The following is a 233835-nucleotide window of genomic DNA, read 5'->3' as shown; positions in this document are numbered from 1 at the left end:
TGCACAATAATGTGAATGTACTTAATGCCACTGAATTATACACTTGAAAATTGATACAATGGCAAATTTTATATTATGTATATTTTACCACAATTTTTTAAACTTTAAAAAAAATAGTGGATGGAGCAGAGACCAGAACCAAGTTAGGATATCTGTGTGCCATCTGCTCAGATGGCAAATCTTGTTCCTGCTGTCTTCTCCTAGTCAGGGCACTTTTTTCACCCCAGGGTTTTCTGCCACCCACAAGAGCAAAGAGAAGAGTCCAGGCTTTGGGAGTCAAAGATACATCTACATTCCACATTCCCAAGCTACATAACCCTGGGAAAGTCACGTAACTTCTCTGACCTTCATTTTTCTCATCTGTAAAATGGAAAAAATAAACTCTACCTAGAAGAGATGTTAGAACCAAATAAGCTAAGTTATCTGTAGGCTTTGCCCGCGGCCTAGAAGTCAGCGATGTGCTTTCCTGACTTCACACTGTGAAATCACCTGGGACATTTGCTTCTCAGCTCTCTTCCCACTGTGTATCCCTGAAGTTTGCAGAAAGTAGTTCCGAGGGTACCTTTTTGTGTGTTTGTGTGCATTATTTCCACCAGCCTCAATTTCCCCATGTGTAAATAGGGTGCCCTTCTTTGCAGGGCTGGTGTGAGAAAGTAGACTTGACATGTGCCCAGATCTGCCTTAGCCAAAAACCAAGTCCTTCAACTTGAGCTGACTAAGACCTCACGCATGGAATTCTCACACCCTTCCCTTCCTGGGCCTTAGTTCAACACTCAACACAGGGAAGAGTTACTGAGTGCCTATTATGTGCCAAGTTCTGTTCTTAGTCCCAAGGATACTAACAGCTTATAGAGGACTAGATCACATGGCACTGGAAAGCTGTCACTCTCTGCTGCCCACCTCTATGCAGCAGACACAAAATCTGGCATCAGCCGTGGGGACAGGTGCATAGGCCAAGGGAGACTGGCCCTAGCTGGCTAGTCCAGGAGACATTCCTGTCACCCTGAGTAGGGTGGCCCATAACTGCTGGGTGGGAGGACAGGAGGATGGATTTTCAATATGCCAGTGGCCCCTCACTCCCTCCTCAGCCCAGTACTAGGCACCCGCCCTCTGACCCACCTCAGCCCCTTTCATAGGTGGTCTCCTTCGTACACCTCAGGAAATAAGACACAGACTAGGCAGCCTGTGATAGTGCCCTCTGCTGCAAACTGCTGGCACCACACCTCTCCTGGAGGGAAATGTATCTGAAGTGTATGGGACAGGTCTCCCAGTGCTGGGATGCCCACCACTAATGAGCCCTGAGGTGATTTTAGGTCAAAAGCGTATTGTTGGGTTTTCTGTGTTGATGTATAGATAGGCAGGCAGGGGGATTTTACATAAAATCTGGTTTGCCGATTTCTCCTGAATAAGAACCTGGCAACAAAAGACCTGCCCTCCAACATGTCTAGAACTGGCAGGATCTGAGAGGAAACTTTTTCTTAGGCAGATCCTGCATTCTAGCCCAAACGCTGAAAAGATCACTTGGAAGGAAGTCTGAGCACTTACCGAAGAGACCTCCTTGCTCAGGAAAAGGTCTCTTCAGCAGAAGTGAAAATGCGCAGCTGGATGAGCCTGGCCTAAGGTGCGGTGGGCTGGCTGTGATCTGGCCAGTCATTGGCTGGCAGTGATGGGGGTGGGATCTGGAAGGAGCTGCCCCAGCTGCCTCCTACCTGGACTCTTACCTTTTGGAGGAGTGATTCTCCTTTGGCAATTTGATGAAGCCCATACCCTTTCCTCAGAATGACTTATTGTTATTGTTGTTGTTGTTGTTATTATTATTATTATTATTATTATTATTTTGAGACAGAGTCTCGCTCTGTCACCAGGCTGGAGTGTAGTGGCACAATCTCAGCTCACTGCAACCTCTGCCTCCCAGGTTCAAGCCATTCTCCTGCCTCAGCCTCCGCAGTAACTGGGACTACAGGTGTGTGCCACCATGCCCAGCTAATTTTTGTATATTTGGTAGAGACAGGGTTTTACCATGTTCTTCAGGCTGGTCTCGAACTCCTGACCTCGTGATCCACCTGCCTTGACCTCCCAAAGGGCTGGGATTACAAGCGTGAGCCACCACACTCAGCCTAAGAATGGTTTTAAATGCACAAAGTAAAACACATAATTAGAGAGGGCATCAACATATTGAAAATATAGCTATGAAAACATAAGAAAATATGTAAAATAGCATTTTTGTTTATTAATGGATTAAATGGCAAGACCTAGAATCTGATCTAAAAGTAGTAAGAGTGTAAACAGTATTTCAAGATATCTGTAATAACTTTAATGTGATAGAAAAAACTAATAGTTAATGACAAAGTCACAGGTTCTACTAACACTACTGTGGTTGGTGGCCTACATTCATAATTGAAAGAAATAGTACATTTTGATTAACAGCTAGTAAAAATAAAGTTGTAAATTCCCAGTCCCCCAAAATCTCTTCACAGGCCCCCAAATTAGTAATCCCTGCCCCATTTCACCAAGGAGAGTGAGTCATTAACTTTGCTTCTTAGTTTAGAAGATACCTCTGTGATTCAGGGTCCTGACAATTCTTTAGGTGAGAGAGCTTTACGTTTATTTCTTAAAGGGGAGCAGGGTGATGGAAGGGTAGGTAAGCATGGCATGAAACCCAAAAGAAAAAAAAAACACAGGATTACACAAAATTTTAAAACATATATTGTGAAAACATCCTAAATGAGGTTAAAAAACAAAGAACAGACTAAAAAATTGCAGTGTAATGATACAGTATTAGTGACATTAATTTATAAAGAGTGCTTATAAATAAATGATAGAACAACCCAAAAGAGTGGACAAAAGATGAGATAATTCATAGAATAAAAAAAATATTGCCAGTTAAACATGTAAACAGCCTTACCAAAATGGTCATAAAAATTACATGTTTTAAACTATTATACTGGCCAAAATTAAATAGTTGTTTTAAATTGGTGAAAAGTGGGAAAATGGGCAGTTTCAAACAGCCTTCTAGCAAAATAATTTGGCAGCATATATCACAATTTAAAGTCCTCAAAAAATGTGGGAATCAGAAGTTTTTGCTATAGTATTATGTGTACTATTAAAATTAGAATAACCTAAATATCTATCAATTGAGTAGTGATTGAATAGATTATGAATCATGTATTCTACAATGAAACACTATGCAACCATTTTAAAGAATAAAGTATATCTTTGTGTGCTAATGAAAAAAGGTACCTAAGACATATATATTTTTAAAGTGAAAAACAACATACAAATAACAGTATCTTTTTTTTTTTTTTTCTCTTGTTGCCAGGGCTGGAGTGCAGTGGTGCAGTCTTGGCTCACTGCAACCTTCGCCTCCTGGGTTCAGGCAATTCTCCTGCCTCAGCCTCCCAAGTAGCTGGGATTACAGGTACCCACCACCATGCCCATATAGTTTTAGTATTTTTAGTAGAGATGAGGTTTCATCATGTTGGCCAGGCTGGTGGTCTCAAACTCCTGACCTCAAGTGATCCACCCACCTCGGCCTCCCAGAGTGCTGGAATTACAGGCATGAGCCACTGCACCTGGCCATAACATGTATCTTATTATTCCATTTATGTTTTTTTTAAACTATATATATAAGAAACTCAGGAATGGTATTCAAAATATTTAACAAGTCTGGCACACATACCAATCAATCAGCACTGATGTTGGCCCTTACCCTGGAGAAAGAAACTAGACAGGCCTGTTGAATTGTGCAAGTCCAGGGGAAAAAACAAGGACAGACAAGGTGGCAGTGTAGGGTACTTGGAAGATTTCTTACCAATAAGCATGAATATATATGCAGAGAAAAAGTGAGAGGTACATACAAACCTAACAGTAGTACACAAGAGGCACTTTCACTTTTTGCCCCACACAATCCTATTTGAAATTCTAAAATGAGTAGGATTTGAAAAAAAATTAATACAGGGAAAAACATCAGCATGAGCCTATTTGCAAAACGTAGGCTGACATAAATGCATGGCATAGATTCACGAAAGGCCAGAAGGAATCCAGGGTTATCTGGGGTCCCAGGAACCTCACATTTCTTACCTCTTACTACTCTTGCCATCATCATCACCACCATGTTTTGAAATATTCTTTTCCACTAAGCAAACTGAAGTCATTAATTAACACATTACTACTTTATTTCCTACATTTTTTATTAATTAAAAATATAATTTACTGCCAGGTAAAGCTCCCTATAAACTTCAAATTATCATTAATGTCAAAATAAATTTGTATGTGTGTGTACATGTAGATTTATTTATTTATTCATTTGAGATAGGATCTCACTGTATTACCCAGGGTGGACTGCAGTGGTGTGACCATAGTTCACCATAACCTCGAACCCATGGGCTCAAGTGATCTTCCTTCCTTAGCCTCCCAGGTAGCTAGGACTACAGATGCGCCACCATGCCTGGCTATATTTTTTTTGTAGGGACAGGGTCTTTCTGTGTTGCCCAGTCTCATCTCAAACTCCTGGCATCAAGCAACCCTCCCACCTTGGCCTCCCAAAGTGCTGGGATTATAGGTGTGAGCCAATGTGTGTGGCCAGTTCACATATTTTTGAAATATCAAAAATATTTCTAATCAAATCCTCAAAACCCTGGTGGTCAGGAGTGTTCGATAGTTGAACCATTTCTCCAGAAATCTGGTCATGCATTCTCCAGATGTAGAAGTGAGAGACAATGTATGTGTCCCTGCTTGTCTCTAAGACAGCTAGCCCTAGAAATCCTCCCCTGTGGAGACACTAAGGAGAGGTAAAAACCAGTAGTGGTTCCAAGGACACAACCCAGAGGACAGCCATCGGGTATGGCAGCAGGCCTCAGAGCCTGACGATGGTATCAGACATCTACAAGTCCAAAGCAAGTAGCTGTGAATAAGAAAGCTGGCGCAGGAGACATGACTTGTGAATGTTTTTTAATAAGACTGTCAAAACAGTAATTTTTCTTCTTTTTTTTTTTTTTTTTTTTGAGATAGGATCTGGCTCTGTTACCCAGGCTGAGTGCAGTGGCACAATCTTGGCTCACTGTACCCTCAACCTTCCCAGGTTCAGGTGATTCTCCCAACTCAATCTCCCAACTAGCTTGGACCACAGGCATGCATCACCATACCCAGCTAATTTTTGCATTTTTTTTGTAGAGACAGAGTTTCACCATGTTGCCCAGGCTGGTCTTGAACTTCTGGGCTCAAGTGATCCACCTGCCTCAGCCTCCCAAAGTGCTGGGATTACAGGTGTGAACCACAGTGCCTGGCCAGCTGTAATTCCTAAAGGGGGAAATATTCGAATAAAAGAGGGATAGATGGATATAGTTTGAAAAGGTATTATAGTTTAAATTTGAGGGCAAATGTAAACTTTTTTCCATAAAGCAAACTGCCAAAAGGAAAGTTCTAGAAAATCTTGGCTGGAAGTCTTTGCTGAAGAAATATTAATTCTCATACCTCCTGAAAAGAAATAATTTATTTATTTATAATTCACAAATACAAATTGTATATATTTATGGTGTTTTGAACATGACATTTTGAAATGCAGGAGGTAAATTTTTTATGTAAACCTAAAAAGGAAAGCAGTTTTAACTAGTCTGAGTTTATAATTTGCTTGTATGGGCCAATTATGACAGGGTTACTGTGTATTTTGGAAAGAGATAGGGTAGAGAACAGCAGACACCCTCAGCAGGGGAGGAGACTGTCCCAGGGTCATGAGGCCAGGGATTAGGATATAAGTGCTGAGGACCTCATCTGCTTGATTCAGTTGTATCTGCAGCATCTAAATCAATGCTTGGCATATAGACCAGCCTCAATTAATATTTATTGACTGAATCCGTTAATGAATGTCAAAATCAGGACTAGAAATCAAGTATCTTTTTTCCTCAGTCAATGCTCTAACAAGTCCTAGAATTAATCTTCCCATATTAAATAGAGGCTGGGCGTGGTGGCTCACGCCTGTAATCCAAGCACTTTGGAGGCCAATGCGGGTGGATCACCTGAAGTTAGGAGTTCAAGACCAGCCTGACCAACATGATGAAACCCCATCTTAAAAAAAAAAAAAAGAAGAAGAAATAGAACATGTAGCAAACTGGTAGCTGCCTATCCAGCACCCATTTTTTCTTCCTCCTTAAATTTCCAGCGTCTCTTGCAGCTACATCCCAGTCAGTGCAATGTAAGAGGAAGTGTTATATGGTACTTGCAGGAAGTCTTCACAAAATCAAGCAAGTGCACCTTTTCTCTTTTCTTCGTCCTACTGCCTGAAATGCAGACTTGATGGGTTGGAGGTCACGCAGCCACATGGACCATGGGTGTATGTTTTATAGCCAATATTATTTGGGATTGTTCTATTATAGACAGAGAAAACTAATCCTAACTGACATTTGGGTAACCCTCAGCCCACCCCACCCCCACAAAGAGACAGTGGAGATCAAGTGAAAGTGTCGCACTCCAGGAAATGTCCATTTCCACACTGCAGCAGCAGTAACCTAGTGTTGGCTCTATTTGTTACCTGGATGCAGCTCCCCAGTCACTGGCCCCTCTGGGCCTTGAATCAGGTCCTTGTAAGTACCAGGACAGTGCTTTTGGTAGAGATTTTCCACCAGTGTGTTGCTTCCACTAACCACAGCCCGCCCCTCCTGGTTCATGTAGTTCCACAAATGCAGGGCATAAGAGTCATTGAAGCTTGGATCTGTGTCCCACACTTCATAGTAGCGCCTCCACTCTGGATAGGAGATGGGGTAAAATCTTTGGGGGTGTAGGAAGGACATGTTCAGACACCTGAGGTCACTCAGCTCCCGGAAGTCTTCAAGTTTGCACCATACCCTCAACATCCTTGTCATCAAATCAGGGCCTTGATTGCCCCAAATGTCTGAATTGTAGTTTTCAACAAAATTTTCCATGCATTCCCACAAAAAAGGGTGGTGGGGGAGGAACCCAAATACTCCATTACTAGAGTATTGAGAATCCTGGGCAGCCAAAAAATTCTCTTCAGGGATGGGCCTGATGGAGATGACATCGGTGTCCATGTAGATGCCACCGTATTTCCAGATGATGGCCAGGCGGGATGCATCCGAGCTGATGTGAAGCCAGTTTCTCTCTGCACTGGTGTTGATCTACAGGAGCAGGTGCAAATCAGCCCCAAGTTGCCGGGGCCAGGGAGGGGAGTGTTAAACAAGTCAGCTTCCCAAAATCCTGTTTGCCACAAGCCCAGTTTTGCAAATTTACCAAACTTACCTCACTCCAAAATTTTTCATTTAAGTAAAAAGTTTGCAGCAATCAGTATCAGTGGGAAGGTTTTAGTGGCTTTTAAACATTTGATGAAATTGTTTTTTAAAAATATTAAAGCACTGGAAAGATGAAGAAATACAGAAAAGATTTCACAATGCACTGTATGAGTCATTCTTCAGCGTGGGTGTACATTAACTACAAATACGAAACCGTAGAGGAAGAACCAAATAAAGTCCTTAAAATGCTAACAACTGACAATGAAAAAAATCACTGTCTGCTATTTGAAAAATTGGTAAAAAGAGTCTTAAAATGTATGCCTTTGCTCATTTATTAATTCCTTTAATAATATTTATTGAGGGCTTATTACTATTCTAACAGTGCCAAATTCTTATTAAAGCCACTAAGGATACAGCAGTGAACAAACAGAAATCCCTACTGGAAGGAGACAGATAAATAAACAAACATTCTCTGTTGGATGTTGACAACAACTAAAAAGAAAAAAAAAAAACTGGGTGAAGGGAATGTGAAAGGGGCAGGGCAGCGCGCTATATTGCAGTAGTTCCTCCAGAAACTGGAATGAAGTGGGTGGGTGAACCATGCCCATATCTAGGAGAAGAGAGTTCTAGGAGGCGGGAACTCCTAGAATTCAACTATCTTTCAGTAGAGATTTTCCGCTAGTGCGTTGCTTCCTCCAACCACAGCCCTCCCTTCCTGGGTCATGTAGTTCCACGAATGCAGGGCCTAAGAGTCACTGAAACTCGGGTCTGTATCCCAGCAAATGCGAGGGTCCTGAGGCAGAAGCACACTCGCCATGTGCAGAAACAAGGAGGAGGCAGTGGGCTGAAGCAGAATAGAGGAGGGGGGGTAGGCAATGAGATCAGAATTGGAGAGGGGTGGGGAGGGAGGGCAGATCATGTAGACTGGGGCCAAGACTCAAGTTATTTGGAAGGTTTGGAAGAAAAAAAGTGATCTGAATTCATCTTCAAAGGGCCCCTCTGGCTGCCGTATGGAAATCAGTCTGGGGTAGGGTTGGTAAGTGGCAAGGGCAGAAGCAAAGAGGCAAGTTAAGTGTCGATTTACATAATCCAGACAAGAGATGATGGTGCTGACAGTGGGGGTGAAAGAAGGGTACGTAATGAAGATGAAGCTGGTCAGGATTCACCGATGGGCTGGATGTGGGTAGGAGAGAGAGAAGTCCCAGATGAGTGCAAAGGCTAAAATGTGAGCAAAACAGAAAATGACTCTAAAAAGAATAAAAATAAATCAGCATAATTGGCAGTGTTCCCATATGGAATGTTAAGATTTTGAAGAGAAAGAGAAAGCAAAATGTATTTTGTTTTAATTTTAAATACATTGGTTAAAAGATTAAACAACCACCCTTGGCTTTTGACAAAATGAACAGTCTTTAAAATTCTGCTATCAAGTCTAATGAAAGCAGATCAACTAAAACTTTGCAGAAATCTTCACAAGGTGTTAAAAATTGTCACATTGTGCTGGGAGCGGTGGCTCATACCTGTAATCCCAGCACTTTGGGAGGCTGAGGAGAGTGGATCACCTGAGGTCAGGAGTTCGAGACCAGCCTGGCCAATGTGGTGAAACCCTGTCTCTACTAAAAGTACAAAAATTAGCTGGGTGTGGTGGCAGGCACCTGTAATCCCAGCTACTAGGGAGGCTGAGACAGGAGAATCACTTGAACCCAGGAGGCAGAGCTTGCAGTGAACCAAGACCATGCCATTGCACTCCAACCTGGGTGGCAAAAGTGAAATTCCATCTCAAAAAAAAAAAAAGTCACATTGTTTACAATTGCCAAAAACCTAATAATAATAGCTAACATTTATCAATAATTGTCCTAAGCTCTTTATAATCTACACAAGTCCTCAAAAATAAGAACTATGGTTATTCCTATTTTTCAAGTTAAAAATTATGACCAGGAAGTTCAGTCATTTGTTCAAGGTAAGAGAGGCAGAGATTGAATTTGAACCGAGGCAGTCTGGCTCCAGATGTCCACTCAGTCAAACAAAACAAGATTTTGATAAAAATAAGTAAATGATTATTTGGTAAATTGGCAATTGTTAGTGAACAGACCCAGAGACATAGGATATCAAAAGCCACACAAAACTGGAAGAAGAAGAATCTGCCTTGATGAAGGCATTAGAGTAATAATCAACCTAAAACATAAGCGCTCCAATAGGGATGAGCAGCAGAAAGAGGCTTAGGGTTCTAGCTGCTCAGAGGACAGTCACCCATTCCCTCCTATGCCCATAGTTCTCATTCCTGGGCATCTTCAAGGGCTACAATAGTCCAGATCAATGCAACAAACCCAGTGGTCACAAGGAAGTGATGGCACCTTGGGTCTTTCCTAACAGGTGGCTCCCAGCTAACCTGCGTTGGCCTAATTGGGGAAGCCCATGCCACAGCCCAGCATCCTAGGGTTCTGTGGTGTAATCCCTGTAGATGTACAATCCTGCTGGCTCAGACAGAACAAACACTTAGGAGCTTTCCAGCTCAGAGCCCATCTTGCTCCTAAAATCCAATGTAGTAAAATAAGGTGCAGCTCAGAGCAATCTAAACTGTGTTCCATGGAACATCCGTGCCAAGAGATTATTTATATGTCACACTGAAAGAGGGTTCCATGCTTAGATAAGTTTAGGAAGTGATGGGTTGAATCCACTTAAATTTCTTTAATTCAGAATGATAAAGAGGCTTTAGTGTCCTTATGTTCGTGATTCATCTGTAAGAAAAGGATGAAGTATGCAACTTCTCCCAAAATAATTTGATTACAGATTTTTTTCAAGGAGATAAATACAATTTAGGCAGTGTGTTAGGTTGTTCTTGCATTCCTATAAGGACATACCTGAGACTGGGTAATTTATAAAGAAAAGAGGTTTGATTGGCTCACAGTTCTGCAGACTGTACAGGAAGCAAAGCAATAGCATTTGCTTGACTTCTGGGGAGGCCTCTGGGAGCTTTTACTCACAGCTGAAGGTGAAGCAGGAGTAGGCGCATCACATGGGGAGAGCAGGATAGAGACAGAGAGAGAGTAGGGGCGGGAGGGGGAGGTGCCACACACTTTTAAACTTCCAGATCTCAAGAGAACCCGCTCACTATCCCGAGGAGAGCACCAAGACTTAAGGGATCCACCCCCATGACCCACTTACCTCCTACCAGGCCCCACCTGCAACACTGGGGAATACAATTCCACATGAGATTTGGTGAGGACATATATTCAAACTATATCAAGCAGCATTAATCTCGCCCTGGTTATCAGGAAACTTGTAGAGTCCCAGAGCACCCTATAGCAGGCTAGCACTGAGAGCCACAGAGACCAAGCTAGGGTGTCTCCTCCACTCCCAGCAACTGCCTCCCTACCCCTCTGCCCACCCTGCCATGGCACAGGGCAGCACCACCTACTTGTTAGGAACTCTGCTGTTGGCAACTGCCAGGACCTCACAGTGGAAACTCAGTCCATGAACTGCCCCATCTCCTCCTGATAGGTCCCCATTTGAGGACTTCAGGGCTCTTCAGAAGGAGAGATAGGCACTTTGGGATCTAGAAGTCATTGGGGCCAAGAATAAAACTAACCACAAGGGCCACTCCCAGCCCCAGCCCTACCTTTCTGGCCCACCAGATCCCTCCTCATCAGGTCTATCACTTAAACCAAAAAATGTCTCCACTTGACAGCAAGTAGGTGCAAGCACGCCCTGCACCCAGGACAGTCCACCCAGTCCCCAGGTAAATGAGGTGGGGCAGGGAGTAGGCTAAATAGTGGCTACCGAAAGACCTCAGGTCCTAAATTCCTGGAACCTGTTATTGTTACCTTATATGGGAAAAGTACTTTGCAGATGTCGTTAAGAACCTTAAAATAGGGAGATATCCTGGATGGGCCCTAAATGCAATCATAAGTATCATTTAAAGAGAGACAGAGGGAGATTTTACACACAGAGGAGAAGGAGATTTGAAGATGGAGGCAGAGATTGGAGTGAGGGGCTGTTGGCCATAGAATGCTGGCAGCCACAGAAGCTTGTAAGAAGCAAGGGATCATCCTTCCCTAGGAACTCAGAAGGAAACACACCCCTGCCAGCACTTTGATATTGGCCCAGTGAAAATAATCTGGGACTTCTGGCCTCCAGAACTGTGAGAGAATGAATTTCTGTTGTTTTATACCAATATGTTGCCCAGGCTGGCCTTTGAACTCCTGGGCTCCAGCGATCCTCCTGCCTCAGCCTCTCCCAGTCCCTCAGTAGCTGGAACTACAGATGCATGCCAGCACACCCAGTGTGAATAGTATTATTTTTGTGTCAATTTTTAAATTACTTTTTGTTTTCTAAAATAATTTTATTTATAAAATCAACACATTCTCATCACTAAATTCACTCCTAATCCAATTATACTAAAACATCTACTATTAATGTGTTGTATAGTTCTTTCAGGTCTCTTTTTTTCGATAGATGTGTGTGGGTTTTTGCATAACTTAAATCGTTATAGCTATTATAATTACATCATATATAATTATATTATGATATAAGGTGGTTTTAATTCCATATTGTGTTATAGTCTTCATAAGATGTCAGTTTTAAAAAATCATAAAGCCTGCATAATGGAATCATTGAGTGGTTGTACTATAATTTCCTTAAGTAACCTGATTTCAACTCCTCTGTAAGAAAAATATTAGATTGGAATGTTATTCCCTTCTTATGGTTTGCTAATATGGGGATTACAAAATTCCTCCGAGCTCCAGGAGTTTCTCAACCATGTCTTAATACAACCCAATCTCATATCACAGCATTTCACAAAGCCTTCATGAATTTTCTACTTACATCAATTTCATGTTAAATATTGCCTGATTTCCACCTTAGGTGCAAAAAAAAAAGAGTGGATTTAAAACTGTAGTAAAAAATAAATGTCCAATACACCTAGAAAAGATATAAAAACTCATTCAGTTAAGAATAGTCTCCAAAGTAACCAAGATCCTAAAAGAAATAAGGCTAGAAGCAAAAGACACTAAAGATACACCTAACCTAAGTCTCCCCTGTTTACTTGATCAGCTTTCAGTGTGATAAAAAAGAGGGCCAAATGAGAGTCAACCCAAACATGGGTTCTAGTGCCATCTCCGACATGAGTCCTTACCCTCAGTTTACCCATATATATAATTCATCAACATTTTAAGTTCCCTTGTACACTTACTTGAGTGTACCATGAAAACAATGGTGTGTCTTCAAACAGCCTTTTCATATCCAAAGGGAAGAGAAAAACATTGTCTATTTCTGAGAGCAGGGAAAAAGCTGGGTATGTGGAGTTTGAGGGTGTCAGCGTGGAATCAGTGAGACCCTTCATAAAAAACGCCACAGGCCGCTCAGGATAAATCTTGGCAGCAGACTCTACAGCACAGGAGACCAAGTGGGGTGGCTCTATTCTCTCTGAGGTCTCTAGAAACACAATGCCACGTTTGTGGCTCAGGAGGGCTTCCGGCCCCTGCTGGGACTTGAAAGAAGGCGAGCAGAAGAGGCAGCTGGACTTCAGGGTGAACTGGTAGAGGAAGCCACAGGCAAGCAGCAGGATGACTGACAGGGAGAGCTGGAGCTCCTTCAGCATGTCCACTTCTCTGTGCCAGCCTGCTCTTTTAAATTAACACAATTAATTAAAAATCACAATTGCAAAACCTGATAAAGATGGCACATGAGAAAATGATTCATGAATATCATTTTAAAACTTAAATTTTAAAAATCTTAAATAAAATATGACAAAATCAAGTCCAGAAATATTAAAGAGAAAAATGCATCCAGGCATGGTGGCACATGCCTGTAGTCCCCACTACTAGGGAGACTGAGGCAGAAGGATCCCTTGAATCCGAGGGCTCAGTACTGGTTTGGGCAGCATAGTGAAAACCATGACAAGAAATTAAAAAAAGAAATGTGTGAAAAAGAAAAACGCATCATAGCCAATTAGGATTTAGCTTAGATTTTAAAATGATTTGACATTAAAAATAATTAGTTAATAGGGAAAACTATTGATAAAATGCATTATTTTAACAGATGAAAGAAGAAAAGCCATATAATTATTTTGGCTCAAGAGATGCCAAGAATGTGACTTTCACATCTATTCACAATTTTTTAAAGTACAAGGAAACTTTCTTAAGCTGATTTTAAACAGTGTCTACCAGAACATATAGCAATTATCGTACTCAATATGAAACATTTGAAACATCTCATTAAAGACAGGAATATGATAGGAATGTCCATTGTCATTGTTACTGATATCATCTAATAACTGTAATGCAATGAAACAAGAGAAAGGAATTTCTACTGTGAATATTAATATAGGCAAAAGTATCTCTAGTTTCAGAAAACATAATTGAAAAACTAATAGAACTAAGAAAAACATTAACCAAGGAAGCAAACTGAAGGCTAACGAGTTAAATAATTGCCAAAATCACACAATTAGCAAGTAGCAGAGCTGTGACTGTAACTTGCCTCCACCTGCCACCGAAGTCCAGGCTCTGAACCGTTACCTGCAGTGCTTCCCTCACCACAAGTGTTAGGTCTAACCCAGGAGAACACAGATCTCAATTCTTGGCAGGTCTGTTTTTTCAAATTATATGTAACTCTTTTAGAAAATACAAAACAGTGAATCAGAGCTTACCTTCTAGCTGGAAACTTGCAGTTAACCGGTATTTGAGGTCTTCGAAATGACAAGTTTTTCCTGCTACACTTTCTGATAAATCACCACCTAATCTTCCAATTCAACAACACAGGGGTAAGTAAATCATTGGCAGATTGAGACTAAATATAAGAAGTTCCCAGGAAGCTCCTCCCTTTACTAAGTTCCCCCAAACACAGGTACTTGGGAACAAGAGGGGGTTCACCAGATTTTTAAGGTGACCCACCCACTAATCCTGCTTGTTTGTAGATCTATTATGGGGATTATAAAGGAATTATTTCACCTAGAGAAAACTGTATCCTGGCATAATCCTGTAGCCAACATAACCTGCACTTGATCAGTTTAGCTTGAATCAAAATGATGGACAGAGACCCTGTACGGTGGTACAAACTCCTCTTTGCAAGTTTGATTAAAAGAAAAGAAACCCCATCACCACAAATAAGCAATGAACAAACCCCTGCAGTCCAAAGCCCCAGTGATCTAGAATGAGAAGTAGTTTCCCACTGTCAGTCACAGTGGTTGCAGGAAGGCTTCTTTTTCCCCAGTGTTCCCCTTGGGAGTATGAGCCTCCTTCCAGTCTCAGGAAGCCAGCTTTGTTGCCCTCCACTGATGGGGCAATTCCCACATTTCATATGGTATTAGCACTCACCTGTGGTCTATTCCCCACTGCCCCTGAAATGAGCTCTTAGTAATCTTCTTTGGAGCCATTCTCTGATCAGTCACCTGTCTGGGCCATGAGCAGCTATCCACAGTTCCCCCTGGATGCCCTAGTGTGAGCAGGTAGGACAGCTCCCGAGCAAACTTTGGATTCTAATATAGCAGGTCCTACAGGAAGGGAGTTAAAGCTGTCGCACTCATTGATGGCTTCTGGTTTTTTGTGTGTCCAAGGACCCCAGAAACACCTTGTAGGTCTTCACAAACCTCGTCCTTTTGGAGCTGAATTTCTTCTCTGGACCTCACAATTCTGGGCTCAGAGTGCGTTGGCATCTTTCCAAAGTTCTCTGTAATTGGACAGATTGGTTGTTCTTTCTTATGAAGGGGAGCGGAGATTAGTGCTCCTGCTCCTTGCTCGGGGGTAACTAGAGGACTCCATTTGTGGGAGTGATAAGGCATTCCTGAGTCTCAGGTGGGTCACATATCTTGGTGCCTTACAACTGTTAGCCCAATGGCTAAAACTATTGAACAAGTGGTCAAGGCAGAGATCAGTGATGTAGTTAATGGTCTTTGTCAGGAGAGGATGGGTGTGAGCATCAGCAATGCAGTGAAATCCCAAGCACAAAAATAGGACCTGTCTGACCAAGAACCAAGTAGAAAGTATGGTGGAAGTAGCACTGAGCTTGGAGTTATGCTTTCAGCCACCCCAAGCTGAGGGCACTAGACAAGCCCCTAAACTGCCCAGAGCCTCAACTCCCTTGAAAAGTGCAGAAAATGACTAACCTCAGGCTCATTGTGAAAATGAAAGAGCTTTGTAAACCAAAGAAACAATTGTCACTTTCTACCAAGGAAAATAGAAGAGAAAAATAGAATTATATCAATATGGATGGTATTTATACTACCTGATGACAAACATTATGTTGTTTTGTTCAGATGAGTAAAATCTATTCCCTATTCTAACCTTTTTTTTTTTTTTTTTTTTTGAGATGGAGTTTTGTTCTGTCGCCCAGACTGGAGGGCAGTGGCACAATCTCAGCTCACTGCAACCTCCGCCTCCCAGGTTCAAGTGATTCTCCTGCCTCGGGATTACAGGCATATGCTACCATGCCTGGCTAATTTTTGTATTTTTAGAAGAGATAGGGTTTCCCCATATTGGCCAGGCTGGTCTTGAACTCCTGACCTCAGGTGATCCACCTCGCTTGGCCTCCCAAAGTGCTGGGCTTACAGGCATGAGCCACCACACCTGGTCCCCAGTGAACATTTAAGAGGGAAATCTTCAGTCCTGTGTGAGAGTTGATGAGAGTGTTCGGAAGCCAGGTCACTGGTAATTGGGGTCTCTTTAGGTTCATAGCCCAAAGTCATTCCTGTGTCTTTTTTAGAAGGCCTCCTGTCATCTGATCCACTCTACCTGGAACTTCTCAGGGCTCCCAGATCCATCCTTCAGCATTCCCTTTGGTTTGAGGAACAGAACTACTTTTCTTTCCTTCTGCTCCCCTTTCTGCCTTTCCTGGCCTATACCACACTAACTTCTGTCTGTTCAGACAGGTATCATAAAAGCAGCTTTTAACCTGGACTTCACAGATTCGTAGAAGCTCCAAGGATGGGCTTCACGAAACCCTGAACCCTGGGGCCATATTTTACCTCAGTACCTTAACCTAGGATGTCACTTCTCCATACCTTCTCCTACATATCACATTCCCTGAGAAATGTCCCTGCTCCCTGACCTTCCTTGACACTGACTCTGCTCAAAATTCCTCTGAATTTCTTCACTACACAATCTCAGGCCTTCTCCAACTAGCCAAGCAACCCCTAGGAACCCCAATGTGGATATCTGAGTATAGATGTACAAAGAATGACTTGTCTTTGAGCGATGGATGTGTCTGACTACACCAATGGCAGTCACACATGCATTCAGGTATTGTCTACTTTCCTAGGAATTTCTGAGTCATGTGAGAGAGTTCTTGTGTCCTCCATTATAATGTAAGCCAGACTTGGTCAATCCAACAGACTATGGAGTCTGGGCAATTGTTGCTGACTGATGAGAACTTAGGAAATGTGAACTGATGTGGCCCCAAATAAATAAGAAGGATAAGACAAAACCTTTGAATTCACCGTTTTTCTATTATACTTGGATATTTGGAACTATGTTTAAAAAAAAAAAAAAGGTAGACCATGGAGGAAAACCATAGAACTGGAGGAGAAGTCTCCCCAACTCTTCAGTCCTGTGGATAACCTCTACTAACCTCAATAGAAAATGGTTCAGTGTTTGGCACTAAACTTCCTCCTTCTACAGGACCCACTATATTAAGAAGGGGAAGTTAAAAGCATTTTTTTAACAACAAATGTTTGTCGAATTGAATTTCACATGAAAAGCACAATGCTTAATTCTATAGCTTCTTTGAACTCAGATTTATGGCAAGAAGGAAATTTTCAACCCAGCAATATTTGTCCTATTTACTTTGGAGCCTTTGAAACCACAGTTCCGGTTTTAACATATTTGTTAAGCGAGTGGGGCTGATAAACTTGTTAAAGCATTCAGCTACTAACAGAGAAAAACCAATACACAAAGTGATATCTTATCAACAATGGCAATTCCATTCACCACTGTTCTGAATTTCGAAACAGACTGGAATGCTGGGTTTACATGAACAGAGAGGAGATGGCTGGACAGAGGCATTTCACTGCAGACTAACAACAATCCATAGCAGAGCACTAGGAAACCCATAGAGGAATAGTAAGATAATTGACATGCATTAAGGACTGACATCATCAACATCAAATCCTGAAAAAAAGTGTTAAAAAGTATTTTTCACTAAAAGTCAATGAGTTAGCACCAGAGTAAAATCTCTTTGTCCCGTAGCAATATTTTAAACTACTCTGAATTTCCAAGGAAATGAATGGAGCCTTGTGTTTCTGGTGATAATGCTTTTTGTTCTCCACTCAGCCACAGCAGTCAAACATGCCCCTGTTTGCAACACTTTACATAGCTATCAATAATTGATCTCTGGGTTTGTTCTGGAAATTATTGTGTTCACATGTGTAGTTCCCCCCTTTTTGAAATTTGCTTGCCGATAAAAGAGGAGGTGGGGGATAAGGGCAGGGAGATAAGGAGAAATAAGTTAATAAATGTTCTCTATAAACCAGTTGTGCCCCGGACACCACTTTCAAAGACTGAAGAACGGGGTCTGCAAGAAGCCTTTAGAAAAGAGTGGCACCTTTCTGAGAGGGAAGGGCTATTTGAAGAGACCTTGCTAAATTCTATAAGCCAGAGTTTAGTTTCTTTTTCCTGTAAGGAACTGAAAACAGCTTAGGATCATCTATACTAAGGGTCCACAAGGCACAGGACTTTATAAAGCCTGAATGTCTGAGAATGAGCACTTTCCAATATGGCTGAAAGAAACTGTTATGGATTGAATGTTTGCACCCACCTATATGTTAAAGCCCTAACCCATAATGTGATGGTGTTTGGAGGCAGGGCCTTTGGAAGTAAGTAGGTTTAGAAAAGGTCCCTGAGAAAAAGAGGAAGACATATCTCTCTGTCTCTCTGTCTCTCTCTCTCTCTCTCTCCCCACCCCCTATATTTACCATGGAAAGGCTATGTGACCAACACAGAGAGAAGGTGGCTACAACCCAGGAAGATAACTTTGCAAGAACCTGATAAATAAGTATCTTGTTTGAATCACCCAATCTGTGGTATTTTGTTATAGCAGCCCAAGCTAAGACAGAAACCCCAGGGTAGGTTTCTTCTGTCTAATCCCCTTACACGTGTTTTTATGAGAATTTGTTTTTGAGCCATGGGTGAGGTTACAGCTGCTCTTAAGATGTAGAGAATTGGGAGCAGGCTTCAGTGGGGTAGGAGTAACTTCATCTGCAGCAGAAACCTGAAGCAAGTGGAACCGTCCTCCTCACCAGAGGCCTCTCTGCCTTTCCTTCCTTTTGTCCTTGCACACACCCCCACTCTGTTATCTTGCTATGTATTTTCTCTTTAAATGGAGTTCCCTGGTCTTCCTTATCTCACTGACTATTACCATGCACTCAGTTGCCCAAGCCAAAATCTAGAGGCTAACTCTTAACTCTTGTTTCTCTTTACCCGTCACATCTAAGCTATATAAATTCAGCTCCTCTGAGAAGCAGACACTATGATGAGATTAACTGTGTAAGTTTTTATTGGGGAAATGCATATGTGAGAAAAATAGGAAGGAAGCCTTGTATGGCTGGGACAGGTGTTAAGTCAAAATGCAGATCTGAGAGAAGTTAAGGGGAAGCATTCTAGGCTGGCTTGTCTAAGGCCGTCCTTGTCTAAAGAAGGTTCAACACAGCCACTGGCAAGCCAAAGTCAGTTATATAGGCTGGATGCAGTGGCTCACACCTGTAATCCCAGCACTTTGGGAGGCTGAGGTGAGTGGATCACCTGAGATCAGGAGTTTGAGACCAGCTTGGCTAACATGGTGATACCCTGTCTCTACTAAGAATACAAAAATTAGGCAGGAGTGGTGGCAGGCACCTGTAATCCCAGCTACTCCAGAGGCTGAGGCAGGAGAATCGCTTGATCCCGGGAGGGACATTGCAGTGAGCCAAGATCACAGCACTGCACCGAAAGACAGAGTGAGACTCCCATCTAAAAAAAAAAAGTCAGTCATAGAGTAGTCCTGCATCTCTCAAAAGTAGGTCTACCTTAGTACTCTTGCCACATGTAGTCAATAGCTGGGAGCAGCCTGTGGACGGAGTGGCCTTGGCATAAAATCAGTGATATATTTTATAGTGCAGCAGCAGCAGCAGCTAGGACCCCTGCTCAGTTATGCTGTCTCTAGTTGGAGGTCTGTGAGGCACATTCTCACAGTTTTCACAGTGCACCCCATGAGCTGCACAGATTTACTTCTGCATATAGGTTCCAGAAACCTTTCTTCCTGGGAGGAACTAACAAGAAGGAAGTTACTGAGATGAACTACAGTCCCTGTCACTGTAGTTGATCTTGGGCCATAACTCATCTTATTTCTTCTCAATATTCATTCTAAATTCCCTTCACCCTCGGAAGGTACCTCATCAGATGTTGGTAGTTCAGCTGGTTGTGCAACTCACCTCCCTAAGGTGCAAATGCTTGATGGTCGTAACTTTCTCAGTTCAGGGTTGCTGCACATGTCTGTTCACAGTTACAATGGGGCAAGGGAATACCAAGAGGCCCAAAGTGGATCTCGTAGGTACGGTATCTATTCCTCCCTACTGCTCTTGTGTGACAGCAGCCTTATCTCCCCTTGTCAATCAGGATTAATTACTTCTACCTGTGTAAATACTTTTTACTTGCTGGTCCAGATCACAGGAGTCCAAAGTGCCCTGCAGTAGTCTGTAATACAGGGGGACCCTTGCAGTATCACCTCACAAGAATCTTCTCTATTTGGGACAAGAACCTTCAACACTGAAGAGCGCAGAGTTTCAGGAACAAGAAAAACAAAATCCCCTAACAGATCATTAGGAGTGAGGGTTGGTGGGACCACTCCTATTTACACCTCCTTAATGCCTATATCCTTCTTACTGGGAACAGAGCACCCAATACACATCTCTGGATAGACACAAATATGTTGTGTCCTGAAGGATGCCACCCCAGTCTTTCAGAGTGTTTCTTCCAAGCAGGCACTTTAGTTGTACCTTTAGAAGGTCATTCCAGAAAGCTGTGTGATATATGATACAACCAGTGGATCCCATGGTCATGGGCCCACTCCTGCACCTCTGTCACATAAAGTGCTGGTCAAATTCTATGCTAGATGAGATTCCATGCCTGTGGACCAGGCATTTCATAACACTCAGATAGTGCTGTAGCTGAGATATTAGAGGAAGGAAAGAAAAATTCATACCAGGAATTTTCATTTCTGTGGGCATGAACCATTGGCTCTTTCAAGGTGTGATGGTTAATTTTATGTGCCAACTTGACTAGGCTGAGAGATACCCAGATAGCTAGTAAAATAGTATTTCCAGTTGTGTCTGTGAGAGTGGTTCCGAAGAAATTAGCGTTTGAATCAGCAAATTGAGTAAAGAAGATCCACCCTCACCAATGTAGGTGGGCATCATATAATCTGTTAAGGGCCTAAATAGAACAGAAAGGCTAAGGAAGGGTGACTTCCCTTTCTCTCTCTCTCTCTCTCTCTCTCTCTCTCTCTTTTTCTCTCTCTCTGTTTGTGAACTGGGACATCTATATTCTCCTGCTCTCAGACATTGGAGCTCCTGGTTTGGGGCCTTCAGACTCCAGGACTGACTCCAGGTTCTCCCCTAACCATCCCCCAACACTACCCTCCGACCACACAAACACACACACAGACTCAGGCCTTCAGACCTGGACTGAATTACACCACCAGCTTTCCTGGTCTTCAGCATGCAGATGGCAAATCATGACACTTTTTGGTTTTCATAATCGGGTGAGCCAATTCCCATAACAAACCTCCTCTTATATATCTATATCTATTCCATTGGTTCTGTTTCTCTGTAGAATCCCAATTAATACACAATAGGAGGAGTGTGATGTGGTCAACCAACTTGGCACCAAGTAGCCACTTGGTCCCCTGAGTAAATAATGCCATATCAGCAACTTAATGTTGACCTCTGTTGCTGACAAGTTGGGCATTCAGAGGCAGTAGTAGTTAGTTTGGTCCTAGTAAGTGGGAGCCTATGCTGTTGAGCCAATACATGGCCTCTATCTTTGCCATGATAGCCCTTCCATTTATGTTTCTATCATGCAAATTCTGGGGTGGTGACCAATTGCTAGACTGTCAGCAGTACCCCAGTGGGAGATGTCTCCCTGTTGTTTTATTTGCATTTCTCTGATAATTCATGAGTTGAAGTATCACTTCATCAAAAGTTAGCTTTTTGGTTTCCTCTTCTGTGAATTGCCTTTTCATGCACTTTGTTCATCTTTCTGTTGGATTCTCTGCACTTTTTATTGTAAATCTACAACTTCCTTATAAAATCTAGATATTAGTCTCGTGTTGGTTTTAAATATGGCAACTATCTTCTCCCAATATGTCATCTGGTTTGTCTTTCTATTTAACAGATATTCTTATTTTGATGTAATAAATACAGGAGTTATTTTGTTGAATAATTTGTGTCTTGGGGATCTTTTTGAAGAAGACCTTCTTCATTACTAAATTACAAAAATATCTACTTTTTTTTATTTTTTATGTTTAATTTTTTTTTTTTTTTTTGAGACAGAGTCTCACTCTGTCACCCAGGCTGGAGTGCAGTGGTGCGATCTCAGCTCACTTCAACCTCCACCTCCTGGGTTCAAGCAATTCTCCTGTCTCAGCCTTCCAAGTAGCTGGGACTACAGGCTTATACCACCACATCCAGATAATTTTCATGTTTTTGGTAGAGATGGGGTTTCACCCTGTTGGCCAGGATAGTCTCACTCTTTTGACCTTGTAATCTGCCCCCATCAGCTTCACAAAGTGCTGGGATAACAGGTGTGATCCACCATGCCCGGCCCAAGAATTTTTTAAATCAACAAACTTACAGAAATCTGATAAATGACCATTATCCAAAATATACAAAAAACTTAAAACTCAACAATAAGAACATAAACAATCCGATTTAAAAATGGACCAAAGCTTTTAATAGACACCTCACCAAAGAAAATATGCAGATGGTAGATAAGCATATGAAAAGATGCTCCACATCACATGTAATTAGGAAACTGCAAATTAAAACTGTAATGAGATCTACTATACACCAATTAGAATGACTAAAATCCAAAACACTGACAACAAATGTTTAGCAAGGATGTGGGGCAACAGGAACTACTATTTTTTCTATGGGAATGCAGAATGATATAGCCACTTTGGAAGACAGTTTGATAGTTAGTTTCTTACAAAACAAAACATACTCTTAACGTGCAATTCAGCAGTCACAGTCCTGGGTATTTACCCAAGGATACTAAAAGCTTATGTCCAAACAAAAACCTGCACATGGTTATTTTTAGCAGCTTTATTCACAACTGCCAAAAGTTGAAAGCAACTAAATGTTCTTCAGGAGGTGAATGGATAAACTGTGTTACTTCCAAGCACTGGAATATTATTCAATACTAAAAAGAAATAAGTTATCAAGGCATGCAAAGACATGTAGGACACAAATGCATATTGCAAAGTAAAAGTGGCCAGTCTGAAAATGCTACATGCTTTATGTTTCCAACTATATGACATTCTGGAAAATGCAAAACTATGGAGATAGTAAAAACATCAGTGGTTACCAGGGTTTCATGGAAGAAGAGATGAATAGACAGAGCATACATGATTTCTAGGGCAATGAAACTACTCTATGATACTATAATGGTGAGTCCATGCCACTATACATTTATCCAAACCCCTAGAATATACAACACCAAGACTGAACCCCAGTGCAAACTAGGGACTTTAAGTGATAATGATGTAGCAATGTAGGTTTGTCAATCACAACAAATTTTGTCAATCCACTCTGGTGGAGGATGTTGATAAGGGGAAAGATTACCCATGTGTGAAGGTAGGGGGTATACGGGAAATCTCTGTACCTTTCAATTTTGTTGTAAATCTAAAACTGCTCTAAAAAATAATGTCTTTTTTAAAAAGCAGTTAGAGGTGGGGAAATGCACGTTACATACAAGGAACAAAGACATGGATAACAGAGGATTTCCTATCAGAAACAATGCAAAAAGAAGACAGTAAGGCAACATTTAAAAGTGAAAAACAGCGACAAGAACTATCCGTGTAGAATTCTACTTCCTGTGAAAATATCTTTCAAATTTGAAGGCAAAATAAAGACTTTTTGAAGATACACAAAAGCTGGCCAGGCACAGTGGTCTCACACCTATAATCCCTTTGGGAGGCCGAGGCTGGCAGATCACTTGAGGTCAGCCTGACCAAAATGGTGAAACCCTGTCTCTACTAAAAATTCAGAAATTAGCTGGGCGTCATGGTGGGCACCTGTAATTCCAGCTACTCGGGAGGCTGAGGCAGAATTGCTTGAATCCTGGAGGTGGAGGCTGCAGTGAGCCGAGATTGCACCATTGCACTCCAGCCTGGGCAACAGTGTGAGACTCCATCTCAAAAAAAAAAAAAAGATATACAAAAACTGAAATAATTTATCACACATAGACTTGCAATACAAGAAATATTAAAAGAAGTTTTTCAGGCAATAGACAAATTATATAAGGAAATATGGATCTACACAAGGGAATGAAGAACACCAGAAATTAGTATATATAAGTAAATATACAAAGGTTTAAGAAAAACTTAAAAAATTTTTTAAATATAATTCACTGCTTAAATAAAATCAGGCTGGGCACAGTGGCTCATGCCTGTAATCCCAGCACTTTGGGAGGCCGAGGCAGGCAGATCATGAGGTCAAGAGATCAAGACCATCCTGGCCAACATGGTGAAACCTGTCTCTACTAAAAATACAAAAATTAGCTGGGCGTGGTGGCGCACGCCTGTAGTCCTAGCTGTTCAGGAGGCTGAGGCAGGAGAATTGCTTGAACCAGGGAGGCAGAGGTTGCAGTGAGCCAAGGTCTCACCACTGCATTCCAGCCTGGCTCCTGGCAACAGAGCAAGACTATGCCTCAAAAATAAAATAAATAAATAAAATAAAAAATAACAAAAATTTAAAAATAAATAAATAAATAAAATCAAAACAATGTAGTATGGAAGTTATAACACATATAAAAATAAAATATATTACTAAATAGCATAAATGCTGGAAGGGAGGCAATGGAAGTGTATGATTATAAGGTTCTTACACTATATGTAAAGTGGTGTAATATCACTGGAAGGCAGAAAGTCATGACTTAAAGGTGTAATTATAACCCTAAAACATCCACCAAAATGATACAACTGAGCTTACAGCTAATAAAAAGAAGGTAAAATTGAATCATAAAAATATTCAATTATTCTCTAAGAAGTCAGAAAAGGAAGAAATGGGGGGAAAAAACTGATGAGAAAAATAGAAAAAAGCAAACAATATGAGTGACTTAAAATTGACCATATCAACAAGCAAAAATCAAAATGGGGAGAAAAATGGAGAGTAGGCAAAACAAACAAACAAAAAAGTTCTCAGTAATTGTATTATCCTGAGACTTCTGTGTGAATAATGTGGTCAGAGTTAATGAGTGATTATAGAATATTCTAATTCTATCATAACCTAGGTCCTTGAAAATCAGGATTTCCAATGTGGTGGATAGAAATATATCCAATGTAGAAAAGGTTGCGTAAAACACCCTGTAGTCCTGAATTTGAAGTATCAGTATGAACTTGAGATGTTTTGCTGTGTGTGTGTGTGTGTGTGTGTGTGTGTGTGTGTGTATACATTTCCTTGCAACGTCCATTGAAGAAGCCTATAAACAATGGCCAATCCAGTAGCAATTAGCCATCCTTTAACCCAAACATTGTGGTTTTGAAATATGTCTAAGAAAAATTAAGGCTTTTAGAAGGAAATACTTCATTCAAGGCCTGAGGCAGAAAATGTCCATGATGAATCTAGAATATGTTTTCACATCAGATAGCAAGAAAGCTACTAGGGTCACAAATGATTCAGGAACCAACTTGAGGAGGCTTCTACTGAACAAAAATAGGATACTTTTGGCTTTATATAGCATAATCATTGTAATTGATCAGAACTTTTCAAATATACTTAAAATCATAGACTCATGATTTTTTTTAAATCTAATTAATTAGATTTGGGTATCATGATACCCAAATCACTGTCTTAAAAACTTGTAAGAGAGAGAACCAAAGATTCATTTTATTATTTCCTATATAAAATTGGACTTGTGGTTACTAGCAGTAAAAACAGTCGTTATAAAAATATTTCAACTTATAGATGTATGTAAAAGCATTCCAACTAACACATGGCAAATAAATTGAGTTAGAATATTACAATTTCGCAACTCCTAGTAAATTGATGGATGTAGACATTGGGCATCAAAGGCTGCTAATATCAAAAAATGACTGAAAACCAGATGTCATTTGACTCCCAATTAATGAACAAGCACCACCTGTGGACTTTTCAAAGAGCTATAACTAAATCCAATAAAGCCTCTGGTTCCAGCTGCCAATCTGCAGGTAATACAGAGAACAGAGAAATGTATTGAACTGTACCAAGAGCAAAATCCAGACAGTGGGAAACCACACATCAGAAGTTCTGGTGTCTTAATCTGAAAAAAATGTAAAGAAAACAAAGAATGGAGGGGATTCCTGAAGATTAAAAGATACTTTAAGGCCGGGCTCAGTGGCTCATGCCTGTAATCCCAGCACTTTGGGAGGCCAAGGTGGGCGGATCACTTGAGGTCAGGAGTTCAAGACCAGCATGGCCAACATAGTGAAACCCTGTCTCTAATAAAAATACAAAATATTAGCCAGTCATAGTGGTGTTCATGTGTAATATCAGCTTTTCAGGAGGCTGAGGCGGGAGAATCCAGGAGGCAGAGGTTGCAGTGAGCCAAGATCACACCACTGCTCTCCAGCCTGGCCAACAGAGTAAGACTCCATCTCAAAAAGAAGATACTTTAAAGATGTAGCAATTTTTGAATATACAGTACTAAACTGTAGTGAGGCAGAGGTTGCAGTGAGCCAAGATCACACCACTGCTCTCCAGCCTGGCCAACAGAGTAAGACTCCATCTCAAAAAGAAGATACTTTAAAGACGTAGCAATTTTTGAATATACAGTACTAAACTGTAGTGATTAGGACTGTGCATGTTTGGAAACTGAAGAAACAAAGAAGTGGTTACTGTAAAAGACAGGATAATGGATAATGAAGGAAGGGAGGGAGTTGAGATCAGAATGGGGCATACAGAGGGTCTTCTGGGATGATTGGCAAAGTTCTAGTCATGAAGGTAAACTGGGTGGTAATTACAGAAGTATTCACCTTATAATAAATCAGTAGGCCATATACTTATGTTGTAGAATATTCTGATTCTGTGTTTTATTTTATTTTATTATATAAAAGGCCTGCCAGTCAGGATGGCTCATGCCTGTAATCCCAGCCCTTTGGGAGGCCAAAGTGAGTGGATTACTTTAGGTCAGGAGTTCAAGATCAGCCTGGCCAACATGGTAAAACTGTATTCCTACTAAAAATACAAAATCCGGGTGCAGTGGTACATGCCTGTAATCACAGCTACTTGGGAGGCTGAGGCAAGAGAATTGCTTGAACCCAGGAGGCAGAGGTTTCAGTGAGCTGAGATCATACCACTGCACTATAGCCTAGGCGACAGAGCAAGACTCCATCTCAAAAAAGAAAAAAAAAGGCCTTGTGATTACAGACTCTTTAAGGGTAGGTCAAGACAATGAAAAGAAAAATTATAAATTCCCTATAATATAAAAGCTTGTGCAAATCAATAAGAAATTAAGGTTTAATTCAATTATAAAAGAAAAAAACAGGCAAAAATTGTCCAGGTGCAGTGGCTCAAACCTATAATCCCAGCACTTTGGAAGGTTGAGGAGGGAAGATTGCTTGAGGCCAGGAATTTGAGACCAGCCTGGGGTACATAGCAAGACTCCATCTCTACAAAAATTTTTTAAAAACTAGCCAGGTGTGGTGGTGTGCACCTGTAACCTTAGCTACTTGGGAAGCTGAAGTGGGACCATCAGTTGAGCCCAGGAGTTCAAGCCTACGTGATTTATGATGACACCACTGTACTCCAGCAGCCTCGGTATGGGTGGCAAAGCAGGGCTCCATCTCTTTAAAAAAAAAAAAAGACCAGGCAGTTCATAGTAAAAGATAACCAAAGGCTCATCAAGTTTAATAATATAAGGTGTTGGAAAAGGTATGGAGAAACATACATCCCTTGAACCATAAATTTGTATCAACTTCTGCAGAGGGCAGTTGACCTATACCTGTCAAAATTATAAACCAACATATCCTTTTTCTTGAGACAGGGTCTCAGTCTGTCACCCAAGCTAGAGCACAGTGGCATCATCTAAGCTCACTGCAACTTCCACTTCCTGAGTTCAAGCAATTCTCATGCATCAGCCTCCCCAGTAGCTGGGATTATAGGTGCACACCACCATGCCCAGCTAATTTTTGTATATTTTTTTTGCAAGACACTGTCTCAAAAATTTTTTTTTAATTAAAAATTAAAAATAGAAGGAGCTATCCTCAGATATAGTTAGAAGATACTGGTCTAAGAACTTCAATGTTTCTACTGTGATTCTAGCAAGTTCTTTCTTTTTTAGAAAGGAAAGAAGAAAAGAGAGAGAAAAAAAGGAGTGAAGGAGAGGAAGAAAGAGGAAGAAAAAGAGGGAGAGAGAAAATACAAAAAAAATACAATATTTTTGTATTTTTAGTAGAAATGGGGGTTTCAGCATGTCAGCCACGCTGGTCTCAAACTCCTGGCCTCAAGTGATCTGCCCATCTCAGCTTCCCAAAACGCTAGGATTACAGGTGTGAGTCACCATGCCAGGCCTGACTAGCAATTCCATTACCAGGAATTTATCCTAGAGATCCAGTTACACATGGGTAAAATGACATATATATTCATTTTCATTGCTTTTATTATCAAAGGGTTAGAAACAACCTAATGTATATCATTAGGAGGTGGTTTAATAAGACATGTTTATGTAATGCCCCATAAAAAAAAAAAAAGGGCCAGGCACGGTGGTTCATGTCTATAGTCCCAGCTATTCGGGAGGCTGAGGTTGGAGGATTTCTGGAGACCAGGAGTTCTGGGCTGTAGTGCGCTATGCCGATCAGGTGTCCGCACTAAGTTCGGCATCAATATGGTGACCTCCCAGGAGCAGGGGACCACCAGGTTGCCTAAGGAGGGGCAAACCAGCCCAGGTCAGAAACGGAGCAGGTGGAAACTCCCGTGCTGATCAGTAGTGGGATCGCGCCTGTGAATAGCCACTGCACTCCAGCCTGGGCAGCATAGCAAGACCCTGTCTCTATTTAAAAAACAAAAAGAAAAAAGAAAATAAATAAATAAATGATAATAAAAAACAAAAAAGGACTTTTGCCTATGGACATGGAATCACCTCCAAGATAGATACTGATTGTTAACGTGGAAAAAAGCAAAGTAACAAATAGAATATAGATTGCCACCATATTCCTCAAAAGAGAGGAGAAAAAGATAAATTCAACTTATAATGTTTGTTGACTCTAGAGAGAGGAACTGGGTGACTGGAAGACAGAGGTGAAACAGATATTTTTCATTGTGGGAATATATAAGTAATTCAAAAAAAGAAAATTTAAAGAAAACCAAATGAGGCTAAGCGCAATGGCTCATGCCTGTAATCCCAGCACTGTGGGAGGCTGAGGCAGACAGATCACCTGAGGTTGGGAGTTCAAGACCAGCCTGCTCTGGAATGGAGAAACCCCGTTAGTACTAAAAATACAAAACTTAGATGGGTGTGGTGGCCCATGCCTGTAATCCCAGCTACTCAGGAGGCTGAGGCAGGAGAATCGCTTGAACCCAGGAGGCGGAGATTGTGGTGAGCCAAGATCGCGCCATTGCACTCCAGCCTGGGCAGCAAGACCAAAACTCCAACTCAAAAAAAAAAAAAACCAAATTAATATCCCAGCAATGACTGAGAACACAAGCTTATGATGAGAGTTTAGAATTTTGATACAGGTATTACTGAAAATTTCAGGAAATCACCAGGAATTTCCCAGTTTGGACTCAGTAAGTCAGTAAGTGCAGAAGCTCAAAATGGACAAAGAAAAGCAACTGAAGGGCTGGGCATGCTGGCTCAAACTTGTAATCCCAGCACTTTGGGAGGCCTTGGTGGGTGGATCACAAGGTCAGGAGTTCGAGATCAGCCTGGCCAACATGGTGTAACTCCATCTTTACTAAAAATACAAAAATTAGCTGGGGATGGTGGCAGGCACCTGTAATCCCAGGAGGCTGAGGCAGGAGAATTGCTCAAACCCGGGAGGCAGAGGTTGCTGTGAGCTGAGATTGTGCCACTGCACTTCAGCCTGGGCAACAGAGCAAGTCTCTGTCTTGAAAAAAAAAATGAAATGAAATTGAAATTCTTTGGAATCCTTTGATATTCTCACCTAGCCTTCTTTCTCCACATTTTATTGGTTAACAATATAGTGGTCATACCAATATTTCACATTGGTCTTTCTTGTAACAATACTTTTATATACTTTTAAGAATTGATGTTGAACGTCCTATGTAATTTCACTTCTACAATTCACGTCAAAATTTTACCTTTCCAATTTGTTAAATTACCAGAATGGCATCAACACTTCCTTTCAGGTGGTTTGGGGTCACTGTCAGTTGTTAACTGGCAACTTTACAAAGTTATTCTATCACTTCCAGGACCATGGACTATTTCTTCATTTATATAAATATTAAAATAATATTTTTAATACAGCTTAAAATTTTTTTATTGATGTCTACTCATTTTTTGAACCATTAATTTCTAGAAATGTTATCATATTTTTTCTTGCTTTTTCATTTGCTATTATTTTTTCTTGCTTGTTATTGCTGATGTAGAAAAATGCTACTGATTTTAAAGGTACTCTTTGTATCTGGCAAACTTGTTGACCTTCTTTATTTATAGAAATCTTTATTTTGCTATTGTCCTTTCCATATATGGTCTACAAATAATGTTTCCTTTTCAACTCTTATATTTCTTTTTTTTTTTTCAAATTTTTTAAATTTTTTATTGCTTTTTAGGTTTTGGGGTACATGTGCAGAACATGCAAGACAGTTGCATAGGTACACACATGGCAGTGCGTTTTGCTTCCTTTCTCCCCTTCACCCATATTTGGCATTTCTCCCCAGGCTATCCCTCCCCAGCTCCCCCCCCCACTGGCCCTCCCCCTTTCCCCCCAATAGACCCCAGTGTTTAGTACTCCCCTCCCTGTGTCCATGTGTTCTCATTTTTCATCACCCGCCTATGAGTGAGAATATGCGGTATTTCATTTTCTGTTCTTGTGTCAGTTTGCTGAGAATGATGTTCTCCAGATTCATCCATGTCCCTACAAACAACACAAACTCATCATTTCTGATTGCTGCATAATATTCCATGGTGTATATGTGCCACATTTTCCCAATCCAGTCTATCATCAATGGGCATTTAGGTTGATTCCAGGACTTTGCTATTGTAAACAGTGCTGCAATGAACATTCGTGTGCATGTGTCCTTATAGTAGAACGATTTATAGTCCTTTGGATATATACCCAGTAATGGGATTGCTGGGTCAAATGGAATTTCTATTTCTAAGGCCTTGAGGAATCGCCACACTGTCTTCCACAATGGTTGAACTAATTTACACTCCCACCAACAGTGTGAAAGTGTTTCTTTTTCTCCACATCCTCTCCAGCATCTGTTGTCTCCAGATTTTTTAATGATCGCCATTCTAACTGGCGTGAGATGGTATCTCAATGTGGTTTTGATTTGCATCTCTCTGATGACCAGTGATGATGAGCATTTTTTCATATGATTGTTGGCCTCATATATGTCTTCTTTTGTAAAGTGTCTGTTCATATCCTTTGCCCACTTTTGAATGGGCTTGTTTGTTTTTTTCCTGTACATCTGTTTGCGTTCTTTGTAAATTCTGGATATCAGCCCTTTGTCAGATGGGTAAACTGCAAAAATTTTTCCCATTCTGTTGGTTGCCAGTTCACTCTAGTGACTGTTTCTTTTGCCGTGCAGAAGCTGTGGAGTTTCATTAGGTCCCATTTGTCTATTTTGGCTTTTGTTGCCAATGCTTTTGGTGTTTTGTTCATGAAGTCCTTGCCTACTCCTATGTCCTGGATAGTTTTGCCTAGATTTCCTTCTAGGGTTTTTATGGTGCCGGGTCTTATGTTTAAGTCTTTAATCCATCTGGAGTTAATTTTAGTGTAAGTTGTCAGGAAGGGGTCCAGTTTCTGCTTTCTGCACATGGCTAGCCAGTTTTCCCAACACCATTTGTTAAACAGGGAATCCTTTCCCCATTGCTTGTTTTTGTCAGGTTTATCAAAGGTTGTATGGTTGTAGATATGTTGTGTTGCCTCCGGTGCCTCTGTTTTGTTCCATTGGTCTATATCTCTGTTTTGGTACCAGTACCATGCTGTTTTGATTACTGTAGCCTTGTAGTATAGTTTGAAATCCGGTAGTGTGATGCCCCCCACTGTGTTCTTTTTGCTTAGAATTGACTTGGCTATGCGGGCTCTCTTTTGGTTCCATATGAAGTTCATGGTGGTTTTTTCCAGTTCTGTGAAGAAAGTCAATGGTAGCTTGATGGGGATAGCGTTGATTCTGTAAATTACTTTGGGCAGTATAGCCATTTTCACGATATTAATTCTTCCTAACCATGAACATGGAATGTTTCTCCATCTGTTTGTGTCCTCTCTGATTTCGTTGAGCAGTGGTTTGTAGTTTTCCTTGAAGAGGTCCCTTACATTCCTTGTGAGTTGTATTCCTAGGTATTTTATTCTTTTTGTAGCAATTGTGAATGGCAGTTCGTTCTTGATTTGGCTTTCTTTAAGTCTGTTATTGGTGTAGACGAATGCTTGTGATTTTTGCACATTGATTTTTCTATCCTGAGACTTTGCTGAAGTTGCTTATCAGTTTCAGGAGTTTTTGGGCTGAGGCAATGGGGTCTTCTAGGTATACTATCATGTCGTCTGCAAATAGAGACAATTTGGCTTCCACCTTTCCTATTTGAATACCCTTTATTTCTTTTTCTTGCCTGATTGCTCTGGCTAGAACTTCCAGTACTATATTGAATAGGAGTGGTGAAAGAGGGCATCCTTGTCTAGTGCCGGATTTCAAAGGGAATGCTTCCGGTTTTTGCCCATTCAGTATGATATTGGCTGTTGGTTTGTCGTAAATAGCTTTTATTACTTTGAGATACATTCCATCGATACAGAGTTTATTGAGGGTTTTTAGCATTAAAGGGCTGTTGAATTTTGTCGAATGCCTTTTCTGCATCAATTGAAATAATCATGTGGTTTTTGTTTTTGGTTCTGTTTATGTGGTGAATTACGTTTATAGACTTGCGTATGTTGAACCAGCCTTGCATCCCCGGGATAAATCCTACTTGATCATGATGGTTAAGTTTTTTGATTTGCTGTTGCAATCAGCTTGCCAATATTTTATTGAAGATTTTTGCATCTATGTTCATCATGGATATTGGCCTGAAGTTTTCTTTTCTTGTTGGGTCTCTGCCGGGTTTTGGTATCAGGATGATATTGGTCTCATAAAATGATTTGGGAAGGATTCCCTCTTTTTGGATTATTTGGAATAGTTTCAGAAGGAATGGTACCAGCTCCTCTTTGTGTGTCTGGTAGAATTCGGCTGTGAACCCATCTGGACCTGGGCTTTTTTTGTGTGGTAGGCTCTTCATTGCTGCCTCGGCTTCTGACCTTGTTATTGGTCTATTCATAGTTTCAGCTTCCTCCTGATTTAGGCTTGGGAGGACACAGGAGTCCAGGAATTTATCCATTTCTTCCAGGTTTACTAGTTTATGTGCATAGAGTTGTTTGTAATATTCTCTGATGATGGTCTGAATTTCTGTGGAATCTGTGGTGATTTCCCCTTTATCATTTTTATTGCATCTATTTGGTTGTTCTCTCTTTTCTTTTTAATCAATCTGGCTAGTGGTCTGTCTATTTTGTTGATCTTTTCAAAAACCAGCTCTTGGATTTATTGATTTTTTGAAGGGTTTTTCATGTCTCTATCTCCTTCAGTTCAGCTCTGATCTTAGTTATTTCTTGTCTTCTGCTAGGTTTTGAGTTTTTTTGATCTTGCTCCTCTAGCTGTTTCAATTTTGAGGATAGGGTGTCAATTTTGGATCTCTCCATTCTCCTTATATGGGCACTTATTGCTATATATTTTCCTCTAGAGACTGCTTTAAATGTGTCCCAGAGATTCTGGCATGTTGTGTCTTCATTCTCATTGGTTTCAAAGAACTTCTTTATTTCTGCCTTCATTTCATTGTTTATCCAGTCAACATTCAAGAGCCAGTTGTTCAGTTTCCATGAAGCTGTGCGGTTCTGGGTTGGTTTCTGAATTCTGAGTTCTAACTTGATTGCACTATGGTCTGAGAGACTTGTTATGATTTCAGTTATTTTGCATTTGCTGAGGAGTGCTTTACTTCCAATTATGTGGTCAATTTTAGGGTAGGTGTGATGTGGTGCTGAGAAGAATGTATATTCTGTGGATTTGGGGTGGAGTGTTCTGTAAATGTCTATCAGGTTTGCTTGCTGCAGGTCTGAGTTCAAGCCCTGGATATCCTTGTTGATTTTCTGTCTGGTTGATCTGTCTAATATTGACAGTGGAGTGTTAAAGTCTCCCACTATTATCGTGTGGGAGTCTAAGTCTCTTTGTAATTCATTAAGAACTTGCCTTATGTATCTGAGTGCTCCTGTATTGGGTCCATATATCTTTAGGATCGTTAGCTCTTCTTGTTGTATCGATCCTTTTACCATTATGTAATGGCCTTCTTTGTCTCTTTTGATCTTTGTTGCTTTAAAGTCTATTTTATCAGAGATGAGAATTGCAACTCCTGCTTTTTTTTGCTGTCCATTTGCTTGGTAAATCTTCCTCCATCCCTTTACTTTGAGCCTTGTGTATCCTTGCATGTGAGATGGGTTTCCTGGATACAGCACACTGATGGGTTTTGGATTTTTATCCAATTTGCCAGTCTGTGTCTTTTGATTGGTGCATTTAGTCCATTTACATTTAGGGTTAATATTGTTATGCGTGAATTTGATACTGCCATTTTGATGCTAGCTGGCTGTTTTTCCCATTAGTTGTTGTAGATTCTTCATTATGTTGATGCTCTTTAGCATTTAGTGTGATTTTGGATTGGCTGGTACTGGTTGTTCCTTTCTATGTGTAGTGCCTCTTTCAGGAGCTCTTGTAAAGCAGGCCTGGTGGTGACAAACTCTCTGAGTACTTGCTTGCTCGCAAAGGATTTTATTTTCCTTCACTTCTGAAGCTCAGTTTGGCTGGATATGAAATTCTGGGTTGAAAGTTCTTTTCTTTAAGGATGTTGAATATTGGCCCCCACTCTCTTCTGGCTTGTAGGGTTTCTGCCGAGAGATCTGCTGTGAGTCTGATGGGCTTCCCTTTGTGGGTGACCCGACCTTTCTCTCTGGCTGCCCTTAGTATTTTCTCCTTTATTTCAACCTTGTTGAATCTGATGATTATGTGCCTTGGGGTTGCTCTTCTTGTGGAATATCTTTGTGGTGTTCTCTGTATTTCCTGCATTTGAGTGTTGGCCTGTCTTGCTAGGTGGGGGAAATTTTCCTGGAGAATGTCCTGAAGAGTATTTTCCAGCTTGGATTCATTCTCTTTGTCACATTCTGGTACACCTATCAAACATAGGTTAGGTCTCTTCACATAGTCCCACATTTCTTGGAGACTTTGTTCATTCCTTTTTGCGCTTTTTTCTCTGATATTGGTTTCTCGTTTTATTTCATTGAGTTGGTCTTCGACTTCTGATATCTTTTCTTCTGCTTGGTCAATTCGGCTGTTGAAACTTGTGCATGCTTCGCGAAGTTCTTGTATTGTGTTTTTCAGCTCCTTTAATTCATTCATATTCCTCTCTAAGTTATCCATTCTTGTTATCATTTCCTTGAATCTTTTTTCAAATCTTTTTTCAAGGTTCTTAGTTTCTTTGCATTGATTTGAAACATGTTCTTTTAGCTTACAAAAGTTTCTCAGTATCCACCTTCTGAAGTCTAATTCTGTCATTTCGTCACAGTCATTCTCTGTCCAGCTTTGTTCCCTTGCTGGTGAGGAGTTTGGTCCTTTCTAGGAGGTGAGGTGTTCTGGTTTTGGGTGTTTTCCTCCTTTTTGCGCTGGTTTCTTCCCATCTTTGTGGATTTATCCACCTGTCATCTGTGTAGTTGCTGACTTTTCGATTGGGTCTCTGAGTGGACGCCCAGATTGTTGATGATGAAGTATTTCTGTTACTTGGTTTTCCTTCTACCAGTCTAGCCCCTCCACTGTACAGCTGCTGAGGTCCACTCCAGGCCCTGCTTGTCTGGGGTGCACCTATAGCAGCTGCAGAACAGTGAGGGATGCTACCAGTTTCTTTTTCTGCTAACTTTGTCCCAGAATGATGCCTGCCAAATGTCAGTCTTTTGGATATAGAGGGGTCAGGGAGCCGCTTGAGGAGACAGTCTGTACTTTATAGGAGCTCAAGTGCTGAGCTGTGAGCTCTGTTGTTCATTCAGGGCTGTTAAGCTGCTACGTTTAATTCTGCTGCAGCAGAACTCATTAAAAAAAACCTTTTTTTCTCAGATGCTCTGTCTCAGGGGGGTTGGGGCTTTCTTTGTGAGTGTCCGTTGTGCTGTCCTGCCCAGCTAGGAGGCAGTCTAGTCACTATTTGCCTGCCGAGGCTCTGCCCTGCTGGTGTGAGGTTCGCCCTATTTCTGCAGGCTTTGCCCTTCTGCTGCGGTCTCCGCCCTGCTGCCAGGGGCTATGCCCTGCGGCAGAGTCTCTCTGTTGTAGTGGGTTGCCTTGGCAATGGCAGGCTGCGTCAGCAATGGGCGTGTACCTCAGTAGGGGCGGATTGCCTCGGTAATGGCGGACGCCCCTCCCCCACAGTGCTGCACCGTCCTGAGTTCAGCTGTGCCCACAGGGAACGTCTCCACCCGGAGCATTTGGAATCGCCGTTTTGTTTGTCCCCCTGCGCTACCCCAAACGCTGTTTCCCTGGAATCTCCTGGCCTGGCTCACTGTCCAAGTCCCATTCAGTCTCAAGTTCAGCCCTCTCAAGTCTCAGATTGCCGGTTCAACAGGGCACCCGGAACGGTGTGCTTTGTGCAGAGTGCTGTGTAGCGCCGCTGCGCTACAGCGCCGGCCGCTCGTTGCACCGGCTGCCAGCTGCACCAGCCAAAACCTCTGCCTGGCGTCCCGCATCTCTTTTATACCTGGGAATATCCCCGTTCTGTGGGCAACAAAGATCTGTCTGGAAATGTGGCCCTGACTCACCCTGTCCGCGCATTCACCGAGAGCTTCAATCCTGGGTTGTTCTCACCGCGCCATCTTGAGTCCCTCCCAACTCTTATATTTCTTATTTTCTATTCTTATTTTAAGGTTTTGACCAAAACCTTCAATAAGTATATTAAACAATAGCTGTGAATCAAATGTCCACTTATATTCCTCTCACTTGTCATGTTTCTATAATTAGAATTGACTATATTATTGGTGTGATTATTTTACTAACATTAATTTATCTCATTGTACTATATGCTCCATGAAGGCAAGAGTTATACCTGATTTTCTCATCATTATATCCCTGGTATAGTGCCTGGGACATATTTATCTCTGTAAATATATTTTTCTTTTCTTTTTTTTTTTTTTGGTGACAGTCTCCCTCTGTTGCCCAGGCTGGAGTGCAATGGCACGATCTCAGCTCACTGCAACCTCTGTCTCCCCGGTTCAAGTGATTCTCCTGCTTCAGTCTCCCGAGTAGCTGGGACTACAGGCATGCGCCACCACACCCAGCTAATTTTTGTATTTTTAGTAGAGACAAGGTTTCACCATGTTGGCCAGGATGGTCTCGATCTCCTGACCTCGTGATCCACCTGCCTCAGCCTCCCAAAGTGCTGGGATTTACAGGTGTGAGTCACCACACCTGGCCAGTTAGTATTTCTTAAATGAATAAATGAGTGGTCTAGGGCGATAAAGAAAAATTGAAGAAAATAACAGGTGAGGGCCTCCTATTTCTTCCCTTGCATTTTCCCTTCACTCCAATACAAGCTCATTAACACTCAGTATATGTATCAGTCAGGATATTTTGGTTGCAAATGCCAAAACTCACACTGGCTAAACTAAACAACTGGGAAATTTACTGGAAAAAAGTAAGGAAATGGGGGATTGGTGATTAGAAGATGAAAGGAAGGCTGAAAACTAGGCTAAGAAAAGAGAAATTCTGGGAATGTAGAATAGATAGTAGAAACTATTCAATAGCTTTGTCAAGCTACTGAAACTAATGAGCACTAACCATTTTTATCTCTTTTTTCTCTCTGATCAAGATTTGTGTTCCAAGGAAGAAGCATCCAACTGGTACAACTTGAGTCATGTGACTTCCCATGAATGGGCAAGAGCTGGACACCAGTGCAGTAAAGGTGACTCTCAAAAAAATAAGGTGTGATACTAGTACCAGAAAGAGGAATGAAGGTTTGCAGGCCAAAAATCAATGTCTTACCCAACTTCTGCCACTTTAAAGGTTCACTTGAGATATTACCAATTGAAATGCTAGGAAAACCTAGAAACCAAAAAAAAAAAGAGTCAGGGAGGGATAAGAGGACAAAGGGATTCAGAATGAACACAAGACATCTCTAAGTATAACCTCCCATAAATATGCAAATGTTTTATAAATTCAAAACTAAAAGAAAAAGAGCAGAATAAGAAGGTGAACTTTCTTAGGCAGAAAATATATTGTATTTGTCCATTTTCACACTGCTATAAAGAATACCTGAGACTGGGTAATTTATGTAGGAAAGAGGTTTAATTGACTCACAATTCCTCAGGACTGGGGAGGCTTCAGGAAACTTACAGTCTTGACAGAAGGAGAAGCAGGCACATGTTACATAGTGGCAGGCAAGAGAGAGAGAAGAGAGAGAGAGAGAGAGAGAGAGAGAAGGAGGAACTGTCAAACAGTTATAAAGCCATCAGATCTTGTGAGAACTCACTCACTATCATGAGAGCAGCTTGGGGGACACACCCCCATGATTCAATCACCTCTTACCAGGTCCCTCCCTCGATGTGTGGGGACGATGAAGATTACAATTTGAGGTGAGACTCAGCTGAGGACACTGAGTCAAACCATATCATATATACTGTTCCGCATCTGGTTTTTTTCACTTATAACCTAGAACTTACCCCATATCAGTTCATGGGAATCTCTCACATTCTTCTTTCTTTTTTTTTTTTTTGAGATGGAGTTTCACTGTTGTTACCCAGACTGGAGTGCAATGGCGCAATCTTGGCTCACCACAATCTCCACCTCCTGGGTTCAAGCAATTCTCCTGCCTCAGCCTCCCGAGTAGCTGGGACTACAAGTGCACGCCACTATGCCCAGCTAATTTTTGTATTTTTAGTAGAGACAGGGTTTCACCTTGTTGACCAGGATGATCTCGATCTCTTGACCTCGTGATCCACCCGCCTCGGCCTCCCAAAGTGCTGGGATTATAGGCATGAGCCACCGCGCCGGGCCATCTTCTTTCTTTAAGTATACAATTCAGTGTTTTCAATATATTCAGAGTTGTGTAACCATCACCATAATCTGAGATCATATTCATCACCCCCAAAAGAAACCCTGTATTCATTAGCAGTTATTTCTCATTATCCCCCATTCTCTTCCTTCAGCCCTGGGCAACCAATAATCTACTTTCTGTCTCTACAGATTTGCCTAATTTGAACATTTTATATAAATGGAATCTTACATGTGGCTTTTTGTGTCTGGCTTCTTTCACTTAGCATAATGTTTTCAAGGTTCATCTACATAGCGTGTATCAGAATTTCACTCCTTTTTACTGTTGTGTAATCTTTCATTGTATAGCTATACCATGTTTTATCCATTCATTGGTTGATAGACATTTGGGTTATTCCTACTTTTGGCTAACATGAATATTGCTGCTATATTCATGTGTAAAATTTCATGTCCCACATTCTTTTCTCTTTTTTTAAGGCTGCATATTCTTTTCTCTTTTTTTACTCTTTTGGGTGTTTGTTCAAGTAGTCCTCTCCTGGTGAACATTTAGGTTATTTGCAATCTATGCTACTACAAATAATGCTACAATGAATAACCCTGTGCTTATGCTTTTTTTATTTGTGGATATGTATCATTAGGACATATTCCTAGAAATGGGATTACTGGGTCTATATAGTTTGTATTTTGGGAAGATAAGCAGTTTGTTGGTGATGAGTTGCAAATATATATCTCCAGTTTGTCATTCCCTTTTTAACTTCGATTATGGTGTGTTTTATTTGCCATGCAAAAGTTATCTATTTTTATATATAGTCAAAATGTATCAGTCTTTTCCTGTGTTTGCATTTTAAGGCTTTTCTCCACCCCAGGTTATAAGGAAATTTACCTGTGTTTTCATCTGGTATTTTACAGGGTTTCATTTCTCACATTTAGATCTCTGACCTTTTTGGAGTTTATTATGGTATATAAAGTATAAACCCAAGTTTCCTTCCAAACAAATATCCATATATCCAACTCTATTTATTAAAAACATCATATTGGCAAGGTGCAGTATCTCATGCCTGTAATCCCAGCACTTTGGGAGGCCAAGGTGGGAGGATTCCTTGAGGCCAGGAGTTCAAGATCAACGTGGGCAACATAGTGAAAGCCATCTCTACAAAAAAAAGTTTGAAAAATTAGCCAAGAGTGGTGGTACATCCCTGTAGTTGTAGCTACTCAGGAGGCTGAGGTGAGAGGATTGCTTGAGCTTAGGGATTTGAAGCTGCAGTGAGCTATGATCACACCACTGCACTTCAGCCTGGGTAAAAAAGCAAAATCCTGTCTCTGAGAAAGAAAGAAAGAGAGAGAGAAAGAGAAAGAAAGAAGAAAGAAAAGGAGGGAGGAAGGGAGGGAGGGAAGGAAGAAAGAAAGGGAGGAAAGGAAGGAAGGAAGGAAAGAAAGAAAAACAGAAAGAAAGGGAAGGAAGGAAGGAGGGAGGGAAGGAAGGAGGGAGGGAAGGAAGGAAGGAAAGGGAAGGAAGGAAGGAAAAAAGGAAGGAAGGATTCTTTTTCCTCAGTAATTTGAGATGCCACTTAAATCATATGCTAAAACTTTACATATGTTTGGGCCTACTTATGGTCTTTCTGATCCATTGATCTGTCTGATGCACTAATACTACACAGTACTACATTGTTTTAATTATACAAGATTCTTTTTTTTTTTTTTTTTTTTAGACAGCCTTGCTCTGTCGCCCAGGCTGGAAGTTCAGTAGCATGATCTCTGCTCACTGCAACCTCCACCTCCTGGGCTCAAGCAGTCCTGCCACTTCAGTCTCCCAAGTAGCTGGGACTACAGGTGTGGGCCACCATACCCAGCTAATTTTTGTACTTTTTGTAGAGACAATTTTGCCATATTGGCCAGGCCAGTTTTGAACTCTTGGCCTCAAGTGATCCACCCACTTCAGCCTCCCAAACTGCTGCGATTACAGGGATGAGCCACTGCACCTGGCCCATACAGGATTTATGGTATCCCTCCATTGCCCTTTTTTGGAAATATTCCTCTCCTTATTTCTTCATGTTAACTTTAAAATCAACTTGTCTAGCTTTAGAGAAACAAAACAAAACAGAAAAACTATTGGTATCATGACTAGGATCATTTTAAATATATAACTTGAGGATTGTTTAAAATTGTCTATCTATCCAAGAATAAAAGATATTTTACCATAAAGTCTACTTTTGTATTTTTCAGGTATATTTTATGGTTTTCCTCATCATATGTTTTGCCTACTTCTTAAGTATTCTTGTTGGTGTTATGTCACTGGTAACCGTGTGTATAAAAACTGATTTCTGGGGCCGGGCACAGTGGCTCAAGCCTGTAATCCCAGCACTTTGGGAGGCAAGGCGGGTGGATCACGAGGTCAAGAGATCGGGACCATCCTGGTCAAAATGGTGAAACCCCATCTCTATTAACGATATGGTGGTGCGTGCCTGTAATCCCAGCTACTCAGGAGGCCGAGGCAGGAGAATTGCCTGAACCCAGGAGGCGGAGGTTGCGGTGAGCCAAGATCGCGCCATTGCACTCCAGCCTGGGTAACAAGAGCGAAACTCCGTCTCAAAAAAAAAAGAAAACTGATTTCTATGTTAATCTTATTTTATTACTTTACTGAGGCATAGGATTGTTTGAATTAGTTTTAATTTAATTTTCTTGTTTTCCACCTGTAAAAAGATCCCTCTTCTTTTGCAAGTCTGATTCCCTTCATTGTGTTCTTTTGGTGATTGTTTTGCTCTTTCCAATACAATGTTAAAATGTAATGGAGTTAGTGAGTATCCTTGTCTTGTTTCTTTGCTTTGATGGGAATATTTAGTGCTTTCCCATTAAGCAAGATACTACTTTTTGTGTATTTTTTTACAAAATCAGAAATGGGTGTTGAATTTTGTCAAAGACCTTCTTATCATGCATGAAGATAATCATCATGTTTGGCCTTAGGTATATTAATGTGTGAATTATATAAACAGACTTCCTAATATTGAACCATCTTTCTATCAGTCATGCCATATCATTTTAAAGTATGCTATAGATTGCTTTCTAGTATTTTATTTAGGATTTTTGCATCAATACTCATATGTGAGATTTACAGGATTTTTGTGTAATTTTTTTCAGATTTGGACATCAATGTGGTATTTTCATATTAAAAAAAGTTTCTTTAATTTTATATATTTTAAAACAATTTATCTAACATTAGAAATTATCTTGCCTTTGAAAGATTAAATAGTTTCCTCCTGAAACCATCTGGGCCAGGAGCTTTTTTAGTATGGCAATTTTTTCCTTTCTTTACTTTTTATATTAGTGCTTTTTTTTTTTTAGACAGATTCTCTTTCTGTCACCTAGGCTGGAGTACAATGGCATGGTCTTGGCTCACTACAACCTCTGCCTCTCAGGTTCAAGTGATTTTCCTGCCTCAGCTTCCTGAATAGCTGGGACTACTACAGGCGTGTGCCACCACACCCAGATAATTTTTGTATTTTTAGTAAAGATGAGATTTCACTGTGTTGGCCAGGCTGGTCTTGAACTCCTGACCTCGTGATCCACCTGCCTCAGCCTCCCAAAGTGCTGGGATTAAAGGTGTGAGCCACCGCACCCGGCCTAGTCCTTTCTTGATTAGGTAAACTAGAGGATTATCTGGTGTTTTTTTGAGAAACACCATTTATTAACTCTTAACATTTGTTTCTGCTTTTTTCTTTAATAAAAATTTCTAAAAAAAAAAGTTAAATGGCAGAATTGATACAATTCAATTAAATCAGCAATCAAGAAATTCATAGCTTTTCTTTTCTTTTGAGACAATCTCACTCTGTCACCCAGGCTGAGTGCAGTCTCATGATCACAGCTCACTACAGCCTCAACCTCCTGGCCTCAAGCAATCCTCCCTTCTCAGCCTCCCGAGTATCTGGGATGACAGGCACATGTTACCACTTCCAGCTAATTTACTTTATTAATTTGTAGAGACGAGATCTCACTATAGCCCAGGATGGTCTCGAACTCCTGGGCTCAGGCAATCCTCTTGCCTCAACCTCTCAAAGTGTTGGGATTACAGGCATGAGCCACTGTGCCCGGTCATAGCTTTAAACACTTTATGTAAATAATGAGAATAAAAGTAAGTGGGCCAGGTTGGGCATGGTGGCTCACACCTGTAATCCCAGCACCTTGGGAGGCCAAGGCGGGTGGATCATTTGAGCCCAGGAGTTTCAGACCAGCCTGGCCAACATGGCAAAACTAAAAATACAAAAATTAGCCAAACATAGTGGCAGGCATCTGTAGTTCCAGCTATTCGGGAGGCTGAAGCAGGAGAATCACTTGAAGCCAGGAGGCAGAGGTAGCAGTGAGCTGAGATTGTACCATTGCATTCCAGCCTGGGTGACAAGAGTGAGACTTCATCTCAATCAATCAATGAACAAACAAATAAAACAAAAATTAGCTGGGTGTGGTACCAGGCACCTGTAATCTCAGCTACTCTGGAGGCTGAGGCAAGAGAACTGCTTGAACCCAGGAGGTGGAGGTTGCAGTGAGCCAAAATTGCACCATTGCATTCCAGCCTGGGTGACAAGAGCAAGACTCCATCTCATAAATAAATAAATAATACAAAAATTAGTCAGGCGTGATGGTGGGCACCTGTAATCCCAGCTACTCAGGAGGCTGAGGCAGGAGAATTGCTTGAACCTGGGAGGCAAAGGTTGCAGTGAGCCAAGATCGCACCACTGCACTCCAGCTTTGGTGACAGTAAGACTGTCTCAAAAAAACTAAATAAATAAAATAAGTGGGCCAGGCTCTGTGGCTCATGCCTGTTGTCCCAGCACTTTGAGAGGCCAAGGCAGGTGGATCACTTGAGGCCAAGAGTTCAAGACCAGCCTGGCCAATATGGCAAAACCCCATTTCTACTAAAAATACAAAAATTTCCTGGGTGTGGTGGCTGGCACCTGTAGTCCTAGCTCCTTGGGAGGGTGAGGCATGAGATTCACCTTGAGGCACCAGAATTGCCTTGAACCCAGGAGGTGGAGGTTGTAGTGATGGGCCAAGACTGCACCACTGCACTAGAGTGAGACCTTGTCTCCAAATAAATAAATAAATAAATACGCGAATTAAATAAATATCCAACTCAAAAAAGAAAGTAAACCAAAAAATGGGAGGAAATAAAGATAAAATTCCCCAAATCCTAGACCTTTATCAAGTCAAATGTTGACAAGATAGAAGCCAAGTGCTTGATTATTCCCCTAGATTTACTCCTGTATTTGGACTGCCATGGGAATGACAAGATCCTGGAACAACCTTTGGATTCCATGACTTCAGATGAAAGTACAGAGTGACAGTCTCTTCAGCTGGCCGAGATATCTTAACCACAGATAGCACAGAGGTGTAGTTCTTCTACATGGATCTTCAAAAATACTTTAGTATTAGCAATCCATCACGCAGCATGAGGGGCAGCATCTGTGCAACTTAATCCTTGCTAGTAATTAAAACTATGGGGTGAACCATGCCAAAAATGACCTACAGTTACTATAGTTACATGAAAATTAAAGCGAAAGCTAAAACACAATATGCAAGTCAACAGGGTCATACTAATCTCAGCAAATTTAAGACTTTACATTTACCAATGTTTAGTTTTAAAGTAGTTTATTTCCTGAAATCTTATATATCATCTTCAATTTCAATTTTTATTTGACAGATATTAAAAGCAGACTGGGAAAAATATTTATAATAAATGAAAAGAAAGCATACATAATAATAAATACAATGACTTGATTTTGTAAAACAAAATATAATATAGCCATATTGTATACACCAAAATGTTGACAGTGATAGCAAGTCCTTAGAGGCAAAAATCCCTCTTACTCATCTTTATCATCCCATATTATAGCAGAGTGCTTGGCACAAAGTAGATGTTTAATAACTGTTTATTATAACAATAGAAGTGAATACTGTATGAATGTATGTCTTTTAAAAAAAATACCCAGTCAAGTAAATATATGAAATTTTAATGTTTGCATCTGAAACATATAAAAGCCTAAAGTCAATACCTAACTAAACTTCTCTTGTGTAATTTCATTATTATAAAATTAAGTCTTTAGTCAAAAATTCATCTGTAAAAATAGGGTCTCAAAAATCACGTATCTAAATATAATACTAAGACAAGTAAATTGTCAGCCAGGCGCAAAGGCTCACGCCTGTAATCCCAGCACTTTGGGAAGCCAAGGCAGGTGGATTGCCTGAGGTCAGGAGTTCAAGACCAGCCTGGCCAACATGGTAAAACCCTGTCACTACAAAAATTAGCCAAGTGTGGTGGCATGCGCCTGTAGTCCAGCTACTTGGGAGGCTGAGGCAGGAGAATTGCTTGAACCCAGGAGGCGGAGGTTGCAGTGAGCCAAGATTGTGCCATTGTACTCCAGTCTGGGTGACAATAGTGAAACTCCATCTCAAAAAAACAAAAACAAAAACAAAACAAGTAAATTGTCTTAAGCTGCATCATCATCATCATCATCATCTACTGCAGCATAAATGGCTTGATTCCTCCTCTTAATTTTCTTTCTTTGTTCAGGTTCATGTTCACCACTCAGCCTCTTCAATGGCACCTTGCTTAAGTCCTCTCCGTTTCCTGACTCCACAGTCCCACCAGGTTTCCCCTCTCTATCAATTGTGGAATCCACTGTATCATCAGAAGATACAATCATAGAGCCTGGCAAGATCCTGACATCAGAGAAACTTGCAGAAAAGTCAGAAGCTTGATCAGAAGGTTCTACAGATGGTGTATTCATGTCACTATGTGCACTTACAATACTATCTTCATCTTCTTCATCTAACATTATTTCATCTGGATTAATAGAAGACAGAGCGGATGTGTCTGTATTATATTCACTCCGGTCTTCTCCAGAGTCATTACTTTCCACATCATCCTGTTCCTCATCTTCACCACACAGGTGATGCTCTGCCTTGGACTTCTGAAGTCTAACATTGATGTCTGTGATGCCAAGCTGGGTACAAAATTCAGTAGTCTGAGGACTGATCCTATGAATCTGCTGCATTTGTGTCTGTGGTTTGCTAGGATCATAACAAGCAGCTGTTACACTAAAGTTACATGGAACCTTGAGGTCATGATTCAATTTTTCCAATACTTCTTTCATAGCTTCTTCTGTTGCACTATAATCCCACCTATAAAAGTATAAAACAATAGCTTTTTACATTTTATCAGCTCTAAACAATAAATGATGAAATCTAATTATAGACTTCAGGTGCAAGGATGAAAATAAGCCATCTATCAAGATTCCCTTTTTAAAGTTATAGTTAATTTAGCCAAGGACCATTTAGAAATAAAAATAATTCTTAGAGAACGCCATCTTTAATACTCCAAAATAATTTTATTGTGTGGACTATATATTTACCATATTATAGTTTTATGTACACTTATTCACATACATTTATTTGAGATAATGCTCAACATTTTGTCTCCTTTTTTTTTGTCTCCTTTAGATGGAAAACCTGAAAACTTTGAATTGTTCTGACACTCATTCAACAATAATTCCCCTAATTAAAAATAAAAATGGAGACCAGACACAGTGGCTCATGCCTGAAATCCAGTACTTTGGCAGGCTAAGGCAGGTAGATTGCTTGAGCACAGTAATTCAAGACCAGCCTGGGCAACATGGGAAAGCCCCATCTCTACCAAAAAGACCAAAAAACTAGCTGGGCATGATGGTGTGTGCCTATGGTCCCAGCTGCTCTGCGGGCAAGGGTGGGAGGATCCCTTTAGCCCAGGAGGCGGAGGATGCAGTGAGCCAAGATCCAAGATCACGCCACTGCACTCCAGTTTGGATGACAAAGCTAGACCCTGTTTCAAAATAAAACAAAATAAAGATGGAAGTCACAAAAATTAGGCATGCAATGGAAAAAGCAGGTCCTAAATAAGGTCTGACTTACCTTGCATGAAGGCCATTATTTTCAGGCATATTCCATAGGTGCTCAGTCACATTAATAAGATCATTTGTAGCCCTGAGAATAGTGAGCCATTCAATATCATATTCCAAGCAATCAGGAGCACTGGGGTCATGTTCTATTTCTAATATCTACAGGATGAAATCAATGTTAGGAAATGCATATATATTCTTAATAGTCTAAAAACTTTTAATATAATTTAATAAAATAAAAAATAATTTAAATTTAATTTCAATTATTTAATTTTAAATCAATACATTTAATTTTAAAACATTAGTAACTAAAATACCCCCAAATAATTCTCAGAATACATAAATTACAAAGAGCACAAAAAAATTCCAAAAGGAAAATTAATTTTTTTTAAGTCACTGGAAGAGTACAACTATATTATAAAACCACTTCATTCCATTTACCTGAAGAAAATCTCTATGCGGTAAGCATTTGTCCAAGGCTAAAAATTTGGTTGTTCTGGCTGTCTGTCCTTTATCCTTTTCCTGGACAATATTAATCATGATTTTAAGAAAGAATGTTAAAACAATCACAGGTAATTCATACACGGAATAGGACAAAAATAATCTTTATTACACATACCCCTAAGTTGTGTGTCAAAGGAATGACTTGTTACTTTTCCAAAATAAGTTAATTCTATACCCACTTGTACAATAATAGAAAGGCACTTAACTTCTCGGGCCTTCAATTTCCATACAAAATTCAAAGCAAAAACTAATGATGATGATGATGATGATGTTAACTCAAAGCATAAAACCCAAGGATTAAAGATAAACAAAAGAGCTTAAAAGTAAACTGGCAGAACTAAAACTGTACAATTTTTAGAAGAACCCATAGGAGAAAATCTTTCTAATTCTAGGTTAGGCAAAGATTTCTTAGCTACAACACCAAAAATAGATGTGATATGTCCACAGAATGAACTATATTACTCAGCAATAAAAAGGAATGCAATATTGATATAAGCTACGACATGAGTGAATCTCAAAATCAAGCAAATGAAAAAAATCAGTTGCCAAAGACTATATATTTTATGATTCCATTTAAATAATGTTCAGGAAAAGCAAATCTATAGAAACACAAAGCAAGTTAGTGGCTGCCTGGGGCTGAGGGTAAGAACCAGGATTACCTACAAGCAGGCACAAAGGATCTTTGGGGGTGATGGACATGTTCTAAAACTAGATTATGTGATGTTGGCACAACTCTGTAAATTTAAAATCACTGAATTGTTCACTTAAAATGTGTTAATTTTTTTTTTTTTTTTTTTTTTTTTTGAGACAGTCTTACCCTGTTGCCCAGGTTGGAATACAGTGGCATGATCCTGGCTCACTGCAATCTCTGCCTCGCAGGCTCAAGTGATTCTCATGTCTCAGCCTCCCAAATAGCTGGGGTTGCAAGCCAACACGTATGCCAACGTGCCCAGCTAATTTTTGTATTATTAGTAGAGGCAGGGTTTCGCCATGGTGGCCAGGCTGGTCTCGAACTCCTGGCCTCAAGTGATCCACCTGTCCTGGCCTCCCAAAGTGCTGGGATTATAGGCATGAGCCACAGCGCCTGGCCAAAACATGTTATTTTAATGGTATGTAAATTACACTCCAATAAAGTTATTTTTTTTTCCAAAAGTGAATTGACAGAAACATGGGGGAATTGACAAACTTGTAGGTCATTTTGGAAAAGGTTAAAAAGTGACCTACTGAAAGTAGTAAGGCACATGGAGGAAAAAACAGGAAAGCAAGCAATGGTATCTCCTGCTGAGGACCAAGCATCAGTTCAGTTCTGGTGAGATACAAGTTGAATATGCCTTATCTGAAATGCCTGGGACCAGAAGTGTTTTAAATTTCAGATTTTGGAATATTTTCAGCATACTGGTTGAGTATCCTTAATCCAAAAATCTGAAAATTGTGTGTCATGTGAGTGCTCAAAAATTTCAGATTCTAGAGCATTTCATATTTCAGATTTTCAGATTACAGATGCTCAATCTGTACTAAGAAAAATGGAAGGCATAGAGATTACAGGCAGATATTGGCAGCAAAGCAGTTCCAAGAAAAAGTGATCTTTGATGTTGGTAAAGGGGCTAAAATAGAAAGTGGCAAAGTGAGGAGGCTGAGGAGCCAATTCTAAAAAGGTCAAACATATCATTAATGCAGAGATACAATGAAAAGAATAACCTCTCCTTCTCCCAGTGAAACTAGGAAATGAGAAGAATAAATCCACAATGGAAAGGGGCTACAGAAATATTTTCAGACAAAAGCTTCCAAACTGTGTTTGAGGAACACTGTTGAAGTGTACCTCTAACACAGAAAAGTGTTTGGTTAAGTACGTTTGGGAAGCATCACATTCTACTCTTGAGAAAGGCAATGCCCATTAGTGCAATAAAGACACTCAGAAATTCTCTAGATGTCTCCAAGAAGAAATCTGTAACTCTGTTAACCCAGCATTTTCTTTTTTCTTTCTTTCTTTCTTATTTATTATACTTTAAGTTCTGGGGTACATGTGCAGAATGTGCAGGTTTGTTACATATGTATACACGTGCCATGGTGGTTTGCTGCATCCATCACCCCGTCATCTACATTCGGTATTTCTCCTAATGTTATCCCTCCCTAATCCCCCTACCCACTGCTATCCCTCCCCTAGCCCCCCACCTCCCAACAGGCCTTAGTGTGAGCTGTGTTCCTGTGTTCTCATTGTTCAACACCCACTTATCAGTGAGAACATGTGGTGTTTGGTTTTCTGTTCTTGTGTCACTTTGCTGAGAATGATGGTTTCCAGCTTCATCCATGTCCCTGCAAAGGACATGAACTCATCCTTTTTATGGCTGCATAGTATTCCATGGTGTATGTGCCACATTTTCTTTATCCAGTCTATCACTGATAGACATTGGGTTGGTTCCAAGTCGTTGCTATTGTGAATAGCGCTACAATAAACATACATCATGTGTCTTTATAATAAAATTATTTATAATCTTTCCAGTATATACTCAGTAATGGGATTGCTGGGTGAAATGGTATTTCCAGTACTAGATCTTTGAGGAATCACCACACTGTCTTTCACAATGGTTGAACTAATTTACACTCCCACCAACAGTGTAAAAGGGTACCTATTTCTCCATATCCTCTGCAGCATCTGTTGTCTCCTGATTTTTTTAATGATCACCATTCTAACTGGAGTGAGATGGTATCTCAATGTGGTTTTGATTTGCATTTTTCTAACGACCAGTGATGGGGAGCTTTTATTCATGTTTGTTGGCTTCATAAATGTCTTCTTTTGAGAAGGGCATATCCTTTGCCCACTTTTTGATGAGGTTATTTTTTTCTTGTAATTTTTTTTAAGTTCTTTGTAGATTTTAGCCCTTTGTCAGATGTAACCCAGCATTTTCTAAACAGTTTTCCTACAGAATACTTTATGGGAAAGTCAGAGTTCAGCCCGAATCAGAGGTGAAAGGAAGAAATGCATACTTCATAGAAGTCCAATTATAAATATATATTTATTTTCTACCTTCTATCAAGCACATCATCCATGCAGTTAAGCAAAGGAAGCGGGGGGTCATCCTGGATTCTCTCCTCCCTCAGTCACCAAAATCCCTCTAGAATCTGCTTCATTCTGTGTATTCTCTCTTTGTCTTAGGTTAAAACCTTCTCTTTTGCTTAAATAGCCTGCTCTGCATCCCATTTTTTTTATTACTCCAATCCATGCACAACAATGCTGTCAAACGAATCTTTCTAAAGTGAAAATCTGACTTCATCACTCCCCAAATTTCCCCATCATCTCTGGTTAAAACCTGAACTCCAGAGCATGGCCCCTAGATGGCAGTTATGATCTAGCTCCAGCTACATCAGTCCCTATGCCTCAGACCCACAGGAACTACCTACAAGTCCCCAAATGCCCCATGCTCTCAGACCTCTAGCCTCTGCACATGCCAGTCCCTCTAAATAAAATATCCTTACAGTCTATTTCTTCCTGGCACTTCAAAACTCAGTTCAGCTGTTGTCTTTTGAAAATCTTCTCTATCTTCATCTCCCACGTTCCCATCCCACCACAGTATGGCTTAGGTGCTCCCACAGCCTAAGTTTTCTCTCAAACTTATTTACCATTTTGTAATTGCTTGTCTTTTCCCAGCTCAATCACATATTGAGCTACTCACAAGAGTTAAGTTATCTTTCACTTTTTTCTCTGACTTTACAACTGTGTCTGGTCTATAGATGTCCAGTGTGTGTTAAATGAAAGAATAAATATTTTGTTTTCTACCTGATGCTGCATCAAGGCGGCAAACTTCACATGAAGGTGGGCAGAAAACCAATAAGTAGGTTTTAGATGCTCTAAAAGCTCTGAGGCAGCTGGACTTCCTAATGTGTTATTTTCCACTTCTTGTCGGAAAAAAGATTTAGTCTTGAGAAGCTGCTTCTTATTTCCATAATGATATATACTTCTTGGCCAATCATGAGACAAGAATATATCTATAGGCTGCCTCAGCTTTCAAAACAGAAAAAGAAAAGAAAGAAAACTCTTAAAACAGATTAACAAAAACAATCCCCTCCCTTCTCTCTACCACCATACCACCATTCACCCACTGAGATCTCTAGAATTCTGTGTAATTCATTCTAAGGACACTTTAAGGGAGTCATAAAAATACTAGGCTACTCATTGATCTAGGCAAAGAGAAGGTACATTTTTCTCTGCTCATAAATCATTCTTATTTTCAGTGGCAAGGCAATAGAGACACACTCTAGACTGCCAATCATCTAAGATCTTTAGCACTTAGTTTCTAAAATATATAATACCCATAGTTCTTTTCCTTTTTGGTAAAGAATAACTGTTTTGAAGATCCAGAGACACCAGATTTCATATGACCGCTAACGTATTTGATTCAGTAAACCCAAAGATTTATCAGGGAAAAAAAAATTCTAATAGGCTCACATAGTTTACACTAAAAAACTGTTTACTACATACATTAGTATTTAGTTAAACAACTAAAGGAAACAAAATATACTCCAGACTCCAGCCTGGGCAGTATGGTGAAACCCTGTCTCAAGAAAAATTAGCTGGTGATATGTGCCTGTAGTCCAAGCTACTCGGGAGGCTGAAGTGGGAATATCACCCAAGCCTGGCAGATTGAGGCTTCAGTGAGCCAAGCCATGATCACACCACTGCACTCCAGCCAAGGTGACAGAGTGAGACCTTGTCTCAAAAAAAGGAAGAAAAGTCATGGTTTGGAAATGGCATCTAAGTTGGGTCTTAAAGGACTGGTAAGATTTAGATAGGTGAAAGAGAAAATCTATTCAAAGGACTGTATGCACAGGGCATAAAGTAAACACTTGCAAACATCCGTAGGTTCCTGCAGAGGTTCTAGAGACAGTGTGAGGGACATAAGTGCAGTCAGGCAGACTCTATCACTAAACTTCGGGAAGTCCTGGGCAGGTTATTTACCTGTCTGAGCCTTGGCTTCTCATTCTTAAAAGAATGAAATTAAGAGTAAGACCCATCTCATAGGGTTTGAGTGGAGATTATCTGAAATACCAAGTGTGAAGTTTGCTTAGCCCAGTGTCAGCAATGTAGTGGGCTCTCAAACAAAAACTTAAGTTTCACCTACTCTGCAATTAAGCAGTGTTTCCATATCACCTTTACAATTTTCCCATTTCCTCTATCATCTTTACTATTATGTATTTTCTATTTAACACCATTACTTAATTATTATTATATAAAATAAAATGTTTATTATAATATTTTCTTTAAAATATCACTTTTTTTCTTTTAAATATCACTTTATTTTAATAGGTATTCTTTAGCCTTACCCTAAGTAATAATATTTGAAATCATGAATTAAATGTTTCATTCTTACTAAAATAAACTCATAATTATTGAAGTAAAAAAACATTGCCAGGCACAGTGGCTCATGCCTGTAATCGCAGCACTTTGGGAGGCCAACGCAGGCGGATCACCTGAGGTCAGGAGTTTGAGATAAGCCTGGCCAACATGGTGAAACCTCATCTCTACTAAAAATACAAAAATTAGCCAGTGTGGTGTCAGGCGCCTGTAGTCCCAGCTTCTCAGAAGGCTGAAACAGAAGAATCGCTTGAACCCTGGAGGCGGAGGTTAAGTGAGCCAAGATTGCACTACTGTGCTCCAGCCTGGGGGACAGAGTGAGATTCCATCTCAAAAAAAGAAAAAAAAAAAAAAAATATATATATATATATATATATATGTATATATTCATCTGTGAACCTCCTAAAAACTCGAGATCCACATTTTTAAAATGCTGAATTTTTTAAATGCTGAATTGCTCTTCTTGGAAGTACTATACCAATATGACCAAAATACATTTTTGTACAGAATTACTTTAAAATTTTTTCAAGTCTGCTGTAATGCACTTTTTACATACCTGTTTTAATTTATAGACTTCAATATTTCTCACATGATATATACTCCTGACTGTAGATGAATTATAAGGGGGGCATTCAAAATGACCTTTGATTGAAGAAGAAAAATAAGCTATATTCAATTATTTTAAATACTGCAAATACAAAGACATATACACAGCTCTCCAAAATATCATGTACACCTTCAATATATGTGATTTTAAAAAGTTATCTAGGAAAATGCTTTTAAAAGATGGTGGACTGCCATCCCCTGTGCAGGCTCAACTAGGGGCGAATCTGCTTCCTAAGGTCCCAAACATGGCTGCTGACACACTTCAGTTACTTTCTAACTGTTGACTGGAGACTATTTCCTTATGCTCCCAATATTAATAAAATAACAAATTATTGTTGTTTTAAGCCAAAAAAGAAATATGTGTATTATATGCATAAATGATATCCCTGGGATAAAACAGAAAACCCAATTAACATCTTCTCAAGAGTGGTTCCAATTTGTGCTCACACCTGCCACAAACAAGACAGCCTATTTTGTATCTCCATTCCAACAGATTAAACTAATGAAGAGCCAAATGGCAGGGAACAAACTTCTAACAGTTACATTCAGGATGTAAGTTTCAGCTGTCAACTTAATTCATGAAATTTGTGAAATCAAGGTGAATCCAAGCTACTCCTTTAACTTTAAAATAAAGGTATAATTCATTCAGACACAATGAAATGAATAAGCAGGGTGGTACACTTATATAACGGAATATTATTCACAAATGAACAGATCAGATTACATGTATCAACACAGATTTCAAAACATGTTAAACAAAGAAGCAAGTTGCAGAAAGATACAAGCAACATAATACATTTATATGAAGCTTAAAATATACTGTGTGGTACATTGTTTAAAGCTCTTATATATGTACTAATGATGTAAAATAATCAAGTAATTGATAATCACCAAATTCAAAACAGTGACTGCCTGGCAAAGAGAAGGAGGGAAGAAAAGAAGGGAATGGGATTGAGGACAGATAAACAATGAACTTTAATTGTATATATACTGTTTTATTTCTTAAAAAATCAAAATAAAAAATAGCAAAATACTAAGACTTGATAAAACTAGATCAAGGATACAAAGACATATGAAAAAGTCAAACTATATATAATGCTTCAGTTACTCTGGGGCATGCAAGTTCTAAAGTTTAAAAATAATTCTCAAAACAATACCTTTTCGATAGTCATGAGATTTAAAAATACCAGAGATTCCACCGATCCTTACACCTCGGTATTTTACCACACCAGCCAAACCTAAAACATTACAGTTAAATAAAATCACTATAGGCAAAAGGCATCTCTTCACACTGACTGAATAAACCATTCCATTTAAATGGAATCTGAGTTCTAAAATTATTTGAAAATTAAGCACCAAGACGAGGTTACCTTTTTTATATAATAATATGCCAGCAGTATATTAGTGATATAACAAAATATAAAGGAGATGTCTGGAATTAGATTAGCCAAAAGACTAAGCAGATTCTGGAAGGGACAAATGAGATAGTGTGCTGAACGTGAAACAGACATAACTTTGTACCTAACTGAATACAAGAGTGAGGTAGTGAGAGGAGGGAAATGTCCCATGATGGATTTATATGTTATAAACCTGAAAATCAACAGGCATAAGGTATAAAGAAGCTGCAGCTTCGTCTTTAAAAAAAGAAAAAAATTAAAAAAAAAAAAAAAGAAAAAAGAAGGCCAGGCGCGGTGGCTCACGCCTATAATCCCAGCACTTTGGGAGGCCGAGGCAGGTGGATCACGAGGTCAAGAGATCAAGACCATCCTGGTCAACAAGGTGAAACCCCGTCTCTACTAAAGATACAAAAATTAGCTGGGCATGGTGGTATGCGCGTGTAATCCCAGCTACTCGGGAGGCTGAGGCAGGAGCATTGCTTGAACTCAGAAGGCGGAGGTTGCAGTGAGCCAAGATCGTGCCATTGCACTCCAGTCTGGGTAACAACAGCGAAACTCCGTCTCAAAAAAATAAAAATAAAAAAGAAGCTGCAGCTTTCTAATATCATTTCTGAATGATCACATTCTGACAATTTCACTTTTTCACATTATAATATAGGATGAATACATTAAAAGATGATCAATAAGTAGTAAAGTAGGGAAACTAAATTTCTGAAATTACGATCTCGTCAAAATCTATAAACAGTTCTAGAAAGAATATATATTTAAATAAAGGGATGGGGCTGGGTGCGGTGGCTCATGCCTGTAATCCCACCACTTTGGAGGCCCAGATGGTCTGATCACTTTGAGCTTATGAGTTCAAGACCATGGACAACATGGTCAAACTCCATCTCCACAAAAAAAGTACAAAAAACAAAAAAATTGGCTGGGCATGGTGGTACACGTCTGTAGCCATAGCTACTTGGGAGGCTGTGGTGGGAGGATGGCTTGAGCCTGGAAGGCAGAGGTTGCAATGAGCTGAGATCATACCACTGCACTCCAACCTGGGCAGCAGAACCAGACCTTGTCTCAAAAAATAAAAAATAAAGAGATGAAAAGGCCATATAGTTTATAGGGGCTAATATTGAGACAATCTAATCAAATCTGTCAATCTAAAAGCAGATTATAGGAAATCCAAAGGATAAAAGGTTTTTGGTTTTTGGTTTTTGTTTTTTTGAGACAGAGTCTCACTCTGTCATCAGGATGGAGTGCAATGGCATGATCTCGGCTCACTGCAACCTCTGCCTCCCGGATTCAAGCAATTCTCCTGCCTCAGCTTCCAGAGGAGCTAGGACTACAGGCCCTACACACCACCATGCCCAGCTAATTTTCTGTATTTTTAGTAGAGATGGGGTTTCACCACGTTGGCCAGGATGGTCTCCAACTCCTGACCTCGTGATCAGCCCGCCCTGGCCTCCCAAAGTACTGGGATTACACGGTTGAGCCACCTCGCCGAGCTGGTCTTCTTTTTAATTCAATAAAAACTGTGATAAAAAAAGAAGCGACTACAAATAGTGCGCGAGGTCTTTGCAATTATATTAGCTAGTGGTTAAAACACTAGATGAAGGGTGTGGTTTCATGCTCACCTATTTAATAATTAAATAGTTTACATTTTCAGGATTAACTATTTAAATTAATGATATTCTCCAAACACCATACATCTCAAGAAACAACCCAACTAACGCAAATCCTGATAGGCTCTTCCATCCCAGGAAAAAAAATTATCCACAAACACATACCTAAATAATAAATGTTTGGTGCTACCCATCCACCATAGGGTAACTCTTGTAAATGATTTGAGGCTTCATGGTTTCCCCCAATGAAAAGTGTGAGAACTGGGGCCTTCTTCTCTCCAGAATAATACCTAGAACGTAAGAGCAAAATCAGTTACCACAAGTAGGCATAGCAGAAAAGCAAATAATTTCCGAAAAACAAAACCAAAAACTGACGTCATCATAAAAAGTTAAAAAGCTCTTTCAAAAGGAAGTGCCCAGTACCCATCCTTGCCCTTAGGAATGAAGAGCTTCCACCTTGGGCTTCAGGTCAGTGTACTTTCAATTAAGTCAAGAACTGTATTGAGTTCATTGCCATAACCTCATCTTTTAGAACCGCAACAAGCACTTAGCAGGCGCCCAGTAAAAACTCCTGGATCATTAAATGAATTCCAGAGTCCTATCAAGTACAAGGTAGCTTCTAAACCTGTCAGCTCCTTCCTCCAGGTTGTTCCCTCCCAGGCTTCAATCCCCTGTGAAATGGATAAGATGGTTGTATGGAAAGAAGGAAAGTGACATTTCCTAAGCGCCAGGTCCTAGAAACACAGAGCGAACAAAGACAGGATCTAAGGGAAACAGGCAGCCAGTGATAAGAGGGAAATCGAACACAGTCCCACCCCGCATAGCCTAGTCCCGGCCCGGGCCGCGTCCTCACCTGTAGAAGGTTTGCATGTGGCGGTACTTGGGCGGCACTGCCATGCAGCGTAGATCCGCCTCGTTGCGCACCGCCTGGAAGTCGCCGCAGCACAGCAAGAGGTCGACAGGCCCCGGACCGCGCTGCTCCGCCAGCGCCAGCGTCTCATAGATCTTATCCAGCTCACCGTGGCAGCAGCCGGCCACAGCCACCCGCATTCTGCCGGCCAGAGGAGGGGAGCGCTGCCTTCAAGCTCTACACCACAGCCAGCCCAGGCCCGACTGACCGCTCAGCTCCCGCCAACTTTAATAAGTAGAGCTGCCAACTGTCGTAGACTCCTGCAAAATAACTCACTTCCGGTTTCCAGATCTCGCGCGAGAGAGACCGGGAAAGGTAAACCTAACTCCAGGATCCCAGGGAAGTTTTTTTCTTTTTACCTTTTTAAAAAATATATATTATTGTTTTATGCAGTCAACAGTTATTTGTATATACATTCACAAACGTACTCTTTTCAGTCTTGCTCTTTTCTTCCTGGATTTCCATGTTTCTCTTTGGGATCATTTTTCTTTAGTCTGAAGAACTCACTTCAGTTTTCCTGTTTGTTTACTGTAGGGCAAGCACAGGTGAATTTTTTTCTAGATATTTGTTTGTTTAAAAATGTCTTTCCACTCTTGGGAAAATGGTGATGCCAAGCGCGGTAGAGCACGTCTGTAATCTCAGCTACTCTGGAGGCTGAGCCAGGAGAAAGAGAGATTTTGTTTCACCTTAATTTATAAAGGATGTGTTTACTGAGTACTGAATACCAGTTCAGCAGTTTGGGGTTTTTGTTGTTGTTGTTTCTTTGTTTTTACAAAGCATTTCAAAAATAGCGTTCTATTGTCTTCTGGCTTGCATTATCTTCTACTGAGAAGTCACCTGTAAATTTCATTGAAAGTAATGTGTCTTTTTCTTTGCTGTTTACTGTTTTATCTTTCTCTTCCTTCTCTCTGTACTCCTTAAAGCTATTTTAATATAATATGGCTGAGTGTTGTGGGGTTTTTTGTGTGTGTGTTTTTAAACCTATCCCATTTAGGCTTTTCTAAATCTATAGCTTGGTATCTTTTCAGTTTTGGAAAATTCTTGGCTAGTATCTCCTTAGATATTGCTTTATTTTTTTCTGTCTCTTCCTACTCCTTTGGAATTTTTTCCCTGATATTTTTTCTGTCTTTTAATTCTGTTCCATAGTTCTCATTCTTATCCACGTTGTATTTTGGATAGTTTCTAATAACCTCTCTTTACTAATTCTATTTTGTTCTATGTCCAATGTACAAACTCATTTATTAATGCTTTAACATCGTCCTTTTCAATTTTAGGATTTATATTGTATTCTTTTCCAGTGAAGCTAATAGTTTAAAGAACTTCTTTATCTTTTAATTTATTTCCTTCATCTTTTCCTCTCTTGCATATATTAATCATAGTTATTTTAGGTTGCCTATCTTCTAAGCCCAGTATCTTACTTATCTGTAGAGCTGATTCTATTGTCTGTTTTTGTTTCAATGGATTCTTAGTTTAAAAATCTCGATTCTTGACTAGGCGCAGTGACTCATGCCTATAGTCCCAGCATTTTGGGAGGCCAAGGCAGGTGGATCGCTTGCAGCCAGGAGTTCGAGACCAGCCTGGCTAACATGGAGAAACACTGTCTCTACTAAAATTACAAAACTTAGCCAGGGGTGGTGGCACACACCTGTAATCTCAGCTACTTGGGAGGCTGAGGCAGGAGAATCATTTGAACTTGGGAGGCAGAGGTTGCAGTGAGACAAGATTGCACCACTACACTCCAGCCTGGGCTACAGTGATCCTGTCTGAAGAAGAATAAATAAATAGGCCAGGCGCGGTGGCTCACGCCTATAATCCCAGCACTTTGGGAGGCCAAGGCAGGTGGATCACGAGGTCAAGAGATCAAGACCATCCTGGTCAACATGGTGAAACCCCGTCTCTACTAAAAATACAAAAATTAGCTGGGCATGGTGGCGCGCACCTGTAGTCTCAGCTACTTAGGAGGCTGAGGCAGGAGATTTGCTTGAACCTAGGAGGCGGAGGTTTCAGTGAGCCGAGATCGCACCATTGCACTCCAGCCTGAGTAACAAGAGTGAAACTCTGTCTCAAAAAAAATAAAAAAATAAATATAAATAAAATCTCGTTTCTTGTCTCTATAATATAGATATATGATATGTAGGCAATATAGCTATATAATATAGATATAAATATTTTTAAGTTCCAGGGTACATGTGCAGGATGTGCAGTTGTTACACAGGTAAATGTGTGCCATGATGATTTACTACACCCATCAACCTATCACCTAGGCATTAAACCCAGCATGCATTACCTATTTTTCCTGATACTCTCCATACCTTGCAAATCACTTGAGGTCAGGAGTTTGAGATCAGCATGCTCAATATGGCAAAACCCTGTCTCGCCAAAACTACAAAAATTAGCCGGGCATTGTGGTGCTTACCTGTAGTACCACCTACTTGGGAGGCTGAGGCAGGAAAATCACTTGAACTCAGAAGACAGAGGCTGCAGTGAGCCAAGATTGTGCCACTGCACTCTAGCCTGCGGGGGAGAACCAGACCCTGTCACAAGAAAAAAAAAGGGAAAAGAAAGGAAGGAGGGAATGAAGGAAGGAAAGAGAAGGGAAGGGAAGGGAAGGGAGGGAGGAAAGGAAGAAAGAGAGGGAGGGAGGGAGGGAGAAAGAAAGAAAAGATTCTTGTCTTCACCTATCTTTACAGGTCCTTGAGTCTTAGCTGTCTCGTGGCTGATAAAATTCAAAACTAGGATAGTAAATAAAATCCCCACAAGTAATAATTTAGTTTGATAAAATTAAACCAAGATAAATGAGCAAGCAGGCACAAATGGTGAATTCCTTAGGACAAACCTCCAAAGGCAAAGACAATTGCCTGAAAGTGAGGCGAATTAGAATTTAAACAAAACACTTTTTAAACACCCCAAAATAATTATTTTTAAATAAAACTTTAAAACCCACAGAGGCTTTAAAAGCTGTCTCCCTCAGCTGGGCATGGTGGTTCACGCCTGTCATCCCAGCACTTTGGGAGGCCGAGGTGGGTGGGATCACCTGAGGTCAGGAGTTGGAGACCAGCCTGGCCAACATGCTGAAACCCTGTCTCTACTAAAAATACAAAAATTAGCCAGGCATGGTGGCAGGCTCTTGTAGTCCCAACTACTCAGGAGGTTGAGGCAGGAGAATCACTTGAACTTGGGAGGGGGAGGATGCAGTGAGCTGAGATCGTACCACTGTACTCCAGCTTGGACGACAAAGCAAGACTCTGTCTCAAAAAAAGAAAAACAAAAAAACCTATCTCCCTCTAAGAGTTTCTAAAATTATCAGTTTTTTAAAAAGAGGACAGGGACTTTTCATTTTCCTGACAAATAGTTTTCCTAACTAGAATGCAAGTTTAATGAAAGTAGGTGAATATTTCTGAAACTTTCAGAATAGAAGATGACCAAACTGGTAAATATAAAGAATGAGTGGGCCAGGTGGCGGCCCAGCACTTTGAGAGGTCAAGGTGGGCAGATCACTTGAGGTCAGGAGTTCCAGACCAGCCTGGCAAAGATGGTGAAACCCCATCTCTACTAAAAATACAAAAAATTAGCCAGGTGTCATGATGGCTCCCTGTAATCCCAGCTACTCAGAGGCTGAGGCAGGAGAACACTTGAACCCAGGAGGAGGAGGTTGCAACCACTGCATTCCAGCCTGGTTGACAGAGCCAGAGTCTGTCTCAAAAAGAGTGACCAAGACAAAAACAAGCAAAACACCTCTGGAAAATATAGGAAAGGATAAGCTAATCAAGGTAGAACAGAGAATAATAGATCCATCTCTGCCCAGATAAAAACCTAGTTAAAATAAATATTTTAGGAAAAAACACCAAAATTAATGAGAAATGAAGCAGTACATATAAACAGAACAATGACAATAGAAGACACAGTAAAGATTATCAAAGATACAAAGATATTGTGCCCAGAGCAATGTTGGAACAATTTATTTCAAATTTACAAGGAAGAAATTTACAAGCTAAGGAACCACATTGTTTGTATTTCCTTTCCAGCTTAGTTCTGGATTAGGTTTCACAATTTCGATGATAATTAAATTGATCAGGAGGGTAGAAAAATATGTAAATCTAATATTTCTGGTTTTAAATATTTTATTTTCCTTCTGTATTGATTTTTTTGAAATAGAACAATGAATGCTTTTTATATTGTTAAATTTAACTTTTACATATTATTTTTAATCTATGCAAATTGTTTTTCTCTGGATCATTTTCCTCCATGTAAAAAAATTTTAATTGAAATATAACTTCCTTAAAGTAACATAAGTAAAATTCTAAGTGCACAGTGTGATGATGCACATAAGACTCCACTCATATCAAGACATAAAATATTTCCAGGTCAGCCATGGTGGCTCATGCCTATAAACTCAGCATTTTAGGAGGCCAAGGCAGGAGAATTGCTTGAGGCCAGGAGTTTGAGAAGAGCCTGGGCAACATAGTGAGACCCCTTTACAAAAAATTAAAAAGAAAACATTAGCCAGGTGTGATGGTGTATGCCTGTGGCCCTAGCTATTTGGGAGGCTGAGGTAGAAGAATCACTTGAGCAAGGGTGGTAAAGACTGCAGTGAGCAGTGACCATGCCACTGCACTCCAACCTGGGTGACAGAGCGAGACCTTGTCTTAAAAAAAAAAAAAAGATGGACCGGGCGCGGTGGCTCAAGCCTGTAATCTCAGCACTTTGGGAGGCTGAGGCAGGTGGATCACGAGGTCGAGAGATCAAGACCATCCTGGTCAACATGGTGAAACCCCGTCTTTACTAAAAATACAAAAAAATCGCTGGGCATGGTGGCGCGTGCCTGTAATCCCAGCTACTCGGGAGGCTGAGGCAGGAGAATTGCCTGAACCCAGGAGGCGGATGTTGCGGTGAGCCGAGATCTCGCCATTGCACTCCAGCCTGGGTAACAAGAGCAAAACTCCATCTCAAAAAAAAAAAAAAAAGATTTACTAAAAAAAGAAAAAAAATTATTAGGGCAATTGACAAAATCTGAATAAGATCTGCAAATCAGATTGAATGATATTAGCATTAATTTCCCAATTTTGATCATTTTCCTAGTGTTATATAAGGGAATTTTTTGTTTTCAGGAAACACACACTGAAATATTGAGGTGTAAATGGGCATCATTTCTGCAACTTATTCTGAAATTATATCTATCTTTACTTCTCGGCTCATACCTGTATTTCAGGGGCTAGAAGCTAAGGAACCACATTGTTTGGATTCCCTTGCCAGCTTAGTTCTGGATTAGGTTTCACAAGTGGGAGGCACTTGTGTGGGATTAGGAGATAGAGGAGAGGTAAAAGCTGTTTCTTTTTTGTCTCTGGTAACTGTGATAGCAGCAGAAAAGCCTGACCTTCTCAGTGGCAGCCAGCTGCTGCTTCAGTGGTGATTAACGTTCTGCAGCTCCTGATCACAAGTAAAATAAACCTTCCCTGTTTGCAACTTTAATTCTTCCAATAACTTGTAATCTTTTTGTTGAAAAAACTTAGAATGGGTTCTGTTTTCCTGTAGGATATGCCAGCCAAGATGTTATTCATGTAAAAGGCAGCAAGCAGATGTTGCCAAGCACTGAAAAGAACTCCAGAGAGACAACACTCATGGACCCTTCCTGAAAGAGAAAAAAAGACGTTATAATGAAATCCAGCCAAATAAGAGGTGAATAAAAATAAGAGTTCAGGAAGGGAGAATTGTGTTTAAAAGATGGATGATTTAAAATGGAGCAGAGTAAAGGGATAAGAAATGTTGCAGGGTAGTTAATATAAGGTAGTTCAGGAAGGCCTTGCTATTAGGGTGACATATTGAGCAGAAATCTTCATGAAATAAGGGAGTGTACTATGGGGTATCTGTGCAATGAGTTTTCAAGTTCGCTTAAAAGTAAAGTGTTAGAAACATCAGGAAAAACATTCATCATTGCGATCTGTATCTTATAATTGAACTAAGTGATTATGGCACCTATTACCACCTGATGGCAGCACTCTACAAGAAAGCTAAGGAGAGACTTAATGCCTGGTGCAGTAAAACTGTAATTAGTAGTTGGTTGGGCGCAGTGGCTCCACGCCTGTAATCCCAGCACTTTGGGAGACCAAGGTGGGCAGATCACAAGGTCAGGAGTTCGAGACCACTGTGACCAACATGGTGAACCCCTATCTCTACTAAAAATACAAAAGCCAGGTGTGGTAGTGGGGGCCTGTAATCCTGGCTACAAAACAAACAACCACAACAATGAAACTGTAATCAGTAGTTGTACAGAAAAGCAAACATCAGAGAAGGCTAGAAGAGTTCTGTGGTGTCTCTAGTTTCTGGTAAGTAATCTATCTAATGATAGGTACTCTACTATCCTTAGTATCTTATGGAGAGATACTTTATGTAAATATCCTGTTTCTCTTAACAATTTTTTAACCCCAAAAAAGATTTTATAGAATACTTACATATATTGTAATAAACTGTTTATTCAACATTTTACCAACTAATATACTATTTCTGAAGGAAAAGAAAATTAAGACATCTCAGATACAGCAGCAACAACAACTAACATTTGTGTAGCACTTTACAATTCACAAAGTACTTTCAACATACATAATCTCATTGAATCCTCACAACAACCCTGTGAGGTAGGTATTTTTGCCAATTTACAAGTGAGGTAACTGAGGCTCAAAGGTTCCAGGACCTTTAAAGAGATCCATAGAAAATAACTGGTAAAGATGGACCATGAAACCAAATCTTTCGACTCCAACTCCCATTTGATGCCAAGTAAATGTTTATTTTTCAATGTAGAATTATATCATACAATATTAAAGATAAGGTCTTACAACTGATCCAACTTTTCAAAAATGGCAGCTTTTATGAGGAAAATTTAATTTGAGTTATAGGAAAACTCATGACTTGTTCAGTTGTTTTTTTTTTTTTTTTTTTTTTTGAGATGGAGTTTCACTGTTGTCATCCAGACTGAAGTGCAATGGCAGGATTTCGGCTCACTGCAACCTCCGCCTCCTGGGTTGAAGCAATTCTCCTGCCTCAGCCTCCTGAGTAGCTGGGATTACAGGCACGCGCCACCATGCCCAGCTAATTTTTGTATTTTTAGTAGAGACGGGTTTTCACCTTGTTGACCAGGATGGTCTCGATCTGTTGACCTCGTAATCCACCCGCCTCGGCCTCCCAAAGTGCTGGGATTATAGACGTGAGCCATCGCGCCCGGCCGACTTGTTCAATTTTAAAGTTAATTTGGCCAATACTGCCATGACTTTAGTCTCTCTCTTTAGGAAGTACTGATAAATTACATAGCTTTCCCTTCGTTTTAGGATGATAGAAAATCCTCTACTGAAGAACACATATGTAAGATCTGTGAGTCTGAACACTAATTCAAAGTCCATCCCTCCTTGACCTACCAGCAAATGCACTAAGAAAAAAAAGTCTGCTCTTCTCTACAGGAGATGGCAACAGAATATAGGTTTTAAGCAGTCACACTGTGCCAGAAATTAGTTTCTTCACAACTCAGAAAAGAGAAGGAAGGCATCATACTAAACCTCTACTGAGCCTCGGGTGCCCCAAACTAACAGCCATATTGCATTTTACATGGTGAAACCCCGTCTCTACTAAAAATACAAAAAATTCGCTGGGCATGGTGGCGCGTGCCTGTAATCCCAGCTACTCAGGAGGCTGAGGCAGGAGAATTGCCTGAACCCAGGAGGCGGAGGTTGCGGTGAGCCGAGATCGCGCCATTGCACTCCAGCCTGGGTAACAAGAGCGAAACTCCGTCTAAAAAAAAAGAACTTACATTGATAAAACCTCAAACACATCTCAGAATAAATTCAAGCTTTTTAGCTTAACATCTGTATCTTTATCAACTTTTTAATGCTGAAGGGCCCATTAAACACTTATGTAATAAAATTCAATGTTCTATGCTAAATGCAGAGAATTTTATAGTCCACAGCATGATTTATAGTTACATTATCACCTTTCTTCTACAATGCTTACATTACTTCACAATTATAATAATTATTAGGCTATTAATACACAGCAGAACACTTCTTCAAATGAAGGTATCTTTTGCTGTATGTAGCAAAGATTGCCTTCCTGCACCAAGTAAAGAAGTGACTCTTGAAATACTGGGTGGAATTTCTTTAACCAACATAGGACCCATGCGTTGGCAGATTTGCAACAGATGATCAGGAGCCACATGCTTATTGGACAAGACCAATTCCTCGTAGCTCCTGTTGTGCTCATTGCCCTCCCAGTCCGACCTCTTTGGCAACAATTGGTACTGCTCCAGCTCCTGCACCAGCACCTGGGCCGCTGTCCGACACGGGCCCGCGGATAGGTACCGGGCGATAAGGCAGTATAGCTCCGACTCGATGAGAGGCACCGGGCGTCGGGCGCACGAGGGCTCCGCCATGGCTGGGCGCGGGGCGGGAGGCGGGAGCGAGCGAGTGAAGTGTGTAGGCCGCACCGAGGCCTGACCAGGCCGGCGTCCCCTCTCCTCAGGCACGCCACCGCCATCTCTCTTAATATTTTCACTACTTAATTGTGGCATCCATTGGTGATTCTTGCTTGAAACAATTATACAGTTGTCAAGTGGTGATTTTTTTTTCTGATACAGAGTCTTGCTCTGTCACCCCAGGTTGAAGTGCAATGGCACGATCTCAGCTCACTGCAACCTCAGTCTCCTGGGCTCAAGTGATTCTCCTGTCTCAGCCCCCAAATAGCTGGAATTGCAGACATGTACCACCACGCCCAGCTAATTTTTGTATTTTTAGTAGAGACAGGGTTTTGTCATGTTGACCAGGCTGGTCTCGAATTCTTGGCCTCAAGTGATCCACCCATCTTGACCTCCAAAAGTGTCAGGATTACAGGCGTGAGCTACTGCACCCAGCCTGATTTTCTAATTCTATCATTTCTTCTGACATTTGTTAAGTTAGAATTCTACCATAGCAGTAATTCAGTTTTTAAATGAGCATTTTCTTCTTCTTCTTCTTTTTTTTTTGAGACGGAGTTTCGCTGTTGTTACCCAGACTGGAGTACAATGGCATGATCTCGGCTCACCGCAACCTCCGCCTTCCGGTTTCAAGCAATTCTCCTGCCTCAGCCTCCCGAGTAGCTGGGACTACAGGCACGCACCACCATGCCCAGCTAATTTTTGTATTTTTAGTAGAGACAGGGTTTCACCTCATTGACCAAGATGGTCTCGATCTCGTGACCTCGTGATCCACCCACCTCGGCCTCCCAAAATTCTGGGATTATAGGCATGAGCCACCGTGCCTGGCCTGAGCATTTTCTTTTTTACCGTGGTTTCTAATTTTAAAACTCTGTAAACATCTCACTATTTCTACTTTAGGTATATACATATTTATTTTCCTTTCTTTTTATTTTTTATTTTGAGATATGGTTTCACTCTGTCACCCAGGCTGGATTGCAGTGGCATGATTTCAGCTCACTACAACCTCTGCCTTCCGATCTCAATCCACCCTCCCACATAGGCCTCCCAAGTAGTTGGGACCACAAGCTCAAGGCACCATGTCCAGCTAATTTTTGTGTGTTTTTGTTGTTGTTGTTGCATGTTTTTTGTTTTTAGGTAGCAATGGGATTTTGCCACCTTCCCCAGGCTGGTCTTGAACTCCTTAGCTCAAGTGATCTGTCATCCTGGCCTCCCAAAGTGCTGAGACTATAGACATGAGCCACTGGGCCCAGCCAGGCATATACATTTCTCATGTTCTGTGGACCTGATGAATTATTGATGCATTATTTCCCACTGCAGAGCCCTGTGGCCTTTCCTTTATAGGCTGGTTGTTTAGGTGAACATTCAGTGTAGTCTCATCTGGGAAAGTCCTGTCGAGTCCCATAGGACTGTAAGAGTTCTGGAAAGAACTTTGGAACCAGAGAAACCTGTACCCAAATAATTGATTCAGCCTCTTCCTTTCCAAGCAACTTTAAGCAAATTATTGAACCTCTCACAATCTCACTTTTTTTTATTTTCAGACAGAGTCTTGTTCTGTCGCCCACGCTGCAGTGCAGTGGTGCGATCTCAGCTCACTGCAACCCCTGCTTCTGGGTTCAAGCAATTCTTCTGTCTCAGCCTCCCGAGTAGCTGTGATTACAGGCACGTGCCACTGTGCGCCGCTAATTTTTGTATTTTTATATCAATGGGGTTTCACCATATTGGTCAGGTGTGACCTGACCTCACGTGATCCAGCCGCCTCGGCCTCCCAATAGTGCTGGGATCACAGGCATGAGCCAATGGGGCCAGCCTCACGGTCTCGCTTTTATTCCTGTCTGCTGAGGGCAAGAACCATGTCTTTATTCCACTTCAAAAGTCTAGTGCTGTGCATTCACAAGACAACCTGTAGTTAGTGTCTGTTGAACTGCACTGTATCTCAATGCCATTGTTAGTCCATTTTCTCTTTTTATTTATTTAAAGTATTTCATCTGTTTTCCAGTATTTTTAAAGATTCTTCTAAATTCCTTTTGGGACCATTCAGGTTTTGGGTTATACCTATCTTCCTAACTTTAAACTTTCCTATTTTCGTATAGATATATTTCCCTCTGGCTTTGTTTCTCATTCTGGGCAGTTCCACATAGATATTTATAAAGATATTTCAGATTTCTTTCCGGCTGCTTCTTGTTTTCATTTCAATTTTTTCTTCATTAAACTTACACTTTGTTGTCATTATTTTTTTCCCGAAATTAATACTGCTCTAAGAGCCATGGAAGGACAAGGAGAAGTTTCATTTCTGTTTGCAGAGTAGTCAGCATGAATGTTTTCCTCTCTTCACCCCAGTGCCAAATTTAACTGTTTTTTGTTGTTGTTCTTTTTTGTTTTGTTTTGTTTTCTTTTTCCTACAACCTCCACCTCCCAGGTTCAAACAATTTTCCTGTTTCAGCCTCCTGAATAGCTGGGACTACAGGTGCATGCCACCACGCTGGGCTAATTTTTGTATTTTTCGTAGAGATGGGGTTTCACCATATTGAGCAGGCTGGTCTTGAACTCCTGACCTCAGGTTATCCACCCGCCTCAGCCTCCCAAAGTGTTGTGATTATAGGCATGAGTCACCACACCCAGCCTTAACTTTTGTTGTCATTACTTGAAGGCTGAATCAAAAATTTCTTTATCGAGCCCCGCGCGGTGGCTCACGCCTGTAATCCCAGCACTTTGGGAGGCCAAGGTGGGTGGATCACGAGGTCAAGAGATTGAGACCATCCTGGTCAACATGGTGAAACCCCATCTCTACTAAAAATACAAAAACTCAGCTGGGCACGGTGGCCCGTGCCTGTAATCCCAGCTACTCAGGAGGCTGAGGCAGGAGAATTGCCTGAACCCAGGAGGTGGAGGTTGCGGTGAGCCGAGATCGTGCCATTGCACTCCAGCCTGGGTAACAAGAGTGAAACTCTGTCTCAAAGAAAAAAAAAATTTCTTTTATCCTCCAATTTCTACTCATTACTTAAATTTGAAGAGTCTACCTAAAGTTATTTATCAGTAAAAGTAGAACTGGGAGCAAGATTCCTGATCTCCAAGGTTAGGAGTTGACTAGTCATTGCTTTCTTTCTGTAAAATGTCCATGTCAGTCTGCTGGATATAAAACAGGAAAGCCTGGGTAACAGAGGTAGGTGTGGGATGTCTGGAGTCACATTCCTAGCTCCTCCCTGCTCTGATTTCAGCCACAGCAGTAGTGACAGTTCTGTGCAGGCTCAGATTTATGCTGCCTATATCTCACCCTAAAAGGAAACCTACAGACTCTGCTTTTTTTTTTTTGAGATGGAGTTTTTCTTTTGTTGCCCAGTCTAGAGTGCAATGGCACAATCTCGGCTCACTGCAACCTCTGACTCCCAAATTCAAGCAATTCTCCTGCCTCAGTCTCCCAAGTAGCTGGGATTTCAGGCTTGTGCCACCACGCTGGCTAATTTTTTTTTTTTTTTTTGTACTTTTAGCAGAGACGGGGTTTCACCATGCAGGCTGGTCTCAAACTCCTGACCTCAGGTAATTCACATGCCTAGGCCTCCCAAAGTACTGGTATTACAGGTGTGAGCCACTGTGCCTGGCCAACCCTGCTTTTTTATATCAGGTTAAGGAAGCCCGTTCCGTTCTGTGCACAAATATAATCCAGAAGGGTAGAAAGTTAACAGCTCTAGGGAAATCCTCAACCAATACAGGATGGTAGTGGTGAATGAATGCCGAAGCTTCAAGATGGATAATCCAGAGAGGTATTCTGTATGTTTTTCAGAGGTGCTTGAGGAATAAACAGTGGCCTCAATAATGGACAATTATATTGAACATTTCTTCTTTCTTTTCTCACTCTCCCTGACCTATCAATTTTGTTCCCCAAAAGCACTTCCCAATAAAATACCTGCACCCAAATCTTTGTCCCAGGCTCAAACTAAGCCAAAAATTCATTCAACAAATATAAGTGACTGTGGAGGCACTGAGATAGAAAACCTAGAAGATAAAATTCCTAGTGCCTGTCCTGAAGTGTATAGTGAGACAAACAAGGAAACAACAAAACCACTCTACAATTGAAGTATGAAGGCATTGGGGGAAGGGTCATCTAACCCATGCCTGAGGGAGGCAATTCCTGGAGGACATACTGCTTGAGCTAATGGACAGAGTGTGAATCAAATACAGTTATAATGACTCTATATGCTACGTATTAGGGTTATGCTCTGCCCCATTGCAGTATACAGTACATGATGTGATTTTAGGTGGTCCATGGATGGAAATTTAAACTTTTTGTAATTAATGTGTACTGGAAGAAAAATAAGGAGCACAACAAACTTGATTTCAGAGTATTATGGTTTAGGATAAAGCCAGAATTTTTTAATGAGTTGCAATAGGCTTTAAATAAAAATACTGAATGAATAATAATACCTAGGTGCAGATTGGCAAAGATTTTGTAGGTGGTGTGCAGATTACCCAAGTTTCGGAAATAGTATTATAGCAGAAGGAGTGCCTACCTAAAATAAAATTCCTGGCTTCCAGGAACTCAACGGTTTGTTAAGGAACACAGACCCATAAGCAGGGATGATAAATACTACACTAAATTTGGAAACCACGTACAGGAGGAAGACAGGAAAACAGTGAGGAGCAAAGTGAAGGAGAGGCTACCAGCTACAAGACCAGTTGGAAAGCTATTTCTCTAGTCCAGGGGAGAGGTTACAACAACCTGAATTAGGGTGCGGCTATGGAAGGAACATTGCAACCATACTCTGAAAACCTTACTGGTTGCAAGCAGTACGAAGGTAAAACCTGTCCAACCAAGTCAAGGGCAGTGCTGCACACACACGCCATGGAGCAGGACAGCTGACTTAATCAACTATAATTAGATAATACTTTTATTTGGCTTCGGTTATCAGATAATTTTTGGTGTGAAATATTCGGATATTTGCCCCACTTTCCCCACTTGACTCAGAAGCTGGAGAAGCGCTGACACATTGTATAACGCTTCCTATGTTCTAGGCTTTTTCTGAGCGCTTTACGTTTATTGACTCCTCTATCCTCATTAACCTTTATTTTACAAATGAAGAAACTCGAACAGAAGGTTAGATAACTTGCCCAGGGTAAGGCAGCTAAGTGAAGTAGCTAGGAAGAAGCCGATCATTCTGGCTATTCTTAACACTACAGCAGAATAAACGCGGCCGGCACACAACGCTAAGGCAAGTCCCACTTCTGCATTGCATAGTTAAAAATCACTCTTAATGGTAGGCAAAAGACCTGGTTCTGGGATCGCAATTTCCCCACCTATGAAATGGAGATAACGACGCCGGGAGTTTGGTGCAGAATGAGATAATGAACATGAAAGTGAACTTCAAACTATGTATGTGGCTCCATGTACTGCTTTTTCCGAATATGCATACGCGAACCCACCAACTACAATTTATCAGTCGGTAGAGCTTGTAGCGCCAGAACGAGACTCCGCCTCTGGAGCCCCGCCCACCGCGAGCTGCAGGTGGGGCCGACAGATCTTCTTTGCGCATGCGGAACCGCTGCCCGCTCCCACCTCTAACCCAAGCTCAGAGTAGCTGCTGTTTCTGAGAGAACGATTCGTAGGACGGCCTCTGACGCGGTTCCCTTTTGCTCTTCTTTCTGCGGGCCTTTCCGGTACTTGAGCGGTGTCCAGAGCAAGGCTCGTTCTCGTCGTTCTGACTGCCTTTCGGGAGAGGTGCCTGTCGTTGGCCAAGAGTTGGCTGTCGAAAGTGCCGGCCCCCACGCCGGCGCCGGCAGCAGCCGGGTGGGAAGGCTCAAGATGGCGTGCCTGTTGGAGACCCCAATCCGCATGAGCGTCCTTTCGGTGAGTGACCCGCCGCGGCCGCCCGCCCGCCCTCCAGGGAGCCCCATCCCGGTGTCCACCATTCTCCCAAGCGTGGTGTGCCTCCTGGGCACCACCCCCTGGAGTGGCCCCCGGCTCAGTCTTGGGCCAGGGTGTGAGTGAGGGTGGACAGGCGGGATAGACGGGCAGAGGGGACCCCGGCGGAGTCAAAGACGTTTCCAACTCCGGGAGCTCCTGCCGGTGCGGGTTCTCAGGGTGGCGTCTTGCAGACGGGGTGGTTGGGCTTACAGACAACTGGCCGGGCAGCGCGGCTTGGACTTTGCCAAGCGTTTCACTGAGCCTTCCTTTTAGTGATGCAGCTTCCCGGGGGCCGAGCGCTCCGCCTTGTGAAGCGCCGGGCTTGCAGCCGGCCTGGGAACGAGCGCCCACTCAGCTCTCTGGGGCTTTGGCAAGAAGAGGTGCAGGCTCCTTGGCCCCCATTTCCTCAGAGCTGCCAGGCCAGATATATGTGGCTTCTATCGCGTCCCAGCACCTGGGCACCGGCTGAAGCTGTTTGCTTTTTGGCAATGGTGATTTCGTATCAGCTGCAACTCTTGCTAGTGTATGTGGTTATTTAAGCCCCTTTTCTCCGCTCTGCTCAGAGGTCGCGGCTCTGGGTCAAAGGAACTGTATGTTCCCTGTGCCTGGTATTCCTTTTTTCTTTAAGGGGAGTCAAACATTGAAGGGGGGAAAAAGGGGTGAGATTTCCCCATTGTTGAAAGAAGGGAACGTGTTGACATGCCAGGAAGTAAAACCTGTTTTTTTTTTTTTAAGTTTTGTTTTGTTTTGTTTTTTTTAAAAAAAGACGACTTTCACCTTTCACTATGTTGCTCTTGAACCAGGACCAGGAATGAAAGTTACTGGGAGATAACTTCGAAGGATTTTGCAACAAATTCGAGCTGTCCGACTCTGAGAATGGTCAGTTTACCAATGGTTCATTTGCTATTGTTGGAAACAAGCAGGCAAATACTGATTGACCATCTTTTAGACTTATGGAAGCCAGTCTGATACTGAGAGGGTAGTTGGATTATAAATGACTTGTCGGGTTCCTAGAGTCTTGTAACTACAACTGGTTTCTTTTCTCTTCCTTGAGTTGTCCCACAAACAAACTCACCTATCTGAAAGCACCTAGGACATTGGCTTATGATTCAGGGTTAGAGCAGCGTGGTAGACCTCAACCTTGAAAAGGCTTAAGTTTTCAATACAACAATAATTTAATTTTGTGAGACTTTCAACAGATTTTTCCCTCTGATCCATTTTAGCAGTCATTTTTTCTTATTTTTAAACTGCAACTAAGGAAATACTGCTTATCTAATCACTGAATCAGCTTAGCCTGTTACTCCACCACTGACTGTAATATCCAGGAATATTCTGTGGGAGTGCGAACCAATGACTTTTACCTCATTATGTTAAAAAAAAAAAAAAAGCAGTATGTGTCTTGGCTGTTCTCAGTTCCCCTTTAATTATTGATTTAGATTTCAGTTATCCTTCAGTTCAGCTGAAGCTTACTTTGTGGATGTTGTCAACTTGTATAATGCATATGATTAAAAATTTTCATTTGTTTCGCTTCCTTGGTAAATATTTTTTGCTTAATTTATTCAAAACCTTTTTGAAGAATATTTTCTATTAACCTATTTAGGCTTTGCTTTTATCCCTAGTCTCATTAGGGGCTTATTATTATTATTTTGAGATTTCCATAGTCCCAAAGTCTGGTCTGTCAGATCTTCACTCCTAGAGACGTGGAAAGTAGGAGCTTTGGATACATGATTTAAAATGTTTAAATTCACAGATTTTACTAATTTAAAGTGAACCCTGTACCTTTCAAAATACTACTCAGAACACCAAGGTTTTTGAAATGTGAACTAGAACAGGAAATATTCATCAGAAATTATCTTGAATGGTTGAGTCCTTTAATAGGCTACTATGTACCAGTTATGTACAAGCCCTGTATTGTGTACATTAGGGAATGTGAGGATGAGATCAGAAATGCATTTAAGGGGCTCATAGTCTGGATGACACTATAACTTCAAATGAAGATAATTTTAGCAAGGAGGCATTCAAGTTGTTTTAAAGGATTTCGATTTGAGTCTCTCTATACCTTCTCCTTGGGAGATCTCATTGATTTTCCTATAACCTTAACTGATCAGTTTACGTATCTACATTGCCAATCTTGACTTTCTTCTGCATCTAGTCATACATCTTCAACTGTGTGGATGACACCCATCAGTTCCAACAGCACATTCCTTCTCCTAAGGGGAATTAGTTATGACATCCCAATTTCTGATAATGGTATTATCTTTCAGTGATCAGTCCCCTTTTTTTTAAATACAGAGTCTTGCTCTGTTGCCCAGGCCAGAGTGCAATGGCACCACCTCGGCTTACTGCAACCTCTGCCTCCCATGTTCAGGCGATTCTCCTGCCTCAGCCTCCTGAGTAGCTGGGACTACAGGCACACACCACCACTCCCTGCTAATATTTTGTATTTTTAGTAGAGACTGGGTTTCACCTTGTTAGCCAGGATGGTCTCAATCTCCTGACCTCCTGATCTGCCTGCCTCAGCCTCCCAAAGTGCTGGGATTACAGGCGTGAACACCTCGCCTGGCCGATCAGTCACTGTTAAACCTCCTGAATGATCTCTGATTCTCCCTCCTTTCATCCCCCTGTACCTACCAGTTGTTAAGCTCTGTTGCTTCTTTATTCTTAGTGTTTCTCATATCTTTCTGTTCCCATGACTTCCCTCATTCAGGACCTTGTTATTTTATGCCTGCACTACCACAGTGTCCTTTTAGTTATTTTTACCGTCTCTAGTGTCTTTCTTACCTTCTCAGTGCAAGTTCATTTCTACATTAATTTTCCTGAAGAACCCTTTGCACAGCTGCTCCTGTTTCTTTTCTTTAGTGAATTTGTTTTGCCCAAAGGCCCAAGTTTATATTCAGCTTCAGATTTGAGATTTTTATCTTCTTCTTCTTTTTTTTTTTGAGACAAAGTTTTGTTCTTGTTGCCCAGACTGGAAAGCAATGGTGTGATCTTGGCTCACTGCATCCTCTGCCTCCTGGGTTCAAGCAATTCTCCTTCCTCAGCCTCCTGAGTAGCTGGGATTATAGGCACCTGCCACTATGCCTGGCTAAAAATACAAAATTTTTGTTAGAGATAGAGTTTTGCCATGTTGGCCAGGCTGGTCTGGAGCTCCTAACCTCAAGTGATCCACCCGCCTCCACCTCCCAAAGTGCTGGGATTATAGGTGTGATTCTTTATTTTCTACACAAGCCTCCTTTTCACTGGCTTTCTCAGCTTAGAGTGATACCAGGATTTTTCCAAACTCCAGTAAATCTTATTGTCTCTGTCTACTCATTTGTACATATGAATTTTAGCTTTGTATATATGTATTCTGTTCGACTACTTTGAGCTTCTGTCATTTGCTAGGCAGGCATGGTGTTGAGTTTGGTAATACCGTGGTAAGCTACACAGACCTCTGTCCTTTTGGAAATATTAGCCTAATGGGAAAAATAGTTATCAAATAATCACACAGTTTGTTTGTAAATGGTGATTAGTATTATGAATGAAATATATAGGGTGGTGTTCAAACATATCATAGAGGAAACTGATCTAATTTGAAGGGCAATGAGAAGAACTAGGGAAGGTTTCCCTGAAGAAGTGACACCGAGCTGAGAGTTTAAGGATGAGTAAGAACTAAGTAGAAAAAGTGACAGAAGAAGAGCATACAAGGCAAAGGGAATTGCTTTTGCAGAGGTCTTCAATAATACGGTATCTTTTCGTCTTAGAGAGTAAATTCATTGAGAAGTAATACTTTGTCTTGCAAATACTAGGTACTCAGTAAATGTTTGATTGAACTATCTATTTTGGAGGGTTGGACAAACTCTCCAGCTCTCTTTCTAAACTGCAGCATGACTACCCCAAGCCTCTTTGGTTTGCATTTAACATTACAACATCACCCTTTTCAACAAATTCATAAATTTCTCCCATGTTTTCTGTACTTTTGAATTATGTTGATTGCATTTTTAAAAATGTTTATTTTGAAATAATTATAGATTCACAGGAAGTTGCAAAGATAGTACAGAGGAGGTCCCTGTGTATATTTCACCCAGTTTCCCTCGTAGGTTACATCTTATATAATTACAATACAATATCAAAACAAGGAAATTGACATTGGTATAAGTATGTAGCTCTGTATCATTTTATTACGTACGTATATATATTCGTGTAACCATTATCACCACTGTCAAGATAACAGAAATATTGCATCACCACAAAGATCTCCCTCATACTCCCTCTTTATAGTCCCCCCTACCTACCGCCTTCCCCCAACAGGTATCCCTAACCACTGGCAACCACTAATCTGTTCTCCATCTTTATAATTTTGTCATTTTCTATAATGTTATATGAATGGAATCATACAGTATGTGACTTTTTTGTTTTTTTTTGAGACGGAGTTTCGCTCTTGTTACCCAGGCTGGAGTGCAATGGCGCGATCTCAGCTCACCTCAACCTCCGCCTTCTGGGTTCAGGCAATTCTCCTGCCTCTGCCTCCTGAGTAGCTGGGATTACAGGCACGCGCCACCATGCCCAGCTAATTTTTTTTTTTTGTATTTTTAGTAGAGACAGGGTTTCACCATGTTGACCAGGATGGTCTCGATCTCTTGACCTCATGATCCACCCACCTCGGCCTCCCAAAGTGCTGGGATTACAGGCATGAGCCACCGTGCCCAGCAGTATGTGACTTTTTGAGATTGGTTTTTGTCACTCAGCATAATACTTTTGATATCCATCCCATTGTTGCATGTATCAGTAGTTTGTTCCTTTTTATTGCTGAGAGTATTTCATGGTGTGGATGTACCACAACTTGTTTAACCAATCACCTGTTGGGCATTTGTTGCTTCCAGTTTTTGGCTATTATAACCTAGTATGAACAATCATGTACAGGTTTATGAGGATATAACCTTTCATATCTCTGAGCTAAATGCTCAGGAGTACAATTGCTGAATCATATGGTAAATGTATGTTTAGTTTTAAAACAAACTGACAAACTTTTCCAGAGTGGCTATACCAATTTACATTTCTACTAGTAAAGTATGAGACATTGTTTCTCTGCATCCTAACATTTGATTTTTTTTTTTTAATTTTAGCCGTTTTAGTAGATGTGTAGTAATCATCATGGTCTTAATTTACATTTCCATAATGATTAATGTTGAAAATATTTTTTATTATTCTTTTGAGACAGTCTTGCACTGTCACCCAGGCTGGAGTGCCATGGCATGGTCTCAGTTCACTGCAACTTCTGTCTCCCAGGCTCAAGTGATCCTTCTGCCTCAGCCTCCCAAGTAGCTGGGACTATAGGTGTGTGCCACCATGCCTGGCCATGTAGAGATGGGATTTCACCATGTTTCTCAGGCTGGTCTCAAACTCCTGAGTGTAAGTGATCCTCAGGCCTCAGCCTTTCAAAGTGTGGGATTACAGGTGTGAGCCACTACACCCAGCCTGAAAATCTTTTCTTATTTGCCATTCATATTTTCTCCTTGGTTAAATATCTTTATATGTTTTATTTTTATTTTATTTATTTATTTATTTATTTAGAGATGGAGTTTCACTTTTATTGCCCAGGCTGGAGTGCAATGGCCCAGTCTCAGCTCACTGCAACCTCCACCTGCTAGCTTCAAGCGATTCTCCTGTCTCAGCCTCCCATGTAGATGGAATTATAGGCACCCGCCACCACACCCGGCTGATTTTTGTATTTTTAGTAGAGATAGGGTTTCACCATGTTGGTCAGGCTGGTCTCGAACTCCTGACCTCAGGCACTTGGCCTGCCTCAGCCTCCCAAAGTGCTTGGATTACAGGCATGAGCTGCTGCGCACAGCTTATTTTATTTTTTGAGACAGGGCCCTGTCACCCAGGAAGGAGCGCAGTGGCATGATCTTGGCTCACTGCAACCTCTGCCTCCCAGGCTCAAGCAATTCTCAGGCCTCAGCCTCCCTAGTAGCTGAGTTTATAGGTGTGCATCACCACGCCCTGCTAATTTTTTTTTTTTTTTTGTATTTTTAGTAAAGGTAGGGTTTTGCCATGTTGGTCAGGCTGGTCTCAAACTCCTGGCCCCAGGTGATCTGCCCACCTTGGCCTCCCAAAGTGTTGAGGTTACAGGCATGAGCCATCACACCCAGCCAAAAGCTCTCTATGTGGTTTAAATATGAGCCCTTTGTAAGATAGGTATTTGCAAATATTTTCTCCTAATCTGTAACTTGCCTTTTCATCCTCTTAACCATAGTTTAAGATGAACCTTGATCTCATACCTTATGCAAAAGGCAACTGAAAATGAATCATAGATTTTATCATAAAACAAAATAAAACTTTTAGAACAAAATAGGAGAAAATCTCTAGAACCTTGGGCTTGGTGAAGAACTTTTAGACATAAAACACCAAAAGCATGACTAATTAAAAAATTGATAAATTGGTGATGCAATAATGGTTTCAAGATGGGACTGATTTTAAAAAAAGCAAAAATGATAAATTGGACTTTTTCAAAATGAAAACATACACTTTGTGAAAGACCCTGTTAAAAGGATGATTGCATTTAATTTTGATCACTTTGTAATAGTTAGAAAGGTAAGGTAACAAATTGTCTTTGAATCACTTTGTAGGCCATTACAGACAGCTGAGGCACTTTTTGATTTTTTAATTGCCTTCTTTATAGTCCTTTCCCAGTGCCATTAAGTCTTTTTTCTTTTTTGACAAGCAGCTATTAGAAATGTATAGGGTATTCCAAATCTGGATATTCCTTTATTTTGTTCTGTTCTCTACAGTTATAACTGTTTGCATATAGTTTTCTATGTTGGCCTTGCCTATAGCTACTTAATGATTTATTCTCCTACATCAATAACTGGCAATAATTAGGAAAAAATATTGCTGTGAAGTTGAACCCACTATCCTATAAACATAAATTTGGCCTCTGTGGGTTTTTAGTAATAAATGCAAAAGAAAGTCTGTATAGCATATTTTAGGGTTCACTATTAGTTTACAAAGCACTAATAAGTACAGGGTGTGTCAGCAAGTGGTCCTAAAATCACTAAATTGCCGGGTGCGGTGGGTCATGCCTGTAATCTCAGCACTTTGGAAGGCCAAGGTGGGCGGATCACCTGAGATGAGGAGTTCAGGATGAGCCTGACCAACATGGTGAAACCCTGTCTCTACTAAAAAATAAAAAACATTAGCCAAGGTGTGGTGGTGGGCACCTGTAATCCCAGGTCCTTGGGCGGCTGAGGCAGGACAATCATTTGAAACCAAACCAGGAGGCAGAGGTTGCAGTGAGCCCATTGCACTCCAGCCTGGGAGACAAGAGCGAAACTCTGTCTCAAAAAAATAAAGTAAAATAAAATAAACATAAATTCATCAATGTGAATCTTTTAAGCTTTAGTGGCATTGTGTGAAAAGTGAGAGGTGCTCATTGTATGTTTCTGAACATCTTGCTGTGTGTTTAAGGAAAGATTGCCACCTGAATTCATACAGTGCATGTTTAGGAAGTCTTTTAAACTCTGTCAAGAATCAGAAACACATTTATGTAGGGTCTTCAGATTTTACTTTTGAGACCTAGCCTTCTTAACACGTCCTTGCTTGTTAAATTTTAAAATACTGTCAGCAGACAGGAATGTCAGAGATTCTGACTTGTGTGTTTTTCAATTCTGATTTGGCATTTGTTTTTGCAGTACCATCTGTCCTGTTGACTTTTAGGTAAAGATATGGTATTGCATGAAAAAAACAAAGCTCCTGTTATCCTCTGGGAATTGCAGAGCAGCTGCCTTCAATGAACAGTAGTGCTGGGACTGTTGAGATAGAAATTAAAGGTATTCCAAATAAGAGTAGTTTTATAGAAATAGACCCCCCACCCCCTTCACTTGTCATTTTGTTGAAGGAAAACTGTTTTGACCACATTCCATAATTTTGGAAGAATGAAGAGGTACATTCTCTAGCATATTCATAATATAAGTATTGGAGGAAGGAGGAATGATGAAAGTGTTATGCTTTATATTAAAAACAAAAAATTGTGGTTCAATGGGAAGTTTCCGGCCCATAAGATCTGTTAATGTTGGGAGGTCTTTACCACCTGGAAAGTGATTATTCAACACATGCTTCTTTTACCTTAGGGTTGTTTTTAAGAATTTCTTTGGCTTTCAGAAAGCTAACGGCAGGATAGAGGGGACTATGGGATAAGGGGGTCTAAGGAAAAGGAAAGAGTCATGATGATCATCATGATCCAGCATGATTCACAGGATTTATGTCTTTTTGGCCAGGTGGTATCATCTTCTGAGATGGTGAGAATTAGGAGAGGAATATGTTAGGGGAGTAAGTAGGAAAATGAGTTTCATTTTGGACATGCCAAATTTGTAGTCAGTTGGATATAAAGGTTGAGTGCCTAAATCTGAGGTAATGATCATTACCTTGGCATCATCAGTGTGTTGATCTCTAGTTCTTAGCTGTTTAAGGATGAGAATGTCAACACCTGCTTTCCCAGGAAAACATGCATATGCCTGAATAGTTGCATAATTTCTAGAGGTTGTTGGATTCCCTGAAACCCACAAGTCACTCCTGAGTTAACTTCTTTACTTATCCCAGTGAGAGTCAAAAAACATAGCAAAGGCCAGGCGTGGTGGCTCACGCCTGTAATCCCAGCACTTTGGGAGGCCAAGGTGGGCAGATCACCTGAGGTTGGGAGTTTGAGACCAGCCTGGCCAACATGGTGAAACCCCATTTCTACTAAAAATACAAAAAATTAGCCAGGTTTGGTGGTGTGTGCCTGCAATCCCAGCTACTCAGGAGGCTGAGGCAGGGGGATTGCTTGAATCCAGGAGGCGGAGGTTGTAATGAGCCAAGATCACGCCATTGCACTCCAGCTTGGGCAACAAGAGTGAAACTCCGTCTCAAAAAAAAAAAAAAGCAAAATTTAAAGTCATTTAAGATCATTTTGGAACGGTAAACATCGTAGCAATAAGGTATTAAAACTCATGTGAGCTATTATGAGTGAGAATTATTTCTGAAGAGCTATAATTTTTTAAGCCAGAATATGCCAGTAATGTCCCAGAAGGTGTACTTTGTCCACAGAAAGGGCTTTGTGTAGCAGGCCTGGGATGCAAAAGCTAGGTTATCTGGAGAACCAAACAAACTACAAAGTAAGGTGATTGTGGGTCTGGGCACAGGCAAAGTGGAATAGACAGATTCTAAGTGACCTGTGATATTGCCATGATTGTCACAGGCCACAGTGTGGGTGACAGGTCATACAGCTCTCGAATGGTGCTGTAATAGGAAGGTGAATTAAACCAGCTGCTGCGAATGATGAACTGAGTCTGAGACAAGCACCATGGATAGCTCCAAGGCAAGGCTATTACTGCCTCTAAGAATCTGAAGCAAATAAAGCCCTTTTTATCAAGAAGGCATCTGGCCTGTCTGGACAATACTACATCTAAGGTGTGCCATGAAATTTCGTACCCAGGATCTCTAAGTAATTACATGACAGAAATTTTGAATAATAATTTCAACTATTCTTATGGGCCAGGACAACACCTCACCCATATCTGAATAGCCTCACTTTGTTGTTAGTCAGGATTGAGAAGTTGACATTTAAATACATCCTAGTGGACTTCTTGGGCCATTTTATCATCTCGGAAGCATATCAATGAACCTCAGCCAATCCAGAGGGTATCTCAGTCTTTGTAAAACTCCTCACAATTTTTGTAACTTTGCATCTGCTTTCCAGAGATAGTTCTTGCTCTCTTGGACTTTCAGATTATGCTGTTTCACACCATGTGTTCTTAGATCATTTACTCTATCCAGAGGGATCTTTTCTTGACCCTCAGTTTCAGCATTCTCATCTATAGTGAAGGGTAAATGAATTGAATTTAATAAAAGAAACTTAAAAGATCTTCTAGACCTAGATAGCTCTTTATGATTTGAACCAAACTTTAAAAAGTTTACTCTTAAAAGGGTAAACATGATAGTACTTGATTAAAAGCATGAATGCTCAATTACTTTCAGTCTTATGACCATCAAGCATTTTATGGCAATATTTAATAGTTTATAAGGGAAATAAGAATGCATTATCACATTAAAAACTCATTATAAAACCAGAGGAGGCTGAGGCTAGAGGATCACTTGAGTCCATGAGTTTGAGGCCAACCTAGGAAGCATAGCAAAACCCTATCTCTGGGGGTGGGGGGCAAAAGCCAAACAAAAAACTCCCAAAAAAGTAAAGGCTGCTCTTCATATGCCTTTTAATCTAACCATGCCCTGGCTTTTCTGTTATGAAAAATAAAAATTCTTCTTTGTTCAAATATAAAATCATGGAATCTTTTGCTGGAAGAAACCTGCAGATAATCTTTAGTTCATTCTTGTAATTTTTTTTTTTTTTTTAATATAGAGTTGGGGTTTTTCCATGTTAGTCAGTCTGGTCTCGAACTCCCAACTTCAGGTAATCTGCCCGCCTCAGCCTCCCAAAGTGCTGGGATTACAGGCATGAGCCACTGTGCCCGGCTGATTCTTGTCATTTTTTATTGAGGGAAAAAAAACTGGAGAGGCTGGCTTGCCCATTGTAATATAAAGTATCAGAGTCAGATCTCCAAACTCCCACTTTTTAAAAACAAGATTGTGTGTACAGCCTTATATTTTAGAGCTTTATTTTCATATTTGATAAGCACTGATTAATTTACTTTTTATTCTTAATAAATTTTCTTAACATGTGAAGGCTGATTTTTAGTCTATTTACTGAGAGTTCAGGCTTACTCTTATACAAGTATATTAAATTTTAAAATTACATATTTTCCTTGGGAGGCTGAGGCAGGTGGATCACGAGATCAAGAGATCGAGACCATCCTGGTCAACAAGGTGAAACCCTGTCTCTACTAAAAATACAAAAATTAGCTGGGCATGGTGGTGCGTGCCTGTAGTCCCAGGTACTCAGGAGGCTGAGGCAGGAGAATTGCTTGAACCCAGAAGGCGGAGGTTGCAGTGAGCCGAGATCATGCCATTGCATTCCAGTCTGGGTAACAACAGCAAAACTCCGTCTCAAAAAAAAAAAAAAATTTTACATATTTTAGTGTTTTGTGATCGTGTTTGTGAAATTAAAGTAGATTTCATTCTGGGAATCTCAGTTGCTATAGTATGTTACGTTTGTACACTGATGAGGCCAAGATGCACTGTGAATTAACATTTTAGAAACTTTCTGAAGTCACTGGAAGCTCCAGAAATGCAGAGCTCTGATTAACCTTGGGAGGAAGGATGCAGTGAAACTTGACATACCAAAGAATGAATAAGGATAAAATTGGTTGCAAACATAGTACATGAGGGGTCTAAAATGAATTGAATGTTTTAAATCTGATCAAGTCCTAATGTGGCTAGAAATTTACCAGTATAAAAAGAAAAAAGCAAAATAAAACAGAACCAAAAAAACCTACATCAAAATCTTGGATTTCAGGTAGCACTTTGGCATATTCTTCTAATTTCTTTCTCCTTTTGGAGAAAATTGCAATGTGGGAATTTTCGAGCATGTAAGAAGAACATGGTAGCTGTCAGCAAGTAAAAGGTCTGTCTTGATAGTTTTTCTTTTTTGTTCCAAGTAGAGGCAGATTTTTTTCTCTCAAAATTAGGAAAGAATTGCCTAACAGTTTTGTCTAATAGTGAAATTAACTCTGGCTCTTCAGGCAGCAGTTAGGCAGTTGTATTTAATGTTTTGTGTCTTTCATCATTTCATGAGAACACAACCAGAACAAAGGGGAAGGCATGTGATTTGAAATTCAAGCACAGTTTAGTAAAATGCTGCTTTGAAAGTATTAGTGTCTGATATTCTGGATTGTGGCAGTCCTAATCTCTCTAGGGAGAGGTACAAATACATTAAGTGTCACTGGGCTCTAAAATGAATAATTGAGGCCCAGTGCGGTGTCTCACTCCTGTGATCCCAGCACTTTGGGAGGAAGAGGCGGGTGGATCACCTGAGGTCAGGAGTTGGAGACCAGCCTGACCAACATGGAGAAACTTCATCTCTACTAAAAATACAAAATTAACCAGGCTTGGTGGTGCATGCCTGTAATCCCAGCTACTTAGGAGGCTGAGGCCTCCTAAGTAGGAGGAGAATCGCTTGAACCCAGGAGGTGGAGGTTTTGGTGAGCTGAGATCACACCACTGCTTTACAGCCTGGGCAACAAGAGTGAAACTCTTGTCTTAAAAAAAAAAAAGAATAATTGAGAGTTTGTGACTGATCTGAGCAGTGTACTTGTTTGGCATTTTAGTAAATTGTCTCAGTGACAAAACAAAGTATTTTTTGAACTGAGGGTTTTGGAGGTATCAGAAAATCAAATTTTGGTTTCACATTGTTTTAGGGCTAGAAGGAGGTTCTGGGCTCCCAATTGTCTGGATGGTTGAGTTGTTTCAGTTTGTGGTTTCTTAACCCTATCAGACTCATACACTCTTCCTATAATAGATATTTTGTGGCACTTTCTTGGCTATCTTCAGGTGACACTCAGTAGATAACTGTCCTCACATGTAACTTTTAAAAAGTTGATATAATGCTGGCCATAATAAAGGAGAAAGGCATAAAACTAATTTATAATATCATTTAAATCTGTAAATACTCAAGTCCTGCTATACCAGAAGTAATAAAGTAATGGTATGTTCATAAATATACATAGTTTGGTTGTGAATGTGATAGTTATGCTGCAGACTGATATAGATATATTATAATGTTTACTTAAATACAATAAATGGTATTTTTATGTGACTTTCTGAAATGAATGATCTTTGGTAAAGTTCCTGCCAGGACAAAATACAACCTTTTCTTTATTCACGAGTTACATTCTTGGAAAATCAATTGTACATTAAAATGGTGCAAAGCATTTTGTGTTTATATGTAAAATGGAATTAGATTCTAGATTTTTTGCCTACGTGACTGAATAGTGGCAAGTTGGGGGATTTGTGCCTATTTTCCCAGTACATCTAGCATCTTTAATTCTTGCCCACCAGGTATCAGTAGCATTTGCTGTCATTGTGACAGCCAAAGTCACGTTTCAGACTTACAGAATAGATCCTGATTAGAACTGCTGAGAGGATGGGGCTTTCTGAGTGTTATATGTGTCTTAGCATACACCCCTCCCTTTTCCCACCTCCACATCCATCTCCCCTCCAGCGTGTGACAGTGTAGTTATAGTATAAGAACTTGGAAACAAAATGTGCTATTTAAGACTTTTTTCATACTGTACCTAGCCCTTAATATATGATATCACTTACTTATTGTGTTTATTGCGTTTTCTCTTTTTCCCTTTGTTGAAATGTATACTCTTCAAAGGTGGGCTTTTTTTTCCCCCTTTGAGACAGTCTCCCTGTTACCCAGGCTGAAGTGCAGTAGCGCGATCTCAGATCACTGTAGCCTCTGTCTCCTGGGTTCAAGCGAGATTCTCTTGCCTCAGCCTCCTGAGTAGTTGGGATGACAGGCATGTGCCACCATGCCTGGCTAATTTTTGTAGTTTTAGTAGAGATGGGTTTTCACCATGTTGGCTAGGTTGGTTTCAAACACCTGACCTCAGGTGATCCACCTGCCTTAGCCTCCCAAAGTGCTGGGATTACAGGCATGAGCCACAACTGGCTTAAAAAAAAAAATGTTAGTTGCCTAGAACAGTGCCTGCATAGCTGTTTAAATATTTGTTGACCAACTCAGTTAAAAATCGAAACTTCAAAAAACAAACAGAAAAGAAACTTCAGCATTGTTTTGTGTTCGCAACTGTATACTGTATCATCATAATACTAAATTATGTTTTCTTTCTCAAACACCTTTTTGCTTTAGAGCTCTTGCATATGTTGTGCTGTCTACCTAGAGTCCTTGTCTTCCCCCGCATCCCTTTTTCTTTTTTTCTCTGAGTTGAAGTCTTGCTCTGTTGCCCAACCTGGAGTACAGTGGCACACTCTTGGCTCACTGCAACCTTCACCTTCCAGGTTCAAGCAATTCTCCTGCCTCAGCCTCCCAAGTAGCTGGGATTACAAGCACAGCCACCACACCTGGCTAATTTTTGTATTTTTAGTAGAGACAGGGTTTCACCATGTTGGCCAGGCTGGTCTTGAACTCCTGACTCAAGATCTGCCCATGTTGGCCACCCAAAGTATTGGGATTACAGGCGTGAGCCACTGCACCTGGCCTCCCCTCTCTTATTTTCACCTAGCAGATTAATATTAGTCTTTCAGATTATTCATCGCTACTTCTCAGAGGTTATTTTCCATCTTGTCCCTAACTTCAATTATATTTTCAATTTTCTTTTTATATTGCGTTTACTTTTATGATTACACTAAATTACTTTAGTATGGTTACACTTAACAACTTTCTTGTTTACATGGTGTTTCCTTTCTGTGCTATGAAACCCTGAGGGTAAGGAACTGCATTTACATCCAGCATCTGGCATAATTCCCGGTAAATTAATGATATGAGTTGAATTTCATTTAAAATCGAATTTTTGTAGAGTTCAAACACCCTATTTTTGTGTTTGTGTTTCTTTCATCTCTCCCGAAACCAGGATTTTCTCTCACAATGCTAAATTATGGAGTTTATCTTGAAGTTCTTAGCAGTTTGTGGACTAATTGATATATTAAGTTTTGATTAGCAATCACTGGTTTAAACACTCATTTCTTTTGGGGTCAATACTTCATTGGGAATTGTAATGCTGTTTTAATTTCTAAAGACAAATGAATTGAATGAATACATAGATATGAAAATGCTTTGTAAACTAGAACATACTAAACAAGTCTATTTGGTTTTTGCTAAATATAGTATTTAGCTTAGTTCAAAAGTAAGCTGCTATCAGTTGAGGATGGGTATCTTTGAATAATTTAGCTTTAACCATGAATGTGAATAACTGAGAGGGCTATTAGTACACTTGTCAAAGCAAATTACCCTCTTTGTACAGACATAGAATTACTCTGAAAGTTGGTATTTGCAGGATACTTTTAAGTTTACAAGGGGTTTTCTGTGTATATCTTATTTTAGTCACACTCTGAGACGTGATAACACCACCATTTTATAATTGAAGCAACTGTCTCAAATTTTACTTGTTTTTCAAAGTTGCATGGCTAGTAAGTCGTGAAACAAAATTCATACCTAAGTCTTCAAATGCTGAATTATTTGTTATTTCTACTACATGATATTTGAATATGTTGGAAATAAAGAACAGTATATTTTAATAAAATATACACAGGGCAAGACTATTGAAATAAAATCTTTGGTATTTTTCTATTAGCCTTCACATTTTTATTCTTCATTGTCTAATAAACTTGTAATTTTACTCTAAAACTTGTTGAACACTTACTTTTCCTGTTTTTTGAGTTTAATCCTATTCATGACAAGCCTGGGGTTTAAACCCTTCCTGAAAATTTTTTTTTTCAAAAGGCAATGGTTTAAATTCACCATAGTCATGGGTAGTTTATTCAGAGGGACAATCAGAGCCTGTTCTAGCTTGCCTTTTTAAGGCATCTGACCAGTTTCCTGAGCTATCTATAAGTTTTTCCACTTTTCTTTTGGACTATTAAAGACAAAGGTGTGATTATACAGCTTAATTTGTTTCCGACAGTCTTATTTTATGCATATTATTCTGTGACAGTTATTAATGATGCCCTCTTTCACTTTTAAAATTATCCTGATTTGGATAATAAATTCAAAGGCTTGTAAGTCATTTATTGCTGTGTAACAAAGTGCCCCAAAACTTAGCTGATTCAAACATTTATTATCTCAGTTTCTGTAGGTTAGTAATACAAGTGTGGCCTACTTGGTGCCTCTAGCTCAAGATCTCTTATGTGGTTGCAGTCAGGGTGTCAGCAGGAGCCACAGTGTCATCTGAAGGCTCAGTTCAGGGAGAATTCAGTTCTAAGCTTACTCATGTGGTTGTTGGCAGGTTTTAGTTTCATGCCATGTGGGCCTCTCCACTGGGCAACTCCACAGCCTGACAACTAGTTTCTGTTAGAGAAGAAGGGAGGGAGGCAGGGAGAACTTGGAAGTTTCTGAAATGGCATCTTACCTCTGCTGCATTCCATTTGCTACTTACTAGATCCAGTCCTCACTCAAGGCCAGGCATTGCACAAGGGCATGAATACCAGGAGGTGGGGATCATTGGGGCCTATCACAGACAATCACCTTGATAAAAGGAAAATTGCTTCCATATAATACTTTTCCACAATGGAATGCAACTCATTACCTGTTGCTGTTTTTGTTTTCCTGAATAAATTTACTTCAAACTTGTCCCCAGCTCTCTTATTCGTGGCTGCATCTGTACATTTAATTGTAGCTGGAGAAAAACACAGCCATGCTGATGGGTTTCCTGTTAAATTTATAATCACAAGCCTCGATAAGCCACTTATTGCTCTCTGGCAGTCCTAGTACATTTTCCTGGCCCATTCAGTGTCTTATTCCTTCTCCTCTTTCTTCAAACCACTCACATTTCTTCATCTATTTTTATTTTCCGAAAATAGAAGTAATCTGAAGAGAACTTTCACAAACTTTCACCACCATATCCCCCCAGGCTGGAGTGCAGTGGCGCAATCTTGGTTCACTACAACCTCCGCCTCCTGGGTTCAAGCAATTCTCGTGCCTCAACCTCCTGAGTAGCTGGGATTACAGGCACCTGCTGTTACTCCCAGCTATAATTCCCTCTTGTTATTGTACTTACACATGCTCTACTTAACTAGTAAGTTCCATTCTCCCTCAGTTATTCACGAACATTGTTTCAGTTCTCCCCCTCCTCATGCTGCATAAAATTTTCTTCTCTGTCAAAAAATTTCCAACAATGAATAAGCAAGCTCTAATTTATTCCATCTTAAAAAATAGAATCTCTCCTGACTCTGCTTCTCCCTCTATCTACTATGTTTTTTTACTCCCCTTTACAGTGAAAGCCTTGAAATAATTGTCTGTACTTACTTTTTCTGCTTTTTCTGTTTCCACTTTTCCCATTCTCTCTCTTTTTTTTTTTTTTTTTTTTGAGATGAAAATTTGCTCTGTTGCCTAGGCTGGAGTGCAGTGGCACTATCTTGGCTCACTGCAACCTTTGCCTCCCAGGTTCAAGCAATTATACTGCGTCAACCTCCTGAGTAGCTGGGACTACAGGCATGCGCCACCACACCCGGCTAATTTTTGTATTGTTAGTAGAGATGGGGTTTCACCATGTTGGCCAAGCTGGTCTCGAACTCCTGACCACAGGTGATCCGACTGCCTCTGCCTCCCAAAGTGCTGAGATTACAGACGTGAGCCACCGCATCCCGGCCCCCCGCCCCATTCTCTCTTAAACCCTCACCAAGTGGGCTTTGGCCCTACTGTAATGCTGCTGTCAAGATCAGTGAACACTTCCATGTTCCTAAATCCAAAGGTCAGATCTTAATTATCGTCTTAGCTACACATCACTAGGATTTGACGTAGTTGGTTACTCCCCTTTTGAAATACTCCCTTGCTTCAACATTCTAGATTTCTTCACTCTACATTGGCTGCTTGTTTGACTACTGCAGAGCACAGTCTTCAGGTCTTGCGGTATCCAGGATCACTCTCAATTAATTTCATGATATGCCGACAACTTCTGATTTACATGTCTAGCCCACAACTTTTTCCTAAACTCTAGGCTTACATGTCCAACTTGACATCCTCATTTGGATGTCTAATAGGATTCTCAATCCTAACATGTCCACAACTGAACTTTTGATATTCCCACTCAAATCTAAACCTCCTACAGTCTTCCTCATCTCATTAACTGGCAACCCAGCCTTTTTATGTGCTTAGGGAAATAAGTGTTATCCTTCGCTCCTTTCTTCTCTCATACCCCACATCAAGTCTAGCAGCATATCCATTTTATAACTTTAGCATTTATCTGGAATCTTGAGTACATCTTCCACAGTGTTTGGTCTAGTCCATGCTACCATCGTCTATGAAATAATCACATTTCTGATGATGGAAATAACTTCCTTCTTAGTCTCCCTACTTTTATCTTGTGTCCCTTCTCCTTCTCCACACGTCTTTTCCTAAATTGCAATCAGAGTGATTCTTTAAAAACGTAAGTCAGGGTTGGGTATTGTGGCATACACCTCTAATCCCAGCACTTTGGGAGGCCAAGGTGGAAGGATCACTTGAGGCCGAGAATTTGATATCAGCCTGGGCAACAAAGTTGAGACCTCATCTCTACTAAAAATAAAACATAAGTACACACATAAGTCAGGTCATGTCTCTATTTCCCAAAACCCTCTAACGGCTTCCCATCTTGAAGCATAAAAATCAAAATCCTAACAATGACCAGCAAAGCTCTATACCAGTGGAAAAATGCAAGGCACATATGTAATTTAAAATTTTCTAGCAGCCATTAGCTATCCAAAGTATAAAGGAAACAAGTTAAGTTGATTTTAATGTTATTTAAACCAGTAAAGCAAAATATTATTTCAGCATATAATCTGTGTAATAAGTTATTAATGAAATTAGTTTCAAAAATAGCACGTCTTCAATATCTGGTGTATAGTTTATACAATTTGGATGCTAAGTTTTTATTGGAAATACTTGATTCATACTTAGGTGTCATGACAATTATAATTGAAAATATAGACTCATATACCCACGTAGTTCCAAATCATTCTTAAAAGTTTTAAAAATAACTGAATCCAGTATTGATTTCTTAATTTTAAAGTTTAAAATATAAACAAAATTTACTTCTAGTCACATTTCAAATTTCAAATGCCATATGAGGCTAGTGGCTGGCTTACTGGACAGCAGCTCTTTACCATCTGGCCCCTGTTCTCTGACCTCATCTCCTGCTGATTTCTCCTTTGCTTATTCTGCTTCAGCTCTAATGGCCTCCTAGTCTTTGATTATGGCAGATACTTCCCATTTTAGGACATTTATATTTGCTGTTCTTTTTGCCTAAAGAAAGCTCTACCCCTAGATGGGTGCATAGTCTCTGTTCCTTCACCTTCTTCAAGACTTTGCTCAAGTATCACTTTTCTTTTTTAATTTTTTGAGACAAAGTCTCACTCTGTCACCCAGGCTAGTATACAGTGGCATGATCTCAGCTCACTGCAACCTACACCTCCCAAATTCAAGCGATTCTTCTGCCTCAGCTTCCTGAGTCACTGGGACTACAGGCATGCGCCACCACACCCAGCTAATTTTTTTTTTTTTTGTATTTTTAATAGAGATGGGGTTTCAGAACCATATTGCCCAGTGTGGTCTTGAACTCTTGACCTCATGATCCACCCGCCTCGACGACCTAAAGTGTTGGGATTACAGGGGTGAGCCACCTTGCCCAGCCCAAATGTCACCTTTTTAGATGTTCTTTATCTTATCAACCCATTTTAATATCTGTACAAATTGCCTTCTCTTCCTAGCTCTTACATTTCTAGACTGCCTTCTGAAAGGAGAGAGAAGAGGACTGGGAGGGGAGAGGTGACCTGATCTAAAAGGGAAAGCCGTGAAATACCAGAATTGTCCTATACTGATGAATGAATACATTAGGCAAAAGTATAGAGTAAAATAATATTGAATAAGTGATTATATCCCTTCAGCTTGCTTGCTGTCTGAGCAGCTTATAGGATTATTTTTGTGTGTGCATGACAACCCTTTACAGATTGTAAGTTTCCTAAATGCAAGGCTCTGCCTTAATGTCCTCTTACACCTTCTTTGGCATTTAGCCTATAACTTTGACCAAAAGGCAATGTGAAATCTCCAATTATGAGCCAACTACTGGTTAGCATTTTGTGTGTTACATTCTGTGGTTGCCTCTCTATCCTGTTTTCAGTGCCGGCAACTAGTATACTTGCTGATCATTTACTTGTGTTGGCTTCACATGTCCCATGGCTGTGATCGTGACATTGATTCTTTCTCTCTTTGCCTGTCCATTCTGGTACACTCTTACTTATTTTCCAAAGCCAACTCCAGAAAGAAGCCTCCCCTGATTCTCCCAGTTTGCAAACGCCCTCCTTAGTGCTGCCTTTATCTTGTGTATACCTTAATTCTTATATTCTAATAGGGAAATAATCATGTAAACACAGTAACAATATGAATTCTTGAGAACAGGGACTGTGTTACTAAATTTTTCTTTATTAAAGATAAATTTATTTTTAATGCTTACCTCAGTGCCTTGTTTAGGTACTCAGTGCATATTATATTGAATGAACCTGGCACAGAGCAGCAAAGAGAGTTGCTGTTAATGGGGAAATTTTATGTTAAGATACACGTCATTGACAGGTAAGAGATTTGGAGCTATAGAGACTGAAGGTAGAGAAAACAATAAAATCAAAATCAATCTCTGGGTAGGAGGGTCTTAGGTACTTAGAAGAACTTACTATGTCGGAGAGCCCAGAAAACCTGTATTCAAATGGAGTGGCAAAACTTACCCATTTGTAATATAGTAATGCTTTTTTCAGTTCTGCTCTAGCTTTTGCTCTTCATATATTGTTTCTCGATATGTTTGTACAGCTATTTTCCAAAGCCAACTCCGGAAAGAAGCCTTCCCTGATTCTCCCATTTGTCAGATCTCCTATTTACATTTGATGATCTGACAAATGGGTAAAGATCATGAGAAGCCTCAAATTTGTAAACCGAGGGAGTGGGCAGGTTATTGAGAGTCCTTCTAACTCTGATCCTGTTATTTTGAGGAAAACAGATTCTGTTAGCAGGTGCTTTAATGGTACCCTGGTAAGCACAAGAATTTTAATCACTTTTGCTTCTTTGTTCCACTGTATATTCTTTACAAATGAAGTACATGCTAAAAGCAAGCATTTGAGCTGGATGTAGTGGCACACATCTGTAGTTACATTACTTGGGAGGCTGCTACGGGAGGATTCTTTGAACCTAGGAGTTTGAGACAAGCCTGGCCAACATGTTGAAACGTTGTCTCTACCAAAAATACAAAAATTAGCTGGGTATGGTGGTATGCACCTATAATCCCAGCTACTTGGGAAGCTGAGGCAGGAGAATTGCTTGAACCCAGGAGGTGGAGGTTGCAGTGAGCCAAGATCGCACCACTGTACTCCAGCCTGGACGACAGAGCGAGACTTCATCTTGGAAAAAAAGAAGAAATATATGTTGACTTAGTTAACTATATTATCAGAAAACTAGAGTTTGTGTAGTTCTCCAGAGTTAATTTTTGGTGGCTTAAAAGTTTAAGCTGGCACTGTACCTTGGTAATTAACTCTTTTACTGATTTGAAGTTCAGAGTAAATTGGAAAATTTATTTCTTCCTCCTTATAATAATTTATTGCTAATGGTTGCGGGGGTAGTATGTAAAGATATTTCAGTAGGCATCGGAAAAAATGAGCAGGGGACAAAACTTTTTCTCTGATTTTTAAATACAGGTTATTTGTTTTAAATAATGTTAAGCGTCAAAAATTAAATATTAAAAAAGGGTTATCCTCCAAAATAAGTATTATAAGAAATAATAGAACAAACTCCACAATACAAATGAAAAGGAGGTAAGTGTTTCCTCTTTGTATTCTTTCTAATTTTACCCACCCTTACCTAGTTCAGTTGAGACAGCTTGGTGGCCTACAGATCACCCTAATTTGTAATTGTTTTCCTTCACAGAAAGTTTGGCAACTTCTTCCTTTATTTATTTATACTTCTGCCCCCAGCAATGCAGCTCTTCTACGTTAGTCTAAGGATTTTCTCTTTTACCTAGACAACCCCTTACAGACTATTTCATGAAGCCCTTACTCTTTTCCATGGCTGAGAGCCAGGTTTTTGTCCTGCAGTGTGTGCTAAATTACAGAAGTAACATTCCTGTCTATTAATCACACATATGTGACATCCAGCAGTTAATGAAGACACTAAGCTTGCTGTTAAGTATATATGCTAACATATTTACCTAGGTCTTCTGTTGGTAAAACTTGCAGAGCTCACCACAAAGGTCCCACTGTCTAGCTATGTGTTTAGCGAGAACTAAGTGTCTTCTTTCTTCTCTTACTGTTTATCTTTATCATGAGCTTTTTTCAGACTAATTTAATAAAATATTTACAAAAATATACTTAACATCTTCCTGATGATTCTTTTGAATGAAGTTATGTGCTTTGTAATTATGTTGATTTTCTAAACTCTCCTGCTAGTTTCAAGACTTAGTAAAATGTATAGTATACCAGGGACATTCTTACTTTTGAAATTGGGCATTCTTAGAAGAAAAATACTGATCTTTGACATCTTGAACTGAACACTACAGTTTCCCATTATTTTGATACCCGAGAGAGAAAAGTCACCTGCTTAAGTATTTCATATCATAAGGAGGCAAAATTAAGTATTTAATAGAAATTTTAATGCATCTACCTTAAGTTAAATTATCTAGTCACTTGATATTGTGGGTGATGCTGTGAATTTGTGATTTGCATGGCTTCAGATGTCATAATTTTTCCCCCCCCACTTTCTAGGAAGTAACAGCTAGCAGTCGCCACTATGTTGACAGGCTATTTGACCCTGATCCCCAGAAAGTTCTACAAGGTGTCATGTAAGTAGTATGTATTTAAGAGTCTATCAAAAAGTTGTTTGTTTTCATGTTTTAATCTGCCAAATATTTTAATTTTGAAAATACAGAATTATACCTTTTTTTTTTCATTTGGCTTTTTTCTAGAAAGACTGACATTCATAACATTTAATATTTTACTGTAAAGAATTGTCTTTTCAATAGTTGTTAACAGACATGGTTAGCTTCATTTTTTATAGAACACTTGTTTCACATTAAAAAAAATGTTTTCTTTGGAGAATGCTTTTGCTTCTTTAGTATCCACAAAAGCAGGAGAATAAGATTGATGGTCTTTCATAATTGGAACGCAGTGAAATAATAGATCAGTAGGGTTTTTTGTTTTGTTTTTGGTTAACTCATTAACTGTCACCAAGATTGATTCTCCTATTGATGTTTTAAATTTAGAATTTAGAAAGCTGTCATTCTTAATAACTTAAATGCCTTTTTTTCCTCCAAAATTTTATGTTTAATGAGAGGAAACATTTTAAAGCAATATACCAGAAGTAATTATGCTCTTAAAAAATTAAGAGGAGCAAATAGGATAAGATTTCAGAAAATTTATTCCCTTTCCTTTTGAGTTTCAGATTATCATACTTTTAGCACATTAGTTCTAAGGAGGAAGGACTAGACTAAGGCTCATCATGGGGTTGGGAAATGTGAAGGATCCACAGGCCTGAACTGTGTCTATGGGAAGAAGGATACAAAAAAATGTCGAGATACATTTGAGTAATGGTGAGGGCACCTAAAGAGGGGCACCTCTTCTTTTTCTCTAATCCCATAAACGTTGTCAGCCAAATGGTACTTTAATTTGTGCTCAGCCGTGGCAAGGTTAGGATGCTGTGTTTATACAAGTTTCTTCAGACTGTAGTTCTTAAAGCCTCTCTCCAAAGGCATTGTAGGAAGGATGCTTTGGAGTTGTGAATTTATAAAGAGAGGTAAGATAAAAGTGCTGTAAAACTGCTTGACTATTCAAGTTGAGCTGGAAGGGATGGTGAGAAGCTAGTTAGGATCTTCCTGAGATACTTGACACATTTTCACGTCATCTTGGTTTACAAAAAACGCTATTTCTGGCTTTCTCATTATAACTTTATAATGACTTTAATCACTCCTTTTAAGACTAGTTTAATTATTACCAGGAAAATTGATTTATTAAACTCATATATTAAATAAATCAGTTTGGGTAGTGCCTACACACATAAAGTAGTCAAGGGGGCAAGTTTAACTTAACATTCTTCCTTAGACAGATAGTCTCCATAGATAGCCAGATAGCTCTGGATGTAGATAATTCTAAATGTTACTTAAAATTTCTCAATAAGTGGTTGAGAATGTTACACTTAAGTGTTCAATAAATAATTATGAAATATGATGCTATTACTGCTACTATGTTTAGGAGAAAGCTAAATTTAGTAATCAAGGATTCCGTGTGATAGGCTTGTAGAGTTCTATCTAAGTAGCTGATTCAAATGTTGTCACTTTGAGAAATTTTTTACTTGCCAAAGAACACTGTAGTTTCTCAAAAATTGATAAAATATCAAATAAATGATAAAAGAAAAATGGGAAAGTCAGAATTACAACAAAGAAGGTAAAACGTAGTTTGATAGCCTTAGTGTTTTTTTGAAAAACTGCCAGTCTGAGACCTAATTAGCTGTCAGATAGGCATAAAGAAACATTTGTATGAAGAAATGGTAGAGTAGAAAGAGCATGGGCTTTATCTTGAAGACAAATAAGATTGTGAACGTGTATAACATACTGGCAGGAAAAAACCAAACTAAAGATGAATAATGAGTCTTCATCATCGTCTACAACTAATCTACTAGCTGAGTTAGAGCTATAACTTTACCCTTAAATATGAGGAGCTTCTTTGTAGATAGCCCACATCACAGTGGACCATTTTACCTAGTCAGTGAATATGCCTTGTTGAAAAATAACATTAAGCATCAGAATTGCTTAACTTTCAGTTGTTGAAGAATGGGGAGTTATCTAGAGGTAACTTTGTTAAGTAGTAAAATAGTTAACATAAACTTGAATGGTCCTGTTGTATAAAAAGTTTAAATACAAAATCAGGTCCTTTTATTGAAAAAAGCAAAATTTCATATGTATAACTGGATAGACGATCATTAAGTAAGGAGTAAGATATGAGCCAAAAGAAGAGGGAAGTCACTGTATAGGTCATAAACTATAGCCTTTGAAAGTACAACAGAGAGTAAGTATGTCAGTTAAACTACCTTGCATTGCAAATTATGAGCTTACTGTAGTGTGGAGATCTGCATGTGGCTTAAAAAAAATTGTTGGACTTTTTTGGTGAAGTTACAGTATTGGTTCAACAATGTTAAATCTCATATTTGAGAAAGAATAACTGTTCATGTGATTTTGCAACTCATGAGTGAAAGCTATTTAAACAGTTTTGTATTTTAACATAACAAATTAGAGCACTTGATTTGGTTTTCATGTTAGTGAATCTCAATGAAAAGATTAACAGAGACCAGGCATGGTGGCTAATGCCTGTAATCCCAGCACTTTGGGGAGGCTGAAGTGGGCGGATCACTTGAACCCAGCAAGTCCAGCTTGGACAAAGTGGTGAAACTCCATCTCTACAAAAATAAAAATTAAAAAAAATTAGCCAGGTGTATGGTCCCCGCTACTCAGGAGGTTGAGGTAAGAGGATCTCTTGAGCCTAGGGGATGGAGGTTGCTGTGAGCAAAGATTGTGCCACTGCACTCCAGCCTGGATGACGAAGTTTTGTTTTGTTTTAAATTAGCAAATAGCCTTACATGGCCCTTTGTTGTTATTGCTATGTTGAAAGTCAAAAGATGATATAAGCCAATGTAGTGAGTGAGCTTTGTAGTTTAAGACTTTAATAGAATTAGAAAGGTTGAATAGACCTCTGGTGGATTCAGTCAGGCACTTGTGGATGCTGCAGAATCATGTGATTTTCCACCCCCCCACCAAGAATCCACTTCTAAAGTGTCTTCTGAAGCATTTTAATGTACTGATGATATGAATATATTTTGGTAATGATTATTTAATTCTCTTAGCTCCAGGAAATTTTGTGTCTCTGGTTTCAGTAGAATGTAGACAGGCATTTCTCAGAACATATACCCATTGTTAAATAACGTGTCCTCGTCGTTAAGCAGAGCATGACTGTAATTGATTTTTAGCTTAGGTCTCCGGTCTTCAGTACTTTTAAAGATAATTTTGTTTTTAGGTGATATTAGGTTTTTAGTTAAAACGTATGCTATTTTCATTTAGGAATAAATAAATATGTTTCATTTTCTTTTCATGAGCTTAAGGGTAAGAGTTCCCATAAAATGAAGCCTTTGGGTTTTAAGAACTTTTAAGTTAAAGGGTTAAGGTTTAGGATAATTTAAGTATTCTAAAAAATATCAATTAGAAAATTTCTCCTAATACATTTAATCAGTTTGTTTGATTGAGATGGAGTCTTCCTATGTCGCCTGGGTTGGAGTGCAGCACCGTGATCTCAGCTCACTGCAACCTTTGCCTCCTGGGTTCAAGCAATTCTGCCTCAGCTTCCTGAGTAGCTGGGATTACAGGTGCCTGCCACCATGCACAGCTAATTTTTGTATTTTTAGTAGAGACAGGGTTTCACCATGTTGGCCAGGATGGTCTTGATCTCCTGACCTCGTGACCCTCCCACCTCGGCCTCCCAAAGTGTCGTAATTATAGGCCTGAGCCACTGCGCCTGGTCTTAATCAGTTATTGTTGAGGGTTATACATAAACATACACAAAGGTGACTTTAATACCAAATGTAATAAAGTGATCTGAGTCCTACTTGTTTAAAACTATATATTCTGAGACAGAATTCAGAGAATTCGGCAGGTAGGATTATCCAGGAATTAAGTAACTTGCAGACAGATAAGCTGTTAGTATACATGTGTCTATATACTATTAACTTTGAACATCAAGAATATATATTTGGGCCGGGCACAGTGGCTCATGTCTGTAATCCCAGCACTTTGGGAGGCCGAGGATCATGAGGTCAGGAGATTGATACCATCCTGGCCACCATGGTGAAATCCTGTCTCTACTAAAAATACAAAAATTAGCTGGGTGTGGTGGTGTGTGCCTGTAATCCCAGCTACTCTTGAGGCTGAGGCAAGAGAATTGCTTGAACCAGGGAGTCGGAGGTTACAGTAAGCCATGATTGTGCTACTGCACTCCAGCCTGGCGTTAGAGCAAGACGCCATCTCAAAAAGAAAAAGAAAAAGAAAAAAAATATATGTTTGAATGCATATGTGTATATATCTTTTCAAATGTATAAAGCACTCAACTGTATGCTGCCATATTATTCCATACTGTTCTAACACATTTTTGTGTTCTTTGGAATAATTAAATATATTTAAAATATTAGTATCTACCAAAATATTTTGGCATTATTAACACAGTCACTAAATTTTACTCTTCATTTTTGGAGAATGTAAGGTGATTTGTAATCATACATTGATAAAACAGAGTTTATAAGGATGAACTATCCCAGCACTTTGGGAGGCCGAGGTGGGTGGATCACGAGGTCAAGAGATTGAGACCATCCTGGTCTACATGGTGAAACCCCGTCTCTACTAAAAATCCAAAAAATTAGCTGGGCATGGTGGCGCGGGCCTGTAATCCCAGCTACTCAGGAGGCTAGGGCAAGAGAATTGCCTGAACCCAGGAGGCGGAGGTTGCGCTGAGCCGAGATTGCGCCATTGCACTCCGGCCTGGATAACAAGAGCGAAACTCTGTCTCAAAAAAAAAAGAAAAAAAATTAAAAAAAAAAAAAAAGAACGAACTAGATTTTTTTTCCATCAAGTTACCGGTTTTCTTCTCTAAAGGAATGAACTAAATTACAGTCAACTTTGTTTTTTCAGTTTAGACATGTTGATATTCAATATATGCTCCAGTTGATTTGAGCTGAATTTTTCTATAAATTTTCCAAATGCCTCTTGAATCAAAGCCTTATGTTAAAAATAACTTTAGTTTGGATAATAGATCATCATTAGCTAATTCTTAAAATTAACAATTCAATAATGACAATGGAATTCATTGTCATGTAACTTTAGTTGGAATACGAATATACCTCATTTCTTAACCATGCTTGATAACACAATGGTTATCATACTTGGGTATCTGGGTATTTTATTCTCCAAAAAAATAATGATAATTACAGTTACAGGGACAGCAGTGTATATGCTTGTGATTCTCACAGTCGAAATAATATGTTTACCACGTTGCCCTTATTCTAGTTACCCATGAATATGTGTTTTTTCTTACTTTACAAATGAATGTTGTATAAACAGTGAGTTTTTATAAGTAGATCAAACTTTATACTCAAATTGTAGTTTTCAGTATCCAGTGTGCTTTTTGGCTACTTCATGCTAATTAGACCAGAAATGATATATAGAGTATTAGAAACATGAAGCAGAAAAGAGCTGCCTTAGGTGTGTGAAAAGTAACACCGGTTCAAAATGAAATATATGTATAGTCATGCATTACGCAGTGATGTTTCAGTTAAACACAGATTGCATATACAGTGACCCCAAAAGATTATAATACTGTACTTTTGTATTTAAATATGTTTAGATACACAAATACCTACCATTGTGTTACAGTTGCCTACATTATTTAGTACAGTAACATGCTGTACAGGTTTGCAGCCTACAAGCAATAAAATATATCATATAGTCTAAGTCTGTAGTAGGCTGTACTAGCTAGTTGGTGTAAGTACATTCTATGATGTTCACACAAGGACTGAATTGCCTAATGATGCATTTCTCAGGATATATCCCCGTCGTCAAATAACATGTCCTTGTCATTAAGCAAAGCATGACTGTGACTGATTTTTAGCTTTAGTCTCCAGTCTTAAATACTTTTAAAGATAATTTTGTTTTTAGTTGATAGTAGGTTTTCAGTTAAAATGGTTGCTAGTTTTGACTGTTTAGAAATAAATACACTCATACTTCATTGACTGAAATGGTTTCTGCAGCAGGTCTAGATCCCATTTTTAAAAACTTTTTCTATTATTTTAATTGCAACATGTAGTGTTTACTTTTTCTCTTGGTTTTCATCACCCTTATAATGCTCTAATTTAGACATATGCTGTGGTAGGCACTGTACATTTTAATATTCAAGCCCTTTTTCTCTGCCACACTAAAAATCTCTTTCAGAGCAAATAAAGTAAAGTAGAAAGTTTAACCTCCATGTAAATGTGGGTACTTATCAAGTCCATTTATTAGCATGCACATTTAAGATTCTAGCTGCATTTTATCTGAAAATCTTCCTCAACAAGTGTATGTTTGTAACATCTTAATATTGACTTCTTTTCTCCCACATCCCAAAAGTGGGATATCCCCAAGACTTACTTTCTAGCCTTTCTACCTGGATATTCTTATCTCACCTCAAAGATAATTCAGTGTGCACAAAATCCAGATCAATTCTTGTCTTGCTGAGAGATTAGATTTCTTCTTTAAGCTTTCTATTGTTTCCTGCACCCACGTGCCCAGACATGAAGTAGTCACTCAAGACATGTCACATGTCACATTTTTTTTTTAACCTATGAAATCATCTTGTTAACTGATTCCTCAAAATGACCTTTGTATTAATGATTCCTTTGGCTGCTCCACTAACCAGTTTTATATAACCAGATACCTAGATAGATTGATTAATTCCTTCAACAAACATTTATTGAGTGCCTGCCTAGTACTAGGCATTGTGCTAGCACGTTGGTGGGGGTTAAAAGTCTAAAGAACGGAGGGTCCCAAAGTCCAGTGAAGTAGTCAGATAGCTAAAGAGACTATCCATGATAGTTTGCATGGTGAATGCTGTGATAAAGATAACCACAGGGGGTCTGGAGATCACAAAGGTGGCATCAGCCACTTAGCTGTCCCTCTTAACTCTAGTATTATAAGCATTCCAACCCATTTCACACTCAGCTTATTTTCCTGTCACTGCTTCCTTCATGTTTCTTCTGTGATCTGAAATATGATTGCTTCTTAATTCATCTCCCTTTAGTTTGTCTCATCTCCCTATCATTTTTCTAACTTTATCTTTCATGCCACCCTAAAGTGAACTTTTTTTCAATTCAGGCTCCTTATAGTGCCCCAAGAACATACCATTTTCATTTCCAATATGGTCTTGTATGAATGATTTCTCCTTTTGCCCTCCCATCTGGTTATCGAAGTCCTGTTTTCTAAGGTTTATCTTAGTTTTTAACCATTGCCTCAAAACCTTTTAAGCTTATTGAGCATCTACTTTTCTTGGCCTTATAAACACTCAGTTTATAATGTCGTACTGACTTATATTGATAGTGTTATTTTTGCCACTCCAGGGATATTGTGAACTCCTCAGGCCAGACATCTCGTTGTGTGATGCTTTCGTATACTCCATAGAGCCTAGCACAGTGCTGAGCTCAAAAACTAGTTGTTGAATTTCAGTAGAAGTAAGTAGAGCATTTTCCCCAACATTAAAAGTTGGTGGGCATGAGATGACATTCTTTTGGTCTACTGGGAAAAGGGTGTCTGGCTGAAAGTTAGAAACACTTTTATTTTGTATATAAATGTAAAATTGAAACACAAAAGGAAAAAGAAAATGAATTTGCTGAATTCATTTGTCTTTTCCATTGGTTCTTTGTCAATGCCTGATGTGCTGGCAGTAATGGAAAAAACAGTTCGCTTAAAAGACATGGGTTGAAACTGGCTCTGTCATTTAATATTAGGTTCTGAAAAAAGCCCCAAACATGAGCTGTAGCTTTCTTCTCTGTAAAATGGAGTTACTGTTACTTAAGGTTATGATGAAAGTGAAATTAAGTAGTGGATGTGGAATGTTTTGTAAATTTGAATGTAATATATAAATCTTGGATAGTGGTGTGTTCCCATTTGGATGGTAGCTCTGAGTTTGCATTTTACAAAAATAATGGATATCTAGAATTACTATAATTAATGATCTATTGATAGTAAACTTCTTTGATATTTCCAGATCAGATTGGCTTTCTTGCCTCTCAAGAGGAGACATACTTTTATCCTAACAAAGTGATCATTGTATTATGATAGAGGGCAACTAGGAAGGGCACCTAACCCTGACCTGAGGGTGTCAGGCATGCTTCCTGGAGGAAGTGACATTCAGACTTGAGGGATGAGTAAAGCTAGCCAGGGGGAGGTATGAGGGAGGGAATAAGGAGATGACAGAGAAGAATAACTACACTCTGGGAACCAAAAGAAGTTTCATCTAGATGGCTGAAAGTTGTCATCTGAAATTGATTCCTTAATCCTGCTAATCGTTTTGATTTTAATTCTTCATAGAAGTAATTTACCAGCATTCCTTTGTAGTAACAATTGAATAGAATTTATTAACATCTTTTTTCCTTATCTAGAACTGGTATATTTACTTATTAAAGCCAGAGTGAGAATTTTTTTCTTTAGACATTGGTCCATTGTATTTTGTTCTCTTTAGTTTGCATTTACTCTATTGCCATCAACTACCTCCTTTGTGTCCTTTTTGTAAACTATTAAGAGAATTCGAAAATTTGTTTTGTAGGGGTTTTTGTTTGGTCTTGTCTATACAAACATAGCATGGTTTCAGATGTTTGGAATGGGTTCATTTGATAATGTTAAGGACCCCTCATTTCTGCTTAATTAAGAAGAATGGAGAAGAAAAAATGGTGAAATATTAGGGTTGTGAGTTCTGGAATAGAAAGCACTCAGAGTGACACTTGGCACTACACAGACTCTGAGTAGATAGGGGCTGGACAAATGAATGTACTACGTTAGTATAGACAGAACACATTAAGAGAAAGGAAGATGAGGAAAGTAAACATACACTGATGATTAGGAACTAAAGCTTCTAAAGAAAACAGGCGGCCGGGCTCAGTAGCTCACGCCTGTAATCCCAGCACTTTGGGAGGCCGAGGCGGGTGGATCACGAGGTTAAGAGATCGAGACCATCCTGGTCAACATGGTGAAACCCCATCTCTACTAAAAATACAAAAAAATTAGCTGGGCATGGTGGCGCGTGCCTGTAATCCCAGCTACTCAGGAGGCTGAGGCAGGAGAATCGCCTGCACCTAGGAGGTGGAGGTTGCGATGAGCCGAGATCGCGCCATTGCTCAAAAAAAAAAAAAAGAAAAGAAAAGAAAACAGGCATCCATGAGGTTGCAGGAGCTTAGAAATACAATGTCTTACTAACCTTGTTAATTGAGCCTTTGATACTGTATAACTTTACATTCATGTATCAGAGCTTGGTAAAAACCTCAGTAAACTTCATTTAGTTTAGTCCCATAAACAACAACAAAAAATTGCTAGTTATTTCTTGTAAACCATGTAGAAGATCTGAGGGTTACTTTACAGAAGGATAGGTTAGGCCTTGGAAAAAAGCCTTACCCTCAGGCACTGAGCTAATGGAAGAAAGACCAGGCATTCTTAGTGTTTGGCCTGACTTATAAAAATGCCATTCAGAAACTTGTGGGGAAAATCTGCTTTTAGCACATCACTAGTTGTTGCAGTATTTTTCTGTGATAATCAAAAAAAGGCAGTTGAAGGGAAGAGTTAATTGTTACCAGGTTTTTTTATTCCAGTGAATAGGATTGGTGTTGGTGTTGGAAATGTATGATGACTATAACATTTATTTGTTGATTTTTTTTTTTTTTTTTTTTTTTTTTTGAGACAAAGTCTTGCTCAGTTGCCCAGACTGGAGTGCAATGGCATGATCTCGGCTCACTGCAACCTCCACCTCTCGGGCTGAAGTGATTCTCCTACCTTAGCCTCCCAAGTAGCTGGGACTACAAGTGTGTGCCACCACACCTGGCTAATTTTGTATTATTTGTAGAGACGGAGTTTTGCCATGTTGTTCGGTCTGTCTCGAACTCCTGAGTTCAAACAGTCCACCTGCCTAGGCCTCCCAAAGAGCTGGGATTACAGGTGTGAGTCACCATGCCCGGCCGGGGAAGTATTTTTTAAACATTTTATTAGTAGTACTGGGTTTATTTCGAGCTATTTATTTTTTCTGTACATTTTCTTTTGAACCAACCACAAATTTTTAACCAATTACAAATAGATCAGTGGTAGAGTTTCTCTTATTGTGGAATAGAGTTTTGCTCCTGGTGAAGTATAGAGCTTTATGTAGCTGGAGTAAAAAACACTGTGAATATCTGAGAAATGTAAAGTATTTTTTGTTATTTTTTTATATTCTTAAGAAATAATTTGCTTAAACAAAAATAGTAACAATGTATTGTGTTGTTTCTAACCAATTTAAAAATGTATAACAACAGCCCAAAAAATGATGGGGAAATGGAAATATATATGCAAGGCTCTCAAAATATACGTGCAGTGGGCTAATATCACTTGCAGACTAACGGCAATAAATTAAAAGATGCATTGGAAAACAACAAAACCCAAAGAAGTACAGTTAGTAAGACAATAAACCAGATAAAATGGAATTACAGGAAACAGTATATAAAGAAGTCAAAAAAGAAAAAGGAAAAAAGTGAACAAAGTGTGATCCTTGAAGCAAGGAGATATGTTCTGTGGACTGTTCTTTGTTGTTTGTTTGTTTAGCTCACTCCCTATTCCTAGAGCTGAGTGTGAAGGTGGACTATATTGCTTTATATTTAAAGGATTGGTAGGTACCCTTTTTGGAAGAACTCAATTCAGTCCTGGAAGTCTTTCATTAGTACTCAGGATATCTCTCACTTTCTACAATACTTGCCTGTTTTACAGCCCTCACATTCATTCCACACCTATCTCTATCACTTCCTTAGTACTTTAGGTGAAAAAAGGTCAGTGCTTTCACTTTGTCAAATCTAAGATATTGCATAGTAAAGTAGAATGATCTTTGATTTTTTTTAGTGCTGTCTCAACATACTTTATTTTTTTCCCCCTGAATTCAGAGACATGAAAAATGCTGTAATTGGAAACAACAAGCAGAAAGCCAATCTCATTGTTTTAGGAGCTGTTCCAAGGTATGTTTGCTGTCTCACCCCTTTCTTGTCATTCATACTAGTTTCTAATGTATTTCTTACTCTCAATCATAGAACCCATTTTTTCCTGAATTGTCTATCCAATTCTTAAAATACATCCTATTTTAAAAAATAAGTATGTAAACCATCTCTAAGAAAAAAATTATAAAGTAACAGAGAATGGAATAAAAACTGACTGCTAATACTTTTTGGAAATTCAGGAAGACCTTTGACCTACAGTAAAAGGGTTCGTTAGGTACATAAGCAATGTACAACAGCCTGATACTTTCTTCTCCATTTCCTTAGCGCATTGGCAGTTTTATGTGTGAGTAATTTATAAGACCCTTTTTTTAAAGGAAAAAATTCTGCTTGGTTTTTAATCCAGTTTCATTTTAACTTCTGATTTCTACAATTTGCAGTTTTTTAAGTTAACATAGGAAGTTTAGGAAGTTTGATTTCTTCTTTTGATGACCTAGTAAGTTTCCTTTGGGCAAGCAATAACAGTTATATAACTTCCTCTTTACTTTTGCTCTTCAGAGCTAAGTTTTCTGTGCAGTTGCTATTACCTTTTTATTCAGAATTTTTTTATTGTTTTGTTTTTTTCTCCTTATTTTCCAGTCTTGATGAAGAATTAATGGTTTAAATGTCTTTAATGTCACCAACCTCAAATGTATACTTTAGTAACCCTACAGCTGTCAGCAGCCTTTCTTAGGGGATTTATGTTTGGCATATAGTGCTTTAGGGAGCATGAGGGTCCTACCTTAGAATGTAAGGTAGATGGTCATAAGTAGAGGAAGGTTAGGGTTTGGGGAATATTTGTTTGTCAAGCCAGGCTGGAGTGGAAATGAGAGGATCTCTTCATTTTCCAAATAAGAAAACTGAAGAAAGAAGAAACTCCCTTACCTGAGGAGCTGCACAAGGGCTTTATAGATTCCCTCTAGGCTCTATCTCTACAAACTGCACTTCTGCTCTAGATTCAGAGCAGTAGCATTTCTAGATTTCTAGTTTGAATATAAGATCTGGCAGCACATGGCATTTGATTGAGAGTCTTCATATTTTGGAGACCCAACAGGAAGTGGTAGATGATGTGGACTCTGATGATGCTGTTTCTACAGAGACCACTTGTGGACAACTTTCAGATGTACACTTTTGATAAACCCTGAGAATATGATAGTTCTTTTTTTCAAAACCTCTTCTAGATTTTTTTCCAGATGTTTCTTTCTTTAATTAGCAGATGAGATAAACAAATGACCATTGAATTAATATAAACTCAACCAATCATGTTTTTATTATGTGGACTGCACAGCCTTTTTTGGTCACATTGAGCCTTGATTAAATTTTTTTAGTCTTTTTGTTTATTAAGTTCCTTCTTTTTAGATTGTTGTACTTGCTTCAGCAAGAAACCTCAACCACAGAGCTGAAAACTGAATGTGCAGTGGTGTTGGGAAGTCTTGCTATGGGTACTGAAAACAATGTCAAGTCTCTACTGGACTGCCATATTATCCCTGCCTTATTGCAAGGTATGTAGGGAAGCCATTTTTTGCTCAAGTAAAGATAAGAATCAGTTTACAGTACTTTAAATACTGGTTGAGAGGATTAGTCCTAAATTTAGTTTCTGTTAATAGGACTACTGTCCCCAGACCTGAAGTTTATTGAAGCTTGTCTCCGATGCCTGCGCACCATTTTCACCAGTCCTGTCACTCCAGAGGAGCTACTGTATACAGTGAGTTTTAGATGTATTTGAGATATTAGTTGCATTTCACTAACAGCCTACTCCTAATTTGCTTGGCATCTTTAGACTCATCATAACTATGTTGTATAAAAAAGCCTCAGCTGGGCATGGTGGCTCACACCTGTAATCTCGGTGCTTTGGGAGGCTGAGGTGGGAGCATTGCTCGAGGCCAGGAGTTCAAGACCAACCAGAGTGATGTAACAAGACTCCATCTCTAATGAAAAAAATAAAAATAAAAATAAATTAGCCTGGTGCAATGGTGCATGCCTATAGTCCTAGCTACTCATGAGACTGCAGTGGAAGGATTGCTTGAGTCTAGGAGTTTGAGGTTATAGTAAGCTATGAGGTGCCACTGCACCTCAGCCTGTGTGACAGAGCAAGATCCTGTAACTTAAAACAAAAAAATAATAAAAGTCTCTGCCAGGTGTGGTGGTTCACGCCTGTAATCCTAGGAGTTCGTGAGGTCAAGGCGGATATAGTACCTGAGGCCAGGAGTTAAGACCAGACTGGCCAACACGGTGAAACTCCGTCTCCATTAAAACTACAAAAATTAACTGTACATGGTGGCACATAGCTGCAACCCCAGCTTCTTGGGAGGCTGAGCCATGAAAATCACTTGAACCCAGGAGACAGACATTGCAGTGATTGGAGATCACCACCCCACTCCAGCCTGGGTGACAGTACAGACTCTGACTCTAATAAATAAAGTCTCAAAAACTGTTTGAGTTCTTGCCTCACTATACATGTGAATTTGTGTGTGTGTGTGTGTGTATGTAGGTATGTATGTATATGTGAAAGAATCCTGAGACAAGTTTCTTGACATAGTTCCACAGATGAAATGCCCTCTGGTTTCTGTGTTGTCATTTTTCATTCTTCAAAAAAATGGTGATTGTGATTATCTGAGCCAACATAACAAATTATGTTGTTAAATTGTGCACACAGGAGTCAGAGATCTTACCCAGAATTAGGCTTTTTAAGTATTTCAAGACTAGAAGTAATAAAGAGGCATAGGCAAAGCAAGCATAGAGAAGAGACATGTCACATGGCTCCCTAGCCTGTCCTTTCTACATCAGACACATACTCCGCTGGCCCTTAATGATACATAAGGTGGTCGGTAGATGAGATTTATGGGTTACCTCACATAGGGAGCACCTAAATTATGAAAATTCTTTTATTTTATTTATTTTTGATAGGGAGCTTTGCTCTGTCACCCATGATGGAGTGCAGTGGCTCAGTCTTGACTCACTGAAACCTCTGCCTACCAGGTTCAGGTGATTCTCCTGCCTCAGCCTCCTGGGTAGCTGGGATTACAGGTGCATGCCACCATGCCCGGCTAATTTTTTTTGTATTTTTAGTAGAGACGAGGTTTCACCATGTTGGCCAGCCTGGTCCTGAACCCCTGACCTCATGATCCGCCTGCCTTGGCCTCCCAAACTGCTAGGATTGCAGGTGTGAGCTGCTGCACGTGGCCTAACATCTTTATTTTATACCTCATAGTTTTATGTGAGATTCTTCAGGGAGTCATACCTCATATATCTATAGATTGTTTACTGCAGTGGTTCTCAGATTTGAGGTTGCACTAGAATTACGTGGAGGGCTTGTCAAACAGGGATTGCTAAACCCCACCTCCGGTTTCTGATCCAGTGAGTTTTGGGTGTGGCCTGAGAATTTGCATTTCTAACAAATTTCCAGGTTCTCTCTTTAAGAGTTACTACTTTACTGTAGACATCCTGCTTAAAGCTTTCCATAGAGGACTTAGTAAATATCAGTTTATTTTCCTGTAGTTCATATGGTAATGTTTGCAGAGATTAAGCCAGTCACCTGTCTTATTTACCCTGGAAGTTTCTCACCTACCCTCAATCCCATAATAAGGGGAGAAGTTGATCCTGGCCAACTACTTTAACTCCTCCCACCTCACTCTCTAAACTGATTTTTGTCCTACTAATGGATCATGGTGCACAATTTGGAAAATTCTGGTCTATGCCAACTGTTTTACATGAGAAAAATTGAGACCCAGGGAGGTTAAATTTAGATAGAATATCTAAATTATGAATCATCTCAATTTTGTGCCTCAGATATTTTATACCTCAGAGACAGTGGAGAATTTGTAAAGAGTTGGATTGGGGAATAACTAGCAGCAGTGTTTCAGTGTATTAATTGACTTCTATGAGTTGGGGTGTATAAAAGCCAGCTGTTTGAGCAACTCAGGCTGTAGAATAGAGATGGGGTAGGTAGTCCAGTAAGAAGATGGCAGGATTTCTAGTTTGAAATTGTGTTTATTAGGTGGGTGATTTTGGGTAAATTTTGTATTCAATAATTGTTCTTTGCCTTATTTAATCATCTGTAAACTGTAGATATATAGACACAATTAACAGAAAGGGGGCAGATATGAAAAAATGGGATGGGGGCTATTGTAACTGAGGGAAATTGAGGAATGCAAGAACATTAGAGGAAAAGAAGGAGGTGGAAATAGCTTTAGGAGCCTAATAGAGACTTTTTAATCTACTTCTCTACCTTTTCTATCTTAGCTGCTATGTACTTCACCATTCTTTGCTCAAAGTAGAGTCTGTAGGCCAATGGCATCAGCCTCATTTGGAAGCTGACTCTTAGGATCCTACCCCAGACCTACAGTATCAAAGTACATTAAGAACATCTCCTGGGAATTTGCATGCACATTCCTTCTTGGGAAGCATAGCTCTTGTGATGTCATTGACTGGGAAGCTTGAGCTAAGTCTTCTTTCTTATCTGCGGTTCTAGCCAGATAACCTTTCAACTTTTAATTTCTTCGGCATTCTTTTTTTTCTTTTTTTTTTTTGAGACAGAGTCTTGCTCTGTTGCCAGGCTGGAGTACAGTGGCATGATCTTGGCTCACTGCAACCTCCACCTTCCAGGTTGAAGCTAGTACCCTGCCTCAGCCTCCTGAGTAGCTGACACTACAGGCATGCACCACCATGCCCGACTAATTTTTATATTTTTATTAGAGGCCTCCCAAAGTGATTGCAGGTGTGAGCCACTGAGCCTGGCCCTTCTGCATTCTTTTGTTGTTTTTTTGTTTTTGAGACAGAGTCTCACTGTCACCCAGGCTGGAGTGCAGTGGCGTGATCTCACTGCAACCTCTGCCTCTCCAGTTCAAGCAATTCTTGTGTCTCAGCCTCATAAGTAGCTGGGATTACAGGTGTGCACGATGACAGCAGGCTGATTTTTGTATTTTTAATAGAGACAGGGATTTGCCATGTTTGCCAGCCTGATCTCAGACTCCTGACCTCAGGTGACCCACCTGCCTTGGCCTCCCAATGTGCTGGCATTACAGGCATGAGCCACAGCTCTCAGCCTGCGTTCTAAATAAAAGGAGATTCTTGGAGAGCCTTGCAGCAGAGTGGGTTGATTCTTTTCTCTTATTCTGTGCTATTACATAGGTTGTTAAATGTCAGCAATAGGCAGAGAGTGGGCTGTACCTGTGAAGCTGCCAGTCATATAAATTGTCTCTGTAATCCCAGCACTTTGGGAGACTGAGGCGGGTAGATCCTTGAGTTCAGGAGTTGGTGACCAGCCTGACCAACATGGTGAAACCCCAGCTCTACTAAAAATACAAAAATTAGCCAGGCGTGGTGGCACATGCCTTTAATCCCAGCTACTCAGGAGGTTGAGGCGGGAGAATTGCTTGAACCCCAGAGGTGGAGGTTGCAGTGAGCCGAGATTGCACCACTGCACTTCAGTCTGGGCGATAGAGCAAGACTCTTATCTCAAAAACTTTTAAAAAGTAAATTGTCTCATCGCGTACAGATTGAAAAATTGCTAACTACAGTCTTTATGAGATATTGTTAGTAGTTGCTGGTGTTTAACATCTTGAAGATCAAAATTTTCAAATTTTATTTTTATACAATAATTCTTATAAACTATGTACTAGTGTATAACTTACTAGTTACCTCACATTTCGGTTTCAGAACTTATTTCTGTCATGTCTTATTGAAATGATTTTGTTTTATCATGAGGATGTAGGCTGTTTTTTTGAGAGAGTTATTGAGAATTTCCTGTTCTCATATTTTGTTACCAAGGATGAATATTTAAGCCCCTTTCTTTGTCCTTGGCCTAGATAGTTTTGATGGGCCATGTTGCTTTTGTTTTGCTCTGTGCGTTAAAGAGACTTGATTTACTGTCATTAAGATAAGAGATTTGACTACCTTCTCATGGAAATATTTTGTTTCATCAAATGTACTCATGGTACCTGAGTTCTTGTTGCTGTGCTCTCTTTTCCTAGGATGCCACAGTGATACCGCACCTCATGGCACTGCTTAGCAGGTCCCGCTATACCCAGGAGTACATCTGTCAGATCTTCTCACACTGCTGTAAAGTAAGAACCACAATAAATGTTCCCTATAATACAAAATCTTATGCCTTTAAGATGTACCTTCTTTGTGTACCCTCCCAGAGATAATCTATACATATGTAAGTAGACCTATGTGTGTATATATATTTTGTTTTAAACACAGATGACAGCATACGATACATACTGTTTTGCACCTTAACATTTTCACTTGATGTATCTCAAAGGCTATTCCATATCAGTACATAAGGAGCTCTCCATCATTCTTGTTTTTCAACAGTGCATAGTGTTTAGTGTACAGTTATATATCCAGTCCTCTATTGTTAAACATTTAGTTTGTTTCCAGTCTTATTACAATACTGCAACAAATACCTTGTATATAAGGCATTTTATAAGAAATAAAATTTTGGAGTCAATATATATATTTGTAACGTTACCACATTTTTTTATAGTGATTATATCATTTTATATTACCAGAAATGTGTGATCATGACTGTTTTCCCTCACCCTTGTGTCCTATTACTGGAAACTGGTTTAAGTGATCTTGTATAAGGAGAAAGGAGAGAGATTCTTCTCATTGTTGAGTAAAGTTTCTCTTTCTTTTCTCTTCAGCCTATGAAGTGCCATTTAATTTGCTGTATAGATTGTATGTTGAATGTATCACTTTTGATAACCATAGGTAACCATGGGTAATTACTTATTTGAGAACTTTCTTAATTTCTACATGTCTTCTAACCAAATAAGTATCTTCTGATGGTGCCATATCATTTGTAATACAAATGCCAAGTAAGGAACTTCGGGAACTATAGGAAAGAAGGGATAAGAGAAGTGAGCACCTGGAAGACATAGGTCTCTGCTGTTTTAGAACAGCCTTCTAAATAAATCAAAGCTAAATCACCTGGTTCTAGGAAAAGTTTCTACATTATAATTTACACTCCCTTCCAAACAAACCCTAGCTGATTATCACAATCTATTCAGTAGTATTTAAGATTTTTGTGGCTTTCGGCTCTCGGCTTGGAGGAGGCCAAGGTGCAACTTTCTTCGGTCGTCCCGAATCCGGGTTCATCCGACACCAGCCACCTCCACCATGCCACCGAAGTTCGACCCCAACGAGATCAAAGTCATATACCTGAGGTGCACTGGGGGTGAAGTCGGTGCCACTTCTGTGCTTGCCTCCAAGATCGGCCCCCTGGGTCTGTCTCCAAAAAAGGTTGGTGATGACTTTGCCAAGGCAACGGGTGACTGGAAGGGCTTGAGGATTACAGTGAAACTGACCATTCAGAACAGACAGGCCCAGATTGAGGTTGTGCCTTCTGCCTCTGCCCTGATCATCAAAGCCCTTAAGGAGCCACCAAGAGACATAAAGAAACAGAAAAACATTAAACACAGCAGGAATATCACTTTCGATGAGATTGTCAACATTGCTTGATAGATGCAGCACCGATCTTTAGCCAGAGAACTCTCTGGAATCATTAAAGAGATCCTGGGGACTGCCCAGTCTGTGGGCTGTAATGTTGATGGCCGCCACCCTCATGACATCATAGATGACATCAACAGTGGTGCTGTGAAATGCCCAGCTAGTTAAGAAGCATAAAGGAAAATATTTCAATAAAGGTCATTTAACAACTGGTGGAAAAAAAAATTTTTGTGAAAAAGTTTTGAAGTTTCTTTTCTTGGATTACTTTGACAAAGTGTGGGGTAACTCATAGGAACAGTGATATTGAACCATGCCTTAATCTTTTGAGGTGGGGCAAAGAAAGGCTTAAAGAAAATGATAGTTTTGTTGCAACTCACTTAAAATGAGCTTAAACCATCAAGGCCTAGAATTTTCCAACACCAAAATGATGTCTTATAGCCAACCTCGCAAGTTGAGAAAGATACTCCAGAACTGTATGCCTCATTAAAAAATCTTCAGGGGCCAGGTGTGGTGGCTCACAATTGTAATCTCAGCATTTTGAGAGGCCAATGTAGGTGGCTCTCTTGAGTCCAGGAGTTTCAGATCAGTCTGGACAACATGGCGAAACCCTGTCTCTACAAAAAATATAAAAGAATTAGCAAGGCATGGTGGTGTCTGCCTGTAGTCCCAAGAGACTGGGGTGGGAGGATTGAACCCAGGTGGTTGAGGCTGCAGTGAACTGTCATTGCACCACTGCACTTCAGCCTGAGTCACAGAACGAGACCCTATCTCAAAAAATAAAACTGTCTCAAAAAATAAAAATAATCATCTGTTTCTGAGTGTTCAACAGAGTACAGCATCTACTAGTCATAACCACAGTAATCCCAAAAGGCTACTGAAAACTGGACCTGGAGGAATAACTATGTGATAAATTATTTTAAGCTATGAGATGTTTGAATAATCCCATTCCTGAAGTTACTCAAATAGCTTTCAGGATTACTCATCAGAAACTTTTCAACACTTTAGGGATTGCTCATCTGAAACTTTTCAATGCTGTTTTAGCTGAAATAATAGAGGTACCATTAAATCATTATTTTTTTGCTGGAGAGAAACTTACGCTGAGGATAATGATTAACAGCCACCCTCATACCACTAAGAGAACAGAATATGTTATCAGAGAAAGTCACCTTTACTCATCTTTTAATTGGCTAAATTAGCATTGGCCACTGTAATTAAATAACCACATTTAAATATTCTGGGATATAGCTAGACTTTAAGAAAAGTATAGCATTTATAAATCCAATGATAACATAATAGCCTAAAATACAATATTGACAACTTTACTGATACACTGACAAATGTCTTTGAGAACAACTGATCAAATGGTCCATGTATTGTCATTAAATATAAAACCCTTTTATTTTCATGTTTTTTTTTTTTTTTCATATAGGCCAAAAACAAGATTTGAAGTAGAATTTTAAGACTCATTTGCAGGGGCTCATGTTAAGCTAAGATTAAATGACAAAACTTAAAATTACTAATTTGCTTAGACTGGGATCAATATTAAATAAATGTACATAAGGCCGGGCACGGTGGCTCACGCCTGTAATCCCAGCACTTTGGGAGGCCGAGGTGGGTGGATCATGAGGTCAAGAGATTGAGACCATCATGGTGAAACCCCGTCTCTGCTAAAAATACAAAAAAGAAAAAATTAGCTGGGCATAGTAGCACGCACCTGTAATCCCAACTACTCGGGAGGCTGAGGCGGGAGAATTGCCTGAACCCAGAAGGCGGAGGTTGCAGTGAGCCGAGATCCTGCCATTGCACTCCAGCCTGGGTAACAAGAGCGAAACTCCGTCTCAAAAAAAAAAAAAAAGTAAATAAATGTACATACATTTATTCCCTTCCCTTTGGGGAAGGGAAAAAAAAAGGGAGAGATCACTGAGACATTTGTGTTGTAATCTAATTACAATTATATCTTTGAAATTTTCTCCCTGATTTATTCAGCAAAAAACACCCACTAGAAGTAATATTTGTTGAAATTCTAACTTCTAAACTGTTGCCATTTCTTAAGTATTTACTAAGATTTCTGAGACCTATCTTTTGAAGTTTAAGACTGTGAGAGCTAGGCTCATGCCCATAATCTCAGCACTTTGGGTGACCCAGGTGAGAGGATCCCTTAAGCTCAGAAGTTCAAGACCAGCCTTGGCAACACAGTGAGACCCTCATCTCTGGGAAAAAAAAAAAAAAAAGGAAAGACCATGAGGACTTAGGTGCTTCTGATCCAATGGCTTCTGCCTCACTAACCACCCAGTTCCTGCAGATTGATTTGGGGAAAGACAAACGAGAGACTTGATACATCTCAAATGACAGCTCATCCTTGTTAGCTGGTTCAGCCACTAATTCCTTCCTTGCAATTGCTTTTTTTTTTTTTTTTTTGAGACGGAGTCTGTCTTCCAGGCTAGAGTACAGTGGTGCGATCTCAGCTCACTGCAACCTCTGTCTCCCAGGTCCAAGCAATTTTCCTGCCTCAAACTCCTGAGTAGCTGGTACTACAGGCGTGCAACGCCATGCCCAGCTAATTTCTACATTTTTTAAAAGTAAAGATGGGATTTCACCATGTTGGCCAGGCTAATCCTGACCTCAAGCCATCCACCCACCTCAGCCTCCCAAAGTGCTGGGATTACAAGCATGCGCCACCGTGCCTGGCCCCTTGCAATTGCTTTTACACAATCAAGGTATTTTGTCAGTACCAGGAAACAATTATATATACAGAGGATTGTAGTGTGCTTGATCTTTTCCCCATCCATATAAATATAACTTAAAAAGGATATTCCATAAATTATTCAGATCTTAGAAAAAAAGTTAAAAGCACATGGGTATATGTTGAAATGATGTTATTAATAGTAAAAGACTGGAAACAATCTAAATGTCTAACTATAGGGTACTAATTAAATAAAGTTTAGAACATTCAGATAATAGAATAAGGCCAACAAATAAATGAGAAAACTCTTTATGTACTGATATGTCTGATCTCTGAGATAAATTATAAAGGAAGAAAAGGTTTAGAGCAGTGTATATAGTCTTCTACCATTTGTATTAAAATGGGGAAAAGAATATGTATCTGCTGGATATGTATAAAATGTATTGGAAAATGCAATCTATTAGGTCACCTCAAAGCAGGAGAACAGATTGGCTGCAGATAGAGTTGGAAAAACAATGAGGTGCAAGAGGCTGAGGCCGCAAGCCTACTTAGCTTTTGTTAAACTCTGCCAGTGTCTAAACTGGGTTGTCAAAATTGATAAGGAACTCAAAAAAACCTTAGTGTGATGACATAAGCTGAAGCTAAATTAGGCTTATCTTCACAATTTAGTAACTATGTAAGAAAAAAAAATGGGTCGAATCCTTACAAGACCCCTATTTTCCTTGGCTCCCCTACTTCAGTCTTCACCAGTATTTTTATAATGAATAAGCAAGGACTCCTTTGTTTCAAATGAGACAATTAGTGTAAAGTGTTTAGAGCAGTGCCTGGCCCATAGTAGGATTTATCCAGTAAGTAGTACCTGTAATTACAAGTGCAGATGATGCATGGATGAGGTGGGAGGAAAGGGAGGACACTCAAAACCAGTGCCCTGAAAATGTCAGTATTTTCAGTTATTGCAAAAACAGGTTTGCACCGTTCTGGATCGATATGTAGCAATAACTATATCACCATTTTACTCTGGAAATATATCCTCATAACCTAAAGATTTGCACTGAGATGGAGCTTCACATAATGTTCGACAAAACGCTGCTTATAACAGTAAAACATTAGAAACTACCTAGAATTTATAATGGGGTTTTGCATGAGCAAACTGTAGAATACTATATTGGGATTAAGAATATAAAACCCCAAGTTAGAAAGTATGGAAAAAGAGACAAATTGCTGACTTTTTAAAGGATTCTTTTAATATATAAAATATTTGGGGATTGTTACCTATAATATAGAATATGACTGTTGTCCTATTCAGAAGTATAAATGCTAATTTTCCCACTTCAAATGATGGATGTTTTGGCTCAAGAAAGAACAAGCATATTCACAATAGTTGTAACTTGCTTAAATAATGGGGTAGAGAAATTGGTTTGAGAGCTCTTGCTGGACCAATAACAGGTTTCTTCTGGTGAAGACAGATAGCCTACTTTTGTGATATTTTTCTCTTCTGAATAATGATAAGCATGAAATAATCATTCCTTTGTTGGCTCTAACTGATTTTTCATTAATTGATTGGATAACATTGGACATAAAATGAATGAATAAGATTTGTGGCAAATTTGCAGCTTTGCATTAACTTTAGCTTCTGCCACTTTGAAGCTCTTTAGTACATTGATTAGTAGAATACAGAATTGATTAAAAAAAAAGAAAAACCTTTGTTTTCCTATCTCTTTACCTTCCTGCTCTCTTAAGAACTGATAGATACTTTTCTTTTTTTGAGACAAATTCTCACTCTGTTCCCCAGGCTGGAGTACAGTGGTGTGATCTTGGTTCACTGCAGCCTCCACCTCCCGGGTTCAAGCAATTCTCTTGCCTCAGCCTCCTCAGTAGCTGGGACTATAGGCGTGCACTGCCACGCCCAGCTAATTTTTGTTGTTTTTTTTTGAGACGGAGTTTCGCTCTTGTTACCCAGGCTGGAGTGCAATGGCGCGATTTCGGCTCACGGCAACCTCCGCTTCCTGGGTTCAGGCAGTTCTCCTGCCTCAGCCTCCTGAGTAGCTGGGATTACAGGCACGTGCCACCGTGCCCAGCTAACTTTTTTGTATTTTTAGTAGAGACAGGGTTTCACCATGTTGGCCAGGATGGTCTTGATCTCCTGACCTCGTGATCTGCCCACCTCAGCCTTCCACAGTACTGGGATTACAGGCAGAAGCCACTGTGCTTGGCTGAACCAATACTTTTTTGTTTGTTTGTTTTTGAGACGGAGTCTTACTCTGGCACCCAGGCTGGATTGCAGTGGCATGGTCTCAGCTCACTGCAGCCTCTGCCTCCCGGGTTCAAGCTATTCTCTGCCTCAGCCTCCTGAGTAGCTGGGACTACAGATGTACGCCACCACGCCCAGCTAATTTTTGTATTGTTAGTAGAGACAGGGTTTCAACATATTGACCAAACTGGTCTTGAACTCCTGACCTCGGATCTGCCCGCCTTGGCTTCCCAAAGTGCTGGGATTACAGGCTTGAGCCAACATGTCTGACCAAACCAATACTTGTAAAAAAAGAAATCAGATTAAAAATATGGAAACAAAAACACATTGTTCACTTCTCATTTATGGAGTGTTGTATTTCCCACTATAGCATTATCCAGACCTCTCTGATATGTTAAGGTAGGTTAGTCCATGGTCCAGTTCCTTTTTCAATTTATTTTTTAGAGTTCCCCCTGACTAGCTTATCATTTCTAAGTTGTAAGAATGACTCTGCCACTGTTTCCTCTGGGCATAGGGCAATAATGTGCACATGAAATGCAGACTTCATTGTGGCTCTATTGCTGTGGTGGTGTTCTATTTAATAATTGCAGAGGACTTGTGCCAGTATAACTTCTGTGCCCACTTCTGTATTTCTAGGAAGTGAAGAGGTAGCATTTCTAGAACTGGAATGAGTAGCCCCTTGCAGAATCAAAAACAGTGTCTACCCTGCTTTTTGAGGGTGTTTATTTAAGCAAAGAGTAACAGGATTCTTTACTGTAGTGAATGTCATTTTCTACATTTAAGTAAATGTTTTATCGGAATGAATCATTACTCTTCTTAATGTGTTATTGTATTCTCTTTTCTTATAGGGGCCAGATCATCAAACAATTTTATTTAATCATGGTGCAGTTCAGAATATTGCTCACCTACTAACCTCACTGTCCTACAAAGTAAGATGTTAAAAATTGTGGCCAGATTTTTATACCTTGTTTGTGATTTCTAGAAAGAGACCCACATATTTTTATTGCTTCTTTGATAATTGTGATCAAAAGTAGTATTTTATAAGTAAAATGCTATAGGGCATCATTTTAGCTTTAGATTATTCTTCAAAAAAGAAAAAAAGCTACACTTGCATCTCTGTTTTTTTAGTATATGGTTATACCATGAGTTCTTACTAATTTTAATTTGCACTAATTAAATAGATTTCAAATCTTTTTTCGATAGGTACCAGTGCCGTAATGCCTTGAAGTATAGAAGCAGTGGGTTTCTATATCAAGAAAGACTTTGGATTTCATATTTGAGACCTTATTTAGCCACAGTGTCTCAGACTTAGCATATACCCACACACACATCAACATTTAAAATGAGTTATGTTTTGTATTTTGAGTTAAAAAGTAAAGTGTTTTCAGACTTATTTAAATTTACTTTATTATCTTTTATATATAAAAGTAAGCAGTGTTGTAATATAGTACCAGGTGTTGAGTTAAAACCTTGGCTATTCATTGTTGTCCATCTACAAGTTGTAGCAAATATTGGGACATAGTCCTTATTGTGTCACATTGCAGTTGGGTATTATAGGAGTTTCTTGCAGAGCAGGGAAGCAGTCATGTTTGTCTTCTGTCCTCTTGCAGTGACTCCCTTCTACTCTTTTAGTCTTTAAATTTATTTCAGGTACGACCTGCTAATGTGCATGTTTTCCTTAACTTAGCTGTCTAGTTTAATCTTGGTAAAGAGCTCATAAGGATAGAAATGGGGAGTGAAGCTAACTTCAAACTAGCCGGGGGCAGGGGAAGGAAACACACTGAGAGCTACTTCCTCTGTCCTGTGCTATGCAGAGGCTAAACCAGTCAGCCCTTGCACATCAGGAAACAGTTATTTGGGTGGCTATTTATTGTTCCTTTACTTCACCTCCTTTGGCTTCATTAATTCCCCCACCTCTTCTTCCATTTCTCCTGTCTTTTCTGCACTAGACTTCCTTATTTACTATAATGATTTGAAAAACCTACAGGTTGTAGAAAGGGGACTAGTCTGGTGACATTACTCTTCTGCCAAGGTTTGGTATATTGACAGAGTGCCATTAATATAGTCTGTGTTCCTCCTGTGCACTAATACATGCTAGTGCTGCAGAGCATTGCCTAGGTGAGGGGCGGGGCTTCTTTATACCCCAGCTACCTATCCTGTGAGTGGTTGTCAACCTCATGTTCCAATTAAAACATCATGTGTAGACTCAGGCTTAGAAATGAAGATGAGATTAGTAAAAGCTGAAAAGAATAAAAAATAACAGATCTCTTAGGAGCTTCTGCAAATTGTAAAGCATATTATATATGGTTAAGAGATTGGACCCTTGATACTGTCCCAAACCAGTAACCTGGTTTTGAGGAATAGTAGCACAATTCATGGGTGTTTTAAAAGTTAGTTTAGTGCATCTCACATTTTTATTGTAACATTGTTTCCTCTCCTTCTGTTCCCTTTCTCCATCCCATGCATAAGAGTAGCTTATTTATTTATTTATTTTGCCTTGAAAGTCACTTGGTAATTAATTGATACTGAGTTCTCTTGTTCTCTTTATCTTACCAACTGTATTTTGTACAGTGCTCTTTTAACTTTGATTAGGGATTTATCTGGTTAAATTTAAATTGCTACTTCCTCATTGGTTGTCTTTTTTCTGTTACTTCAAAATTAATATTAACTTTTATAATTAATTTTAACTTACTGTACTCTTCAGATATACAGGTGTTATAGTTATTTCTTTGAGGCCTGTAATTGTTTTAAGCAGATTTATATAATTTTTTAAGAAGAGTTTAGATTCTGAGACATTAAAATTTGCATTTGCAAAATAAAATAAATGCATTTTTTGTTTGTTTGTTCATTTATTTTTACAGGTTCGAATGCAAGCACTGAAATGTTTCTCAGTTTTAGCTTTTGAAAACCCCCAGGTATCGATGACCCTGGTAAATGGTAGGCTGAATCTTTCAGTGGCACCTACATGATTTAATTGATGAACTTTGTAGACTTAAAGAATTTCCTTAATGATTGTTTGTTTTATTTCTAGTTTTGGTTGATGGAGAATTGTTACCACAGATTTTTGTGAAGATGTTACAGCGGGATAAGCCTATTGAGATGCAGCTCACATCAGCAAAATGGTAAAAATCAGGACAATGTGGGAAGAAAGACACTGGTTTATCAATACCTTAGAGTATTTTTGGACAGCCAAATTTGCTTGCTTCCAATTCCCGTTTTATTTGGGGAGTTTGAAATTTGAAAGTCATGGAGCCGTTCCACATTTTCTTAAATGGATATGAGTTTTTTAGACTCAGCTTATTACTAGTAGTATGCAAAACAGGAACTCTCGTATAGTATCTGAGACGGTCTTCAGAAAATTACTTTATTACGTCCTCAAGCTACTGTTCTTGTTACTTCAGTTGAAGTAATACTGAATTCGATTAGATTTAACCAACTATACTATGCTAAGTATTAAGCCAGGTAAATACAAAGATACAGAAATACGGAGTAAGAATTTATTGGTTGATAACCAAGGGATGATTTCAGAGAATGTGGCTTCCCCATCTTTTGAGAAAAACACACACACACACACACACACACACACACACAAATTCTCATAAAATTGTGATGGTTTGTAAGATATTTATGCAAAGTTGGGTTGTTGTTTTTTTTTTGAGATGGAGTCTTGCTCTGTTGCCCAGGCTGGAGTGCAGTGGCATGATCTCAGCTCACTGCAACCTCCACCTCCCAGGTTCAAGCGAGTCTCCTGCCTTAGCCTCCTGAGTAGCTGGGATTACAGGTATGCAATACCACGCCTGGCTAATTTTTGTATTTTTAGTAGAGACGGGGTTTCACCATGTTGGTCAGGCTGGTCTCAAACTCCTGAGCTCGTGATCCACCCATCTCGGCCTCCCAAAGTGCTGGGATTACAGGCATCAGCTACTGCGCCTGGTCACAGGTTTTATTAGCACATTTCTGGCTCAGATGAGCATTCAGTGCATGTTCTGTAATTATCAATATATGAATGGATGTGTGGAGCACTTGTATAGGGGGGTCTGTGCTAAGTTTAATCTCAGTATTTAAGAAGCTGTACTAATATTTTGTGAGAATTTTGAATTTTCATTCAATTATTCATGTATCATAATTGTTTGGTTTTTGTTTATTTGTATTTTTTGTTTGCTTGCTTTTTGTCTTTAAAACTGAGCATTTGCCTCTCTCAGTAAGGTAATGTTCTCAAGTAAATGGTTTCAGAAAAACAATATGGTAACAAGCCTCAAGATAATAACAGCTACAAATATTTCAACCCTCTGCAGTATAAGTAAAATAATTTTGCCTATTTGTTTATAACTTTCTGTAGAAGCCAAGCATGAGATGTTTTTATTTTTTTCCCTATCTTGCTAAAGGAATGTAATCAAAAAGGAAATTTATTAATTTATATTTCTGAAGCACTAAATGTTCAGTGGCTGCCTAGGGGTACAAGTTAATCATATTCTTATTCAAAGGTAGCTTATAATTATGATAAATTGTTTTTCAGTAGAACCAAATTATTGACTCGTTCCCAAAGCCACTGCTGTTAACCTCTCAATTTTTCATTTCTGATCGATAGTTGTGTTATAAGTTAAATGCCTCTTCTGTGATACTTCTACTGCATTTGGAGTTAGAATATTCCAACTTAACTTCCATTTAAACTGAGATAGTATGTTAATCTTATGTTTTACTTTGAACATTTTTCCCTTTTAATTATGGAAAATTCTAAAGTATGAAGAATACAACATGGGCCCAGCACCTAGCTTCAAAATGTGTCCACTCATTAGGTTATTTATTTTTAAAACTATTTGGTAGGTTTTTGTTTTGGTTTTGGTTTTTTAAATATCTGGCTTACCATCTGTTAAATTAACTGAACCTCCTTGTCAAAATCTTCACCCTCGAGATAAGTGATATTATTTGGTTTTCGATTTTTTAATGAAATCTTAAAGACAAGTAATTTTTCATTTAAAGCTTTAAACCCCAAGAAAAAACTTATTTTCTGTGTCTTATTCCAGTTTAACTTACATGTGTAGAGCTGGAGCAATTCGGACAGATGATAACTGTATTGTATTAAAGGTGAGCTAGTTAATTATCTTTAAAATGTAAAAATTATTCAGTTACCTGTTAAATATCAGTATGATATTTATATTTCATTTTACACATTTGTCATTATTGTATGTGTACATGACATAGAATAATATTAAAAGACCGTGCTTTTTTTTCAGTGGATGTCATATAGTTTTTGAAAATTGATTTTAGATGTGTTTTGAAAGTCAACATGAAATAATTGTCTTATTGTCACAGCCTTTCATTTTATGTTAATTAGGAGGATGTGGAAATTGTAAAAATGTGTACAATTCAGGTGAAATAGAAAATATATTTCATTCTTGATTGTCATTAAATTTATATTACGGTTTTAGAGGCAATTTACCACTTTTACAGAAAAAGACTTTTTATCACTTTCATAGCTGATAATCAAAAGACATGCTGAGAGAAAATATGTAGATAACACATGAAAACAAGAATTGTCATTGTGATATGTCAAATGCAACTTGAACTTTGAAAAATCTAGAGAAAAGACCAGTCCTAAAAGTCCAAAAACCTGGATTCTGGTTTTAGCACTCTCACTACTGACTGGCTTGCTTTATTCTTTTGATACCTGAGACTGTGGATTTCGAAAATTGAAACAATAATTCCTGCTCATCTATGCCACAAGGTTATTGTGAGGAAAAATAATATATTAAATACATTAAAATGTCTTCTTAGCTATAAAAATTAAGTATAAATAAATTGATCATGTCTTTTTAAATATGAGACCTCACATTATCATTGTTCAAAAGGTGATCCCAAGGATAAATGAGCATGAAGAAAACTAATACTTGCTTTAGTCTTTGGGAAAGAGAATTAATTTAATGAGATCTGAAGACCCCCTAAGTAAACAACTCTCCATAGGGTGCCATGGACTTTCATAGCAGTTATCTTGGTTTATTTAATTCTCTAACCTTCCTCTTTTTCTGCATTGGCAAAATGTTAATAAATATTCTTCACGTAGTAGTCACAAGCATTAGATTAAATAATTCATGAATTTATGGTATCAATAAATGTTAGTAACTAGTAATGTTAGGGAAAAGACAATAGGGCCTTTTCCTTGGAAACCTAGGGTTGAGTTATAAAGCTTCTGCTTGCCTAATAGGAAATCAATAGTGAACAATAAAGTGCCAAACTCTGTGGTAAAAGATGTAATAGGAACTTATTATATATAAAAGAGCAAAGCACAGTTAGTTACCTGCAGTATTTGAGGAACACTTTCTATAATTATAACATTTCAATTTCTACTTCCACATTGTCCTTTCAAGTGAATTCATCAGGCTTAGACATAGTAAATGTCTGGAATATTTTTATTGAGAACCTAACGTAGGTAAGTTACCAAAACCAGTGCCAAGATTTTTGAAAGATCTCAGAAGTAAATTTGGACTAGTAGATACCACTGCTAATTCCAGCAAGTTCTGGGAAAAACCTAGCACCTGTGAATGATACATTTCACTTGCATTATAGTAGAACCGGTGGAATATGAGTAATGGTAAGATCACTACAGGTTTTTTTTTTTTTGGGTTTTTTTTGTTTTGAGATGGAGTCTCGCACTGTCACCCAGGCTGTAATACAGAGGCGTGATCTCGGCTCGCTTCTATCTCCACCTCCTGGGTTCAAGCAATTCTCCTGTGTCAGCCTCCCGAGTAGCTGGGACTACATGTGTGCACCACCACACTCAGCTAATTTTTTTGTATTTTTAGTAGAGATGGGGTTTCACCATGTTGGCCAGGATGGTGTCAATCTTCTGACCTTGTGATCTGCCCGCCTCAGCCTCCCAAAGTGCTGGGATTACAGGTGTAAACCACCGCACCTAGCCAATTACTGCAGTTTTAAAGCTGTATTTTGTTTTGGCAACTGTAGGTATGAGTCTCCAAAACATAAACCATATTACTCACTAATGAAAATATAGCATACTTTTTCTAAGGCAAAATCGTTTGTGATTAAATTGCTGGATCTTTTTTAGGTAAATTAGTAGATAGATGGAGCAGAACCATCATACATGATTTGTTAGGGATTCTTAAATGTCTTTTACAAAGCTGTACTATAAAACTTGTCTTATTGGTCCCAAAAGCCTAATTAGAATTTGTATTAATATACTTTGATGTGTGAATAGAGTTTAGCGTACTAGTACAAATGATTAATCGGTACTGAATTTTGCTTGTTTTTGCATTTAAAAAAATATTTTATTCTCTGGAAATTAGTAAAGGAAATACTTGATCACAAACATTACTCCTGATAAAAGTTATTGAGTTGATTCAGTCACTATATGCTTAAGCTTTTACCTGTACCAAAAAACAAATAATCTCACTACCTTTCAGACATTACCTTGTTTGGTTCGAATGTGCAGTAAGGAGAGATTGCTAGAGGAGAGAGTTGAAGGAGCCGAGACACTTGCCTATCTGATTGAACCAGATGTTGAGCTACAGAGAATCGCTAGCATAACGGATCACCTCATTGCTATGCTTGCTGATTATTTCAAGTATCCCAGCTCAGTGAGTGCCATCACTGATATTAAAAGGGTATGTTCTCTTCCTTTTTTTAGCAGCTCAGAGGAGATTTTTATAAAGTTTTTCTTACTGTTTACAGTTTTGAACCAATTGATAACTACAGCTCAAAGCCCTTTTAAATAAAGGATCTTTTATCTTTGCTAATGTAGATAATATTGCTTTGTGAGTTTTCGAATCCAAGTTGAATAATGTTTATTGTGAGAAAGTTTTTACTGAGCAGATAAGCAGTAAACAAAATTTCATTCTGCTGGGCATGGTATCGCGCCCCTGTAGTCCCAGCTACTCGGGAGGCTGAGGTGGGAGGATCGGCCCAGGACTTCTGGGCTATGTCGATCAGGTGTCCGCACTAAGTTTGGCATCAATATGGTGACCTCCCGGGAGCGGGGCACCACCAGCTTGCGTAAGGAGGAGTGATCCGGCCCAGGTCGGAAACGGAGCAGGTCAAAACTCCCATGCTGATCAGTAGTGGGATCATGCCTGTGAATAGCCACTGCACTCCAGCCCGGCAGCATAGCAAGACCATGTCTCTTTAAAAAAAAAAAAAAAGAAAGAAAAGAAAAGAAAATTGAATCCTAACTCCCAACTGAACGTCAAAAGTAGTCGATTCCCCAAGCTGGGTATTGACATAACGGTATAATCTTGTTCATGGTCACAGAATCTTCTGTTGTTATGTTCTCATTCTTTAGGTCAGGAGTAATCTTTTGTTACAGGAGACTAAGTTGTCCCATGTTACTTTTTGCCACAGTCTTTCTGTTTTGTTACCTTTCCCTAGCTTCTCTTTTTTCCAGTTTCATACTGTGCTTTGGGCCTGTATGTGACAGGCTAAAACATCATTTAATCTCAAATTTGGGAACATCAAGGACCAAATTGTGCTTTTTCTGAAAACCTGAGTTCCTTAGAGTAGGTAGATATTTCATTTGACTTGTTGCATCCAGCCTGTTTGCCATATCCATTTCTCTAAGCATAGGAGAGGAACATTCTATAAGAGAAAGGTTATTCAAGGAAGTCATGGTAGAGAGAGCATTACCTCTTAATTAGTAGCCAGTACTGTTTCATGAATGTAACTGTATTTTTCATGCTAGTGGTTCCAATGGTAACTGTTCTCCTTTTGACCTCTCCCTCATGCTTTTGAGTTTCAGAAAATCTCATCTGGTAGGCAGTTGTTCATTTGGCCTTTAACATTGAAAATAAAGCAAACTATTAAGGGTATATCTTTCCTCTGTCTTAAGAAGGGCATAAAATAACCTTCATTGGTATTTCCACTAGTATGTACTCTACCCTCTAGGTATTAATCTTATGTGTCTACTCTTCTTTCAGTAGTGGTGTTTTTTTCAGTCGAAGTGATGGGTTACATACATTTAACCAGTTGCCTTGTCTGTTTTCCTTCTGGTTATTTGTTCACACTGACACTGTATTATTAATACAAAAATACGTGAGCAACTTTTAACTACTGCCTCATGAACACCCTGAGTCAACCACCCCAGGAAGGCAAATAAAATGTTTGGATGGCCATGAGAGTAAGGAAACATTGTTTTAAGAACATGTAGCCTATGCATATGCAAATCATTTAAGTAATATGTAGATTATCCCTTCTGTTAGTTTTTCCATTTCATTTCCATCAGAGTAAAACTGTAACAACAGTAATTCTTAAAAATGACGTCCTTGGCCAGGCGTGGTAGCTCACGCCTGTAATCCCAGCACTTTAGGAGGCCAAGACAGGTGGATCACAAGGTCAGGAGTTCAAGACCAGCCTGGCCAAAATGGTGAAACCCTGTCTCTACTAAAAATACAAGAATTAGCCGGGCATGGTCGCATTGCCTGTAATCCCAGCTACTCGGGAGGCTGAGGCAGAAAACTACTTAAACCGGGAGGCAGAGGTTGCAATGAGCCAAGATCATGCCACCGTACTCCATCCTGGGTGACAGAGCGATACTCTGTCTCAAAAAAAAAAAAAGACTTCCTTATACCAAACTTGAGTAATAGTTTGTTTTGTCAGCTTTATTTTTGATGATGGATTATCCAAAGGTTTCTGACCCCAGAAGTATAGACACTAGACCCACAAAGAGAAAATTTCACATTAATAAGTTTGCGATTTTCATGATATATTAGTTCAAGTCAGTATTATCATATCTTAATTTATGACTAGAAAGTAGTTAAGACTTTAAGAGCAGATACTTTTAGAACCAAAATGAGTGTTGTGTATTAGGAAGTTCTTCCTATAATTCATCAGTGTCTGCTTTGAACAAAAGTTTTGGAACTGTTAAGAATTGCCTTCAGAGAGCCACCCCAAATTATATATATATATTTGTAAAATACATATATTGTCTTTGCTTTTTCTGGAGTTTTTTTGTTACCCACATTATATTACCCCGCTAGATTTTTCCCATCTTCACACACAGTCAGTGACAACTAAAATTCTTATCATTGATCAAGCTATACCACTGTCAGTGTTTTCTAGCTAATAATACCAGTTAGCTCTTTAGAGAGTTTCAAAAAGGGGTCTCAGAATGTTATGAACAACACTTACATTACTGGGTAAGTGAACCTTTTGAAAGTAACTTTGGGAAAAGTGGTACTCATTTGGATGATTACATTAAGGCTTTTAGTTATCAGATTACATTATTGGTAGACTTTGTATAGTTACCTGGTCTTAGTCATTGAAAGGATCTTGAAAATAAGCTTCTGTTTTTATTTTACAGTAGTTTGGTGATAGATCACGTTTATAGAAGAACTGATAATTAGCCAGTTATGCATGTATGAAGATAGCATTAATTGCTTCATGCTGATAATTTTGATAATATTCTTGAAAAAACCCATATTCAACATAAATCTCAAGTAACTGTAATACATAGTAATGGTTACCATAGTATATGGTTTGTTAAGGGTTTTCACAACGGGTTCCCCATTTCTAAAAGCTTTTTAAATGCCCAAATTAGGCCAGCACTACTCTTAATGTTTGAGAAAATTAAGGAAAACCTCCTAAAGACATTGTTGCAGTATCACTCAGGTTATATCAGCTGTAGTCTGGGTCTAGAGAAGTCTAGGTGTGGCTTCTTTTTGAGGAGAACATTTCAGAGAGCTGCTGCAAGCAAGCATTAGTGCCACTAAAGCTACAATTTAGGAACACTGAATTTTTAGGAGTCAGAGATTCACAATGGTTTTTCATATACCAGTGTCAAGTGTAGTGTTCACTTTTAGATAAAAGCATTTGAGGCCACACTGATATAGACACTACAAGGTCTCAGTCCTATGTGAACGGAATCCAAAAATAACTGGGAAATGTAGTTAATGACTGGGAAATTCACTGAAATCTAAAAGTTGTTAACTTTTTTCTTCAACTCAGTTAATGTTATTGAAAGTTTAATTAATGGACTGAGTTGGAACATATCCTTTTTCCCCCATAGCTTGATCATGATTTAAAACATGCTCATGAACTCCGCCAGGCTGCATTCAAGCTCTATGCCTCTCTCGGAGCAAATGATGAAGACATCCGGAAGAAGGTGAGTCTGGGAGAGGGGCGTCCCCCAGTCCTGACAGCCAGCAGGCAGGGAGTGACGTCAACCTGAAAGTCGTGGTGAAGAGCACTAACAGTGACTGTTTGAATATAATAAAGCAGAGTGACTAAAGGCATAATTGAAGAATGAATGGGACCCGGATTTGGGGGGTTGTTTGTTTTTAGAACATAGAGTGGCATGGCCGTGCTGGAATGACAAATAACTGGCGTGCTTTTTTTTTGTGTCATTAATATGAATTATTATGTTGCACATTTTTGCATGTGTTCTGATGAAAATCAATTCTAGCACTGTGAAGCTTCAGACACCTTGAAAGTCCTAACATTAGAATTGTAAATGTTATTTATGGAAATACCTTCTAATGCTATTGAGAAATTCAAATCTCTATTGTATATTGTTCTTTGATATGTGGCTTAGTTTTATGTTTTGATTTTTTTTTTTTTTTTGCTACTGTGCAAGTTTAATGTGAATAAAATCTTTGTGGAATGATGATTTTATGTTTAGTGAGTGGTCATCTGAATTTCCAGCTCCCCAAAAAATGTATGCACTGCTATAGCACCCTTTTGTTACTAAAGCCTAGTTTAACACTGAACTCATCTTCTTGTTAAGAATACTTTTAGGTGAGGAGTATGTGGTAACTAAGCTCTGACCTGGCTCCCTCCACAAACCAAAAAGCTGGAACTTACCACTCAGAAACACGTATAACCTAATAAATTCTACACAAGGCTTTCAGGACCATCAGAGAGTAAAACCACATGTTCTGTCTTGAGGAACCGTAGCAGAAAGAGAAAATTGGTTATTATTTACTAAATTTCCCCATCTGTGTTAGTATTTTAAAGAGCACTGTGAGAGAAATCACAAAGTATTAGAGTTTACCATGATTCAGAGAAGTACTTGAGGCCTGCAGAAAGAGGAGTATGGAACAACCTTACATTTGTTGAAATAACTTGAAAATGAACCATTTCTTGAAGAAACTGAAGTAATAGCAATAAGATTTGATGTGTGAGTAGCTTTGATTTAAAATCAATGCAAAAAGCACAACTAATAAATTGAATGTTTCCATGTACTTCACTTTAGTTCAGTTAACAAGATGTTTTGACTTAAATGTTTTTAGTACATCCTTATGAATATCATTTTTGATACACATAAGTTTTCATTTATAAACTGTTACTTCAAGACAAACATACTAGTGATATGATATGATTTATGGATGTTGGTGCCAATGTTCAGTTTAGGTACGTGGTGTATTGCAAGGGGAGAGGCTTTTACAACAGTAGATTTAAACATTGTTTAAAAGTTGGTCTGTATAACTTAAATACACAGTTATATAGATTTGGATAGTTATTAGGGCCCATTAGAAACAGGAGAAGTATTTTACCCATTCTTACAGCTCTAAAAAGCCATCTCATGGACTGATAGGGAGATAGATAGATGGACTACAATGGGAAATAGGATGTCCATTTGTACTTCCTTGTACTTTTTTGTTAATAAACCATTGTTTTGGAATTAATGACTTAATTTGTGATATCATGTTCTAGAAATACTTGCAACATGACAGTCTAATCAGTAGTCTATTAAAACTTGTATTCATAATGTGTATAATTTCCTGGTAAGGCTAACTACTGATCGTTTCTGTAGAAAGATGACAAATAAAGAAAAAGTTATAATTATTAATTATAGTTTTTTTGTGTGGTAAAGCAAAGATACTGTGATTTTATGTAATGGGGATTATATAGCGTTTTTAGGAAGATATTTAATTTCTGGGGAAATTAAGTGTTTGGATAATTTATAGTTCATAGTAACTACTAAAGAGAGAAATTGTAAAATGGAAACTATAATTTTGTGATAAAATCTGCTTGAAGACTGGCCATAGGAGTGGAAAATTTTTATTTTCAGTGTATAAAACATGATAAATGTTAACACTTTTCTTTTGAGTGCATTTCTATTTATTTTTTTGTTGAAATAATTATTTGGATAGATTTTTATTTACTTTCTCCATGAATATTTATTTCTTATTTACACTTATGTCTTATGAACTTGATTGTATTTTTTGTGTACATCCTTAAAGTACAATGTTTATTGTTTGATTTTTTTTAATGCGATATTTATGATTGCCAAGATGGAATTTCAGTTAACCAAGTCACTGAGTCGAGAAACTGAGTTAATGAGTAGAGAATCTCTGAAAGAAATTTAAAGGACTATAGATCTACTTTCCCCATCCCTACTTCTCCCCCTCAAAAAGCAACAAAAAGTTTGTTTCAGGAAAAAAGAAAAAGTTCAGTTGGTCTGCCATTTAAATTAAAATTGGGAACATAATTCAATACATTTAGTAAATAATATATATCCTAGTGCCCTGTTATGGCCAGTTAAGGAAAGGAGGCAGAATGAAGAAGAGACAGAGTTATACACAGTAGTAAAGGAGAGGGACACCTTCCTTTCTTCATAGAATTGTGTCTCTCTTACTGCTTCTAAAGATTTCTAAAGGTCTGCTGTGTTTTCATTTCTTGATACCTCTTCTCTTTGAGCAAGACAGAATTACGCTGGAGATGGAATGTGACCTGTAGATTGGAGATTTACCACCTCTGCTTTGAAGCAGTGTTGGTGTATTCCCACTAAAATAAAACCAACTGTATATATAACATTCCCTGGGACTTAATAAGCACTCAAGAAATATTTGTTGAATAAATATATAAATGAAAATGCAGAAATCATACACAGAGTGACATTTTTTTAAATTTGTTTGGATTTTTATATATCCTGTGTGGAGCAAAATTGGTATTCTAATTCCAAGCTTTGCATCCTTTATTACTCCATGGCATACTTGAAGATTTCTTAATTTATTGTGATGTCCTGTCAGCTAGAGTGAAGGAGGGTGGTGCTGGTGGAAAGAGTTCTGCAGGTGAGAGTGAAAAATACTACCATTGGCTGTGACATGAAGAGGGAGAAGAAGCCCAAGAAAAGATGGAGGATCACTGAGCCTGGCAACAGTTGCAGCTGGCCATGTTAAATTTAGAAGAATTCAAATTACCTGTGATAACTGATCCTGACCCTGGATTTTGGTTAGAGAGGGTAAGGGCATAGCCAAGAATTGAGAGCTCAGAGGAAGAAGGGTCTAGAACACATTAACAGTAACTGCAGTGACAGCAATGCCAAGTAAAAATTAGCTCTCACCTCTGCCAAAGGGAAAATCTAGTTTCTAAGGATAACCTTTACCACGTATTAATGCTGATTAGGAAGCAGAAGTCCAGTTAATGGGACATTAAAAAGGGAAGAAGTTAAGATATGAAGCAAAATAGATCAACAAACTATTTTGAGTACTGGCATCCCCAGTCAATGGTTAAGTCACAAGAGGCAGCAGTGACAAACAATCCTTTAATTTTGAGATAGATTCTTTTATGACAAATAATTGCTGTTATGAAGACCATCACTTAATGATTAGAACCTGTTGGTCACCAATTAGTTTAGAAGTTGAAAAAGGATTATCTCTCTTTTTCTCTCTTCAAGGAACTAGAACCTGTCAGAAATGTTAGTGAAAACTAAGGAAAATTAAAGTGAAATATAAATTAAAATTCAAGGTATACGAACCAGGATGTTGGTCTTATTTTTGACAAAAGTAAACAGATTAGCCCATGTTAAGTACTTACTGTAACCTTCATTCCCTGGGCATCTGACTAATGGAGCCTTGGAGAAAGCTTTCCTCTTAAATTTGAATACTTATATTTTAGCTGGAGATCTGTTTCGAGGAACTAGAATGTAAGCTCCATGAGGGCAGGGTTTATTTGTATTTTGTTCATCAATGTATTCCCAGCATCTACAACACTGTCTTTGCATAGTTGACACTTAATAAATAATTGATGAATGAATGAATGAATGAAGAAAATGAACACACAAATGGATGAATGAGCCATATTGCATTATTAAGCACCCATTATCTTATATGCTCCCGTCTTAATTAGGAACTTTCCTAATCTCACTAGCAATTCTGTCTGTGTTTAAGGAGAGGAAATTTGAAATAGAGGAAATATACATCTGGTTATATAGTCAGAGGTTTTACTATTATACTTACTCAGTGTAGAGAAAATGCAGGAAATCCCCATTTTCAAGAGGCACATGACCTTGAGGGCTTGTCTTCTACTTGCTTGGCCGTAGACCAAAGAAAACATGTTTTATGATATTGTACTTGCTTCATTTCAAAATAATTTTGATGACTATTTCTTAATTAGAAAATACAGTTCTTGTCTTTCTAAATGTGTGACTTTTAAGAAAGTTTATAGCATTCGCAAGTGTGAATATAGACCACATTTTCTAAGGATAAAAGTATGATTTGGTTTACAGAATTTACCTTTCAGGAATCAACCTATTAGTAAGGTTATATATACTGATATAAAATATTTTTCCAATTAGTGTCTGATTTTTAAGACCAATTATTCAAATCAGCATTGACCAACAACTACCTGCATTGTATAATATTGCCTACTGGGTGGAGGGGAAGAGGTAGACAGGAAGGGGAGAATAAAGATCAACAAGGTATAGCCTTAAAACTCAGCAGTTATAATAAAACCTCAGTAAGTCAGAGAAAAGTAAGGAATGACCCGTAAGAATTTGCTAAGGGCTCAGAGAAGTATTTAGAACCGATTAAATAGACATGTTTATCCATGGAGCCATCCTTGAGTCAATTTGGAATTTAATAGCTCAATTTTTGGTTATTTTAAATACCTTCTAAATGCTTTTCATTTTACATTTTCAAGAATTGAAAACATGAACTCTTAAGCTTTTGTTCCTTAAAGGAAAAAAATTGTCCAATCACAATGGCTTTATATGATGTGTGAAGAAAGCCAAGAGTGCGATTTTTAATTTTTTTTTTTTTTTTTTGAGAAGTACAGGCAGAAGAAAAAAAGAAAAGCAATGAAAAAGAATTTGTCTTCCATCCTTTTTCCTAGCAAAGGAAGTTTTAACTGCAGAATCATTGTAAATATGTGATGTAATGTATTTAAAATATTTAGCACAGTGTCTGCCACATAATAGGTGCTTAATAAATGGAAGTGTTTTTTAGAATATCTAAGTAATTCATTGGAAGATTTAAAAATATATTTTTAAGCATATTAAAAGAAAAGATGACCAACATCGAAGGTGTAAATAAGAGGTTTGCAATGAAGAAAGTGATTTTATGCTATACATTTCTAAAACTTTAAATTATTCCAGTAAAATAAGTTATCTTTTAGAAACATAGTTCCTTTCTGTGTTTTCTGATAACAAGATGTCTTTTTTGTTTGATAATTTAATTTTAAAATTTAAAATACTAATTTTTAAAACTATTGTCATAGCATACCCTCCAAAGTGTATTAATAATTAGTTAAAATCATAGATAATAGATGTCTTAAGAAAAGTAAGGAGGCCAAAATCTATTTAACTTTGATCGCCTAAGTATTACTGTTCATGGTTGTCATGGATGTCATTTCTTCAGAGTCATCATTCATATGAAACCGTATCCCAAAAATATATGTTCACATTTTGAACCAGTGTAATTTTTTTTTGTATTTTCAATGCTGTAAGATTTTAAAGCATATTTGTAAATTAGGTCACTCTTTCTTAATATATTTCTACTATCTCTAAAGATTGCTGGCTTGGCATGGTGGCTCACGCCTATAATCGTAGCACTTTGGAAGGCTTAGGCAGGAGGATTGCTTTAGGTCAGGAGTTCAAGACCAGCCTAGGGCAACATGGCGAAACCCTATCTCTACAAAAAAAATAGAAAAATTATCCAGGTATGGTGGCACGCGCCTGTGGTGCCAGCTACTTGGGAGGCTGAGGTGGGAGGTTCACTTGAGCCCAGAAGGTTGAGGCTGCAGTTAGCCATGATCACACCATCACACTGCTGCACCACTGCACTCCAGCCTGAGCGACAGAGTGAGACTCTGTCTCAAAAAAAAAAATAAATTGGTGAGCATGCATTCGCTTTGAACATTTTTATTTATTACTAGTTGATCTTCTGGGTAACAGTATAAATGTGCTGTGAATTTATATTGTTAAATATTTTTCAAAGTTTAATGATTCTAAATGGTCATTAAAAGGCACAGTATCAAAATTTTGTATTTGACTCTACCATGAAATCAGGCAGATGCAAGGGATTATTTCTGAATAATCCTGCATATTGAAACAAACACCTTGTACATTTTGAAGGTTTTCCATAGTACCACAGAAGTAGCATCCTTCAGGACTTGGCTCTGCTACTGAATAGCAACAAATTCATTTGGAATTCGTAATTCCTTGCCTCAAACTTTGGTTAAGTTTTTAGTTATCTTCTTAAATCCATCAAAGAAATTTATATGAACCTTGCAACATTCATTCACAATGGTAAGTATTTTTAAAGAAATAACCCTGACAGGACCAGGTTTTGCCACTTGCCCACAGTATTGAGACCTTTGGCCTTCAACATACTGAAAGAAGCAAACCTGGGAGTGATAATGCTATATACATAATAGAGGTATTTATAAAATAATGAATTTTTATTTCATAGTTTCATTAAATGGAGATATAAAATTGAGTGTTATACCATTTGTGGTATGTCCTTTGCTTAAGCCATTGAAAGTATGATGTACAAGTTGGTTGTTTTATTGTTTATTTTCTAGTTAAAAGACATGTTATATACACGAAGAAATGGTCTAAAATATCTTTATTAGGTCTGTAAATCTAAAATTTGTGACTTAGTTGGATTTTCAAGAAGATTCTTTTGGGAAATGAATGAAATGTTTGGAATAATTATATATTTATGGAATAGTAGACCTTGAAAAGATTAGGATTATGATAAGAATCAGGGATTGTTGCTATACTCTTTCCTGTGATTAAAATGCTAGCATAGGGATTGGTAAACTACAACCTGTGGGTACTATTACCTGCATTATAATTGTATAGCTTTGCAAGATAAAAATGGTTTTTCATTTTTTGATGGTTGGGGAAGAATTAAAAGAAGAATGTTTCCTGACACATATGAAAAGGAAATTAAATTCAAGTTTATGTCCATAAGGTTATATTGCTGTACAGCCTTGTTGGTTTATGTGTTGACTTTGACTGTTTTGTACTACCAAGGCAAGTTGAGTAGTTTGAGTAGTTGTGACAGAATTGTATGGCCCATAAAGTCTAAAATATTTACTGCGTGACCCTTACAGAAAAGGTTTGCCCACCCTGTGCTAATACTGCACAGCTAAGTAGAAACTCTCATAAACCATTTTTGTGAAATACCAAACTTCTTATATGCCTGTGTATACTGGCATATAGGAAGAAAGAGGTCCCTGACCAGAAGAGGGAGAAGGCAGTTGTTGGACTTTCTGAAGAAGGGCATTATCAGTTGTTGACAGTAGACATTGTCACTGGATACTTTTCTACATACTGATTCCTTGTTGGAATGATTTTGGCATGTGACAGCTTCTAGAAAAATTAGATTAAAACTGTGGCTTTGGGTCATCATTAGAAATCCTATTGGGTTTGGATTAGAAATCGTAGGATTTCCCATAATTAGAAATCCTTTGGGTCATAATTAGAAGTCCTATTCAGCAAGGTTGTCTGAATAAGATTTTTCACTAGGCTCGAGAGAAAAAAACAATCTAGTTCAGTTATTAAGCAAATATCGATTAAGCCTTTGCTAAATATAAAGTGTTGTGTTAGGAGGTATGGGCCATGCAAAAATCCTATAATTCAGATACTTAAGTCATCAGAATCTGAGAAACCATATGCAACAGAAATATAACTACTACCATTTGTTAAGTACTCACTATGTGCTAGACCCTGTGCTAAGCATTAGCACATTCTCTCCCTTAATCCTCATTCCACCCTATGAGATAGTTTTTGCAGATCAGGAAATCAGCAATTTGACCAAGGCCACCCAGCTAGTAAGTGGTAGAGTCTCTCTGTCTTACCTGTCTCTCTGACTCCATAGCCTATGTTTTTTTTTTCTTTTCGTAGCCTATGTTTTTAACTATTACATCACTTTACACATGTTAAGTTAAATACCATTATCAGACCCAAATTATGACATAAAATGGCAAGAAATTTTACAAAAGAGTATATGATTAGTCTGAAAAGAAAATGCTACAAATTGAGAGAACTTAGTATATAGTTTAATAGTTTGTCTTAGCTGTTTGCAAAGTATTAGATTCATTTCTCTCACATAGCTTTTGGTACTAAGTGGGTAATGAGATGCCTTAATTCATCTGTCCACTCATATGTAACATTGATGATGTACTTCCTTTGTGCACAGAATGAAGCAGAAGACTGGCATGTACTTTGTGAATACTTGCGATTTAATGTAGTTAAGAAGATGAGACACTAAATTACTATATAGTAATTCCAGAACCTTGTGTGTTTAAAAGTCTTGATCATGTTGAAAGCCAGTTTTGCCATGAATAATGCACTCAGATCTGATTAAGATAATGACTGTAGGCCAGGCGCGGTGGCTCAAGCCTGTAATCCCAGCACTTTAAAAGGCCAAGGTGGGTGGATCACGAGGTCAAGAGATCGAGACCATCCTGGTCAACATGGTGAAACCCCGTCTCTATTAAAATACAAAAAAAATTAGCTGGGCACGGTGGGGCGCGTGCCTGTAATCCCAGCTACTCAGGAGGCTGAGGCAGGAGAATTGCCTGAACCCAGGAGGCGGAGGTTGCCATGAGCCGAGATCGTGCCGTTGCACTCCAGCCTGGGTAACAAGAGCAAAACTCCGTCTCAAAAAAAAAAAAAAGATATGACAGTAATCGAAATAGCCTATTATGAATGAGTCTGGAAGATTCCCTCTCTTAATAAAGAAGTTTATTTGGAAGATTTCTCATGTTCTAAAATACTAAAATCACTTGTTCAGAAGTTTTAACCTATAGAAAAGGAGGGACCTCCATATCTATGTTTCTTCTGCATTAATTTTAAATGTTTTTTCTAAGGATGCTGTCTAAATATGATTATATTTTATTCTAGAGAGGAAGTATCCAGAATTATATATCAAGATACTTATTCCAGCATTTTATTCTGTAGACAGCTTCTTTATAGGAATAGAATTAAACTTCAGGCAACATTTTGAAATCTTTGAATCTGTTAATGAGTTACTCCTTTGTCAGTGGTTGTCACTAGAATGTAAGCTACATAAAGGCAGCACCTGGCATATTGTAGGGGTAATACTTTATCTTTTGAGTAATTTGTGTGTGCTTGGACCTGAAACTTTAGCCAGCTAACCTGTAGGATAATAAAAACTATGAGGTATGTGGCTGTGTATATAGAGGAATAGGGGCTGAACAGCCATTGTGCTGTGCAGTTCCTGGGGCAGTGAATCATTCATGTCCCCAGGATGGCAAATAGAAAAAGAGAGATGGAAGTCTCAGTTATTTGCATCCTAATTTATAATGGTTTTATTTATGTTAAAAGTATAATTCAGTGGCTGTTTAGGCTGTATTCTGCCATTAAGCTAATGATTAAACTTCATGAAATTGAACTCATACTAGAGAAATATTTTTTGATAGAAATATTGATCTAATTTTCTACAGTATAAGTATTTCTGATGTAATATGTTTAAATCTTTAATTTTGGGGGAAAGAAAAAGTCGACTTAAGAGAAAACTTCCACATTTCCACAAAGTATAGAAAAGTTTAGAACGTTCTTCTAATGTTTTTTCTGAACATTTAACATAAACGACTTTTCCAGCTGTAAGAAAAGTAAAAGTGTAAATGACCACAGGTATAAATGACAAAAAAAATCATGAGGCTTAAAAACAAAAATGAAATAAAGAAACTTAAGAATGGACCCACAATAAGTACCCCTCTTCTTTATCTTCTACACCTAAAGGGAAGTGATATAGCTCCCAGACAGGCAGGCAGGTCTACAGGAGAGTCTAGATGCTGATTTAATTCAGTACCTTCAAGAGAAAGGACCAAAAAGAGGTCCTGCAGACCATCTCTTAGATGGTGGGTTTTTTAGGTCTCCAGCTGAGAGAAGACAGATATTTCCTCCCACCCCATGCCTCCCAAATATGGTTCTGTTGACTCAAGAACGTGGTGTTAGAGAAATTTGATAGGAATGTGGGAGTGGATAGCAATGAAAGAGAGGAGGGAAGAAATACTTGGTCAAATGTTTACTGAGACCCCAAAATATGATATATTCATCAGTGATCTGTTCTAAGAGAAGCTGAACAGCTTTTTTTCATTTAGAAAAGAACAAAGTCTGGGCACAGTGGCTCACGCCTGTAATTCCAGCATTTTGGGAAGCCGGGGTGGGTAGATTTGAGGTCAGGAGTTCAAGACCAGCCTGGCCAACATGGTGAAATCCTGTCTCTACTAAAAATACAAAAATTAGCCAGGTGTGGTGATATGCGCCTATAATCCCAGCTACTCAGGAGGCTGAGGTGGGAGAATGACTCGAACCCAGGAGGCGGAGGTTGCAGTGAGCCAAGATCTCACCTGGGTGACAGAGCGAGAGTTCATCTCAAAAAAAAAAAAAAAAAAAGTAAGAATGAATGAAAAGAAGAAACAAAACAAAACTGCTTTTTACTTTAAAAATTATTTGCTAGAGGAAAAGATCCGAAAATCTTACATTGGAGCAGTGGCACAGATATTACATAACTGGGTGTGGATGGGAAACCCTACAGTTTTTATTCACAACAGAGAATGGAATTTGTGGCTAAGGACAATAGAATATTGGTTCCATTTGGTTACTATGCTAAAGCTAGGTCCTGATTCTAAAATGGAGGTCAGATGAGTTGAAATCTCAGTGGAACCCTGTGGTTTCTTCCCAGTTTTTCTTGGCTTATCTTTTCACTGGCTGACATCCTCACTGACCTTTGCCATTTGTACCCCCAACCAAAGCTGAGTCGTTGATTTGCCATTTTCTCTCTGGGAGGTCCTGTAAAGTGTATCTTTTTTCCCTTCTTGTTTAGTTTATTAATGATGTCCTCTCTTACCAACTATAGTATACTATCTTTATTGGCTCAAGATGTCAATATATAGTCTGTGGTTTCTACAGCTATTATAACTTTTTATAGTTCTTTTCCTTTTCCCCTGTTTTCAAAGTGATATCTCAATTTAGTCATTAAGGCTAAGCAAAAAATCTCATTCTTAGGGCATAGCGAGTAGAAAGGACCTCACACTGGAGGTAAGAAAACCTGGGGGGGTCACAGAGGGTGCTCAGGCTGTTCTGTTGCAGTTTGCCTGAAGAACCTGGACCAGTGACTTAATCTTACTGAACTGCAAAGACCTCAGATACGATTTCTGAGACCTCTTCAGATGTTAACGTTATTCAGCTTAAAAATGAACAGGCACAAATGTGTTTAGTTCTGTCAGATAGTTAGGTCCACTGCATTAAGAGGATGCAGTAAGAGAATTGGTCTTCCATTTGAACTGATTTAGGAGCAAGCACTGCAGCTGCCCTTACTTGATTCATGGAAGACCATGCACTGTTGGAGATTTGGGATCTTGATTTGTTTTTTGGTGTTTGGTTTATTTTTGCTTTGCTTTGTTTTAATAAAGGATAAATGGTATGAGGATGTACTCGGGAATAATACACATTAGGCACTCAAGCATTTCCATGATGTATATGGCATATGGCATCATGTTTTCAGGTATCCTGTGATCATCTTAGGAAATCACATGGTCACTTCCTAAAACCTAGGGAAAGACTGGTTTTCCGTTTTGGGGAATGGATCTCTCCCCTGACTCCTACTGGTTCTACTCAGTCTACCCAGATAACTGGTTGTACATGCCTATTTCATTCTAGTATCTGCCTTGTTGCCTTATGGCCCTTCTTTTTCTTGCCTAGTCTTTACCCTATTTCCAAAACTAGTATCTTGATGGTGCTGACATGAGATCTTGGGTTTATAGTGCTCATTTCCCCCCCAAAAAAAAATTTAAGTGAGGAACAAAACTTCAAATAAATGATGCTGCTAGGAAAGACTCAAGTGTGTTCCTGGGACTTGTCTATATTGACACTATGAGACTAAAGCATTGCTATCCACACCCAGCAGGTCCAGTCTCTGTTATACATCCTTTTTCCTTGCCAGACCTGCTTTCTGACCTCCTTGTGCTGCATGCACCCTGCATCATGCTTGGCTGCTTAGTCCCTCCTGCTTTAACTAGAATCTGGATTTGATACCTTATCCACTTAGATCTTAAATGGCTGCTACTTATGACTTTCAAAGTTTAATTCCAGATCCTTAGTCTTTCTGTTCAGTTCTGTCTTGTTATTACTCATAATCCATTAAAACTTTCTCTGGAAACTTTCAAAAAAGTCCATTTGGAATTAGGCTGTATTTGCCTGGCTATTGTGCACATTCACGTAAGTGATTGATTTTAAGAGAGAGCCCACTTTGCCACCGACTCCCTTGACACTCCCCTCCCCCCCACAACCCTCCCACTTTGAATAGTCTGAGAAGTTTGCCAACACCACCAAGAATCTACCTGGTTTCAGCTTCCACATATTTTGCTTGACCTGGTTTCTACACAGTTGAAGCTGAAGTCCAAGCTGAAGTTTTTCTAGTATCTGAAGAAAGTTTCATCCTGGATAAAGCTGGAAGAATAGTTTGTTTTGCTTTTTCAAAGACCATATCTCTGACTCTTTTAGTTCTTCATGTGCTCAGAGGAGAAGATGGTTTATGTCCTGGCCACAGTTAAATTGTGGACCCACTAGAGCTCATGGAGGGCTGGGAAGTTCCCTTGTAGTGAAAGGCCCATTCTCAAGGTGTCAGAGTTCTTGTGTATACCATAAACCACCACCTTAGTATTATCTGGATTCTGCATTTTCCCCCAAGATCCTCTGGACTGAGTGTTCCTCTTTCCCACCAGTCATGAAAGTCTTGCCAACTCCAGGGCACTCAGATCCTGTTGTAATAGATCATTATCCACTCCTTCAAGAGTCACAGTGCAAGAGACAGTTGCACAAAAGCATGTTATAAAAACTAAAGACACCAGCAGGGAGGTATACAATACCTGGTCCATTGACCTAAAATGGTCAGTTGAGTATGCAATATTTTTTATGTGATTTAATTCTGTAGTTAAGTTTACAGTCCAGGCCCTTAGAAAAGCCTAGAAAGAAATATGGCCTCCTCCACTCTCAGGATTCAATCTACTAAAAGTACTCCTTATGGCTGTGCACAGTGTCTGTGTAACAGAGGGCACTGTCTCTTTTTCTTTTTTAGCAGATCCAACCAGCTATGCCACAGGGCATATTTGCTGAGCTATGGCGAGGAGTCTCCAACAAGAACCATGAGGGAGAACAACTTCCAGCTTTACTTGGCATTGCTCTTACATCCTGGAAGGACCTAAGATGCCTTTGCAGGGTGCTAGGACTTGGCACCCTCCATCATATCAAGGCTGTGGAGCACGGTACTGGGGTTGTTAAAAGGCACCATGGAGAACATGTTTTATTGCTCTTGGCTTTCCAACCCCATGTTTGAAAAGCTGTCTGGTGCACTGTTAAACCTTCCTATGGGTCAGAGGGCTGTAGCAGCAGCTACCGCCAGCTCCTTCCCTGCTGACCTGCAAACTTTTTCTCTGGACTGGATTCCAAACCTTTTCCTGTCTTGTGATTACATTTTTGTCCTCATTTTTGTCAGTATATTCACTATAATGCCCTTTGTATCTATATACAGATGGTCTCCATGGCCTCAAGTTTGCAAAACTTTGGTTAGATGATATTGCACATACCCTTTTGGAATTCAAAATTTACATTTTAATTTTGTATTATTTTCACTCTCACTACCAGACTCCTATCTTGAAGGAGAAGGTGGGCTAGAGATTCAAGTAGCATACTTTCTAGAGCCCTAGCAGGGTTACTGAATTCTCTCCATGACAAGTTCTGTTACAAATTTAGGCCTTCTGCTGTAGACATCCTGATAGACTATGGTCTAAGAAGGGTCAACTTGTGCCTGAAAGGAAGACACCTCCAGATCGTTTTATGTCCTGACTGGGAAAGTTTTTACCAGCCACCTTATAGCTATACTCTGTCACCAAAGTATCAGGCACCGTATACCCCTAGAAACTTTAAAAGAAAGCACTAAGCTACACTCTTAATGTTACAGTGATTGGGCTGTAATGATTTTCCATGTCCTAGATTGTAAAACTTGTATTCTCGAGAAAGGATGTCTTCCTGCCTTCCCTTTGTAGATGCTTGTTTCAGTCTATGGCCCCATGGTCCTTGTCATTCCTAAGGTGCTCTTGCTACCATGAAATCAAGCACTATAGCACTGAAACACTTAATTGTGCTTGCTTATTCAATACTGTGAGTTTGGTAGAAGCAAGGGCTTTCTCTTCCTCACTATTTTGTCTTTGAGTTTCAAAACCATGCCTGGCACTCTCTAGGCACTCATATATTTGCTAAATACATAATTATAGAAATGCAAGTAGAAGCTGTGCCGTTTACCTTTCCTTGTCTTCTCCTGGATTTTTAACATTCCAACTAGACCTGAAACATTCTCCAGCCTCTCCTCACCTGCCTTCTTCCCATGTTCCTTCTAAACATGATAGTTTTGCCCAGACTGACTAACATGATCCTTGTTCACCTGTTGATTACAAAGGATTGGAGATAAAATAATCATTGCTCTATCTCCTCATTTTACTGATGGCCTAGAGAGGTAAAGTAAATTTCCCACGATTGTACAGCAGATCCACTCTATAGCATTCCATTTCCCCAGCTTCACCCACCAGGCTGGCTACCTACTCATTTTATTTCTGATCACCACCCTATTCCGTCTCCACAGGTTCTTTGATATCTGCCTTTCTAACTTTGGGAAGAAGAATACAGTCTGGACTTGTACCCATACTAAGCTTGTAGAATGTTCTGTCCCATCTCTTGTGTGGAATTAGGATTTTTCTTGGTGCTACGCAATTTCAGGGATTTGTGACCTGTGGCTATACTGAGATATATTTTATTAAATGTCTATATGATTGCTACACCATTCCTGTTCTTTGGTAGATTTATGTCTTTAGTTGAATGTAGCCAGGAAACTTTATCTAGAAACCTCTTTCAAGACTTGGCCACATCCAGGGTAAGCATCTGGAGCTAATGCTAATAGTGTTTCTCAGTTCTTCCTGGAGAGTAACCATGCGTTCAGTCCATCCATACTCCTACTACCACCTCATTCTCTGATGATGTAACTATGTCCAGTACAAGCAGTACTTCTCATTCTTAAGTAAAAATAGTTTCCCAAGCCAGCAGAATCTTTCAGGCATAGGCATCTAGCTCTCCACTGCCTGAAACTTTTGCCTTAGGCTTTTGTTTCCTTCCCATGCTGAAGGTGCTGATTTGGCCTTGTCTATTTCAAGAACAGTGACTAGTATGTGATTGAAGTAACCCAACCAACCAGTCTTTGATGGTTGCTGTAGCACAGAAGATTAGGTAATTTGGAAAACACACTAACTATGAACCTCAAGAAAATAGTAATAAGGTTCCAACTAGTTTAATGGAATGCGAAAGGTGATGGAATGAATATAAGCTATAGTGCTGAGTAAATTGTTTTGGTTTTGTGTGGTAAGGGAGGAAGAGTTGGGATCAAACTTAGCACAAATGTAGTGCCTGGGTGGCTGGGAGAATGTTACAATGTCATTAGCAAAAACAGAAAGACACAGGGAACAAGCAGGTTTAGCTAAAACTGGGAGAGTAGGAGGACAAATGCAGTATAGGACATAATAGATTGGAAGTTCCACTGAACATCCATGTCATATTTATTAGGCAATCAGTATTATGGAGTTAGAGGTCAGGAAAGAACTCTAGGACAGAACTTTAGACTAGAAAATTTCCCATACTGAGTTGGTTTTGAAGTCACAGCATTGTTTTATTATTTATTGAGACGGAGTTTCGCTCTTGTTACCCAGGCTGGAGTGCAATGGCGCGATCTCTGCTCACCGCAACGTCAGCCTCCTGGGTTCAGGCAATTCTCCTGCCTCAGCCTCCTGAGTAGCTGGGATTACAGGCACACGCCACCATGCCCAGCTAATTTTTTGTATTTTTAGTAGAGACGGGGTTTCACCATGTTGACCAGGATGGTCTCGATCTCTTGACCTCGTGATCCACCCACCTCGGCCTCCCAAAGTGCTGGGATTACAGGCTTGAGCCACCGCGCCTGGCTACAGCATTGTTTTATATGTAGAGTAAGAGATGGAGATGGACAGAGAGCATTTACTGGATATATGCCCATTTAAAGATGGGAAGCAGGGAGAGGACTAGCTTCAGAGGTTAAAGTTTGGGCACTTACGTCTTTTAAACACGATTGCAGTGTGACATAGGGCAGAGTAAAGATGTGAGAATGTTGTGGAAAGGTAGTTTTTGGATCAAGGTAGAAGGCCTTTGAGCTTGAAGTACCCAGCCTCAACAAGAGTAAAGAAAATAGCAAAAGTATGGAGACTTTTCATCAGAAGTGGGACATTGCAACATGTGTCCCCAAAATAAAGCAAGGTCCCTACAAAGATGAGGTAGGCACACAGTGGCTGATAGCATGAGGGAAGGCAGGAAGAATTTCAAGTAAGAGGTAGCTACCATAGGGAATATGGATATCTCCAGCGGGGGTAAAAGCTGGCCAACCAGCAATGAGGGTGCTGCCGAGGTCAGATCGCTTACTCTGAAAGAACAGTCAGCCACGTGTGGTGATTTTTCTAGTGCTGCAACATCAGCAGTTGGGATCTGGAGCATGAGTAATGAGTGGTGGGAGGACAGTGAGAAAGTGAATCGGTCTCCTAAGTGGAGTGTCTGAGCAGGACATCCATGCCAGGGGGAAAAACTATAAGAGAGTTGAAGGGAGTAGGTAGATTGAGAAAGGGAGGAGTTTAGGGACTAGAGGTGACAATGAGGACCGAGAGTGGTTGTTTATATAAGTAAGAATGGGATTAGGTTTGATCTGGGGTAAGGAGTAGATCAATATATAAAATATTTTTGGAAACTGGTAAAAATTACCATTCCTAAACTACAGCTGAAATGTGGTTCCCTGTTCTTAATAGTTGATATTTTCCCTGATCATTGTTAATTTTAACTATTTTTTTCTCTTCCTGTTTGGCTGAAACATTCTGAGATTTTCCACTCTCTTGTATTCTTAGGTCAGCCTTCTGAATCCTCTCGTTTTAGTCTAGGTCAGTGATCTTCAACCTTGGCTGTGTACTGGAGTCACCTGAGGAGATTTAAAAAAAAAAAAATTAGGTTCTTAGACCTGACCCTGGAGAATCTAATTTAATTGGTCTGCTGTATGGCCTGGACATAAGGATTAAAAAAAATAATAAATCTCCCCAGGTAATTCTTCTTCAAGGCCAACCAAGGTTAAGATCTATTAGTCCAGGTATTCTCCCAGGTGAGAGTAATGACTCCCATTAATGAGTTGCCCATATTGGGAACTACCTGGTGAGTACAAGAGGACTACTTTAACTAGGGCTGTTACAAGTGTGTCTGAGCCTATGGACTCAGGAGGTCAGGGTATGTATCTCAGCTCTGTGATTATAAGAAAGCTCTGTACTATCCAGAATAATGCCTACAGAAAAGTGAGGGTTAAATTGGGTAATATAACATGCTTCGCACAATGCTTGACACATAGAAGAACTCAACAAATGTTTTTGTTGATATTTGTGTTGTGATGTCACGAGTACTTTATTGTAATATGAAAAGACTATTTTTCCATAGGCCCACACAAGTCAAATTCACTTTCCCTCACACACTATTTATTTTGCATCTAGACATTGCTTAATGAAGGCAAATTGCAGGTTACATTATTTTTAAGTTGAAACAATAAAGCTTCATGATTATAGTGATACAGTGATTATATGTAGAGCACTTAGTGCTATAGTGAAAGATGGTAAGGATTACTTTTCTAAATATGAGACTTAGTTTCAGTCAGTGGTAAGAAAGTAGCCACAGGGTGGCTCTGTCAGAAGCCCAGATTTCATTTCATGAGGGCTGAGCATGGACTGTGATTTCTTTAGAACCTCACTCTGGAAGGAAGCTGCCCAATGAGAGTTCATTTATTTATTTTACTTTTTCTCAAGATTGTTTATCCAACACCTCTCCAATATTGATACCATTTAATTTTTGTTTTAAATGTCTTTAAAAATAAACAAACATAACTTGCCCCCTTACGCCTGTCATTCAGCCTGGCAGGTCCTTAGTGGGCTAGACCTACCTTTCTGATGAGCTGCCTGCCCCCACGGCAAGCTGATTGTTCGAGAGGTAAAAACTCTTGCCAAAAACAATATTAAACTTTTAATGGATGTTAATATACTTGCATTTACAAGCAGTGAAGTTTGTTACCTTCATGTTGTTATTTATGCAGCATTAACCTTTTTCTCCAGATCATTGAGACTGAAAATATGATGGACCGAATTGTGACTGGCTTGTCTGAGTCTAGTGTCAAGGTGCGGTTAGCTGCCGTCAGGTATGAGCTTTAAATAGTCTGAATAAAAACCTTTTGCCATGTGTTTAACCTGTTTCCTTTCTGGTCCTTCACTGAGTAAACACAGACTAAAAATGGTCCTCAAAAGTAAGCTCAGGTGAATTCATAGAGTGTATACTATTGTCTAACAGAGAGCCTAGCCTCCAAACCCCATGAAGTGGTCTGATGTAGTTCACTTAACAATATAGACATGCTTGAAGTGTACATTAGTCATTGTGAAATGCCAACCAGTTTGTTTGAAAAGTAAGAGTTTTGGTTCCTTATGAAGCTAATTTTCGTTATTCTTTGTAGATGTTTGCACAGTTTATCCAGATCTGTGCAGCAGCTTCGAACCAGTTTCCAGGATCATGCTGTGTGGAAACCTTTAATGAAGGTAAGAAGAAAGGATCAGCCAGTAACAGCCATGCTCGCAAAGCCTAGAGTGAGCTGAGCTAGTTAACAATACTCCCTAGTTTAGGAGTAGGTCTGATTTTTGTGTAGAGTATTTTGAACACCTATCTTCTTAAATCTGATGTTCTGAGCATCTACAAATGCTTCATGTGTGAAGGGGAACTACAGGCCAGATTTTCTTTTATTAACTAAGCTTAGTTACTCACCTGATCTCCCTGTTTGTTTCATATTACACCTTAACCTTATATCCAGAATTATCCTTGTAATTTTTAGTTCTGAAAAGCAAAGGAATCTGCCATTTACAGAAATAATGTGTTGTTCTTAGTCTTTTAGCAATCCCTGGATTTTTTTTTTTAATTTAATAGGCACAGGATCTCACTGTATCATACAGGCTGGAGTGCAGTGGCTCAATCACGGCTCACTATAGCCTTGGGTCACCCCCACCAACCCAAGTGATTCTCCCGTCTCAGCCTCCCAAGTAGCTGGGACTACAGGCATGTGCCACTATACCTGGCTAATTTTTTTGATTTTTTAAAGTAGAGACAAGGTCTCACTAAGTTTCCCAGGCTTGTCTTGAACTCCTGAGCTCAAGTGATCCTCCTGCCTTGGCCTCAAAAGTGCTGGTTGGCCCCTGGATATTTTTTAACATAACATCTTTGATGTTAGGTCTTCTCTACAAGCCCCTTTTTTCCACCCCAAAAAGGTTCGGGGCACATAAATTTGAGTCAAGACTTACAGCATGTATCAAGTGGCTGCTAATGTTATACCCCTGATATATTACAAAACCATGGGTCTACTTGGTCCTTGGTCTGTCATTTTTTTTCTTAAGTGATCATATGCTTGCATTTAGTCAGCCTAATTTTTTAGAGTTTTCTTTTATTTTTGCATACCTAGTATATACTAAGCAAAGCCTTCAGGGACAGTGAGCCTACCAAAAGCATTTTACCACAGATCTCTTACTCTTGGCTTAAAGCTTCAGGTTCGGGGGGCAGGGGCATCACTGTGGCAGAAATAGGCTGGCCTGGCACAGTGGCTCACGCCAGTAATCCCAGCACTTTGGTAGGCTGAGGCAGGTGGATCATGAGGTCAAGAGATCGAGGCCATCCTGATCAACATGGTGAAACTCTGTCTGTACTAAAAATACAAAAATTAGCTGGGTATAATGGTACACGCCTGTAATCCCAGCTACTTGGGAGGCTGAGGCAGGAGAATAGCTTGAACCTGGGATGCAGAGGTTGTAGAGAGCCAAGATCATGCCACTGCACTCCAGCCTGGTGACAGAGTGAGACTCCATCTCAAAAAAAAAAAAAAAGGAAGTAGGCAAGAGACTATTCAGACAGGAAGAATATAAAGTGTGCTTTGAAAGCAAGAGGAAAACAGGAGGATTTTTCCAGGGAGCAGAATAGCATGAGGAGAAACATGTATGTGTAGGGAACAGCAAGGATACCTTTATGACTGTAATAGAGGAATGGGATATAATGAGACATAACAGTGGGCAGGTAAGGATAAAGTGGAATGCCATGGCCTTGGGAGTTGACATGCTGAGCGGTTCTTCCATTGAGGAGGTTCATCTAATGACATATATATGATTTATGTGTTGAGGTCCTGGAATAAAAACAGTAGGAGTGGCTTAGGAAAGACCATGTGAACCTTGGAGATACTTCAGTGGAAGAAATGATAGATTGGGTATATGATTCACTACTGAGGAGCTGTCAGGGGGACTACAAGAGTTTTCTAGTCTAAACAAGTGTCACAATATGGTCTTATGAGGCCTATCAGAACAGTATGTTTCTTTAACTTCTTTTCAGTGGGCATGCCTAAGCAGCATGTAACATTGAACTTGACTCATTTTTATCCATTGGCATACCTTCTTGAGTTTCACTCCTTTTCACCCTATTAGACATATGTCATCTCTTCTGAATATTCCTCATTCTCCGATACCCTTTTGCTTCCTGAACCTCATTAAGAGCCCCAAATCTCAGAATGGTTATTCACCTACACCGTACTCTCCAACGATAATATCAATGCCTTTCTATGCTTGGAACATACTTGCTTATGGAGTGTGCCAGCTCTCACCAGCAGGAGTCTATTTCAGGTCCACCATCCTTTATCTAAAACTGTTGAGGCTAGATTTGACATTTCTGGATTTTTTTAAGGCTCTCCTCACTTAAGTGGTGTTTTATTTTACTGTTCCCACTCTTTATTATTCTTAGATTGCACCTTTTTCATAGCAGTTTGATCTTGATTTACTGATTGTTCATTCAAGATTTTTTAAGTGCTCTTCTGCTTCCCCAAATAACTCCCTTTTCATCCAGGGTCATTTTCCCTGCTTGCTCAGCTCAGTAGCCCTCTATCATACAAATTAGAAATGGAGTAATGTAGTTTCTCTTTAGTTCTTTCTGGGAAAAGGTCTGGTGAGCATTCTAGAAGGGTTTTGTGTACTTGGGCACATGTGGGTGTAATTACTCTCAAACGACACTTTTGTCCTGTGTTTAAACTGTAGTATTAAAAGCTTGGAAGTAAACAAATGATTTACTTCAGATACTTTTTAGTCTCTAGTCCAGAGGCTGTTTGCATATCTGTTGATTTTTCCCATTTGCTTTTCCATGTTTTTAACTGTTGGTTAACAAACTGCAAGAAAGTAGGCATTGGATTTTAATTAAAAAATTATTTGTGACTGTTTTTTGTTCCTATTTTGGTGAAATTGTTTGGTCAGTATTAGATGTCAGCTTCTGAATTTCACATGTCATGCCTTACACTGCACCAGGTAAGTGGTTTTTGAATTTATAGGATCTCTTCTGCTTTAGTTTATCATTAGATGTTATCTAATAAAACTTGATAAAAACAAATTAATTTCTATAGACAATAAACATTTTCAAAAATGAATTATGTCAACCAAAGCAACTTTTTAAAGACTTGATAGGCATCGACTTATTTCAACCAGTGTTTCTAAGTAGTATAGTTTTAGAAAATAATTATTGAGCACCCATTTTGTGCAGCGCCATTGGGTTGCTACAGGCCAGTATAAATTAGACCATAGATACAAATTATTTCTTCAGGAAGTGTAACTGTTATTAGAAGGGGAAATTGGCATAATTGTACAAAGAATTTGAATAGATTGCCGGGCGCGGTGGCTCACGCCTGTAATCACAGCACTTTGGGAGGCCGAGGTGGGTGGATCATGAGGTCAGGAGATTGAGACCATCCTGGCCAACGTGGTAAAACCCTGTCTCTACTAAAACTACAAAAAATTAGCCGGGTGTGGTGGTGCATGCCTGTAGTCCCAGCTACTCAGGAGGCTAAGGCAAGAGAATTGCTTGAAACCAGAAAACGGAAGTTGCAGTGAGCCAGAATCGCGCCACTGCACTCCAGCCTGGCGATACAGCAAGACTCTGTCTCAAAAAAAAAAAAAAAAAAAAAAAGAATTTGAATAGATTGACAGTTATGAGGATCCTAAGAGCGGTCACAAACCATGGCAATGGGACCCAGAGGAGGAGTGAATGACTTCTGACTGAAAGGGCTAGGATGACTTTAAAACATGGGTGGGATGTATCTAAGAGATAGAGGAAGGGCAAGTCAAGGAAAGGGTGAATAGGGCCTTAGGGAGGTTGTGACAGACACAGAGCTCGGCATGCATAGTATATGAGATTTAATTTGATCTTTATCAATGAACAGTCCACAGGAGAGTTAAAACACAATATCTTAGGCAAGCTGCTTCTACTTTATAATTTATGCTTATTCTTAACTTGAGAACTTCAGACTTGGTTTAGCCAAGGAAAGCAGATAATATATTTAATTGTCTGAAATTTTTTGTGATTACCCATTTCTGGTTTGTATAACTAGAGCTCCTAATGCTCTTTTTGGGATCATAAGCCTGAGCCTGATCTGATCCCAGATGCAGAGGATTTAGTTGAAGTGATTTTTACATATAAATGATGGTGTTTATGAAGACTTGTCTGTTAGAATCTAGAAAGGACAGGTTCTAATAATAGCAACTAACATTTGTCATCCTGCTATGTTGCCTTCTGGTTCCATGAAGGTCCATGGCAATTAGTTTACTGTATACCTATTATGTGCCTGATAGCAAGAGCAATTACAGTACTAAATTACCATTTTCAAAGCCTTACTTATAGAGCCATGACTATGTGCCAGTTACTATTCTAAAATTTTTCGTTTATTTCTCATAACAATCCTGTGAAGCAGATACCATTTTATATCTGAGTAATACATGTACCTATTTAGTTATTGAGCCAAAATTTGTATCCAAACAGTCTTTGTTTCTCATTTCTCTCCTATGGTACTTCCCTTATTATTTACCATTTCACATTTAATCCTAAATAGTTCTATCAAGGAGGTCTGATTTTCCTCAATTTATAGATGAAGAAATGCAGGCTCAGGCTAGTTAATGGAGGTGTCTGGGTTGGAACAAGATCTGTGTGATTCCATTCCTGAGAACCAGTTTCCCACACTGTCCTGCCTGTGCAGTAGTAGCTTGCTTGATCCGTCAGTGCTCCTGCTCAAACAAGCCATTCTAGTGACACATTGGAAAGACAGGCTGTAAAGCCATTCCGTACATTTATAAGGGGCTTGATTGATGGAATGAGCTAACTTACCCCAGAGCAGTCCCTTGGCCTTCAAGCATTTCATAGAGTACCTTTCCCTAACGTGTCTGTCTCCTCCCTGCAAAAGCCCCCAGTGAGGTTGCAGCTTTTCTTAGCAAGATAGATTTGAGGGCCTTAGTCAGTCATAATTATTGCACTAGGTGACATAGTATCAAGTGGATCCTTCCTAACCGTTTCTTCAATATGAAGATTCAGGTTGCAAGATCATTGTTCTTGTTTTTTTTTTAGTCATTTTATATCTCATCTTCATCATTCCAAACCATTAATAGTATCCCATTTTTAATTCCCCAGGTTTTACAAAATGCACCAGATGAAATCCTAGTGGTAGCATCTTCCATGCTATGTAATCTTCTTCTTGAATTTTCTCCAAGCAAAGAGGTTAGTGTTGATTTTCTTTTCCTAGACTTTGCCCAGTCCAGCTAGAGCTTACTCAAATACTGTTTATAGTAGTTGACATTGAAATTTGTGGGTTGGGTTTAAAAATGACTTCTGAATTATTTGATTGCATAGGGGTGGGGACGTGCAAATAAATTATTCATTTTAAAATATGGTTATTTCCCATTATTCTTTTTATTCCATCTAGCATATTCAGCTTATTTAAAAGATATTACAGTTTAAAGTCCATCTACACTGCCTGAAACTACGAATGTAAGAAATAATTTTTCTTACAAATACTAAACTATGCTCAGGCTGTCTTTTTACTAAAGTATAAATTAAGACTGAATTTTGTAAACCAGAATTATAAGTCATTTCAAGGTGATAACTGCTGTCATTGGGAAGTCATCTTTTGATGTTTAATGTTGATGATAGTTGTTTGGGGAGGGGTTGGATGGGTGTTCACTTCTGCATTTTATAAAATATTTCAGTATGTATTCCTTTTTTAATAGGAAAAAGTAAAATATACCTTAATGAAGGAGGGAAAAACCTTATAAAGTTAGTTTTATTATGTCATAATGCCTCTGATCTGCCTAATCATGAACTCAGGTTTATTGTGCATTTAGTAGTCCCATTGTGTTGAATTTATTTTCTGTATTATAGCACTTGTAGGCTTTGACTGTAATTAAGAAAGGTAGTATTAACAAGATGGAGGTTCTGGCCAGGTGCGGTGGCTCACACCTGTAATCCCAGCACTTTGGGAGGCCGAGGTGGGTAGATCACTTGAGATCAGGAGTTTGAGACCAGCTTGGCCAACATGGTGAAACCCTGTCTCTACTGAAAATACAAAAATTTGCCTGGGTGGGGTGACACATGCTTGTAATCCCAGCTACTAGGGAGGCTGAGGCAGGAGAATCACTTGAACTCAGGAGGCAGAGGTTGCAGTGAGCTGAGATTATGCCACTCTACTGCAGCCTGGGTGAAAGAGGGAGACTCCACCTAAAAAACAAAACAAAAAAACCAGATGGTGGTTCAGAACTAGTTATTCAACAAGCAGGAATCTTGGAAAAAACAGGGAGAGACTGGTAGTTACTCTGATGGAAGAGAAAGGCGAAATAGTACACCAGAGCTTCCCTCAGTTCATCAGTTCCATCTGCCTTATAGATGGGGTCTTGGCCCGATGATAACTGGCCATTCACAGCCAGTGGGCCACCATTAATCATCCTTAACTGCTCTTATATTGCTCCAGATCTGCCTTCAGGATATTTAGGGTCTGGTTAAGAAATAGGTAGATGAGCTCAGGCAGAGGATCACTCATGATTTTTTTATATTGAAAAATTAACTCCCAACCTGGGCAACATAGCAACACCTTGTTTCTACTAAAAATTAAAAAATTAACCAGATGTGGCACACACACCTGTAGTTCTAGCTACTTGAGAGGTCAAGGAAGGAGAATTATTTAAGCCTGGGAATTTGAGGTTGCAATGAGCTATGATCATGCCATTAAACACCAGGCTGAGCTTCAGAGTAAGAACCTGTGTCAAAAAATTAAAAAAAACAAAACAAAAACAACCAAAAAAACCTAGATTCTGAACCAGGGTAGGGAAGGGAAATGCTTTAAGAGCGTTTTTTGTGGCGATTGACAAATTAGAATATGGACTATAGATTTGATAAAAGTATTAATTTAATATTACCTTTCCTAAATTTGGTAACTATACTATGGCCGTCTAAGAGAACATCCTTGTTCTTAAGAAATACACATTGAAGTATTAAGCGTAAAAGGGGCATGATGTATGCATCCTACTTTCACATGGTTCAGAAAAGGTAGATAATGTGGATTAGGTATCTAGTACAAGAGAGATGATAAAGCAGTGAAGGCAAATGTTAAAAACTGGCAGATCTGGGAAAAGACTGAGAGTTCCTTGTATTTTTGCTACTCTATAAGTTTGAACTTATTTCAAAATAAATTTTTACAATATCACAAATTATAAAGTTGAGAAATGTTTACCCCTTTTTCTGGGTATATAGATCTGAATTGCTTCTGACATTTATAGAATCCTCTTGACAAGTGACCTTTAAGCATTCAGTGGTGATGGTGAATCTTAATTCTCTAAGATTTGAGGTTTTTTTTAGAAATTACCAAAAATTCATGTTTGTTCAAGTATCATAAATAAAGTTAAGTAATTAGACTAAAGCATGGTTTTTAGGTGTAAAATGTGGCCTAACTGTAGTACAGGACTATTTTACTTGTATAATTGATAAGTAGTCCTGAAAATATCCTAAAAGATAAATTCTGCAGCATGTTTGGAATAAGACTGACAGCTTGGAAGGAGGATGATTTGATTGTCTAAGTTCCTGTATATTTCTTTCCTTTACCAACCATATTACTTCGTAGTTAGAGTTTATAAGGAATGCACAAGATATATACATAAAGCAGAAAGTGACAGTCTCAGAGAACGATGAGAGTGGGGAGCTAGGTAATAAGATCATAAGGGTATGTGTGAAATTTACAGATAACTAGGATGTCTCCTGAATCCTGGTTATCTAGGAAAAAGGACTACAAGGAAAAAAGGAAGTGACGGAGTGGTTTGGTTTGGTTTGTCTTCTTTTTCTTTTCTTTTTGACTTTTGGGATTTATGAGAAAATAATTGTCTTTGCCCTTCTCAATATGATTTTTATGGCTGCATCACTCCCTGCTTTGCAAAAGTTGCCTAGAACTGGGGTAAGAGTGGGGAAGAAATCACAGGCAAAGTGCCAAGGCATATGCACATTTAGTTTGTGAACCTGACTTTAAAGCTGGGATTTCTTTTTCCTGTCCAATGGCAGCCAATTTTGGAATCAGGAGCTGTAGAGCTACTTTGTGGATTGACCCAGAGTGAAAATCCTGCTTTACGAGTGAATGGAATTTGGGCTTTAATGGTACGTTTCACTTTTATATATATCATAATTTACAAAAGGAATAGAGCTATTAGTTAGAACTATAAATAATGTGTTATTTAAAATGTCTGGAATTTTATTTTTCAAAAATCTTGCTATTTTGTTCTAGTTTTCTGATGACTAAGACCTAGAAGACTTAGTACTGAACTAAGGTTCAACTGTAAGCGTGGTTTAACTCTAAGCAAGTTATGCTTCTGTTCTCTTATTTATTATTAAGAAAAGTGAATAGATGTTGAAACTTATCTAATTCTGGGAAAATACATTTTCCTCATCATGAACATACTATATTATGTGTAGTGCTACCTACTTGACAAGCACTTTCATGTCTCCTTTGCTCTGCAGAACAACTTTATGATGTCAGCCAGGAAGTTCTTACCATACTTTATAGATGAAGTAAACTAAGACACAGAACAATTATTTTATTTTTTTATTGGCAAATAAAAATTATATATGTTCATAATGTACAACACAATGCTTTGAAAGATGTATAGATTGTGGAATGGCTAATTTGAGCTAATTTACATATGTATTACCCCACATACTTAGCCATTTTTTGCAGAATGATTAAATAACTTGTCCGAGGTAACAAAATTGCTGCATAGAGACTTACTAATTTTTTTAACAGTTTCTAGTAAATAATTTATAATAGATTCTAAAATTTTATGAGGTTAGAGAATTGTTTCTCTTTAAGATTATTAAACTTTTCTTGAAATTGAAAATAGAATAATCCTAAATTTATTTTTAAAACATATTTATTCTATGTACAATTTAATTGCTGTGTACCAGACATTAAGCTGGGTGTTTTATCTTTATCTCTAATTCTTATTTTAAGATATATTGGTATATATTCACCTTACAAATGGAAAACTAGGACTTAGGGAGGGTAAGTGAATTGTGAGGGTGAAGGCCTCACAGCTAATAATGGAAATGGGTTCAGAACCTTTTCCAAGCCTGTATTTTTCTCCCTGTTCCATGCTGTATCTGCTGTGTTTTTGTACAGACTTTGGGATAGAAATAAATTATCTTCTAAGAAAGCAACAAATCTGTAGTTTCACAGTTATTTTTCTCCTGAACTTTGCACAGCTTTTAGCACTTCTCTTTCTTGAAACTTCTTCGGAGGACTTTTTTTTTTTTTTTTTTAAACTGTTTCTACCTTGCTTCCTTTTCAACCTCTTCTCTGGGAACATTCCCCCATTCAGTATCTGGTTTCCAAATCTCTTTACATCAGTTTCAGGGACTTCATCTCATATCATGGTTTCAACTTCCCTTTAATAGGTTACTTTAAAATCTACATATCCAGATGTAACTATTGCCTATTCCGCCAGTCTATCACTTAAATGGCCTCTCCGACATGCACAATTTTAATGTTGGAAATGGAACCTATTCCACTCTTCTAATCTGTACAAACTATTTAATTCTCATCAGTCTCCATATTACCAGCTACTGTGTTCTCTATCTGCAAAATATAAAACTTTAGAATCATCTCTAGCCTGGTCTCTTGATACATAGTATTCTTTTTGCTCTGCCATGCTGCCTCACATCATTATGTAACTTGATCTCTAATGTCTTAGCACTTTAATAAGTTCCTGGAGGGCAACAACCACATATTATGTCTCTAGTTTACAATATTTTTTTTTTCTGATACAGAGTTTTGCTCAGTTACCCAGTCTGGAGTGTAGTAGCGTGATCTGAGCTCACTGCAACCTTGAACCATCCTGGGTTCAAGTGATTCTTGTGCTTCAGCCTCCTGAGTAGCTGGGATTATAGCCGTGGGTCACTATGCCTGGCTATACAAGAGACTTTTGTATCAAAAGTTGATATATAAGTTATTTGGCATTTACCATGATTTTTGTTTTCTTCAGACATGTATAGCTTGGGATTCAGCTGGGCTAACCCATGATACAAATTAGAGAAAAAGGAGCAAAATAGCCACTGGCCACCCGGGATTACTGGTAGCTCAGATACACCTCCTACCCTCTGGAGAGCTTCCTGTGCAATATAGCCCAGCCATGCCAACACCTACCATAGTATTGTGAACACAATAGATGTTTTCATGCCAGTAAAGTTAACAAACCCACTGCTTATTTTCTTCCATAAATAAGTACTGTGAAATCATTCTCAAAAGGCATGGCACAGTATAATCATTAATAGTCATTTTGTGTACATACAGTAGGCAACCTGGTAACCATAAAGATATTCTTTTTTTTTTTGAGACAGAGTTTTGCTCTTGTTACCCAGGCTGGAGTGCAATGGCGCGATCTCAGCTCACTGCAACCTCCACCTCGTGGGTCAGGCAATTCTCTTGCCTCAGCCTCCTGAGTAGCTGGGATTACAGGCACGTGCCACCATGCCCAGCTAATTTTTTGTATTTTTAGTAGAGACGGGGTTTCACCATGTTGACCAGGATGGTCTCGAGCTCTTGACCTTGTGATCCACCCACTTCGGCCTCCCAAAGTGCTGGGATTACAGGCTTGAGCCACCACGCCCGGCCAAAGATATTCTTGAAAGTGATACATGAGTTTTGTATTTATTTGAGAAATCTTAAGACATTCAAATGCCTATGCCTGAAAGTGGTCATATTCCTCATGTAGAAGTATATTTAGGAGTAACAGTTACCCTTCTCTTGACAGACAGAAATATAGGTGATTAACAAGAATCAGGAAAATAGAGGGATTTATCCTTAAAGATTTTCTGCAGATTCTGTTTGTACTTTGAAAGTTATCAGTTACTATTAAAATATAATTTAATAAAGTAAATGTAGACATGACTCTTGCAACTTCTTTAATCCTTTCAGAATATGGCATTTCAGGCTGAACAAAAAATAAAAGCAGATATTTTACGAAGCTTGAGTACTGAACAGCTATTCCGGTTATTATCAGATTCAGATTTGAATGTGCTGATGAAGACATTGGGACTTCTTAGAAATCTCCTCTCTACTCGTCCTGTAAGTAAAATCACCCAGGCTTCCAAAGTAGCTAGCCCTGCATATGCATTACAAGACATTGCTCTCTCTCTCTGCCCTCATTAACATCTGCCCATAAGTGTGATTCAAATGCTACCCTCTTCCAAAGAAACAAGGAGTTGATGTCTAGACCTGTTGCTTTCATAGGTGTTCTGGGAGCTGCTTCTCCATATCACCCCCTACTCTCCACTTCTATACTGCTTATCCTATCTCCCTCTACTCCCTGGAACAGAGGAAAACATGACCAGTACCTACCTTGATTTGTTACTTTTTTCTTACCTGGTATGCTGTCCAGGATGGATTTTCCCATCTGCCAAAATCACTTATGTCTGGGGCCTCTGCTTCTTTCCCTTCAGAGAATTCTCAGAGCCATTCCATAGACCGTCTCCCTACCCACATTTACAGGATTGACCTCTGAAGATGTCAATATAGAAAGCAGTGGATACATACAGAGTAGGAGAGGCTTAGCCTTGGTGGTGGGGTCCCTCTCGATGTTTTCTAACATTCCCCAAGAAACAGTGTAAGTAGCCTTCAGGTAGTTGAGGAAATATGGGTGCTTCCCTTCTCTGTGCCCCACTTGTCTTTTAAGTCATCATTATGCATTTATGCTCCAAGATAACATTAGGAAATCTACACCATATTTTCCATGTCCCTGGCTTCTCCTTCTCCTATTACCCCAGTCCATCCAATTTTTTTATGCTTCCTTTTTTTTTTTTTTTGAGACAGAGTCTTGTTCTGTCCCCCAGGCCTGAGTGCAGTGGTGCAGTCTCGGCTCATTGCAACCTCCACCTCCCAGGTTCAAGTGATTCTTCTGCCTCAGCCTCCCAAGTAGCTGGGAGTTCAGGAGTACACCACCACACCCAGCTAATTTTCATACTTTTAGTAGAGATGGGGTTTCACCATGTTGGCCAGGCTGGTCTCAAACTCCTGGCTTCAGGTGATCGGCCTGCCTTGGCCTCCCAGAGTGCTGGGATTACAGGTGTGACCCCACCATGCCTGGTCTGCGTTTCCTTTTTCTTTAATATCTTTGGGCTTGAGGACCCCCAATGATTGTATTTTTATATTCTGTCAGGTCAACTTTATGTATATATGTATTTATGTGTAATGTATATATACGTGTGTGTATATATATGTGACATATATTTGAAGGCAAACTGCAACTTCAAAGTATAATAAACAGTGTTCTTTGGCATCTAGTTCTGTATGCTGTAATGTTGTGCTTGAGGCAGTTGTGAATCATAATGTTTAACTTTTAGAAGCCTTCTATTCATTCAGTGGTCTTTTTCTTTGTTTCCCAGATGATAATTATGGATTTCCCATTGTTTTACAGCATATAGATAAAATCATGAGTACTCACGGAAAGCAAATTATGCAAGCCGTCACTCTTATTCTAGAAGGGGAACATAACATTGAGGTCAAAGAGCAGGTATGTGTTGCTTTTTCTTGGGGAATATTTTCTGAATGTGAACACAAAGGAAGTTCTTAGGAGTCTCCTGAAACATTCAAATCTGAAGAAGACAGAGTGCTGAGATGGAAGGTGCTCCAGAGATAGGAAAAAAGATCTTCCACCATCCCTTAAACTCTCTTTAAGAATTATTCTTCCTGAAGTAGATGAAAACATGACCAGCATCTACAGTTTTGCCCTGTGTGTCTTGCACTGTGCACACTGTCCTTGTCTCTACAGGAGCAGCCACCTTTCATCATTCTGGAATGAATCCTTTTTCCAGGATCACTATTTCTAGCCCTCTCTGCCGCCATGCTCTGAACTAAAAATTCCTGCAACTCACTGATAAAATATTCCTTATCCTGGAGATAGTTTTCGTTTCTTTTCTCTTAGGCATCTTTTTCCCCATCCCATATCCCTATTTCTGTTAAGTTTCAGGAGGGCAAGTTTTAGGGTAGGCATTAAAAAGTACAGAAGCTGTGTATTTATCAGGACAGTTGGGAATTATTTTTCTTTATTTTCTGAGATTTATCATGGGAGTTTTCATGTATATATTTTATTTTGCTCTGTGACAAATGTAGAGCAAAAGGTCATAGAGCATTTTATTTTACTCTTTGACAGAGGTCACCTGCAAACCTAAGATTTTAACACAGGACCAGAGGTACTGGTAATGTTCAATTTTTTGACAAAGGTGTTGGCTACATGGTTGTGTTCACTTTCAAAATTCATTAAGCTGTAGTGTGTGTGTGTGTGTGTGTGTGTTTGTGTGTGTGTGTGTGTGTATCTCAAAGAAACTTGCCCAAGGTCATCAGTAGAGAGTTGGATCCAGAGAGTCTTAACTTCAGGGCCTGTGCTTCTCATCTTCTATATTCTTGAGTTAGAGTAATTCAGCCAGCCTTGGAAGAGCAGTCCAAAAAGTAAGAGTTGTAGGTCTTAGAAGCTGCAATTAAGTTGTGAGCAAAAAGATGGTAGATTTGATAAAGTGATTTTAAGACGGATATTTTAGGTAGTATCTGTTAAATTTTTTTTAAACTGTGTTTTGATAAAAAAAAAATTAACACAGAGAATGTATAATCTCATAAGCATCAGTAAAATTAGGTGAAATGAAATCTATTACTCAAACACAACAATGAAGAAAATACATTGCTCAGAATAAACCATTGTACTTTGAGAGGATAGGAATGAATTTAATCTAGAAAGACAACTTACCTGGATAGAATTTCAGTAACTTGACAAGCGAAGCAAGACAGAAAGGCGAGGCAAGATTTGAATGAGGGCAGAAAGAAAGACCAACAACAATTCTGTTTTTGCAGGACACAAAGGAACTCTCTCATACAGATTTTGTAAGTGATCTGGAAGTAGGCGAGTATGGGAGCTAAACAGTCTGCTGACTAGCTGGCAGTTTAATGCTTCTCAAAAGCATCTGATAAGTTATTTTTTTGATTGACATACAGTTGACAGTAAGCTACACATAAAGTACACAGTGTGATCAGTTTTCGCATGTGCATAAACCTATGAAACCGTCACCACAGACAAGATAGTAAAACATATCTGTCACTGCCCTTAAATTGGGAGCAAGACAGGCATGTCCATTTGTACCACTACTGTTCAACATTGTGCTGGAATTCCTACCAAGCAAAAGAAGACAAGAAAAAGAAGAGGCATACAGATTGGAAAGGACAACATGAATGCCTGTATAGAAAATGCCATGGACTCATCAAAAAATCTAGAACTAATAAATGAGTTAAGTAAGGTCACAAGATAGAAAAGTCAATTGTATTTTTATATATCAGCAGTGAACAATTGGATGTTGAGATAATAAAACATAGTACCATTTGCAGTAGCTTAGAAAAAAAATGAAATTCTTATGTGTAAATCTCACAAGGATCGGTATACTGAACACTACAAAACACTGATAATGAAATGAATGAAAGAAATCCAATACCTAAATAAATGGAGAGATATACCATTTTAAAATGTCAGTTCTCCCCAAGTTGATTTATAGATTGAACATAGTCACAATCACAATACCAGCATGATTGTTTATAAATAATACTGTAGATATAAATATCTAAAAGCTGTGCCTTTACATACAGATTTAAAAACCTGTATGAAAAGGCAAAGGAACTAAAAAGCCAAAACAGTATTGAAGAAAAAACAGGAAATATTGGAGGATTCACAATACCTTATTTCAGGACTTAACTATAAAAGTACAGTAGTAATGGGGACAGCATGCTCTTAGCAAAAAAAAGATAGCACATGTTGATCAATGGAACAGATTAGAGAGTCCAGAAATGGACCCACACATGAATGGCAAGTAGATTACTGACAAAGGTACAAAGGCAACTTGGTAGAGAAAGAATGGTCTTTTCAAGAAAAGGTGCTGTACAATTGCTAAAAAAAAAAAAAATTAACTTTGAACCATATCACACACCTCAGATAAAAATTTACTGATAGACAAAACATCGAAGGTAAAGCTATAAAACTTAGAAAAAATTCAGGAGAAAAATCTTTGAGATCTTAGATTAGGCAAAGAGTTCTTAGCTATGAAATCTAAAACCTCATCCAGAAAAGAAAAGATAAATTGGTCTTCATGAAACTGTGAAACTTCTGCTTTGTGCTTCTTTTTTTTTTTTTTTTTTTTTTTTTGACATGGAGTCTTGCTTTGTCACCCAGGCTGGAGTGCAGTGGCATGATCTCCGCTCACTGCAATCTCTGCCTCCCGGGTTCAAGCGATTCTCCTGCTTTAGCCTCCCAAGTAGCTGGGACTACAGGCACATGCCACCATGCCAGGCTAATTTTTGTATTTCTAGTAAAGACAGGGTTTCATCATGTTGGTCAGGCTGGTCTCGATCTCCTGACCTTGTGATCCACCTGCCTCGGCCTCCCAAAGTGCTGGGATTACAGGCGTGAGCCACCAAGCCCGGCCAGCTTCTGCATTGTGAAATGCACTGTTAAGAGACTAAAACAACAAGCCATTCACTGGAAGGAATATTTGTGGATCAAATATCTGACAAATGACTTGTGTCCAGAAAATTTGAAGAATTCTCAAAACAACAAGAAAACAACCGGCCAGGTGCAGTGGCTCATGCCTGTAATCCCAGCATTTTGGGAGGCCAAGACAGGAAGATCACAAGGTCAGGCCAACATAGTGAAATCCCATCTCTACTAAAAATGCAAAAAATTAGCTGGGTGTGGTGGCATGCACCTGTAATCCTAGCTACTTAGGGAGGCTGAGGCAGGAGAATTGCTTGAACCCAGGAGGCAGAGGTTGCAGTGAGCCAAGATCACGGTGCTCCAGCCTGGGCAAGTGCAAGACTCCATCGAAGAAAGAAAACAAATAACCAAATATAAAACTGAGCAAACAATGTGAACAGACACTTCACAATAAAATATCACTGTGTCATCTAAAACCTAAAATGTTGCAAAATAATACAGTCATTTTGGAAATGGTTTGACAGTTTCTTACAAAGTTGAACATATACTTACCATATAACCCAGCAATCCCATTCCTAGGCATTTACTCACATGAAATGGAAACCTAAGCTCACACATAAAAGAACTATGTATATATACATTCTTAACAACTTTATTGGTATCACCAAAAATTAGAAATTAACATCCCTCAACAAGCTATGGTTCATTCATATAATAGAATATCACAAGGGACAAACTGTTGCTATATCTAACAACATGAATGAATCTCAAATGCACTGTGCTACGTGAAAGATTCCAGATACAAAAGACAAGATACTATATGATCATCTGTAAAAGACAAAACAGTTGAGACAGAGGACAAATCAAAGGTATCCAAGGCTTAAAGGTTGGGGGCAGGATTTGACTATAAAGGGATAGCATAGGAAAATTTAGGAAGGGAGGTGGTAATAGAACTGCTCTATAAATGCTGATTGTGCTGGCTGTTTTAAGTTTCTATACATTTGAGGCCAAGTGCACTTTGGGAGGCTGAGGCGGGCAGATCACTTGAGGTCAGGAGTTCAAGACCAGCCTGGCAACATGGTGAAGCTCTGTCTCTACTAAAAGTACAAAAATTAGCCGGGTATGGCCACATGCCTGTAGTTCCAGCTACTCGGGAGGCTGAGGCAGGAGAATCACTTGACCCTGGGAGGCAGAGTTTGCAGTAAGCTGAAATCACATAACTGCACTCTAGCCTGGTTGACACAGCAAGACTCCACCTCAAAAAATACATACATTTGGTAAATAAAATTACTACCAAAAGAGTGAAATTTACTGTATCTCTTATAATTCTCTTCTCATTTCTACAAATGAAAAGCCAACCGGGATTTTGATTGTGTTGTATTTATAGATCAATTTGGCAAGAAGTGACATCTTAACAATATTGAGTCTTCCAATTCATGAACATATTATATCTTCTCAATTATTTAAGTCTTCTTCAGTTCTTAGCAATGTTTTGTAGTTTTTGGTATATAGGTGTTGTACTCTTGGTCAGATTTATTCCTAAGTATTTCATATGTTTGATGTTTTGAAAATGTTATTTTAAAAATTTTGATTTCCAATTATTTATTGTTAGTATATGATAATACAATTTTTGTATATCAGTCTTGTATCCTGCATTCTTGCTAAAGTCGCCTTAAGTTATTTTTGTGGATTACTTAAAATTTTCAACAAATTATCACATCTGTAAATAAAAATAGATTTACTTCTTACTTTCCAATGTATATGCTATTTTGTTTTTCTTGTTTCATTGTCTAGCTAGAACTTACAGTGTAATGAGATGAGGATGAACATATTTGTCTTGTTTCCAATATTAGAGGAAAGCACTCAGTCTTTCACTATTGAATATGTAGGATGTAGGTTTTTCATAAATTCCCTTTATTAAAGAAAGGGAAAGAAATTATCTTCTAATTTGTTGAGTTTTTAGCATAAACAGGATTGTTTTTTCTGTTTCGTTTTTAAACCCCAAACATGAGCCATAGATTTTTTTTTCAATCACTTTTTTTTGCATCTGTTAAAATTCCTTTTTTTTTAAACTCCAATTTATATGGTGGATTCATTTAATTAAGTTTCATACGTTAAACTAATATATTTGAGGTAAACCTAATTTAGTCATTATATGTTATCCTTTAGATATGTTGCTAGATTCAGTTTACTGAAATTTGGTAAGGAGTGTTTTACATCAGTATTCATGAGGGATATTGATGAAATGTTTGCTTATAATGTCTTTGTCTGGTTTTGGTGTTGGGATAATGCTGGCCTTGGGGAATGAGGTAGAGATGTTCCCTCTTCAATTTTCTGCAAGAATTTGTAAAGAATTAATTATTTTTTTCTTCAGTTTTGGTGGAATGCTCCCAGTTGGAATCATCTGGATATGATGACTGTTTTGTGGAAAGCTGTTTAACTACAAATTCACATTTTTTAATAGAAATAGGACTGTTCAGGTTATCTGCTCCTTGTGTGAGCTTTGGTATTATGTATCTTTCAAGGAATTTACTCATTTCATCTGAGTTTTCAAATTTATCAACATGAAACTATTCATAATTTCTATTCCTTTTTCAAGTCTGTAGTATCCTTTGCAATGCCGTATCTCTTCTCTTGTTCTTTATATTGGTAATTCCTTTTTTTTTTCTTTTTGAGACAGAGTCTTGTTCTGTCATCCAGGCTGGAGTGCAGTGGTGAAATCTCAGCTCATTGCAATCTCTGCCTCGCCGGTTCAGGCGATTCTTCTGCCTCCACCTCCCAAGTAGCTTGGGATTACAGGCATGTGCCACCACACCCAGATAATTTTTGTATTTTTAGTAGAGATGGGGGTTTCACCATCTTGGCCAGGCAGGTCTCAAACTCCTGACCTTAGGTGATCTGGCCACCTCAGCCTCCCAAAGCGCTGGGTTACAGGTGTGAGCCACTGCGCCCAGTTGGTAATTCCTTTTTTCCCTTTCAGTCTGACTAGAGGTTTAGCAATTATATTGATAGTCTCAAAGAATCAGCTTTTGGTTTCTTTGATTTTCCCACCTATTATTTTCTTTTTTCTTCTTTTTTTTTTAGACAGAGTCTCACCCTGTTGCCTAGGCTGGAGTACAGTGGTGTGATCTTGGCTCATGAAGCCTCCACCTCCTAATTTCAGAGACTATTGTGCCTCAGCCTCCCGAGTAGCTGGAATTACAGGTGCCCGCCACCACGCCTGGCCAATTTTTTTAGAGATGAGGTTTCACTATGTTGGCCAGGCTGACCTCAAACTCCTGACCTCAAGGGATCCACCTGTCTCGGCCTCCCAAAGTGCTGGGATTACAAGCATAAAGCCACCGCAGCCAGCCTGAGCCTGTTTCTACTTCAGACTCTAGCCAACTGTTTCTGTAAGAGGCAAGGTATATATTTTAATTTTTGTAGGCTTTGGTCTCTAGCAACTACTTTTTTATGCTGTTGTAGCCTGGAAACAGCTGTAGACAATACATAAGCAAGTAGACATGGCTGTCTTCCAATAAAAATTACCAAAAGAGACAGCAGGTTGGATTTGGCCTACACCATAATTTACTAGTCTCTGCTCTGTTTCATTGATTTCAAATTCTCCATATTAGTGTATACACTAATATGCATACATTAATGGGGTGTGTGTGTGTGTGTAGTTTTTATCTCTTCCTCAGCCCACATATTCAATTGATTTGGCCCAACAATTGATTTTTGATTTTTTTTTTTTTTTTTGAGACAGAGTCTCACAGTGTTGCCAGGCTGGAGTGCAGTGGTGCAAGCTCATCTCACTGCAACCTCTGCCTCCCAGGTTCAAGCGATTCTCCTGCCTCAGCCTCCCCAGTTGCTGGAACTACAGGTGTGCACCACCATGCCCAGCTAATTTTTGTACTTTTGGTAGAGACAGGGTTTCATCATGTTGGCCAGGATGGTCTTGATCTCTTGTCCCTAGGATCCACCTGCCTTGGCCTCCCAAAGTGCTAGGATTAGGCATGAGTCACCGTGCCCGGCCTAATTGATTTCTTTAAGATTTGATTTCTTGTCTCCATAGGAATATTTACAGAGGGGTTTTGTGAGCTTCAAAACAGAACTGGTCCTCACTCTTTCATGCTGTTCAAACCTGGGGATGCATGGGTGTATTCTAACACTACAAAGGGGAGTCACTCACCTGTCTTGCTGACCTGGTCTATTCTGAGGGATCGTCTCTGGAATTCCCCTTTATATTCTGTCTTAGTGGGTAAGAGGAGGTAGCTGTTTTCTAGGTGAGTCTAAAGGTGTTTACCATTTCTCCTCTCTCCATGAATAGCTTGTTTATGAAGTCTTATTAAAATTCTTATTCATAGTTAGGATCATTTCCATTATTTCCTGTTAAGGTGCTCTGGCCAACTCATAGGACTGAGTCTTTTTGGTGAGAAATGGTGGGGAGATGGAGAACAAGAGAGTAATAAACTATGATTCTTCCATTTGCTGCCTCCTTCCTGCTTCCCAGCCAGGTTTTACCTTTGTTCCCATTGATTGGCCTCACCCTTTGCATTTTGATTTTGTCTTAATAAAGCCTGGCAGAGGCTGGTTGGTGAGGACTGGATCACTACTGCTGATGAATATCATTTTACTGGCTTGCTCTTGGAAGGTGGGGTTATTGTAAAGCTTGCTAAGGCTTTCTGTAATCACATGAAGGAATTCAAGCAGAACTAGAAGGAATGTGGTATTGTAAGTCCAGTGTTGCCACATCTGGATTGCAAGTCAAGACATGTGATGGAGATGGGGAGAGAAAGAATACTTGTTGTAGGCTGGGCGCAGTCACTCACACCTGTAATCCCAGCACTTTGGGAGGCTAAGGCAGGCGGATCAGCTGGGATCAGGAATCTGACACCAGCCTGGCCAACATGGTGAAACCTCATCTCTACTAAAAATACAAAAATCAGCCAGGCCTGGTGGTGCATACCTCAAATCCCAGTTACTTGGGAGGCTGAAGCAGGGAGAATTGCTTGAATCCAGGAGATGGAGGTTGCAGTGAGCCAAGATCGCACCACTTCACTCCAGCTTGGGCAACCAAGTGAGACTGTCTTGGGAAAAAAAAAAACACTCATTGTATTTAATTATCTTATCCTGTAGGCTCAGTAGGGGCTAGAATATGTGGAGAGCAACTATAAAACTATAAATCACTTGGTTCTGATGTCATCTTGAACTTGGACTCCTAAAACATTAACTGTCAACTCTTCCCCAAACTAATTACTCCTGTTAATTACACTTGTCATGCTCATGTCTGCCCCTTCATAGGATCTTTTCCACAAGAGAATAGCCAAAAAGAGTGCAGATTCATTAGCTTGGGAGCAAGTAGCAGGTGGAGGCATAGAAAAGGGAGACCTCCTTAGCAGGGGAGTTGCAACACCTTCAGGGCTTCCACCAAAGAGACTGCTGTGTTGAAGGAACATTGTGGTTTGTCACAAGGGTTTCTCTTGGAAATGAGATTTTCAAGAAAAAAATAATAAATTGCATTTTCTCTTTGATTTGGTAGTATGACATACAAAATGGCTGCTTTTGTGCAGCTATGGCTTAATGCCCAGCAAGAAACCACCAAAGTGTTTGGGTTCTCTTTTGTCTAAGGTAGATTTGTTTGGGTGTGGTTACTGTTATTAGCAATGATGTCAGCAGATGAGAAATCAGGGCATTGAGAGTGGAACCTGTGAGAATTCATGTACCTTCAAATGAGAAATTGCCCAAACTCTTGAGAGAGCTTGACTCTGGGACTTCAGAGCTTTCCTGACTGTTGGCCCTTTGTTCTTTTCCAGACACTGTGTATCTTAGCCAACATAGCAGATGGGACAACAGCAAAAGATCTTATTATGACCAATGATGATATCCTACAGAAAATCAAGTATTACATGGTGAGCCCTTGTCCTCTTTCACTTCAGGATTAGAATGCAGGGACTGTATTATTGTTAACTCAAAATAAATTGTGCGGAGACTTTAAAAAAGAGGAAAAGAGCAGATTACTATGTGACTCCTCATGAAGGAACTCTCTTCCATCCTGAAGAAAAAGAAAAAACACCAACTCCTTGAAACTTGTGCCACATGGTAATATTATTACCTGCCACTCCACTCCCTGCCATTGTTGTCTACTGGTTGCCTCTCTCTTAACCACTGAAGACCTGGGCTCTTGGCTTTCTCTCAGTGCCCTCCAGTCCATGTCTTCCCTCTCAAGGCTTCATTCCCATGGTGGATGAACCTTCTGGCACCATAGTTCCTTTACCTATTTGCTTCTAAGCAATCTGCTACCTGCTGCCATGGCCATACCCTGCATCTGATCATCACCAGAGACTGCCCGTTACCAAAATCTGGGTATTAAACAGTCCTCCACTTTTCTTCTGTCAATATCTCCTGACAAAATTCCCACCATGGAGGAAGCCTCCCCTTGCCACACCAATCTGTCTTCTCTTTGCCTGCCACATCAGAGTTAACAACTGCAGAGAGAGGCACAGTACCCAACATGGGCACTCCACCCTTCCTGTTATTCTTCGGTGATTCTCTAAGAAGCTGGCACCCTCATTCTCTACGAGAATAGATTCTTACCTGCCCCTCATCCTTTAGATCTCACATCTTCCCTCCTCTATTACAGTTAGTGATGACCTCAGCTTTTTGTTATATTAAGAGAAACTAAAATCCTTCAGTGGCTCCTTGTTATACCTTGAATAAAGTTCACATGCCCTTATGATGGCCTGTCAAGTCCTACATGACCTAACCCATTTATATTCCCAGCTTATTTTACTCCTCTCTTCCTTTGTTCACTACACTGGCTGCTTGCAGTTTCTCAAAAAGGCCATGTTCTTTCCTTCCTTGGGACCTTCACACATGCTGGCTTCTCTGCCTGGAGCACTTTTCTCCTCTCCATCTCTCCCTTCAAATCTCAGCTGAACTTATACTTTCTTACTGGATTCTTGTCCTTGTAGATTATTCCTCATTACTGCATTTTATTCCCTTCCTTCAGATCCCTTAGCTCAGTTTTAGTGTTGTATATTTGTGTACCTACCGGGTGGCTCTACCACAGTGTAAGTTTCACAAGGGCAGGGACCATGTCAGCTTTGTGCACAATTGTATATCCACCATGGTGTCTGGCCCTTAGCATATGCTTGGTAAATATTTGTTGAATGAAAACCTTACCACTTCCAACCAAAGATTCCATTATCTTTTCAATACCAATCCACATTGTATACCTAATCACTTAAAAAGTTTTCCTTAACTTCTCATACCCATTGAGGCATACCCATTTCTCTGTTATTCAAAGCCAAAGCCAAATTTCTTTCTTTTTTTATTTTTATTTTTTGAGACAGGGTCTCACTCTGCCACCCAGACTCGAGTGCAGTGACATGATCTTGGCTCATCACAACCTCTGCCTCCTGGGTTCAAGTGATTCTCCTGCCTCAGCCTCCTGATTAGCTGGGATTACAGGCGCACCACTATCACTCGGCTAATTTTTGTATATTTAGTAGAGACAGGGTTTCACCATGTTGGCCAAGCTGGTCTCAAACTCCTGACCTCAAATGATCCACCCACCTTGGCCTCCCAATGTGCTGGGATTACAGGCATGAGCCACTGTGCCTGGCCTTCAAAGCCAAACTTAACATCTTTTCTGCACATAGTGTCTCCTTCTTTACCTCTAAAGTCATTCTTTAACCTGCTTCTTTCACCTCTACCCCCATCATTCGACTGAAACTCTTATAATTAGGGTCAACAGTGACTTCCATGATGCGAAATCCAAAGAATCCTTTTCTCTCTTCATCTTACCCCACTTACAGCAGATTTCAGCCTAGCTAACTAGTTCCTCCTCCTGGAAACATCCTTTTCTCTTGGTTTGCATGAAACCATACCTCCCTGCTTACTCTGGACCCTCTTCTCTTCTTTCCTACAGGTGCTCTCCTGAGATCAGCAGATCACAACTTTCATTGTACAATAGGACCTTGTAGGGAGCTTTCAAAGATTACCACTTTGTCTTATCCCTCCCAAGATTCTGATTTAATAGATCTGGGTATAGCCTGGGCATCAGGATTTTTTTTTTTTAAAGATTCCTGGGTGGTTCTTACATATAGACAGTATATATATATATCTTCCTGCCCTTACAGCATCTCCATGTGGCTGTCTGATAACACCTTGGAGTCTGTCTTGATTTTTCCAGCTCTGTCCCCTCATTCACCCAATTTATCAACAAGTCCTATCTGCCCTTCCTCCAAAACTGATCTTGAATCCAATTACTCCTTTTGATCACCACTGCCCCCACCCTAGTCAGTTCAAGTCATAGCACCTCATGCCTGATAAACTATAATAACAGTATCCTCTTAGACACTTCTTTACTGTCATGCCAATTCCTTGAACCCAGGGGTCTTCTAAAAAATGTAAATCAGGTCTTGTCCCTCCACTGTTTAAATCTTTCAGGGGCTTCCTCTAAACACAGAATGAAATCCAGAGTCCTTACTGTGGCCTACAAGTTCAATTTGGCTACACTATTTTTCTGGACAGACAGCTCTTTCTTACCCAGACCTTTTCCGGAAATTTTTCTCCTCCTTGGAATTTCAAGCCCCTTGCTGTTTGCACATCTGGCACCTTCCTGTTCTTTAAGTCTCCATTTAAATATTGCCTTCTTCAAAGAGATCTGTTTTGTGCATTCCGCCTAAATTAAGTTGCCACCCTCCAATCTCCAATTTTCTCTATCGTCATAGTAATGTGTGTCCTCAAAAAATGTTGAATGAATGATGAATAAACTTAGGCAAAGTAACTGCATATTTGTTATATACAGACTCGTTATTCAACAAATATTGGTTGATTATCTGAGGCTGGGAACAGATAAGTTTTATTCTGTTTTGACTTAAGGGAGCCCAAACTGAATTTTCCCTTTAAAGTGTTGGCAGGTAGAAGAAAGAATCACTAGCCATAGAATTCTACTGAAGGAAGCCAGATCCAGTTGTCTCTGCTTAGTTGAAATATAGTCCTACATGAGAAGATAAGTCTGTCTTAGCCTTGAAAAAACCATTGAGCATACTTTGCCATTGATATTTCCTCAGATGTGCATAAATTATTTAAACATAGTAGAAATTTTTTTAATTGACCAATAGAACAATGATCTATAAAGATTATTTTATGGCTGGGTGTGGTGGCTCATGCCTGTAATACCAGCACTTTGGAAGTCCAAGGCAAGTGGATCACCTGAGGTCAGGGGCTCGAGACCAGCCTGACTAACATGGTGAAACCCTATCTCTACTAAAAATACAAAATATTAACCAGGTGTGGTGGTGTGTACCTGTGATCCCAGCTATTCCAGAGGCTGAGGCAGGAGAATTGCTAAAACCCAGGAGGCGGAGGTTGCAGTGACCCGAAATTGTGGCATTGCACTCTAGCCTGGGCAATAAGAGCAAAACTCTGTCTCAAAAAAAAAAATTGGACTGGGTGCAGTGGCTCACACTGATAATCCCAGCACTTTGGGAGGCTGAGGCGGATGGATCACAAGGTCAAGAGATCGAGACCATTCTGGTCAACATGGTGAAACCCCGTCTCTACTAAAAATACAAAAAATTAGCTGGGCATGGTGGTGTGTGCCTGTAATCCCAGCTACTCAGGAGGCTGAGGCAGAATTGCCTGAACCCAGGAGGCAGAGGTTGCAGTGAGCCAAGATTGTGCCATTGCACTCCAGCCTGGGTAACGAGCGAAACTCTGTCTCAAAAAAAAAAAATTATTATTTTATTATTGGGTCTTCTCATTCAGGTGCAAGCACTCTATGTGGATAAATGATCCAAAGCAACCAGAAATGGCTGTACTTTCAGTACATAAAGCAAAATAAATAAGAATTGTATTAGAAGACTAGGAGGCCCCTTAGTGATAGTAGAGACATCTGAGAAATGAACTAGAGATTTCATCAAGTTTTCGGGGATGTTCCTATAGAAATAAGAGTAATTTAATTATTCCAGAGCTGAATGTATTACATAATGCTTCTAGTTTATAGCAAGTTGTGTCAGAGGAGTAAACCATTTAAAGATTGTATGTGTGTGAAAGTCTGGGTGTTACAGAACTTTCTGACCCAAAGGAATTATTGGGCCATTTGAATAAGATAACCAGTAGCTTAAGAGATCAATATCAAATGCAAATCCACCCATTGTTTATTGGCTGCTGGTGACCTGGAAATGTAGCCTAAGTTGAAAGCATGAAATTGTCAAATGACAGTGTTTCTTTGTGCATGGACTGAATCATAAATTGCATACTATACCTATAGCCCTAGAGGTGTTTAGTTTGTCCAGCCAGATGGTGTTTTCAAATTTGAATTTGTTTGGCAAGGCTTGTACTCCTCAATTTGCCAGATTCTCCACTGTCCCTCAAGACATTTGAGTTTGAGGCCTCTGCTTCGGACTTTTAGGTGATAGGAATTGCCTATGGTAGATATTCCAAAAAAAAAGATCTAAAATGAGATTACCACCATTTTTTTTTGTTTTTTCTGTATTAATAGGGCCATTCACATGTTAAACTGCAGCTTGCAGCCATGTTTTGTATATCAAACCTCATATGGAATGAAGAGGAAGGTAAGAGATTGGTGAGATTTGGATTGAAAAAAAATTATGGGAAGAGTGTCTTGCACAGGGAAGGCAGCAGGTACCCCTGAGATCCTGGGGAGAGACTGTGTTCTTGGACCACTTGGCCCAAGCACCCTCCAGAGTTGCTCTGGTATGAAAATCAGTGGAACTAGCCTGAGTCAGATGGACAGTCAACACTGAGCACCCCGTTGGAGCCAACTCTATACCAGATTCAAGGGGGGAGAGTGAGAAGTAAGTGGCAGTCCCTGCCCTGAGAGAGCTGATGAGGATGGTGAGATGCACTCGAAGAAGGTGAGAGGAGAGAGTGGGTGGGAGGATAAGCCTTTTGTTATGAGCAGAGGAAGCATATATGAGGACTACAGGCAGATAAGCATGATGGAGAAGAAGGTGCATTGGTGAGAAATGAGAAATGCAGTGTGACTGGTGAAGCTGGTAGTCTGTAAGGAGGACTGTATAGATCAGAGATTCTTTACCTTGGCTGCATATTAGAATCATCTGGGAATTTTTACCCCAGGCCAATTAAATCAGAATCTCTGGGGGTGGGCTCCAGGCATAAGTGTTTCTTAAAGCTCACCGGTGGATTCCAATTTATAACCAAGGTAGCAAACAAATATAGGAGAGCAGTGGGTCTCAAGGCTGGGTTGGCTACATTAGAATCACCTGGGGAACTTTTTAAAGTGCAGATTTCTGGGCCCCATCCCTAGAAAATCTGATTCACTTTGTCTAGAGAGAGCCAGTGCATGAGTGGTCACTGTAGGTTCTTCAGTGGAGAAGACTCCAGGGGATTACTCAGCAGTTATGCCCAAAACAAAGTGCAAGAAAGGAAACTGGATTCCACCCACAGACCTAGATACCAAGTACTGTCTATGTACTGGGGAGACAAAGCCACCCTCAAAGAGATCTTAGTCTAGTTGGAAGATAGAACAGAATGATATGAAAGAATTTGGAAGTGCCAGTTGTGCTGAGAGGCAACAAAAAGTGCTGGGAGGACAGAGGAGGGTAGAAAATAATAGAAAGGGGAAGACAAGACCTGTCTGAGTAGTAAGAGGCAGGCCTGGCCTGGCCAGGGCCACAGGTATGTCCTGAGAGAAGTGATGAAGCTGGGAATCAGTGGTAGAGGGCCTTGTACCAGGCTGAAGAATCTAACCTTGACCCTGTAGTCCATGGAGAAATCATTACAGCTGAAGAACCCAGGATAGACTGCAGGCAGGATGCTCAGGAGGCAGAGAGCCGAGTTAGAAGGCTGTCAGTCCAACTACACTGGGAGAGGGTGGAGGACAAAAGGGACAGGAGGAGTAGGGAGTGAAGGACACTGGTAAGGCTCTAGATTGTTGATTGTATATCAGAGAGAGCATTTGCCTGGGTCATGTTTCCAGTAACCTGGCTTTAATCGTTTAGGTTCACAAGAACGCCAGGATAAATTACGAGACATGGGCATCGTAGATATTCTACACAAATTGAGTCAGTCACCAGATTCAAACCTTTGTGACAAGTGAGTATGAATGTAAAAAGGTCTTCCTTTGGGCTCTGTTGGATTCTTTCACAAAAGGGTTTGAATTGCCTGGTAATTAACATGTCCACACTTTTAAAACCTTTCATATTCTTAGATTTTCCTTATAATTTTCTATCAGCCACTGTATGACATTTAAGTGAGCTATAAACTAATGATTATCAAATTATTAAAGACTCTAATCTTACTGTGAATTAGTCTGTGTCTGGACCGTCTTAGTAGATAGGATCCAGAAGCCATTTGCATCTCTTCCCTTGATCATTAGAATAGACATGCATGTGACCTTTTGGAAAGCAGAAAAACTAGTAATGCAAACATTCATTAGCTCAACACCTCACTGAACACCCATTTTGTGCCAGGCTGGCCCTGCTGCTGGGTTTACAAAAAAATCACTGTCTTCAAAGAGCTCATCGTTTCCCGGTAGAGCCAAGAGTTATAATCAGATACTTAGCTAACCTCAAAATAGCCAAAAATGCTTTTCCTAACTACGTGTTCTCCTTTTTAACAGCCTTCACTTTCCATCTTGCCTCTATAATAACAAAGCAGGGAACATCAGCACTTTGAGTCTCCAGAATCTTGAACATGGCTTAGAAGCCCTTCAGCCCTTAATGATTTGGCTCTGCCTTTCTCATCTTCCCCGTGCCCACCATGCACACCCTATACTGCAGCCATACCTGCCTGCTTACACAGTAGCACACCTTCATGCAATTACGCATTCTGTTCCATCTGATTTGCTATCTCAGTCTCCTCTGCTCTCAGTCCCCATTCATTCAGCAGATAACTCTCTTTTTAATACCTGCCTTCTCCAAGGCATTGTTTTAGGCATTAGAGATATAATGGTGAATAAAATTGATGAAGTCTTTGTCCTCATGCAACTTACATTCTAGTATAGGAGATAGATGATAAGCAAATGAATACGTAACACAGTATCAGGTGATGAGAGGTACCATGAAGAAAAATAAAGCAAGGTGAAGGAATGGAGAGTCAAGAAAATTTATTTTAATATAGGTTAACCAGTAAAGATCTCTCTGAGGATGACATGATCAGAGACCTGAATGAAATGAGGAAGATTTCATCTGGGCAAATGCTTAGAGGAAGAGTATTTATAGGCAGGGATGACAGTGGGTTCAAAGGCCCAGGAGTGAACTTGGTATGTTTAAGGAACAGCAAGAACCAGAGGGCTGATGAAAAATAATGAGGGAGAGAAAACAGGAAATCATTGGAGACTGTTGAGCAGAGCAGACATTATCTGATTTGAATTTTTTTTTCCTTCTTTCTGAGAGTTTCACTCTTGTTGCCCAGGCTGGAGTGCAATGGCGTGATCTTGGCTCACTGAAATCTCTGCCTCCCAAGTTCAAGTGATTCTCCTGCCTTAGCCTCCCAACTAGCTGGATTACAGGCACCTGCCACCATACCCAGCTAGTTTTTTGTGTTTTTGGTAGAGACAGGGTTTCTTTTTATTTTATTTTTTTACTTTTTAAATTTTTTTTAAATAAAGACTGGGTTTCACCATGTTGGTCAGGCTGGTCTTGAACTCCTGACCTCAAGTGATCCACCTGCCTTGGGCTCCAAAGTGCTTGGATTACAGGCGTGAGTCACCATGCCCAGCCTAGAGACAGGGTTTCACCATGTTGGCCAGGCCGGTCTCGAGCTCCTGACTGCAGGCGATCCGCCCACCTCTGCCTCCCAAAATGCTGGGATTACAGGCATGAGCCACTGCACCTCGCCCTGATTTTAATTTTTAAAAGATCACTCTGATGACTATGTAGAGAACCATCTGTAGGAGAGCAAGAATGGAGGCAGAGAGACCAGTTAAAGGCCATTGCAATAATGTCAGTAAGGGATGGGAGGTTAGTGTTGGAAGTACTGAGAAGTGGTTGGATTCAGAATTTTAATCTGAATATAAATGCCAACGGGACTTACTCACAGATTCGGTATAGGATGTTAAAGAGAGAAAAGGAAAATGTCTAGGGTTTTAGCCTGAGCAACTAGATGGAAGGTGTTGCCATATACCAAGATGGTGAGACATTGAGAAGTGGGTTGAGGTAGGGAGCATCAAAAGTTCTTGTTTGGGTATGCCAACATTAGGATACCTGTTAGATATCCAAGGGACTTGGAAGAGCATGGCTGGGGGTGTAAATCTGAATGGTATTTAAAGCCATGGAGCTGGATGAAGTCACCTAGAGCAAGTAAGAGAGAGGAGGCCTAAGGAGCAAGATCTAGAGCCCCCAGCATTTAGGCAGTGATGGGAAAGATGCATCAAAGGAGCAGAAGGAACAGCCAGTGAGGCAGGCAGAGACTCAGGCACATAAGATGTTCCGAAAGCAAGGAAAAAGAATGCCTGGACACTGGCCATTTATCCTTCAAAACTCCTATCAGGTTGCCATGTCTTCCAAAAAGCCTTGCATGACCCACTCTCCACCCTCCCTTCCAGGCTTTTCCAGGGATGCCTTTTGTGCTCCCACAGTATCTGTAGGACATGTCACACTGTATCTTGGCTGACAGCTTGTCTGTCTTCTTCACTGAAGGGGAGAGGAACTTAACTCCTCTGAAGTAAATGGCTGTCCCAGATTGTGGAGCACACAGGACAGGCTGGTCTTCTGCTTCCCCGAAGCTTATCGTCCTGTAGGCCAAAGAAGAGTAACAGACTGAGCACGGTGGCTCATCATGCCTGTAATCCCAGCACTTTGGGAGGCTGAGGCAAGTGGATCATGTAGTCAGGAGTTCGAGACCAACCTGGCCAACATAATGAAACCCTGTCTCTACTAAAAATACAAAAATTAGCCAGGCATGGTGGCGTACACCTGTAGTCCCAGCTACTCAGGAGGCTGAGGCAGGAGAATCGCTTGAACCCGGGAGACAGAGGTTGTGGTGAGCTGAGATCACACCACTGCACTCCAGCCTGGGCAACAGAGTGACACTCTGTCTCAAGAAAAGAAAAAAAGAACTAAATAACTGCAGCCCAATGCTGCTGGTTAGTGAGCGTAACATCAAAGTCAAGTCCAAGCCACATACTGAAGGCTGGATTTGAGCTTGTACCTTGAGAACTGGAACCTCTACCTCCACAGCTGCTGGCATAAACGAGGGGCTCTGTCAGCCCATCTCTTATGGCTGAGAGCCATGTTGTTCACTGGGGTTTTTCACTCATATTTGTTCAGAAAGTAAAAACAGGTTTTACTTAAAATCATCTCAGGGACAACCTAGAATGCTAAGAGAGGCCTTACCAGCATCAAGTGGGGTAGGTTTAGGCCTGCTTGCTTAGACTACTCTGGTACTGTTTTCCCAGATTTGTATGGCACATAAGTTTTTAGCTCTTCCTAAACTTAAACCCTTATTAAAAGAATCAAGGTCTGAGCTACCCAACCTAAGTCCATCTAAGAAAAGGTGATCTTGCCTCCAAAACCATTCTTCTAAAAAGACTCCTCAGATAATGATAATAGAAAGACAATAAAGGTATGGTGTCTGAGACCCAAAATAATCAAACCTATCCAACCTCTGAATAAGATCCAGAAGGAGTTTGATTTGGCAGATCTAAAGAGAAATACAGAATTTTGATCAAGACCCTCATGTGGCGTTCCCATCATGGCACAGTAAAGTCTGTCACCTGAAGAATACCACTCAGGTTCTTTCTGTCATCAAGGCCTTGATCCTTTGACTTTCAGATGCTTACATATGAGAAGCTATTGCTAACCAGCCCTCTCCACCCAGGCTCAGAGGGCTTCAGGGTTGCAGGGCCCCAGAACTCCTGCCTCCATCAGAACTGCTCTTCTCAGTCTCTTTAAGTATTTGGGGAGTCAGGTAGATGGTCTGTGGCATCATTCATAAACTTGTTTCTGAAAATGTCCTTGTAGAACCCAACTTGCTCATAACTTGGAGGTAATCTTTCTAGAGCTTCCTGTTACGACGATTGGACTGTTCACAATAACATCTTTAGAGTCTTAAGTGATTGTAAGAATACACGTTCGTATACCACTTTAAAAACTGTTGTGATATCCATTACTACAGAAACTGCACTTGAATCCAGCTTATTGTATGCACAGTCTACTTGGCATTACTTCGATCAGCTATCATAACTGAACATTGTAGGCTTTCTTTCCAGAGCTTAGAAGAGGAGACCATTGCTGAAACCTGACTTCCTAACTCCCACAATTGCAGCCTCTACAAATTTTACGAAGTTTGTGATAGGAATAGTAAAGGAGGCCTCTTTGGGCCCACCTCAAAGAAGGCCACTTTTACAAGGATCAGGATAGATTAAGTCACTGTTCACATTCTCTTTTTTTTCTTTCTTTTCTTTTTAGACTGAGTTTTGCTCTTACTGCACAGGCTGGAGTGCAGTGGCGCAATCTTGGCTCACTGCAACCTCCACCTCCCGGGTTCAAGCAATTCTCCTGCCTCAGCCTCCTGAGTAGCTGGGATTACAGGCACCCGCCACCATGCCCAGCTAATTTTTGTATTTTTAGTAGAAACAGGATATCACCATGTTGGCCAGGCTGGTCTTGAACTGACCTCAGGTGATCCGCCCATCTCAGCCTACCAAAGTGCTGGCATTATAGGCATGAGCCACCATGCCCGGCCTACATTCTATCTTTTCCTTTCTACCTGGCCACCTTCTTCCTCCATCGTAACAACCCACATCTCATATTGATCAGTTACGGTGTCATCAGGTGTGATGAGAACAAAATGAAATTTTAGCCTTCTTCCACAGTTATGAGGCATGGGAAGCATGAGACAGCCTCATCCCATGGGCTCTTGGTCCCTTCCATGAACCTTCTAATCAGTACCTCAACGACATTTCTTTGGTCAGTTTTCCTGTTTGTTTCCCAGAACCCTAAGTGTCCTCCCCTAGTGTGCTTCACTGCATAAAACCTACATGGCAGTAAGAAAAAGAAAAGAATTAGAGATCTATCACAACTATATGCTAGCGACAAAGGAATACTATAGAATGTCAGTACGTACCAGGGACTGTGGAATGTCACTGAGCTGCAGCAGGTTTAGGAGCAGGAACGGCCCTCTGAGAGAACCACAGGAAGAAGAATACAGCCAGAGTAGATTTGAGGTATCTGCCCACTGCAGATCTCTGCCCCTTAAGGTAGGTACCCACCTTGGCTCACCCCAGTTTCCTCTGGGGATTTACTTTTTACACTTCCCCAACTATCATCATTGAGCTGTAGGGTGTTTTTCCCCCAGTTACAATTCTGAGATGATGGCTAACAGGGATTTTGTGATTTCAGGGCAAAGACAGCACTGCAGCAGTACCTGGCATGATGGGAGTGCCTCTGGGCACCTGCGAGCATCCCACCTCCTTGTTTAAGGAAGTACAGGAACCAGCCTCATTTGATTCCTTCTATTTGCACAAGTCACCTTGGACTGCAGGGAGCTGTTTTGCAAAAGCAATTTAGTAGGCTTAGATCTCAAATTCATCTTGAGAACATTTTTTTGAGGTAGTAGTTTCCTCAGAAGACTCTTGGGTTTTGTTTTGGTTTTTTTCTGAGCTACCCGGACTCTTTATTAGAACAATCAATCATTTTCCTTTGGACCTACAATTTTTTGCCTATGCTGCAGCCACTTTGTGAGTTGAGAATGAATATGTCTGTGTGAACACGCAGGCACGCGTGTGTATGTGCACGTACATGGGCCAGAATGAATGGATGTGTGTGTGTGTGAGGGATACCTCAGATTTTTCTTTTCTTATTTTGTGTGAAAATCTCTTTTCTACAGATTTTCCAGGGTTTAAGCATTGCTTGCTGTATAAAAAACTTTACTGAATTATATACAGTTTGAATGAAATGTTATTTTAAAAACAAAACAATTGTTAAGTGTTCCATAAAGGTTATGTTGAATTTTGGTCAGATGAATATTTGTAAGTAAAAAATATATGCATTTCTGAACCTCAACTTACATAGATTTTCTTTATATAAAAAAAAGAAAAAGAAAAAGTTGGCTATAGTTGGCCTGATTAACAGGCACTATACATGGTGCTGTGCAAAATAGTAAGCTAGCATCTTACTGCCATCAATGTTAGCAGGTACAGAGCCTTTTTTCATCCTAATTCAATAAGTTCTCAGGCTACCAAGTCAGATGGACAGGGAGGAGTAAAGCGAGGCGACAGATTCACCGTAGGCTTTTTGAAGCATCTAAGGAAAATATAACTACTGATAGTGAAAGCCCAGTCGTGACCCAGAGGGCTTAACCCTTGACAGGAACTGGGGATGGGGACTGAGAGCCTCCCAACTGCCCTAACTCCTGTCATTGGTATACCAATATCTGGCCAGATTTAGAACCAGCCATGGAAACTTGCACTCATACTAAAAGTAGGTCATCACTTCCCAGGAACAGTCAGACACCTTGAGCTTCCTGAAACAGCATATATCACTGTGAAACTAAAGAATGTGCTACAGACACACCTGTAGAAAGAAACAAAGAACAGGATAGTTTAGAAAGCTTTTCTTACCTGTATTCAGCAAATTTCATACTAGTTGCTCAGGATTGCTAGTTGGTATGCTTTTGTAAACTGAGATTTAAATTCAATAAAAGATGCAACTAAAATCTTTTCTCCAAGTTGAGAGAGGGGCCCCCAGGATGACTGAAGATGACTATAGCAAGTACTCCTAGCCCTTCTGCACCCCTTAGCTTGGCCCCTGCTCCAACTTTTGGGTCAGCTGCAAGGTGAACTCAACAGAAGTTGCTCTTGACTGTTTGAAGGTAGAAACAGCCTGCCTTTTCTCTTTGCTAAAAGAAGGTCAAAGGCATCGCAGCCAGGCTGCAAGGTCTGCAGTCCAGAAGCTTGCGGTGAGTGTGTGCCACTGATGGAGCCCCAAGCCCACCTACCAGCCACTCCTGATGGGGTTGCTCACACTGCAGCTGCCCTGTCATCACCCTGCACCTTCCTTGGAAGATTTAAATGTTTGATTGCAAATGAATGTTTAAAAATGTATTTAATGCAATTTTTCCTGCTCTCAACATGACCACCCGAGATTCAAACACAGAGATTTCCAAGTTACTATTTTTTTAGAACATCACTGATTTAAAAATCTGTCACAACAGGACTTGGGATTTGTGCAGATGTCAGAATGCTAATGTGAGAAACCCAGTTAAAGGAAAACTTAGTTTATTGGAAAGAAAGCCTTAGGCCCACTCGTTGTTTCTAGTACTGTGAAAATATCCTTGGTTGGCATTGTTAACACAAAACACTGTAGTGTTGGTATTAAATAGTACCAGGTAAATATAAAGAAACCAATAATGAATTGCTGAGACAATCTTGAATCCAAATAGCATTAGAAAGCTGAAGGCCCAATGAAATAACACTTTCACACTTAAACTCTGTGGCTAAATCTTGCCTGTGGGTATAAACAGATGGTCAAATTAAAAATGCTTTACTATAATTAACTTTTCTGATTTGAATGAAGGGAAATGTATTTATTGAAACAAAGCTGTTTGCTGCTTTATGCAGATGCAGTGTTCAGTCAGCAAGCAAGTGGGAAGAATGGACATGGTCTTGTGTCTATACCCAAGTTCTTAACTAAGCTTCTCGCTCTAATACTGCATTCTGTTTCTTCTTTTGTGCCCTGATTGTAACCCAAAATTTATGAACTAGAAAAGAATGTCCAATTTAATAAGTTGCATTTTTTTTTCCCTTAAGCACTTTATTCAGAACAATACATGTTCTTCTGGTAGTGTTTGGATAATATGATTTTAACACATGCTAATAAAAGCCAAGAAAAATCATGGCAACTTCTAAAAAGGAGTCTGTTTTCCAAATGTCTAGAACATTAGGAAACATCAGAAGATAACGTGTACAGGTTTTGGAACCTGTGATTCTTGGTAAATGAAAGGCTGGGAAGTGGCTTTGCATTTCAGAGTGGGAGCCAGTGCCTTAGGGTAACTGTGGCTCCCGGAGGCATCTGCAGGAGTCTGGGGACCCCTCTCTTTTGGGCCTCCTTCTGAAGGCCAGCAGACCCTTCATAGGTGGCCACTCCCAGCCACAAGATATCCTGTCCTCAATATCATGTCCACCCCCTCCATCCTCTTCTTATGTATGCCCCATCTCCACTGCTACCAGATGCACAGTGTGCAAGCACATGCTGTCCCTCTGCCAGGACACACAAGTGCTATTCATCTACCACGGATTGCCACCTTTTCCTATCTCTGAATTGTAGGCATGTTCTGTCTCAGGGCCTCACTGTAAAAAAGCCAAGGACACCTGCGCCAGAGCATGGTGGAAGGACGATGAGGTGGCTAGCAGGAGAGGGAATAATCGTGATGGGAACCTCTGAGAAGACCCAAGGTAAGGTCAAGAGAGTAGGAGCAGGGCCAAGCAGGCCCCCATTTCCCATAACTGACACAGGGAAAACTTGGAAGTGAGGCCTAAGAAAGGAGGAAAGGGGGACTCCCACCCCAGATCTTGATGGAGGGCTGACATAAAGGTTCCAATTTATTGCCACCTGGGAAAGGGACTGGTGCTATCCCCATCCTGCCCCTTCCCTGTTAACTGGGCAGAGAGGGACATAGTTATTTCCAGCATGAGAGAAGGTCCAGGATCTGGCTTCAGGGAAGGCTCAGGGAACACCCCCAAAGGGCCATGGAGTGGACTACTAAGCCACCTTTCCTCCCTCTGTCTCTGCAGCCCCTGGCTCCTGGCTTTGGCAAGTAATCAGTCCTTAAGTGAAACCAGAACCAGTGTTTAAGTGAAACCACCCTCCTTGACTTCATGGAGCTGAGCCTGCCCTCCTCCCTATAAGACACTCATACCCATAAGCCAAGAGGCCTTAAAGCCAAAAACAGCACCTATCCTTTAATTCCTGATTTGCTTCTGTCATGGGCAAGCAGGCCCAGGATCTCCGCCAATGAGTTCCATCCTCTGAGAGTGGGCTGATACTCTTGAGCCACTCTCGGGAACCCCCTTAGACCCCATCTCCTCTTCCTTATCCCATGACACTTGTGGACTCCTAGAGATGCCCTGCAATGCTGAACCCATGGCATCCCTCAGTCACCAGTAATGGGAGAAAGGGGCATGTCACCATTCCTCCCGCTGCAATCCCATCACCTGGTGCCCCGCCTGCCTGCTTCGCCATTGCCCTGCCCAGCTGCTTCATCCGTCACTGACGCAAGAACACAGGCTCAGTTCCCCCACCTTATTTTCCCCTCCCCCCTGCTTTGGGAGCCCTGGTGGCTCCATCTCTTATCTCACCAGTGTTGGAAGATCCTTGGCTTCCCAGATTCTGGGGAGATCAGGTGGTTGTCAGCTGGGTACACCCCCTCCAAGTACCTCATTTCAGAGCCACACACACCTGTGGTGTGGAAGCTCAGGCATAGGGCTTCTCCAGGTCGTTTGCCACTTCTGAGGTAGGCACGACTATATGGGCCCCCCTCCTGAGCTCACTCCCAAAGGGAAGAGCACAGCCCCATAGTAGGCTGTGAGTCTGCAGGTCTGGAATAGTGCATCCAGCTTCCTGAAAGGTCCTGTCATTGAGGTCTCTGTTGGGCACATTGAGATCCTGTACAGGTCCAGATGAGCACTGTGGACACGTATGTTTCCATCCAGGGATGACACAAGGTCCTGGGAAACACAGCGACCTTAAACAGTAGGGCCTGCCCAAGGTCACTGGCCTTGGTTCCCACCTCTGGGGACTGACTTATCCATGTGTCCCCAGAGCCAGCTCAGGGACTAGCACAGAGTGCCTTGTGCTAGGCTGACAAAGTGTGATGCACCCACAAAGTTCTCTGGGAGCTAACTGCTCATTTAAAGAATAGTCATGGATAAACCCAGCAAGGAGGAAGAGGCTCACCTTTGCTTCGTGGTAGAACATTGCCTTCTCCTCAAAGGAAAAAGTATGCCTGCATTTGGCAAATTTACAAATAGAGTGGTTAGATGGGGTGGCATTGTGTGCTAATATTCCCAAGTGGTCATAATCGCTACTTTTTATCGAAATCCTGTGTCCCTCAAGGGAAGAACTGCAGAGAGATGGCTAAGCCAGGCATTCAGTGAAAGCTGAAGACAACCTGGCCCCACTAGGAGCTCTCAGCTTTTAAATTTAGGCTTCAGCCAGAATCAGAAACCAGAGAAATGGGGGAGGAATGCATCAAGAAAATTAGATGAACCCTGGTTCCAAATGTAATGTCTAAGCATAGCTTTATGAACATGCCCTGGTAATAGAGAACTGCAATGGGTCAATCTGGCAGCATTAAATGACCGTCAGTGTGACTTGGGCAGGCGTGGAAGCATTTGGAGCCTATTTATATCTGCCATGGCATCGGTGTGCCTGCAAGTATCATAGCCAATCTTACTGCACTGTTTTCAAGCTCATGGTTACGAAATTAAGTTCTAAAATTGTTTAATTCATAAGGTAGATTTGTTGGGGAAACACCATCTCATATAACGCAGTATCCTCTGAGATGACATTGTATCTCACAATAGGATGTAATAACTGACGTCCATTTATTTTGTAAAATCCCAAAGACAGAAAAAAAACTGTGTTCTACATACTGTTTAATAAGGCAGAAAAGTATATACTATTTACTTTCTTTTTGTTAAGATGGAGTCTCGCTCTGTCGCCCAGGCTGGAGTTCAGTGGCATGATCTCGGCTCACTGCAACCTTCACCTCCTGGGATCAAGCGATTCTCATGCCTAAGCCTCCCAAGTAGCTGGGATTACAGGTGTGTGCCACCACACCCAGCTAAATTTTTTTGTATTTTTAGTAGAGACAGGGTTTCACCATGTTGGCCAGGCTGGTCTCAAACTCCTGACCTCAGGTGATCCACCTGCCTCGGCCTCCCAAAGTGCTGAGATTACAGGCGTGAGCCACTGCATCCAACTGTATTATTTTCATTGTCTACAAAAGACAGCGAAACCAAAAAGCATTGATACTCAAAACAGTAAGTTCCGATTCTGGAGGTCCCTTTTCTGCAGTAGACCCCCGGTCACGTGCTCCGGAAGAGCAGCACAGCCATCTCAATCCATATCCTCTGGAAAGCAAACCGCCTCAGTGGGCCCCCGCTGCCTCTTCAGCCTCACCGCCTGTGGGATGACAGATGTTTGGTAGGACTCCTGAAACAGCCTGTCCCAGACCTTCTGTCCCACCCACTATCCACAAAGAAATGGGAAGTTAAAGGTCAGAGCGGGAGGGCCAGCAAATAAATCCTGATATGTGTTAGGAACCAGGAATTAAAGAAATTAGAATGGATAACATTGGTTGAGCATTTAATTTGTGTCAGATCCCAGACCAAGAGCTTTACATTATTTCATCTTCATAACAGCTCTATGATGAAGATTTTTATTATGAAGTTATTTGTGGTTATGACGAGTCTATCATCTCCATTTCACAGATGAGGAAACTGAAACCCAGAAAAGGTAAGTAACTTTTTGGAGGCTCTTCAGCTGGGGAACAGTGGAGCCAGGATTAAACTCAGGATTGTCTGTCACCTTAACTCCTGCCTTTTTCTTAGCAGAAAAGTACTAAGTACAATGGAGGCATATACTGCTCTCCAAAGCTGAGAAAGTGTGACACATTAGAATAAATGGGCAGAACAGCACCCCAGCCAGGCTGCTTCAGTGTGTCCAAAGGAGGCTATATACTTATTCCCAGGATGTGGTCTGCAGATAGCCCCTTTTCTCTTGTTAATCAATGAGAGCTTGTTATGTTGCTCAGGTTGGCCTTGAACTAATAGCCTTGCCTCCTCAAGCGCCAGGAGAACTGGCCAGAGCCACTGTGGCTCCCAGATAGCCCCTTTTCTCATCACCTGAAGCCAAAAAGTCAGTCTCATGATCTTCCAGCACTCCCAACAGCCCAATGAGAATTTCTCAGCCAGTTCCCCCACCTCCTGCCCCAGACTTGGCTCTGACTTGGCACTGAGTTATAGCTATTTGCTTCCAGTCACCACCCCCCATTCCCAAAAGCTTCCAATCACCACCCTCCATTCCCAAAAGCCCCACAACCCTGGACACATAAGGAGATGCATCATGGACTCTCTGAGGGCAGATCCCAGAGGAAAGCTGGCCAGGAGTGTGTCAGTGGGTCTCTAATCCACATAGAGCCACACTCCCCAGGATTTCCTGGCTCTCCAACCTCTGTTGCATGCTCAGCTTGTTCCTCAGCTGGTAGTGGGAATAATTCTACTTCAGGGGGCAGTGGCAAGTTCACCTGACTTGGCTGCATTTCAGATCTTGAGACCACAAGCATATCAAACATTTAGGTAAATGCATTGATTAAAACCCAAACATTAAGACACACATTGATTATTGCCATTTCAGATGTGAATGTGGCCTTCTCCCAAGAATCCAACCCTCACATCCTTTGGGTTTTCCCAAGATAATCATATCCCGGCCCCTTCCACTCATTTCGGGCTCAAACATGTATTGCAGCAGTTCACTGGTTGTAGGGTAGGCTGAGTCACATGGGCTCCGGACCACTTGGGGTTCTCACCCAGATTTGGAGGTGGTGATCCTACCGGGTATGCCTTTCCCAGAGGCTGTCTGAGTGCTTCTCATGAGGAGAAGGTCCTAAACAACGGTCATGCATTGAAATGTGGGGCTGAGGGAGATGAGGTCACAGCAGGCTCCAGGTTGAGGGCCCTTCCATATAGCCCCCTGTTTCTCAGCAAGCCCTTAGGGGCTTAACATGGAGTGTGCGGAGCATGTCTGGCCTCTTGACTGGCTTTGACGTGGGCTTCCAGAAAGTTAATTAAATTTCCACAATGGTTTCCACAGGGAAATACAAATAAAGTTCTTTTGCAACAAAAATATGACTCCAAAATAAGCAGCAAAAAATTTAATGAGGTATTAAAAAGCAACATTGTTACTCTATGAGAACACAAAACAGTTTAGTATTGATACTCAAGTTATATAATGACCTGTATATTTAGGACTATATTAGATTGAAAACTTAGTTACCAAAAATTATCAATCCCCCACACACTCAAGCACATAGTCATGAATGCCTTGTATCTACGATTGAATAAAGACCAAATCTGCCTTGATGACTTACCCTGAAGGGCTTCTGTATTTTTGTCTGAAAATTTCAAACTGGGGAAGAGCAATGCCAGTTCTCTGTCAGCATCTTCTCTATCCCGGCTTCCATGGATGGCATTAAAGGGCATTTCTGTGCCGTACTGAGCCCGAAGACTGGGAACATTGGCAAAATGTAAAAGAAACAATTGTTTCATTTGAAAAGAAATGTTTTGCTTTCTGGCAACATGATCACCAACTACCAATCAGCACCCTGCATTCCTGTGAAATTGCTTTCTCTGCAGGAAATACTAAGAATGGCAGCAATGATAATAGCAGCTGGCATTTATTTGGTCATAGCAGTGCGCTGGGCACATGGTTGGGTGTTTTACCTACACGATCCCATTGCATTTTCGCCACAGCCCTATGAGAGAGACTGCTGTTGCCCCCGTTTTAAAGATATATGAGTAATGGTGTAAGGACAGGAGCTGCCATTTTGTCGATATTACTGGCAGAGGCGAGGACCATACCAAGTGCTTGATACAGTTTTGCATAGTCATCCTTGCAATAACCTCATAAGATAATATATTGCTATGATTTCCTGTGTGTCAAACACTACTCTCGGTGAGATACATACATGTATATATATACACTCGTGATGAATGCTCATATCCCCATTTTACAGTTGAGAGAATTCAGGCTAAGAAAAGACTTGCAGTGACCTAAGATCTGAATCCTGAGCTGGCTTTCACTAGCCCAGCCTGCCCCATATATAAATGTTCCTGGTTCCCTTCAGCTACAAAGTACAACTGCAGTCTCTTGGCCTCTAATTTTTTTTTCCTGTTGTCTGGGCCTGTCAGCTTCAAAGTCCAAGGTACAGGGGATTTGGATTGATGGTGCCAGGCTAAATACTCCTAAGTCCAAGGAGCAGACCAAGCCAGCCCAGGGCAATGTGCAGAACAGGGTACTCAGACTCTCAACGGCTCAGGACACCTGATGGGGAATAGGGTTGGATGGCGTTGAGACTACAGTGCTGATTCTCAGTCCGTACCCCAGAGTCTCTGACTGACAGGTTTGAATGGGGCCCTAGAATGTGTATTTTCCTGGGAGTATACTATGGAATTCTCTGGCTGAAAAGATAAAACAGTGACTGAGGAATGAATCCAGCAGCAGCCTTCAGAAGAGGACAGAGCAGGAGAGGAGGCAGCTCACAAAAGGCACTCAGCAAAGGCTGGGAACTGGACTGGTGTGGGAAGATGTCAGGGTCTCCCCTAATATATAAGAGGGAGGCTCCTGGCTGTTAGAGAGTCCTCTCTGTTACCCATGATTCTGGGCTAAACACTGAGTGGGTCTCAGCCTCCTGGGATGCAGGTTTTAAGATGGATGAAAGGACCACAGCTGGTAATGTTACCTTTCAGGCTGCTCCCTCCTGGCCACATTGGGGTCACAGGGGCCCATGATGGTTCGCCAGGTAGTGACCACATCCTCAAAGCCCTCAGTCCTGGTGAGGATCAAAAGGTGGCTTGGTCCACTGCACATGTGATGTACCAGCTTCTCAAATGCCTCCTAGGCACAGGGAGGGAAAACCGTGACCCAGGGCAGGAGCTGCTAGGGCCTGCAGAGGATAAGTAAGCCCATCTCACCCACAGGATGGGAGGGAGTTAGTGAGCAGCCTTGTTACCAGCCAGCATGCCTGTGGCCACTCAGTCAACTGCACCCTGCCTCTGCCTGGCCACCTCTGCCTGCTGTGGAGGGTGTCAGGGATTGGGTGGTAGTGATGACCAACCATTCAGAGAACCAAGAATGATGAGACTTTGAAGTAAACTCATTTAAGGATGAACATGAGATGATTATAAGTTAGGCAGAGATATTTAAAAGACCCTATCTATGGAAATTGTGTGATGCTGGATAACCAAAGGGAGAAATATAGCTGGTACTTCTTTTTTCATGCAATGCCTCACAACCCTTCCTCCCTCCTCAAGTAACAGTACTCTTGTTTTCCTTTGGGGAATAGCTCTTAGCCATTTCATTTGGTCCTAGTTTGACTGAGAAACATGATGCCTATTCATGCACACACACACACACACCCCTGACCTAAAAGGAAGGGCTGTGACCCAAGCTAGGCCAAAGCAGTTTCTAAAATGGTATGCTTGACACTTTGCTGCTGAGATCCCTAGCTTCCCTTTGTCTCCAAGCCCTTCTTATTAAACTCTTCCTTCAATTCTGTGAGTTATGGGCTATCCTTCTAATATCCTTCTTATTTCATTACTTAGAGTCAAAACCTTTTCTTTGCAACCAAAAAACTTTACCTGATACAGCCTATTGTCATTCTGAGAACAAATTCATGACCCACTTGCTGTTCCTATTTTGGTTCTTCATAGTTTCTTCTGTCACAAACTAATCTATAAGCATGATTTGGAGAAAGAGAAATGAGAGTGTGTTGAATGGGTGGAAGTAGGTGAGCTGACCTCTCCAGCTCTGTGTTGGTAGAAAAGTCGCATTTCTGCCTCTGTCATGGTTCTCTCTTCATTTGTTAGAATTTCAAACCCAGCTTCCTGAATCTGTAGAATATATATAAATATTCTGAAAGGGTAAATCAAGCCCAAATTCACATTAATTAATTTAGTTGAAAGGTAAAAAATAAAGACAGGCAAGATTAAAGGCTATGGAGACCCTTATCCCCACATTATCTGACCAATCAGATTTAACATTTTCATTTAATTGAATGGAGTTTGAGCTACAACCCCTTAGAAGTCATCTTACTGCACTAGGATATCACTGCCCAGTGCCCCATCCCTGTTTATCCACAAGAGAGGACACAAGGACAGTGGTGCACAGTAAGTGTTGTCTCTCTTACCTTCATAATAATCTCATCAGTCTTTCCATGGGCCACTGCATCTGGTTTAATGATGGCCAAGGTACAGGTCCTCTCTGATGAAACTAAATAAGCCAAAAGATGGTGCTATCAGATGCTGGTGTTTGAGGCTCTCAGGAAGCCTTTACACAAGGCCCCATTGTACCAAGTGCCAGGCACAGGCTTGGGCTCTCAGGGTTCCCTCCCTTGGCCTCTTAGTTTTACCCCTGCAAACCTGGACTCTGGTGGATGCAGCAGTCTGATGCCAGACCTCAGCCTCCATCTTGCTGCAAGGGACAGAGACTCAGAGACTGGCTCAATGAACCTGGGCAGGTGGCAGAGGAGGAACATGGGGAAAGGGATTGCTGAAAGACTACTTGGGACCAGAATTCCAGAAACAACTGAATTGAGTTGGCCTGGGGAGTAGGGAGAAGAGGAGGTATAGGAGAAAGTGAGAGGGGGGCCTGGAGCATGGGCAACAGAGGCCTGCCTGCCCTCATCCCTTCCTGTCACCCTCTCATGATTCCCAGCCTCTTCCGGCTGTCTGCAGTGTGCTCTCCTCTCTACTGGCTCTTGCGCTTCTGCTGCTTTTTCTCTTTTCTGTCATGTGGCTAAAAATGGCTCCTCTAGGCCCTGAGCCTGCATGATGTTCCATAACTTCTTAGCTCCAGCACATACTACCAGATTGCAGTTTTAGTACTCTCTCTCCATTCAAGTTCTCCTGAGAGAAGCCAGATTGCCCCACTCATGGGTTTGAGCCACGGTATCAGCCCTAGCTCACTGGCCAGTCTGCTGATTGACTGCCTTTGAAAGAGCATCCACCAGTCCAATTAGCTATGACAATGAGGGAGGTGCCACAGGATCAGAGTCCACTGCTGAGCCCCACAGGAGCTGTAGGGAGGTCTGTGTCTAGTCCATGAGCCCACTTCCATTGTCCTCCTGTTATGTTAAGTTGTCTTTGGTAAATTATCTATATTCTCCACAATCATAATGCTCCCATCACCTGTTTTGTTTCTCAGCTTTTACGTTGGTTGTGTTGAAATGAAACAAGACAATATCTACATTTAAAAAGGGCTTTCTACTCTGAAAATCTCAAAAACATTTACTGCAAAAGTATAAATCATTTCAAGCAACAAATCTGTTATTCCTCAGATTACTATTTCTAACATGTTATGAATATTTAGATTTTAAGAGACTCTTACAACAAATTCCATTATAAATTGACTAATTAGTGAGATCACCTAGCGGTAGAGGAAGAAGAGAAGAGACCAAAGCAGGAGCCTGGGGCACTTCAGCTTAAAAGGACACAAGAAAAGAAGCCAATGAAGGAGAAACTGGAGGAGAGACCAGAGACATAGAAGGAAAATAAGTCAAGTCGTGATATCTCAGCAAATCGAAGATAAGGTTTTGGGAAGGAAGACATTGTTAAGTCATCAAATTCTGCAGAAAAATCCCATAAGATCTGTTGGTGCCACCAGTAAGCACCATTTCAGGGAGTAGGGAGCACAGAGGCCAGATTGCAGCAGGTCAGGGCATGAATGGAAAATGAAGGCGGCCTAGAGTGTGGACAAAGTTCAGGAAGCTTGGCTGTGAATAAGAGGAAGGCTAGGGGCAAGGGCAGGATCTTATGTGGTTTTCTAGTGGGGAGAGACTTGATTTGGGAGGAAATCATGGAGGAAGGAAGAAAGAGGAGAGAATGCAAAAGGGGAGAAACAAATGTCTCCTGCAGAATTACAATCCCTGATTTTCTCTTCACCCTTGAAGTCTTCTTGCTGTCCTAAACTGTGCCTCCTCCCTTGTTAGAATCCAACTTAAACAATTCTTATTCTCCACACATGTAAAAACAGTCTATTTCAAGCAATAATTTAAAAAATCTTCCTCCTCTTATCAACATACTTCCTGAGGCTAATTCTGGTTTTCCCTCATGTCTCAGTTACCACCAAAAGACACTGTCCCAGCAACAACCTTCCTAACTCTTAGCTTTTTTTTTTTTTTTCACTCTATCAGGCCAAGTTGTTCTCATATGAAACCCAGGAGTGTAAAATCTGTGAGTTAATATTTGGGTAATACAAGAAAGAGGTTGTAGGGCTTGGGGAAGGAAAGGTTTTCCAATGTCTAACAAAGAGGTGAAAAAAGAAGCTTGAGCTTTTTAGTTCAAATAAGGACTAAGGAAATAAACACCAGCATCATTGCTTTCAATTATTGGTGTTGCTCCCTCCATTTTATTAAATGCAGCTTTTGTTGATGCTTGATAATTGTGATTAAAGTCACACCTGTTATATTTGAACATAATCAAAAGCTGTGAAATGTGCCCAAGATGCTGGTAAAGATCAGAAGGGAGATCGGACAGAGTATGTTTAAAGTCAAGTGACTGGAGAGAAAATATTTTATGGTTAAGCTTCCCAGAGTTCATCTGATTTATCTAGCAACAGGCTTCTCAATAGAAATCACATGGGCCAGGAGACAGTGGAATGACATTTCCAAAATACTGAAAGACAAAAAAAAAAGACTGTCATCCAAGAATACTGTATCCAGAAAAGCTATCTTTCAAATACGAAGGAGGGCCTAGTGAGGTGCTCACGTCTGTAATCCCAGAATCTTGGGAGGCTGAGGTGGGCGGATCACCTGATGTCAGGAATTCAAGACCAGCCTGGCCAACATGGCAAAACCCTGTCTCTACTAAAAATACAAAAAAAAAAAAAAAAAAAAAAAGATTTCTTTTGTTTTCTTTTGTTTTTTATTTGTTTCTACTCCTTTTATGATCTAAGATAAGCTGTCATCTCTTGAAAGTAACTTGCTATACCAGCCAGACACAGTAGCTCATGCCTGTAATCTTAGCGCTTTGGGAGGCTGAGGCAGGCAGATGACTTGAGGTCAGGTATTTGAGACCAGCCTGGCCAACATGGTGGAGCCTTGTCTCTACAAAAAAATACAAAAATTAGCCAGGTGTGGTGGCACATGCTGATAATCCCAGCTACATGGGAAGCTGAGGCAGGAGGATCTTTGAACCTGGGATACACAGGTTGCAGTAAGCTAAGATCGTGCCACTGCACTCCAGCCTGGGCAACAGAGTGATAATCCATCTCAAAAAAAGAAAATAATTTGTTATATCTATGTTTTCTGTGGCCAGGAGTGGTGGCTCACCCCTGTAACTCCAGCACTTTGGGAGGCCAAGGCAGTCAGATCACCTAAGGTCAGGAGTTTGCGACCAGCCTGGCCAACATGGTAAAACCCCATCTCTACTAAAAATACAAAAATTAGCTGGGCATGGTGGCATAAACCTGTAATCTTCACTACTCTGGAGGCTGAGACATGAGAATCACTTGAACCCAGGAGGTGGAGGTTGCAGTGAGCCGAGATCGTCCCACTGCACTCCAGCCTGGGCAACAAAGTGAAACTCTATCCCCCCAAAAAAAGATGTTTTCTCTAAGCCTCATGGTAGCCACAACACAAAAACTTATAATAGATACACTGAAAATGCAATGCTTAAAACATACTAGCAGAGAAAAATCACTTCAGCACAAAGGAAGACAGGAAGAAAGGAAGAGTTTGAAAACAACCAGAAAACAACAAAATGACAATAGTAAGTCCTTACTTACCAATAATAACATTGGATGTAAATGAACTCAATTTTCCAATTAAAAAACATAGAGTAGATGAATGGTTAAAAAGCAAACGAAACCTAGCTGGGCACAGTTGCTCACACCTGTAATCCCAGCACTTTGGGAGGCTGAGGCAGGTAGATCACTTGAGGCCAGGAGTTCAAGACTAACTTGGCCAACATGGCAAAATCTTCTCTCTACTAAAAATACAAAGAATAGCCTGGCTTTGTGGCACACACCTGTAATCTCAGCTACTCAAGAGGCTGAGGCATGAGAATCACTTAAACCTGGGAGGCGGAGGTTGCAGTGAGCCACAATCACGCCACTGCTCTCCAGCCTGGGTGACAAAGCTAGACTGTCTCAAAAACAAAAACAAATACCAAGAAATTAAGACCCAACTATATGCTGCCTAAAAGAAATCCACTTTACCTATAAAGATACGTAGACTGAAAGTGAAGGCATGGAAAAAGATTTTGCAAGTGGCAACCGAAAGAGAGCAAGAGTAGCTATACTTCGATCAGAGAAGGTCACTATATAATGATAAAGGGGTCAATTCATCAAGAGGATATAGCAATTATAAATATCTATCCACCCAACACCAGAACACCCAAGTATATAAAATACAAACATTAATAGATCTAAAAAAAGAGATAGACTGCAATACCATAATCATAGGGGACTTCAACACCCTACTGTTAGTGATGGACAGATCATTCAGACAGAAGACATACATCGGAGTTAAACTGCACACTAGACCAAACAGACCTAACTGACATTTACAAAAGATTTCACCCAACTGCTACATAAAAGACATTATTTTCATCAGCACATGGAATATACTCCAGAATAGGGCAAATTATAAGCCACAAAACTAGTCACAACAAGTTCAAAAAAGCAGAAATCATATATATCTTTTTTGACCACAGTGAAATAAAATTAGAAATCAATAACAAGAGGAACCTCAGAAGCTACACAAACACATAAAAATTAAACAGCATACTCCTGAACAACAAATGTGTCAATGGAGAAATTTAAAAAGAAAATTTTAAATTTCTTGAAACAAATGAAAATGGAAATATACATCCAAAATCTATGGGATACAGTAAAAGTAGTAATACAGTAAAGGGGAAGTTTGTAGCAATAAATACTTCCATCAAAAAACATAGAAAGACTTTAAATAACCTAATGATGCACCCAAATGCACTAAAAAAGCAATAATAAACCAAATCCCCAATTAGTATTAGGAAAAAAAATAATAAAGATCAGAGCAGAAATAAATGAAATTAAGCCTAAAAAATACAGATCAATGAAGCAAAAAGTTGATTTTTTGAAAAGATAAACAAAATCAATTAACCTTTAACTAGACTAAGAAAAAAAGAAAAGACCCAAATAAATCAGAAAGAAAATGGGGACATAACAACTGTAAACCACAGAAATATAAAGAATTATTAGGTACTATTATGAACAACTATATACCAACCAATTGAAAACCTAGAAGAAATAGATAAATTCCTGGATACATGAAATCTACCTAGATTGAACCATGAAGAAATAAAAAAAAAAAACTCAACAAACCAATAACAAATAACAAGATCATAACTGTAATAAAAAGTCTTCTGCCAAAGAAAATCTCAGGACCTGGTGGCTTCAATGCTAAATTCCACCAAACATTTAAAGAATAACTAATACCAATTCTGCTCAAACTCTTCAGAAAAAAAATGAAGGGAGGGAAAATTTCCAAACTCATTCTATGAGGCCAGAATTGTCCTGATAGCAAAACCAGACAACAACACGACAAAACAAGAAAAGTAGGCCAATATCCTTGGGAAACACAGGGGCAAAAATCCTAAACAAAATACTAACAAACCAACTTCAACAACACATCAAAAAGATTATTCACCATGTGGGATTTATCCCAGGGGTGTAAAAAGGGTTCATCACATGTAAATCAATAAATGTGATTCATCAAATCATTAACAGAGCCAAGGAAAAAACCATATAATAATTCCAATAGATGCTGAAAAACCATTCAATAAAATTTGAATTACCTTTATGATAAAAACCTTCAAAACACTGGCTATAGGAGGAACATCCCTCAAAACAATGAAAGCCATGTATAACAAACCCACAACCAACATCATAGTGAATAGGGAAAATTTCAACACCTTCCCTCAAAGATATCAAATAAGACAAGGAGGTCTGCTTTTACCACTTTAATTCAAAGACTCCACCAAAAAAACTGTTAGAACTGATAAAATCAGTAAAGTTGCAGGATACAAAATCAACATACAAAAACCAGTAGCATATGTATATACCAACAGCAAACAATCTGAAAAAGAAACCAAGAAAGCAATCTCATTTGCAATAGTTATAAAGAATATAAAATAGGTAGAATTTGATTTAACCAAAGATGTGAAAGCTCTCTACAAGGAAAACTATTAATGCACTGATGAAAGAAATTGAAGAGGACACACACCCACACAAATAGAAAGATATTCCATGGTGATGGATTGGAAGAATTAATATTGTCAAAACGTTAATAGTTCCCAAGGCAATTTACAGATTCAATGCAATCCCTATCAAAATACCAGTGACATTCTTCACAGACATAGACAAAATAATCCTAAAATGTATATGGAACCACAAAAGACCCCAAGTAACCAAAGCCATCCTGAGCAAAAAGAACAAACCTGGAGGCATCACACTACCTGACTTCAAATTATACTACAAAGCTATAGTGACCAAAACAGCAAAGTATAAAAACAGACACATAGAGAACCCAGATATAAATCCACACATTTATAGACAGCTCATATTAACAAAGGTGCCAAGAACATAAAATGGTGAAAGGACATTCTCTTCAATAAGTGGTGCTGGTTAAACTGGATAACCGTATGCAAAAGAATGAAACTACACCTCTATTTCTCACCATATACAAACATAAAATCAAAATAGATTAAAAGCACAATTCTAAGACCTGAAACTATGAAACTATCAAAAGACAACATTGGGGGAATGCTCTAGGATATTGGTCTGAGCTAAGATTTTTTTTGTGTAAGTCCTCAAAAGCATAGGCAACAGAAGCAAAAATAAATGAGATCACATCAAGCAAAAAATAGGAAACAAAGCAAAGGAAACAATCAACAAAGTGAAGAGACAATCCACAGAATGGGAGAAAATGTTTGCAGACTAGCTCTCTGACAAGGGATTAATAAGCAGAATATATAAGGATCTCAAACAACCCAAAAGCAAAAAGAAAGATAATCTGACTTTTAAATGGGCAAGCGATCTGAGTAGACATTTCTTCCAATAAAGGCATAAAAATGGCCAGTGAGCATATGAAAAAGATGCTCAATATCACTAATCATCATGAAAATGCCAATCATAAAATCACAGTAACATGTCATCTCACCCCAGTTAGAATGGGTAGTATAAAAAAAAAAAGTCAAGGAATAATGAGGTGAGGATGTAGAGGAAAGGGAATGCTAATATACTGCTGGTATGAATGTAAATTAGTAAGCCAGAATGGAAAACATTATGGAGGTTCCTCAAAAAACAAATATAGAACTACCATATGATCCAACAATCCCACTACCATGCATATATCCAAAAGAGAGGAAATCAACATATTGAAGAGATAGCTGCACTCCCGTGTTTATTGCAGAAACATTCACAATAGGCAAAATATGGAATCAACCTAATGGCCCATCAATGGATGAATAAAGAAAATGTGGTATATATACACAATGGAATAGTGTCCATTAATTTAAAAAATTAAAATCCTGTCATTTGCAGCAACATGGATAGAATTGGAGGTCATTATGTTAAGTGAAATAAGCCCCCAAGCCAGAACGACAAATCACTCATATGTGGGAACTTAAAAAATGGATCTCATAAAGATAGACAGTAGAGTAGTCTTCACTTCCAGAGGCGAGGAAGTGGAGAGAGAGAGATGAAGAAAGGTTGATTAATAGGTACGATCTACAGATAGAAGAAATAAGACCTGGTTTTCAACAGATCAGTAGCGTGACTATAGTTAACATTAATCTGTTGTACATTTCAAAATAGCTAGAAGAAAAAATTTGGATATTCCTAGCATAAAGAAAAGATAAATATTTAAGGTGATGGATATCCCAATTACCCTGATTTAATTTTATGACTATATCAAATTATTTCATGTACTCTGAAAATATGCACATCTATTATATGTCAATTTTTTTATTATACTTTAAGTTCTGGGGTACATGTGCAGATCTTGCAGGATTGTTACATAGGTACACACATGCCATGGTGGTATGCTGACTCCCTCTGCCCTTCACTTACATTAGGTATTTCTCCTAATGTTATCCCTCCCCACCCCCTGCTATTGCTCCCCTAGCCCCACACCCCCCAACAGACCCCAGTGTGTGATGTTCCCCTCCTGTGTCCATGTGTTCTCATTGTTCAACACCCACTTATGAGTGAGAATATGCTGTGTTTGGTTTTCTGTTCTTGTGTCAGTTTATGGAGAATGATGGTTTCCAGATTCATCCATGTCCCTGCTATATGTCAATTTTTAAAAGAAAATTAAAAACCATTAAAACCATTAAAAAATCTCCTCAGAGTTCAGATTGCTCAGTAAACTGAATACTCATCTGTTTTCAACACACATCAAATATGAGTCTGCTTTGCCTTTTTCCCTTGCTCATTGGTTCTCCACTCACCCATGTCCTCATCTTCACCTTTGTTCTTTCCATGGGAAACACATTCATCTTCATCAGAAAGAGCCTCATCTTTAATCTAGTACAAATTGGTTATTAATAGAAAGTAGTTAGCTAATTAACATTACCACTAAGACCTTCAAAAAACCATAGAAACTAAAAAAAAGCAAAGCTCCAAAACACAGGAAAAAAAAAATGGCAAAATTTACAGTCTGGGAAACTTTACAAGACCCTTTTTGGTAGTTGGGTGATGGTATGGGGCTGCCAGAATTAGAATACAAGAAAATCCATGCTTAAGTTTTAGAGTCTGCCTCTTTTCATAAGCATTAAGTAGAGAGAGAGAGAGTTGATAAGAAGACAAAGAATTGAAATGTAAGTAAATATTGAGAGATTGACTACGCAGTACAGAGAAGTAGTAAAGAGAGATAATATTCCCTTGGAGGAGGCATATGAATGTAAGCACTTGCAGTTTTCTTTTGTGAGGGAAAATCGCCAGCTTTCTTGTGGAAAATATGATTTGATTCTAATCCATTCTATAAAAAATTGAGCTTTGCTATTTGGAATTCAATAAGAAAACTTGAACAATGAACATGGAACAGTGTTGAGTCAGATTTGGCAGATGCTTAAAGCACCAGGAAATACCTCTCTACCTAAGGTGTGTTGATTTTCAAAGGCAGACATTTGAAGAACTGGCAGTCAGTGTTATCATGGAAATAATTTATCAAAATCACAAGCTATGCTGATTCTGCTTCTCATGTTAATGACAGAGCTTAATTTCTAAGTTAAAGAAATGAGCCCCCTGGGTTCACAAGTAAAACCTTCAGGAATGTGAGCCAGTGGGTCACTAGGAGAGATTTCACCTCCTAGTGTTGAAGTGGAAGATGAAGGGGAAATGGATAAAATAAATTAAAGCGCTCTGGATGAAAGAGATGCCTTTTATAAGAAGGTTTCAAAATGCACACATATCACCAGGGCACAGTGCTCTCCTGCATGAAGAACAGACCTAGGTGAAACTTTTATGAAGCTGTCCACCAATGACTCCAGGAAAGTCGGGTGAGGGGTATGGGAACTGCTGATCCTGCCCTACTAGTGCACTTGTGAGTTTGCTGCTTGTAGAAGTGACCTCCAGTTACCACTTTCCGTTCTCTGCCTTCAGCCAGCACTTTCTTTTCCGCCTCCAGCTGGTCTAGGATGGTTTTCTGCAGCAGTGGGGCATTTGCTCCTCTAACCACAGCCACCAGTTCTCCTCCCTAGAATATGTTACAAACAGCATGAAATGCTCTTGGCAAATATTAATCTCTTTCAAGAGATGGCAAGAGTGTCTAGGATTGTGCCCACGATCAAGGTCTCTCAACCCCAGGTCCATGCAGGGTGCTCACTTCTGCTGCCTTCCTTTGGCAGGACACCCTGAGGTCTGCTCTGATCTCTGGCGATCAGAGACTTGGTTGAGTAGACGCGGTTTTCCTGACTCTACAATGAGGGGGCTGATCTGAGTGAGGAGGTATATCGATCCATTGCCATCAGGACCCAGCAGGTGGTCTAAACCTAGGAAGCCAAGTGTGAAACAGTGGGCCCTAAGTGGCATGGAGCTGGACCATGGATGTCACACCCAAGGACATCCAAATTATATTTTCAAAACACTGAACTGCTTGGCTTTCTGAAATAGTCCCTCTCATTTCTAAATTTCTATAAACACATCTTCACATTTGTGATTAAATAAAGTGAATGAAGAGCTTGTCTGCCCCATAAAGGAGTATCTATTTTTACTAAACATTTCCCTTTATGGAGCAGAGGATAGTAATCTTGAAACCCTGTGCTCTGAGAGTGAAGTCTCAGTCTAGAGTGTTCATGAGCCAGGAAGGAGCTTGTGCATTTGAGTGACTGGGAGTCTTTCCTCATGTACAGCAAGTCAGGAAGATCGCCCTAGCACAGTGACCACCAGGGTGCTGTGTCACCCACCTCCTTGGGTGCAGGGCTGACAGGCCATCATCCTAGTCAGCAACTTGCATCACGACCTAGACTTGGAGGTGGGAGAGTCTGTATGTAGCCAATATCATAAAAACAGACTGGGAGGCATCAGAGAAAACAGTATCACTTGTTTGAATCCCTGAGGTCTCTTGGTGGTTCCCATTAATTCTCCCAGGAAGAATTAATGTCAGTGAGCTGCTTCTATTTTGAACTCTAATGATTTGCAATCATCAAATAGTTCTGGTTCTGAAAATGTACTTACTGCATAAAACAGAAAGGTTGGCTCACACTTCCCTCGGTACTTTTCGAGGACATCAAGATGATCTGCCTCTGCCTAAAGAAAACCAACTATCAGCAGGCAACCCTGAGTGCAGCAGGTACAGGGCCCGATTGATTGGTGGGAGACCACACAGGTGACGGAAAACCCCCAGGATGGCCTTCCCCAAGTAGAGCCCCAACTTGCTCTCATGCTGCTCCGACTAATCAGAGCTGTACTGTAAAATTGCAGACATATACTCTCTTGAAGGATCAAATGAGGAGGTAGCAAGGGTATCTCCTGCTCCATGCAGCTACTGCACCAGTGTAAGGGAGCTCTACTGTCTAATGTCCTTCTGCAGCCATGACTGATAACCAAGGTGAAAGTCTTCAGGCGCTGCCTTCAGTGTCTGAGAAACCTGCTGCACGCGGGCGTAAGAGATCCCCATGCAAGCCCTTCTGCAGCGCATTCCCCATGGAAGCACTGACTGCCTGCCAAAGGAGGAACTGCAAAGTCCTTGAAGTCCAACTTCTTGAGAAATTAGTGTGAGTTACATTTTCTCCTGTCTTACTGCCTATGAACCTCAAACCCATGCAGCATATCAACAGTGTCTCTTGCACACTTCCCTGGAATTTATTCCCATTTCCATACATTAATCCAAATAAATATCTGCTAAAAGTTCCCCTTTATGGAGCAGAGTATGGAAATCTTAAAACCGTTTGCTACAAAAGTGACATTTCAGTCAAGTCAACAGTGTTCATGAGCCGAGGAGATGAGGCTGGGGCGGCGGCTCACGCCTATAATCCCAACACTTTGGGAGGCTGTGGTGGAAGGATTGCTTGAGCCCAGGAGTTCTAGACTAGCCTGGGCAATGTAGTGAGACCCTGTCTCTAAAAAAGTCAAAAAACTAGCCAAGCATGGTGGCATGTGCCTATGTAGTCCCAGCTAGTTGGGAGGCTGAGGTGGGAGGATCACTTGAGGCAAAGGTTGCAGTGAGCCGTGATCCCACAACTGCATTCCAGCCTGGGTGACAGGAGAAAGGAAAAAGAAGAAGGAGAATATGCATTTGAGTGACATATTTCTTCTCTTCATACAGCACCAAGAACTGCTCAAGCCAAGAGTGATATAAGGAGGAGGGTGGGGAATAGGAACCTTCATAGCTAGAGAAATTAGAAAGTATCATGGCAGTATCAACAAAAAGTCCACAGTGATTCCTTTTCAATGATCTGGAAAAGGCCTCTCTCACACTTCTCCTTCCTGACTGTTTTAATTTTCAGATTCTTTTTACAATGTTGTATGACTGTTGGCTGAGAAAGAATCTTACTAATGCAAAGTGCAGAAGGTCCAGGCCGACCTCGATCCTCATCTTCTGAAAGAGGCTCACCACGGGTTTGCAGGGGCCACACCAGCCTTGATAGACATCAACAACTGTGTGGAACCAAGAAGCAGGAACACTCAATAGGCACCAGCTCCCACGACGCCAGGCAAAATTTATACCTGCACATTCTAACCCCCCTCAAATGGACATTCATTTGCAGGAGTATCTAGATTTACTACCCCATGAGATTATAAGCACACATCTAGCCTCATTCTTACGAACTTGGTATAATGAATTCTAAATATAGTGAAGTATAGCAGAAAATTATTTTCTTAATATGGCTCCTTTACCTTAAGGGTTCTTCAGGCTACATTTAGGGTTAGACCTAACACACAATGGGCCTCAAAGATATTGGAATTAGACCGAAACTGTCTATTCTAAAAGGGAGAGGTCACTGTAGGTGACCCAGCAGCACACAATTGACTTTTATCTAATGCTTTGATAATAAACACCACTTTGACCTTTTCCTCTGACGAATTAAAAGCCACTTTCTTTGGGTAGTTTTATTTACTTTAGAAAATCAACATTTTTCTCCCAGAAAGTGAGCCTGATAGAGAGCTAGAGAGAAACTTGGATATCTTTTTCTTCTTTAGTCCCAATCTATAGTGCATGTCAAGGCTGGATGGTGGGGAGAGATTGCTGGAGGGGAAAGAAGAGCAAACTCAAGTCTAAACAGGCTGGGTTTCCAGTACCAACCAGAAAATCTAAGACAAGCGATCACAAAGGCCACCAGACATCCAAGCAGGAGATGGGGGCAGGAGAGTGGGATTTGGGTTCCATAGCATCCAGGTAGAGGAGAAATTTCTGGGCTTTTCTGAAGACAAGAGTTTCACAATTGGCTGGGCACGGTGGCTCAAGCCTGTAATCCCAGCACTTTGGGAGGCCGAGGCAGGCGGATCACCAGGCCAAGAGATCGAGACCATCCTGGCCACCATGGTGAAACCCTGTCTCTACTAAAAATACAAAAATTAGCTGGGTGTGGTGGCGTGAGCCTGTAGTCCTGGCTACTCCAGAGGCTGAGGCAAGAGAACTGCTTGAACCCGGGAGGCGGAGGTTGCAGTGAACCGAGATTGTGCCACTGCACTCAAGCCTGGCACCTGGCAACAGAGCGAGACTCTGTCTCAAAAAAAAAAAAAAGTTTCACAATTGACAGATTTTTAAAATTTCATCCTACTACAGTTATGTGGGTGAAGGCCAAAAAAGGCATTTGGGTCAAGCCAGGAAACAGTCCCTGAAGACTTAGAGGGCCCTGTACACAGGCCCACTGAAAAGGGCAGGTTTAAATCCCAAAGGAAAAAAGCTGGGGCTCAGTTAGCCTAAATTATCTGTGTTGTATTTGTATTGATAGCGCACCCACCATTTCTACCAGCTTCTCCCTTCCTTTTGGACGCCCTGGCTCTGTGAGGAGTGATAGGCACAACTGCACCTTCACAAGGTTAAGGAGGAAGCAGGGGTTGGGGGTAGGGGGTGGGAGGAACCAGAGAGGAAGTGTTTAATTTGACTTTGAGTGAGAGGAAGCATAACAGAGAAGCCACATGGAAGGAATGGCAGAGACAATAAAAAGGTGTGTCTGTGTGTGTGCATGTATGTGTGTGTGTATGTGTAAGCCTAAAGGACTTTGGCATGTTTGAAAGCAGGTGAGAATGAGCCAGCAGAAGGCAAGATTTCCAAGATGCTGGTGGTTCACTTTGGAAGCAAATTTCTCCTGGCTGGAGAGAGAGAAAAGCACATATCTATTTATTTACATGCTCCATATCTATATATTCCTCTAGTCTGCCTGATGAGAAGGAGCAGAGAGGAGGCCCTGCTGCCTTCAGTCAATAGAGGCCCTCGAACCACTTAGACCAGGCTTGGCAGAGGGTCAGTGCTCAGTGGATGTTAGCCACTATCACACAAGGTGCTTAACAGGGTGGTTGGCACATGATACATTCTCAAAAAATTATGGGATGGTGGTTTTTTCACGGTTGTTAAAGAAATAGAAATAATGATTTGTTTCACTTGGAGCCATGTTCCAGTTGCCCAGGCAAGACACATGGACAAAATAGTTAAGCATTGGCACCATCAAAAAGGCTTTATAATCCCTCCAACAGTAGAGTATGGCAGTACTCACACCCACACAACTGGATCAGCATTTAGCATTCACTCAGCCTAAATCCGAGATGAAAAAGCCAATGCTGGCCAGGCACGGTGGCTCACGCCTGTAATCCCAGCACTTTGGGAGGCCAGGGTGGATGGATCATTTGAGGTCAGGAGTTTGAGGTCAGCTTGGCCAAGACGGTGAAACTCCATGTCTACTGAAAATACAAAAATTAGCTGGGCGTGATAGAATGTGCCTGTAATCCCAGCTGCTTGGGAGGCTGGGGCAGAAGAATCACTTGAACCTGAGAGACAGAGGTTGCAGTGAGCCGAGACTGCACCACTGCACTCCAGCCTGGATGACTCCATCTCAAAAGAAAAAGAAAAAGCCAATGCCGTTGTGTTTAGAGTCCAGGAGAAAAGCCGTGATGGTCTTTCCCTACAGGGGCTACAGCAAGCAGGGTGTGTGCTGGAGGGACTGAGACAGAGTCTAACTCCATGTGCCCTAGGGGCTCCCACTAGGGATGTGATCATGCAGAGGTTCCAGAAAGATTTTATACAAGGAGGCTAATTTTCAGTTGGGTCTGGGAATAAGAAAGATTTCTACAGTTTGTGATGAGCCATGATATCCCAGGTAGTAGGAACGACAGTAAAAAAAAAAAAAAAAACAACAGTAAAATAAAGAAGTGGGAAAACTTGTGGCATGTTTAGGAAACATGTTAGAGCTCAGGACACACCTCAGGAAATGGTGGGTGAAGGAGCTGGAAAGACAGACCAAGTCATGAGAGACGGAGGGGTTTGAATGCTGAAGTCATTTGGTGGAGGGGGTGTTAATGGCAAGGCTAAGATAAGACACAAGCACACTGAGCAGGTATATTCGCAGAGAGAAAAACCGAGCAGGCACACAGAGTAACAGAGCACAGAGATATCTGCAGTAAATGAGAAAGAGAAGAAAAGAGTAGGTGAGAGCAGGTGGTAGGCAGCCTCTAAGATGTCTCTAATGATCCCCACCTCTGGTCCTCGTGTACTTGTGTAATCCCCACCCTGGAGTGTGGGCTGGACCTAGTGACCAGATTCTAATGAGCAGAGTATGGCAAAACCAATGGGATATCACCTATCTCAAGATTAGGCTAACAAGAGGTTGTGACTTCCAACTTGTGCTCTCTCTTAGAGCCCTGTCCTGGGGTAAGCAAGTTACCAGGCCATGAGTAGCCTCATGGAGAAACCAATGACAAGAAATTAATGTCTCTGGCCAACAGCCAGTGAGGACCTGAATCCTTCCTACCAACAGCCTCATGAACAAGTTTGGAAGTGGATCTTCTTAGGTCTGCCAACAGCCACACAAAAGAGCTTGGAAGCAAATCAGCTCCTCATTGAGCCTTGAGATCCCCTATCTGACACCCTAACTACCCTGGTAAGACACTCTGAGCCAGAGGCACCCAACTAAGCTATACCCAGAATCCTGACCCACAGAAACAGGGATATTCAATGTTTGTTTTAAACCAGTAAGTTTTGGGGTAAATTGCTATGCAGCAACAAATAACCGATGCGAGGAGGGTTGGGAAGGCCCATAGACAGTGGCTGTGCTGTTTCCTAATGACTGCAATCCCAGGTACCAGTCCCAGTGATGTCTGGCTCTCCTTCCATCCTTTGAGTTCCAAGAGATCCCCTGTATTCCTTTCAATGCATTCTCTTTTAATGCCTGAGGTACTTAGAAGAGGTTTTCTGTTAATTTTAACACCAAACAACCCTGAGTACTTAGTACTGACTCATTTCCTGAACTGAATCCACTGATGTTCAAGCCAGATACACACACACACACACACACACACACCACCTGGTTTTATGAGGCTGAAGGTAATAGGAAAATGGTGTTCATTGCAGCCCTTCTCTTCATGGTTCATCACACCATTTAATGATTTTGAAAAGAATGGATCTAAAAACTTATTTTACTTCGAATTACCAGTTAGTCCTTTGGAACTGAGCATTTCCTCCCAAAGCTCTTGGGTGCTGATGTTGACCTAAAGCCAAAGAGGATCAAATGCCATATTACTGAGGGCACAGGCATGGAAACAACTGAATCAGTTTGCTCTAGATTTCTCTCTTTCTAGCTCTGAAATACTTACAAGTTCAGTTCAAGTTATCTTCTCTCCCCTGTCTTTTCTCCTTCCTTCTCTCCCTGCTTCCCTACTCAGAAAAAAACACACTATCCTAAGAATGATGTGTACTAGTCTCAGGCATTTAAAAAATAATTTTACATGTTATTTGTCCAGAAACAATATATAAATTGTTTTGTGTCCTTAAAATGTGCATAAATGTATCAAACTGTAGGTTTCATTTTGAAATTTGTGTTTTCACTCAGTATCAGAATTGAATTGAATTTGTTGCCATTCACTCAAGTTTTTTTTTTTCTTATCCACAGAGTTCGGTTTTATAAATATGAAATACAAGGAGAAATACATATTATCCCTCTTCATAGTAAAAATCTTTTTTTTTCTTTTTTTTTTTTTTGAGATGGAGTCTTGCTTTGTCTCCCAGGCTGTAGTGCAGAGGCGTGATCTCAGCTCACTGCAACCTCTGCCTCCCAGGTACGAGCGATTCTTCTGCTTCAGCCTCCTGAGTAGCTGGGATTATAGGTGCCCACCATGATGTCCGGCCAGTTTTTGTATTTTTAGTTGAAATGGGGTTTCACTATATGGCCAGGCTGGTCTCGAACTCCTGACCTCAAGTGATCTGCCTACCTTGGCCTCCCAAAGTGCTGGGATTACAGGTGTGAGCCACCATGCCCAGCCAATAGTAAACATTTCTGTATAATATTTTTTACTTTCCAATAATTTCAAACTTATGGAAAGTGTGCAAGTACAGTATAAAGAAGATTTAGGTTTTTGTTTTTAGGTATTTGAAGGTAAGTTACAGCTTTTTATCTCATTACCCCTGAATATATTATTCCTACATAACACAATATAATAATCAAAATCAGGGGAAAAAAACACTGACATATTGCGAACATTTAATCCTTAGATAGGATGCAAGTTTTCCTATTTATCCCATAATGTCCTGAGTAGCAAAGGAGCTAGTCAGAAACATATGCTAGATTTATTTGCCAAGTCTCTTTAGTCTAGAATAATTCTTTAGCCTTTCTCATATTTTCACAATGTTGACACTTTGAAAACTACGTGCCAGGTATTTTGTAGACTGTCCCTCAGTTGGGCTGTATCTAATGTTTCCTTCTGACTGGATTTAGACTGTGCGTGTTTGGATTGGTTGAAATTGGCTGGACTGATTGGCATGTTGGAGAAGCTGAAGATCATGTGAATAGCAGGTGCTGGTACCTAGCAGGTGATACACAATTTCCATCTGCCTGTTACTGATGATGTTCGCTTTGATCACTGGATTAACATGGTCTGTCAGGCCTGTGGTCTGTAAAATTATCCTCCTTTCCTTTGTAATTAACATATTTTTGTGGTGAGCTACTTTGAAACTATATGAATTAAAAGACCACCAAAATTACTACTGGTTTTTGTTATTGTTATTTTGAGACGGAGTCTTCCTGTGTCACCCAGGCTGGAGTGCAGTGGCATGATCATGGCTCACTGCACCCTCTTCCTCCCAGGTTCAAGCAATTCTGCCTCAGCCTCTCAAGTAGCTGGGATAAGAGGCACCTGCTACCACACCCGGCTAATTTTTGTATTTTTAGTAGAGATGAGGTTTCACCATGTTGGTCAAATTGGTCGTGAACTCCTGACCCCAAGTGATGTGCCTGCAGCCTCCCAAAGTACTGGGACTACAGGCGTGAGCCATCGCACCTGGCCTACTACTGTTCTTAATACAGGTATTGTAAGGTCTGTGTCCCCTTAAAAAAAGATAGGATGCATTATTGGCAATAAGGGCAAGAAACATGTAACACCTGCAAATCCTCTATTAAAAGTCCCTTTTTTGGCCAAGCGTGGTGGCTCACGCCTGGAATCCCAACACTTTCTACACTTTGGGAGGCCAAGGCAAGCAGATCACTTGAGGCCAGAAGTTCGAAACCAGCCTGGCTAACATGGTGAAACCCTGTCTCTACTTAAAAAAAAAAAATACAAAAGTTGCCCTGGGTGTGGTGGCATATATCTGTTATCCCAGCTATTCGGGAGGCTGAGGCATGAGAATCACTTGATCCTGGGAGGTGGAGGTCGCAGTGAGCTGAGATTGTGCCACTGCACTCCAGCCTGGGCAATAGGACAGAGTGAGATTGTCTCAAAAAAGTCTCTCTTTTAAGGAAGCATACTCCTTACTTTTTAGTTTCAATGAAAAGGAAAAGGAAAAGAAACCCAGAAAAGTCTTCTTGGTGCCTTAAATGAAGTAAGATCTGGATTGATATACCCCTGGGTCCACAATTAGTCCTGAGGAAAGTGATAGAAGCATTACCACCCCTACCCAGAGGCTCAGCCGTAAGTCACCAGCAACTCTCTGTGGCCCACCCTTGTCATGGAATGAGCCCCACTAGCTCTGGGGCCAGGACTCTGGGCAGTTGAAGAATCTCAGCCCTGGGAGCTCGGCAGGAGCAGAACAGTGTAGGAACTATCTGGACTTCACTAAGCCCTGCATTTGGTAGGGAATGTGTGGCACCTTTTAACCAGACTGCCCCTTGTGATTTCTGCCTGTCTCAGTCACAAATGGAACCCTGACTAACCTTGCTGAGAGACAGGACAAGGTTCCTGGGTCAGCCAACTTTAGGCACTGCTTTCAAGGGATTTACCTTACAGAGAGGTGACTTTTACACAGATGCTTCAAGGTAAGAGGGGAGAGGAGGCCACTCACTCTCCTCCCTCAGCAGGAGGGAGCACTTACTTTGAGTACTCAGAGCCTAAGTAATACACATGAACAAATAACAACGTTGCTAACAAAAGTTATTACCCCCATAGGAGATCTACAGCATCAACATATGAACTGACCATAATACGGGACAATAACATTAGAGACACCACAGACTGCATCAGATCAGCCAGGAAGTGTCTAAAGAAGTCTCATCACAGCTCTGCAGGTGATGTATTATCCCTCCTGTCTATGTAAAGGATATGGAGGCCAGGGAGTTGAGGAAATGAGTCACACAACAATGAATGGTAGGACCAGTTGCTCAGAATTTACTTTGCCCAGAACATTCACATATGAAGTGCCTTCTAATTCTAGAATCCTAGAATATCAAGGCTGGAAGAAGGCCCTTGGGGATAATTCACACAACATCATCATTCCATGGATGGGCAAGCTATAGCCCAGAGAGGTTATGTGATGTAGTCAAAGACACAGTTGGCTCTAGAGGACACAAGAACAACATCATGTCGTCTGACTTCCAGGCTAAATATCCCACCCCACCCCACACCCCTCCCACCCGCAACATGGACTACCCTTAGAATAATGCTGCTTTCCCTGCCCATTCCTATTTGTTAAACCACTAGGCTTTTGAACTCCACATGTAAACTGCTGATCCCACTGAGAACAATAAGAGAGAAACCAGATGTCTCAAAACCGCTAAAGCTCTACTATCCAGGAGATGCTGTAGCCTGAGTATGCATCTTATTGGGGCCAGCTGATGATGAGACATTTTAAAGTTTGTTTTAAAATGTTCCCATGTTACAGATCATCCAGATGATCTCCTATGACAAAGCACTCTCCCAATTCCAGGGTCTATGCCTGCATGCTTTCACCATCACTTCAGAATCAACCACCAAGAAGAAGAGCAGTTGCTGTTTTCTGAATTCATTTGTCCCAGGTGCAAATGAAGTAAGCACACTATATATCAAATGCCCAGCACATAATATATCTCAAAACATATTTGTTAATAAGTGAAATTTTATGAGAACAGTGGTGGGAAAACTGGGTCTCCACAGAGCACACAGTTACAGACTCATGCCCAAACTCAAAAGAATCTGTACTGTATTCTCTATGCAAGCTGCAGTTATGTTTCAACAACAACAACAACAAAATAATGGTCACATCGAATTATGTTGATTCATATTTTCCTGGTTTGTAGTTTTATTTAATGCATGTTTAGGTTTTATGGTTGTATAAGCACTATCAATATAAACAGCTTCTACTCAATTTTGTTTGCATAAAATGTGTCATCACTGGGGCTCCAAGATAAGTTTTGTCCCTTTAAGATGGAAGGGTACATCACTCAAGTTTGAGAACACCGTCACATATTGCTGGCAAACAGAATGTCACTTTTATACCGCAACCCGCTCCAATCACCCTCCTCTTCCCCGACCCCAACCCAATGCTGGAAGCTAGCGCCCCCTGAGGCTTACCTGCAGGACAATTTCCTTCTTCCTGCTGCCCATGGCTCTGCAAAGAAGACGAAGCCCTGTTACCGCGGCCGTGGGCCGTTCCCCCGCAGCCGCGCGACAAACCGCTGCGCGGATCAGCAAGCCCAGAGCCTCCTTCAGACAAGCCCCCCACTACGGCCCCCGGCCCCTTTTTAAGGTGCTTCTAACTGGCAGCAAATCAACACATTGATACAAAGTGAACACCCCACGAGGAAGCGGAGCCTGCAGCCCGCAGGCTCGTGGCTCGCCGGGCGGTTTTCTGGGGATCTTCGAAACCCCCTCCCCACCCCAGAGCCGGCCAGGGGGCGCGCGCGCAGGCCCGAGTCAGTGCGCGCTGCGCGGTGCAGCCTGTCGGGCACGGGGTCGCCAGGAATTCGGACAAAAAAAAAGACATGGGACCCTCTGTTATCCCTGCTGTTGTCATGGATTACTGGGAAACTGAGCCACAGCGAACGACAGGTACACGCTCTTCGACGCGCCGGAGTCACCAACCGAGTCTGCTGCGACCTAGCCGCGGTCGTCATGGCAACCTGGCCCCCCTGCCAGGCCTGCCTGGAGAGCCTGAGACACGTAAGCCACGCCCACTCAGGGCCCAACGCAGTCTCTTCGCGGAGACCGAATCCAGCCCGCGAGAGGCAGGAGGGAGTCCCGCCCCTTGCCCTCCGTGTCGGACTGTGGGAAACCACTCATTGGCTGGAGCGTTTGTCAGCGTCTGGAGGCTTTGAACCCACCAGGCAAAGACCCAGTGCATCTGTGCGTTGCACAGTGGCATCTGTGAAGCCCTGCATCTCTCCTGCCCTTCCTGCCAAGACTGATGTGCAGCTTTTCTACCATCATATACCGGTATAATGTGTCCAAGGTAGGTGGTGGCTCCAGGTTTTGAGGGGGCTGCAAGCGTTCTGTTTAAGACAAAGAATATGAAAGTACAAATTCAAAATTAGATATGAAAGTCAAGTGAGAAACAAAACAGTTACAAACATTGTAGATATTAATCCAACTGTATCAACCACTTTAAATGCGAATAGTCTGATTACATCAGTTAAAAGAGAGATTGTCAGAGTGGATATCAAAAACAAAGCCCAGTTTTGTGTTATTCACAAGAAACATACATCAAAAGCAAAAGGATAGAAAAAGCTATACCATGCTGACATTAATAATTTTTTTAAAAAGCTGAAGTAGCTATGTTAATTTCAATAGAAGCAGACTTCGGAACAAGGAAATTTATCAGGGGACAGGGACATTACATAAAGTTAAAGGGGTCAGTTATTTGGGAAGACATAACAATACTTAATATGAGCACCAAAGTATGTGAGGCAAAAAAAAGATGAAAGGAAACATAGGTAAACTCACTATTATAATAGAATATTTTCACACAATTTTTAAAAAGTAATTAATACATCCAACAGGCAGCAAATGAACAAGAATATAGTTGAACTGAAAAAAAAATCAAATTGATCTAATTGACATTTATACAATACTTAATTCAATAACAGCAGAATATAGATTCTTTCTCAAGCTCACATGGGACATTCACTGAGAGACCACAATCTAGGCCATAAAACATAGCTTAACCGATTTAAAAGAATAGAACAAAGTATGTTCTCTGACTACAATGGAATTAAACTAGGAATCAACCACAGCTGATGAAAGAAATCTAGAAGATTTAAATACATGAGAAATATTCCATGTTCATGGAGAGGAAGAATTAATATTGTTAAGATATCAATTCTTCCCAATGCGATCTATAAATTAAATGTAATTCAAACATATTCCCAGCAAGCAAGCTATCTTGTGGATATCAACAAACAAATTCTGCATATACATGTAAAGGTAGGAGATTCATAATAGTCATCACAATATGAAGAAGAAAGAATGAAGTCAGAGAACAAATGCTACCTAAATTCAAGAGTTAGTATAAAGCCACAGTTATCAAAACAGCAAGATATTAGTGAAAGAATAGATACATAGATTAATGAAACAGAGTGGAGAGCCCAAAAATAGACCTATGTACATGTAGTCAACTGATCTTTGAAAAAAAGGCAAAGGAAAGTTAATGAAGACAGAGTAGTCTTTTCAACAAATGGGCATGGGATAATTTGATGTCCACTCGCAAAAAGAAAAATTTTAATGATCTAGACATAGACTTTATACCTTTCATAAAAATTAAATGGATCATAGTCCTAAATATAAAATGCAAAACTATGAAACTTTTAGAAGAAAACACAGCAGAAAATCAAGGTGACCTTGGGCTTGGTGATGACTTTTTCAACACAACACCAAAACCATAATCTATGAAAGAAAAAGTGATCAGTTGGACTTTATTAAAATTTTAAAACTTGTTCTCTGCAAAAGACTATGAAAAGAATGAAAAGACAAGCCATACACTGGGAGAAAATATTTGCAAAACACACATCTGATAAGGGACTTGTATCCAAGATATACAAAGCCCAACAATAAGAGAACATAAAACCCAATTTTAAAATGGGTGAAAGATCTGAACAGACATCTCACCAAACAAGATAGAAAATAGGCTTACAAAAATGATATGGAACCTCATTTGTACAACCACTTTGGAAGACAGTTTGGCAGTTTCTTGTAAAGCTAAACATAGCCTTACCATATGATCCGGCAGTTGTGCTCCTAGATATCTACCCAATTGATTTGAAAATTTATGTCTACACAAAAACATGCACATATATTTGCATAGCCACTTTATTCATAATCACCAAAACTTGGAAACAACAAAGATGTCTTTCAATCGGTGAATGAATAATCAAACTGGGACACATCCATACAATGGAATATTATTCAGTAATTTTAAAAATGAGCTATCAGGCAGGCATGGTAGCTCACTTCTGTAATCCTAGCATTTTGGGAGGCTTGGGTGGGATAATTGCTTGAGACCAGAAAAGTCTGAAATCAGCCTATGCAACATAGTGAGAACCTGTTTTTACAAAAAAATTCAAAGTTAGATGGGTGTGGTGGTGTGTGTCTGTTGTCCCAGCTACTCCAGAGGCTAGGCAGGAGGATGGCTTGAGCTCAGGAGGCTGACATCTCAGTGAGCTATGATCTCATCACTGCATTCCAGTTTGGGCAGCAAACTGTAGGGGTACTAAAAAGATCAGTGGTGGCCAGGAATGATGGCTCATGCCTGTAATCCCAACACTTTGAGGGGCCAAGGCAGGAGGACTGCTTGAGCTCAGGAGTTCATGACCTCATCTGTACAAAAAATAAAAAACAAAAAATTAGCCAGGTGTGGTAGTGTATGCCTGTAGTCCCAGCTACTCAGGAGGCTGAGGTGGGAGGATTGCTTGAGACGGGGAGGTCATAGCCTAAGTGAGCTAAGATCATGCCGCTGCACTGCAGCCTGGGTAACAGAGCTGAGACCCTGTCTCAAGGGAGGAAAAAAAAAGATCAGTGGTTGTCAGGGAACCAGGGAGGTTGGAGAAAGGATTAGAGGTGAAAACAGGAGATTTTTAGGGTAGTAAAGCCATTCTGTATGATACTTTAATGGTAAGTATACAACATTATGCATTTGTCAAAACCCATAGAACTTTACTGTACAAAAAGTGAACTTTAGTGTATGCACACATTTTTAAAAAATCATATTGGAAATTGGAGGATCCTAGAAAGAAATGCAGACTGTGACAAGACAATGTAACTGTATTATAAATGAATGAAACAGCTTCACTAAAGATAGAGGGAAGAACGGTACTAACCTAAGTAACTCTGGAAATGAATAGAGTCCGTAAGACTAAAGGCAAAATGAACTACACAATAAAGCTACACACACACACACACACACACACACACACACTATATAATTAAGGCAAAAGGAACTACATATAGTATATAAGCACTATTCTATAGCTGATAAAGTTGTTTCCCTTTAGAGTATAAGTTAACAATTCGGATACTGCTATACATGTATACTATAATTGAACAATTTAGTAAAGGGATGATGGATAGTGAGAGCCATGAAAAAAAATAATAAATGGGGAAGAAGAGACACATCGCTCATGCAGAGCTATTCTAAATAGTTTATGTAAATATTCTATATTAAAGGAGGGGACACTTTATTACCTGATCCTTAAGTATGGACAGTGTATAGTGACTTCCTTCCAAAGAGTACAGTGTGACTCTTCCTTCTAAAGAGTATAGGGTCAGTCAGCAACTTTCTGATGGAAAAAGGTGATGAACACTACTCACCTAGATGATCAAAGTCAACCACAATGATACACGTTGATAGTATGTATCCTGGTTATGGTTTGATGAAAATAGCACATTACCTTTGTAATCTTCCTTCTTTGTAAACTGTAACTCCAGTCCAATTATAAGAAGAATATCCACGCCTGTAATCCTAACACTTTGGGAGGCCGAGGCAGGTGGATCACAAGGTCAAGAGATCGAGAGCGAGACCACCCTGGCCATGGCGAAACTCCGTCTATACTAAAAAATAGAAAGAAATTGGTGGTGCATGCCTGTAGTCCCAGCTACTTGGGAAGCTGAGGCAGGAGAATTGCTTGAACCTGGGAGGTGTAGATTGCAGTGAGCCGAGATTGCGCCACTATACTCCAACCTGTGACAGAACAAGACTTCATCTAAAAAAAAAAAAAGAATATCAGAAAAATTTCATTATAGAAGAGGAGCATTCCACAGTTTACCTAACCGTTGCCTTTCAAAATGTAACGTGGTATCCTAGATGGGAACCTGGAATAGAAAAAAGGTTTTGGATAAAAACTGAGGAAATCTTTATCAACTGTAGATTCTGGTTCATAATAATGTATCAGTATTGGCTCAGTATTTGTAACAAATAGCAGACTAATGGAAGATGTTAATAATAGTGAGAACTGTGCAAGGGAGGACATGTGGGAACTCTGTATGGTCATGCACCGCATAAGAGCATTTCAGGAAATGATGGACCACATGTGTGAAGAAAGTCCCATAAAGTTATAATGAAGCTAGAAAATCCCTATTGTTGAATAACATTGTAGCCACTGTAGTACAATTACTTTATTTTCAAAATAAATATAGTGCAGTCTGAGTTTACAGTGTCAATAAAGTCTACAGTGGCGTACAGTGAGTGCTAGCCCTTCAGGTTCACTCACCACTCACTCAGTGACTCACCCAGAGTAACTTCCAGTCTTGCAAGCTCCATTCATGATAAGTGCCCTATATGGATGTATCAGTTATCTTTTATACTGTATTTTTACTGTACCTTTTTATGCTTAGGTATTTGTAAATACACAAACACTTATTATTGTGTTCTAATTTCCTACAGTATTCAGTACTGGAACATGCTGACCAATTTTGTAGCCTGGGGGCACTAGGCTATACCATCTAGGTTTGTGTAAGCACTCTGTATAATGCTTATACAATGACAAAATCACCTAGTGACCAATTCTCAGAACATATCCTCACTGTTAAGTGACACATGACTATATTAGCTTCTTGATTTTTTCATAAATCGATATCTGCTCTAAAGAAATAAAGTTAGCATTTGGTTTTAGTCTTTGTTAGAGAATCTGGGATATGTGGATTTGTATTCGTATTCACATTCTACTTGTGTTTTGTTTCCACATTCTTGTTTTAACTTTTCCCTCTGAATAAAATAACAACACACAACCAATTAAACTGTGGAATTGTTCTATACTAGCTCATGGTTCTGTACTTGCTCACTGTATTGAGTGACCTCCCAATATGGCTGGATGAAATCATCATAGCCAGAGATGTCTTTCTCCCCAGTTTTGTGATTTGTCACCTTTGACTAAGGGTTCTAGGTACTTCATTTTTATTAAGCAATAGTTCAGGCTCTTTGGGACATGAAAGTGTACAAGACAAAACCTGTGTTGGGAGAGGCACAGGTTGGCAAAGGAGACAAATGTGTACAGGCCGTTACAATGTAGTAAAGTGCTATAATAGAAGGCAGGTCTTTGAGGAGTCAAGCCTTAAGAGATGTAAGGAAGAAGGCCAGCTAGCTAAGATACCCAAAAAGGCCCAGCTGGAGAAAAGGTGGAAGAAAATAGAAACTGATGAGAGGGCTCCAAAGAGTGGACAGTCAACAGTATTGAGTATTGCAGAAAGATTAAGTAGGTTCAAGGCTGAAACACATTCATTGGACTTACTGATTTGCTTATTGAGATGCATTCATTGGCCATTAGTGATTGTGCTGAGGATACTTCAGGGACAAAATAGGGGAAAGAAGTCAGACAATTCTATTCTGAAGAATTAATGGGCAGTGAGGAGTTGGAAGCCATGGACAGAGCTTCATGCTGAAGCATACACCAACTGATTTCTATCCATGGAGTGCTGATACCGTGCTTGGCCATGGGGTACCTGACAACCCTCTGTGAAGTACAGGGCAATAGAAATACTGGAGACTGAACTCCTACCTGTCATCCTGCCTTCTCCCACTTCAGCTCCGAAACCATCTACTCTTTTCTTGCATTCAGTCCCGTGGCAATATTCAGTTTCATGATAACGTTACACAGAGCCACTGTCACTCCTTAAGACACAGCACTGCAAACTGGGTTGCCACAAGGTGGTGATTGCTCAAGCTCTTGAATGATGTGGAATCTCCCTTCAAATTTAGTTTCTAAAATAAAATTCAAATCAGATGCTAAACTCCTCCTGCCAGCACATGGAAACATAGTAACTTTTATTCTTTCCAAAAGGGCTAAATTTCTTACCATGTGGTCTTTATTACAAAATGTACTCACATTTTTGCCAGGCTAGACCTCAGAAACAAATTAAAGTAAACTACATGTCCCCTGTTTGCCTGGGACACTCCCACTTTTCACCTGTTGGCTCATGCAATTATTAATAGCAATTCCTCTCACTTTCAAAAGTGTACAGTTTAGGCTGTGTGCAGTGATTCATGCCTGTAATCCCAGCACTCTGGGAGGAGGAGGTAGGTGGATCACTGGAGGTCAGGAGTTCAAGACCAGCCTAGCCAACATGGTGAAACCCTGTCTCTACTGAAAAATAACAAATAGCCGGGCATGGTAGTGCATGCCTATAGTCCCAGTTACTTGGGAGGCTGAGGCAGGAGAATCACTTGAACCCGGGAGGTGGAGGTTGCAGTGAGCCTAGATTGTGCCACTGTACTCCAGCCTGGGTGGCAGAGCAAGACTTTGTCTCAAAAAAAAAATGTGTACAGTTTGGACAACATGAAACCTCATTAATTTTTTTCCAAACAAATCACCTTGGGTTACCTCTGCTTTTTATATCTTGATTTAATAAAACCCATCTTTTACATGTTTTGTGACATGGATCAATGTTTTCATTTATTGTCTAAACGTTAGATTTTTTTTTAAAAGTCTATTTTTAATCAGCCCTTCCCTCAGTGACGTACTTTTTTGTTTGTTGTATTTTAATGCAAAATCTGCTAACATTAGGGGCTACTGAGATGCTTTAGAGTTTGAAAGATTAAAAACCAAACTCTTTCTCCTGCAACTCATGTTTATCGCCACAAGGTGGTGGTTTACTCAAAGGAAACGCTTCTGAGACCCAAATTGGACACTAGGAGCATTTTCTTCATCAGAACACTTCAAAACTGAGGTGACTCTGTAAAACAAGAATGACTGTCCTCACTTTAAGAGGAAACTATAGACCAAAGCAGGCGGTTTCCTGTTTTTCATCATAGAAGATAAGAATGTATATACTCATCTTCGTCTAAGCTCTCTCCTCTCTCCTCCCGTTTTCCACAAGTAACAGCAGGTCCCTCGTGTGCCTTGCTCTGAGGAAGGCAGTCGGGAGTTGTAGAACTGAAAGCTTTAGGGTCAGATAGATGTGGGCTGGATCACAGGTACACTTACTACCTGCATAAGCTTGGGTAAGCTACTTCAGTGTTCTCAGTCATAGTTTTTCCTCATATTTATTTTTTATTTTTTTTAGAAATGGGGTCTTGTTATGTTGCCAGGTGTCTGGAACTCCTGGGCTCAAGCAGTAAGCAGTCCTCCCACTTCAGCCTCTCAAACAGCTGGAACTAGAGGTGCGCACCACCATGCCTGGCTTGTTACCTCATCTTTAAATGAGGAAATAAGACCTGCCTTTCAGGAATGTTGTAAAGAGAGGTAATGTGTTTCAAATTTTCTTGACATTAAAACCAGTATTATTGTTGTTTGTTGTTGTGAAGGTATCATGCCTCCTTTCCACAGTATAGAAACCTGTCGGGTAGCAGCTTCCCACCCAAGGATTGCAAGCTGTAACTCCCCAGAAGAGTCATCCAAGTCGTTGTGTCGATCAATATTTTAATTCCTTTTTATTACTTCATATTCCATGGTCTCAGTATACCACTGTTTGTTTCAAATTAATATTTGGGTGGGAAATGAAGTAGGAGTCAACGTTCTTTTTATTTCCTCATATGGATTTCTGGTTGTGTAAGCACTGTTGGTTGAGAAGACTTTCCTTTACTTCATTGGATTGATGTGGTGTCTGTCAAAAACCAACTGGCCATGTAAGAGTTTCCTTCAGGATTCTCTAGTCTATTCCGCTGATCTATTTGACCATCCTTATACCAGTACTTAATTACTAGTTGCATAGTAAGTCTTAAAATTAGGTAATCTAACTCATCCAACTTTTTCTTTTTCAAAATTTATTTGTCTATTTTAAGTTCTTTTACTTTCATACAAATCCTAGAGTAAATCTGTTAATAGGTCTTAAAAATCCTCTTGGAAATTTGATTAAATTGCATTGAATCTAAAGATTGGCTTGGGAAGAATTCACATCTTAATAATGCTGAGTCCTCCAGTCCATAAATAGGATATGTGTTCCGTTTATTCTGTAACTTCGGCAATGTTTTATAGTTGCTGAACCAATCTGGCAAGTCATTTGTGTTTATTAATGCTATTGTTCATGAAATTGACTTTCACAATTCATTGCCAATTTTGTGCTGCCAGCACATAGAAATATAACTGATTTTTTTGTATATTGGCTTTGTATTCTGCGATCTTGCTAAACTCACTTCTTAGTGCTAGTAGTTTCTTTGTTGATTGTGAGGGTAAATTTGAAAACACCAGCCAGTGAGCCATAAAATGGAAGCAGCCGCTGGTCGGAGCCTACCAGCCTGCCTTGGACTGCGCTGCATTTTCTTCATGTCATCGTAGTCAGTGAAGGTTACAATCAAACTGCTGATCTGTATTGTGAGTCCCTGTAGGACAGGCTATCCCAGCCACTTCCTAGTGAATCTTATATAATGAACCTCAGGTTTCCATCATGACCTGAACAAATGAGCCCTATGCCACCCATCATTCAGGCTTATCCGGAAGTCAAAGGAGATGGCAGGGAGACTTCTACATGTTGTAGAGGAATCTGACCATAGGTCCCTCCTGTTGGCAGGCCTTTCTCCATGGGTCTCTCATGTGTCTGCATATTTTTCAAGCAGAGGCACTGACTGTTTTATTCTTAACCACCTTTTCAGGAATGTTTATATAGCAAACAGCCTTGAAAGATAGAGGTAGTATCTCCTAAAGCAAAGGCAGGGTTTGTTTATAGCCTTGGAAGTTAGAGATAGTGTCTCCTTCTGTAGAAAGCATACTTAACTCTTCAGTGTAAAAGCTTTGGTTTTTTCAAGCTAGGGTTCTTCTCGTGTAACAGAACCCGCTGCATGTGCAGGTGTTACCTGGCCCTCTCTGCATTGTCCTGTGGGAATCAGAGTTCAGGAAACTGATGCAAAAATGCGAATGCTTTGGTTATTGCTACTGCTTTGAATAATAAACTATCCTTCATCTCTGACCCAGGAGTGATTTATATGTTCTTTCAGCATCCATGATTATGGAAGAATAACTTGTAAGCTTACAAGGAGGTAAAATCTCAGATGATTTACAGTTCTTGACACCTCCCTAGAGGTAATAAACTGTACCCCTTGATTATTGAGGCTGCTGGAGCACATGCTCTTCCAACCTTCCATCAGAACTCCTTGCCTATACACTTGAAACTTTCAAGTCAGAGCTAGATTTCAGTCAAGCTACAAATACCTCATTATCAAGGACTTCACTCCTCCAGTGTTTCGCCCAAGGTTACCTGAACGGCTGTCCCAGAGATTTGAAGGCTTAATGCTAAAAGGCTTTAAGCATTTAGAGATGTCTAAATGTCACTAATATTTAACTCAAAGATTTGTATGCATTTCGGAATACAACATACCACATCCATATTTGTTTTAATGTACAAGTAACACTTAATAATTCTAAATATCAGGGACTTTTAAAAAAAGTGTTTTCTGTCTTGCTTGTCAAGACAGTTGACAGGATGCTACTGGAGGATGCTACTGGATGATGCTACTGGATGATGCTACTTGATTTCAGAAAATTGTGCTCAATTAAAGCAAGCAAGCCTGCATTTCAAATTCAGCATTCAGACCCTTTTTCTTTTTTTTTTGAGACGGCGTTTCGCTCTTGTTACCCAGGCTGGAGTGCAATGGTGCGATCTCGGCTCACCGCAACCTCTGCCTCCTGGGTTCAGGCAATTCTCCTGCCTCAGCCTCCTGAGTAGCTGGGATTACAGGCACGCGCCACCATGCCCAGCTAATTTTTGTATTTTTAGTAAAGACGGGATTTCACCATATTGACCTGGATGGTCTCGATCTCTTGACCTCGTGATCCACCCGCCTCGACCTCCCAAAGTGCTGGGATTACAGGCATGAGCCACCGCGCCCGGCCTGAGACCCTTTTTCTTTCTTTGACTTGGAATTACAATATTTCAGGTACTAAAACTCACAAAAACGTGACTACAAAGGAAGATCATTTTCCATTGTTTTACAAACTGGGGCTTGATTACTGAGAGGAGATGCTCAGGAAGCTGACCCCACATTATGGGTGGCAGAATGTCACTGTGAGTATATCCTGTTGAGAGGCCACATTGTTCATGTGGCAGGGAATGGCTCTTACCTAGGTAGTGGCAGCGGCTTCTCCTTCTTCTTCTTCTTTTTCTTCTACTACTACTACTTCCTCTGTCTTCTTTTTTCTTCTGAGTTGGGTTCTCACTCTGTCACCCAGGCTGAAGTGCAGTGGCCCAATCATCAATGCTCACTGCAGCCTCAAACTCCAGGACTCAAGCAATTCTTTCACCTCAGCCTCCCAAGTAGCTGAGACTACAGACAAATGACACCATTCTCAGCTAATTTTTAAATTTTTTTGTAAAGACAGGGTCTCGCTGTGTTGTCCAGGCTAGTCTCAGACTCCTGGGCTCAAGCAATCCTCCCACCTTTGCCTCCTGAAGTGCTGGTGAAACAGCTCCTCTTCTGGTGATTTACCTGTGGTTCTGTGTCTCACGCTGAGAAAGAATTCAGGACACCGACACGTACTTGGAGTGGGTTTAGGAGCGAAAGTTTAATAGACAAAGAAGGAGAGAAAGAGAGAGAACTTCCTTATACTGAGAAAGCAGGTCGCCCTAGAGAGAGTCTTTGGTTTGGGGTGGAATGCGATCAATTTTGTACAGAGGCTTGAGGAGGCAGTGATTGATTTACATAGAGCCCGGGGGATTGGTTTGATGAGGTGCACCATTTTACAGAGCCCACGAAAAGATTGGCACTTCCACCATTGTCTTTTATTATGCAAATGCAGCTTCTACCTGGCAGTTGCCATGACACCAGCACACTTGGTTTTACCATGTCATGGTGACATGACACCCACACATGTGGTGACAAGGAAAAGGGAGTGGGTACCGCAATATTGGGTGGACCTGGCTCTTAGCCACCTGCATTTTACATATGCGTATCTATGCTTGCAGCTTGACTTTCCAGGCTGTTTTCTGTTAGACATGGTTTGGGGGCTGCTTTTGATTAAAGGAAAATTCCACCAAGCCTTTCTAGCTGCCGAAAAATAATTTCTTAATAACTCCTGTATTACTGGGATTATAGATGTGAGCCACAATGCCTAGTCCAAGGTCAGCTTTTTATCAGCTTCCAGGAAATGTTATTAAATGTTATTATTATTTTCTTTTTCAATGAAGACAGATGTCTGATGCTTTAAAAATGATTTTTTACCCTCAACACTCTCATTTTTATCAAATGTAAGTTTCTGAAAATGTAAGTTTTTTTGGTTGTTGTTGTTTTGTTTTGTTTTTTTTAGACAGAGTCTCACTCTGTCCCCCAAGCTGGAGTACAGTTGTGTGATCTTGGCTCACTGCAACCTCCCCTTCCCGGGTTCAAGAGCAACTCCTGCCTCAGCGTCCCAAGTAGCTGGGACTATAGGCATGTGCCACCATGCTTGGCTAATTTTTGTATTTTTTTTTTTTTTTAGCAGAGATGGGTTTCACTACATTGGCCAGGCTGGTCTCAAGCTCTTGACCTCAAGTGATCCATCCACCCCCACCTCCCAGAATGCTGGGATTACAGGCATGAGCCACTACACCCAGCCTGAAAATGTAAGATTTTGAGTAAATGTAAGTTACTCAAAAGACTCATAGTCCTCTTCACCCAGTTCCCCAATAATTGGGGAATTGACCAGAATAAACAGTTTCATTATTTTAGTTCAGATGATTATAGATTTGCCATCCAAAAAGCTAGCTGCCTCCCACCCTCAGCCAGGCACAGTACTGGTTGTATGGCCCAGAGACAACAGCAGTAACCCATTCTCCAGCAGTCACCCACCCTAGACATGTCTTTTTACTTGAGCATGCCTACAGAACCAATACCAGCGAGTGCTCAGATGTCTTAGCCCATTTTGTGTTGTGTAATTTATAAAGAAAAGAGGTTTATTTGGCTCACAATTCTGCAGACTCTACAAGGAGCATGGTGCCAGCATCTGCTTCTGATGAGGGCCCGAGGCTGCTTCCACTCATGGCAAAAGGCAAAATGAAGCTGGTATGTGCATATCACATGTGAGAGAGAAAGCAAAAGAGAGCACAGAGGAGATACTGGGCTCTTTCCAACATCCAGTTCTCATGGGAGCTAAGAGTGAAAATTCATTCATTCTCTTGAGAATGGTATTAGGCCATTCACTGAAATCCACCCCTGTGATCCAAACACCTCTCACCTGGCCACACCTTCAACATTGGGGATCAAATTTCACCATGAGACTTGGTGGGGCCAAACAAACCACATCCAAACTATAGCATCAGGGCACTCCAAATTACCAAGTCTTTACATCACTCACTGAATGTTAACTCTGGGATTTCATGGAAAAAAACATGAGAGTGATTGAGAGAAAAACAGAGGTGCTGGATTTGGTTTGTATCTGCATGTAACAAAACCGCTGACAAGAATGAAATTTCAAAACTTTATTCTTTTAATTCATTGAGCAAAAACAATACTTCAGGAAAATGAGCCAAGCAACAAATAGCCTGTGACTGGCCCCAAAGGCTCACACATGTGCCATACCTGGATGTGACAAGCACAGGCCCTGGGAGGTCTGCTATGGTCTGGACATGTGTCTTCCATAGCAGTGCTTAAGACCCTGGAGGAGTGTGGGGACTCTTTTCTCCACTGCAGCTTCTGCCCACCACCCCCCGTCCCAGGTCATTTAGTTACCAGAAAAAAACAACTGGTCTATTAATATTCCAAACATAGTAGCCATAATTAAAATATGTGTCCACTTTAGTGGCTGGGCCTGGGTCCTCTTCCCTTTTCAGCTTTATTTCCCAGCATGAAGGGAGAAGTTGTACAATCCTAGAGCAGACGTGCTCCTGAGAACAGACAGGGAGAAAAACCGAGCCCAGTCATGAGTAGGATCTGGACAAAGATGTCTAAGGATTAGGACCTCAGCCCACATGCAGGCTTAGCCTGCGGCTCAGGGGAATGAACATACTGTACTGGAAGTCTGCCCTGATTATTCTGTGACCTTGGGCAGAATTATGCATGGAATCCATGCAGAGGCATTGTATCAGACCCAAATTATTGGGCCCACCTGCTCCCCACGACTTGAGCCACTTATGCAATTGAGACACAGCTGCTACTAACCAACGCCTCATCTCCTAACACCACCAGCTGTCCCAGCCTTCACTAGGATGAGATCCAAGCCCTGGCAGGGCCTCCATTGTTCTTGCTGAAGCAGGAGTCGAAGCAGGTCTGGCCACAAGCCTTGGCTGATCATACCCACAAACCTTTGGGCATTCCCACCACCTCCTAAGGCAGGTGAAGCACCACTGCACAGGATCTGGGTTCCTCTGTGGCTGCCTGTAGAAGCTGACGATACAAGCTGGAAGTGGAGTGAGTGCATCCTGGGCAGGACTTCGACCTGTGAGAGACAGAAGGCAGGAAAGAGATAAACTCCTCTCCCTAATGAAACTACTCCAGTGCTCAGTAGTTCCAGATCAAAAGGACGCATTTTTTGATGGGGTTATGGTCAGCCTAGTTAGCGCGCCATCTTTCATTTGCTTCCTCACCTTTCCTGCCTCACCTCCCTTTTCCTCTCACTTTTGCTGCCCTGGGACTGTACCTTCCTCCAATAAAGTGTTAGTATATATACTTTGCCACTTGGCACAGGCTATTTCCTAAGGAACCCAGGCTAAGACCCTTTCCTACTCTTATTCCGCCCTAATCCCCCACAGGAAAACCTTCAATGTTTCTAATAAGTATCTCCTTGTTTGTATATGTATTTGTAAAAAATGTTTTGTGCATGCATATATTTTTTTTTTTTTTTTTGGTGTGTGTGTGTGTGTATTTGTACACTGCCTGAACTACCTGACCTTGGTCCCATTTTTTTTTTTTTTTTGAGGGAAAAAGAGAAAAAGAAGGGAAAAAAAGAAAAAGAGGGAAAAAGGAATATTACTTCATTCCTAAAATGGGTTTCAATAATGGCCGATCAATATTTTGAGTGTTTAAAGTGGTTAATGCATATTTTATGTGTTTAAAATGGAGACCTCTGTTGTGTTTATTTGTTCTGGTTCTGAGTTCAAGTCCTGGATATCTTATCAATTTGTTGTCTCGTTGAATCTAAATCTCATTATGTGTCTTATGTATCTGGGTGTTAAGATCTCTTATTGTTGTATTAATCCTTTTACCCTTGCATCCTTGTAGCTTTGAAATCTATTTTATTAAGTGTGAGAATTGCAACTCCTGCTTTTTATTTATTTATTTTTGCTCTCCATTTGGTTGGTGAGCTTTTTTCCATCCCCTTGTTTTGAGTCTTTGTATATCTTTAGATATATCGTTAGATTTTGTGGATAATTTATATTTTGTGTGTTTAAAATGGAGAGCCCTATTGAGTTTATTTGTTCTGGATCTTAGTTCCAGTCCCGGATATCGTTATCAATTTTCTGTCTCGTTGAATCTAAATCTCATTATGGGTCTTATGTATCTGGGTGTTAAGATCTCTTATTATTACATTAATCCTTTTATCCTTGTATCCTTGTAGCTTTGAAATCTATTTTGTCAAATGTGAAAATTGCAACTCCTGCTTTTTATTTATTTATTTTTGCTCTCCATTTGGTTGGTACGTTTTTTTTTTTCCAACCCTTTATTTTGAGTCTATGTATATCTTTGGATATACCGTTAGATTTTGTCTGTATCTTTTGATTGGGAGATTTGGTCGATTTAAATTTAGGGTTGCTGCCGTTTGATATTAACTGGCTATTTTGTCCTTTCATTGATAAAAATTCTTCTTTATGTTAATGCTCTTTACTTTTTGGTGTATTTTTAGAAAGGGTCATACTGGTTGTTCCTTTCTGTGTATAATGCTTCTTTTAGAAGTTCTTGTAAAGCAGGCCTGGTGGTAATAAAATCTCTGAGTACTTGCTTGTTCCTAAAAAATTTTATTTTTCCTTCAAATGTAAAGCTTAAATTGGCAGGATATGAAATTCTGGGCTGAAAGTTCTGTTGATTAAGTATATTGAATATTGGCCCCCACTCTCTTCTAGCTTGTAGGGTTTCCATTGAGAGATCTGCTGTAAGCCTAATAGGCTTACCTTTATGGGTAACTTGATCTTTCTCTCTGGCTGCCCTTAATATTTTCTCCTTCGTTTCGATCTTGGTGAATCTAACGATTATGTGCCTTGGGGTTGGTCTTCTTGAGGAATATCTTTGTGGTGTTCTCTGTATTGCCTGGGGTTGAATAGTGTCCTGCTTTGCTAAATTAGGAAAATTTTCCTGGATAATGTCCTGGAGAGTATTTTCCAGCTTGAATTCATTCTCTCCATCACATTCAGGTACGCCAATCAAGCGTATATTAGGTCTTTTCACATAGTCCCATATTGCTTGGAGATTTTGCTCATTCCTTTTTATCCTTTTTTCTCTATTCTTGTCTTGTTGTGTTGTTTCATTAAGTTGATCTTCGACCTCTGATACCCTTTCTTCTGCTTGATCCATTCGGCTGTTTAAGCTTGTACATGTTTCACTAAGTTCTCGTGTTGTATTTTTCAACTCCATAAGTTCATTTGTATTCCTCTCTATATTGTCTATTCTTTTCAACATTTCATCTAACCTTTTTTCCAAGTTCTTAGTTTCTTTACATTGGGTTAGAACAAGTTCCTTTAACTCCCAGAAGTTTCTTATCATCCACCTTTTAAAGCCTACTTCAGATAATGGAACACAGTCCTTTTCCATCAGGGCTTGTTCCGTTACTGATGAGTCCTTTTCCATCAGGGCTTGTTCTGCTGCTGCTGAGTCCTTTTCCATCAGGGCTTGTTCTGTTGCTGATGGGTTCTGATTTTGAGTATACTTGGCCTTCTTAGGCTGTTTTTTTCCCTTCATTGTAGATGAACCGCCTTTCTAATTAGTTTTCTGAGTCGACGTCCGACTAATTGATTCCCAGTGTTGGGATCCGAGCAACCCACTGTGGCAGCCTAAATAGCAGCGGTAAGACTGATGGTGCTCTTCTGCCCGGGAATCTCTGGTCTGGCTTCCTTCTTGAGTCCGCAACAAGCGGCTCTGACTTCCCGGAGCTCCAAACCCCGGTCAGTAGGGGAAGCAGTCCCGTTGGCTCTGCATGAAGAGCTGCTGCGCCCAGACGCCGGCAGAACCGCTGCGGCGGCCACAAGAGTCGCGCTGGCGACCCGTGGGGCTCCTCCACTGGGAATCGGCTGATCGGTGAGTGACGAAAATTCGTCTAAAAGTGTGGCGTCGTCTCGTTCTCTGGGCTTTCACTGGGAGCTACAATCCTGAGCTGTTAGTGGTCGGCCATCTTGCATGCATATATTTTTAATGTATGTTGGGGTTACTGTGTTATACACTTTATTCCTCATTTTCTTTCTTTTTCAGTCATCCCAGTGTTTTAAAGATCCATACGTGTTGCTATGTGAACACTAGGTCCAGGTGCTACCTGGTACTTCATGGCAAGCACTCAGCACATCTTCCCTACCCACTCCCCAGTGATGAACATCAAGATTGTTTCTGAATCCCCCACCTCAAACAATGCTATTCAGTTTAAACTTTATTTGAAACTCTTGGCCATGTGCAGTGGCTCATGCCTGTAATCCCAGCACTTTGGAAGGCTGACAAGCCTGGCTAACATGGCAGGAGTTCAAGACAAGCCTGGCTAACATGGCAAAACTCCGTCTCTACTAAAAATACGAAAATTAGCTGGGTGTTGTAGTGCATGCCTATAATCCCAGCTACTTGGGAGGCTGAGGCAGGAGAATCTCTTGAAGCCGGGAGATGGAGGCTGCAGTGAGCTGAGATCACCCTACTGCATTCCAGCCTGGGTGACTGAAAATAAAAAAAAGAAAGAAACTCTCATTCCACCTGGTGTCAGAAATTAAGCCATGGGCAGTTCCATTTCATATCAGTAAATTCAGAAATCTCAGTTAAGTACTGTTTCTTGCCACCCACCCCCAATACACCCTTTTGTTGGAGTTACCTTGCAGTTATAAGGGACTTACCTAATGCCAGTGCACAGTAGGAGGATTACCTGTCTACTCTGGCATCTTCAGGGACGTACACATCTGGTGGTATCAGACTATTATCCATACAGATGGTTACTACATTCTTTCCAGGCTAACTGCAAGGTCCGTAGGATCTTCCAGCTTAAAAAAATTTTGTTTTGGTTTTGGTTTTTTGAGATGGAGTCTTGCTTTATTTCCCAAGCTGGAGTACAGTGGCATGATCTCAGCTCACTGCAACCTCTGTGTCTTGAGTTCAAGTGATTCTCCTGCCTCAGCCTTCTGAGTAGCTGGGATTACAGGCATGCACCAACACACCCAGCTATTTTTTTTTTTTTGTATTTTTAATAGAGATGGGGTTTTGCTGTGTTGACCAGTCTTGTCTCGAACTCCTGTCCTTAGGTGATCCACCCACCTTGGCCTCCCAAAGGACTGGGATTACAGATGTGAACCACTGTACCTGGCCTTTTAAAAAGTTTTTTTTTTAATTTTTGTATTTTTAAGAGCAGTTTTAAGTTCAGAGCAAAATTGAGAGGTAGGTGCAGAGATTTTCTGTATACCCCCTACTCACATACAGGCATAGCCTCCTGGATTATCAACATCTTCCTCCAGAATGTTATATTTGTTACAATTAATGAACTTACATTGATGCATCATCATCTGAATAACTTATATTAAGGTTCACTCTTGGTATTGTACAGTTTTATGAGTTTTGACAAATGTATAATGACATGTATCTACCATTGTAGATTCATACAGAATTGCATCTGCATGGAACTGCAGTGAACTTCTCCATCATCCATCACCATCTTCAGCAAGGTATGGATCTCAGCCTGGTGGTAGAATGTGAAGGTGAGGACCTCATCAAGGTTTCTTCTTTCCCTGGGTGCTCTGCCTCAGCCCTAGAGGCTGCTCCTTACATCTGCTGTAATTGTATTCTTCAGAGTTTTCTTTTCCCTTTGCTAGATAATCACCTCTTACCCATAATACATTTTTTATATTAAAATTTCCTTGTTTAAATTATTGTGTGGTTTCTGTATCCCAAGTAAACCCTGACCAATACATAGATATAACAATTTGTACTTCTACCTGCAATTTGTGAGAGTTCCAGTTCCTCCACAATTAGTTATTTTAAAGCCTTTGTCTACCAACCACAACATCACGATGATCTGTGTGTCTTCTTCTATAGTCTGTTTTTTCTCTTATCAGAATGATATTTTCATGCCTCTTCACAATTCTACTTGTTTTTTCTATATGTAGACATTGTATGTAAGAGGCATAGAGACTCTAGATGATATAATTTACCACACAGAGTGTTCCCTCTTTCTTCTGTTAAGCAGATAGGGGTAAAGAATGATCACATCAGTCCAGTGAAGGATTGAAGTGGGTTGGGACTGGGTTTTGGTTTTTGAAATCTGTCTATCTCCAGTTTATCTCTGGTTTACCCCTATGCCTGGCATGTGGATTTTGGGTGAGTGCCTTGCCAGGTTTCTGGATCCTCAGCCATGAAAGACTATGGAGATTCAGCTCTGCTTTTCAGAGGTTCCCAGTCCAGCTTCCAGATTCTGTCTCCATGGAGCTTCAAGATCTGGCCAATGTCTTGAGGTGGGAGCTGGCTCTGTGTTTGGGGAAGGCCCTTCCTTCTTGGGAAACTTTCATTTTCTAAGCAGTGTGGGACTGTAGAATATTTCTTTTTCTTTTCGAGACAGAGTCTTGCTCTGTCTCTCAGGCTGGAGTGCAGTGGTGCGATGCAGGCTTACTGCAACCTCTACCTCCTGGGTTCAAGGGATTCTCCTGTCTCAGCCTCCTGAGTAGCTGGGACTACAGGTGCACTACCATGCCCAGCTAATTTTTTGTATTTTTAATAGAAATGGGGTTTCACCATGTTAGCCAGGATGGTCTCGATCTCCTGATCTTGTGATCTGCCCATCTTGGCCTCCCAAAATGCTCACAGTGGTGTGAGCCACTGTACTTGGCCAGATATTTCAGCCTTTTGTTTTTTTGAGGCAGGGTCTTGCTCTTTTGCCCAGGCTGGAGTGCAATGGCGCAATCAGAGCTCACTGCAGCCTTGACCTCCCCAGCCCAAGTGATTCTCTTGCCTCAGCCTCCCGAGCAGCTGGGACCACAGGTGCACACCACCATGTCAGGCTAAGTTTTATTTTTTTCTTTGTAGAAATGGAGTCTCCCTGTGTTGCCCAGGTTGGTTTTGAACTCCTGAGCTCAAGTGATCCTCCCACCTCAGCCTCCCAAAGTTCTGGGATTACAAGCATGAGCCACTGCATCCAGCCCTATTCTGCTTTTAGATGTATTCCTAGGTGCAGAACTCAGCAAATGTCAGGTTCAGAAAATTGGTGGTGTGTTTAAAGCTCCCATGTTCTAATTTGTCATTCTAGCACCTGTGACCACTAAAAGCTTTGCTGGTTTCCCTTTCCTCCATTACATACAGGTCCTCCTGCTATGCAGACTTGATCATTAGCAAGTGCCCCAAACTGACTAATGTCCTGGGGATGGCAGAACAGCTGGGGAGCCTCATCTCATTTTGTTGCAGTAGGAGTGTTAGCCTGCCACAGCCTATTAAATCCTACCTAGAAGAGGAAATCGCCTAGGCTTTTGAAACTCAAAACTTTCTTCTTTAAACTGTTGTCTCTAGCGTGTGTTTCAGTATTTTAGATTTGACTTTTTTTTTCCTTGACAAATTTCTGCTGCACTATCACTACCCGGAGGCTCTGGGTGTCAAAATATGGAACAATGTTTTTCAAACTGTAGGTTACAATCCATTAAGGGGCACAAAATTGATTTAGTAGGTCATGCTAACATTAACTTTTGTTTCATTTGTGTGTGTGTGTGTGTTCTGGTTTGCAGTGTAAAACCTATTTCTTCCTATAGATTGCAGCCCACAAAGTTTAAAAGCCACTGGACTTTAGTTTAAATGGAGTAAGAGCCAAGGGGAGAAAAACAAACATTATCAGAAGCAAACATACTAGCTGAGTATGGACAACTTTTGGAGAAGTTTGGCTATTAATGAGAAGCAGATTGGTTGGAAGCTGCTCTTCTGGCCCCAGATAGCAAGAGTGAGCCTGTGTGAGGAATAAACTGTAAGTAGCAGAGAAGAAAACCTTATGAGGCCTACTTGCTAATGAGGCTGGAGGAGGTGGTGGGTGCGAAGGGCTGTGTTTTAGTCCATACCCCTCCGCTGCTATAACACAATAACATAGACTGGGTAATTTACAAAGAAAAGAGATTTATTTGGCTCACAGTTCTGGAGGCTGGGAAGTTGAAGAGCATGGCATTGGCATCTGGTGAGGGCCCTCCCATGGCAGAAGGCAGAAGCTAGGGTGAGACAGAGAAAATTGGACCAAACTTATCTTTTCTATCAGGAACCCACTCCCCGTGATACTAACCCGTTCCCACAAAACGGTATTAATCAATTCATAAGGGCAGAGCCTTCATGACCTAATCACTTCTGAAAGGCCCCACCTCTAGCAATTAATTTCAACTTGAGTTTTGGAAGAGACATTCAAAGCACAGCAGGGCAGCAGGGAGGGCCAAAGATGAGACGTGATTGGACCTGGACTGGTAAAGTCCATGAAAACTCTGAAAGCAGAGTATACGTTCTTGCCATTACATCATGGCAGCCCAGGGGGAGACAGGCCTTGTACTTGGCACAGAAGGGTCAGCTGAGGGGATGAATAAGCATGGGTGGTGCGGGCAAGGTTCTTTTGCAAGCCCATGGTTGGTGCCTCAGGGTCACCGAAAGATCTGATTCCAGCTGCAGGCCTGTAACTAGAATGAGCACTAGTCTCCTATTCACCTTCTCCCTGCTCCACAACATCAAACACACACAACTGACCTGCCCATCAAAGCCACCTGGCATGGGAGAAGAGTATAGGCTTTGTGGTCAGAAGAGCCTGACTCTCATTCTACCAGCTGTGTGAGATTGGGCTCACAGTCTCTTTATATCTAAGACAGGGTTCAGATGACCTTCAGCACAGGATGGCTGGGAGGTGGGCAGAACCATCACTATGTCTGGTGTCAGGCACACTGTGAGTGCTCAGAAACTCACAGCTACTTTTACCCTTACAGAAAACACTGAAGGTGGGAGTTCTTTGTTTTTTGTTTTTTTTTTTTTTTTTTTTTTTTAAGACAGAGTTTCACTCTTGTTTCCCAGGCTGGAGTGCAATGGTATGATCTCAGCCCACTGTAACCTCTGCCTCCTGGGTTCAAGCAATTCTCCTGCCTCAGCCTCCCAAGCAGATGGGATTACAGACATGTGCCACCATGCCAGGCTAATTTTGTATTTTTAGTAGAGGTGGGGTTTCGCCGTGTTGGTCAGGCTGGTCTCAAACTCCTGACTTCAGGTGATCCACTCACCTTGGCCACCCAAAGTGCTGGGATTACAGGTGCGAGCCACCGTGCCCGGCCTGAAGTTGGGAGTTCTAGAGGAAAACTGGGCCACAATGACCTGGTTGACTTCCAGCTCCAAGGTCCCAGGCCTCCAGGTTTGCTGCTGAGCTAGGCCCCAGTTTGGATCGGCTCTGAGGCATGGCACTCAGCAAGCCTCAGGGCAGAGAGGCAAGTGCAGGACATGCTGCAGTGGATGAAATGTGTTTGTTTTTCCTGCTCTGGTTCAGCACAGTGGCTCCGACCTTAGCCAGAAATTGGATCCTGGCCCTGTGGCTGGCCTTGGATCTCTGTGCATTAAATTTGGGCCTGAGCCCTGCCTGGGTTTTTGGCTAGGAGTCTGGCCTTCTGCCATGCCTCAGACACACCTGATCAGCCAGGCAGATCTGCCAGGGATTTTGGAGACTTCAGCTCAATCATGCTTCAGCATGTAAGATTTTCTCCTTGCCTTCTCAGCCTAGCTAATTGTTATTTGTCCTTCCCAAATGTGGCTTAGTCATCAGCTCTCACAGAAGTCCTTCCCTTGACATTTGCTTCCTCCCCATCTTGGGTCAGGTGCCCTTCCTCTGGTCTTCTACAGGCCCTTTGCTTCTCTTTTCTGCACCACTTGCCCCTCAGTTGACACTCAGCTTGCTTGAAGGCAGGTCTCTGCCCAGCGCCTGGTACTCAGTAGATGCTCTGGCAGTGTTTACTGAATGAATGAAGCTTTTCTGCTCAGCGGCTCTGTTTTCTAAGCCCCCATTTGCCAGCAACTGAGCCACAACTGTATTTCAAGGTTCAAAGAGCAGAGGAGGCAGCTCAAATGGAACAGCCCATTCCCAATCACAATCTGCAAGATTTTTGTTTTTTTTTTTTTGAGAGGGAGTTTTGCTCTGTTACTGAGGGTGGAGTGCAGTGATGTGATCTTGGCTCACTGCAACCTCTGCCTTCCCGGTTCAAGCAATTCTCCCTGCCTCAGTCTTCCAAGTATCTGGGATTACAGGCATTCACCACCATGCCTGGCTAATTTTTCTTTTCTTTTTTTTTTAAGTAGAGACAAGGTTTCACCATGTTGACCAGGCTGGTCTCGAACTTCTGACCTCAGGTGATCAGCCCACCTCGGCCTCCCAAAGTGCCACAATCTGCAAGATTTAATTTCAACATTAGAGAATCCCAGGTAGGTGAAGCACTGTGTTTCACATTTGTAATCCCAGCACTTTG

At 40.2% G+C, this 233835-nt stretch overlaps 4 protein-coding genes, 1 long non-coding RNA gene and 2 pseudogenes across 36 annotated transcripts; 3 read left to right on the top strand and 4 right to left on the bottom strand.

Annotated features, from left to right (window-relative positions):
- Nucleotides 1-6452: 6452 nt before the first annotated feature.
- Nucleotides 6453-12862, bottom strand: A4GNT (alpha-1,4-N-acetylglucosaminyltransferase). The gene is made up of 2 exons (XM_002759581.6): nt 12430-12862; nt 6453-7130 (listed from the first exon to the last, which is right to left on the bottom strand). The coding sequence occupies exons 1-2, from the start codon at nt 12835-12837 to the stop codon at nt 6516-6518; spliced, it is 1023 nt and encodes a 340-aa protein (XP_002759627.1). The 5' UTR covers nt 12838-12862; the 3' UTR covers nt 6453-6515.
- Nucleotides 12863-44293: 31431 nt separating this feature from the next.
- On the bottom strand, nt 44294-57227 carry DBR1 (debranching RNA lariats 1). 3 transcript variants are annotated; one of them, XM_002759579.7, is made up of 8 exons: nt 56919-57227; nt 56231-56355; nt 54213-54293; nt 53006-53091; nt 50875-51099; nt 47037-47117; nt 46609-46754; nt 44294-45843 (listed from the first exon to the last, which is right to left on the bottom strand). In XM_002759579.7, exons 1-8 carry the CDS (start codon nt 57113-57115, stop codon nt 45150-45152), a joined length of 1635 nt encoding a protein of 544 aa, XP_002759625.4. In that variant the 5' UTR covers nt 57116-57227; the 3' UTR covers nt 44294-45149. The 3 variants fall into 3 exon arrangements, with proteins under 3 accessions (XP_002759625.4, XP_078210273.1, XP_054102859.2); XM_078354147.1 differs by lacking the exon at nt 47037-47117; XM_054246884.2 differs by lacking the exon at nt 50875-51099.
- Nucleotides 57228-64925: 7698 nt separating this feature from the next.
- Nucleotides 64926-65578, bottom strand: LOC100393487 (bromodomain and WD repeat-containing protein 1 pseudogene; annotated as a pseudogene).
- A 5619-nt stretch (nt 65579-71197) lies between these two features.
- On the top strand, nt 71198-182141 carry ARMC8 (armadillo repeat containing 8). Of its 12 annotated transcripts, XM_035277918.3 has the most exons (23): nt 71198-71269; nt 72130-72205; nt 93695-93771; nt 104661-104732; nt 106107-106249; nt 106355-106452; nt 110720-110812; nt 117985-118065; nt 119998-120073; nt 120168-120258; nt 122161-122221; nt 124555-124755; nt 128148-128243; nt 146546-146628; nt 146938-147019; nt 151950-152036; nt 154860-154952; nt 157765-157914; nt 159263-159358; nt 168109-168204; nt 172806-172878; nt 174289-174382; nt 179632-182141. In XM_035277918.3, the coding sequence occupies exons 2-23, from the start codon at nt 72203-72205 to the stop codon at nt 179663-179665; spliced, it is 1980 nt and encodes a 659-aa protein (XP_035133809.1). In that variant the 5' UTR covers nt 71198-71269; nt 72130-72202; the 3' UTR covers nt 179666-182141. The 12 variants fall into 12 exon arrangements, with proteins under 12 accessions (XP_035133809.1, XP_035133808.1, XP_035133810.1 ...); XM_035277917.3 differs by lacking the exon at nt 72130-72205; XM_035277919.3 differs by lacking the exon at nt 93695-93771.
- Nucleotides 111809-112507, top strand: LOC103788831 (large ribosomal subunit protein uL11 pseudogene; annotated as a pseudogene).
- A 2677-nt stretch (nt 182142-184818) lies between the features above and the next one.
- Nucleotides 184819-211012, bottom strand: NME9 (NME/NM23 family member 9). 19 transcript variants are annotated; one of them, XM_078354142.1, is made up of 13 exons: nt 210973-211012; nt 210463-210499; nt 206302-206362; nt 206139-206196; nt 202046-202149; nt 200728-200799; nt 199631-199747; nt 198501-198576; nt 190199-190281; nt 189810-189902; nt 188753-188907; nt 187382-187518; nt 184819-185415 (listed from the first exon to the last, which is right to left on the bottom strand). In XM_078354142.1, exons 4-13 carry the CDS (start codon nt 206161-206163, stop codon nt 185381-185383), a joined length of 897 nt encoding a protein of 298 aa, XP_078210268.1. In that variant the 5' UTR covers nt 206164-206196; nt 206302-206362; nt 210463-210499; nt 210973-211012; the 3' UTR covers nt 184819-185380. The 19 variants fall into 19 exon arrangements, 17 of the variants coding, with proteins under 17 accessions (XP_078210268.1, XP_078210267.1, XP_008982019.5 ...); XM_078354141.1 differs by having other exon boundaries at nt 210912-211007; XR_013528621.1 differs by lacking the exon at nt 206302-206362 and having other exon boundaries at nt 189651-189902; nt 210880-211007.
- A 172-nt stretch (nt 211013-211184) lies between these two features.
- LOC144579922 (uncharacterized) lies at nt 211185-231329 on the top strand. Its single transcript, XR_013528622.1, has 3 exons — nt 211185-211339; nt 228984-229086; nt 231121-231329. It is a non-coding gene; the product is annotated as an uncharacterized LOC144579922 (long non-coding RNA).
- Nucleotides 231330-233835: the final 2506 nt, after the last annotated feature.

Source organism: Callithrix jacchus, chromosome 17 (assembly GCF_049354715.1).
Source record: "Callithrix jacchus isolate 240 chromosome 17, calJac240_pri, whole genome shotgun sequence".
NCBI classification, from domain to species: domain Eukaryota; kingdom Metazoa; phylum Chordata; class Mammalia; order Primates; family Cebidae; genus Callithrix; species Callithrix jacchus.
The sequence above is the reverse complement of the archived record's forward strand: the minus strand, read 5'-3'. Positions and strand labels throughout refer to the sequence as shown.

What these genes read in the sequence shown, in the direction of transcription:
- A4GNT (XM_002759581.6), bottom strand. Translation starts at nt 12,837, where the DNA reads ATGCTGAAGGAGCTCCAGCTCTCCCTGTCAGTCATCCTGCTGCTTGCC. An exon ending in TGTTTTCATGGTACACTCAA is followed by an intron (nt 7,131 to 12,429) that starts GTAAGTGTACAA and finishes CTGCTCCTGTAG; the next exon opens with ATCAACACCAGTGCAGAGAG.
- DBR1 (XM_002759579.7), bottom strand. Translation starts at nt 57,115, where the DNA reads ATGCGGGTGGCTGTGGCCGGCTGCTGCCACGGTGAGCTGGATAAGATC. An exon ending in CACATGCAAACCTTCTACAG is followed by an intron (nt 56,356 to 56,918) that starts GTGAGGACGCGG and finishes CTTACGTTCTAG; the next exon opens with GTATTATTCTGGAGAGAAGA. An exon ending in AAGTCTATAAATTAAAACAG is followed by an intron (nt 51,100 to 53,005) that starts GTATGTAAAAAG and finishes CTGTTTTGAAAG; the next exon opens with CTGAGGCAGCCTATAGATAT.
- ARMC8 (XM_035277917.3), top strand. Translation starts at nt 71,225, where the DNA reads ATGGCGTGCCTGTTGGAGACCCCAATCCGCATGAGCGTCCTTTCG. An exon ending in AATTTTCTCCAAGCAAAGAG is followed by an intron (nt 152,037 to 154,859) that starts GTTAGTGTTGAT and finishes GTCCAATGGCAG; the next exon opens with CCAATTTTGGAATCAGGAGC. An exon ending in AGAAAATCAAGTATTACATG is followed by an intron (nt 168,205 to 172,805) that starts GTGAGCCCTTGT and finishes CTGTATTAATAG; the next exon opens with GGCCATTCACATGTTAAACT.
- NME9 (XM_035277925.3), bottom strand. Translation starts at nt 211,004, where the DNA reads ATGACGACCGCGGCTAGGTCGCAGCAGACTCGGTTGGTGACTCCGGCG. An exon ending in ACCTTCTGCACTTTGCATTA is followed by an intron (nt 200,800 to 202,045) that starts GTAAGATTCTTT and finishes GGTTTTCTTTAG; the next exon opens with GCAGAGGCAGATCATCTTGA. An exon ending in CAACCTTTCTGTTTTATGCA is followed by an intron (nt 199,748 to 200,727) that starts GTAAGTACATTT and finishes AACATATTCTAG; the next exon opens with GGAGGAGAACTGGTGGCTGT.